The sequence below is a fragment of the Anas platyrhynchos genome, chromosome 1 (assembly GCF_047663525.1).
Source record: "Anas platyrhynchos isolate ZD024472 breed Pekin duck chromosome 1, IASCAAS_PekinDuck_T2T, whole genome shotgun sequence".
NCBI classification, from domain to species: domain Eukaryota; kingdom Metazoa; phylum Chordata; class Aves; order Anseriformes; family Anatidae; genus Anas; species Anas platyrhynchos.
Genome location: NC_092587.1, coordinates 77,778,062 through 78,066,419, shown reverse-complemented (window position 1 = coordinate 78,066,419; position 288,358 = coordinate 77,778,062). Strand labels below are relative to the sequence as shown.

At 42.6% G+C, this 288,358-nt stretch overlaps 6 protein-coding genes and 1 long non-coding RNA gene across 24 annotated transcripts in view; 3 read left to right on the top strand and 4 right to left on the bottom strand.

Annotated features, from left to right (window-relative positions):
• Positions 1-18,171, bottom strand: part of VWF (von Willebrand factor) — a 151,299-nt gene extending 133,128 nt beyond the window's left edge. The window contains exons 1-6 of the mRNA XM_005012640.6: positions 18,042-18,171; positions 16,504-16,558; positions 15,776-15,934; positions 13,950-14,052; positions 13,614-13,822; positions 4,093-4,217 (exon numbers count right to left, since the gene is read on the bottom strand). Of these exons, the coding sequence (XP_005012697.1) occupies positions 4,093-4,217; positions 13,614-13,822; positions 13,950-14,052; positions 15,776-15,934; positions 16,504-16,558; positions 18,042-18,071 (681 nt within the window). The 5' untranslated portion in view covers positions 18,072-18,171. The remainder of the gene's footprint in view (positions 1-4,092; positions 4,218-13,613; positions 13,823-13,949; positions 14,053-15,775; positions 15,935-16,503; positions 16,559-18,041) is intronic.
• A 30,419-nt stretch (positions 18,172-48,590) lies between these two features.
• CD9 (CD9 molecule) lies at positions 48,591-68,490 on the top strand. Its single transcript, XM_005012639.5, has 8 exons — positions 48,591-48,779; positions 58,704-58,806; positions 61,713-61,810; positions 63,012-63,086; positions 64,512-64,604; positions 65,186-65,275; positions 67,352-67,435; positions 68,146-68,490. Exons 1-8 carry the CDS (start codon positions 48,714-48,716, stop codon positions 68,209-68,211), a joined length of 675 nt encoding a protein of 224 aa, XP_005012696.1. The 5' UTR covers positions 48,591-48,713; the 3' UTR covers positions 68,212-68,490.
• Positions 68,491-82,629: 14,139 nt separating this feature from the next.
• NOBOX (NOBOX oogenesis homeobox) lies at positions 82,630-103,975 on the bottom strand. Of its 4 annotated transcripts, none has more exons than XM_027449926.3 (9): positions 103,732-103,975; positions 100,596-101,246; positions 100,090-100,196; positions 99,448-99,563; positions 98,523-98,647; positions 90,984-91,254; positions 90,057-90,403; positions 88,009-88,356; positions 87,206-87,451 (listed from the first exon to the last, which is right to left on the bottom strand). In XM_027449926.3, exons 2-9 carry the CDS (start codon positions 101,095-101,097, stop codon positions 87,426-87,428), a joined length of 1,842 nt encoding a protein of 613 aa, XP_027305727.1. In that variant the 5' UTR covers positions 101,098-101,246; positions 103,732-103,975; the 3' UTR covers positions 87,206-87,425. The 4 variants fall into 4 exon arrangements, with proteins under 4 accessions (XP_027305728.1, XP_027305727.1, XP_027305726.1 ...); XM_027449925.3 differs by lacking the exon at positions 103,732-103,975 and adding an exon at positions 103,552-103,708; XM_021267611.4 differs by lacking the exon at positions 103,732-103,975 and adding an exon at positions 103,552-103,708 and having other exon boundaries at positions 88,009-88,353.
• A 4,149-nt stretch (positions 103,976-108,124) lies between these two features.
• On the bottom strand, positions 108,125-143,286 carry ARHGEF5 (Rho guanine nucleotide exchange factor 5). Its single transcript, XM_027449934.3, has 17 exons — positions 143,246-143,286; positions 138,105-138,193; positions 137,232-137,347; positions 120,978-124,521; positions 119,112-119,193; positions 118,700-118,764; positions 118,132-118,394; positions 117,093-117,253; positions 115,340-115,492; positions 114,461-114,590; positions 113,504-113,578; positions 112,214-112,303; positions 111,784-111,938; positions 110,952-111,113; positions 110,471-110,541; positions 110,036-110,140; positions 108,125-109,742 (listed from the first exon to the last, which is right to left on the bottom strand). The coding sequence occupies exons 3-17, from the start codon at positions 137,286-137,288 to the stop codon at positions 109,588-109,590; spliced, it is 5,268 nt and encodes a 1,755-aa protein (XP_027305735.2). The 5' UTR covers positions 137,289-137,347; positions 138,105-138,193; positions 143,246-143,286; the 3' UTR covers positions 108,125-109,587.
• Positions 143,287-143,607: 321 nt separating this feature from the next.
• LOC101799909 (uncharacterized) lies at positions 143,608-231,150 on the top strand. Of its 8 annotated transcripts, none has more exons than XR_011811449.1 (8): positions 144,081-144,219; positions 144,553-144,711; positions 145,449-147,684; positions 159,682-159,740; positions 160,454-160,494; positions 161,724-161,811; positions 162,223-162,275; positions 231,066-231,150. It is a non-coding gene; the product is annotated as an uncharacterized lncRNA (long non-coding RNA). The 8 variants fall into 8 exon arrangements; XR_005263551.2 differs by having other exon boundaries at positions 231,063-231,150; XR_011811452.1 differs by lacking the exon at positions 231,066-231,150 and having other exon boundaries at positions 145,449-145,926; positions 147,611-147,684; positions 162,223-197,934.
• On the bottom strand, positions 228,359-235,570 carry LOC101800449 (uncharacterized). 3 transcript variants are annotated; one of them, XR_011811446.1, is made up of 3 exons: positions 235,127-235,313; positions 233,618-235,028; positions 228,359-230,752 (listed from the first exon to the last, which is right to left on the bottom strand). XR_011811446.1 is itself a non-coding variant. In XM_027449936.3 (2 exons), exon 2 carries the CDS (start codon positions 235,015-235,017, stop codon positions 234,031-234,033), a length of 987 nt encoding a protein of 328 aa, XP_027305737.2. In that variant the 5' UTR covers positions 235,018-235,028; positions 235,415-235,570; the 3' UTR covers positions 230,793-234,030. The 3 variants fall into 3 exon arrangements, 2 of the variants coding, with proteins under 2 accessions (XP_027305737.2, XP_027305736.2); XM_027449936.3 differs by lacking the exons at positions 228,359-230,752; positions 235,127-235,313 and adding an exon at positions 235,415-235,570 and having other exon boundaries at positions 230,793-235,028; XM_027449935.3 differs by lacking the exon at positions 228,359-230,752 and having other exon boundaries at positions 230,793-235,028.
• A 19,181-nt stretch (positions 235,571-254,751) lies between these two features.
• On the top strand, positions 254,752-287,371 carry LOC101800257 (solute carrier organic anion transporter family member 1C1). 6 transcript variants are annotated; one of them, XM_021274833.4, is made up of 16 exons: positions 254,752-254,906; positions 259,238-259,392; positions 261,563-261,704; positions 261,792-261,924; positions 264,070-264,185; positions 264,974-265,120; positions 265,237-265,335; positions 266,180-266,425; positions 267,928-268,092; positions 268,660-268,855; positions 270,115-270,277; positions 271,312-271,496; positions 272,313-272,377; positions 274,324-274,441; positions 281,130-281,203; positions 283,157-287,371. In XM_021274833.4, exons 2-15 carry the CDS (start codon positions 259,261-259,263, stop codon positions 281,194-281,196), a joined length of 1,974 nt encoding a protein of 657 aa, XP_021130508.1. In that variant the 5' UTR covers positions 254,752-254,906; positions 259,238-259,260; the 3' UTR covers positions 281,197-281,203; positions 283,157-287,371. The 6 variants fall into 6 exon arrangements, with proteins under 6 accessions (XP_021130508.1, XP_012958390.1, XP_005023091.1 ...); XM_013102934.5 differs by lacking the exons at positions 281,130-281,203; positions 283,157-287,371 and adding exons at positions 258,141-258,199; positions 275,020-276,288 and having other exon boundaries at positions 254,770-254,906; XM_013102935.5 differs by lacking the exons at positions 281,130-281,203; positions 283,157-287,371 and adding exons at positions 258,182-258,199; positions 275,020-276,288 and having other exon boundaries at positions 254,796-254,906.
• The last annotated feature ends 987 nt before the right edge of the window (positions 287,372-288,358 follow it).

Genomic DNA, 288,358 nt, shown 5'->3' with positions numbered 1-288,358 from the left:
GTCCCCAGAGCCTTCTCTGCTCCAGGATGAACTACCCCAACTCTCCCAGTCTGTCTTCACAGGATATATAGATTTCAGGAGCAGACAAATGAGATTTTGGACAAAGTGGGCTTCATTTTCAGTCCTGAAGTATATTGCAGTAATTTATGTCCATGTATTTGCTGACCTGCTTGTGAGATCTATCATTATCATAATCCAAAAGTCTCAGACCTCTCTCACTTGCTTTCAGCTTTGAGGATAAATGTTGTTTCTTTATTGCACAAGTAAGTACTCCATGGAATATGAGTGTATTTTCTATCAATTACAGCAAGAGTAGAAAAAGTATACATTAGTTGAATTATAATTTCACCTTTGAACTATAGTCACTTTCACAACTAACATGCTATAGATATAGTATTCTAACAAAAACAAGTAAACAAATAAATAAATAAAGGAAAAATACAGTGATCTGTGGCCTTCATACATCATTTCCATTAGGGATGGAATCTAGAAAATTAAGGCAACAACTAAGAATGCATAAAAGAATACTGATTCTTTAAAACATGTTTATGTTTTCAACACTGACTCATTACAACAGTTACACACTTTTCACTCAGTTTAATACTTTGAGATCCTTGTTGCCTATGCTGTTGGACATCTGAGAGGCTAGTAGATTGCAGTACTTCATGGAATAGATGGCCTAAATAATCACAGCTATGTGGTGGAAAAATGGATCAGAGAAAACTGAGAAGCTCATTTGTGGTAGGGAGGCTGTAGCTCCCTCCCTCCAACACTGCCCAGTTTGACATGTTCTCTAGATCACAAGACAAGGTAGATAGCAGGCATCTCCACCATGTAGATGGCAAACTACATACAGCCCTAGGAAGGGAATATGTATATCTGGAAAGAAACCATATCTATGGGCAGAACAGCAGTCAAACACATAAGTGTGTATGTGCTTTGGAGGTGGAGAACAGGGAGGGACACAGAGCAGCAGTGGGGTAAAGATGTGAGCTGGTTCCAGACCCTCAGCTGATACACAGCAGCTTTAAACAAAATAAGAGCACTTTCTTAATAAAGAACATTAAATTGCCCACCTTTTTTGTGATTTAAAGATGCATTGTGCAGAATGCAAGTCCAAAGAAGCTCCAAGGAAAGAAGACACAAGTAGGCATCAGGAGATTGCCCTGTCTCTCCAGTGGATTGGAACAAAATAAAACAGGAAGGACAAACCTTGTAAAGGATAGGAAGCATACCCAGTTAAAGAGCTGGGACCACCAGCAGCTCTAGCTGGCTTCCACACAGAAAAGAACAACCAGTATTTCCACCAGACACCCAGCTGAGAGCTGGTTCTGATGTGGAACAAGGTTCTCCTAGTCACCATAAGCACCCACCCATGGGACCAGGCAGCACAGAGATTAACAAATCTGCTCCTTGACAAAGTTCCACCTGGTCAGCCACCAACTCTGTGCAGCTTTCAAGTAGATTCAGAAAATGAAACTGAATTAGACACAGCACAAAGCTCACCATCTCCAAACTCTTCTAAGCTTGATTATAAAACATTGCAAATGTTTGGGCTCCGGATAGGAGTAATGTGGCTTTCCAGTTTCACCGTATTTCTCAAGGGAAGCAGAAGCCACCTCCCTAAGGATGCTGGTTTAGTGGCTGCTGTGCAGGGGAAGAGAGGGCAAAGAAAAGGCCAGATCTGCAATGAGTGGGAGGACAGGGAAGGAGGAACAGACTGAAGCAGAGCTATTGTTTCCCTCACCTAACAGCTGACTGCCCGGCCCAGAGGGAGGCTGGGAGACGGGGGAGATTTGCATTCCAAAAGCTGAAGCAAGCAAACAAAGCAAGCTGTTAGAAAGCTCGACATTCTTTAGCAGCACTTGTTTGGTTGGACTGATATTAATAGCTCTGTGTTTATTCTTGTACAGTGAATAAATTAAGCCAATGTTAAATGCTGTGAGCTCATGAACTCACACAAGACAGGAGATAATTTCATCAAGCTAATTTATTATTTTTTTTTGTGCGAAAGCAAACTTTGTCCAAAAAAGCATCAATATTTAATGTGGTCTGTACAAAATTCACACCAATTGCAGTCTACTCTCCAGGCAGGACTTCATCCTGCATTTCATCCCACATGCTACTCCATGGCCTCCCTTGGATTTTCTACAAGTTAAACTTGTCCAAATAGATAAAATTCCAGCAGCCACAACCAGTCACAAGAGCCAACTCTGCTCTTGAGCTGTGACCAGCTTTAAAACTCAGTTCTGTCTGTCTGAAGACATCTCAGCCAGGTTGAAACCCATCACTAAGTCATGACCTTTGAGTATCAAACAGGTGTAGCTAAAGAGGTGCCAGGCATCATACACCATTACTCACCTCAGGTGTTTAATCAGTCCAGAACCTGACAGAAACTCTGCACATACAGGCACAGTTCCAGCAAGAAGCACGCACTGAAGATCTCCACCCTGCAGTCATTGCTCTAGTTCCTCAGACACTTTTGCAGACCACAAAGCTATTGTGCTTAGGGGTATGAGCATGCTTTGCTGAATTTCAGAACGTGTCTACCATAAATATCCCCTCTCAAAAGCTTAGTGGAAGTAGTCAGAAGTTTACAAGCTTATCCCAGCCTTCGTTAGCTTATTCCAAGTAGTAGAAAACCAATATTAGAAGTAAATGTAGAACAAATATGTTCCAAGAAGCACTACTACTCCTGAGAAATTATTTGAGCCTAGTTTAAAAAGTATCAGTCTATGGGACTTGCATAGCAAGATAGTAAAAGCTAAATTTTGATCCAGTTACTGTGGTATAACTCTAATTGTAGCACCCACAGAGTCATTCTGATTTACAGTGTACCTGAGATCAGATGCAAACCCTCAATGAATGAAAGTTCAATTTACCATGACTGTCATAACCTGTAATATCACATGCAGTCAGTACATACTCAAAGTCATTTTCCTCCCTGAGCTGGTGGCCATATCTGTGTGTCTGCCCTGTGTCTAAAGTAAACAAGGAACATGTTTATACTTTTAAATAAGAAAATAAATAGGTTGATGCAGGTTGATGCTGTCCTGTGTTTCTTTAACAAATCTGAGCTACTATCTATATACATATCTGAAGAAACCTACTCCTCCTGGCAGGAGAAATAGCCTGGTGGCACACAGCCAGCACAACAGCTACAGAGAATATCTCTGTCAAAAACAGCCTGGCTGAAGCATTTGCCTTGTGTGTTGCCATCCATGTATATGAACTTTAACACATGCACAAATACTATTTGTGGTGGTGGTGCCTAAAGAGATGTCAGAGGCAATGCTTTCCTGCTCCCGGGATAACAGGGCTTGTTACTTGCCTAAATTTGAAGGCACCACTTAAACACACCTTTCCCAAGTAATGTTGGAGTTTCTTTGGCAACAACTCATGCTTCAGGCTCTAATGAGCTGTTTGTTTCTTTGCTTATCTGTTTGGGGTTTGTGTGTTAGATTGGGGACTTTTTCTCAGCAGGTTTGGGGGGCAACATGTACTACTACTTTAGAAAGAATACTCACAGGCAAGATGCAGTAGAAGAGTTAAAACTGCATTCACTAACTAATGAGTAAACTGTTTCTTTTGCAACACTGCATGTAAATAAGACATGGGTCACAACATGCAACCTCTTGGGTCAGTTATTCACAGCACTTAGAAGCCTAGTCTGCAGGGTGGTCACACACTTCCTAGCTGAACAACAACACATGCAGCTGCATCCGGTACCCAGCATTATGGAGAGCACCCAGCATGGGATGCACCACCCCTGACACCTCTTGCTGCACCACATGCTTCCCAAGTGTGTTCCTGCCAGGCTAAGTGGGGAGCTGCACAGCGATCCCTGCATTTTGCAGCACCTGTTTGCAGTGTGGGGGCAAAAGTAGTGCTCTGTATAGCTAATGTAGACCACTTCACTTCTCAGGAACCCAAACCAGGCATCTCCTGCACCTTGCATCCCAACCATTTGCTGAGGAAGGATTGTGTCAGGTGCAGGACTCGGGGAACAATTGTGTTCCTCTACCAAAGAGCAGACAAGCTACCTTCAGGTAGTGGGGGACTGAAACTGGAATGGGGTCTTGTGGCACCAACCTTCTCTGCAATATCAGATGAAATGTTGCACATGCTGCTTGGAGTCTGGACCCTCTTGCACCACTTATTTTCACTGCGCAAAGCCCAGGAGTTTGCAAAATCATAGCTGTTTCCCGCAAGGGTCCCTGTGAATCAAGAAGAGGAGAAGCACATAGCTGTTTAGGGTTTTGAGAAACAAGTGGTCATTAGTGGATATGATAAATATGAGGGGCTGGTGAAGGATGTTTTTAAAACCAGAACTGTATCATTGAAAGAACTTCTACTCCAAATAGAATGACTGTAGAAAAGCCACCTTCACTGATCTGGATCGACTCCTGCATGGTATGTTTCTAAATTCCCTCCCTGAGCAGGACAGAACAAAGCTTGCAGAAGGCAGCTCCCAGGAGCTCCCACATTTCTATGAACACACTAGATGATATTCATTGGTTAGATATATTTGGCAGAAACTTAGACGTGCCTAGACATTTTCCTACTATTTAAAAGTTGTCAACAAGACAGTAGAGATTAGAGAGGAAAAGCATACACACAAGAAAAGAAAAGAAAAGAAAAGAAAAGAAAAGAAAAGAAAAGAAAAGAAAAGAAAAGAAAGAAAGAAAGAAAGAAAGAAAGAAAGAAAGAAAGAAAGAAAGAAAGAAAGAAAGAAAGAAAGAAAGAAAGAAAGAAAGAATGAACGAGCCACCACAAATGCTGTTCACCTGTTTAATTTTTCTGTGGTGTTTGGAGTTACACCTTTTACGTACTTCTTTTAGGCAGCAATTGTATTACACCATTTTAATCCTTTTGCTGTACTCTGATTAATACTTTAAAGTAAAATTGTTTAAACATAATAAATCATTTAAAACCTTTTTTTCCCCCTTTGGACCCTGCTGTTCAAACCTCTTGTTGCCAGTGCCTTTCTGTGTAATAGCAGAGTAGTCCACTGGAGTAAGGGACTTGCCAACAACTTGCCAGAGCAGTTTTTCTTCCTTGTAAAGTACTTGGGCCCTCAAATTAAGCTACAAGCTGTTCTAGGGCAGGCAATTCATGATGGATTTGGGTGTGCTCAGCAGCTCAAGGTCTTGCCCCAGGTAAGCCTCCTCAACTTATGATAGTAAAAAACTAGGCTAGTATTGAATGAAGAAATATCATTCAACAGTGCATTTTTCTTGTAATTGGCCCAGTCTAGCATTAAGTGACTTATGGCAACAGATATCCCACATGATATCCTTGTCTCTAAATTGGAGAGTCATGGATTTGACAGATGGGCCACTCACTGGGTAATGAAGTAGCTGGATGGTCATACTCAAAAAGCTGTGGTCAATAGCTCAATGCTCAAGCGGAAATCAATATCAAGTGGTGTTCCTCAGGGGTCAGTACTGGGACCAGCACTATTTAACATCTTTGCCTGTGAGATGGACAGTGAAATTGATTGCACCCTCAGCAACTCTGCCAATGACACCAACCTGTGTGGTGGGGCCAACATGCCATCCAGAGGGACCTGGACAGTCTTGAGAGGTAGGCCTGTGAGAATCTCATGAAGTTCAACAAGGCCAAGGGCAAGGTCCTGCACCTGGGACAGGGTAATCCCAACCACAAATATAGGCTGGGCAAAGAATGGATTAAGAGCAGCCCTCAGAAGAAGAACTTGTAGGTTTGGGTTTATGAAACGCTCAACGTGAGCTGGCAACGTGCACTTGCAGCCCAGAAAGCCAGCTTATTCTGGGCTGCATCAAATGAAGAGTGGCCAGCAGGTAGAGGGAGGTGATTCTCATCTCTACTCAGCTCTTGTTAGACCCCACCTGGTGGACTGCATTCAGCTCTGGGGCCTCCAACATAAGAAGGACATAGACCTATGAGAACGAGTCCAGAAGAGGACTATGAATATGATCAAGGGGCTGGAGCACCTCTCCTGTTAAGACAGGCTGAGGGAGTTGGGGTTGTTCATCCTGGAGAAAAGAAGGCTCCGGGGACACCTTCTAGCAGCCTTACAGTACCTACAGGAGAACAGGGGAGGGACTCTTTGTCAGGGATTGTAGTGAAAGAACACTGGTTTTAAACTACAAAAGTACTGATTTTAAACTACAAAAGGATAGATTTAGATTAGACATTAGCAAGAAATTCTTTACTCAGAGGGTGGTGAGGCACTGGCACATGTTGCCCAGAAAAGTTGTGGATGCTCCTTCCCTGGAAGTGTTCAAGGCCAGGTTGCATAGGGCTTTGATCAACCTGGTCTAGTGGAAGGAGTCCCTGCCCAAGGCAGCTGGGCTGGAATTAGATGATCCTTAAGGTCCCTTCCAGTCCAAGCCATTCTATGGTTCTATGATAAAGGGCTATATAGTCATTCAACTTTAAAACAAGAGTGTTACATGCATGTTTGCCAGCCTGCGTTTCCCCGGAAACTTTGTACTCAACTTATAAGTAACACAGTCACTAAAGATACTAAATATCATTACTTATTACTTACAATAATATGAGGTAGGTAGAACCTGTATTTGAAGAGTACTTGCATTTTCATTGAACTAGCAGTTTTACAAATACACAGTAAGATGTAATCCTAGAAAGGTGAAAAGAAAGCAGGAAGGAAAATGGAATAAAGGAGAGAGACACATGAAAAGTAAGTACTGCTCAACCTAGTTTGCTAAGCACGTAGTGACAGGCTTCCTACTAACAAGGTTTGCTTCCCAACCTCAAATCCATTAGTCTCAGTTCTTACTGGAAGAAGGATGAAGGACACTGTGTGGAATCCCATCAGCAGATATTTACAGCAGACCATGCCCACTCTGTTAATAACTAACTTCATAACTGTATCAGAAAATATAAATAAATTTTATATTTACATTTTACAATATTCTTAGAAATTCTAAGACATTCTTACTAGAATATCCACTGAGCTACCAGCACTCCAATCTTCTCACCAGCCTGAGAGAGCTACTCTCTTTAAGAGGATCTTTCATTCAAAAATTGTTGTCCAGTCCCCAGGGAGAAGCAGAGTGCAAGCTATAAGATGCTTTCCAAATACAAAAAAAGGTATTGCCTTGCTCCCCAAAATTATAACCTAACTGGGTAAGCAATGTCTGATTAACCACAAGAAAGGAGCTCTAAGTATATCTATTCATATAAATGCAATTTTATCCATATATAACACATGGAGGAAAATGTATACCCATTTTTCTCAGAGTAGCAACTAGACATGGAAGTTTCACTGACCATCACAAGAGCTTTAAGCTGAAGCTATGAAGTGACTCTGTGACCACTGACCTACCGAACAAATTTGGGTCATGGAATTAAACTATTTCAGCAGAAGGTTTCTTTGGAAAGGACTCTTCAAACCATACATGTTACATGCCCTATCAATGAGTGTGGTAATTCTCTATATTATGAGGCTTCAGGAAGAAAAGTGGGGAGGGCGAACTGTCCCCAGAGTGTCTGAGTGCAACGGGCAGAGAGAATAGCAGTTGCCCACCACTGCTGATGTCTTTCACCTGAAACCTATGCTTTGTTCTGTTGAAGGGCATGAGGGTGTAGGAAAGGAAAGACAGTGAAGGGGACAACACAAGAACAGCCTAAAACCCCTGTTAATTTCCTAAGTGTACAAGTGATACTATTAACAGAGCAGCCAGGCAGTTCAGCTGCCTGTTCTGTTACTACGCATCCATCATACCGAACAGCTACCATCCTCTCTGCAGAGGCTTCCTTTCCCTTTTTGATGATGAACGAAGTGACTTTTTATTTTAAAAGGCCTTTTAGCTTAGTTGTGTAGTCTTCCCCTCAGCTAACAAGAGGCTCATAGTTTGATTTCAGCCTGTCCTGATTCTTGATTGATTCCTGACACAGTATCTGGGATGCAAACTTTTTGCACGTCTCTCTCTGTCCTGCTCCCGTTGCTTATTCCCATCACCCCTCTGAGCATTTATGATGCACATTCTCTTCATCTGGTAGGCTCAGAGTTTTGTTTTGCTTCTGTTCCTTTCATGTTCAATTTTCCTTCTTTCTGTAAATAGACAAGTTCTTGAAAAAACAAAGCCTAACTAGGAGTCATCAGAGCCCTACACGCAGAAATCCTCTATATGGCCTGGGTACGGTTTTTCTAAGGCATTTGTTTTGTGTACATTTTGAAAGAAGTTTGTTTAAGGAAAAAAAAAAAAAAAAAAAAAGGGAGAATAAAATGATAGTGTCACAAAATGTAATGAAAACAAAGTTGGATCAAAACCCAAGTACTTCAATACCTAGTGCCTGGTGTGAGCACTGATACCAGCATGAGAACTTGTGGCTCACCAGCTGAGAACCCAAGGCAGCTAGTTAGTGCGCAGTCTTTTTGGAGGATACAAAATGGGTTCAGGTAGTAGCTGTTAAAGTACAACCCAGATCTCACCTTCTTTGCATGTCCCAGAAGTGTCCCACACTTTGATAACTCTACTAACATGACCCAGGAGAGAGACATGTGCCAACCACCACAGCAGCAGTCAGGGCAACCAGAGGCTGGTCACAGATGCTCAATTTATTGGATTAGCAATCTAATTGCTGCCCTCGTGTCTCTGTCTCTTTGGAGGAGAAAGGCGAGCAAACAAATAAACAAAAACACACACACACAAACCCTACAACAAGGGTTTATACATTAAATTAGGATTATGAACTGGAACAGTTTTAGCACAAGAGTAAAAAAGCCAGCTCCAAAACCCAGTGATTAAGACACACTCTTCACAACAAAAACACCTAACTTTGAATCACAACTCTAAATAAAGCAGAGGGGGTTATGAATACCAGTTTCTGTTACCTCAGATAAATGCCATATAATAAACAGTGTGCAAGCATTCTGTACAAAAGAAGACTGAGAGGGGATCTTATCAATGTTTATAAATACCTTAAGTGTGGGAGACAGAGGTGCTTGGGTGAGCAATTGGCTAACGGGCAGGGCCCAAAGGGTTATGGTAAATGGGGCTGGCAGGCAGTCACCAGTGGGGTCCCTCAAGGCTCCATTTTAGGGCTGGTACTTTTCAATATTTTTATAAACGATCTGGATGTAGGAATATAAGGTATTTTGAGCAAGTTTGCTTATGACACCAAACTTGGAGGAGTTGTGGACTCGAATGGGGGTGGAAAGGCCTTGCAGAGGGATCTGGATAGGTTGGAGAGCTGGGCGATCACCAACCGCATGAAGTTCAATAAGAGCAAGTGCCGGGTCCTGCACCTGGGACGGGGAAACCCTGGCTGCACGTACAGACTGGGCGATGAGACGCTGGAGAGCGGCCTAGAAGAGAGGGATCTGGGGGTCGTGGTAGACAGCAAGTTGAATATGAGCCGGCAGTGTGCCCTGGCAGCCAGGAGGGCCAACCGTGTCCTGGGGTGCATCAAGCACGGCATTGCTAGTAGGTCAAGGGAGGTGATTGTCCCGCCCTACTCTGCGCTGGTGAGGCCTCACCTCGAGTACTGTGTGCAGTTCTGGGCACCACAGTATAAAAAAGACATGAAACTGTTGGAGAGTGTCCAGAGGAGGGCTACGAAGATGGTGAAAGGCCTGGAGGGGAAGACGTACGAGGAACGGCTGAGGGCACTGGGCCTGTTCAGCCTGGAGAAGAAGAGGCTGAGGGGAGACCTCATCGCAGTCTACAACTTCCTCGTAAGGGGGTGTCGAGAGGCAGGAGACCTTTTCTCCATTAACACCAGTGACAGGACCCGCGGGAACAGGGTTAAGCTGAGGCAGGGGAAATTTAGGCTTGACATCAGGAGGGGGTTCTTCACAGAGAGGGTGGTTGCACACTGGAACAGGCTCCCCAGGGAAGTGGTCACTGCACCAAGCCTGTCTGAATTTAAGAAGAGATTGGACTGTGCACTTAGTCACATGGTCTGAACTTTTGGGTAGACCTGTGCGGTGTCAAGAGTTGGACTTGATGGTCCTTAAGGGTCCCTTTCAACTCAGGATATTCTATGATTCTATGATCTATGATCTCTTCTAGCCATTGTTTTGGATCCCTAATTGTAAAATGCTCATGTCAGTGATCTTGTGACACTCAAATGCCATGGCTTGAAGGCTTCCAAACATCTGAGCATCTAAAATGGACAACTTCATAATTATGATATAAGCAAAAATGGCAACTGGCAACCACATAGAAGTACACAATCACATCGGAAAAATTGAGCTTGTTTAATTACCAAGTCATGGAAGCATTCACAGGATGTTTATAAACGAACAGAGGTTAGCTGGCAGGAAAAAAGTAGAGGAGAAATTATTTCCTTCATTAGGATCTAGAGAGAAAAAAATAATGAATGAATGAATGAAAGAAGGAAAACAAAGAGAGAAAGAAAGGGAGAAAAAAAGACTGAAAACCTCACAAGAATTTTCCTTTTATATTTTAGTTATGCTTGAAGTGCGAGAACAAATTCCCAAGGGGCAGATGGCTTTTTTCTACTTCCATACCCAATAGACAAACAACCACATACAATACAACCTTATTTGTAAGTCTCAACAGGACATGAGTACTTCTCCACAGGATGAATTAGTTTAGTAACTACCAAAATCAATGTAAACAACTCAGCAGTGCATCCTCTGTCTGAATGAGAGTCTGTGTCTACAGTTACGAAACATGATGCATACACTTTTTTCTTAAGCTTCAACAGTTACTGCGAAAAGCAGTAACCTTCATAGCTGGGTCTTACCAATACAATGTTAATTTGTTAAAGTATCATAGCTTGAGTCACATCACTCAGACCTCCAGGAGCTCATTAAGAGAGCCAGTGTTGTTAAATTAGAGGGTCTACTTGTATCTAAAATATGGTAAATCTGTGTTCTCATTTGTTTTCAACATAAGCATTGCCATTTTGTTTAAACTGTGACAAAAACTGACACTCCAGGAAGAACAGAGCTTATGGTGTAGATTCTGTCCGTGATTCTGACTTCTGAGCACAAATTTGGGATGTGGTTGTCTGATGCCACAAACAATCCCTAGGAATGGGTCATCAAATCACACAAGTTCCCTCCCGTGCTGGCAAATGCAGAAATTGTATGAAACTACTGCATTAGCTTTTAAACTGTGTGATCTACAGTCTGTGAGAGACAGAAAAAAACATTTCAGTTTCAGTCCTCTTTCCACCAGCAGCTCTTTCCAAATCAGCAGGTTTTTCCAATCAGCAGCTCTTACAAGCTCCCCTTCTACCAGGAAAGAACTATTAGTCAGTAGCTAGCTTTCATTTAAGCTGGAATGGTAATCTATTTGAAGGCTAGGATATCTTGAATTGCTTGCCCAACTAAAAAACCTTGAGGATGGTTTTTAATACACCTCAGCTAACCAGCAAGCTCCTTGGCTGTAGCCTAAATACCCAATCCATAATACCTACCATCATCTCTCTTCCTTTATTCTGACATACAGACCTGCATGGTGCTCCCCAATGGTTTCCCAGATGACATCCTGTAATCTTCACGTTAGTCTTTCCTTTGTGCATTGTACTTAAAATACATTTTATTCTGGGGCTCACAGATATTACTGTATTTATTGTCAATACAAATCCCATGCAGAAATACATTTAATGATTTAATGTATTGGAATTGAGGGCCCAATCTGATAGGCAAGATATGCCCAGATTTTAACAGGAAGCTATGGACACATTGAAATGGCCAGGCTCAGTCTGCAGACAACCTTAAGATAACCCTTCTGTGCCCTCAGTTCATTAAGTCATTATATCAAGCTCACATCCTGGGTTGGGTTGACCTTTATGAGAACTAATCAAGCTAAAAGGAGAGCAAATAAAAAATGCAGTGGGAAAAAAAAAAAAAGTAAACTGTTTTATATGTTACCAATATTCTTTCTTGATCCTTCTCTAAAGAGTTTACCTCTCCCAGCTGTTTGGGTTGCCCCTCATCTGGAAGTTAGTTTCAGCAGCTTAAAAAATGACTGAATTAATAAAAAGCTGATTTTACTTGGAGCCTATTAAGAGGAGCTCATATCAGACACCCTGCCAGCAGAGCTGCCAAGGAAATAAACAACGCGTGGGAGTGGTGATGTCTCTCACTGATACAACAAATTCAACCATAATCAATTTTAATTCCTTCTAGATCAGCTAAAATGAAAGGTCTATTGTATCAGAGTGGAAAACTGTCAGATTTGCTGAGATATGGGTCTATTCTTTAGGCTAAAAGCACAGATTTGTGTGTCCACACATTACAGAAGTCAGGGTCTTCATGCAATAACAGCTATTCATGTTCTTATTGTCTTCTCTATTTTTCAGCTCTTCCAACAAGTAACCCTGCCATGGACTTCATTATGTTCAGAAATCTGCAGTTGGGAAAGCATTGTTTTTATAAAAGGGAGGATAAATCTTCAGGCATGTTAAATAAATACAGCAAGAAACATTTAAACATGAGCAGCAGTTTGGAGTATCATATATTTGAACAGTCCAAGGCAATACAGTCTCCTTTGCTGCTTTTACTGTTTATAGTAGTCTTGCCCCCTTTATGCTGTCCCAAGAAAAAGATGTGAACTTCATATATCAACACATTCAGACATTGAAGTTTTCAAGTCCTGACAAGCAATTCTGTAAGATGAGTTTTTTTCTTATTATTTACGGCACTGAAGGGCTGATCAATAATTTTAAGATACTTTGAAATCAGCTCTTCTTGTATGTTGAATCCATGCTTATGAACCCCAAGTGTCAGGAATGCACACCACCGGAGCAGTGCCAGGTTATTCTCCAAGTTACTTTGTCTGTCTCTATTTTCTATATCTTTTATTTTTAATAAATACTTTACATTATCAATTTAACATGTTAATGAATTAACTTATTTTACTCTAAACCTTTTCTCTTCAAGTGAATGCTAAGAATTGCAAGACACTATGAAATAGTATGAATCACAATTGGTCCCTCAAAGTTACATTCAGGGCTTTTCCAAAACCCTTAGTGTTTACTCGCAATAACAGGCTTTGCACAAATGTGCAGAAACCAGCAGAAGCAATCTTGTCTCTCCCTCTTGCTAGGAGTTGCTGTGGTATAAGGTGCACCTCCAACACAACAACCTATCTGAGCAGAGAAATGTCATCAAAGCACAACCGCTTTATAGAACAGCATCCTGTGCCAAATCCATTTGTAAATTTGCCAGCAGCTATCCTCTTTCATATTTCATATTCGGCTATTGAAACAATCTCTATTGTTTCTCTCATTTGCTTAACTCACTAATAAATTAGAAGTTGAATCGATAAGTATTATTTATATCTTTTTATTTTCTGGGTCTTTTCCTAGTTGGTTCACCACCACCACCGAATTAAACATAACTTAGCCCATAGCTTCATATTTGTAAAAACCTTGAAAGTTGAAATACGAGGGTTACATTCATAGCTCTGAGTTTTGCTCAGCCATGAAATGAAAACAATTCTCTTTAAGAGGAAGGGAAGATGAAACAACTTGGACAGATTTTCAGCTCATCAAGATGAGGTACCTGACAGGTTTTGTGGAAATATTTTGCTGGATCAGCAAAATCATCATTGAATGACCCATGAAGTTAGGTGCACAGAGAGTAAGTACATCACAATACAAGCAGTTAGTCTTAGTCTTACCTTCCTGAGTTCTGAAGTCATCTTCAGCAAATTTATTAAAGTTGCCACACAGCCCACAGGTTTTATTATAGTACTTTTCTTGAAGGAATATCTGAATATTCCCACTGATATCAATCTTCACAACAAAGCCATGCTCATCACTGGACATTTTATAATAACCTGCCTCCTTCTCTATAAATAAGCCATTGGAGGCAAAAGGTATGGAAACCCTGTGAAGAAAAATGATGATTTCTCAGAATATGACATGAAAAGGACATTGGTTTTTTTGTTTGTTTGTTTTGGTTTGGTTTGTTTGTTTTGTTTTTCCTGCTGGAATACTTGCTGCTCCAACAGTACCTTTTGTCTTCCTGTGTCACGCTTCCATTTAAAGAGAAGTGAACGTTGAAATATTCTCCAAGATACACAGAAAAACCAATTTTCTCCCCATCCTGGTAGTCACCTGAAGAGATGGGACATAAGCAAATATTGTTAGCTCTGGGACTGAGGAGGATGACTTGTAAGAACACATTGCAGAGCTGGGAGCGTATCTTCTAACATTTTCAACATTTTCAAGGGCCATCTAAGCAGCTATAGGACAAAATAGATGATGTAAAACACAGAGTCCCAGGATGAGGGCTGGTATTGTCCACTATCAGCTGCATGACCTGGGAACCAGCGGGGGACTTAGCTTTTCCCATTATTGTCTCTAGTCCATGAATTCTTCATCCTACCTTGCACACTGGAAGAGTTCCCAAGAAGATGTACCAACAACCTGCCCTGCTTCCTACTCTTTCTCTCCCTAGTTTTCTCCCCAAAACAACCCCATAGCTCAGCAGCAAGAGAAGAGGGTAGAATTCACTGAACTGTAAGAAGAACTGAGTCTGCTATCTCCCTTCTTGATAAGCACTGTAACCAACTCAGCTAGTCTTTAAAGGGTGTGTGTCAATATTGGCTGTCCAACAGTGGAGAGGAGACAAGGGGCAACTCCTCAGTTTTTCAAAAGGAGAAGCACAGATGATATGTAGACAATGCTCTTATACTCCAAGAGAGAAAAAAAAAAAAAAAGTGTGTGTGTGTGGCCGGGGGGGGGGTGGGGGGGTTGGAACGACACATAACTACACATAATCCTTTCCCTGCTTTTTTTCATTGTCTAGCTTTGACTTTACATTGGTTGCTTGCACAATGCAGCACCTGTTCTGGAGTTCCTGCTCAGAGGTAGACAGCTCTGCCCAGACCGAAATGTTTTACTCAGCAACATGCATTGTACTTCACAGCCCAGTATCCAAAACCAAAACAAACCCATGTACATATGCTGAGATAGGAATCAAAAATAGACTATACTATACTTAGGTACCTAATATAGATATAATGCCTCTGCTCATGATTTTTAAGATTTAATTGTCCAAATAAAATACTGCAATGTATTCATACTCCACATATACTGGTCGGTTCTTCCACATGTAAAATAAATAAATAAATAAATAAATAAATAAAATGTGCTAAGTCACTTAAGTTTAGGAACAAAATTATTTAAATTTAGATATGGTTCCTTTTCAGAGTGATGAGATGAGTTTACTTCAATTTACTTACAGTTAGCACAAAATCAGCTTAAACTAAAATTAGTACAGAACACTTCTTAGTGAATTTAAGAACACCTACCAAAAGAGTTTGGTGTTTATGAAACATAGGGTTTTGGTTCTCTTACCATCTGTCATGTCCCTAAGAATAACATTGCTAATTCAAATACTTTTTGTCCTGCAAGATGGGATTTAATTTTTTATTTTTTTTATATGGGGATTTAGCACATGGTTAAAATCAGTTTTATAGGGTCATGTGGCTCCTATTCCTGCACTCAGCTTTAACAATCACTCCCATCTACCAAATTCAAAAATTAAAAAGGTCTCACTTCCCCTCTTTAGAAGAACCAATAAGAAAATCTCTGTTTTTTTACAGCTTAGGTAGCATGAGCTATATTACTAAACAATAAGTATTATTAAAGAATAAGCCAAAGTGACAGAATTTCCTCAGAAGCAATCCTACTCTCAGAAGAAAATCTAAGATCCTTTTATGCAATGGTTTATCCTATCACAAAGGGCAACAATATTTTCCCCAGCATAAGGCCATGTCACATACCTACAACATTTTTCATTTGATACTGTTTTTAAGTAGTAGCTCAAACTCACCTAAGAGTGTGAAGGAGCGCTTATGACAGTCCCCAGCGAGGAGGTAGCTGCAGTCCCCAGCAAAATTGTAGAAAGAATCATCAAAAGTTTTGATATGATCATTCCCAAAAAGGCTGCAACGTGAAACTGATGACTCCTGAAGCAAAGAACCTGATGATCCTGAATATTGAAACACAATGTAACTTGCAATGTAAAACATTCATTTTGTAGTTTAGGAATTTATCTGCTGGATTTTTTTTACCACTGAACATCACCTGTCCTGGGCCTTTAGCTCTGTTTTCTAAGTACACTGTATATCTGGCATGACAGTCCATAGGATCAAGTAATTTTTTTTGTATTGTACAAATTACTGAAAAGGTTTTTTTTGTCTTTATTTCTACTGACCTAAACCCTACAAGGCTAATTTCAGTGTTTTAAGGGATGCCATACATTCATATATTTATGCCTGCTTGCAATCCCATCACAAACAATAGGGTAGTAGTACTTCGGGCATACTTTTGGCAGACAAACATCACTGGCTTCAGGGAGTCTTTGTGACTTAACATAGTGCTTGTTGAAAGTTAAAGAAAGAAACAACCTTACTGATGTCTCCAGTATGAGGAGAATGCTGCCTATTCCAGGACTGCAGGATTAGGCGGGTAAAAAGAGGGGGGAAAACAATCTCACAGAAGAAACAAAGAAAATACATTTCTGTTTCAAGGCATTAGGAAACAAACATGTTTTCCTACCTGTTATTACAGCGCCCAGAAGTAGATTTGTTAGCAGAACTTCCAAGAGGAGCATCTGTCAAAAATTAAGAGAGATATTAGAATATTCTTAGTTTAGGGTGTTTAGTCTGTTTCACAACATCTCAGCATTTTCTTTCCTTTTTTATAAAGTTACTTTTTAGGTTCTACACCATTTCAGAAAGCTGTAATCCATACAGACTTTCACAGTAATTCAGTTATCCAGCCATGCCTTGAAAAGTAAGTAGTATAATTCTTTGGTCCCATTTTTGTTTCTCACTGCAAGGAAACATGGGCTACCTTCACAGGAAATGCAACCCAGCATACACATGTATTCTGATTTACTCAAGTTAGTACACTGCACACACAAAGCTCTTTGATACACTGTGTTGTTTATCAGACAACCCAACACAAAGAAGTAAGCCATTCAAACTGGATCTGCCAACCAGGAGAAGACACCTCTGCTGCATAAGATTTGCATCTTGCCCAACACCATCAAAAGGAAAGAATATAACGGTTCTACACCAACTAACAGGCCTGGCTGGCAGACCATTATAACCACGTGGTACTCTATTGATTTCAGGGTGATAATATACTTGAGATAAGAGGTGAGAAGTGAATGGAGGAAATGGTGCAAAGATTAGAAACACAGGGTAAAAACTTCCGTTCACCAAAATCAGTTTTACTGTTGCCTCCTACTTTCTACAATTACAATGTTGACTTTTGTTGCCCATATGTCTATAAACAATATCCTGTAATGTCAGGCCTCTAAAAATAATAATATGAGTGCTATGCAGATGGTGAACTACAGATGTGTTCTGTGGAAAGACATTTAGTAATTAATGGATGAAAGCTTCACAGACCTCTATCTAGGTGAGTTAATTTCAGTGATCATGTTTAAGCCACCAGAGAGGCTTAAATATACCATACTTAACATATCAATACCAGGAGATCAGACACACCTTTTCTTAAAAGAGCCCTCCAATTAAATACTTAAATACATTACACAGAACCAAATCCTGATTTCACCTTACAGGCACACACTTACTGATGTCAGTTATGTAGGTCCAACTCACAGCCACATAAATAAAAGTTTTATCTTATTTGCAAAAGTAAGGAAAGCATCTATTATAAAAGCTGGTCATATAATGCTGCAAATGCCAATCTGACAAAAGGCTGTTAATTCTGCAAGACAGCTAAGAACTGGCAACTGCATGGGAATGTGACTACAAAACAGTGGTAAACAATAGGCATTATTCTCAGAACACTTGCTGGTGTATTTTTAGTGCATGTACTGTTTTTTGTGACCAAATCTGATACTGCTTTTGTTAATCTCTTGATTTTATAAAGCATGCAAAGATAAAATACAAGATATAAAAACCCTCTCTTCAGCCTATTTCAATCTTTCAGTCTGTTTTAAGCTGTCCACTTGAAGTTTCCCCCAATTTGAATAGAGCAGGTGCCACTAACAAATGAGGAGAAAATCAGTAATATCTTCTCTCTGTAATTTTTATCACCAACTTAATTAGAAAGTAATGTACCTTCTTCTGCGTGAGACTCCTCTTGCACATGAAAAAGAAGCTCCTCCAGTTTCCACCTTTATTCTACACCACCATTGTTCCCTCAAGAGAAGGGACTGGAATGGCTTTGGTCTGAAATTTCTTGTTTTTATACAAGCCAGGAACTCTTGCTCATTTAAAAGGAAAGATAAAGACCAAACGTCACATCCTCCTGATTCTCAAAACAATAGCTTAAATTGCTGTGGTGTAAATCAATGGCCTTAATTGCCAGAAAGTTACAATGAGGGGAAGTAGTATTAAAAACTTACACGACAGATAAGGCTTTGAAATAATTTTTGCATGTGTATGTGTGACAAATCTCACTGGCTGAGCCAATAGCATACTTGCTTGAAGACAACTATTAAAGAGGAATAGTAGAATACTCCACGTCTCAAAGACTAGAGCACATGCAATATTTTTTCATGTGTACAACTTCTTTAAAGGTGAAAGGAAAAAGAAACAGAGCTAGTAATGCTTTTGTTCTACCCTTAACACCACATATGAAACACGCACAAATTTTGTCATATTCTGTTAGATCAACGCGTCCAGTCCTTGAATTTGTACTTATAGAGATACCTTCTAGAACAATATGTTAATCATGCACGTATTGTTACAGAGGTGGGCACAAGTTTTGCGGGCATATGTACAGCACTAAGCAAAAAAGGCAGAGCAGATGACACCAAATTTTACTCTCGATGTTCCACACTTCGTACTTTCAGTAGCTAATAGTAATACCAAAGGGATTAGAAGGCAACACATTTCCCTGTAAATCATATCCTGCCACTAGTTCACAGAATACGGTCCTTACTTTAACCCCAGAAAAACAATGCAAAACAATAAAAACACACCTCCTGAGAGCTCCTAGTACACAGGCAGTTCTGAGAATGGTAGTTCCTGCACACACTTCTTAGAAAACCAATAGTGCAACACTTAAAATATATAAAAAAATAAATAGAAAAAAAAATAGTATAATAATTTCTTCCTCCAGGCAATTTTCCTTATGGTTTCTACAAGTAACTAGGCTGATCCTTGCATAATGGCAATGGATTATTTTCAAGACAGTTTAGGTGATGTGTCTGCTTAGGCTGAAGAGTTACAGATCTTGTTAGCCATACTTGTTTTCTCTTGTGTGAATTCATGACATTTGCATGTCAAAGTGTCATAAAGCTGTGCTACAGAAACACATGAAAGAAGGAAAGAAGGAAAGAAGGAAAGGAAGGAAGGAAGGAAGGAAGGAAGGAAGGAAGGAAGGAAGGAAGGAAGGAAGGAAGGAAGGAAGGAAGGAAGGAAGGAAAGAAGGAAGGAAGGAAGGAAGGAAGGAAGGAAGGAAGGAAGGAAGGAAAGAAGGAAGGAAGGAAAGCTAAATGTTCATAAAAAAAAAGAGAAAAAGGTTTTTAAATGAATATTTCCTGTCAGGATCTTTCGCAGTCAGATGCTCCTGCCTTTTCTCCAATAGCAATAAGGTTTGTCCCAATTGCATTCATGGCAATGCAAGGCCAACACCTGACAGCATCAGGGGAGATCCTTGGGACCACCCAAGAAAATCTCCTATGGATACAGAAACTTGGCATCCACTGCAGTGCATGGCCCTCACTGTGCTTCCAGAGATATCCCTCTATTGTGGGTTCCTAGCAATTCCTACTGTTTCAATAAAGTGGCAGGAAAGAACAATAAATATTCCCCTGACTTCTGCCCAAAAGGTTCCTCTACACTTCCACAGGAGAAAAATCTATGGGAAAAAAAATGCAAGCTGAGGCTTTAAAAAAATAAAATACATCTTTGATATCTTTGTCAAATAAATGTGTAGAAGCATTAGTGGGCACAACAGCAAAATGCGGGAACCTCTTAATAGAAGAACCAGTAAGTACAGAGCCTCTGACCCTGCTGAAACTTGCAGGGACTTTACCCAGTCTAAACCTGCTATGACTCCATGGAGAGAGCTAGCAACTCTTCATGAGAAACAGCATTCAGGGCTGAAGTTATAGCTGAACAACAGGCAGAAATGGTGTGAAAGTGAGCAGAGAGAACAGGCAAGATGCCTCTTACTCTTCTCATCTTGCTTCTCTTTCTGGTTTTGGATGAAGACAGAGAAATAATATTGACTGGGAATCATTCTTGGGTCCAGTTGCCAAGTCTCAGCAGGTCCTGGATACCTTTGAGATCCTGGGCATTATTAATTTCAGAGAGATGTTCCTAAAACCTTTCACCAAGCGGGATGATTTCCAAGTCCTGGTATTATTCCTAGTATGGGGAACAAGGTCTCCTGTCACTATAGTCTTCTGTCTTCTTCTCAGGCTTAATCCTTTTAGTGTCTGAGCTCTGAATAAATCCCTTCATTTGTTAACTTCCCATGCAAATTTAACAGGTATCTTTAAGTTTTTGAAAAAGTTTTCAAAAACTTTTTTGAAAACTTTTTTGTTTGTTTAGCACATGCATGAGTTAGACTCCCTTAAAATGGGGCCGGTCCTCTTTAACATCTTCATCAATGATCTGGACGAGGGCATTGAGTGCACCCTCAGTAAGTTTGCAGATGACACCAAGTTAGGTGCATGTGTCAATCTGCTCGAGGGTAGGAAGGCTCTGCAGGAGGATCTGGATAGGCTGCACCGATGGGCTGAGGTCAACTGCATGAAGTTCAACAAGGCCAAGTGCCGGGTCCTGCACCTGGGGCGCAATAACCCCATGCAGAGCTACAGGCTGGGAGATGAGTGGTTGGAGAGCTGCCAGGCAGAGAAGGACCTGGGAGTGATGGTGGACAGTCGGCTGAATATGAGCCAGCAGTGTGCTCAGGTGGCCAAGAAGGCCAACGGCATCTTGGCTTGTATCAGAAACAGTGTGACCAGAAGGGCTAGGGAGGTGATCGTCCCCCTGTACTCAGCTCTGGTGAGGCCGCACCTCGAGTACTGTGTTCAGTTTTGGGCCCCTCGCTACAAGAAGGACATCGAGGTGGTTGAGCGGATCCAGAGAAGGGCGACGAAGCTGGTGAGGGGCCTGGAGAACAAGTCCTACGAGGAGCGGCTGAGGGAGCTGGGCTTGTTCAGCCTGGAGAAGAGGAGGCTCAGGGGTGACCTTATTGCTCTTTACAGATACCTTAAAGGAGGCTGTAGCGAGGTGGGGGTTGGCCTGTTCTCCCACGTGCCTGGTGACAGAACGAGGGGGAATGGGCTAAAGTTGTGCCAGGGGAGTTTTAGGTTAGATGTTAGGAAGAACTTCTTTACCGAAAGGGTTGTTAGACATTGGAACAGGCTGCCCAGGGAAGTGGTGGAGTCACCATCCCTGGAAGTCTTTAAAAGACGTTTAGATGTAGAGCTTAGGGATATGGTTTAGTGGGGACTGTTAGCATTTGTCAGAGGTTGGACTTGATGATCTTGAAGTCTCTTCCAACCTAGAAATTCTGTGATTCTGTGAAAATACCCCTTAAAAAAGGGACATCACTGTTTTTGTCGTGTAGTGATTTCTTTACCATTGTTATAAAAAGGGGTCATCTCTTCAACAATACAGGATTGCTTAATCTGTAACTGTGATGGATGGCCAAGGTCTTCCTTTATTAGCTTTTGTGTGACTGCCTTCATATGCTGACAAGCATTACCTGAAACACCAGCGAGAGAGAGAGTAAACCGTAAGTCTGAGATTACCAAAGGTTTCCTTGAAGAGAAGCAGACTACATGCAGGCAGATTTCTGAACTTGAATGGAGCCTCAAAAATCTGAATGCCTTTTTCTGTGTGTTTAGAGTCTTTTTCTACAGCAGGGGGCCATCTTCCAACTCCCACTGCCAACATTTAATAGATGGCTGAGATAAGCTAGACATCACAACACCCCTTAAGTGCCTTAGAGACCTCAGAGGACATAAGGAAGAAAATTAATTGGGCTACACCCAAAGAACAAATTTCCCCCCCCCAAAAAAAAAAGGAAATGGTAAAAAACACGTTTATTGTCTGACATTGTACATTGCTCTGTTACGAGGTTTAGTAATGTTTGTGCAGTCCCGACATGTAATTTTACAAATAATACACCTGAGACACAGGAGGAAATATATAAAGTACAGTACATGGTTGCTCGAAAGTCCCTTATAAATAGTTTCTTTAAAGGAATAGGACTTCTGAGAAAAAATATAGATAACCCTTGTTTTGTTACACATGACCTAGTATTTGAACAAGTCCAATATTTACTTGGAATTATATAATACACACCAAGTCATTAAACAGAATGCCACAGTTGCCACCAAGTTCTTTACACAGGCAAATATGGAAGCAAAGTGTCTGTATTACGAGATCTGCAACAGAATGTAGGAACAGTGATGAAACATACAGGGCCTGAACAGAAACAATACCCTGATGTAGGCAAAATGGAAAACTAAAGTCTAGCAATAATGAATTTAGATTTTGCACTTAGGAACTAGCAAATTAGATTAGCTATGGAACACAACACAGACAACACAGGATGTCATTTTAAGACTATCTAAAAGATACAAGCATCTGCTGTAAGAGGAATTCATCTTATTCAAGGAAAATACAAAAGAAATTCCAACTAGCTCCAGTAACAAAATTTTATTTGAAACTGTGTTTTTAGAGAGAAACAATCCAATCCAGGACGTCAACACATAGGTCAAACAGAGCCATCCAATCTGAAGATTTCAGGCTGATTCTAGCTCTGCTGTGAGCATGTTGAGTTGAAGTGCTCTATTCTGGACAAAGTTTTTTTCCATAAACATCACTTCATCTGTGCAGACAAAGTCATAAATTGATTTTCTGAGGTCTAGAAGTATTCTTAGCATTTTGAATAGACTCAAATCCCAAATGCTACACAAAAATCAACTGAAAGACAGTTTACATTAAAATGTAGTAGAATATAAGACATGACTTGTCAGCAGAAAATTCTTAAGCAGAGACTCATGGGAAAGGAAGCCATGTTGCTTCATTGCTCAGTAGTACTCAAAAAGGTGAAAGAATTACAGGAAAAAGGGAAGGAAAAAAAGTATTATGCGATCCAATAAATACAAAGCATATTTTCATCTTGAATATTGCCTGTGCTCTTGGTCTATCTATCTCAGAAACAGTAGAATTCTTAAGTACTTATTACTGTGAGCATATCTGATTATTTTTTTTTAATTAACCTGTCACTTTAATAAATCAGACAAAGATAAAATACAAGAGAGAAAAAGCATCTCTTCAGCTCCCTTCTACCTCCCAGTCTTCTCTAAGTATGGACAAAGAAAAGATAAAATGACGATTAGAGATAGGGAGAGTGTGGTAGCAAGGGGTGAAATTTTCCAGTCTTAGAAATCAGACAGAAAATGAGAAATATGACGAACATCTGCCATATCACAAAAGGAACAGAGAAGGTAAGCAAGAAATAAGTATTCATCATTTCTGCCAGTACACAGGCTTGGTGTAGCCATTGAAATTCTCAAGGAGTTGCTTTCAAACAGGCAAAAGGATGTACTTCTTTCAGACAGCACAGTCACTGTGTCAAAAGCCAGTTAGACAAATTGATGAAGGGCAGGTTCACAGGCTAGTAAAAGGACGAATCAGATGCAGCTCTTGGCTTACCCTGTTGAGTGGTGGAAGCAGAAATTCCATACTTTAATGTTATGTTTCACTCTCATAACTACTCCTAAGCAACAGCTGTTAGCCACCAAAATCCTAGCTTTTGGCCCAAAAAACAAGATAGCTGTCCTCACCCCAAAATGAGGGAAGGAATGTCTCTGTGTTTTCTACAAAAGAGATTCACATTAGCTTTTCTATTAATGACCCAACAGTGAAACTCAGCATAAGCAACAATGAATAAGCTAAAAAAAGAAAACAGTTCCAAAAATATGAGCCTCCTGTGACAGATCCTGGAAGTCCAGAGTAGAAGGCCAGAAATAACACAGGGTACATGCTTAGAAAAGTTCTTCTGCATCACCTCCTACCCTCCCCATGTTCAAGGCAAAAGACAAAAAAAACAAACAAATAAAAAACACAAACCAGGATATGAGAAGATCATCTGGAAAAGTCATAACCCTGTATTTGAACCCTCCCCTTTGTCTAGGCTACTGCTCTCCTAGGAAAATTCTGAGCTAGATGAACAAAGTGCTCTAGTAATGAAAAAGAGTATTGATTTGGGAGTGACCATCACTAAAGTCAGTATTAGAGGTAAAACCTTCCCCATGCAGAAGAACACTGTATGAGATTTATACTGCATAATTACTCATTTGCACATCTTAAGGGCATAAGCAAATGTAGGGAAAATAAACCAACTATAGATATTCAAGAGAAAGGAGGACATGCAGACATCTGTAACAGCTCAAACAACAAATGAACCATACCTTAGCAGCACAGTACAATACCAAAAGTAAGGGATTCTCATCAGGGGTGGCTAGAAGAGTGCCCAATACCCCTGAGCAGGGCAGTAGTGGTATATGCTTGCCCCTGGGGCAACCAGAGCAAGAGGCTGCACATTGCCTCTCTGCTGGCTCTGTGCCATGCAGGAACTCAGAATGATAAAACAGACATCTAAGATGCTCCTCAACACCAGAGCACTACAAAAAGGATGGAACTATGATCTGTCCCCATGGCAGTTGCCCTAGCAGGGCTGTATTTGTAGCACACAGCAGCGTAAAACAAATTGCAGGAAGAACTACCAGAATACATTTATTTAAAAAGACCAGAAAGTTTGTTTGGAAAACAAAACATTGCCATCTATTCTGGTCCAGTATGAACTACTGGGGCTTCAGTGCATTTTTTTGGTCATCAATGCCCAGTTCCTTTGCCTGGCACTGTTAGTGGTACACGATTTAAAGAAAAACACTGCTCTAACAGAGGAAGGGAGAACACCCAGGTGGAAAACACATTTTGTACTTGTAAGCCCTCAGCCTCTGGACATCCTTCCACATGTTGAGAAATTCACAAGAAAAAACAAATGCTCTGGTACTCTCCCTCATAACTATGCATTATTAAAGAGAATCCTTTTTACTACTCCTTCCATGGTGGTAAGCTCATAGGATTTCCAAGACCAGGAGGCAATGGTGCACCCTTGCAGATCTCAGCTAAAGCCACTGCATTGCCTGGGGTTACGCTTTGAGTCACCTGAGCCTGAAGGACCTTTGGTGTTACCATAAAGCTCTTTGGCATATCTCCAGACCACAAACCTGCTACGTGGCAGTCCAATCAGTGCTTTGCTTGGCTTCAGCCCCTTTCGTCCTATCCAAAATGGGGATTTCCAAGCCATGCCATATCCTGTAAGCCCAGGGATCTCCAGCCAATTGTCAAAGCAAAAGATCTACCTCCTGTACAGTGACCTTATAAAGCCTCTAGGAAGTAATAATATCATAGACTGATGTCTTCAGCTGGTGTCATCTAGTACTGCTTGTCTGAAATCAGTGGTGCTGTTCTAGTCTGTGCTGAATGAAGAGCCAAAAACCTCATAAATTTGCATACATCACAAAGAGTCACCAGAAACTGAACAAAGGGTCAGGGGAGAGATTATTTTTCTCTTGGTCTATGGACAATTTGTCTCTCATGTGAATTAAGTATCACCTTGAGGATGTATGCTTGATTCTACTTCTCAGACACCAATCCAGGTGTCAGCATTCCTGGGAAGGTGGTGTTCCTAAAGCAGAGCAGCACAACCTGGGAGGGGATCTCTTGCAAACAGCTGCTTCTGTGGTGGTTTTACTGTGCTGGGCAGCTAAACCCCACAACCGCTCTCTCACTCCCCCTCCTTTAGATGAGGAGGGTGAGAAGTAAAGCAAAGAACAACTCACGGGTTGAGATAAGGATAATTTAATTAAAGGGAAATAATTATAATAATTAAATAGAGACTACCATGAACTAAACAATTTAACTAAGGGGAAATAAAAAGGGAAAGGGGAAAAGGGAGGGAAAAAGGAAAAATAAAAAGAAGGGAGGAAAACAAACAAACAAAATAAATGAAAGATATATGGAAGTGCAGAGGAAAGAAATTACTCTCTACTTCCCACAAATGAGTGATGATTGACCACGTCCTTGAAGCAAGGCCTCAATGCACACAGCCGGTGTTCGAGAGGAGGACCGACGTCTTCCAAACGAGAGCCCACCCCTCCCCTCTTCTTCCTGTTTCCACCTTTTATTGCTGAGTGTGACATCACATGGTATGGAATATCCCTTTGATTGGTTTAGGTCAGCTGCCCTAGTGATGTTTCTCTCCTCACTTTTTGCCCACCCCCTAGGAGGGTTAGAGAAAGGCCCAATACTGTGCCACTGCTGCTCAGCAGTAGACACAAGACTGGTGTGATAACACTGCTGTTCCAACTACAAGTACAGAGTACGGCACTGTATGGGCTGCTGCTGGGAAAGTTAACATTCCAGCCAGACCCAGTACAGCTTCCTTCTCTTTTACTTGTTAATGCTTTAAACCTCTACCCCTGGGTTGAAATTCCCTGCGTATAGGAAGTCAATCTGAAGCCAATTCAACAGTTTTCTCCCCAGCTCCTCTGGAACTGGGGTTTCATATTCCTGCCTTTTTTCTCCCAATTAATCAAAAAATCTAACCTTCCTGATTTACACAGTGTATTTGCATGCATGGGATTTTCTAAGCAAGGTACTCAATACTTGCATGCTATTAACTTTACCAACTCCCCAGTTATCCTGTTCGATGCTTTCTATTCATCTGGCCTGTTCTAGACAGAGCAAACATTCAATGCATGCATATACAAATCATTCAATGCATGCATATACAAATATACATACACATTAATTCTTCTACATCTACCAATTACATCTGTTCTGATAGGAAAACATTAATGTGCTGAGAAAGGTGCAAAAGTAAACAGAAATGTCCAAAAGATGGGAAAAAAAAATAAATAAAAAAAAAATAGGCAGATAGTTACAAAGCACACAAATAACCTTGGAATTTCTTGTTCTTTTATTTAAAATGTTTCCACTAATATAGTGCAGAAGGGTAGCACATCCCCGCTGATGAGCAGATCTGTTTAGAAGAGATCTGCACCCTTCATACACTTCTAGTGAGGGTGGTGAGCACATGCCACAGATCAGCACTGGGAAAGCCACTGGGTGAAACTCCACTGCAAGTTAAATAAACCATTCTGAAGCAAACACAGTAGCTTAATCTATACAGCCTGTAAAGCAGCCTCTAATCTAAATATCATAGACACCCTTCTCAACTTATTTTGCAGAAAAATAAAAAATAAAAAACAAAAAAGAGAAATAAAGATATATTTGTATGTGTGTGTGTATGCAGTCTCTTGACAGGATGGCCAATGCTAGAAATTTAGTTAATTCAGTGACTTTTTAAAGAAGCATATGAAAAATTACAAGTTTAAAGGTATTTGTAAATTTACAGAAGCTTGTTAAAACTAATGCTTTGATTTTGAAACACCTATCATGTAAGCAACTGTGCATTTGTTCCTAAAACCAAAAGCCTATCGGTATAAATCTGCTTATTTCAGCAAATATGACAACAGAAACAACAGCTTACAAAACATAGATTGCAAGATGAGATTTAAATAGCATAAGTGGTTATTTTGCAGAATGAGGTGTTTCTTTCCCAGGAGAGAGACAAAACAGACATCATGCTGCTGCTTTTCAGTTTGAGAAGCAATTTCATCCCTATCCCCTTCTGTAGTAAGACAAGAACAATACTTTCTGTATTTGCATCACAAGTGTGCAAACAGAGATATATTTATTAATTAACATCTTCTACTCTGTGTATGAAGTTGGTCTAAGGTCCAGGGAGGTTTACTAATGATGGAATTTACTAATGACAGACTTCCTGAGGTGCATTTAGTTCACATTTAGGGCTGCAACTGTTAAATGTCTCCCGCTGCTCAACTGAGCCAGAGTCCAGAGGCAGTAGGAGCTTGTGTTCAAGGCTGACCCCTGTAGGACTGTCCTAAATTAATACTTATTTCAACTAGAATACTGTCAGTGTTCATTCAATGTCTAAACCTGATCTAACTATTGCCAAACTCTTACAGCAATTAACATCCCACCTGGTTAAAAACACACTGTAACTCTGGTTTCAGGTAGCCCAGATGCCGTTTTCAGACACTGGATTATATAAAAAGTAAAGGAATATCTATTACCATGTATTCTCCACCTCCCTGCCTGTACAGTGAGTTCAGGCCAGTTCTTCACTATTCATTTATCAAGTTATTCACTGAACTCCTAGATTCCCTCCCTAAAGGACATTCCCGCCACCTTTCCATCTCCTCCTTCCATCCCCCCCTCCCCATCTCAAATGGTTTTCATGGCTCATCTAACTCTCTACATGTAGAGACCAGAACGAGAGCCATGTTTGATTATCTGACACCAGTACTATCCCTATGAGCATAAATACTGCCTTTCTAGTTCATACCCCTTACTTCCCTCACTAGCATTTTCCACCAGCTCACTGATTGGTAATGTTAAATAGCATAGAGCAGAGAGAGATGCTATCAAGACTACTATAAACATACTGTCTCAGAAGGGTGATTATCATTTAACTAGCTATAATCAATGTGATGAGCATTCAGTTGTTGGTGGGTTTTGTTTTTGTGCATCACTCTAGGTTTTCTGGTGACCCAAATGATGTTACCGCAAATCCTAAAGGCAGGTGAATTAATGTTGCATTAATACTATTTGTCAAAGTTGTGATCTCACTGAAGATTTATAAGGTTTGTTTCATAAAGCTACCAAATTTGATAAAAAGCACAAGTAGCATAACATAACTACTAACCTACCACATCCCGCAAAACTTTTATATACATACACATGAATAATTTATACAAGTATAAAAATATTTCTATATAAAAGTATACATTTCTAGCCAAATTAGTTTAAAATATCTAACTTGAATTTTTAATGACATTTAGCAAGAGAATGCTAGATATCGACTGCTGTTGTAACTAGTGACAAAAAAAAAAAAAAAAAAAAATTCCCTGAAAAATGTTGTCAATGCTGCCAAAGTACAGGAGAAGAGAGATACCAGTTGACAAGAAAGATCCTGTCCATTAGAGTATTTTTTCCAGTGATTTCAACTTTGCTGGGATTTCAACTTTCATACCTTCACCAGAGATTTAATCACAGTATTCACATTGGCCTCCTCTAATAAAATATTTATACATGCTCTCAGACTCATTGACTTTGTCATATGAATATGAGCTACAAAAAGAAAATTTATCTAAATGCTACTATAGTGTTAGGAAGCTTTTGCACACGAACAAAACAGCTGTAGAAGATTAGGAAGAGTGTTATGATTTACAGCAAATTGTATATAGATGCCAGTTCCCCTTTTCTTCAAAGGGAGTTTCTAAAGGTCTCCACTACAAAGAGTAATTTCCAAGACTGAAGTCTTGGCCTGTGGAGGTCTCTTACATCAGATCAAGGGAAGCTAGAATTTCACCAGAAACATTTATTCAATTTTCTTAATTACTTTTTAGAAAGTAGTCACATCCATACACACCCTTCATGTTTAACTCATTTTTCTAGTGCTGAGCAAGAAACAACATAGTCTAATGATAAGCAGATTGTTAAGACAAAGTCACGTGTTTCTCTTTCTGAAACACTGATTTATCTTAGTGCAAGACAGAGCATGTTACTCATTGTGGAGGACAATTAAGTCGCAGAAACATTCACTGCTCACAGAGAACAATTGACACCATTATGTGATCAACAAATCTGTGTCTTATGCACATTCCCCACCACCACCCTTTCTTTCCTGCAGTCATCTACTATAAGCATAGGAGGAGATGCAAATTTTTTTTGTTGTTTCCAGCTTCTGTTTTCTCTTCAGATACTGGGCTACAGTACACATCCTAATATCACAAGACTGATAAAACAACAATTAAATTCTAGAATAATTGTTGGTTTTTTTCTCTTTTGCCTTTTTTTTTTTTTTCCTAGCATGCAAGGTAAGCATTTACAAGATCTTCTTTACTAGCATGATAGCTACAAATATACTTTAAGATGAAAAGCAAAGATGAGATATTCACAAAAACTCCCAAATCCCTTATTTGGCATTTAAATAAAAGCTAAAACCCTCCAAATATCATAAGATTCCAAAATAGCATAAAGTAAGTCAACAGTGCAAATGCAGGAATTAGGGAACTGGAGCATGGGGCTTGTCTCTCAATGAAGAGTTGCAAAAGTTATAGAATTTTAAATGAATTGCATTACAAATTAAGAAAACCTTCTAAGTTTAACTTGAACACTCTGTTTTTAACAGAAATACATGGGTCAAGCAGTCCAATTTTTCTCCATGTGAAGTGGCATGAAAACTGTGTAAAATTTACATTCTGGTGAGGGTTTGGTATTTGAACAGCCTTAATGTTAGCCTCAATGTTGCCTAGGGACTGCTTTGTTATTCAAGCCCTTCTCCATAGATTTTATCTTTAGAATGAAGAAACGAAGAAGAAGAAAAAGAAGGGAAAAAAAAAAAAAAAAAGAGAGAGAGAAAAAAAAAAAAGACTGTGCCTTGCTTTATCAGTGTTTGATAATTTAACATAATAATAGTCCTGAATTGTTCTGAAAACAAGAAACTTAAATGTCATTCTGGTTTTCTGTATCAAACAAAAGCTGAATATTTTATTTTTTCCTTTCCTTGCTTCACAGAAAAATGCCATTTATAAGGAAGCCTGAGGATTTATGTAAGCATGGATATATCTATATTTTTTGTTTATTTACTGTTTAGTTTTGTTCACATCTTTCTTCTGCTTCATTTTTCCCCTGCTGACAGCACAGGTTCAGCATCACCTGTTCTGCATTTGAAAATATGCATAGAAACAATTCTGGAAATGCTCAGGGCCCTACACACATGCAAAACTGATCTCTTGATCTCACATTAGATTCCCAGAGGTTTGTTATTCTTTCTGGAAGGTGAGATTTGAGTATGGATATTCAAGTATGTAGATCTTCAGAAGGCTAGAAAGATTTTATGTTTTTTATGAAACAGGCAAAATATGTCATGTACCAAGTTTGATTCTAATGTAGTGGGCTGTCAGAAGATGACAAGCACCTTTCTCTCTTGTTACTCACATTAACTGGCAAGGTATTTCCCATTTCACCTTTCAAGACAGTCTGAAAACATCGTCTCTCAAATCTAATGGGAAAATGAAAGATTTCCAAGAGTTAACACACCTTCATCCATTTTACTTTATTATAAATTATTTTATTAACATGCTGTGACATACTTCCTCTTCTAGAGCAGTACAACACTTAACTGCTTCTGCAGCCATTCACAGTCTACAAAAAACAACCCTGGCTAATATGTCCATAAAATACAGATACATTTCAATAGAAAACCTGTCTGCCCTCCCATCAACTTACTTCATCCACAGAACATGCCAGAGAACTGCCATACATTCATGCTCGCTTTCCCTCATGTCCCCTGCTCATCAGTCTGGACTGGGGACTATGTTCACTGTCATTCACTACTCTTTTTTTATTTGTTCTTTCCTTCTCCCTCTAATTTCATAAATACATCCCAGGACATAGTACCACTTTCAGACTCTTGGGAGAACAGGAAGGCAGAGATATGCAGTAGATATTATTATATATAACAACAGGTGTCATTACTAGTTGCTTAGAGATAATTTTATAGCAATTACAATCTTGGCAGAAGCTCATAATACTGACAAAACTGATTTCATGGAGCTTTTTTCTCATTTATTGTAAGTAAACATCCACTACATTAATTAACACTGTAAGCTAAATAAATTCATTGATTCTTTAACATACAGAACCAACAATTACTCTGTACAAGATAGTGTAAAAAATGGAATAACTACTTTGTTAAGTAAAAAAAAAAAGTATGTTATATAAAGCATGATATTATTATTATAGCATTGGAATGTCTTCGGGGAAGAAAAGAAAAAAACAAACAAACAAAAAAAAACATTAAAATATCTAAAGAACTTCATTATAAATGTGGAGCATAGCCATATCTCATTCACTGAAAGACAACAAAAAACATTTCTTATAAGCACATGCTCATTTTCTTCCAGACTCAAAAATGTTGGGCTGATTACATATGACTAGAAGTAGAAACACATCCCACAACTAGTGTTTTATTTATAAAGAGGAAAGAAAAAGATATCAATTACAGACCTCCTAGGAGAGCCTATAGGACCACTCACAGACCAATATCCAATTATGTTCAGTACTGTACAAACACAGGACAAAAAAAACATTGTTCCAAACCCAAGCAGGAAGAAAACAGAAAGAAAGGTTGAGTGAGGTAGGTAGAAAAAATTTTATGGATCATTTAGCAGGCCCTAGAGCATTTGGGGAATACAAGCTTTCTAAGTAAATTAAGCTTTACATATTTTAACACTCATTTTAGCTATTTGTAACTCCATAGTCTAAAATCTGTAACTCAAGTTAGAGCAAAAAGACCAGTTAACAGAAGAAAAAAAAAAAAAAAAAGTGCTCCTCAAAGCAAAGCTGGAAAGCACTCAAGCCTGAATTTCCAATAACTAGTAAGAACCAGACTAGCATCAGTAACCACAAAATAACAAATATGGGCTAAGATTCAGACTCCGTCCCGCCAGAGACCCTGTGACAAATTAAATACTTCAAGCTGCCATATCTGTTGAACAAGATAAAGCAACTTATATGCCATATTCACATACATGATTAAACTATAAGAGGGCTCGGTCCTGAAGGGGTGGTTCGTGGGCACCGAGCTGAAGTTCATGCTGAGGTCCCATCCACAAGATGGGACCTAAATGCCTTGGCATCTAGCTCATAGCTGGGGATTAACACCACTAGAAATAAATTTCCAAATTTCCTAAAGGATGTACTTTAAGGCTGATTTCGGGAAAATGAGATTTTTAAGCACATAGTTCATCAGTTCCACACACCATTTGTTTAATCTTTTTAATTCTTTGGCCAGTTTTAACCAAATGATTTTCTTATGTATTTAATGAATAGCAGCAAGCACATATAAAGGAGGGGAGAAAAAAATAAATTTAACCTAGCAAAGGAAAAACTGAAGCATCCACTCAGCTACAAACCACTAAATGTTGTCTTCCACTCAGACTGTAATTTGCGAACACAGGAGGGAGCAGGAAGTCCCTGCTCTATGGGGTGGCTATGGTGACAGCAGGAGAGATGAAACATGCAGGTCATGTGGAGGTCTGAGAGGATAGTCAGAGGAAGAGAAATTGTGTCATTACAGTAGGAATGAGTCGCAGGAGTACAGGTAAAGACAGACCTGTAGGAAACTCAACTCTGCTACTCCCGCTGTTTACAAAATTACTTAACATATGTGTATTTTTTAATGTTCCACCTGGAAAATCTGACATGCAATTAAAAAAATTCCTGTCCTGCTTCCTCATCCAAAGGGCTGCACAGAAGGTCAAAAGCCTGGAAATTCCTGTTAGTCTTGAATCTAATGATAACTGGACCTAGCTGAGGAAAAAAAAAATATATATCTCTATCTATCTATCTATCTATCTATCTATCTATCTATCTATACATATATATAAATAGATAGATAGATAGATAGATAGATAGATAGATAGATAGATAGATAGATAGATAGATAGATAGATAGATAGATAGATAGATTTTAAAAAAAGCCATTTAGAAAATTCTTAATTTCCAAAAAGTTTTCATCACAGCTTTGGAGTTTTCCTAGATGCCTTAGATTCCCCCTTCTCCACAACAGCCTAATCAAGCACTATACTGAAAAACAAGGAAATCAGGCAAGGTGATAAACCAAAGGTACCAAAGGCACAACATATTTTGGGATGAAACAGCATTTTCCAATGACAATGCTGCAAAGTCTCTGAAGAGCTGTACTGAAAAATCAGGAACCATAGTTCCTGTTAAACAGTACAGCACTGCCTCTCTTCATACAAGAATTTGCTTAATGGGTATCACACCAGAAGAACAAGGATGCTGTTTGAAGGATTCTCAGTGGACACAAAGGAAGGCTTGTGAATTTACCCCAAAATGCCAATCAGCTATGCAGGAAGATAAATCTAACCAGGATGTTCTGAGTAGAATAATGCCCAAAGGACATTACAGTGTGGTTCTAGCTGGTCATTGCACAGTACAGTACACAAGCTGAGCAGTTCAGTAGAATAAAAGAATGTATGTACGACTGACACTGTTTATACTGTTAAAGACTAAAAAGCAGGATTATAGGCTGACCTGCTCCAGACCACCACCTTTACCAGGGTGTCCTTTGGGAGCAGAATGGGACCTTGATGGTGACTCGTCTTCAGGACTGTCAAGACTGTGGACAATGTTGCTGACCACTGTTGGTTCACTGTTTCTTGTGCTTCTTCTATCAACTGGTAACTTTTGTCTCCTGTATTCTGCATACACTGTACATGTTTTAGAACTGGCACCTTGTTGATATTTTCTATTTGTATAGCATTTAAAGTAGGGACCAGGTCCACCACTCAGACTGCTAATTGCTACTGCATTACAAATAGCATCAGCACCACCCCAGAAAAAACACTGATCTCTACCACATGCACTGAACTCGTCAACCTTAATCCTATGGAATGGAGGGAAGGGAAAGCTTTTCCAAGTGAAGAAAGACACATTCATGTCTAGGCTAGAGTTTACAGCCATCAAGGAGCTAATCACGCAACTGACACAAATCCTAGTCTAGACAAAGCTTTGTGCACTGAAAGGGGTAAAAAATACAGGGTAATAGCACGGGCAGTGGCAAAGGAAGACAGCCTTACACCCTTCTACAATGGACGATGAGAGCCTTTCACCTAAGGCTAGAGAAGATTTTAATCACCCAAAATTCACACTGACTTAGATTGTCTAAAAAATTTACTATGCCTTATAAGCATGCAGTCTAAATTACTAGATCAAAGACTGTCACCTACTGAAAACATACCAGTTATTTACAAAGGATTTCTTGCCTATTTGGGTCCCAGCTGATGCCATTGTTTCTGTTAGCTACTGAATAACAGTGAGAACATGATGGCCCTCAGCCATGTTCTCTAGAAGTCCCTCACAACCTCATGCACCTGGTCAACCAGTCCCTTCATTGTTCCTCTATCCAACCATTTTAACCAATCTGCACATCTTATGACACCTCATGTGGAAAATAACAAAAAAAGGGTCCGTACCAGGAGGGAACTGGGTGGGAGCAGGGAGAGGAGATTAAGAACCAGGGGAGAACAACCACACAGATAAAGCACTGCATACACCGCACAATTACTGTGAAAAAGTCCAGGACTCTGAAATCTTCAGCCAGGATTAAACAAGAGTCCTGAAAAAAATACTCCAAACTGGCATAGAGAACAGCAATAGGAAGCTGACCTGGTATTATGGTGAGGGGGAACAAATAGATGTGCATCTTCCAAAAAGCAAATACATTCCAATGGGAAGTTGTGTACTGAAGCCTTTCCTCTGTCACATGCCAATCACTTTTCTTCTGTCTCCCTGGCTTTCCTGCTCCTCAACATGTATATTACTCTTGTGTACTTCTGCTGACACAGAACCAGTCTTGCTCTGATAAGTAACTTGGCAGATCTTCAGATACTAGGAAAACATCCTTTCTGGCAAGCACAAGCCCCTGCAGACCATGAGATCAGGCATGACGAGGAACAGATTAAATCTGAGGTTTATAACAGATTTTGGGCAAAGCCTATACCCGATATACAATGGTGATCACCATGGTAAAAATCAAGACACATTATTCTAACTGTGCAAATACAATTCAACCTATTTGTCTCTGGGATAATTGTTTTTATGCGCCTTTAAGCATGGGGACTCAAACTGACAGAATGACACCAGGATTTGCATTCAGCAGGAAAGCACTTACTGGGTAGCTGCTATCTGTACTGAGGGTCCCTTGAAGTAAAAACAGACCAACTACAAATCTCGCTAATAGAAAGGCTGTCACTTTTGGATTTAACCACAGAAGTGACATATAATAGAGAAAAAGAAATATTGGCTTTATTCCCAGACACAAAAAGTAAATAATCTGTGGAGAGAATGAGATTCTTCTCCTCCCTTTCATCCCAAACCAAATATCAGGTCAATGGAAATGAGCATACAGCAACTTTCATACCGTGTGATAATCCAACTTAAAAAGAAGGAAGGAGAGAACAAGAAAACTGAACAGCTGTATACACGTTTGAGACTATACATATCCATTAAACATATGATAAAATTATGTACAAAGTATAAATATGTAGTCTCAGCAGTACCAGCAATCTCAATTCTGCCTTAAATTTCCACAGGTTCTTTGGAGAAAGTGGTTGTTTTATTTATTTTCCTATACAGCAGTTATTTTCTGAAGTTAAATAGTTGCATAAGGTCTCAGGATTCAAATATGTTCAGTTCCCTGTCCTGTGATTAAAAGCATTTCTCATGCATCTCAGGCTGTACACTTAAAAAATATTAAGACTCATCAGCAATATCTAATAGTCAGCAATATCTAATGGTTTCTATTTGATTGGTTGGTTGTTTGGTTGTTTTTTAAGGGATATAAATAAATGAGAGATCACAGCAACAAGTGCTGTGAAAGTAAGAGTATAAGGGAATAAGTCTTGTCTCCCAAATGCAGTTTTTTGTCCCATCTGCCTGACAGTGAAACTGTCAAAAGGGCCAAAGCCAGAAACGTTTTAAAAGAGAAACCCGAGATGTGACAGAAGAGCAATAAGGAGCTCCCCTCACCCTGGTGCTAGCAGGACAAAGAACAACACAAGCGCTGTCTCCCAGGTTCACGCTCAGCCCAGCTCTGAGGCATCCTGGGCTGGAGCAGATGCTACTATGTCGTCTATGATCCCTGGAAAAGCCTCTCCACCTTCTCCTCCACTGAAGTCCTAGCTCCCCGTTCTCCTCAGTCATTTCCCAGGCTACACAAGCTTGTTTTCTAGGTCTCTCACCCTGGGCGCAGCAGCTCCTTGGTTAGCACAGTTCTCCATCCCCCTGACTGAACCAGGAGGCAGCATCCAAGGCAAGGCAGAGCTTCTCCCTCTTAGATGCATGACCATGGACTTTTAAAGGATGAGAATATACTAAATGGCAAATGGCAGTAGTAGCATCCATCACAAATATCACTTTTATTTGTTTCTGTATTGTCTAATTTCAAGATTGAAACCATGTTCTATAAGCCTAGGTAGAATCCAGCCCTTGAGTTTTGCAAGTGTCAGCTACTCTTTAGTTACCAAAATGAATGACCTCATACAGAAGCAGAGGCTTTTTTTAAATACTCATGTCTAATCTAGGTACTCAAATGGGGGTGGGAGACTTTTCTAAAAGCTTTGCTGCCAAGTGGCAGCTGAGAACTGGAGGGGAAAAAAAAAAAAAAAAGAGAGAGAGAGATCTTCATGTTACCTCTCCAGTCAGAAAAGAATAGCTGTGTACTCAACTCTTACAGCCTTCTGAAAAATATATTCCAGTCCTCCAGAGCTGGCAAATTTTCAGTACTGCATACTTGCTGATTATCCTGGTGTGCTCCAGGATAATGTTGAAGTATGAACCCAGCTCTTTGCACAATGTGTTACATATTCTTTTGAAAAGGCTTCTGTCCTCCACCCAGAAAGTTAAAGAAGTGATTCAAGCCCCTCTGTGGCACCACCAAGTTTGTGTTGTGGCTAAAAAGCAGCGCAAAGCAGGGAGAACAGAGATTTACAGAAAAAAACTGAGATGTGCAAGAGGAGAACAAAAATTGGAGGAAACAAAAGAACTCAGTGAGCATGTGTTCAACAAGGTAACACATCAAATGGATCAGAAATCAGACGGACGTTTATCACAGTGTTTCGTCTTACAGGCTACGGGATACTTTCTTATGCCCTGAAATGCAATCTCAGGATGCTAACAGTTTGGGATTAACACAGAGTATCTCAAAAAATACCTGGTAGCCACCTGTTAGGAGGGCTGGTGCTTTCTTCTCTGACATCCATGTGTTTTTACTACAGAAGATAACCACTCATCACATACTTGAAATTAAGTCAAGAGCCATCTTGGAACAGAGATGGGGGCAGTGGCCACTCATACAGGGTAAAGGGGTGCCATTCTGCAAGGTAAACACTTATAGGTGCTCTCTTCAGTTCAAAGTTGAACCATGTTAATTCCAATGTTACTGATCACACCATGCTCTATTTATTAGCAATTAGTTTCCATTCCTATCTACTTAGCAGCCTTTGTCACATTTGACAGCACAAATGTAAAGGAAATTTTTAAAGGAAATCAAGCAGACCTGCTTGATATTTTCTATAACTTACTTCAGAATAAATACAGCGATCAATATCTTCAGCTTAGAAATTTAAATTAATCATTTAATTTGAAGATATTAGAGACGAGTACAGGTATTTGGATGCTTGACTCACAGGTAAGCATTTATAAAATAACTTTATTTTTAATGAGAATAAGGTCCTAGGAATTAAGGACACTCATAACACTGAGAATTACAGCTTAAGTCAATATTAAACTTGGAGACTGAACAAAATCCACCCATTCTTGCTTTATATATAACTGACTGGTTAGTAATTCAAGCCAAACATTTTCTCAACTTTCCATGATGAGTCATAACAAACACTGGTTAGCTTCATGGCAACAAGTTTGTACACGAGTAATGGAAGGTTTAAAAAAAAAAAAGGCAAAGCTGCAGTATTTATATTACGTCTGTATCCACATTTAATATCTTAATATTAACTAGAAATAGTGGATCCACAGACTTTATAACACTTCAGAGAGCATACATGGACAAACAGAACTTAGGCTTGCTTCATATATAGTTCTGTTCAGGTTCAGATACGTAATAGGTTATTAACAATTTTTAGGTACAGTGGACTTGGTAAAAATCTAATTTTAATATAAATTCAGCAGGCAAGGATCAATACAAAGCATATATGTAAGCAAGACTGTCATATTCTATTAGGAAGGTGATTAATTGCTTGGCATTTCTTGAAGTTTTGAGGTCACTGGTAGACCAGAGTCATGTGCAAATTTTGAGACACACCTCACAATTTACCTCAGCCTACTGGCATTTAAAGACTGGTTGTTTAAAATGCTACTACTCTTTCCAAGATGCTCTAGGAAATCTATTGCATCTATTTTTTTCTCCTTGCCATACATTATCCAGGTTTGCATCAATCTTATTTCAATCCCCTGCCCTATAGATTACCTTGAGACATTACCCCTCCTTCCTCCAAGAAAAGTCTTCAGAGATTTTATTAAGCAACTGTAATATTTGGGGGAAAATAAAAATACTTAGTCCAGTCCTGAAAGAGAATGCCTTCAGGTATCTCAGAAGATTTTTGAAGAGCAAATAACTTTTCCTTAGTTTAACAATGCTGATTACTAGCATTTTTTTTCCTTTTCAGTTTGGAATCAAAATGTATTAGCTTCTAAAGAGACTCCTCCAGAGTCAGATATTCCCTATACAGTTTTGCTTTACAGCACTCAACTTGGAACACCAAAAAAATGTTACAACTTCCTTGGAAATGTTCATTGCTTACTATGAAAGCCAGACTTGCTCACAGTGATTTGGAGATGAACTCATCCACCCCTTCACACCTCCATGCCATGAGATTCACTCTAAAGTGAGCTTTGACAGTGTTTCAAAGCCTGAAAGCCAACATGAGGTTGCTTGATCGACTACAAAACTGAAGTCACTTGCTCATCAAGATGATGATTTACTCACACGATGGAAACAAATTGATATTATTTGTTGTCTCAGAAGTGGAAAAGAAAGCTACAGATCCAAGATATCTTTTAGGTGGCAATATGTGATATTATATTGTTATGTATAGTACAATTATTATTTTAAATTTAGAAGTGTACTAAGATAACATCCTATCCTAAATCAAAACCAAAGGATTTTAATAATCTGTCAGTGTAGAAAAGAATAAAAAATAATACGATGCTTATTTGCCACCTCTTTAACTCTTTAACTTCTCAGATGGAGATTTATCTCAGGCACTATTACATAAAAAAAAAAAAAAAAAAAAAAAAAAAGAATTAAAAGTTAAAGACTCTAACTCCAGCCCTTTGAGAAGTATGGAGGATATTCAGCAATGTGCATACCAAACCCTGCATTTCTATTGAGGCTTTGAATCCTTTTTTCATGATTTGATAGGCACAGAAGGGATGATTATCAATCATGCTGTATCTTGATCTTTGTTTTCATACACCAGTTTCATCTGTGGTTTAATCAAAGAATATTGTGGCACTGGCTATGAGAAACTACAGTTTGAGTAAAAGGTGAGTGGCTAGCAAAGTTAAATTCATTTTTGGGCTGATCACACAATTAAAAAACCTACGGCTTTTTTGCCCAACTCATTTGGAACAGGAATATGCTTTTTCCTTCAAAAGCTACATGTATGTCAACATAATTAAAATAATAGCTATTCCTTATTCCAGAATAAGAAAAGATTTCCAGTTAAACATGACACAAGCTAAAATACGAGAAACTAAAATGCTGTGGCTTTAGAACACCTTATTCTTTGAAAACCTAGTCTTCCTGTGGAAACAAGCCTTCCTGAGAAAGCCACAGGGCATGTGTTAGCCCAGATTTCCGTAGGAAGGTTTAATTACTCATCATGTAATTAACAATGATTTGAGGAGCCATAAGAGAAATGTGTGTCCATTACTTCAAGGTAGTGTGATTCAGAGGAAGAAACACGGAAGAATAGTTGTGAGATACAAAAAATAATGCTGCTTTGCTTTATTCATCGCGTCTTTTCTTTGATGAGAGGACATTCTCTAGCCCCTAATGGTATTGTATGGAAAGGGGAAGACATGTTCAATGACCTGTTCACACTGATAAATCTTGCTGTGCTTCTGCACTTATTGTCAACACAGCCACCTTTGAGCCCTTTTCACTGGAAGAAGATGAGGCTATCAGCTCAAATTTGACTTGGCCTTCCTCTTTTAGACTGAATCACAACAACCAGTGATTTCCCATCTTCAATTTTGCATCTCTTTTTCCTTTTCTAAAGAGCAGGCCCCACTATATGATGGAATCTTACATAAAAAGACAATCTGTGACCTAATATCACAGTGGTAATTAAAGTCCTATTAGGAATTTTCCTAAAAATAATAATAATAGGCCTCCTGTAACACTGGCTGAGATGACATATTCAATATTATAAAGCAGCAGCTGCTATATGACCTTGAATATTTTTCCAAGTCTGCAGGAAGGATTTTGTGAAATAAACAAAGATATGCTGATGAAAAGGGGAAGTGATTTTTACCAGGCTTTTAAAGCTATGAAGCAATCTGCAGAGAGATCAGAAGGAAATGACTGCAGACCTCATGTCAACACTAAGATTCTGTAACCAGAAATATTTGGGAAATCCTATTCTTATTCTTTTGATTATTTCACAGAAACTATTAAAGGCATTGACATCACAAAAATGGAAAAAAATAAATAAAGGGTTTTTTGTGTATGTGTGTGCGTGTGTGTGTTTTCCTTAAATACAGTTCAATAAAACTTTTTCTGACACCTCTTGTGACGTGTTCATGGCTGACAGATTTGAGGGAGCAATACCAACTGCATCTGCAACTTCGCTTCAGCACTCTCTCCTCCTCTTATCCTTGATTCTCAAGACAAAGAGAAGAAATTGAAGGGAGAAAAAGAAAAGAACTGACAAAATACACAAAGTAATTGGGAATGGAGTTGGAAAGGATGATGATTAAGATGGAAGAGAAATTAATAGAAAACACGAATCTCAGTCCTATAAACAGCATTTATTGATCTGTGATCAGATCAAACACATCAGCATTTTTTTATACTCCGAGGTTTGAGTAGTTGCCTTAATTACCTGTTAATTAAGCTGCTTGTAAGCTTAAACTCAAATCCGCATGTCTGACAAATAAAGTTGGAGAGATTGGTGCTAGAAAACAAAGTCAGCCTTATCTAGTCCTTCATTAATTAAACCTATGCTGGAATATCTCTTAGGTCATCTCCCTCAGATGAGTGCTATTTCAGAATTAAAACAGAGGATTTAACTTCACCAGCAATGGCTATGCTGTTAAACAGAAATGAAACCTTCTCCCTTTCAAATACAGTGTTTAAATATGAAGTTACTCTGCAATAGCCAGTCTCAAATAGCCAATTGCAAATTAAGTTGTGTTAATTGTCTGTGAAAATAGAGCTTACGGAGCATCTTGTTTGTTAGGAACAATACCATTTCCTAATACTAAACCTCTGTCACTAAAAATGAAAGGCAGTATTTGCTATTTCTTTATCTTCATGTCTATCATTTGTTTGTTTGTTTGTTTTGGCTATCTTTTTCTGTTCTTGGCACTTGTATAAAAAAAAAAAAAAAAAAAAAAAAAAAAAAAAGCTTATTTTCAGTCTATAGTGGGAATAATCTCCTGGAACAATTCCACATACCTGAAAAAAAATAGGGAAAATAACCCCACTTTCTCCCTTGCAAAATATTACCTTTCCTGCTTTCTTAAATTGAATGAAAGTTAAAAATAATAATGTTCAATCATGTAACTCTAATGTTACTAATCAAGTGTGAAAAATACACTTATACAGTAAAGAGTATTTAGAAATATGTTTAATTGAAATACTACCAGTGTAGTCAGATTGCTTGCTTCAGAAATTTAAATTGTAAAACTAATGATGTAACCATGAATCTCAGATTTAAAATAACATCATGACAATTTCCCAGTCAGCCAGATCTAGCAGCACCAAGAAGAAAACTACGAGTGTCTCCCTAACCTGTGCTGTCTGGCTCTTCATGAGTTGGATCATGTGACAGAGGGACACTGGGACTACCTGGGGAATTGGGGGAAATCACCTGGAAATCTACTTCTGGCTGTGCCAGCAGAGCACAGCACAGTACATGCAGAGTACAACACAGTACACAGTACAGCACAGCTATCTCATGCAGCACATGCAGGCAAAACCAAGGAGAATTTCTGCCACAGTGCAAGATGTCAATACCTAGTATATTGCAATGGATGCAATGGAAGAAAAGAGAGATAAGATGGAAAAATAGAAGGAAAGGGAGAAAGCAAGAAGCAGAGGGAGAATGAGCAGATCCCAAAAGAGTACAAGGGTTGAAAGGCACAAGAGCATTAGGGGTGCTACTTGACAGAATGCTAACCAAACACTCTCTTCTCAGTGTTGCCACTGCCTCTGAAACCACATCCACTGAACTTTTTCCCCCTGGCTTTGTCAAACAAACAGCAGCAGCCAACACACAAGCAGGTACTTGGCACTCAAGCTAAGCAGGTACAGATGAAGGAGATGCATAGGGCTAGACCTATATCTGGAGAGAGTTGCTTCCCCCCCCCACCCCACCCCCCAGTTAATGGTGACTACCATAATAAATCTGTGAAAGATTATGGAGCTACTTGTGGGAATGGAGCAAAGACCAGAAATATTTTCAGAATTGGGGCGTTACCTAGTCATCACTTTATTTTAAAGGGGGAAAAAAGCCTCCAGAAAGCTTGTTAAATACAGGCACTTGGTATCTATTGGTAAAGCACTACTTTGAGTCGCCATGCTGTCTGGGCCACACAGGACTGTGTACACCATTTTCTGATCTGTTCTGCTAATAGTCTGTGCCTGAGATATACAACAGCATGCCCGATGCACACAGCAGTGTTCACGTTTTAATGGAAATACTATTAAACATATACAGGTAGTTCCTTGTAATTCCAGTAGCATAAAATTGCTAGAGACTAGCCCTGGGGGAGCAGTACTTGGAATAAGTACTGGATGTTTTAAGAGAGGCATGTGTATGACTTATTTCTTCCACTGGACATACAGATGAAAACCAGGGACAGCTTAGCATGAAGTGCCAAATAAAAATGAAAGAGAGCATACATGAGAGCTTATGCCAGCCACTCACATCAGGGGAAGCATTTCTATTGAGAGCAGCAAGTTAATTTAAGCTAACCCACCACTTATCAAAATTCCAGTCAAGGAGTAAGGTTTACAGTTAGTCACCTCTGGTGAACATTGGCACCTACCCATTAGAATGATGAGAAAACATGGTGACCTCTTTTCTTGGCTGTTGAGACACAGATCATGTGCCATTTCTCTGTTTCCTGATGCTACCTGTGTCTTTCTCTCATGTGTTTGCAAAGCCAGGACCTTTCTCCCACTCCTTCCACAAAAATACTACATGATCCCATGGTGGCCTGATTTTTTAATCTGACATCTGGAAGGGCTTGTCACACGTCACCACACATGCTCCAGTGCTGCAATACAGCAAGGGAGATGTGGCATATGGTGGGTCCTCATGCTCAAGAACCCCCCTATACCTGTATGCACCTCAATGACAGCCTCAGCCTGCGGCCCCACTTAGTTGTATTCCCTGATCTCAAAATAACCTCACCTACACCAAGAGGTCTGACACACACAGGCATCAAAACAGTGGTAGTTAGATGAATCACGTTACAGCTGCATACTTGTTGCAGTCATGGTTTCCGAAAAGGGATTTTGCAACTCTTTACGGTCACAGAATCTGTCACTACAAAAAGCATCCTGTTTTTAAAACATCTGGGCCCTGATCCTACAAACACAAGCCTGCTCACATACTGAAAGTGAGTTATGAATATTACTATCTGCAGTAGGAGACTTTTAATAAACTGTAATTTCATATGAAAAATAAACAGTAGGGTATATATTCAATAGTGTCAAATTGTTTCAATGAAAAAATAAGGGGTTATTTTTGTATTCTGTGTCAATTAAAAAAAAGCATGTGTGATTTCTTTTTCCTTAGTAAAACTATGACACTTTCCATATCCTTCCTTCCTGACATGATGCACTTTCATCATTGGTAGTAGTGAGAGTCTGATTTATTTGGAACAGAAGCTTAGACTTATTTTGAACAACTAAGAGCAAAATCTTTCTGCTTTTTGTCCCATGAATTTTATCTCAGAACTTGAAAATGGCAACTGATTATGACACAATTTTAAAAGAATTCCTAAGTACACATAGAAATTTTCCAGTCACACTCCTGATATTATCACTGATGTATTATACACAAATACAATATTATTTGTATTATACACAAATACACAAATATAATCACTAATGTATTATACACATATATGTATAATGTATTATACACAAAGGTCTGATGCCAAATATTTGCAAGGATGTGCCTAAATCTCTTCTAATCTTCATCAAATTTTGTTTTTAAAAAGTGAGTTAAAAATGTGGAAAACAAAGAGGTCTGATTTCAGGTCTTTACTTCCACCTACATCTCCAGTAGTGGTGGAAGACCCAATTTCTAATGAAATCCCATGGGGCTTTGTGAATTTAAAGCCTTTCTCCTATGGAAGAAGGCAGACAAATTTTCAGAATGGACAGATTTCCTAACAGCATGAGGTCATCCAGAATTTAACTGTTATGTTACCAAACACTAAACATTTCTCCTCTAGCAGTGGAAAAAGCAAATGCTATTGCCCTATTCTTATCAGAATGACAGATCCTATGAGTCATCTTTGCAATGACATGAAAATCTTGACTCTCCAGCTCTAGGCCCCTCTCTCCCTCACAGCCCCAGTGCAAAAGCCAGCAGGAGCCACTTACACATCATGAGTCTCATTTATCACATTTCAAATTATTGCTGTATTTAAAATAAATGAAATAAGGATCTTTAAAATTTGCTTGAAAATGTTAAACCGGAAGAACTAAGATACTTGTCCTGAAGTTTTGTGGATGAACTCAGGGATGGATTTTGAAAGGTAGGAGGAAATAGAAGGCCAGAGGGCCTACACTGTGTCACCTGGGCCATCATCAACTCTCAATTCTGTGACAGCAGAGAAGCTGGCTGGTTCTACAGCCCCCTCCCACACCTGACAGCTGCATCAAGCCCAGTACATAGTATGCCTGAGCATCCACTTACAAATAAAAAAATATCACTGAAGTTAAAAAGCAAGCAAAACAAATTGTGTGTGTGTGAGTGTGTGTGTGTATGTGACTGGCTTGTACTGTTTTTCTACAGGGAAGAAAATCGTTATTGTTTTCCTACTGTAATCTGCACTTCTTGGGAAACTTACTCCCTACACTTCACCAGGGAAAGCTTTGTATTTAATCTCTCTGTGTTTTGAACTGTTTATCCCTGGATGCTTAAGGGAACTGAAAGAAAAAAATTTAAAAGACCTGAAATCATTTATACAAAGAGGAGAGAAGGACAGTAGTCCTTCCATATGTATGTAGAGATAAGGGTAAAATGCATCAAGGAGACTGTAAACATCAGAATTTCTGCAGTACTTACCACTGGTTCCCACCACTCCTTTATAGAGTTGGGAAAGGAACCCTTTCTCCCCCTTACCTTGCTAATCAATGGATCCTATCTTTTGGATAGTGTGGTCTAAGGAGAAAACATTTCTTCATGACAAAAAAACACTTCTTCCATGCTGGCATGAACAAGACATTTCAAAGTAAAATGGGAGAAAATAATTCAGGTCTGTATATGAAAACTAAATCAGAGTCCTGCCAAGATTATTAGAAAGGTAATTTTAAGAGGCTTCTGGTAAACCCAAGATTTCTTCTTCTCAGCAGTATTCTGAGTTTGTTCATCTCTGTTGCAGTAGGAGAAAAATAACACTTTAATCATCAAGTACGATTTTAAGTACAGATAATAAATACTTGGTGCAAAATATTTTGGCCTACTATCCCATGTAAATGCAAGGTTTTAAAATAGTAATTGTTCTCATGTAATTCTACAAGACTTGTTAATTTCCGGTAGTGTTTTCTATTCTGCAGAAATTCAATTGATTACTGTCTCATTCCAATAGTCAGAGAAGCTCAGATTATGTTAAAAGAGACACATCTACCAGATCATCTGACTCTCAAAGACTGCAAGATGAATACCCTCTCCTTATCCTTCATATGAAAAGAAAGAAAGGAAGAAAGAAAGAAAGGAAGAAAGAAAGAAAGAAAGAAAGAAAGAAAGAAAGAAAGAAAGAAAGAAAGAAAGAAAGAAAGAAAGAAAGAAAGAAAGAAAGAAAGAAAGAAAGAAAGAAGGAAAAAAAGTCACATAAACACGAATTTTAACTATTTTCACTCCATATTCTTGTGAATACTAGAAATGCTTAATTCAGTTTCACACGTTGATAAATAAATTCCCTGGATGAATAGGGAGAGTTTAGCTTTAAATCAATACAAACTCACAGGAGGCTTTGATCCATCAGGTCCATTTCTGCCTTTGATCAAAAGGCTACCACCCATGAATTTTAATGGAAGCAGCTTTAACACAGTGTAAGCCTGAAAAGCTTTGTACTATCATGGTTTTTCTTAACCCATTTTTTTTAATATATATATAATATGTTTCTTTGTTTGCTTTAAATCTATTTTTTATCCTTAACGTTAGAAAGGTAAGGGAAGTCATATTACTGACATTGACATAGATTCTTATGGCAAAGTTAAAAATAAAATAAAGCCATCAAGAAAATCAATCAAAGCTCAAGAAAGTGACAGTACTTTCACTCAGTCATCTGCCCAGCTGACAGTTACCCCAAGAGTCACATGCACACATTTATTACTTCCAGCCTTGCTGGATCTGTACTGCTGTGGCTAGCCTCCATCCCTCTGGTTCCCTTTGCCAACTAAAATAACAGACCAATACACTTTGGGCAGAGTTTGCATGGAGCTAAGCACCATTCGCCCTGCTCCCAGGAGTCCAGCCCATGAGCTGCTACTGGCCCATTGCATCAGAGGCCCCAAATCAAAAGCAGCAGAATGGTCTCTTTCTGCTCCTACAAGCAGTTCAGCACTGACAGAGGCCTCGTGGTTTGGCTCTGCTTGTGCTCTCACGATCATCTTTGAATTTTTCCTAGCTGTACTTTTCTATCTTGCTTTCTAGTGGAAACATATCAATATTTTGCAACCTGCTCTGGGAAGCAGCTGCCCAATTCAATGTCTCCTCTAGCACATCAGCTCTGGAATGTACTCTATCCTATAATATATTTTGGCAACAACTCCAACATGTTTTTATTTGCATTTCAGTAACTCTTTTCTGTGCTTTCTGTTCTGCCTGGGTTTTCTTTTGACTCTCAGTAACTGCTGAATTTCTAATCACATCCTATTAAGGATAAATAAAGGTATGAAACCTCAGTTTTCATTCCTAAAAGATTCAGAAGCTGTGTTGAACGTCCTTTTAAAATTGACAGGAACTTCCTCAGCGAGATGCAAGTTACAAGCTTTGTTTAACAACCGGGGTGAACTGAGGGTAGGCGCACAACCAGGCACCACGCTCAGCTGCTGGTTAGCAACACCCCACCTGGTTTTTCCAAACCGTGCTCTTGCAGCTCTGCACAGCCGCCAGGAAAGCGATTCAACTGCCGTGAGCTCACACCGCCACCCACCTAAACCAGGCTGAGGCACCGAGGACAAACCAAACCCACATCGGAGCCGGCAGAGCACCGTCCTGCACGCCCCCACTCCTTTTTTCGCTCGCAGCATGCCAGCAGGGACTACCCAGGGACTACGGGGGCAGCCGGGAGGGGCCCGCAGCTGGGCGACAGCCCCCGGTGACACCGCCAGCCCTCCGAGCATCCCTGACGGGCGCCCCGAGGCGGGGGGACTGGGCAGGTGCGGAGGGAGGGCACCGGGACAAGTCATTGTGCAGGGGGAGGAGAAAGGGCCGGGCTGTCGGGGCCGGGCTGCCGGGGGAGGAGAGCCCCGGGGGGAGGCGAGGAGAGGCGGATTTAAGGAGTGGCGCTGGGAGAAGGTGGCCTTGCTGCTCCCCGACTGGCCTCCGCACGCACGCTGTCCCCTCGCCTGCCCGCAGGATGCCCGTCAAAGGAGGCACCAAGTGTATCAAGTACTTGCTCTTCGGCTTCAACTTCATTTTCTGGGTAAGGGAGCCGCAGGGGGACAGGGCGGAGGGGCTGCCCGGGACCCTCTGCCCACTTCCTCGGGAGCTGGGGGGCTGAGGGACCTGCTGCAGCTTTAACGCGCCATGCAGTCGGCAAGAAAGCCTGGATAGGGTTCGTAGTTATCTCATTGCCTTTTTTTATATACGATTGATACGATTTTTTTCTTGGTTTATTTTTTGTTCGTTTAGTTGTTCTGGAACCATTGTGTACCCTGCCTGTTAATGCGTGTGTGTGTGTGTGGGGGGGGGGGATGCTCGATGTAAAGGCAGGTTTTTTGTTTGTTTGTTTTTGTGTTGTTTATTTTTTTATTTTTTTTATTACCACGCTTGTGTGGAAACTTTTACTGCCAGTTGCGCTTCTGGAGACTGTTTTGGTGTGCGGGCTGTTACAGGGTGTGGAACTAATTCCTTGGAAACTAGCGCTTGGAGTCCTTGTTGTTTTGTGCATGAACCTGTCTTGGGGGAACCCTCAGCTAAATCTGGGTCGTCTGCATCATGTCTTATCGGTAACGCCTCTTTGAGAAAATCCTGAGACTGTTAAACCTGTAGGAGCACACCACCACGAGTGGAATTCATGTCTTCAGTGCAGTTACTGGAGCAACTGTTTCTTGTCTGCCAGGTGTGATCAGGAAGCGTGGCATAACACAGAAGTTAGGACTGCTTCTCAAGAAGTTGAAGCATGGACGTCTGAATTTAATGTTGTTTGCCTTTAATGTGCTTTCTCCTCGTAAGAGAGTAGTTAATGGAGACTAATGCTGCTGCTTCTCCAAGTGGCTGCTTGCATCAGTAGGCAGTAAATGTAAACAGCTGGTGCCTGCTGTGGATATGGCTGCTTGTAAGCCAGCTGTAGTAGTCCTTGGCTCTTAGGGCTCACTATAGGTATTTGTACCCCACTAAAACAGCCCGTGGGGGGGAGTTCAAATACAATATTAATATGGATGTTATTGTCTAAGAGGTACTTGGCAGTGGTTACAATGATATAGTCAGAGCCAGTGTACCTCCTGGACCAGCAGAAAATAAAAGGTTGCATGAAGCTGTGATCAAGTTTATATATTTATTTTTAAAATAATTTGCCTCAAAAGCAGAAGTGAGGAATATAAATAGTCTGCAACAAATATGCAAGTATTTACAGTAGTCATATTAGGTGACATACCTGCCTTCATAAGAGACTTGAAAGAGGGTAAGAAGAAGCAGGAAGAGCAAAATAACTGGGTATGGGAGGTTATTAAAACCAAAAAAAAGGGAAAGTCAGTTGAAGCTATGTCCAAAGAAAGACAGTAAGTTCATAAATGCTGGCAGTTCAAATAAAAAAATGTAATAAGATAACTTAAAAGTAAGATTTAGTAATAACTTACCAAAGCAAACTCAACTAATATACCCTACTTCTAGACACTAGGACTAGGAGGTGTACCAGAGTCCTTAAATACCATAGTTGGTCTGGGTATGGAAGTGTGCTAGGAGTGAAGTTCTGCAAGTTTTTATTTTGCTAAGTGTGTTTGGGGAAGACTTAGGAATGTTCTATGTAACAACCTGTCTGTGACTCCAAATCCCTCACAAATTTGAACTGACCTCTTGATGAAAAGCTTGTGAAACAACAAGAAAAAATGCTGGTTTAAAAACTTGCTGGGGTTACACTTCAGTTACTTCATAACTATCAATGCGCTGTGCTTAGATAAAAACATCTTGTTTGCCACCCATCTCTGGGCCAGGGAACTGGGTGCAGCAAACTTGATGCTCTTGGTTTTTATTTTATTTTTTCTGGAGGATGTTGAGTGGCATATGTGATGCCTCTGGAACAGGCAGAGGAGAAGATTCTATTAAAACGAAGTTGTTGTACAGATGGAGATAATGTGACACTGGAAGAAAGAGAATGTCTACTGTAAGGGGAATGAAGAATCAAGGTAGCTTTGAAGCCTTCAAAAGCCTGAACCTATGTAGGAGGAGGAGTGAGTGCTCATTAGTGTTAGTTTACTTTGTCTCCTAGAAGAATAAGGGTTCTTGAGGGAGCTAAGCAGTCCTGGACTAAGGTCCCGGCAGGTATAAAGCCCCTCCCTGAGCAGAGGCAGGGACAAGATGAGGGCAGGTGCAAAGAGGTCTCTTGCAGTGGAGAGAACCGGCAAAGTTCCCATGCACGAACTACATGGTAGTCAATACGTTCTTATCTAAACTGGATAGTATGTGAGGTAACACTTTAGTGCTAGGCTAGCATTCAGGACAATAAAGATGAGCGCATGCTGGTGTAGCAGGAGGAATTGAAAAGGCGATGTGACGAAGCAGTATGTGACATGCACTGCAGGCAGATATCAAGTAATGTGTACAGGATCAGGAAACAGCCCAGGATTATAAATTGGTGGGCTCAGAGGCAACCACTGTCACAGGGGTGAAGTGCTGGAAGAAAAGGGTTTCCAGTAGTTTCATGAAAAGCTACTGTGTGCTGCTCTGGTCTTCTGCCTACCTTGGAAGGAACATAGTGGAAGGTTGATAATACTCGGGAAAGGAAAAGGAGGGTTTCTGCTGTCAGAAAGCATTAAGTGAATTAAGGTTCTTCAACCTGAAAAGAGTGGGGGGAGGTGGGATAAATGACACATGCTAGAGACTTGTAGGTACACAACTGGCTGAGCACTGAGTAGGGCATAGCTGTATTGAAAGACAGCGAGCAAGAGCTAAGGGGGTTCAGACTGTGAAAAGAGAAAGCTTCAGGGGAAGAGATGTGCCTGTCTGTACAGTAGATGCTACTTTCTATGTAGCAGATGTTGTGGGCTAGTGGTTCAAGCCTTCAGTTCATTTTTCATCTCCAAAGGTACTGTCTGCATTTTTGCATAGCCTGTACATGTTTGACACATAAATTGGGAGGTTAGTCCTGGAAAATTCCACTGCCTGCTCTGCCCTGTTCCGATACCCTTCCCAAAGAGGCTATCCTAGGTTATAAGCATAATAAGACTGTTAGCTTTTCTTTTTACTTCCCTTGTTTTTATTATGGCCAGTGTGCTTGCATGCTGTTATTCTGTCATAATATTATGTGTGCTGGCTGTGTCATCTTCGGTCCTATGTGTAATCAAAGCCACACTAGTTCAAGTCTTCTGAAAGTTTGGTGTTTGAGTTGGGGTGGGGAAGGGAGGTGTGTGGTCTCATAAAGGTTTTATAAAGACCCGATGTAAAGATTTTCTGCCATCACAGCTTGAGTTGGGCAAGAAAACAATGGAAATATCCCATGATGTGCCTTAAACTGAATGGTGCAGTTTTCTCACTGAAGCTGGTTTTGAATAACCTTGGTGTGAGCATGTGCTTGATTACCTTGAATTGTGTAATGAGTTAGCACTTCCAGCTGAGCTCACTGGGTTTACTCAGGCTTGATGACAAAGTCTCTTCCTAACAAAACTGGAGGCTGTTCCAAGCAGCTTTGTGTTGTGTGAGCTCCTGACATGGCTGCATATACCAACCATGTGCCTCTGTCTCCTTCTGCTAACTTGCTTCTGATGATTAAAATTCAGGACTTGCATCATTAAACTTAATGCCAGTTTTCCCTAGTGAATTTTCTGAAATACAAAGAAGTCTGCTGTTAATGTTTACAACTTAATGTATTATAACCAAGGAAGTGCTGTAGTGTATGGTCAGAGTTCATGCTGAGTCTTTGCAAGGAATTACCTTCTTGCTCCTTCATGTTATCAGGCAACCATCCTGTCCAGACTCTACAATCTGAGACCTTCAGAGTGTGTTTTGTCTTTTCTAAACAAGTATCTGTCTATGGGAGTTCCTGCTAAAGCAAGAGTAGTTAGATCAGGCCTAGAGGTCTCTTCTTTTAACTTGAAGATGTGTGACTTTGCTCTGGTATATAATCTTGGCTATTTATATTGCACCTGGAACAGCCAGTTCAATGCTCTGATTTCCTTGGAGGATATTTTCTCTTCAAGTAGAGAAGGCAACTTGCTGGCTAGACAGAAATATACACATACACATGTTTGTGTGCATATATAGACATGCAAAATGAACTTCTATTGCTTTTGTTTTCTGTAATCAACTGATTAGCTGCTGACTGCAGTGCATGAACCAAATGCTGCTTTGGTTCAGCTTAAAGGATTTTAACTCAGGCAAAATTCTTGTGAAGTCAGGAATGGAGCTAGAGGATGTTGGGTTCAGAAGTCAGCCACTTGTATTTGTAGTTCTAGCAGTCCCAGCTCCTATTTGCAATTTAAATCGTGAGTACAGTAGACTTCCTTCTGAATAGGAACTTGTATGAAATGGGCCTTGGTCTTGGCTGTGGCTCAGGAATTCTGTAATGCTGCTCCTACTGTACTGGAGCACCATTTTATTGCAATAAATGTTGTGACATCAATTTAGCCCACAGCATTCTTGAGACCAGCTTAAGCAGAAAGAAAATACTTCCTTTCCAACCTATTCCCTTCCCCGTCAAAGTTTCGAAATAGCTGAAGCATCTTATATAACTGTTAGCACTCATTGCATGTCTGTTGGGAAAGTTTGGGTGTTTTTCAGAAATTTGAAAGTATTTTCTTGTGGATAACACCAATGTTGTAATTATGGATTTAGAGTAACATTGTACCTAATCTGTTTTTACCATTTATGGGTCTTCATTTAGATGGCACCAGCAGGTAACAGGACAGAAACAAGCACTTCATTACTCCTTGTAGTGCCCTCTAATGCTCTCAATTTCTTTGCATATGTGTTCTGCAAAAGTTATGCTCCTGGTCCTGTTCATATGCTCTCTTCCATGTTGAGGTTCTTTCCTCATGGAAACCTAAGGTTTCCTCATCGTGAGGTTGTCTTTTATGCAGAGGAAGATCTGAATTAATTTTTAGCTGTAAGGTATTCTCTGATGTAAAGAGAAGATGATGGCTTTTTCAGTGTACTCCTAGCATACTCTGGGTAAAACCTACATAAAGAACAGTCATGTAGAGGCCTGACATACATTTTTATGTCAATAAAACCTTTAGTCTTCTGTGATATGCCATGCTGAGCTGACAACACTGAGAACAACCTTGATTTTTAAATGTTATATTTCCATATGCAGATTTACCTTCTGCTAGAGGTAGTGCCATGAACTTGATGCAAGTTGTCTATAGGCTTGGCCTTTGTGCTAACATAGAAGAAACTAGAGTTTTCTGTACAAAATTGTCTTTTTTTTTTTTTTTATGGGCTTCAATCCATACTTCAAGATTTCCTTGAGAATTTCATTTCTTTCCTGTCCCTGCCTCTGTGCTGTGGATGTAGAGGAAGAGGTGATAGTAACCTGGGGAGTACTTCCTATGGCGTCTCAAGTCTAAGCTTTAATAGCCAGCTGTCAGGACTTGCTAACTGCTTGGGCTTGGACCTTTAGCCCCTTGAGAGCAGGTTCTATGTGTGGAAAGGTGATCATCTGTGAGGTGTCTGCAGCATGTGGGTGACTGAGGGGATCATGCTTTTTCAAGGTGACAAGTTTAGAAGGGACTGAACAAAATTGCCCTTGCAAAAGAGTGGGTAAATCTAAAACAAGCTTGCCAGGTTCCCAAAGTAGCATCGTGTGCTGACACTGCTATATCGTGGGATATGTTGTTAAAAGTAGAAATTTCTAGCCTGAACAGCTCGTGGTAACTTTTAATGTGTTTTTACACCAATATCATGAAACCTAATGACTCCCTGCAAAAGCTAGGAGACTATCTGTGAAACCTCAGGTAGTTTTGTAAAAAAGTTCTGACAGAAATTGCTTAATAGTTTCCCCAGTGACTTGGCACTACAAATTGATGCTGAAGCTAACTAAAGTATGGTGGAAAGAAGAAGGCAGAAAATCCTGTATAGCCAATCTATTCTGGAGGTAGAAGCTGTTTCTCATCTCAATTGCAGAATAACTGTCTTCTGCTGTGGTACAGATCCTTTGTCAGCTATCTTTTGGAAGCCTAGTGTTGAAGATAAATGCCATGATATACTCTTAATTAAGCAGGCCCTTAGTGGGAATGGCTGACTTGGAAGGCGCTTGTAAGTTTAAGACTGCATGGGTGGGAGAAATGCTGCACACAGATCTGCTAGAAGAGGTGTAGGGCTGTATTTGAAAAGATTGAAAAGGCTACTTTTTTCCTGTTGCAGCAGCCAAAGGGATGCATTCAGGAGCAGAGCATTTGAAGCAATGGAGATGTGTTTGTATATGATTCCAAAAATTACAAGATGCCTCCATAGGACTAGAGGAGGAATAACCAGGGATTTTTATCCTTGTTTAGCATATGTCCTTTGTGGCTGTAAAACAGACATGGGTCAAGGAGAAATGAGCTGGGAGCTCTAAGATGCTCAGTAGTGGTTATGGAAAAACAAGGGGAGCATAGCTAGCTTGAGGAGGGATGTCTGTATTATACCTGTGCCAGGAAATGCTATTACGGGAGTACTGCTGCCACAAACTTTTTTCCAATACAGTAAGTGAATAGTATCCCTTCAACTACAAATTTTGGTCAGACTGGTAGAAGTTGTCTCCTGAGTTCCCTTGCCACTACTTGTTACTACAAAATTTTTCCAATATATTTCATAAGCACAGAAAAACAGTTGGTTTTAGTTTTGTAGGTCTTATGCATATATAGAGTGGCTAGCTTCAGGAAGAGACAGTTTTATTCTTTGTTAAATTTGTTTCAGTACAAGATATTTCTACTTAGAAATATCCGGTATTACTTAACTCCTATGACAATGCAGAACACTGGTCTGTTAAATTGGGAAAACACTTGGAATGAAAAAACGTCTGGAACAGATCTGCTGCTGCCACCAGTGCCTCTGCTTCCAAGCAAGCTGGGCAGGGAGCTTGAACCCCTTTACCAGGGAGGAAAAACACAGCTACTAAAACTATCACCACTGCTATTGGAAGCTGCCGAAGTAGCATCAGGGAACAGAAAAGTTGTGCATTTGCATGCTAGTGAGCTGGAGCAGCCTGAGCTGCTGCTTCTGCCAGCAAGGTGTGCAAATGGGGCTGTTCTTGTCTCTTCCTCTGAGACTCAGTTAGTTCCCAAATCTCTCCTTACTCTAGTATTTTGTTGAAAATGTGAAGTCTTGAATTACTTTCTTACCTTCAGCTTTAGAATTTCTATTTTTAGTTCAGTGGTCATCATGGGTAGTATGAACACAAGTATTAAACACAAGTCTGCTTTCCTCAAGAAACTAGCAAAAAGTCACTTTTCTTTTTTGCAAGAGGGAGCTGAATTTTTAGGGTACTGTGAAAAGGAGTGTGTTTTTTTAAACATAGGAGTTTTAGTGCTATGGAGTAGTTTGCTAACATCAAGCATTATTACTATTCAGTTATCCAATTGTAAATCCCTTGCTTCTCTGTGATCACACTGTTTTCTTTCACTGGATGGCCACATTCCAAAGGAGAAAACACAATGAACTTTATGGTGGTTGTGTGGGTGTGTGCATGTTAAGGTTGTACTTTGAAAGGAGCCATATCAAGTATGCTAGGTCTTCCTAATGTTAACCAACCAGTTTGTTTATCTGAAAGATCATTAACACAACCTTCTGCTTTGCTTGGACTTGTAAGATTATCTACATAGTGTACTGTTTCATAGTTTTACCACAGTCTGCACAGTCTGGCCTCTAAAGATCTGCTGGGGTACAAACACTGGCTTTAGTTGTACAAAATCTTGCTGTGCTCTGTACCATTTGCAGCACAGCTCTTCAGCTCCCTGACTGAACACTGAGGCTTGTCAAACAGCAGAAATATCTAGATGCATGCAACCAAGCATGCTTAGGCTCTTGGCTCTGAAATTCAGGGGTTCTTAAAGCAAGAAGAAGCTGCAGGTTTCTTCTGATGCTCCAGATCCAGATGCCTATAAAAGCTGAAGGCTTTTAAATGACCACAGAGAGTAGGGCTTTAGCAGAGTATTAAATACTGTGTGGTTTGAAGGTAAGTTAGAAATGCATGATAAGTGTTTTCCATCACCAAGCCCTCCTGGTGTTTGAAGTAAAGTAGTGAAGTGAGATGAGATTGTAAAGGCTTTTTTCCAGGTGATGCTGGAGCAGCAACTCCTCTCCCTGCCAGTCCCCTTCTTGTACCTCTCCTTTCCCATGAGGCGGTGCTACAGCATGATAAATTGAGATAGTACACTGTTACAACATACTGGGTACTACATCAAGGTTCTTCAGCATAATTTAAATTATTTTGTCAGCATATTTCTAACAAGGGAGTTGTGCAGGCTTTGTTCTTGCCGTGTACTTTGTGAGTAAGCCTGTGCCTACGCATACAAGACAGTAACAGTGTCCTTTGCATAGGTCTGGAAACCTGTGTTTGGGTTAGGCTACTTATGCATTATGTATCGCTTCATCTCTTTCCCAGCTTCAACCCTGCAGCTCCTCTTTGGGGCTGGCTTGGCACGCAGGTGCCTGCTGTACAAGTAGTGCTCGTTTTTCCAGCAGGGTTGGCTTCCTCTGTGAGTTGACCCTCTCACTTTTCCTTGCTAATACCTGAGCCCTTGAAGACTTTAGTTAGGGTACTTCCTGCTGAGAAGCTACAAGGGGGGCATCTTCCCTTAAACCCTTGCTTAACTTGATCCTTTGTCCTGTGTTGATCTTCCAAGATTTTTGGAGGTTTAGAAGGTGAGAAAAGATAGTTATAGGCAACAAAGGTGTGCCTGCCTTCAGTAAATGCAAATATTCCTGCAGTATGCAGAAAGGGCTCTTGCTCTCCCTTAGGGGAGAGCACAGGGCCAGGGGTTAGATGTGGTGTCTAAGCCTTCTGTGGGAATTCTTCCCATATTCTTGCTGAAAACTGGCATTTTAAAGTAAACACTTCCCAGTTTCTTGGAGATAAATAATGTTGTTGACTTCTAGAAGGAACTTCTTAAAGATAAGGCTTTTCATGCATGATTAGTCCAACAGTTCTGGACTTCCTAAGCTTCAAGTTTACTGCTTCTTGTAAAATTATATTTTTTGCTATATGCATGATATTTGTCTTGAACTTCTGTTAGTTAAATGGTGTTCAAATGAAAGAAGCAAGAGGTGGAAAACAGTCTAATTTCCTAGTTTGTCCCGTTCTGGTGTTGTTTTTTTTGTGTGTGTGTTTTCATTTTTTTCCACAGAAGAAAACCTCAGCTTGCTTTCTTAGAGCATGTAAGGTCAGGCTTCTTGGTCTTTCCAAAACAAACTGGCAGCATTTGCCGCACGAGTGCAATTCCCTATTTCTTGCAACACTTCTGTGATGCCTTCAGCCAGATGTTTCATCCAGAAGCTACTTTATTTATAAACTTGACACAAACATGAGCACCTATGTCAAAAGGAACCTGGAGGCACACAGGCGAAGACAATATATTAAAACCTAAATATTATCTAAAACTTAATTATATTGTTCTGGATCAGCACACAGCAATGTTGCTATTGTAGCAGCCTTTATTTTCTGCTTCTTGTCAGTGTGGTTATTTAGCATATTAGTTTGCTCCTGCTTTGCAAGCGAGAATGTTCTTTCTAAACTCAGGACTGCAGTATACTGTACTCTCTCATAAGGCTGTTTAATGTGCTAAAACTTTTAGCTGACCTTAAAAATCACAAGGTGCTTTTCCTTGCATTATACCTGTCCTTCATAGTGAGGATATAAGATCACTAAACCACAGTGTTGGTACAGTCACCCAGAACAAAACCATGGGTGGAGACAGCAGTGGAAAATCTGACACTTGGCAGTTTTGTAAACCTAGAGGACTTTCAGTTAAAAACAAACATGGCATTGTTCTCCTGTGTTATAGTTCTAATATGTAAGCAGATATGTCAACAAGATGCCTCACGTCAGGAATTGATTTTATTCTTGTTCTGGTATACCTATCTTCAAGCTGGTGACAGAAAACCAGCATATTAAATAAGAGCTGCATCCTGTGATTACTTCTGATGCTGCTGTTAATGCAGGGGTGAATATATTAATTGGTATTATTTAACAAGGCTTTATTTGTTCTTACAGCTTGCAGGAACAGCAGTTCTTGCAATTGGACTATGGCTTCGGTTTGATTCACAGACTAAAAGCATCTTTGAACTGGAATCCAACAACACAACATTTTATACAGGTAAGGTGTGAGATGAGAACACAGTGGGATAGGTTACTCTTTTGTTCCTGGAGTCCCTAGTTACTTATAAGCCTTTATTCAAAGCTACAGGAAAAAATAGTCCTCAGCCTCAGTCAGGCTGAGAACAGCTCGCCTTGGCTGGTGCTCTGAGCTCTAATGCTAAGAGCTGTAGTGTCTCTTGGGCTGGCTGCCTCTGTAAGTGTTGTTAGTGGGCACCAGGGACTCCTGGTAAACATGGCGAATGTATCTTCCTGATGCTTTGTGCAGATGTGAGTCAGCAAAATTTCACTCTAAAATAAAATTAGTGACATGAATAACTATTTTTTTTCCTGAATTGACTAACCTAAGCTACCCAAAACCACAGCTGTATCCCTTCATTTCTCAAAAGGAACATACTATTGTCAAACTCTTACAGTACTATGTATACTAATTTATATTCAAAAGGATGTCCAATATCTTAGTCTATATGAACAACAGTTACAGTCAACCTAGATCACTGTTTTACATAGGCCAGGTAGAAGTTACTCCTCAATATTTTCAGGTCTTAAAAGATCTTAGTCAAGGCTTTTTGCAAGCTAGGATGGCTTGATTGCTATCTAGGTGATAGAGATGCATGGTTTTAGTTTATTAATTCTAATGTCTTAAAATCTGACTTGCTTAGGAACTCTTAACTGAAAGATTTTGATCTCTACTCCCACTGTTGGGCTTGAGCAGAGGAACACGTTCCTTTGGTAATCATCTGTGGAGGGCTCAAACTCCTTTGAAACAATAGCTGAGCTTGAAGACTTCCAATATTTGGGAACAGAGAAATAAAATATTTACCTTTCTTACACACATCTGCCACCTTAGACTTGAGCGTTCATTATACATATTTCATACCACTGTAGCATGTGGACTTGCTGTGTCCTGTGCTGCGTCATTAAGCAGCCATCCCCAGCATGGTTAAGGTCAGTCTTTCTGTTGCCGAGTAAGTTTTCTTGTGGTGAGTTACTTGAGCTGTTCCAGCATCCAAACAAATGTCTAAGGGGTCAGTAAAAACAGTGTAAGTCATCCTGATAGGTGCAATTCATACTGTCCTTTTTGGATACCAGAGTAGCCTGTGCCTACTAAGCGTACTGTTTGGAATCAGAGTAAAGGCTTTTTTAGGGGCCATAGTTGGGAATATCAAGATGCTTTTACATGAAGTCTGTGCAGTCCCCAAGCATGCAGATTCTTCATCTATAAGAAAGCTTGTATTTAGCTGTTGATATGCTGACATGGTTATAAGCTGGGTTGTTCTTGCAGCTGCCAAGGAGGTTTCCAGATGCTTTTAATGGGACCTTGGGAAAGGAACAAATCTAAACTTAGCAGTTGAACAGAATATTTAACCAGTCTAATTTGGGGTAGTCTAAAACAACTCATTTACCTCATAAAATGTGTAAAAGTTTTATGATGTAATATTTAAGCCATTGGCTGCATGCAGCAAAATAGCGAAACAAAACTACTTAAACTCTAAGTTAAATTGAGTTCTTAAAAAGTTTAATAGGAATTATTTGTTTGACATCTTATGGGACTAATTAAGAGCTGCTGTTTTCAATGGTACGTTAAAAGAATCTGTCAATTACCTCTAAAGTGATCTATACTACTGAAAATAAACTTTTAAATAAGAGGTTCTGGTGGACTTTTTTCTTCCCATGATGGACAAAGCTTCAATTGGGGTAAAGAAATGAATGTCAGAATTTCCTGCTGATAAGGAATGTTCAATATTTAACGTCAGGAATATTCAGCTATATATGCTTAATTAAGTAGATGTTTATTTTGGCAGTTAATATTTGTTAGTGTGCATCTAGAAAATAGAACTTGCAAATGCTTAAGTATAACTTTAAGTAATATTGGTTAGGTCTCTAGGGACCAGAACTTTTTATCTGTATTGATAAAAGTGTCAAGCTACCCAAAACCACAGCTGTATCCCTTCATTTCTCAAAAGGAACATACATGCTATTGTCAAACTCTTACAGTATTATGTATACTAATTTATATTCAAAAGGAATGCTTTGTGCTGATACTCTTTTTCATATCATGTTTCACCACTCCAATGATACTTATCTGCCATCCTTTGTAACTTATGATTTCCTAGCTACCTCTTGCTGCATGTAGTGGCTGAGCATCTATAATTCATTCCTTAGCTGGTAGTTCCCAATATTAGGGGGGGATGTTTTGGCATAAGGGAGTCCTTTAGCCCAGAAGCGTTTGCCCTCTGTGCTCCATCACATTTGTCATATGAATTCTGGTCAAAGTGGTCTTCAAACTTAACCACTTGGTTTAAAGAAGTATATGCTTTCTTAAAGGCAGAAGATGCTGAATTACTTGTAGTTAGAGGTTGTTGGATTAGGTAGTTGAAGCATAGGTTTTCACCACTGTGGCTGACAAAATAATTCAGTGTTTTTGATGGAAAAGCAGGGTAGGAAAGCATTTAAAGTCTTTGTGATGCCTTGTGATACCTGTCCTCCTAGAGCTGGTAGATATCAAGCATTCTCAAATACTGATAAAATCATTAGTTCCAACTAACTGCAGCACACGCTTCATCTGAAAATAAGTGTATAATTCTGTTTCTGGGTCAGTTTTTAAATGTGTATTTATGGTTTGGCTCAGGTAGAATTATTTTGCCCATTTTCTAAGACTTATGAAACTAACTGTGGTGCACATCAACTGTCATAAGCTGAAGCTTTTATTTATCAATAGTTTCCCCTCAAGTTTTGAGATGCTTGCTTTGACAATTAAGCACAGCTGTCTTTTGCTTGGAACACCTCAGTAAAGAAACTTAGCTCTAGTTTTTGCCAAGGTTTATTTGTGGAGCAACTAATCTTATCCCTTGCTGCTGAGGACTCAACTAGCTTTTATACCCATTTCTTTTTTTCTCCTTCTAGGAGTTTACATCTTAATTGGAGCTGGTGCACTGATGATGCTGGTTGGCTTCTTGGGATGCTGTGGTGCATTGCAGGAATCACAGTGTATGCTTGGCCTGGTAAGTGCAAGTGTTTAAACAATAGTGTTAAATTTTAAGTGTGAAAAGAAAAGAGCAGCCAACATCACAGTTGGCTGCATAGTTAAAGGGAGCAGATGCTGGTTGGTTGGGTTCCGTAATGGTTTAACTCATGGTCACCTACATAATGCTAAAATACGAAATAAAGATACTTACTTCCCATTTCTGGTACTGAATCCAAATATGTATGTTACATTTGAAAGCATGATGACTTTAGCGTCTAAATCTCACTAACTCAAAGCATGAAGACTGGGAATATGTTTGAATGCAGAATAAAAATATTGGTAAGACTAGTGCTATTTATTAACAGTTTGTCCTGAATTCTGAACACTGTCTTTAAATCTGAGAGAAGAACTGGGGTACTGGATCCTTGAAACAACAAGCCTCTACTGTTTGTAATCACTGCATGGGCTTTTCTAATTGACAAGTGCTCTTCAAGTCAGTTGTTGGAAAGCAGCCCTATTGTTTTTGGTCTGGAGGGGCCAGTGGCTTATTGGGTTCGGGCACATCTGTACCTCTGGTGGAGCTACTCATCCAAATAACCAGAAGACTTTGTTAATAAAAGACTACTATAGCTGATGAAAGAACAATTCCCTTTATGTGTCATGCAAGAAGCTTTATATTTCTTGCAAAATGATGCCTCTAGCCCTTTGTTTTAGTTCTGAACCTCTCTTCAAAGTGCCTTTAAATGATTGGGGTGTTTTGGACCTGGTAGTCAATTAAACACAGAGATGATGCTTTTATTTCTGTTTTTATAGGAGACAACAGAAGTGACCATTAGTTCTCAGGGAGTTAGTGGCATGCTGGGTATTAAGTAATGAATACTAAAGCAATAAGGGTGACAAAATGGAGAAAAGAATTAGTGTGAACTGTTGATGTGTCTGGGTGACCTGTGCAACTTCAAAGTCTGAGCTAACAGATGATTGGTTTTAATTAACACTGATCAAAAAGCAGGATTTCTGCTTGGGAAACATTGCCAGGCTTTCTGACGCTGCAAGGAGGAAGTACTGACTGATCACAATATTCCCTGTTTTTACCACTGTTTCAAACCATCAACTGAAAACTGGTTGAGTGACAGTTCCCACAAGGTTTACACACTTGCAAACTTGTCTGGTCCCTAGTGTTATGTCTGCTGTTTTGTGGTATGATGGCCTTGACTAATTACACGGTCTTTCTTTTCTAGTTCTTTGTCTTCCTGTTTGTGATTTTTGCCCTTGAAATTGCTGCTGCCATCTGGGGATTTGCAAATAAAGAAAAGGTAGGTTGCTCTTAAACAATTAGGAAAAAAAAAAAAACTCTTGTCTGAGACCTCAAAATGGGTGTTCATTATTTGAAAGAACACACCTGACAGTTTGACTCTTTCAGTGACATGATTTTTAAATACAAATGTGTTGGTTTCTTTTCCTGAAGCTGCAGCTCTCAAACTAGTGTAATTTTCTTGACACTTATTCTGGCCTTTGACTTGGCTTTAAAGTTGATGGGCATGTGTGCATGTAGAAGTCTACTGAAAAGTGTACAAGTCCTAGTGAAATCTCCTACAAATCACTAGATAATGGAGATGAGAGACTAATTCCAGCCAAATAATATGAGAAACTAAGTAAATGCTAAGACTTAAAAAGGAGGCTGTGGTGAAGCCAGAATCTAAGGGGCTGTTGCTTTTTAAAGGTGTCTTCAAGCAGTACTTGTCTAAGCTGTGAAGTGAAGTAGACCATCGGTGAAGCTTTCTTTTTTTATAGAGAAAAGCTGGCTAATGCAGTTAAAAGCTGAATATTTCTGCATCTGAGCAGTGACTTGATTTGTGTTATTGCCTCACAAGTCTATGTGTTTCTCAGGTTTGAGTCCATAGTATCTCATTGTCTTTTGTGCATGTTGACATGCTCTGAATACTGCATTGCTGTGCCGGACTGCATGGCAGTAAGCTGTGGGTGGTTCTTGGTACAGACCCTGTGGATGAGGCCATTTTTACCCTTCAGTAAGGCTGAGAGTCCAACAGATTATTGCTGGTCTAGCAGTTCCTCAGGAGTAGGAGTGGTTTTATCCCTCCTCACTAGAGTTGTGTAAGCAAAACTGGCTGATGTGGATGGAGGAGGTGCTGTTGGCTAGTAGAGAGGAAAGCTTTATAGGTATAGAAGAACTGGCCTGCTATGCCCAGGAAGCTCTGGTAATGTAGATGTGTCTCTAGGCTTCTTTTTGTTGGTAACAGTCTTAAACATCAGAAACAACTGAAACTTTGCCAGCAGATATGCTGTGTGGAATAAACTGAATTCTATTTTTGAAACAAGCTAGAAGCCTGAATGCTAAATATGGGGGTACTTGTTGATCAGGTTCAGGGTTGTTTTGTTGTTTGTATTATGCAACAGGAATATAGTGACTTCTGGGTTACAGAAATAAGTAGGAAACAAATACTTCTGCGTAACCAGTGGGTGAAGACAGTTTTCTCACTCTTCTTAGGAGCTTATAGCTTGGAAGAGAAAGCAGAATTTAACTGTTCAGGTCTGGTTTTTAAGGTGATCTTAGGTTCACTTGTTCCAGGTGCAAAATGGACTATTTCCACTCTTTCTATATGTCAAAAAGATGTGTATTGTAGGTTGTAGAAGTTCTAATGACTGCTTTATCTGAAACAAGTTTTCTATAACTATTAATCAAGGTAAAACAGTAACAGTATACAACTCTTACCTTGTAGGTTATTGAAGAGTTAAAGGACTTCTACAAGGAAACCTATGAAAAGAGATCTCAACCAGCTGCCAGGGAAACCTTGAAAGCATTTCATTTTGCTGTAAGTACATAGTTAAACTAGGAATTAATGCAATTTAACACTGTTCTCTATCACATCCAGTGTCCTGCACAAAACTAGTACCTTACTGGCTAGAAGAGACCAAAGAAGCATTAGTAACAAATTGTGGACAATATTTTTGTATACTACTAGTGAATTCAGTATACCTTTTTGTCCCTTTGAACCTTTGAAATACATAGGACTAGTTCTGGTTTTCCTAAATGAACTTAAAAGCAAGCTGGGAAACTCTACTCTGTGGCCTTGATCTAAAGACACCATAGTATGGATAGCTGCATATGTTTAAGAATTCCACCTTTGCATCTGTTAAGTACAAGCCATCACCAACACTGATATGTGTGCATGCATATATTTAATGAGATTTAGCTCTTACTTTCAGAATCTTGTCCTTTAATGCAATAAAACCTTTTAAAAATAGGTTTATAGCAGTCAAATTGGCAGCACTTCTAAGCAGACTTGCTTAAGGTCTGTAATAAAATCTAATGTAATCTACTTCTTCCTTTTACCAAGTACAGAACAAAAATAAGGATTATTTAACCTGGTTCTTATCCTGTTTTCTATTGTAGCTGAATTGTTGTGGTATTGCAGGAAGTCTTGAGCAGCAGTTCATGGATACATGTCCAAAGAAGACCTTGGCTGAGTCATTTACTGTAACGGTAATGCAATTCTTTAGTAGCTATGCTAGATGAGTAGAATGAGAAATGTCTGTGAATAAAACCTTTCAGTCCATAGTGAATTGGTATGTCACGCTTGACAGGCAGCTATCAGGATGCATCTACATGATACATCCACCTGTGGGAAAACAACATAATCTTATAGTAGACAGGATCAGCAGGAAATCAGTGTGAATCTGCACATAGAATGAGCAGCCCTTGTCAATAAATTCAGGGGCATGATGGACAAAGTACAATCATAGAATCATAGAATATCCTGAGTTGGAAGGGACCCTTAAGGATCATCAAGTCCAACTCTTGACACCGCACAGGTCTACCCAAAAGTTCAGACCATGTGACTAAGTGCACAGTCCAATCTCTTCTTAAATTCAGACAGGCTCGGTGCAGTGACCACTTCCCTGGGGAGCCTGTTCCAGTGTGCAACCACCCTCTCTGTGAAGAACCCCCTCCTGTTGTCAAGCCTAAATTTCCCTGCCTCAGCTTAACCCCGTTCCCGCGGGTCCTGTCACTGGTGTTAATGGAGAAAAGGTCTCCTGCCTCTTGACACCCCCTTACGAGGAAGTTGTAGACTGCGATGAGGTCTCCCCTCAGCCTCCTCTTCTCCAGGCTGAACAGGCCCAGTGCCCTCAGCCGTTCCTCGTACGTCTTCCCCTCCAGGCCTTTCACCATCTTCGTAGCCCTCCTCTGGACACTCTCCAACAGTTTCATGTCCTTTTTATACTGTGGTGCCCAGTAAGATCAAAACTTCCCATAAAATGCTGGAGAACTCCGTTCTCTAGGCTGTTCCTATCCTGGTACTATACTGGAGCTCTTCTCTTTCTCTTGGAGACGAGGAGAACATGAAGAAGGAACAAATCTGAAATTTTATTAAGAAGGTTCCCTTTTGGAAATGGGAGGTGGGTAATGCATTGGTAGCCTGCTTGTGTGGATATGTTGGTCTGAAACAGAATCTCTGAATCAGATTTTATGGTTGAAATACTGCTGCAAAGGTGCCTGTATGCCACATACACTGGAGGCATTTTTAATAGTTCTTACTACCTTCTTTCTGTGGTTCTTAAAAATAGTTTGGTGCTCTTGCCTTATGTTCCAAGGCAGCCTGTTTCAGTTCTAACACAGAAACAGAGGTGGTTAAGATGCAGAGATGTCAGTTAGTGTCTTGACTTTTTTTTTTCACATCACTTCTGCTGTCTTCCTCCCTGCAGATGTCCTTTTTTGCCCTCAAATGTCTGACCAAGTGAAACATATCAGTCTGTGTTTAGACTGCATCTTTGGTCTCATCCATACAGCCTGTCTGGTTTGAGCTGGACTATATGGGTATAACTGAGGCAGTACGCAGGTTTTGCTGTTACTGTGTGTGTCTCAGCTCTATCTATTGAATTCAACTTGTAATGTGTTTTGGGCCTAGTCCCACCTGTAGAAGAAACAGTAGACAGACTCTAAGATTGAAAGGATGTAATAGCATGGCTTATCTGCATGACTTCTTAGGTAGTAGTACTGTATTGATGATCTGGTTTAAGTGATTCATTCTTGCTAGCATATCCCCTCAATACTCAAATCAGTCTTTCTTCCAAGAAAGATATGGAACAAATAAGTGGTTTGCAGCAGCTCACTGTGGTCTGTTAGTGGAATAAACTAACTGTCTGTAGTTACAATATCTGGAAGTATCAAGACCATCCTCAAATTTCTTTTGAGAAGAGCTGAGCAATTTAGCAGCTTAAATGCTGACAGCCATTAGTAAAAAGCCAGCTCTGGGACAACCATTATTGATCCTGAACTACCTGATAAACTGTAGCTGTTGACAAGGGACATTTAAGGGGTTTCATTTCTAAAAGAAGGTTACTATTTCTCCAGTAACTTTGTTTTGGAAGCATCCCTGGCTCTCCATAAAGATGTGGAAAATACAGGTCAGTTCAAAACTACTTTTGAAAGATGAGTCTTCATCTCTAATGCAGATAGACTTGGTCAGAGGTGTAGCATCAGTCTGCAGACTTGAACACAAACAAGCAAACAAATGCATCTTTCATACATATAAAACTAATGAACTCTGTTTCTCTTCAGTCATGTCCTAAAGCCATCGATGATGTCTTTCAATCAAAACTGAATGTGATTGGAGCAGTTGGCCTTGGTATTGCTGTTATAATGGTGAGTTCCGAGATTAAATGGTAGTTGCATGGCCAAGGGTACTTAATACCACCTCTACCAGTACCACAAGTCTATTGAACAATGCCTGACGATGCAGTCTAAGCCCATTCCACTAATGACAAGTACTGGCAAGATAAGGGTGTGTGTCTCATGGCTTTGAGGCAGCTCAGCAGGTGGGGCATGTCTGGGACTTCACTACTTCTGCTTTGGATTTGGATCTTCCTCCTTGTAGCTTTAGCAGTGGCAAAGTTGTATTAAGTGAGGGTGGTGTATGGAAGGTGAAGATATATTTGTCATGTTACCAGACAAATCTTAATCCTGGTTGTCTCTCAGGGATTCTTTTTTGTTTTTCCTTTCTAACTGGAGACTCTGCTAGAGGTGTGAAATAACTGTGCTGTAAGAAAACTTGCACTTTGTTTGACTTCTCTGGAGGAAATATGGTATAGATGCAGGAAAATATGTTGAAGATTTCTAAAGAGACTACAACAGTACTTAGCTTTATTCTATTTTGAAGCCCTTAAGTGGAAGGGGATTGGTGAGAATGGACTGAAACTTTGGGATGTAAGGGAAAGGAGGGGCAGGGACATGAACTGCAGAATAAAATTTTAACTTGCTCTTTAAACAGGGAAGACAGGCTATGCAGCTATATTTGTCTACATTTTGATTAAAATGTTCCCCCACAATTCTTAATGAATTTGTTTTCTTTACAGATTTTCGGCATGATATTCAGTATGGTTCTTTGCTGTGCTATCCGCAGAAACAGAGAAATGGTCTAAGAGCTAGAAATCCAAGACCCCTGCACTATAAAATCTTTGTCATTAACTCTAGCGTTCTCAAAGCATTTCTAAAAAGTTATATATTTGTTACCTTTTTAATGCTTTATTTGGTACTGATGTAGGTTTGCTTTTTATGCTATAGGTTAAAATGATAAAGGTATATCTGACTCAAGACAAATATTGTACATAAAATATCTTACTTTCTTGAAACTTATGTAATTTGGATGTAATTTATGTTTGAGACAATTTGATACTTAATAAAGAGTAAGATGTATTGTATGTTTGTGCGGGAGAGTTGTTGATGCTCCACTCCTGCAAGTGTACAAGTCCAGGTTGGAAGGGGCTATGAGTAACCTAAGTGGAAAGTGTCCCTGTTTATGACGGGGGGGTGCTGGGACTAAATGACTTCTGAAATCCCTTCCAACCCAAACCAGTCTGTGATTCTGTGTCTATTAATCATACTGTTTGATGTGTAGGATGAATTTGAACTTGCATAATGTGTGTGTTCAATCACTGGGGTTTTAGCATAACACAGGAAATAATTCTGATATCAATGCCTTATTTAAAGAAGATTCCAAAGAATGCGAAGATAACTATTCATAGTCTATCACTGCATACAATTCCTCCTTTCTATTATATATGTGTGTGTGTGTGTATATATATATATATATACACTATAAATATATATAGTATATACACACACACAATATTACTGATGTAACTTTTTTTTACCCTCATCTTCACACAGGATGGTAAAGGATGACTGTCACACTGGTGATATGCAGGCAGTGGTACCCTGATGCAAACAGGCTGGGCTTTCCCCTGGAGCCAGGTGGGCTTTCTTATATCAGCCTGTGTGCTGATATGACTTGGGCATCTGATGTGGCCTCAGTCTCTTGACAAGGCAGATTCCTGCAATGTGTGCTCATAGGATTTTTCTTAGTAGCTGGCTTTGTGCTTTGTCTCTCTAAAGCCTGCAAAGTACAGTCTCAAGGGCTTACAGAATGTGTGCCAAATCTTAAACTTCCAAGTGGGGAGGGAGGGAGCAAAAGTTGTATTAGAAGTCAGTGTACTGCTCTGCAGTCACTGCTCACAGCAGCAACTAGAACTGTGGCTATCCTGTTTCAGTCTAAAAGTAGATGTGGGAGGGAGCAGATGTTATTTTGGAAACCCTAGCTAAAGAATTGCCTTTTTTTCCCTGTAATTCCAATCCTAAATGGCCTTTAAAAATGTTTTCTTTAAAACATCTCCTGATGGGGACTGCCTACAAACCTCAGCACAACTTGCTGGTAAGGTCTATACCTGTATTCTATGTTTCTGTCATGTAAAACTTCAGCTACATTCCTGGGAGTTCATGATCTTTGTCCTTCATAAAATTCCTGGTAGTTCCCATGTTTCACTGGTAAGGAAACTCATTTACCGTGAGATGTTAGGACTGTGGAGGGTTGCGGTCTGACTGTAGCTATAGACTAATGCTTGGATGTCTTACCTTTGTGTTGCAGTTGTCTAAGGACTTAGGTGGCATGTCATACAGCTTTCCTCTGTAATGTTTTGTACTATTCTATTTAATATACTTTCTTTAAAAAAAAAATCAATTTAAAAAAGTCAAGCTGGAAAGCATGCATTTCTTTATCTTAAAGACTTGAATGAACTCAACTGCAGGCTTAGCACCTCAGCTCATGAGGTGGGTTTGTGTAACAGCATGAGTACAGCTGGTTGGCATCAGCTATAGTGGAAGCTCTCAAACTGGCATAGAAGTTGATTGAATAGCCAGAAGACTAAGCTTACACCTCCCACTGTTGCCTTTTTCTACAGGAGCTGAATTTGGATTTCCTGTGTGCATTAATCTCTACTTCACCACATTGCCTTCTTAACTACAGCGTTTCTGGTACCATTTCACACTGCTGTGATGCCAACCCCATCCTTTTTTTTTTTTTTTTTTGAAGTACTATAGCACAGTCTTTAGCCTTTCTTAAACGTTCTGTATGTGTAGATGATGCTTTCAGAGTAATGAACAAATAGCTAAATCTTTTATCAGAGAAGAGAGCTACTGATGACTACTTGAATAATACTTTCCTTTTAGCAATAATATGAGCTATAGGTGCAAAACCTGGTTGCAGTCCTCAGACCTGCAGACTGGTCTGGAATTGATATTTCTCAGAAACAAATGCTTCTGAGGAAGTTGACTTTAAGTAGCAACTGGGTCCATTTTCCTAAGAACTTGGTTTTAAGTGATGACAATGATTTAAAAAACAAAACAAAACAAAAAATGCACAGTTTGTAGCATTGATTCTCTGAGTAGTGGGATTATCTTGAACCTGGAGCAGAATATTGTGTGAAATAGTAATATGTAGAGTCTTAAGAGTACAAAAGGGATAATAGATTTTCTGTTAAGGGATAATGGGGACTTACACTACTGAAGGGAAAACACTGCATATGAGGCAATACTAGAGTGATTTTTTTTTTTCCATGCAGGTGCCATGTCAGAAGTGACTAATGTTGTGAAGGAAGTGTGAAGTGAGTCAGGACACTTGAGTCCACTGTTAGGGAAAGGTCTGTTCTGGGTGGCTGGCTCAGAAGAGCAGCAAGTACTGTTTCATAAGGACTGCAGGAAGATGCTGGAGGTGGAATGTGGTGTCTATTGTGAAGTCTATAACATAAGGGAAAATGTGCAAGAGTTAAAGTACTTTGCGTCTTTTTCACTATCTAAGTTTCCCCATCAGCAACTAGAAGAAAGGAAAAAGCCATAAGTAGCTTTGTTTACAGAAGTAAACTGATTTTTTTTTTAATTAAGTACATGTGGTGCTAATCCTTTGCACTGAATTTGCTTAACATGGAGTAATATTGTGGCCAGATGTGTCACTTTTTTAATATATTTACATATGGGAAATCTTTGTGGATAGCAAAGAGCTGGGGGATAACAGTGGGGTAACAGCAGCCCTGGTCTAGATACTTGCTTGGACTGGGATACCACAAGAGTTGTTAATTGATCATGGGAGTAAGTCTTATGTCATGCAGTAACATAAAGCACTGCCTGTAGTGCTGTCAAATGAATGATGCGCAGAGATTGCACAATGCCAAAACGCATGTGGCAAAGTGGAAGAGCACAGCTTGCTGCTGGTTTCTGTTTTGTGTGTATGGAGGCATTGGTGGGTTTTGCACTGTATTACTCGAGGTTGCTGTCAGCTTTGCCTCTTTTCCATTGCTGTGAGGAAAACAAGGGAAGATAAAGCCAAACTGCTAAAGTGTATGGCTATTCATTTCTTGTAAGCTAGCCAAGGACAGTGGGGAAGAATAAGTGTACAAAATATGGAAACTTGTACCAGGAAACAGCATATGCTGCTGCAAGCTCAGATGTTTGGCCAAGCGGCAAGGACTTTATGAAGTTCTTGGGAAGACTGGATCCAGGAATCTGAGGTATTTACCAGAAGAAAGATACTTTAAAATCAGACCTAGCCTGCCTCAGAAACAGCCTCAAGCTTGCTGTATGGCCAGCAATGTTGGAAGAAGGTAGGGCAAACCTGGTTTTCCACAGGAACAGGATTTATCACTGGGAAAAGAGCTTTTCTTTTTAAAGTAGAGCTGGGAAAGACTTCTGTATTACAGCACACTGTCATTTTAAAGGAGTCCTAGCACACCAGAAATAGAATCAAGTATAATGAAAATGGGTCCCTGAAATGTAGAAATGGGATGTGGGAAGAAGCTGACAGTAGTGGAAAGAAAGGTGCAAGCCAACAGATTGGGAGGGAGAATATATCTAACCGGACATTTTAAAAAAAAAAAAAAAAAAAAAAACTTGAAACCATTGGTTCATGTTCTGACTTTCAGCAATTAATAGACTTGTAAAGGGTGGAGAGAAGCTGTAGTTATCTATGACTCAGGAAAGGAATTCTTTAGTAGCAAAACCAAGGATTTATGTTGACAGGTTATCTGGATCAGGACTATCATGTCCCTTCTACCCATCAGGACAAAAGGCTATGAAATGTTTGCAGACAGTTTTTAGGAACTGCTCATATATTTCCCCTACTCCAGTGTTTTCTGGCTAAATCCGTAGTCCAAGCACATGTCACAGAGCTGGGCTAGGAACAACTGGGCAGGGAAAAAAGTGATGAGGACTAAGATGCTGGTCACAAAGGTGAGTCAGATTGCTATTTCTGGGGGATGTCTCATGGGCTCCTGGGAGGGCTTGGTGAGGGGGTTGCCGTCCCTCAGGGACAGCTGCTTGTCCAGCTGAGGAGAACATGCACAAGCACAAACTTAGCACAGTCCAGGCTGGGTTTCACTGTGCTTCTATGTTTAGAGGGTGGTTTATGCCTACAGCCACTGTATAATTAAGATGATTATAAGATAGCCACCTCTTCAGTTTCTGCCTGTTGGCAGCTCTGAGGAAATGACCTAATTTGAACTGTCAGCATTGAGGACCTTGAACCCTATCAAAAGTCACTTTTAAATGAACCTAGAACATCTAGACAGCTGCCAGACTTTGCTGGCAATGATAAAAATAGATTAGTGAGATTTTCCACTGCTGGACACAGGCTTCCACATGCATGTCTTCTACAAAATGAATCCACAAGGCAGCTATTCATGGCACTTGAATGCTTCTCTTCTCTAACTGCCTATTTAATGTTGAATAGATATTCAGGCTGAGAAGTGACCTTTTATGCCTTGTTCTCAACACTGACATTTAATCCTAACTTGCCACACACTGGATGGTTGTGTTTCTGCTGCTCTGTCCTACTGAAGAAATGGCTCCTGCTGCATCAACATTAGCATGGCAGGTCCTGCTGATAACAAGGAGTTTGTCTTGAGATGCTGCTCTGGGGCTTGGAACAAGGAAGGAATATGGGTGGAGGAGAGCCAAGGAAGTTTTGCTGCTTGACAGGTTTTTCAGCTTGAAAAATAGGTGAAGCCTGATGCAAACTGCACCTTCAGCTTATGCATATACCGCCTCTGCTTGTGGAAAGCTGAGGCAGCACTCAACAGCCTTTTCCAAAGCCACAGTCTCACCTCAGTGCTGGAAATGTTTGAGAGCTGTAATTAAAAGAATCTGTCTAATTGCTATCCTTGACATTCCTCTGCTGCTGGGGTTCCTCAGTCTCTGTGATCGCTACCTCACCCTGTGTTCCAGCGTGGTTCCACTTGCAGAGTGAGGGGCCAGCAGGGAGGCTGGCACCTCAGAATGTCAGGTTACATCCCACCATCAGCCATGCCATAGGGAAAGAGGGGAGATAGGGCTGGCTCTCAGCAAGTTGTGCATGCTCTGTGGAGGCTGTTCAGGGCACAGTGTGCAGTCAGATGTTAAAAGTGGCAGTGGGTGCTCAATAGAAGTTACTGTTTTGCCCCTTCTTGTATGGGACTCATTCATCCTTTGTGATTCACTGTGACTTTATTACCAGTGAGACTGAAGACAGAAAAATCATTATTGTTTGGGCATGCCAGTGAAGTCTGTCTCCTCTTTTGGGTAGAGGCCAGTCCTGTAGCCTGCATAGCTGTGTTGTGCTACAGGACAGGTTGGTTGGTCCTCATCTTCCATGGCACTAAGGCTGCCTGTGCTGTGTTGGGTGTATGGGGCAGAGAGAAGAGAGAGGGCAAAGCCCAAATTAACCACTGCCACATGTCTGTCTTCAGTTTTTGTTAGTATACTGGCTGGGCAAAAATTCTCACATCACAAGGGTAAGCAGAGACCTACTTTGTGTTTCATGACCTAGGGTGAAAAGCCCAGCTGCCCTTCTGTATCCAGTCCAACTCTGGCCTCAATCATCATAGTGTCTGCAATAAATGAGAAACTACTTCTTAAGCAGTGTCTCTTCTAGGGGAAGCTGCTCTGTCCCTGGTATCAGGAAACTACAGCCCCCAGGAACCTCTGCTCTTATAAAGCTTTTGCTTTGTTCTATGGGATTAGTATGAGTTGTAGACCCTCAAACATTAGAATCACCCTAGCCACTATCCAAAGAAAATTATTTTCACTGAATTTGTATTTTTTTGTATTTTAATTTGCTTGGAGGCTGTGCAAGCATTCAGATTGTGTTTGTGGGACAGAAAGGGATTTTGTTCCCACTCCCATCTTTCTCACGCAATATGTGGTTCTGCTGCTCTTCCTCCACGCATGGATGAAGGTTCTTGCATGGTGTGCACATTTTTTTAAAAAAAAAAAAAAAAAAAGGAAGGTGGCAAATATAATGTAAATATATTGAAGAGAGAGGACAGAGATGAAATAGCTTTCTATTTTTGCTAACTTCCTTACAGATATTGGAAGGCTGCTATTAGGTGAGTGTGTGTCTCCACACCCCACCCCAGTCTCCTCCAGTCTGGACAAACACTACAACCTCAGCATCTTCTCACGGTGCATATGCTCCAGCAAGCTGACCATTTCAGTTGTCCTCCACTGAGCTCGCTCCAGTTTGTCAATGGCTGATATTAAGGGAGCCTAAAACTGGACACTGTATTTTGGATGTAGTCTACTCAGTGCTGACAAGTTAAGTATTATGATTTTCTTTAATCCACTATGTAAATAGCCTGCAGATGTAGCCTGGGATGCTGTTGGTGTTCTTTGCCAGGACACGCCCCTGGCTTATGCTCAGCTTGCTGTCTACACAGACCTCCCCCCACACGAAGGGCCTTCTCAGCAGAGCTGCCCACCTCCTCACCTGGCAGTCCTCAACCTGTAGTGGGACTACTTCCCAAGTGCAGGGCTTTGCAATTACTGTTGTTGAATTTCATAGGGTCCCTGTTGGCCCATTCCTCCAGCATGTCTATTTCTCTGGATGACAGCCCTGCCCTTAAGCATGTTGACTGGTCCACCCAGTTTGCTGTAACCTGCAAGCACAGGGAGAGTGCAGTCCATTATCTCTATAAGCTTATTGATACAGATGTTAAGCATAAACAGGACAGTTTCCTGTAGGCACCTGCAGTGCCCCACTTGTTATTGACCTCACTGAAAATGAATTTCTTTTATACATCTGGAAGCTTGTACCACTTGTGGGCTAACTAAGAATTTGTTCCTGACAGAAGCAAGTGCACTAAGTATAGGGAAAATACTTCATCACCTGTCTGGCAAGATAATTAACAATTAACTTTTCCCAGACAACTGCCCTATGTAAAAGACATCGCAGACACAGCTGTTGTTCAGCTGCTTTCTGAGAAGAGAAGCTGTAGATTTTGTCCTCTGGCTCTCCCTTGTGATGCTCTGGTCAGTTAGCACCCAAGGTTAGATCAACCACACCCATCTTTTATGGGTTTTTGAAGGATGGAGTGCTCATGATCAAGAATGTTACCATGGAAAAAGAAACAAAACTGAAGGTGGAAATAAGGCAGGAAGCTGAACCACCAGTAAAGGTGCCGCTTGCCAAACTGTTCACATCAAGGTCCCTTTGTCTTTGGATTAGCAGCCCCACCAATATGCCAAGGTCCACTAGAAAGAAAAAATTTCTCTTAGCAAGGACCAGTTTAGATCCACCCTTGGCTTAGCATTGCAGTTATTAAAAGCAGATTTTGCTGCTATCAGTTCCCCTTCCTGATCCTGTCAGCATATCTTGAAAGCTGTTTCCTGTGTTTTCCCTGCTGTGCAAATGTGAGCCAAATTGGGAGCCACTCACTTCCAACAACATTTTGTTAGGCTGTGAGCAAACCTTCCCTCCCTCTGGGTTTCTGCAAAGACCGTCTCTGCTCCTAGGGTAAATTTCTACTAAAAAGCTTGGAAGTTTTTCCTTCTAGAAGTATTCTGCTTTACAAGGTGTGTCATATTTGCCTGTAAAATAAGCCCTGCAGCTACTACTATCCATTCATATTCTTCCATGCTTTTTCTGATCAGAGCCTGGTGTCAGCTACATATTATTGTCAGAGTTCAAGCGTCTGGGATGGAACTCTTGATGCTGCTTGCCTGAAGTTGATTTTTTTTTTTTTTGTATGAACTAAAGTTTCAGCAAATTTCAAATAGGTTAAACATTTTAACCTAACCCCCATAGGGGGGGGAGGTCTAGCAACCGTTTAATTGTTGTACACCCTTTGTTTTGCAGGCAATGGGGTCATGAAGGGCTTTTGCTTTTTGTTAGAGATGTGCCTGTTGCTTTTTAGAAAGGAAATCAGTATGGTTTCTGGCAAATACCTTCATCTGTATATTCCTGCTGGACCTCCATCAAATATCTCTGGCATCTAAGCATGTCCCTAGCTCCAGAAGTGCACGGCTCAAAATCTTCGCCTACACTTAGCCCAACACACACCTAACATCTGTAGATAACCATCAGGCTTCTCCTGGGAACATCAGTAGTGCTTTAATGCCAAACAAATATTCTCAGCCTGGTCGGAGCTGGGTAGGGCGTCTCTTGCCTTGGGCTCCCCCTGGAGGAGATGGCCTCACCTGCTCTCCTGGGAAGGTTGCTGCTGTGTGCTTGCTTATGGACATCTGTAGTGTGCCAAGAGGACAGGACATAATGCCAAACTCCAGAGGCTAATGATGCATTTTCCAAGGACATGACAGGAGGGAGGTGCCCCAAGAGCCCTCTGTTAGCCAAGGGACTTAACATCTCCATCCCTCATGCGTATACACCTCTCCAGATAGATGCACCAGTTCTGGTCTGTGTGCTATTGGCCATGCACTGCATGGAGGAGAGCAGGCTCTCCACCCTCCTTAGAGAAACTCCCTGTGAGCTAAAATCTGAAAGCATCAGGCCTGGCACACCCATTTCAGGCTGCCACAAGGCTCCTGAAACATGTCCTGAGGTGTAAGTCTTTCAGGAATGCCTGCAAATATCCCTCTGCTCCCATTTGCTGCCTCCAGTGCGACAACACACTGGAAATTTACTGGTTTCATTCGTAGTTATCTAGTCTTTTCCCTGCCCGCCCCTAGGCTTGGCAATAAAACACAAGCAAAATACATCTAGCAAGACTTAAAGCAAGGCTTGTCCTTAGGAAGAGTGTGGGAACACAAGGTTGCAAGGGAAAAACATAAAAGCAGTCCTAGTTTGTGGTTAACCTGCTCAAACCTCACCCAGCAGTACCCAGCCTCCCCTGGCAGTGAGTGTTGCAATTGCCCAGACATTTTTGAAAGCCAGAGTGCCTTGCTCTGGAGTAATTTGGAGTTAAGACCATCAAGGGAGACAGGCATTTTGTATGCTTGCTGGTGGTTTCCCATCCCAAGTGTCCTGTTGCTTATTTTAGGAAGGGAGGTATCCACTGTATAGAAGCTACTGATTTGGCTTTGGGAAATTTTTCTCCATCTCTAGTCAGCCATTCTGGTTAACCAGTTCATATTAATTCCCTCACCTTTACACTAAATACCCCATGGTCACATTGTAAAACTCACTATCCTGGGTGTGTTGCTAAGTTCCTATAGAGACTACACAAGACACAACAGAGCAACGTGCCATATGCAGAAACAGCTTGCTGTGCTGCAACCCTGAGAGCAGGTCTTCTCATGCCCACACCTTCATCAGTGTTCTGGTGTTGCAATATGCAGAACAATTTGACATTCAGAGAGAGGCATAACTTTGCAGCTCAGTGGTTGTAGCGCTTCCTGGAGCTGGGAGAAGGGAGATACCAGTTCCAAGAGCATTCATGCATTTTATACAATGATCTCTTTTATAAGGAAATATGTAGAACAGCCAGGTCTCTGCATTGCCAAGATGGTTCAGTGAGCATGGGGGTTACGCTCTTTGCTTTGGGACAATTTTGATTTTTATTGTTTTGTTTCAGCAGAAAAATGAAGAACCGTGGAGTAGCCAGTGAACTTTCTTTGTGCCGATCCTCAAATCTCCCATGCAGAAGCTAAAGGCATTTCTTCAAAATATGCTAACCACTATAACCCTAAGTGAATAAGTAGGGGTTAGTGTCACCACACAGTTCTTACACCCCACTTTCCTTTCTGGCATCAAAGTAAGGGAATGGAGAAAAACTATGAATGGAAGAAAGGGTCAGTTAGAAACAGAGTGAGGAGGACAAATACAGAGCACAAGTATGGGATAAACTTGTACAGGATTTGTAGTTCAGACAAATCTTTAAGTTGACAAGGCAAAGATGAGTGTGGGGAATGACAGGAACAAGTAATACCTGGGAGAAAAGGTAACAGCCTTGTTATGCAAACAATCAGAATAAAAGACAGAAAGGCATTTTTTGCCTTGAAACACTAGTGCTATGAAAAGCTCCACCAGCAAACTTGTTAGCTCAGATGATGATATCAAAGTCTCCAATCTTCTAATAATCATTATGTGTGCCAATATGACCCTACATCATGAAATGTAGATTTTGCCATTTATTTAACAACAACAATAGTGAAAACACCTGAGGAGTAGAGAATAAATTACATTAAGATTACAATCTCATGTGATGCTAACATGAAGAATATGGAAGAAAACTGATTCATGTATTCATGCACTATGATGCAGGTCTGCAAGACCTCTGCTTCCCTTTTGGCAGCACACTGAAGGTGCTAATATCAAGGAACTCAATGAAGAGAAGGAATGACCTTGTGATGAAGACAAAGTGATGTCCTCAAAACCAGACAGAGTACCAGCTTTAGGCCCAGAGTGATGTAGGGCAAATCACACACCTGGCCTCTTACTGTATTCCTCATTTTCTGTGTGTTTCAGGTAAAGTACTTAACTTTTCTGCAGTGCTGGGCACACATGACAGCAATTGAAGTCTCTAAGAGCAATGCACAACAAAACATTGCCCCTCCTGGAGAATTATGGCTTTATTGTCTTAGTTCAATGCCAAGTACTTATATGTGAACTTAACTGTTTTTGTGCCTGAGCTCCCAAGCTGTAAAGGAAAGATACAGAAGAGAATTGCAGTAATGGTGCCTATTCCTGCAGGGTATTATGTGAATATTTTCACGTCTGTGGGACGCTCACCAACAATGCTATGTGCGTCATCAAAATATCAAAATGCCACATGGAAATTATTAACTACTCAGTGAGGAAGTAAGATTACATGGAGTAAATATGGCCTCCGTCACACTCTGGCTGAAAAGACACAAAAAATCCAAATTACTGGCTACTCACTGGCTGAGGCAGAGGTTATGAGCCTTTAATTACAGGTTCATAGAGGTTGTGAGTCTTTAAGTACAAGATCACCCACTATTATAATGCATAGGCACAAAAGAGGCTGAATACAGGTTGCACCTCCACAGCAACATTTCCTAATTTTTGAATGCTCAGCTCTATTATCTTAAATCGTTTTCTACTGTATTTTGACATGCAATACCAATGCTCTTCAAAGCATTGTTCTTCCCTCTCAGAAGTGGCTATGTGAGGCCCCTTTACCGGTGTGTTCCAGTGGTTGCACATCAGATGTGATCTGTGTATTGTCTTTAAGCTGAGTGTTGGTTTTCTGTCTGCCAGCTCTTCTGCAAGCAGAATACTTTCCATTTGGTTTGCAGGCACCGGTAAAAATGTCCTACAGAGTTCCAGACTTGCCTCTGAACCCTCTCCAGATAACTTCTTGCTATCAAAACCATGTTGTGGTTACTTTTGTGCAAATACCTTTGATGGCAAAAAGTGCTCCTGGATCAGAAACCTAATTATCTGATTATCATAGAATTACAGAACGGCTTGGGTTGGAAGAGACCTTAAACATTATGTAGTTCCAACCCCCCTGCCATGGGCAGAGACACCTCCCACTAGACCAGGTTGCTCAAAGCCCCATCCAGCCTGGCCTTGAACACCTCCAAGGATGCAGCATCCACAGCTTCTCTGGTCAACCTCTTCCAGTGCTTCACCATGTTCATAGGAAAGAATTTCTTCTTAATATGTAATCTGATTTTATCCTCTTTCAGTTTAAAGCCATTACTCTGTGTTCTATTACTATACCCCTGACAAAGAGCCCCTCCTCATCTCTCACGTAGGCCCCCTTTAAGTACTGGAAAGTCGCTATAAGGTGTCTCTGGATCCTTCTTTTCTCAAGGATGTGTGGACTCAGAGCACCTATAACATTCTCCCTGACAGCATCACATTCATACAGTCAGTTTTCAAAGCGGAAAAGGGAGTCTCCCCCCCCCCCCCCTTCTTTTTCCTGTGCTTATGGTTACTCAGCCTGGGAGGGACAGACAACAAGGACTCACAGATAGACTCACCATTGCCCACACACTTATTTACCAAGAGCTAAACTCACAGGAGGAGCCTTCACCACCAGACTGGAGTCTGCTCAGGCTCCAGATAAAATGCTCCTAAAAACAGGATTCACAAAAGCCAGGGCTGCTAACCATGCAGTCACGAAAATCAGCCAAAAGGAAGCATCAGAGTGTTTTAAGTCCCTGTAGGACTTAGCTACCATCCTCCAGGCTGGAGGGAGGCACTTTCTCCTCCTGGGTTTCACACTTGCCATCACCTCCCTTCCAAAATGCCAGCAGTACTGCTGGGAGACCTTTTAAGTTAAAATAGCCAAGCATTTTCTGGCAGAGAGATGATGTTGCTTTATCACCAAAGGAATTCACACACACTCCTCCAGGTTGTGTGCCCTGTCCACTGAACCAGGCTAGCTCACACTTGGGGTAGAAAGAGCTGCTTTTCGCAGGGAATTAAGAAAGCAAGGACACAGAAAGCAGACCTGAGTGTAACCCTGAGCACAAAGTGAGTTTGGGTACGTACTGGTGCAAGGTTCCTCCCTCTCATCCCATGACTAGTTGAGTGGTTACTCCAGGATGCTGGGAGAGGTGTAAGACCACATTGCACTCCTCATCACACTCCTAATTCCTAGCCACCACCATTATTCAGCAAGTCCCTTGAAAGGACAACTATGGACATGCACAGCTGGCGCTGGCAGTCTGATGCAACCCCTGGAGTTTCCAAAGCTCCCTTTTCAGATAAAAGGCTCAACTTAGGGGGGCTACTTGCCCCACTGCTGTTAGCTTTCTCTTCCGCCAGCATCTGCAGAGGGTCTGGGACAATCACCTCTGTTACAGCCTTCTGAGACTGCCTATTTTCAGTCGCTTTGTAACCACAGCTAATATAGATGCTAGTCCCCCCCAGTGATTCACCGACTTGTCACCAGTGCGGAGTCTTTCCCATGGGAGCAGCACAGGGCAAGCCCCTTCCATGCTGAGGCAGGGAGATGGTGATTCCCTCTCCATTTCCTCCCTTTGTGTAGTTTAAAAACAGTATTATAAGTCAGAGGAATGACTCAGTATAGTAGCTTGGAGAGGGTGGGAAGCCTGGTTTAAAAAAAAAAAAAAAAAAAAAAAGGAAAGAAGGAAAAAAAAGCAAAGCTTTTTGCTTTATGATGCACTGGCTGCTATTTATCATCCATACACAAAGGGCTTTTCTTCCTGAGCCATTAACTAAATGAATCAGCAGAGAACATGCTTCCAGATGCATTGTGCAGTGTTTCTGCAGAGCACAGTCACGTCTTGCCTCTCCTCCGGGGCTCAAAGGGCACGCATCACTGTTACTGGAGGAACGCTGCACAAACAGGAAGGTGCTTTCCAAACTGGAAGATTGCTGCAAAAATAAACCTTGCCTGCTCTGCAGACAACAGCAAACAGAAATTATGGGAAGTATTTTCAGTCTTTGTTGTCTCAAATGGAGCAAGGGTAAACAACCTCACAGGCAAAACAGCCTGCATCTGTGTGTGGGATAGGGGGTATCAGCAGCACACAACTCACACACCAACTCAAAATTCATGCCAACCCCAAGCCATGGCAGTGGCTGTGTGAGGTGTAGGCTTTTACAGAAAGTTTCTGCTCCTCCACGCACCTCTAACCAGTCCCAGTAGGTGAAGCTGGCACGAGAGCAGATATATCTCTTTGTGACAGCCTCACGAGACATGCTCTAGCCACTGCGCCATGGACATTTTGCAGGTCAGGACCTGGACTAGGGGTGGGACCCCAAACTAAGGGTCTTGGGGTAACTTTTATGCTGGTTCCTTCTTCCCTGACAGCCACTCAAGTTGCGTCATTGCCCAGAAGCCATTCACTTAGAATAAAGGCTATTAAGGCATTGCTAAGGCTTCAGACAGACACAGATGCTCCCAGCAAAGTGAGAAAACAAGCTGAGAGGACTGGTATGTAATGCTTTAGCATACCAATCCCACCATAAAAATCCAGATTGCAAACAGTGCCCCAGTACCGTGGCTGGTCCCCCCACCCTTGCAACCCAATCCACGATTCACCCCTTAGAGGGGAGCTGCAAGGAGCCAGCAGGAGGGGATGCAAAGCAGAAGCTGCAAGAGAAGAGCTGTCACGTAGGCACAGAGACATCTGTATCTAGCAATGGAGCAGGTCACAGGCTGGGGATGCTCATCACCACGTAGAGGGGATCACATAACATACCTTTTTATATCTGTTCCGCCTCTCCTTCTGATTATCCTCTCTCCTTGGCACTCTTTCTCTGGCCTTCTTCCACTGGTGTTTATGCACTCCTCTCAGAGCCAAAATTACAGTAGTTCAAAAAGACTCTCGCCACCTCTCATCACCACGTATCATGGCATTTTAATTTTTGGAGACCTTCTGGAGCTGTACATGGTGCAAGGAAGACTGGCCATAAATAAGGGAAGCGGAGCCTTTTGCTCAGGCTCCTTGGCAGGCAGGTGTGACCCCACGCATGAGCACACATGGTTGTCCAGCACACAAGAGGTGTGTCAGGGCATAACCTAACACAACTTCTCTTCTGCACCTCTTGCTGTAGCATGCCCAGAAGAAAAGGGGGAAAATATAAAAGTAAAAAACAAACAAACAAAAATCGGTAAAAAAAAAAAAAAAATCAGCTTCCCTACGAGGCTGTGTTGGAGAGGCAGTGGTGTTTAAGGTAAGAAGAAAAGTAGGGAGGAAAACATTTTCCCACAGATAAAGAAAGAGAGACCAATTCTTAGCCTCAGAAAACACACGGAGGCTTCACTAATGCAGCAATGATCTCTGGAAGAGCTGTGCTCCCTCTTCACCCCCAGGACCAGTAGGCAAGGTGGACCTAAAATGTACACTTTGCAGGTAAAACGGCATTTGGCTTTCTCTATTGTTCACATTTTGCTCATAATTCCTGAAAAGAAACAAAAAAAAAGGACCTTAATTCCTTTTTTTTTTTTTTTTTTTTTTTTTTTTTTTTAGGTACCGTAAAAATATATAGTAAGCATAGAGGAGACAAGAAGCATCCTATGATGGTGGCCCATATGCCTGTATATAACCAGAAATTTTAAGATCCTGGGTACTTACAGATGTTTTTCCATAAAATCAAATACTTTATTTTGCAGTTCATTTCTCCAGCAACAAAACTTTTGGGCTATTTATTGGAAGCCTGGTCTCTGTGAAGCTGCTGGTGTAAAATCGTGCAGACATTGGCACATGGGACACATAAGAAGACTAAGCAATACGTCTGGGAGTCCCTCTGTGCTGGTTTTAATGACTTATGCCATGCATCTTATGCTCTGCATACTCGTCTGGCAGATTTATTATCAGTTCTGAAGATATGATTATCATTAAGCTAAATGAGGTATCACAGGTGTGTTTCCATACTTGCCAGTATTCATCCATGAAGATACATGGCACTATCAGATAATGGATTTGATTATTCTTGTGCTTAGCAAAGCAATATCAAGAAAAATCAATATTTATCATTCAACAAATTATTTTCTCATGCTATTTATAGCAATCTTTATAATAAGTAATACAAATGGGAATTTCAACTGCTAAGCTGAATAAACGTAGTTACTTTCTAATACATCCTACTTCATAGGAACAATGAAGTCTGTAATATATTTTTCTTGACTAAAACAAGGTACTTAAAAACAAAACCAAAAAACATTATGTACTCTTGAGTTTTCTTGAAAAAATACAGTACAGAAAAGAAAGTACATAAAAAACAAACACCTCTCTCTCCCTTCTCCCCCCCCCCCCAAAAAAAAAAACAAAAAAACAAAAAAACAGCATTTGTAAAATGTACCCAGTTCTATTAGAAGTTGCAGCAGAGGGAACAGCACAAGGAGACTAAGTAATAAGATTTCAAGATACTAGTGCAACTTCTGTTGCAGATGTAACAGACAAGCTTATGGCATTACACAAGCCTCTTCCCATCAGTATGCGGCCTGGCACAAAGCCACAGGCTGTCCCTGTTTTCACCAGTGGCAGTGCCACTGGTAAAAAAAAAAAAAAAAAAAAAAAAGTTGCCCGTGTACCCATAGACTCTGTTTAGCTCCAGTGAAGTCAGCAGAACTGCAAAAGGGATGAATCTGACAATCCGTGTACAGTTGTGTACCTACTCTTTCTTCCAGCTGTTAATGTAAAAATATCTATACAAAACTTCAAACCAAATTAGACTTGACAAATACAAGCACGGAAATGAATCAAGCCATTTCACTCAAACCTACATTTTAACCAAAAGTTTGCATGCAAAAGATTTTCTATTTCAATAATTTGACTATGCTCATTCAGTCCTAATTCTTCATGAGATTATATCATACAGTGCTTAAGTGGTCCTAAAATTCCTTATTAAGTTTTTATGGGGAGTGGCACGGGCAGAATGTACAAGTTTGTCGCATAACTGTACCACCAAACAACATCCAAAATGCATATTTCTGAAATTATTATTTTTTTAAATGAAAAACATGTTTTAGGGTAAGAGGCAGGTAGGAGCAGATGGCTGGCATTCTATTGTTGTTCTTGTCCTTTTCATCTTCTGGAAGGGTTGGTTTTGGACCCAGGCAAGATACATAACCAGCCCTAGTTAAAGAGAATTCTGCAGTCATCACCTCTAACAGTTTTCAGAGCACACTTGCCATTGCAATGTAAACTATTCACATCTCTTGGAAATACTGGTTTAGGCTGTGCAGCTGTGGATGAGTGAAACAAATGTGAACTAATGCACATTCCCCACCATGTTCTCAGCCTGCTACAGACAATCACAAACTTTTGCTTCAGAAAATGAAAATTCCTGATTCTCTGCTCAAATCTGTAGATTCATGGTATAAATCTGTTCCTCTCTATACTGCTTAATCTTCAGCTAGTGTACAAACAGTGTTGTACAATACAATGTGATTAAAAAAAAAAAAAAAAAAAGAAGAAAGTGAACCATCAGCACTCAACTCCTGCCAAGGATCCTTTGCAACAGATTATAGAGAAGTTGAAACAGAAGGCCTGACAATGCTTAATTTCAGAGAGTAGAATACGGGCATGTAGATCACTAATGTAAAAATTACTCAGGCCATGCCTGTGTCCGAAAGACAATAAAAAGACTTGGAGTTAAACACAAAGTAGGAAAATAATCACAGAATCACAGAATTTCTAGGTTGGAAGAGACCTCAAGATCATCGAGTCTAACCTCTGACCTAACACTAACAGTCCCCACTAAACCATATCCCTAAGCTCTACATCTAAACGTCTTTTGAAGACTTCCTGGGATGGTGACTCCACCACCTCCCTGGGCAGCCTGTTCCAGTGCCTAACAACCCTTTCAGTAAAGAAGTTCTTCCTAACATCTAACCTAAAACTCCCCTGGTGCAACTTAAGCCCATTCCCCCTCGTCCTGTCACCAGGCATGTGGGAGAACAGGCCAACCCCCACCTCGCTACAGCCTCCTTTAAGGTATCTGTAGAGAGCGATAAGGTCGCCCCTGAGCCTCCTCTTCTCCAGGCTGAACAAGCCCAGCTCCCTCAGCCGCTCCTCGTAGGACTTGTTCTCCAGGCCCCTCACCAGCTTCGTCGCCCTTCTCTGGATCCGCTCAACCACCTCGATGTCCTTCTTGTAGCGAGGGGCCCAAAACAACACAGTACTCGAGGTGCGGCCTCACCAGAGCCGAGTACAGGGGGACGATAACCTCCCTAGCCCTGCTGGTCACACTGCTTCTGATACAAGCCAGGATGCCGTTGGCCTTCTTGGCCACCTGAGCACACTGCTGGCTCATATTCAGCTGACTGTCCACCATCACCCCCTTGTCCTTCTCTGCCTGGCAGCTCTCCAACCACTCATCTCCCAGCCTGTAGCTCTGCTTGGGGTTATTGCACCCCAGGTGCAGGACCCGGCACCTCTAGCTTCCTATAAGACAAGGGTCTGCCCTCACAAGGGCACAGTGAGAACCCGACACGTGTTTTAGCCACTCATCATATATCCCATACATTCAGCTAGATAGAGCTCATTTGGAAACCACAGCTCCGAGGGCTTGTAGCAATTTGTTTATGGGTAAAAAACCTCTTCACTTGACTCCTCTGCTACTACCACTGATGACTGACTTCAGAGACTATTTTATCTGTTTCATAGGATGACAGTCCCAGGTAAAGCAGCAAGCAAGACTATCCAACCAAGATCGCTTACTCTACTAAACTATTCTTGCTAACACTGCAGCTTGACATTCCCACAGTAAGATTTGCAGGAACGTGAGAGAAAAACCACAGCTATGAAACATCCCATCAGATTAAACTGCAACACATCCTAACAGGATACAGATGTAAATGCAATGCATGCCCACATGAACTGTCTGCTGTTCCTGTTAACTGAAAGAGACAGTAAAATGTTTAGCCCCTTTTGCAATAACTGAGCCACTCCAGAAGCAAGCTGTCAGGACAGAGCCAGAGATGATGGCCAAGGATCTCATGAAAGTGGTACCCACCAAATACTTATCAACCAAGCCCTAGGTAATTTTAATCAACACAATCCTCACACATTTAAAGCAATCTGTAGTTCAAACATGATGCAAAACAATAACTGATGGAAAACTGGTTATAGTATTGGCATTTATATTTTTTTATGGTTTTATATAGAAAATTAAGAAGTTAATCATTGATCTGTTATTACATTAGTTAAATTAGTAATTCAAGGTTAGCAAACAACCCAATAGTGGAGTTCCCACAATATTTCTTGCATTGTCTGGAGTCACTAAAATTAGAGGTACTTGCTTGAATTCCTCCCCCTTTTGTATGTGTCTTGCTCTTCCTGGTCTCTCTCCACACATATTCCATGATACTAGCCGTACTTTAACACTTGCATGATTGGGAATTTCCACCTACCCAAGGGACGCTGATGACTGTATCAGTTATTTTCTTTCTGCATGCTCCTCAAGATTTTAATTCACTATGAAAAATAAAGTACATACACAGACCAAAAGTTTTTATTGAGTGAAATTTCTGCTTCTTTCCTCAGCAGGAAAATCATCATGGCAACAAGGGGAAAAAAAAGACAATTCCCCCAAAAAAAGAAAAAAAAGTGCTTCTGTTGCAAATTATATTCTTATCTCAATTCTTATTTTGCAGTTTAAAATAGCAGTGTCTCCTCTTCTTTTTTATTTGTTTCTCAGAGTTTAGCATCAGTCATTAGTTTCTTCTTTAATATCTGAAGAAAAAACAAACAGATTCCTAAGAATGTGATCTCAGTTTACTCAGTATTGCCTGAAATTTTTAAAATGTTTTATGTTGTGAAATTAAATAAATATCCTCCCCGCCCATTTGAACTTTTAAGGCACAGGACACCTTCCAGCAAACCTTTTTGTTTCTAAAATATAAGTCTGTAAATGGAAATCAAACCAAGAATCTATCACCCCCCCTTCCCTTCTTCCTTCTCAAGAAGTTCTGCCTTGAAGAAACATGTATTTACCTCTGGAAATCTTAAAAATAATCAGACCTGTTTATTCAGCTTACAGCAAAAGATGTCTGACAAAACAGAACTTAGCCACCTACTTTACTGACCACGTTTAGTCACCATTTCTAAAAGATGAGTCTGAGAACTAGCTATTGGATAGTTGAGCCTGTCTTCAAAAAAAAGTTTCATTCCCATTCATGCCACAGTTTTGATCCCATAATTGCATTCAAAGGAGCTACCATTGTCTTGGAATACTTTCCTTATTCCAGCCACACTTCTCAAAAAAAAAAGTCAGCTGGCCTTTCAATTACCAACAATACTCTCTCCATTCTTGCTGCTGCTCTCTACTTCCTCTCTTTCAGCAAGTGGTGTCAACTCTGTCTCTCTTTGGTGGCTCTGGTATGAACTCTGGCCTGGTGTTGTTATTTCCTTCTGTTTTCCAGTATGTGGCATGGATCCTAGTGTTGTTCCATTGGGCACTTGAATGAAATATGGAGAGGAGGGCAGGCAAGGTGGCTGAGTGTAGGAAGTTTGCTCTGAGAAATATTGTCCTCCTGCTGTGATAGAAGATGGCATTCGTGAGTGCAACTGATTCGAAAATGGAGCTCCCTGCATATAGAAATCATTCCAGGGGACAGCCTGATAGGCAGTGATGCCTGCTGAGGAAAAGGCAACAAAGAATAGTCAGAAACATGAAAACAAGGAAATTAGAATTAAAGCCATGTATATGTAAAAAACACATTCTCCTTCTGACCGCGTACTCAGTGCAAAACAGTACTAGTTATTCCTTAATGCTTACTGCAACAGAGCTGACATCACAGTTATGAATATTAATTCCCCCCCCCCCATTATTTTCCAAATCAGTTCTGCAAAGCCTGAGCTGGATGCTTAATCACTGCTTTCATTTATTAAAGCTGCAATCCAGGAGTCAGAAATGGTGTTTTGTTGTTACTTTTTTTTGTTGTTGTTTTCAAATTTGTATATATTAATTCAACTACATTGCTCACATGCTTAAGTAAGAATTTAAGGTGTATCTACACTGGCAGGTTTTTTCCCCTGCATTGCAGTACTGGGTCCCTGACCCCAGTTGTCCACATTGCATAAGAGTTACAGGATCTCCTTGGACAGAAGAGCTGTGCACTACTATTTATTACCCATTGTGCTCCAGAAAGAAGTATGGAAGAACAGAGTATCAACTCAGAGATGCTATTCCTTCAGCAATCTTCCTTCTTCAGTCCTAGCAAGGCTTGCACCCAAAGGCACACAACACACATTTCTGGCATCACACTGTAAAAACCTTAATTTGGTGTGCTGGAATATAGCCCTCTCATTACATCTGACATTTCAAATTGAAAAAACACAGAAAATAATCATTACGCCTTACAACCAGAGAGAAGAACTAGTCCAAGTGCTAGATAGCAGAGGTGCTGCCAACCTGTTGTAGAGAATATTAGCCATGAACAACAGTGTGAATATGAGGCAGCTTACACCAAATCAGCCTGCAAGTCAGATTCCTTTCCCTGAAGGACCCACAAAAACAGTACAAAAACAGGAGCAGCATTTGCAATCTAAAGCATTTTGTTCTCTTATGTGAAGAGACATACTTTTTGGACTGCGACCTTAATTTAAGGAACATGATGGTCCAAGCAAATAAACTGATATAGTTTGTGATCTTTTGATTGTACTTGGGCTTGAACAAATTTAAAATACAAATCACTGACACAAAACAAGAAGACTGATAATGCCATTTTTACCTAGTCACTTTTTAAGATTAAAGTACTTCAACATAGTTTCCTAAGTAATATTGCAAATTCACGGTAGAAGAAGAGAAGGAAGCTATATCCATATTCTCTCAGCCCCCAGATCTCTAACTCTTCTTTTGCACTACTGTAGGACACATAATATTATTTCAAAATTGTTGAAGTTCAAAGTTCAAAAACAGAAGTCTGTTTTTCTTGCTGTCTCCAAGTACTCCATTTGCTGTGGCCCCTTTTCACTTTCCACCCTTGACTACTACCTACATACATCACAGGCACATTAGTTTGTTCAACATTGCACTCCTGAAAGAGAGAAGTTGCTCTCCATTCCTGAGAAAACCACTGCATACTCACATGTAATGTTCTCTCTGATGCACAGACTAAGTAACTTTTGATTCAAATTAATGGATCGCCCAACACTTAGAAGAGAACAGAGGAGAAAAAAAAGAAACAACAAAACATGGGCAGCATATGCACGTATATTTATGCATACATGCATATATGTATTTATATATATATGCAAACCACTGATCATCCTGAACCTTTCAAGTACATTTAGTTACTCCAGAAGAGTAAGATGTAAAAGGATTTCAGAAATTTACCTGAGTTTCCACTTGGCTGCTGTAACAGAAGCTGTCCCCCCATGTGGTTCTGTACATAGCCCTGTGCGGCTCCTGCTGTCCCGTTAGTGACAACCCCACTGTTGCCAGGTAAGGGGAGGAAGGATGTACTGGACTCAGTAGGCGTTGTAGGAGTGAGGCGGACACTGGAGAGCGCATTGCTGGCCAGGTGACCTGGCAGATGGTGGAACAGGGAGTGCTGGTGCTGCTGAGGATACTGGGGCAGTTGGTAAGTTCCACCCTGGCTGCTGTACTGACAGTATGGGGTCTCTATGCTGCCTGCAGACTCCAGGTGCTCAGAGTAATCACAGGAAACCGGTGAACACAAGCTGCAGCAAGCAAGGAAAAAAGCAGTTCAAAGATCAGAACAGGGTCAAGAGCTACAGCAACTTATACAATAAATTGCTTTATCTTCCCCTTGACAACAACTGAAACCTTGATCTGACTGCAACTCCTTCTACCAAATCCTAGGCACAGGACAAGAGCAACAGAAACTACCTGAGCCAAAAGCTTTCTCACATAATTCTTTAACATTTCATATTGTTAGGGACAACCTTTCCTTCAGTTCTTTCCAGCCTCAAAGGCACACTGCAGTGCATAATGCAACCTCTCTCAAGATTTCCTGTTCACTGTGCTTCCAAATCCCACTTTCACTTGACACACATGAATTTATTAAAAGGCACCACTTTACTGAAAGCAGGTGTCTTGTCCTACTGTGCATGTTATACATTCTTTTCATACTCCATTTAAAGGAGTTTGCTTTCTTTTGTTCTCCATTCCCAGTCCCATGTTTAAATTCTCACATATGCTCCCATCTATTTCCTTATCCCATGTCCCAGCTTTGCCCCCGCTCCCTCCCCCCCAAGGCTTCTCCCTCACAGAAGATCTCACGATCTCATCTGTTCCTACCCTTGATTCTGGGTGCTGTAAGTGAAGGCCTCCCTGGAGCCATTTTCCTGACTGGACAAGCTGCATTCACTGTCAGGAGCGTCCAGCATCAAGGGAACAATGTAGTTGCGGGGATTGAAGGACAGGCTGAGAGGGAGGCTGGCCCTGCGAATAGGTGGAGGGCTGGGAAGGCTAGGGAAGCACTCCATTCTGCTGGAACTGAAGTTGAACTGCAGTAATGCCTTTGTCTGAACTGCTCCACAAGCTGCCACCATTCCTGCCACTGAAGAGACTGTGAATAAAAAGAGACACTGTCATACTAAAAACTGAAGAGAGCAAGCACAGGGTCTAGCAAGAGCAGCAGAACAGAAAGGCCAGACGTCAATGAAAGAGTGGAGGTTTACTTTTATTTATACCAGTTAACAAGCAGCAGCACTGCTGCTGGAAAGCAAAAGGGAGTAGTAGCAAGCTCTCTGAAACACAGGATTATGTTTATTGGTTAAATAAAATTACCTTCATTATTTCAGTCTCTGCATACTGGATTTATTCAGCTCTCAAGAAGGCAGCCAAATGAAGCAAAATACTTCCTGGAAAAAAGCCAGGAAAAATCCCCCAGCCACCTTCCATCTCCATTGTCCTCTGGGAAGATCGTGCTGCACAGCTTATCCTTTTGAAAAATATAACTGGTTTCAAAGAAACCACGTGCCTTTGGAGATCCGCTGTCTAGGCCACTTTTTAAACCAAAATTTCTCTCCTGGTTTGGCATCTGATGAATCATGCCAAAAACAAACAAAAACACAAAGATGGCAGCTGAAGGGCCTTGGGAAAAAGCTGAGAGATGGAAAAGAACACCAACACCTTTTGGTTCCTAGAGTCTTGTTTCATGACCTGTCTCCTCAGTTACTGCTGGAAAAGGAGAGGGTAACAGTTTCCTACAGAGCAGCCTCTGTGGAAAGAGGACAATATAGGAAATGGAAAGGTCAGAAGCATATATGCTGGTGATCCAGAATAACAAGTATACACAGATGTTCAAGAAATTTGCATGTGGTGCAAGACAACAGGATGCTTTTCTGTTAAGAAAACATCAAATTCTCTCTCTTCAGAGAATTGTAACTGTCTTAAGGTGTGCAGGACAATTGAAGTGATTTTTCATATCTATCTAGGCTGAACCAGCTTAAGAATGAGGCAGATAAGAAAAGTAACACTGACATTATTGTTCAGATAGAATTAGTCTACTCCCACACACGGTAAAGCATTCAGGGAATGCTAGTAATATGAATAGTTTACAGCCGTACTTCACCCTTGCAGGCATACAGAGTAACATCAGATGTACTCCTGGTGTAAGCCAAAGGCCTTAAGCATAAAACCTAAGTATAATACTGCCATAGCCAGCACAAGCAACCTTTAGAGAATTTCAGAATGCATGCCCAGAGAGCTGATAGTGAGATTCCTCTTCAAACATTTGCAGCTCCATTTCTTGGACTCCGCAGAGAACTGTGCAACTCTGCTTATCTTATTGCAAATTCCTACATTTTTTTCCCCCCAAACTTACACGAACTATGGAAAGAAGCATTTATGACATTTCAGTGAAAACTTTTCAGACTCCTGATTTTGAGCTCACTTATAAGAGTAGATCAAGACTGCTTCTATAAAGCACTCGCATTCCTAGACAATTCTCAGTGGTTTAGTTTTCAATTCAAACATTCTTTCTCCATTTTGGGCAACCTTTATGATGTTTTCATCACATTCCCTTTTTTTTTTTTGACATAGTACAAATTAAGTCCTGTACAACAAAGCAAGTAGTCAAGACAATATTTAGTTTCCTAACAAGCCAAAATAGCTTATCCAAAAACAAAGCTGAAGATCTCTTAATTATGAAAACATTCATTTGCACTGTTCCTCCTGACCCTTCTGGCCTGAAACAAAGTAGTTCACAAGGCTTTATGAAAGAGCAGCCATTTGGGCACAACCTATCTGAGAAACTGTCTATGAAGTTTCAGTTCAATGACAGTAGGATTAGCTATTCTGCATATGGCCTTAGTCTTGCTCAGGATGAATGCAAGCAGTGTTAATGACATAGCCCAGGAAAACACTTCTAAACCCACTTTCACACACACTGAGGAGTTCTATTTTTCAAAAAAACAATTTCAACACTTAGTGCAGATAATCTTTGTGGATCACACTAATTGGATCATGGACAACGATGCTTTGAAGACGGCACACTTGACTTCCAAAAAGCTGGTTCATCCTTTTCTACAATTTCTTCCACTTTTCAGTCCTTCAAAAAGGCACTAAATCTGTATTTTCTGAATAAAGTAGGAAATGCAATCTGAATAAATAGTTTATAGAAAAGTATTATCTGCTAAAATCTGACACTGTATTTACAAAATATTCCAGCACTCCGTTCAGTGTTGAATTCTGATAACTGGCTTGAGATCATAATTACATTCTACAATTCTGTTACCATTCTAGACCTTGATGCAAAGACAGACATCCTCAGGAGGCTTTCCGGGGAACAGGTGAATGTAACAATACAATATTTTGTTCATTGCTTCCATTATTTCTGAGTTTTCATTCCATGAGTCAATCTTGGGAATTTTTGAAGAGCAATTTAATAATTTGCAGCTTCAGATCTCACTTCAATGAGTCTGTGAACCAGTCCTGGCATTACACTTGTCTTAACTTGAGAACAGCTACATAGCTGCTTACCTGTGCTATAGCTGCTGTGAATGAGATAGAGTCTTAAATGAAGAAAAAAGTATATACTTCTCTCCAGGTGACTGATTTCAGTCTTTCACCAAACTTTAGAGGACTAAGACCTATGTTAGAGAGGTGTCTATGAATTTAAAAATGAGCATGGTTTCAACTGTGATGGTATATTTTAGGAAGCTGTTTTCTCTGTTGTTAACAGACCAGATCATGTGTACAACATTTGCTATTTGAATAACACCTATCTGCTTTGGAGCCTGTCCTCTTGACATCTGTGATACATGACTTTCTTAATCAAAACACATTACACTGACTCCAGAACGCCTTGGCATGAGACACCTGCCATAATTCTGGCAGATAACTGAACAGATGCTTGCAGACTGTTTGGGAGGCCTGGGGACCAAGATTAACTGCTTATCAAGCCCAGTGTTAGGTACAATACAGGTGCTGTTGAGCAACCAATCTAGCTTCAGGTGGTCTGCTTACTAGGACTGATTTCTCCAGCATCAAGAGTTCATCAAAAGCCTCTGTTACTATGGGTCCGTCACACACCATCCAATCCAGTTTCTTCTAAAACTGCCTGTGTAATCACAGCATTTACTAGAACATTAAGGGCCAGAATAAACCTCTTTGTAGATGCATCCTCTTCCTTACATATTATAAATTACGAGAAAAAATGCATATATCTTGCAACTGACTTCTTGAAAATTAATCAATCTTAGGAGCAAAAGCATTCTTCAGTTATTGGAGTAAAGATCAGTAAGCTAACTTCAACCTTTAACTGTGCTGCTCAGATAAGTGTCAGTCTAATCTTCTGGATTTTCAGTAGGTTGGAACCTACTACTTCTTTAAAAAGGTACGACTCTTGGTTGCCATATCAGCTCCATATCATCAGCTTTAAAGTAACTTGTTCAAAGGCCAGAATCCTGCATTACAGTGGAGTTGTTAAGGCTTGTGAAATTTATTTACTGTTCTTTGACAGATCATGTCAAACCTCATACAATTGCTCCCAAGATTTCTATTCCATTCCCATCTCTGCTACTGGGTAATCATAGGCTGGGCTCCCAACATGTGTCCTCAGCAAAATAGCCACAGGAAACAAAATACTACCCACAGAGTATTGGGGGGCAAAAAAGCCTCCTCAAACAAACCAGAGGCATAGAAAGTAACTTTTCTTTCCTAATGGGCAAGGAGACATATTTCTTCTGCCCACAAACAGCTTCAGCAAAGTAGGCATCATCAGTTAAATCCTCAGATATTTCTTAAAATATGCAAAATTATCCAAGAACATGCAGAACTGCCTGACTAATTTGGCCTGAAGAACTGCTATAATTGGTAGTTTATGTACACACAGGGTCAGCGCTTACCTGCACAAACTTGATCTTGTTTTGCACATAAAAGGCATTTCACTGTATGTGCATCCAAACTTCCCATAACACTAAGGGAGTTCAGCCAGAAGAAGAGTAAGAGACATTGGGGTTTCATCTCTGAGCAACTATGTATGATTTAAGTCAGTAAATCAAAAAAATGTATCTGTAAGAAGTCTCAGACAAAAAAGAGAAACTTCAAACAACTAGAAATATCAAATATAAACACACACACTACTTTGTTTAAAGTAAGCTACCTGTCTAGCAAAAGTAGTATGAAAACAATTTTAAGATCAAGGCAATCTCAAATAAGAATTTCTGAAGCACAGTCGACTATAGCGTAGCTAACACCAAAACCAGAAACCCTAATTGCCAGAAAGAAACAATGTATCTCAACTACAACTTGCTGACATTTTTAATCAACTTGTTTGGAGAACTGACCAAACAGTGAGACAACAAGAAGGACAAAAAAGAAAAACAGATATTCGGGACTACTGTCTAGAGAACAAGGAAAAACAAAGGAAAAGAAAGCACTAAGCACTATCCAAAAGGTGTCAGCTAACAGATCATGCTGTTCTCATACATGTAATTCATTTGCTTGTCCGTCTGAAAGTGGTTAAACACTGCTATCAAGGAAAGCATCTGAATAATCACCCCATTGGGCCACAATCTCTGGGTGCAACTACAGCATTGCTCAGGTTGCAGCTTACTTTCCTGAAACATGCCATCAGCTGTTTCCAGAGGCCACTTTTACTAGCTTTTGCCTTGCCTGATGAGCTTTTTATTCATTTGTTCACTCTTATTTTGCCTCTTTTTACTTTGGATTTTATCCCATCCATATTTTGTCACCTTTATTTTCTGAAGATTTCTAATAAAGAAAAGAGGTGAGCCCTGAACAGCCCTATTTATTGGCAAACTTTTTTTCTGAACAAGGCTGAATGAGTCTGCTTATATGCAATGCCAGACTGAGGGATTGAGTGGAGGGAAGAAGGCTTAATTCCTCGTGGTTATGCTACCCCACACTTAGCAAGGCAATGTTGTGACAGAAGCTTTTCCTGTGATCAGGCTACACAGCTCTCTCTCCTATGCAGACTCTACATAGTTAGTAGCATAACTTTTCCTTCAGAAAGAGTAATAACTTACATCTCTACTGTACCTAGACAACAATTTTCCCATAACTTGTAGAAATGTAGTTTTATTACTTTCACCTTCAGTCGCATTTGACTGAGTCAAACAAATATGGAAGGAAGGGTGGGTTTCATAAACAGAGTAAGGCACATTACACACACCACACACCTCACTGCCCTCAGGAAACCAGGAAAAAAAAACAACAATCATTGAACCTCAGTTGGTGTGCAAATGCCTCTTTTCTGCAAAGTGATTTAGAAATGGTATTTTTTTTCCCAAACAGATCTGTATCTAAAAAGCATTTACCAGCCTCAGATGACAAATAGATTTAATTACTTCTTTCCCAGCATAAGGAGAACAAGGAAAATTTTGTTATCTTACATAAATCTAGAAGAATGAGGTATATTCTCAACTTCCCATGTCCTTAATATGGAAGATACTGGGGTTTCATACACGTGAAGAAAGCATGTATTTCATAAAAGCTAGAATTACACACAGTAAAAGAAATACTTCAGGGAGGAAAAAAAAAAAAAGAGATACCTTTATCACTTACTTTTTCACATACCCAATCCAGTCTCAGGGACATTCACATTGCACAAAGAATTCAGATGGGACATTTCTTTCCCCACAGAAAAACTGTTTGTGTTTTCCACATCAGGAACTGCATCCAAGTGTGCAGATTCTCCGGAAAAAAATTGCTCAATACAGACAGATGACAAGACCACATCTCTGAATGAAAATTTATTTCTCTAACAGACATATTCTTTCCTGACTAAATAGCACAACTGCAGATGTACTTTAGGAACCAGGAGAGTTCTGCAGACAAGTATAGAAATATGAGGATGTTTGCTGTGTTTCCTTTAAGTGAATTATTTTGCAAAATCTCAGTCTTTATCTAATTAAATACAGGGCTCAATGACTGCACTATTTCATCATTCTGGAAAGCAGTGAATTATTTAAACACTTTGACCATGTTTACTCTGTTGCAAGAAGAAGAAAAACTAACTGAATTACAGTCATATTGGTTAAACAGCTCAGAGTTAGGGTAGTCCTTGACTTGAGATTGAAGATTGACAAGCATATTTAAGTGATAGAAGTGCTGAATTACAGTATATCAAGAATAATACTAATACTAATAAGTATCTCTTAATAAGTACGAGACACTAGTAAGTATCTCTCTTTTAACATACATTTATTAGCATTCTAAACTTATTGATAGGTTCTTACATTTGGTTTCTACAATGTCAAAGTATTTTGTCAGGTATCAGTACTATTAAGATAAATTACAGTCTCTGGGTCATATTAGAAAGTGACCTGCACAGAATTGCTCTTAATACTGAAACTTATACATTTGTAAATACAACATGGGGTCAGAAATATTGGCATGAATTTCAAAAGAATAAATTACACTAAAGAGCAGAAAAATACTGTACCACCTCTTTGCACATCTATTGTCTGGGATATCCCTCCCAAGGGATGTGTTGAAGTTGACATTATTTTAAAAATATTTTCAAGTTATATCAATTTGGAAAAGTAAACATATACATGAAGTGCTTTAGGGAACATTCCTGACTCCAAGGAATAGTACAATATTCCACGTGTGAATACACAATTCAACAAATTGTCTCTTCTTTGCTTGCCATCAATCTTAAAAGTCTAAATGCAGCTCAGATAGAAAACTGATCCAACAGCACACCCCACTGACTTTCAACAACACTGCAACGGAAATTAAATGTGGATATATGCTTGGGAACTCACCTAGTCTCATTCCGTCAAAGTCTTACAAAGACTGGAAATTTGCACTATTCATTCATGTCTGGGGAAGTCAAAAAAACCTCTTCTGGAGATAGAAAGGTATGGAGTACCTGAGGAAAGGCTCTACACTCTAATGGCTTACACTATGCACCTCCCTTACAAGGCTCACTGCATTACAGGTTGCAGGCAGAACACTACAGTCTAAAGCAGAACAAGGAATGTATATATCCACCCCAAAGAGGTATATAATAGCCAGTGCAGTACTTTCTTCACTGTTTAGAAAAGCACCTCCAGCAGTACCAGTATCATAGAGCTATAACAAAAGAATGCCTCAATCACATATCCTTACGAAGTCCTCCTCAAAATTCCTTGCTTAATGATAGTACGTGAATGAGTAAGAACAGCAAATCTGGCTCTAGTGTTAGTATGGAGGCACCACCCAATATAGCCATTAACTTGATTAGGAGGGTGCTGTTAAACTTGGTATCACTTCTTGGTCTGATGGGGTTGGGCTCCCCAGTGACCTTAAGACCAGTGTCTGTGAACCTACCAGCACCACCAAAAATAATTGCAAGAATACTTACACTGATATTGGTCTCACCTGAGGAGGAAGCAAGCGGTGCAGAATGCCCACTAAGCAGGCTGGAGCAGTTCCCAGCTGTAGTGTCTACATTCAACACAGCAGACTGGTCATGAACAAAGTCAGGCATAGGCAGAAGAGGGACCCTGGAATTATGCATAAAAGGTATAAGCACAGACCAGAGGACAAGACATTACCACAAAGCACAAACCCCAACTATCCTACAACAGGCAAATGCTAGATCATTAGCAGGTGGAAAGGGAAATATTAGTTGACTTATGAGTGCAATGAGACACAGGACAACTGACGCTGTACATGTATCAAGCAGTATTTGGGGAAGTGGTTCTGGGCTACCAGTGTAGAAAGTACATATAGCAGGGACAGTGCAATGAAGTCAGTCAAGTGGTCTCCAATCTCTCACTTAACTATTCTGTTTTTGTCTTATCTCAAGGTTCTCACTCCAAATTGCCATAAATGCCTCCCCCTGGAGACGAACTTCTGCCCACACAGCATGTCCATTACCAAGTTTTTTTTTTTTTTTTTTTTAAAAAAAAAAAAAAAAAAAAAAAAAAAGGAAAGCAATGGTAGAAGGTCTAGGATAAAAGATTTCTCAAGTTCCCACAAAGGGCTTGGCCAGCACATATACAGAAACTGAAGATGTTGGAGTGACTCCACAGATCCCTTTATCTCATTCTCTGCTCTCTACGTAACCTCAGCAAGCAGGTTTTCAACAGTTATTTCAAAACAGTACTACAGGGTAACCAAAAGTTCTCTTAAGAGGTCCCACTACAGTTTGCCCACAAGTCTGTTAGGCTGGAAAATACAGAAGGGCTACAAAGGTCTAACTCAATGGTCAGTTCAGCATGGCTTAAATGCAAAAAGCACAGAAAAAAATTGTTAGGTATCTATTGTGGAGAAATGAGGAAAAGAGATTTAAGTCCCTCACCCAGAACTGCCTGGCCCTGTAGGGACTGACAGAGCTGATGTTGAGTATTTTTTCTTGCCTTTCACATTCAACTTCTCTGTTTTTCGCCACTTTGCCCTGCGATTTTGAAACCAGACCTGATAAACAGAAAGAAAGGATACATTCAGGGAGGAAGTGATCTATATACAGGAACACAGGCAAAGAAGCAGCAATAACTGCCTCCATGCATCACTAGGTGAATCCAGAACTCTCAAGGAACCTTTCTTCCACAGAACATCTGGAAGATTCACTGCAGAGAGGAATAACAGCAGAAAGATACCCCAACCAGCTTCTTGTGTTGCCCATAACAGAACCTCCAAGATACAGAGGTCAATCTCTGTAGTCTTTTACCCACTCACTTGTCTCTTCACAGAGAACAGGAAGAGATACAGTACACAACAGCAAGCTCCACTGTCATTTTGGTATTTTTGGAGGTGAGAGAGGACTGGTGATTGTTCATACACTGTCCATCCACAGGAGCCATGCTCTCATCACTGCAGCCTCTATCCTATTACTCACGAGCTCCTCTTCCTACTCAAGCGTCTCTTTCCTGCCCCAGTCCCTCTCCCTGTTGTTTTCTGGCACAGATCCCACAGTCACCACTGTTACCCACACAGCCGTTACCATGATACGCTGTGGTGTCACCCCAACCACAGTTGCAATCTCCCTCCTCTTTTCATTATCAGGGTAGTGATCTTCCTGGAACATCTTCTCCAGCTCTTCTAGTTGCTCTAGAAATGATGCATTATTCAAGGATAGAGAGGGAATATGTGATAAGGAAACAAACCAATAAAAACAAGAGAAAAGAGAGAGAAAATACAAAATTTAACTTTTTTACTATTTTTAGAAATACAAGAACGTAAGAGATTTTCTTAAAAGCAAGCACAACAATAAACAAGTGTCTTCTTCCACGGTAAAACAAAGAGCATTGCTAGCAATACTTAAAAAGCAAGGCACTCAGCAACCTTTATTTGAAGAAGTTCTCACACATTAATACTGCAAAATGCATTGCAAATACCATTTAGAGCAGTTCAGCACCTCTGTGTTGTGCCTTCAGTATGGTGCAAGAAACACTGGCACTGTTGGCAATACAAGTGTCACTGTCTACCATCTGGTTCCCCATTATCTACCTGCACTATAGGAGGTACGTGACTTCTTCTTGACAGGATGCAGAATTTCTGGGTTGTCACATAGCTCTTTTTTTTCCTTGGTTTCACCATGGCTACTTCCAGATTCCAGGAATGAAGACACCTTGTAGGACTGCTGAGCTGCAACACTGGCTGAAGGACATTTCAATGACCTGCAAGTAGTTGGGACACATGCATCATGTAATGATGCTAGCCTGCAGAGATCTCCAGAGATGGTACTAGTGGCTTTCTCAGCACACATTCCACTTCTGTCATTATTATTTTTCTTTGTCCCCTTTTCAGTCTCATCCGAATAATAAACCTCACACTGTTCATGTGACTCTGACTTATCTGTGGGTTCCTGTGCAAGCTCAACCACAGGAAGCAGGGGCACTGAATTCATGTCACTGAGGAAATTTGTCAGCTGTCCAGAGGCTGAGGCAAAGTTGATTGGGCAGTCAAGGGCTGCAGAATCTTGAGAAGTCGACCCATCTGTCTGCAGCATGCAGTAACTGCCATCTTCCTCCTCTTCCTTCACAAGGCTGGTCCTATCTTCTCTTCCCAAGCTATTCTCAGCTTCCTCTTTTATAGCTGTACTTTGGAACAGAGATGGCACGTCGCCTCCTGTACCATGCCCACCAACAGGATCAGCATCTATCACAAAGTGCACAGTGTTCAATAAGCATGTCCTCCTCCTTGTCCTTGCACTCTGCAAGGAAAAAATGAAAAACAACACCCCCCACACCAACCCAAATGCACACTACACCACATGTGCCTAGATTTCAGTTACAGAAGAGGGCCTGAAACACAACAGTGGGGAAAAAAAAAAACAAAAAAAACAACTCAGAATGAAAACTGACCAGGATAGAGTGCTGCTAGAAGAGCAACAGAAAAGAATGCAATATGGCTAACATGGATATATTCAAACATCTGAGACTAGAAAAGCCTCATCTTGAGAATGAAGATGCCTGAAAAAAATAAAAAAAAAATAATAATAATTTCAAACCACAGCAAGAATTAATATCAGATATAGAGAATAAAGAGAAGGTTGTGTATTACAAATACAGTAGTATTTGCAAGGAAAAGAGCACTAGGAATAACAAAGGTTTTTCAAATAAATAATAAGAATCAGATGACATGTCAAGTCCCTAAGTGACCCTTACTAAAATAAGCAAAAGACAAATGCAAGCTAAATTCTAGTCTACTCTGTCAGCAATTATCTGACAAACAACACCGCTTCTTGATTATAGAGGTTTCTGTCATACTGAAGTTTATCAAGGAAAAAAATAATGAATTATTTTATAGTGAATATAATAATGAATAAGCTTCTAATAACTTTCTTACATTAGCTTTCCCCAGCTTCAGGCACAACAGTAATGAATAACAGACCTACAGAATGGGTAATGAAATAGCTGGCTGAGGACAAAAATAAGCAAAATTTGACCAAGTTTAACAAAAAGCATAAACTGCATCGTACTAATAGATATCAAAAAGTAGAAGGTAAGTCAGAAATAACACAGCAAGAGAAATAAAGTAGGCAACTACTACCATAACAGAATAAAATGTTTTTTTTTTTCCTTAAACAATTGTTAAGTCAAGTAAGAACCTCACAAAACCAGTCAGCTGTGTGAATGTTGATGGAAGTATGAAGGGACAACAGGCTGTTTCCAAGACCTTCCTATTTTCCTTTTTACAGAATTTAGACAACTGAATTAGTTGTATAGGAAAGAGACAGAAAACTACATACCCGTAATAATTTGATCTTGTTAAGCAGCAAGTTAAATGAGATGAAATATACAAATGGGGAGGGTCAAGAACTGAGCAAGGCAACAGCTGGCTGTTTTACACAATTCCTTCTCCCACTGTCCTCCCTACTGTATTTGAACTTGTTTCAGTCCTGCTCTTGCTCATTATGCAGGAAAGCTAGTATTTTCACATCATCCATTCTGTCAAACTCTACCTTGAAACAAAAATAGGATTTTCAGCTTCATGTTCTGATTTAAGAAGGCTTTTTACTTGTATGTGCTTACATCACAGAACACATTTCAAAGTCATGTGCGTGTCCCTTATGTCTGCAGTAGACAGATCAACAGCAGGGATTTTGCATCACCCGCAGAAGTAATCCTTCATGAAATAGAAATTGCTACCTCTATTTCTAAAAGAGAAAGCCTGACAACATATAACTTAGTGTTGCCAAGAAAAGATCTGAAATGAAAATAAAGTTTATAAATACAGAGCCTTCATGGCAACAACTAGGGAGTTACCAACACAACCCTTTCTTTTGTCATTGTTACTGCAAGAGACTAGACTGAACAACAGTCGTCCCATTTTCAGATAAATAATCTTAAACAGAAGGGATTTTAACTGGCTGGAAAAATCATACTAACAGAGTTTGGAATGCCTGAAGGTGCAGAAGCAGGAAGCAAAGTCATCTTTTTCTCCTCACAGCTACTCTCAGAAGTTACTAAAATGAGGTAGCCATTTGCACGGTGACAGGAAGACTTTGAAGGTTGGTTTGAATGTTTGGTACAAAGCAACCTGAACACACACAGGGAGAAACATGAACTTCATAGAGCCATGCAAGCTCAGAGATGAAAATCAGTGGGTGAGGGATGTGCTACCACTCTAGAAATCCCGCAGTAGTGGAGCCCCACTATGGATATGAAGCAAATATATATAAAGATACGAAGGGAAGACCAACTGCCCCAGCCTTCTCACTTTTACAATCCCAGAGACAAGGGCCATGCAGATGCCCATCTGGCAGCAGCTCACTGCCCCCGAAACACTGGGGGCACCCCAGCCAAAATGGCATCACTCCCAGGGCACAGAAAGCGGCCCGGGGGAAGTGGCAGAGTTGTTATCCTCCGCCGGGGCTGCTCATTAGGCTCGTTATCGGGTGCCTCCCCCCCCCCCAAAATTGAGGAGAGCCAGTGCCCCATTGCTGCGGCCCGACCCTTACCCAGCTTTTGGGACACCCGCTCTTCCTTCACTCCCGCCCCATCCATGCCGGCTCGGCGGCGGCCGGCCCGGCTCGGCTCAGCCTGGTAAATGGCGGCGAGCCCCAGCGGGCTCATCAAGGCCACCTGTGGCACCAGCCGTCCCTGGGCACAGCGTGGTCCAGGCTGCCGGACCGACCTACCTCAGCCGCATGGGGGGGGCGGCAAAGGCGAGCTCCCCCCGCGGAGGAGTGGGGCGATAGCGCCCAGCGGCACCGCAGCTAAAGGGGAGGCAGCCTGGAGAGCCCTGCCGTGGCTGGCAGCGAGCCGCTGGTGGCCCGTGGTGGCGGCTGGGGCTGGCGCCTGCTTGCCCTCTGAGGCGCCATCTCCCGAGGGGAGGCAGTGGATGAAGACGCTCGTCAAAGGCCGCCTGAAAAACTGCGCTCCCGAAGTTTGCGTGAGGAGCGGGTTTAAATATCGCTAATGGCATGCATTTGGAACCCAGATGTTACAAAATTGGTTTGTATAACTGATCACGCTGAATGAGATAAACCTCATTATCTTCCCTTGTGGGCTGGCAGCAAGACAGCTTTGTTTTTCGTGTGCTCTGGTTGTAGCTGTTTTGAAATACTTCTAATTCTCCATAAACTGGTGCTTACAAGAAATACGTGGCACTTCTTGACTTTTTTGGTGCTGTCATCTTGCATCGTGTTCATACTTAAAAGTCTTTTAATAAAAATAAAAATCAAGGCTCCTAACTCAGTGATACCAGGCAATTAGTACTCTCATGTTACTACAAGTGTTGTCATCAGCTCCGATAAAATTTAAAACAGCTTTGCATACTTGCAGGTGAGAACACAAGTCATAAGGGAGGAGTGAACCAAGTCTGTCTTATTTGATTTCTCTCCTGCCTTGTGCAGCTGATGGAGAGACCTGTACTGTAACTTGCATGGATGACAGTGGTTCCAAAACTCAACCCTTCTTCTCTTGCATCTTCCATGTTCAGCTTTTCTAACCACTGAGTGAAGTGGGGCTGGCTCCAAACACAATTTGTATGTCTGCAAATAAGACAGACAGTCCTTGCTTAATGAATGTGATTTACTTAATTGTGTTCTGCTCCACCATGATGAAGCATCCTTCATCTTCATCTTGGTTATAGGCTCAGTATCTTAATGCTGTCATTCTCCTACTGTGCGTTTTCCCATACATCCTGTTTTTGTTACAAGGTTCACTCTAGCATCCAGGGACATGCATCTGCAGATGCTTTCACTTGAGTGTTGTTACATTGTGTTAAATGAGTGTAAGATGAAGCAGGTGCACCAGCATTCTGAAGATAGCACAATTAGTACTACAGTGCACCTGGTTCCGCCATGAAATACAAGACATGCTGGCTGGAACGTTATTGCAGCTAAAATGACATTTAATTTCTTAGAGGCATTCAGCTGACCAGACACAACTCTGATCTTGGAGTGGTGGAGTGGATGGGATTAGTTTTATCATTTTTTTTTATATAAAAGCACAAAGATAAAAATTAAAAACCGCTTTGGAAGTTCCTTTCTCTGAGCAATGTTATGTTTGTTTACTGAATTCTGCTTATAATGTCAGCTTTTTCTAGCATTCTGAAGAAGAATGAGAACTGTAGAGAATGTTTTCATTTCTTTCTTTCAGAATGGATCAACACTTTTTTTTTTTTTTTTTTGGTAATGGAAAAAAATAGCACAAATAACATTCCCTTTTGAGACATAAACCAAGAATTTTCCAGGTTATCAACAATACTTTTTAAATGTAGCTTGTGCCTGTATTTCATTCATGTTCTTACCACAAAAATAAATGAGTCCAACTGCCCCCCTCTACAGGTTGTCTTTAATGTTTCTATGCCTCAGCAGTATGGAAATACTGATTTTTATTCTTTTTCCCAGTTATGCTATATATGTCCCCAAATGTTTCTGTGGAAGACATAGGTGCCATCAGAGAAACACCGTGGGATGACTCACGCAATAGAGTGCTGGAATGGAAAATATAAACTCTACAGAAAGAATAGGCTAGGAAGGAGAGGCAGTGGGGTAGGCCTGTATTTTAGGGAGTCTTTGATGGTCTTGAGCTTAATGGTGGTGACGATAAGGTTGAGTATTTACGGGTAAGAATCAGGAGGAAGGAAAACAAGGCAGATGTCATGGTGTGAGTCTGTTAGGGACTGCCCAACCAGGCTGAAGAGGCAGATGAAAAATTCTCTGAGCAGCTGGGAGAAGTCTCACAATCGCTAAGTCTTGTTTTGATGGGAGACTTCAACTTACCAGATGTCTGCTGGAAATACAGCTGAGAGGAAACCATTTAGGAGGTTTCTGGAGTGTGTGGAAGTTCAGTTCCTGACATAGCTGTTGAGTGAGCCAACTCAAGGCACCCTGCTGGATCTTTTGCTTATGAGCAGAGAAGGACTTGTGGGTTATGTGAAGGTTGAAGGATATCCTGGGCATAGTGGTCATGAATTAATAGTTTTTGATTCTTGGAAAAGTCAGGAGGATGGTTAGCAGAACAGCCACCTTGGAATTCTAGAGGGCAGACCTTGGTCTGTTTAGGAGATTGGCTAAGAAATTCCCTTGGGAGGCTGTCCTGAAGGGCAAAGGAGTCCAGGAAGGCTGGACACTCTTCAGGAAGGAAATCTTAAAGTTACTCGAGCAGGCCATCCCCATGTGCTGAAAGACAAGCTGGTGGGGAAGAAGACTAGCCTTGCTGAATACAGAACTTTGGTTGGAGCTCAGGAAGAAAGAAAAAAAAAGAGTTTATGATCTTTGGAAGAAGGGGCAGGCCACTAAGGAGAACTACAAAGATGTTGTGGAGCTATTTAGGGAGAAAATTAGAAGGGCCAAAGCCCAACTGCCCAGCTGGAGCTTAATCTGGCTACTGTCATTAAAGACAATAAAAACGTTTATATAAATACATTAGCAACAAAAGATAGACTAAGGAGAATCTCCATCTTTTTTTGGGTGTAAGGGGAAAACATAGTGACAAAGGATGAGGAAAAGGCTGAGATACTTACTCTCTTCTTTGCCTCACTCTTTACTAGTAAGACCAGTTGCTGCCTAGGTACCCAGCTCTCTAAGCTGAAAGATAGGGGTGGGGAGCAGATCTCTGGGGAGATCCCAGTTGACTGGAGGCTAGCAAATGTGATGGCAATCTACAAGAAAGGTCAGAAGGAAGACCCGAGGAACTACAGACCTGTCAGTCTGACATTAATGCCACAGAAAGTTATGGAGCAGATCATCTTGAACACCATCATGCAGCACGCACAAGACAACCAGGCACAGTCAGCATGGATTTATGAAAGGCACATCCTGCTTGACTAACCTGATCTCCTTCTGTGACAAGGTGACCTGCTTAGTGGATGCGGGAAAGGCTGTGGATGTCTACGTAGACTTTGGTAAAGCTTCAGACACTGTTTTCTACAGTATTCTTCTGGATAAACTGTCTACTCATGGCTTGGACAGGTGTATACTTTGCTGGGTAAAGATCTGGCTGGGTTGCCAGGCCCAAAGAGTTGTGGAAAATTGAGTTAAATCCAGTTGGAGGCTAGTCAAAAATGGTGTTCCCCAGGGCTCAGTATCAGGTTCTCTTTCATATTTTTATCAGTGATCTGGACAAGGGGATCAAGTGTACACTCAGTAAGTTTGTAGATGGTACCAAGTTAGGCAGGAGTGTTGATCTGCCTGAGGGTAGGAAGGCTCTGCAGAGGAAACTAGATAAGCTGGACTGATGGTCCGAGGCCAACTGTATGAGGTTCAACAAGGCCAAGTGCTGGATCCTGCAGTTGGGGCAAAACAATCCCACATAGTGCAACAGGCTGGGGGAAGAGTGGCTGGAAAGCTGCTTATTGGAAAGGGACCTGGGGGAAGTGGTTGATAAATGGCTGAACACGACCCAGCAGTGTACTCAAGTGGTCATGAAGGCCAACAGCATCCTGGATTGTATCAGGAATATTGTGGCCAGCAGAACTAGGTAATTGTCCCTTTCTACTCAGCTCTGGTGAGGTCACACCTCAAATACTGTGTTCAGTTTTGGGCCTCTCACTACAGGGACACTGAGGTGCTGGAGCGTGTCCAAAGAAGGGCAACAAAGCTAGCAAAGGGTCTAGAGAACATGTCTTAAGAGAAGCAGCTGAGGGAACTGGGGTTCTTTAACCTAGAGTAAAGGAGGCCCAGGGGAGATCTTGTTGCTCTCAACTACCTTAAAGGAAGTTGTTACAAGGTGGGCGGTTGGTCTCTTCTCTCAAGCAAGAAGTGATAGGGACAAGACAAAACAGCCTCAAGTTGTGCCAGGGGCGGTTTAGGTTAGATATTAGGGAAAATTTCTTCAGTGAAAGGGTTATGAAGCATTGGAACAGCCAATGCTGTTCAGTGGTTGAATCACCATCTGTAGAGTTACGTAAAAGACACGTAGATGTGATGCTTAGGGACATGGTTTAGTGGTACACTTGGCAGTGTTAGGTTAACAGTTGAACTTCAGGATCATGGAGGTCTTTTCCAACCTAAGTGATTCTATGATGTCCTGAAAATATTCAGAATATAGCAAGCTACTCATATATGAGATGAAAACCTAAAATAAGGAAAGCAGAAAGTTGTTTATTTGAACTGGAGAAGTGCATGAGTTTATTAGGACTAAAAGCAACTTTTTTAAAATTATTGACATAAATAGGCTGGAAAAAGCCATACCAGATACAGTGTAAATGAGAAGTATAGGTAGAGTGTTACAGAAAAAGAAAGTTCGAAATATGAAGATAACTAATTCTTCAAATATATTAAATGCAAGAAGGCTACACACTGTTTTCTTTGGTGTATTGGTTCTTATACTTGATCTCGCATTGATGTAAATAAATGCAAACACTTTCCTTTAACACAAACAATATTTTACAAGTTGTCCTCAAACAGACAGGTTCTGCACAAAAGCAGGACTGTGTGTAAACTGACTTAAAACCAGAGAGTTCTACAAAAGAACTGAGGCCCTGGTACATTTTTTGAGTTTATCTACAGTGGCTAAATATCTCAGTGTTTTCTATAAGTGTGCAAAATGGTGCATGCAATACCACATCAGCTATCAGATTAAGAGCAGCAGGAAACTGCCACTTCATTGCATATGCCTAGTCATAGTTATTTTGTACAGGGCATGTACTAACATGCCATAGTGACATGTCAAAGGTAACTGTTCTACTTTGAGTGGGAAGCAGTGTGAAAAAATGGTCATTTCTCATTGCTTACTGGGACACATGTTCAGGAGAGAGGCAACCTTTGTGAAACAGATTCTTCAGCTTGATACCTCTTAAGGTGCAGGAAATCATCACAGTGACTTCCAAGAATTTTCTGAAACTCAAGTGTTTTTTCTACTGCTGTCAAGGACTCTCAACAGTATGTTGCGACTGAGTTAAATTCAGGTACAATGAAACACACTGTGCCTATTTAAAAACAATCAGTAGACTTGCACAATCAAATAGATAAATTGTTCTAAATAGAAGTTATACTATGGAGATTAATACCATCAAGATATCAAGAAGATATTTCAAATGGAAAACTCTCCTCAACTACACTGTGCTTTGCACTTAGCACCTTCTTTCTCAGGAACTCAAAGCTCTTAGTATGCTAATACTAATGAATTTAGCCTCACAACATCCAGTGAGGTAGGTAAATATACCCCCATTTCACAGATGGGAAAACTGAGGCAGAATTCTGAAGTGACTTGCCCAAGGTCCGGCAATCTGTGAGTAGCAAAACCAGAATATATTTTCAGAAGTCCAGATCCTAGACTTCTGTATGATTAAAGTCCCTCCTCCCTACTACCACAAAGCAAGCAATACATGCAACATTTTTTCCCCCTACTGCTGCTGTAATTCTGGTGCCAGAAAGGAAGTAAATGACTTTTCCTGATTGAATTCCCACTTTCTTTGGCAAAAAGCACCTGGTTCTGTCAAAGTGCTGTATTACACTCTTTGCAGAGGTGCTTCTTCTGAGGCACATTAGGAAAAGATGGTTTCCCTATGCCAGGGAGGCTGTACAGGTCCAAACAAGGTAGAGTTATTTTTTGCAGAAGACGTGCTGCTTGGCATTTTTCACGCGTTGCTCTTCCTTCAGGTTCTTCTGCCGCGCTTGTTTGCTGGAGATATATTCCACATGTTCTTTGGGGAACCAGCCTCTCTCCCTGTCTGAAAGTTTCACTCCTTCCATCCATCCTGTGGGAGTGGGGACAAAACACAACATGAGGTAAAACAGTCGAGCACTTTTTTTTCATTCCTCTTCCCCAAAAGCCCACTCCAACAAGGCCCTAGGATCAAATATAAAAATCCCATTCAGCTTCCAAATAAAATAGCTTAATGAAGATGAAAATAAGAGTCTCTTCATCCTCTTAATGCAATAATCAGGAGTGAGAAGCTCCTTTTGAACCCTGATAGCATTGTGAAAGCCTAACACTACTAAAACAGATTTCTGCCCATAATTTAAGAAACCCATTGTTTATTCTGCTCACCATCATTGCTGAGTTGCATAACCATAATGATATCTGCTTTCTCCAAAGCTAGCTCATCATTTTCCCGAGCTTTGTATGTCCTTATGCATTGAACCTGTGGTGCATCTAAAAGAAGAGGAAAGATCAGAATGGTATACAAGAAAGTAACAATAAACCTGTGTACACCAGACCCAGAGGTGGAAGGGGATAAAACACTGCCCAAACACTGATGAGTAGAGCAGTGAAAGGGAGACTACAGGTCTTCTACACAACCAGGAGTAAAGATAGGTAAAACAACTGACAGAACGTGTCATTGAGGGAAAGCCCATGAATATCTTTATTTACAAAAAGGCAAATATTCTGCCTTAAAGTCATTCTGGTTTGTTCTACCTTGCAGTGACTCCCAACTCCTCCAAATGGCCCACCCTAATTGCTGTAATAGCAGATCAGTCTCACCAGGGCATTCCAGGAGATCCAGTTCCCCTCGCGGAGGAGCCAAAGCAGAGATCCACCTCAGCTTCTCACTGCTGGAAAACATCACCAGATAGGTGTCAGATGTCATTGTGAGGGACAGCAGTCTGATGACAGGAGTGTGTGCACACGTGTACGTGCATGCTTGCTTACAGGACGGGGTGGAGAGGGGGTTTGTTAGAGAAGCAGGGAAAGAAGAAGTGGAGAAAAGGGATGGGACAAGGCAAAACCTCCCATTTTTGGAGGCTGATAGTATGAAATGATGTGGTAGTATTGTATAAACAACTATGATGAAAGAAGAAAAGTGGTTCGCTAGGGACTTAAGAGAAAAGGATGATTTTTGAGTCCTCTGCTCAGCAGCTGCGTTTGATGCTTTAGCATATTGTTGAGGGACAACTGCCAGGCTTCTAGGAGGTATCTGGCTATGGTACTAGGATATACTAAGAGTAACCTTGAGCTCACTTACTGTGTCTCCGTTCGGAACAGAAACTCCACTCTCTTTCCCTGGTAATTCTGAAGTAGAAAGAGACGGAAAACGTTTTTGTTTGTTCCATGCAGTTTGATCTCGCACTTCTCCCCACGCACATCTGAGAAAGCAGCATGATCAAACACAACAAAACGTCCACCCCTGAAGGTAAAGAGAAGGAACAAAAGTTGTGAGTTTTAAGGTAGTAAGAGTTAAGTGAGTCCATGTAGCTCCCTGATGTCAGGAAAGCAAGAAGCTTTTAATGAGTCTTCATCTGCTTCAGGCACCTTAAGCTTTGTTTTTGCTGGAAGTCTGAAAAGGCCAGAGAAGAGAGAGAGGGGATTTAACAAAAAGGGTAGGAACACTAAGTTCTGTCCTATCAAGGTTTTACTTGATAGCTTCCAACATAACAGAATCAGAACATACACACACACACCCTCCCTCCCTTACACCAGCCAACCACTTTTTCCAGTTTCAGGGATTTGCACAGAAGCCTTCATACCGTCCTTTAGGAAGAAATTATTTTTGAGTAAAACTACAATAAATTGTTATTATTAAAGTGCTTCATATTATAGAAATGGAGAGACAATGGAAGTGTTGCACTAGGGACCACAACATATCTAGTTATATTAGTGTATGTTCTAATTAAGAGCTGGGAATATCAGATTCTACATACTTACATGATACTCATGTAATGTAGGGTTAGGAGAGTGACTTGACAAATACTGCCACTTGCTGGCAGGCAGAGGGAAAGGACTCTCACCAAAGCACAGACCCAGAAAGAGACAGGCGTTTTGGAAGGGACAGCAAGAACTGTGGTTGAAGCACTCACTCCTTCGGCCGAGACAGGAGCAGACAGTCATTGAAGAGATGTAAGTAGATGGGACGGGTGGTGACTTTCCATTTTGGACTTGGGGTGTTGAAGTCCAGTGCTGTCAACTCACCACACTTCACAAGTCGCCTTGACTGTGAAATGAGTGGGAATATCTACAAGACAGAAATAAATATTTACATCAGGTGTATGCAAGGAATCCATGAGTTTTTGATTTGCATTTGTGCCAACCTGTGGTAGGGACCATCAGCTGAAGTCTGACACAAATGACTGGGCAAGGGAAGTATTGATGAAGAGCTGGCCTGTGTAAGATATTCTGATTCAACAATTTTGTGTACATTGCAGAACAAAAGTAAGCACAATCGACTTTGCAAGGAAAGACATAAAAGAGATTAGGCTAGAGCAAGGCTCAAGGCATGGACAAGCTCACCTTGCACTCAAATTCAATCTTCTGACTAAGGTAGATCAGCTCTTCAGTGCTCTTCATGCGCTGTACGTTTTCGTTGCAGTCCTTGATGAGCTGCAGAGGAAATCAGGTGATAGTGAGATAGCGAGGACCAGAAATGCCTAGTGGAATCAGTACTACTCCCAGGAGCCCATGACGAATTAGTGTAAGTGCAAATTTCTTGGGCATCTTCCCGGGAGAAGAAAAAAAAAGTTTTCCAGGTAAGCATACTAAGCTTCTCCATAGCTACAAAGATCATCCTTCTTTCTTAAGAAATTTGTTAGATGAAATCTCTGTGATAAGTATTGTTCTAACTTTGAAATACTAGGAGGGATACTAGAGTCTTCTTTTTGTTCGGGTAACAGAAGTTGAACTGCTGGTCATTTGGAAACAGCTTTTTTTAGATGCTCCACTGTAAACAAAGGAGGCTGATTAGATAAACACCAGGCACAGATTTTCCACAAGAGCTTGTTGCAGTATCTGTGAGCACCTGATACAATGAAACAGAGGTATTTCAGTCTTTAAGTTGTCTACATAACTGTCTAAGGTGATAGAGGGCAGCTGCGTAACAGCGTCATAGAGATGACTCCGGCTTGAACACAGATGAGTCCCAGGTTTCAGCATATGACATTTTACCTACCTGCCTCAAGACTGCAGTGTTTTAGTAACTATGCAGCAGGTGGGTGTCTTCCAAAGAGCTTTAAGGAGGTACGCATCATGTTGAACTAGTCCTTACGTTTATTGTGGAGAGTAGGGGAGTGATTACAAGAAAGTGAGTGACACTTCAGGAAGGTCAAATGATGACTAGACAGAACAGGAGCTAGCTAGGAAGAAGTCTACCTTATTCTGCTGTACAAATTGCAGGTAACAAATAGCAGGTACCAGAAGACTTTAAATCTTGTCTCTAAAAAAATAGGATGTAAGAATGGATGTAACAGGGTAAACATCTTGCCATGCTTTTTATGTTAGTTTGTTTTAAAGCAAGATTTTATTGGAGAAGCAGGGGAGAAATTGGTAGCTAACTAGAGGGAAAGGTAACGAACACAAAGAAGACCACAAACAGCAAGTCCTGAAAAAAGTAGTTCAGTATCATTGGCAAAGGTTCAGCTGCATCCCAGTGGGGTCCTTTCTCAGTGTTGTCTGCTCACAGCTACATGTGCATGTGCATAAGAGTCACACAAACACACTTATCTGTCACAATGACAAGGGTTCTTGGCAAAGGTGAGGGCCAATGAAAAGTACAGGGCCACCAGGAGACTGGGTTGATGGCCTTACCTTTTCAAGTGCATCATAGGCCTGTGTTGCTTGCACTTCTTCTTCAGACCCAGGCCGAGTTCTCTTCAGGATATTCTGCATGAGAGAAGATGCTTTTTGAAATGCAGACAGGCAAAGCAGACTATGGGAGGGGTAGGAGAATCAAGGAGACACCAAGATACCAGCCTCAAGGGAGTCTAAAGCAGTGGTATGAAATGAAATGTGGAAATCAGGCCAGAAATTTGAGGTGCAGAATGTAGCTGACAAGATGCATTGAATAGGGCATCACTGAAAATCTAAATGGAATTCACTGTCCTGTGCAAGTTACATGGCATAGCAGGCAATCACTAATACAAGCACAGCCTTAATTGCAGAATAGTTCTTTGCCCATCATTCCTTTTTCTCCCCTTCAAAAAAGGCTCAAATAATCAAAAAGAAAAAATGTAATTGAAAGAGCTCAAAACAGATCCATTAGGGACTTTCAGATTGACAAATAGATAATGTCGCAGGCAAAGAGCAGGGACAGACTGCCTTCCAGAGGGCAGACAGAGAATACTTGGCTTGTTTTCCTAGCAGGAAAACAAAAAAAGTTAAATAAAATTTAAATCAACATGTTCTGAGACAACTCTATACAACTCTTTATTGGAACACAATTGTAATGTTACAGCAAAGTCCTAACAGGTATACAAACTGCATTGCCTCATAGAGGCTATCATGTCCAATTCGTGGTACTGGTCTGATGTACAACCACATTTGTATGATGACAAATGGATTTGTTATTGCAAAAGCATATTTGCAATATATGCCACAGAGTCACTCTAGAGCATTCAGCCAAACATCAAAGATACAGCATGAAGGAGGACTGCATGCAGTCCCTCCTCCCAGTGCTTGGTGCTAGCTTGTATTATATGACTTTCAGTCTTGAAGAAGGATCAGCTTGAGAGAAAATATAGGAGAGCAGAGAATCAACACAGTTACCTGAAGGAGGAGTTTGAGTCGAGTGATGCGCTGGAAAGGGAGGATGAGGAAGGATTTAAGTGAGAGACGTTGGCAAACTGGATCACTTTCTAGTCTCTCCAGAACTTGCTGGAATCCTGCATTTCCATTTCTGTGGGAGTGGAAAAGAGAGAAGACATCCAGGTATTAGAGGAAATAAATAGACTTTCAAATGAAGGGAAAAAAAGTACGAGATATCACCAAATACCGGAGTACTCCAATCCCTGTAGTCACATTTTGTCAAGAAACTGGGACACTCTGCTGAAGAAGAGTATGGGTTTCTAACAGCTATAGGAGGACAGCAGTACAACTTTTATGTCTTTCCTCTTTGTGCCACAGTCCTCTGGAATAAAAACCAGAAGTGACATCCAGAAGTGACATCTATGTTTCAATGGCCCCCTACGAAAAGGGCACCTTTCACAAGACAGAGGTGGCTTGTGTTCTTTCCTCACACCAAATAGGCTTTATCTAGAAGCTGGAAAAGTTGCCTCTCCTCTCCTGCTACTCCTGGGAGAAGTAGTCTTTGCACATAACCACAGACTGAAAATGACTATACAAAACAGCTTTTTTTTTTTTTTTGCACTTTTCAGGAGTGACTAAATAGAGACAATAGTCTGCAGTAGAATCACATGTATGTCCATGATTTTTTCTCTTTTCAGTGCTACAAAAGCAATCCTTACAGCAGCTCACTCCTGCTGTCCCAAATGCCATTGAACTGAAGAAGATTCTGGCCTGTTCTTCCAGGGTGTGTAGCATGAGTGCCAGCAAACAGACAATACCTATTCCCCATCACTTGAAAGAATGCACATCAGAAGTGCAGCAAGCAAGCAGGGAGAAGGGTGCAACAAATGAAAAACTTACAGTAACCGCTGGAAGGTTTGCTCCTGATATGTCTGGTTTGTTACATATGGTAGATATACCCTGCGGAACTCAGGGGCATGTTTCAGAGCCACATCACATACATGGAAGGTGAACATGTCCTCCTCAAACTTCTCTTCCAAGTCAAAAAGGAAACTGCAGCATGTAGTTGCAGTGCCATAAAAGGAGAGGAAAATACAGAGCACAGTGATCAGTGTCATTTAGTTGCGGTAGCATCCTCATTTCTTTAAAGTCAGGACAGCCCACATAAATGCAAGATACTCCTTTACTTCTAGAGTGTAGTACCCGTACAACAACAATCTAGAGCTAGGTATCAAGGAAGAATCAGAGGCAAAATGGATTACTGTTCATCATAGAATAACCTGAATTGAAAAGGACCCAAAAGGATCATCAAGTCCAACTCCTGGCTCCACACTGGGCCACTCAAAAATCAGACCCAACTAATATCCAACTCAAACCCTCCCCTGTTGCAGCTTCATGCCATTCCCTCGAGTCCTGTTGCTGTTCACCAGAGAGCACCTGACCCTCCACTCCCCGTCATGAGGAAGCTGTAGGCCATGATGAGGTTTCTTCTCAGTCCCTCCTTCTCTAGGCTGAACAATCCAAGTGACCTCAGCCACTCCTCATACATCTTGGCCTCTAGACCCTTCACCATCTTCATAGCCCTCCTTTGGACCCTAATAGTTTTATGTCTTTCTTATATTGTGGTGCCCAAAACTGCACACAGTACTCAAGGTAAGGCCACACCCCACCAGTACATAGGACAATGGAACAGTCACTTTTCTCAATGGGCTAATAATACTGTGCTTGATATATCTTAGGGTATGGTAGTCCCTCTTTCAGCTGCCAGGGCACACTTAGCTCATAGTCAACTTGTTGTCAACCAACATCCCCTAGATTCCTTTCTGCAGGGCTGCTCCCCAGCCTCTCAGCCCCAGTCTGTATGCATAGCCAGGGTTTCCCCATCCCAGGTGCAGAATCTGGCACTTGCAACTATCATGCGTTTGTTGACACCTCAGCCCTCTAATTCATTCCTGAGAAGTCATATTTGCTACTTATAAGGCATGGACAGAAAACAATAGCAAATTAGGACATCAAACTAATCCCAATAGTAGAAATCAAAAACACAGTAGAAAACCATAGTAGCTTAGTGATATATGTAGCTAAGCCTTGAAGGAGGAAAACAGAATCCTACAATGTACAGGATTCCTTGCACGTGGGATCATGTATACATTTTATGACTTAAGCTCTATTGATCCACATTAGATTGTCACATGATGGCATTTTAATTTTTGTTTTCTGCTTTTTTTTTTTTTTTTTTGATGACTGACCGTGCAGCTCTTTCGGCTGTCTTGCATTTGGCAGGAGCTACATTTGGTTTGGGCTTAAATCTAGTTACTCAAGTAACATTGTAGTTAAGGCCAATATAGCATAACTACAATACCATTTTGAATGTTTTAACCCTGCAAGGATCTCTGCGCACAATTGCATCACCATTTCTGGGACTTAACAACAAGATTTGTGTTGCCCTGTCACCTAAAATGGTAACGGTTCCTTCAAGGGCAGCACTGGTGTGCAATCACAGAGTGCTATAGGTTTGTATATCTAACTCAAAGGTCAGTGAATGTGCAGAACATGAGCGAGATAAGTTACTGCTGGAAACCGGTAGTTTCTAGACTGTATCTGTGCTTCATGGAGGGTGTTATAGTCACAGAAACAAAGGGCCATATCTCACCTGGCACTGACATCACGTACGTCTGTGATGCGGGAGAAAAGCCACTGACGCTCCTGATTGGTGAGCATTGCCTGGAGCTCTGCTGATCGCTGGAAGTGATCTACTGCCACATTTAAACTGCGCAGGTATGAAGCCTCAGACATTATCAACTCAAATTTGGCCTTGAGAGAAGAAAGGAGGGAGCACAAGATCAGTAAACCAGGCAAGTCTGCAAGGAGTCTTACTGACAGGAGTCAGGAACGAAGCAGGAAGACTTCCTAGTACATGATGTAAGTAGTGTGTAATTACAAAAGAGGCTTTGGGAATGAAAAACAGGCTTGTGGTATGACTTAAAAAGACTAATAGCTACCTGCTTTAATTTTATTTTTTATTTCCCCTTGACTCCACTTTCACTAGATCCCCTATTTTATGTGATCCCATAAATTTTCCAGCAACTGCATTGCCACCATTCTTTTCCTCCTTCATCATGTTTCACACAGTTGTTTTCTTCTCTCTCTCTCTGGGTTCTCGCATTCACTTTTGTTTACTCCTATTTTCCTTACCCAGTTTCTCTGTGTACCATTTTGCTGAACACATACATCTTCCCATTTCCTCTGAGCCATGCAGCTCAAATGGGTCAATTTTGTAAATGCACACTCTACAATCAGAATGACAATTCCCTGTGGTTTTATTAGCATTTCTCATAAGCATAAGTGTGGGAGAACGCTGGAAGTCTTCTACTCTAATATTCTTTTGCATCAAATGAGCTTAAAATTCCATGTTTTATCTTGCCCCAATTTCCCTATGTCTGTTTTCATGAAATTACAGATGTTCCTGTCTCCTTACTTCAGTGCTCCTTTCCTCTGCAATGCTCAACTTCAGCACTGTACTACATAACCACTGGTATCACATCCCCATACTGCTTACGTGAGTAGGCGACCTCTGCGTTCAGCCACTGCACTCCCACATCAGACATTTCTGTTCTCCTCTTTAACCACCCTTTACAGGCCTCCTTCTCGACTACAAACCATGCATATTCCTTATGACATCTATCTATTACCTCTTGCAGCTTCTGCTCATCACGGGACATATTGAGCAGCATTCTGCTGCCCCGTATCATAGGGATGTCCTGCCACAGGGATGCAGTAGATGAGACTGATAGACGTTGCAAATATGAGTCCTGTTGAGGTATCACTTTCCTCCGTAACCTTGGGGAGCTTGGGAAACTTGACTCCGTATCCTCTGAGAATGAATCCACTCTCTTCTGGCTTTGAATGGCCTTGTTCAGAACCACATCACTGTACTCCTGGTACAGCAACCTTGCTGTGAAGAAAGACATATATATTTTTATATTTTCTATACCAGCTTTCTTCAGTCTGGAGAAAAGTCTATTGCTGTCTCAGTTTAGGATAACCAAATACATTAGACCATATGCACCTGCTATGAGCAAAGCTCACCAGCTCTCTTGGGTGGTGACTTTGACTCTGGCTTCACTGCCTCCACTAAACACCCCTCTCTAATGATTTAATGCTGCTGCGTAGCAAAAGCCACACTCCATTATGTTCACTGCAAGGGTGGGAGATGGAGGACAGGGATCTGCCACAGCACTTAAGGCAGAAGGTACTTACAGGAGTTGATGAGTTTGGAGTGCCGACGTTTGAAGTTCTCCATTGTGTCTGCAGGTTTCTTCTCCCTGTCAGGAAACAAGGATTTGGAAACAAAGAGCAAATGAAGAGTACAGTGGCCTATCCAAATCTTAGTAACAGACCTGCTACAGCAAGGACCCCCCTTTCCAACAAGCTCAAGCTCCATATGCTTTACTTTACAAAGTTTGGCTTGATGGAAACTCTATCCTAAAGGGATGGAAATACTTCCATTGCAGTTTCTCTCCCAGTGGGCATAGAATGAAACACAGCCACATCTAATCATAGTTTTCTATTAATTAGCTTCATCTTTAGTCCCTCAGGAACAATGGAGAGTACCAGGTATCTGTACAACACACACACGAGACCAAAGCAAAGGGGCCTTTGAGAGACTTACCGCAATATTACCGTTTCTGAACTGACTGGTGGTTCCTTGTGCACCTTCTGTGCTTCTTCCTCTGAAGGAACGGGAGAGACTTCTGCATATAATACAATTAGAAAGTAAACACAAGTCCTAATTTAGAGTCAAGCTACAATCCCAAAAGACACAGATACCACTTACTATACCCCTGCCTAAGTGGCCGTCTTGGGCTAGAGTACAGATGACCTACTGACATTTATTTATGGGTCAGACACTTTCTGGTTTCAGTAATCTTTGGCATTACTTAAACTTTACATCTGTTACTTAGTCACATTTGCTTTTCACATCAACAAAAAGGCTGACACTTTCAGAATTGACAGTAACTCGAAGAGCTTCCGTCTCCAGTTGCCCAAGTGAAGATACTTCCCGTGGGCCCTACTTCGTAAACTGCCTTTCCCCTTTCAGAAGCTTGGGCCAAGCATCTGAGGATCAATGGACCCAAAATCACTAGTTGTGTCTGGAAATCTTAGACTTCCTTTTACAGATGTTGAGCTCCAAATACTCTCAGTGACATCTAAGGCAGAAATACTGAACATCTAATAAAATCACATGTCCAGAGTCTTAGAAGGGATGAGGCCTGGTGGATTCAACATAAAAATGAATGTAATCAATTAAAAACTGCTGATTGAGTCAGCTTCTGTTTATGTGATATAGGGCAGTATGTTTTTGTTTTGTTTTGTTTGTGAGGGGCTTAATTAAATAAGGATTGGAGACTTTACGTATAAAGTTCATTGGAAGCAGAAGGAGAAAGAGACATCAGAGACTGAACTGCAAGTATGCGTCAGCATAAATAATTGTTGTGTTGAATGTTTTAAAAAGTTGAACATGAAATTTACAGGTCAAACACATGAATAAATTTTGATTCAAGTGTACTGCCAAGCTCTTTGCACCTCTCAACCATTCCCTCCTTTTCCTCTGTGCCAAAATTTCAGCACGTTGTGGAACATGGAAAATAAACTAAGTAATTACTGAGAAGAAGCAAGTATGTTGAGTGTTATTCGTGTAGGATATAATAAAGAACAGATATGCATCCTGACAGTAAGTACTGTCTGAATGAGCTGCATTACAGAAGATGTAAGTTTTCCATTCATGACATCTGTGATTTGGCTTTGTGCAAACTGGGATTTTAGATCTGACAAATTTGCGTTTCATTTTCATCTGTAATCTCAAAGCCTATGTTCACAGGAAGATCATCATATTTAGAAGGTCAGATTGGTACCTAAAGGTGTCAGTTGCAAAATAAAAGGGAAGTACCAAAGAAACAAGAAGCTAAAACATGCCATAACACATACGGGCTACTGAGGGTGTGTGCATACATTTTCCTTATTAGTTGGAAAAGTGCCGTTACTGAAGTGCAGCAAAATGTAATGGCCATATGATGGCAGCAGAGATGATGAGCAGAACCAAAGAGCCACATAAAGAAACCAACTCCAGCAAGCAGCCCAAAATAGCTCATGTTACCAAGTAAGGGCAGCAGAACAGTAAACATGGAGAAGGGACAGGAAGAGAAACTGGATGTGATGTCAAGGAGTGAGGAATCAAAGAAGAAAGATAAGGTCTCTGTTAGTGAAAGTAATGGGGGCTGAGCCCCTGCATGAAGCAGGATGCACTTGTCACATGGTAGCAGAGTGGAGCCAGGGATGAGCTGTGAGGGGGCAGCCTGGAGCAGGATAAGGAAGATACAGGGATGCAATGATGAGTACCATGAGAAATGCACAAAAGCAACGCCACGATCTCAACACTCAAGACTCCATAACACATTACCTATTTAACTACAGGTTTTTGGTATCTGCAATACCAAAAGGAAAGGAGTACAGGTGGAAAACAGAGGAAAGGACTCACCCTGCAAGATATCTGGTGGTACTGATGTCCTCTTCAGGCCCTGCCGGTGCCAGTCCTTGCTTTTTACTCGACGTTTAATTGGGCTTTCTTGATTGGCTGCTGGTTCTTGTGCAACTATCCTGACAGTTTTTTTGTCTGGCCAGCTCGATGATTTTTCCAAGGGTAAATGTCTAGGCACTTCTTCCTTTGACTGTGCCACCAAATGGTGTTCTTCTGCTTGTCCTTCCAGCCTTTGCTTGATCCTTCTCTCACCTTCTGTTTTCTCTGTAATTGCTGTTGGAGCTTGAATGTTCTTTGTATCCACGCCAAAGAGGTCAGCCTGCTGCTCCCATCGCAGCTCTCCCAAGACCTCGTCTTCTTGGCAGGTTGTTCTGGTGGTTGGTGGTGATGGAGGGCTCAGCTGGAGGAAGTGAATTGGATTGGTGAACGCTAGCATTGGAAGGGGCTGTACAGAGTCTTTGCTCTTGCAGTCTGTGGATGTTCTCAGGTCTTCCAGTGAGGGCCAATGGTGGTCAGGCGAGGATCTTCCACACTGTATACCCACATGCTGAACTGTTGTTTCAGGGCTGGTGTCGGAGCAGCTGGCCAATGCCTCATTTCCAACAGCAGAAAAGTTTTTGGCCAACAAACCAACCCCTGAATCATCAGAAGTTTCTGTATCCTGGCTACCCAATTCACAGAGATCCCATTCTCTAGTTGGTGGAACAACTTTCTCTGCTACATCTCTACCAGAAGAGGGCACAATATTAGCATCAGGTACAGTGGAGGCAGTTCGTAAAGGATGGTTTAAAGTAAGGGGAATGGCTTGTAACTCATTATCATCCATACCACAGTTTAGACGTGGCCTGGAGTGGGGCACAGGAATGAGCAGCTGGTAACTATCAAGGGCTGGAGGTTGGGCAAGGTGATTTGCATTAAGTGCAGGGGTCTGAGCTTGACTAGGGCTGGGGACATGTTTGGCATCAGGCTCAGACACCAGAGGTAGGCTTGAGTTGGGCACAGGGGATAGAGGTTGTTCTTGCTGGTTCGTGGTAAAGACCGTATCTTCTTCAGGGGGCCAAGTTAGGGTGCTCAGGATGCTGGAGATTCTGGATCCATGCTCTTGTTGGTTTAAAGTCCAGTCAGACTGATCAAGTAAGGGCGTTTTTTGCGTTTCATGAGCCATAGTTGCTCCAGTTTCTTCTCCTTTTGTAAAAGAACTTTTTTCTGAGGGGGGGTGGTACTGCTGAATTGTCTCTGGGTGGTTCAGGGGAGTGGAAGTCCTGCCTGGTGTTTCAGGTGGTTCCAGAGGCCCTGCAATGAAAGCCACAGTTCCTCTGTCCTCAAGAGGGCTCTCCTCTGAAGGAAGAGGGCTCGTGTATATTACAGAGAAAGATGGGCCACTAAGGCCTTCATGAAAGTCTTCCTCAGAAGTAAGCAGTTCATGGGGACCACTAGCTTCCCCTGGGCCAGGGATTACAATAGCAGTTTCTCCTGATGCTGGGTCCTGCATGCACACAGAAGCAGCTTGGTTAGCTGGCTTCTCTACGGAATCCAGCGATTTGTTCAGGTTGGCACCAGCACAGTCCTTGGGACTCACAGCGACTTTTCCACCAGCATCCTCTTGCTGTGGGCCAGATACTGAAGCCACAGAGGTGAGCTCTGAGGGTAAATCTTGAATAAAGTCACGAAGCTCAGCTTTTCCTAAATTTTCTGCAGAGGGGTGAGGATCTGTGAGATTAGCTGGCTCCACGTTCTTAGTATCAGAGTAGGGGCATGCTGCAACACAAGCCTCTGGGCTCTCTGTGGTAGAAGGTGCTGCCACATCTCCAGGGTGCATGGCATCTCTTTCATCAAATGTCTGGGCGGCCTTTTCAGGTCCACCACTGTGTTTATCCTCCCTTCCCTGCCTTACCCTGTCATCCCAGTCAACTCCGCTATCCTGACCGCTGGTGGAAAAGCGGCCAGAGTCTTCCAGCTTTTCTGCCTGGTCAGAGACATGACAAGCATGTGGAAGCACCACTGGAGTTTCACTCACTGGGTTCACATTGTCTAATGACAAAGGGCTAACAGCAAGTGGCTGACATCCAGAACTTGATGATGTGACACGAGCTTTCAGCAGCATACCCTCACCAAGATGTTCACCCATACAGATAGATTCCCCAGGAAGAAATGCTGGTCCCATTTCCTCAGCCAAAACAACATCCTCTAAACCACAGAAGTCTACGTTATGCCTGGGAACACAAGACATCTCTGAACTGAAAGCTGATAAGAGCCTCTTCAGTCTTAGCTCTTCCCTCTGCAGTTCTTGTTCCTGTTCATTGTGTTCCTTGTTTCTCTGATCTCTGGGTTCTAAAGATTTTCCTTCTTTCTGCTGATTCTGTTCTTCACACTCTTTCTTCTCCTGTTCCTGCTGAAGTTCAGACACTGCTTCTTCCTGTTCTGGTTCCTTATGCTGTAAAGTACTCACTTGCTCATTTTTTTCTGCAGCATCCTTTACTTGGAAGGCACTTACTACTGGAGAAGCAGGCCTGATCTCTGTTTTCCTGTGATCATCTTCAACATGAAGGCATTCAGAAGTGGATGAATTTTCTTTGGGAATCATTACTGTTCCCTGTTTTTTGACCAGGCTGCTATTCCGTGTTTCACCAGCTGAGATATTTCCTTCTGCTTGCTGTGAGCTGATTTGGCTGTCATCTGTTAAGTTGGAAGACAATTGATAGGAAGATTCTACATTCTCCTCCCAACTTTGCAGCACCCTTCTGCTTTCCTTAGCATCTTCAGAAGTGTATGGTTTAGCCATGTCCTCTACTGCTTCCTCTGAGGTAGGCTGCTCATCATTTGCAAGTGCTACTTTATCGCTGCTTTGATTCTGCTCTACATTAGCATCAATCTCCTGTAAAGACTCCATCTTATCCAGAGATGGCTCAGCCTTATAGTGCCCCTCTGAAATGGTTTTACACACCAAGAAGCACTTAGGTGCCTCTCTCTGAGAAGAAATGGCATTGGCCAAAGGAGATTTTTGATGCTGTGCCTGTGGGTCTGTGCCATGAAAAGCTGGTTCTGTCTGGGACTGAGAACATTCAGTGCCAAGGTCCACAGCCTGCAGGACAGCATTGCTAGAGGCTAGCCCATCCTGGACTGTGCTGAGAGAGAAGTCCTGATTGCTTTCCACATCAGCCAGCTCTACTTCCTTATGTTGCAGAGAACAATCCTGTCCACCCTCCTCTAAAATCATTTCTCCCTCCCATTCTGAGAGCCTCTTTTGAGGCTCTGTATCACCTTGCTCTTGTTCCAGTCCTGCTGGCACTTTTTGTACAAGGTTAGAGGGTCTACCTGGCATGTCTTCTGCTTCCCTTTGAGTACAAAGGCAGTCCTCAGGAGCACTGAGCTCCGCTCCTTTTCCGGAATCAGGCAGGCTGGTGCTCATTTTATCTGATGCATGAGGGGCATGATGCTCTCTTTCAGCTGCTGCAGAATTCCAGGCTTCCCCAGTGGTGCTGCTGGATTCCAGAGGAGTGGTACCTCCCTCATTGGTTTCTTCAGATTCCATCAGTGACACATTCTGTTGAAGAAAAAAATATTTTTTCTGTTACTACTGCAGAATGATTTAGTAGATCTAATTGGCTTAAGAGACTTTAAAAAAATGCTACTAATGCAGCTGAGGGGAAAAGAAAGCAAAATATATACTTAATGAGGTGATAAGGGTTGAGAAAAACACTAAGATGGAGGGTAGGAAACACCTAATGTAAGCTTGCGGTAGGATAGTAACTCCAAAATTAAACTAATTGTGCCTTTTTAGTTTTAAATGAAGATCCAGAAAGTGACTTTGGTCAAGAGTAGAGATGCTGATCTCTGTACACAGGTGCAGTGCAATTTATGAAATGTATTGGCTATGGCTAGTCATCTGAAACTCAAAAGGGGATATCAGAAAGTATTCACAGGATGAGAAAACGATCAAGATCTCCACTAATTTTTATTGGGCATGGTGGATGAATATCCACTGCCTCTTGTAGAGGCTAGCTGAGACTGAAAGATCTCTTTGATTTCAACATCTGTATAATGGATTTTCATATCTACATATGCATGTGCAACAGAGGGCCTTATTGCAACTGATCACAGGAATTGATTAACCAGTAGGAAGAATGTAAGAATTTGATTAATGCATAGCTAGTACATGACATAAGACAAAAGATATTTGAAGGCTGTATAAACTACATGGGCAGAGAGTAGTACCCCTGGTTTACATGGACATAGCTACAGATTACAAAGAGAAACAAGATAATCATTTAGACTACCCTTTTATGGAAAAATATCTCAGGATTCTTGGACAGTTTCCCAAAGGATATAGTGGAATTTCCCATTCATTATTGCATTTGAAGTTCAGACATGACAAAGCACTGGGGAATGTACATTTGGGAAATGTCTGTTAAAAGTACTGTAGAATCTGATTCACTACTTTACTTTTTCTGGATTCTGCCTATACCATGATCCACAATCCCTACCTTAGAAGGCTGAAGAAAGAAACAAACCTTAGTGGCTCCCCTCCTTCCTTTCTTCTGCTTCTGGGACATGCGCCCTCATGTTCCAGCCTTTCTTCCCTATTCCCTAGCCCCTGCTTCTCAGAAATTGCTAATAAATTGCTGCTTCATATACACCATGTACCATCACAGTCACGCTGAAGTTTGCAATTTAGCCTTCAAGGATCTGCTGCAATATGCAGCCACAGCTAATTTTTTCCTGAACCGAGCTTCAATGTTCTCCTCCTTCATCCTGTCATGCTTTGCAGACATGAATGTATAATCCTGCATCTTTTGGTCAAAGAAACCATCCCACATTTCTCCAGGTAAAAGCCCACTAGCTGTGCCTAGCAGCAGAGTAGCTCTAAGGCCTGGCTCTGGAGAGTTTGCAGAGTTCATGAAATATTTATTTATTTATTTTTCTTACTCAAAATAGACAACCAAATCTATACACTTTATCTTTCCCTGACATTCTTACTTTCCCTACAATTTTAAGATTGGTTTTATTTATTTATTTATTTTCCAGAATTTCAGCTGCTGGTGGGCAGGGAGGGGGGGGACAATAATTTAAACAAGGGAGACTCATAAACAGAGAATGGAACATCTCTACATTGAAGCAGCAACCTTTGAGATCAACATAATTCCATTGTGCTAATCCCACACAGAAAGTAAAAGCCACATGGGCATGACTATGTCTCAATTATTTGTCCCATCCAGTCCTATGGTCAAGGCATGCCTGACCTGAAAGGTAGTTTAGCGGAAATTTTCCCCCATGTCAGGTGAAACAGAACTTGCTCTGAAATCAATGAATCCACACTCTGACATTAGAACTGAAACGTTATATATACCTTAATCATAGAATATCCCGAGTTGGAAGGGACCCACAAGGATCACAGAATGGCCGAGGTTAGAAGCGACCTCTGAAGATCATCTAGTCTAACCCTCCCACCGAGCAGGATCATCACGTTGCACAGGATGTCATCCAGGTGGGTTTTGAATATCTCCAGAGAAGGAGACTCCACAACCTCTCTGTGCAGCCTGTCCCAGTGCTGTCACCCTCACAGTAAGGAAGTGCCCTTCCATATTCAGCTGGAACCTCCTGTGCTTCAGTTTGTGCCCGTTGCCTCTCATCCTGTCTGTAGGCACAACTGAACAGAGACCAGCTCCATCCTCTTGACAACCTCCCCTAAGATACTTATACATATTGATGAGCTCTCCCTTTAGTATTCTCTTTTCCAGGCAAAACAGGCCCAATTCTCTCAGCCTGTCCTCCTACAACAAGTGCTCCAGTCCTCTAATCATCTTTGTAGCCCTCCTCTGGGCTCACTGCAGCAGCCCCATGTCCCTCTTGTACAGGGGAGCCCAGAACTGGACACAATACTCCAGTGAGGCCTCACCTGGACTCTGCAGAGTGGCAGGATCACCTCCTTGACCTGCTGGCAACATTTTTCCAAATGCACCCCAGGATACTGTTGACCTTCTTGACCACAAGGGCACATTGCTGACTCAAGTACAACTCCTGGTTCCACAAAGGGCCACCCAAAAATCAGACCATATGTCCGAGAGTGTTGTACAAATGCTTCTTGAACTCCATCAAGCCTGGTGCTATGATCAGTTGCTTGGGGAGCCTGTTCCAGTACCCAATCACCCTCTTGGTGAAGAACCTTTTCCTAATGTTCAGCCTGAACCTCTCCTGAGGCAGTTGCATGGGGACGTTCATCATCTTAAAGCTTAGAAAAATGGACGAATAATTGAGTTCACTAGTTATTTCTCTCCTCTCCCCCCAAAACCAGGCCAAAACAGGATTATTCAGCATTTTGGATTTTTTAAAATTGAGAGCATATGTAAATATTTATAATTTCAAACAGTATGTTTCAAAGGGATATGTCATTTCAGAAAGTTCGCAGAGGACTTCTGCCATATCTTACTGCTCTCAGTGCTGATAAATCATTTTTTAATACTATTGCACATGAATACTGTAAGGAAGACATTCCAGCAAAGAAATGTACAGCTCAGGAAAGCAGCAAGGTCATAAACTTGTAAGAGGTCACCTTGTCCCAGGCAGGATCAATTTTACCTAAGTCACCCCCAAGAGATATGCGTACGTCCCCTCCTTAAAAAAAAGGCTAGATGGTCATGGCAAATTATTCATGCTACACTGTTCTTAGCCCTTCCTGCTATGTAACTCAGGTGTCCCCTGCTACATGACTAGAAAAACACTGCTTACCATACCTAATACAGACTGTTATAAAAAATGGGCTCCCCAAGAGCAGACAGACTGCTTAGGGAGATTGGTGGTCCTAGACACAGGCTGATGGCTAAGGAAAGTTTACTACTAATAAACTTTTATGGGATGGTCTAGAAAGGTCTGAATAGCAAGATCCTCAAACTCAAGCCCACACTTTTTTAAGAGGAAGAACAACTGTTGCTCAGTGATCTATTACAGTTGTAAACACTACATTTCCTTGTATCACGCTCAAAGACCCAGCTTCCACTTCTCTGGCTCTGTTGGCAAGGGATCTGGACAGGTGAAAGGATGATTTTAAAGTTGTACCTGGCACAGTTCCATTATGATACTGGGAGACAGCTGGGTAGAGGGAGGTGCAGAGCGTATCAACACTGGAAGCTGCCAAGTGAGATCTGTTTCATCATATTACTGCCAGGTGTTTTGCACACCTCAGGGAAAAGAAGAGAGACGCTTTGGGAAGTGACTTAGAAGGGACAGGCAAACTTTCTAGATACACAGTGGAGGGGGCCCTGTGCATCTGGTGAGGGAAACAGTTAAGCTTCTGCTTGAAGGCTGGTGCGCTGTAGTGAAAGACATGTCTCTGCAATAAGGATTTCATAGAGATGGAGAGAAAACAATACAAGCCTGTACAACCCATACCCCAGTACAATGCTGACCATACCTGTAGCAGTCACACAGAGCAAAGCTACATTCCAATAGTTACTTCAGAAATGCCTATGGAGCACTGACAACTTAAGCTCCAACTACAAGCCAGCTTGGTTCTCTACCAGAGATGGCCCAGGAGACTCCCAGGAGCTGGGCTGGCTAATGTAAACTTTCAATTAGTTTATGCAAACAGTGCAAAGCAATACAGGTGATGCTGGGTGCAAACTGAAATGTGGAGAGGGTGCAAGAAACTGCACACCAGTGTGAAAACAAAGGGCTAGTACTTGGTTGTACTGCAGCAGGGAGCACACAATTTGAGAGGGGAAGGGTGAAGGTGTCCAACTAAACAAAATGGGAGAGCAGTGAAAGCACTAGTGAAAAAAGCAAATCTAACAGATTTCCCAGACTAAAGAAAACCCTGTTAGTATCACACTTCCTTTTAGCGTGGGTCAATTCACCTGGACAGGGATGACAAACTCTTCTGGTTTTAAATAGAAAGTACTTCATCCTCCTTCCCCGCCTCCTCCACCAAACAAAAAAGGAGAAATGACAAGTGCTATCAAGCACAGACAAGCCCTTCAGTTAGCCAGGAAACAAGGTGCAATACCTCCACAGAATTAAGTAGAGCACTAATCCTAAGAAAACCCAGAGTTAGACAAGCCCAGAGACCCTCCTCCTGCCAAACTAGGGACAAGCCCAGCCTTCCATACCCTCCTTGCCTTCCCCTGGTGGAGGAGCTGGGTGTGCTCCCCTGCTGGCTCCCCCCACCATGGGCCCCAGCAGCTGCGCTGGGGCAGAGCAGTGGGAGCGCAAGGCGCACACACCCATACTGTTGTAAACACCCTCCCGGCTGAGAAAGCCCTGCCCTGCAATTACAGGCCTCTCGACTGGAGCTGCACCAACACACGCTGCCAGTTGGGTTTGTGTGCTAGGCCCATCGGAGGTCCCAAGCCCTGCTATGTCTCCTTTAGGGTGCCTGGAGAGCCTGAAGGGTGGTGGCTGGGTGCTTGGGCTGTCACGCAGTTCAGATACATTTCCAAAGGAGTCAGGATGGCAGAGGCTTGCTCAGAGTCTGCCTTCTTCCACATAAAATCCAGAGCTACCTGCGTTGGAAAACTGCCACCAGAGCTGCCACCTCTACCTGGAGGCCACGCCATCCTTCTGTTTGGTCAGGCGCTCAGGAGAGGACTCACTACAGCACCCAGGGCTGGGCTAGCACAAAGCCTGCCCCACCACAAGGCTCTACTTTTATTGTGCAGCTCCCCAGGAAGGCACACATATAGCTACTCAATGTCACGCACTGATGAGTTTCCTCCGCTCAATTCCCCCATCGTGTATGAGAGGCCCTACTGCACGTGTGCCTTGGGGTGGGGGAAGCACGCCAGGCCACCGCTCTCAGTTCTATCACTGAACAGCCTGTTAAGAGAGGTGAAGTAGTGGGGTCAAAACTCCTGAGCTCAGGAGAAGATTACACAGGGTGCACTAGAGATAAGAATGAAGGAGGAAACTAACATTACTTAGAGATGGTTTTAAGGGTATGAAGAGCTGGCTTGGAGCTTGTCAGAGGAAGGAACATAAAGAATAAGAGGTAATACAAAAAGCATGAAGCAAAATAATGTAGAGTCTACTGCTGTCCTAAAAAAGCCTACATGCTATTAGTACCCTGGAAAATAGCCACCGCCTCTATGTTTTGGGCAGAGGGTTAAAAAATGAACCTGTCAATGGTATCTGATCTCCTGGAAAATACATCTGAGCTGCTGCTGAACTTCAGTGAAGTGAATAAGACTTCCCTGGCACACAGGTGCAAAGAGGTTGCTGACTTTTAACACTCCCAGTAGCATCTCACAGTTTTCCACTACTAGTAGTCACACTCAAGATATACTGAGCATATTAATTATCAAATGATTCACTAACTGACAGAAGAAGGATACTCATCACACATTTCTTGCCACTTAAATGAATTATAATACTTAGTGTTAAATCAAAAAAATACCAAAGAAGTAAAATTAGTAGTACAAAATTTCACCTCAGAAATAGCTGCTGAACATTTGCCAAACAGTGAATGAAGCCCACAGCTTGGATTAAACACTGTATTTCTCAGGGAGGCAACAAAAATGGTTCAGTCTTAAGATAAATGGGGCCACCTGTATATCAGGAAAATTGGTTCATTTTAAGCAGAGCTTAAGTTTTATATTTATAAAAGCAATGGATAAGCTTTGATGTTTTGCAGTCTTCTAGTACAGGAACAGCATGCAATGCTCACTGCTGTAGCTTAGAATGACAGTTGAAACTACTAGACTGACAGAGGAAGAATTCCCCCAGTGAAAAGAATGTACAGAGTCACTGCTGGCTGCTCTATGCAGGTCTCTACAAACTTCGGGGATAGACAGACAACTGACATAAACATCTGGAGCCAAAAGGAAGGACAGACATCTGAGATGTATGCTATGATATACAGTCTTGTCTGCTAGAGGCACACTACATCCACTCCTGGACATAAGGTTTGCTACAAGCTAGAGTAGTTCCCAGTTTCTCTTTAAACTAAGTAATTCAGGATGTAGATGGTAGAGATTCTCCAGCTAGCTGCAGAAATTTCAGTCTTTTACTGTGCTACAGAAACATGAGCCAGAATCCCACGCTGCTGTTTCTGAGTCTCAGATTAAAGAATGCTAATGTTTGCACCAAACCATTTTGACAGATGCAAATGCCATTAAAATATCAAAGGACTTGGAAACACACTTGAAAGCTTGGCCTTGCCCAGACTGCTCAGTGGAACCATTGCTGAGCACAGCTGTTGTCACGTTACCTGTATGAGTCCTGAGCACAGTTAAGCTATACGGACAGATAAGGATGAACAATATTCAGCAGACTGAACTGAACAGAAAGGTCCTCCTAAGTTATCCCATCTGATGTTCTTGGCGAACACTTGATATACCCTCTTTAACAGCTGGATCAAGTTACATCTAGAAAACAGTAATATTTCTTCTTTCTAGTAGCAATAGCTGTCAGATCCCTACAGAATGGAAAACACAAAGTTGAAACATTTTAGCAGTACAGGAGGACTGTAATCTATACAGCAAAACACACCCTGCCATGAAGGTACTGGTTAAATATTTTTGTCTCAATATAAGTGAAGCATATCCCATGCAACTGAAACAGTTCCTAGTAATAGCAACAAAACTGCACTGGTACCTCAGACCACACTGACAACTACCAGCACAAATTCATCACCCACGGCTGGCATACCTACAGTAAAAACCTGTGCAGGTATCTGGCTTCAACACTGGTAGTACCATCAACTGACAATATGAATAAAATATTGTGGTACCAACATATCACGAGATAGCAACTAAAAAGAATTAAAAAAAATTTAAATAAATCTTGAACTCATTTGCCCTCATTTTGTGCCTTCAGAATGCATGCTTCCAGATGTTTCCAGCCTTAGTTCCCCACAGCATTTTTAGTTATCTTACGAGTCCAGAAATGAGATTGGTGAAAAAAATGTGGAAAAAAAAATCTTGTGAGGCTTGAATCATAATCAAAAATATTTTGCAATATTGCAATAATGGCGTGGCTTTGTACTGAAAGCTGCAGCTAAAGAGAAAAGAAGTCCATCCAAAGGGGATATAGAGATGTGTGTGGGGAAAACAGGTTTTCATAAACCCCTCCCCTAAACTTGCTTTTCAGGGAATGAACTATTGTTTCCTGGAAATTAAATCAGTGAACTTAGATCGAAGAAGCACAGTGAGACGTGTTTGCTATTGAGAGCAAAAACTATTAGACATAAATAAAAAGCTATAAGCAATGTAAATGTGGGAAAGCACCAGTGAGGACCCCTTAGCTCTCCCAGTGGAAAAATAGCTTCACACACCCAAAGCCACAGGAATTGTGTGGGTGCTGAATAGGAAGGTACTAATGCAAACACATGGAAAACTTGTTACTCACAGCGTAATGCCTGCATGTCCAACTGGCAAAGGTTTATGGTGTGTATCACAATATTTTCTGTTTTTCATATGGTCCCACTTCCTAGAATCATGTGGTTATGTGAGAATTTTGGCTTACAATTAAGAAAAATATATGTCTGGCCTTTATGGGTGTGGAAAAGACCTGAAAAAAAAAAAAAACCACACATATGGCTTAAAAAATTAGATCTTGCTGTATGGGTTTATCTCAGTCTTTTAAGCCAACATGTTAAACCTTAATTCCTGGCTAATCAGAGCAAGGACAAGTCTCCCCTTCCCCTCTAAACTGATTACTGTTTTTCAGCAGTTCACACCAAAGACAGTGAACTCATTTGCAAAGTACTTCAATCTGATTCAGTAAGCTATGTATACCAGACTGGCAGTAAAATATGCTGTGGTATACCTGGGTTAACAGAGATGAATAATTAAATTCATCAGACCAAATTTAGGTATTTGCAGATTTTCTGTAGCATTCTTGTATTTACAGTCCAGTCCTAAGATGCTGTAGAGCTCCTTCAATTTCTTCCGCTGTTGCTAACTGTACAGACTAGTCAACACCAGCTGGAATCAGGTCATAATAAATTTAGATTAGGACTTGACGTGACACCCTGAAATCCAGAACAGATTAAGAAGCAAGAGGAGGGAAAAGGTAAAAATACCTAGTTCCCAGTCAGATCGACCCCCTGAAGTAGCTGTACATGCAGATATACAAGCCTCAGCAGCAGCTGTGAGGCATGGATAGGAACAAGCGGCTAGGTGAGGGCCTGGAGAGTTGGAAAGCAGAAACCTGGACCCCAAAACCCAAGTTATAGTGAAACCACACCCAGGATCTACAAGCAAGTCCCAAATGCTCCATTATAGCCGTCTTGCTGAACATGACTGCTAAGTGCTCAAAACTAAGGAACAGGTGTACAATAGGGAGTGGACAAAAATTAAAAGTATGGGAGCATGGAAGCTTTACATTTCTACTGTTCTCCCTCTGCTAGCAATGTTTTTTTTTTGCTAGTTTCATGTTTGAAGCATGCAACATATGAAGCCAGACAGATCTAATCAGATTTACAACCATTTTCAAAGGAGCAGTTATTTTAGACTTCAACATTTATTTATCTTCTTGTTGCTGCTTATTGTATCCGCTGGACCCAAACATAGCTCTTTTTCTCCTCAATAAAGGACTACATCTAAATGAATATTGTGTGGAAGCTAGATCGACTCAAAGGAGCCCCCTGCGAGCACTGTGAAAAACAAGGAACAGCAACAACAACAAAAAAAGATGCTAGGAAAAGTCCTGCAAACTTCCTCTAACCTCTGCAAAGTCTAGCATGGAAACTTTCCATTTGGAAAGAGAGAGGGAAGGCAATTTTTGTGGAGTTTTCTTTCAAAATGAACAAGAAAGTTATATTAAGCAGTGTTTTAAATGGTATAAGTGATATACATCAGTGTTATGAAATGCTTTTTATAACTATTTTCACCAATTACCATTACCTTACTTCAAAATTTATAGTAGTAATTACAGCTCACAATGCTTTGGTTAAAATTTAGCATTAGCTTCTAGTATTTTAATTAACGCAGCATGGTATAAAAAACAAAAACTGTAGAGCCTCACAGGTACAACTTTTAAAATGAGGAATAGCGTGACCAGATTAACAATGCTGATGATCTGTTTCAGCAATATTTCCCCTTGTTTGTCAATTAACAAAAAATATCCCCACACACTTTCACATGCAGCACAACTCAAACTCTATATTAATTTACAGCACAGAATTTATACAAGCTTAGAAATATCACTAGCTTCTCTATCATGGACTAATTACAGTATTTTTCCTACTTTAATAATTAAGAGTTTCAACAAATAAGAACAATTGCAGATTCTTCCCTCATTTACAGTTTTCTTCATAAAAATGAGGGGGCAGGGTCTGTTTTACATCATCACCTTTCAAGATCTCCTATAATAGTACGCTTTTACAACTCCATGGCTCTTCAGGTATTATCGGAGCAACTAAAATCCTCAGGTGGCCTTTTGGCAAACTTTTCGACTCTTGACTGGCCTCCAGTCTCTCTTTCCTTAGCCTCGTGGCACATAGAACTGCCTCTTTCTCCTCCCAGGCCACACCCAATCAAAAGGAGATACAGAGGAGTAAAATGAGTACTGTGCCTTAAATTCACCCCAAGCTCATGACTTCAGTATGCCAGCGAGAAATTAGAACATAAGACAATTCACTTCCTAACAGTCATCATGACTAATGGTGTAATAGTCTTGATATGATTTCCTCTAGCTCTTTTATGACACGATCACACAATAATGTCAAACTCAGGAATGCAAACTCCTTGATATGCTTGCATACACCAACCTACGCAAGCGTGCATACTATATTCTAATTGGGGTACTGCATACTTTAGTATGAACGAGGAACTTCCCCTGGGAAGTTACAGGCAGCAGTTAAATGAAATCAAAGATTCAGCTCACTGCCTTTCCCATTACCTGCAACATGCTTTGATCAGCAGGGCATAAATAAACACATAAACATCCCATCTCTCCCAAGTTCAATTAGATACAGCAGAGTTCAGCTTCACAGGCAGCTTTCAGTCATGACTCCTGACACTGCCCATCAGACTCACCTACACAAGTTTATCAAACTTGGCACATGGCAAACTGCTTTGCTGCACTTAGGAGTCACTAAAGGCAATAGCAAAGTGTGCAGTTGGGTATGATTATTCGAGTTTGGGAAAGCTAAGAACAACAGGGGTGCTTGATGGGGGAAGGATTGGGAGGGTACAAGAAAAGGGGGTGGGGGAGTCCATGAACCGTGCTGATGAGGGAGGGAGGAGTCAGAGCTCTCTTCCCAAAGGCACTCCCATACTGAAAAAGGGTCTTCCATCTTTCCTCTGCCAGATTTGGTGAACCTGAATTTAAGCACGAATCTTTGATAACTGTTACTGAACCCAACACCTGCCCTCTCCCATACGTCACAGCAAACTGGCCAGGCAGGGGCACAAGGCGAGCAATTTTTGCAAGGTCCCCTCCCAGCAGGGCACAATGAAGACAACTGAAGACAAGACAAGGGAGGTTTGCCCTTGCAGTGGGCTTAGCAAGAGGCCAAGGCAGCAGTCCTTGCTTAGGAGGGGCTGCAAAGCAAGACAGGGGGGTTTAACAACCCCAGTCCTACGGGTGTTTCACAGGTAATGGCTTTGTCTTTGCTTGGTGTCAGATTCAGCAGAGCTAACGATTGTATCTGGCTATGACTCCCTGCCACAGGGCTGAAGAACAGTGACACGTCATGATGTGGCAAATCAATCCTGTCACTCTTATACACAAGAGGTATGACAGGTCATTGTAGGTCTGCTCTCAAGAAACAATCATGGCAGAGAAGGTGTGATCACAGCTGTACCTACAGCAGGAATTATCAGCATTACTATTTTTGTCTGAAATAAGGGAACACCCTGCACTACAAACGTTTGTATACTCCTACTCTGCTAGCATTTACCCTAACAGAAGGTGATAAAGATGCACCCATAAGACTGCTGTTTCAAGTTGGGCCTCTGCTAACAGTCACAGCTCGTGAATGATTGTGGTCACGCAGAAATTTCAAGCTAATGGGTCCACAAAGAATGACTGTGAACACCAGTAACATAATACAGGCTGAAACAAGAATGCATACATTAGGATAGCAAGACCTCTCCCTCCTGCAGTTTCCCACTGCTGCCATTCATTAAAGAAAGGATCTACAAACGGCTTAAATGATAAGAAATTTTTTCAAGGCAAGGAAGATCTGCACCTTTATTCCTGGACCTCCTCCTGCATGAATCCAAATTCTGGCTCTTTGGCTAGCAGTTTCTGCTTGTCTGAGGGTCATCTCTGTAACCGAGGTAACAGTAACCCCTCCTACCTCAAGACATACTCTGAGGATTAGTCAGTGAGCATCTGCTCAGAGCACCCAACATGCAAAGCCCTGTTAGAAACTATGGATCTGACTGCAACTATAAGAAAAGTCTTACTCAAACAATCCCTTCACGAATAAAAGTGCACTAACTGTCCATACTGTTCCTTCACTGTCTTTTGCCTCCAAGTTCTTCAAGATACAAGACATGTTCCTAAAATATTTTCCTTTTGTGCTGCAGAAATGCTTAGTACACACAACAGATACAATTTTCACACATGGTGTACCAAATTAGTTGTTTCAGCTCATTCTTCTGGATCACTGTTAGCTTTGTATCACACCTGTGCTATACCCATCTCACAGCCCAGTCAATGAAAGAACCTGCTCCACAACCTTACATGTCAGGTATCCACAGTTGCCTATTTCTCAGCACGTCCACATTCACATGAGTCCTTTTCTACAATTCCGACAATTTTATGAACTTAGGACACATGGCATCAGACATTTCTTCCTATATAAGCCCAAAGCAAGTATCTCTGCCAAACTGTTCTTGAAAACCAAATCTTTACAACAAGTGCTTGAAATCAGGTGCATAGGTCAGGCCTCACCTATCCACACACTAATTTATTTATTTTTAAAATCTCTTGTTCAAGACAAAGGAAGTTTGGGTGGTTGTTTTTTTTAGCCTTCTGCTTTAGGAACTTTCAGGTTACTCTTACGTCCCATTTCAAGCTTTCCCCTACAATCAAGACAGCTAGAGGATTTCTTGGATGAAAAAATAAAACAAAACGCCACCAAAATCCAACACTTCCCCTTCTACTGTTACTCTCACAATCTGTTAATTCTGAAGCTGTGGTTTTAAGAAGCCCACAGACAGAATTACTTGCAATAAAAAGAAAAAAAAAAAAGTTGGCAACATTGAAATTGTTCAATCAGGCTATGCTTATCTAACTGTTTCTGAATGGATCCAGGTACTTAATTTTAGGAACCTGTTCTTAAACTCTTGACTCAGGATTACTGCTTACCTTCAGCACAAAATTGCAGTTCCACCAGGTCTTCTGACAACTATTCCAAGACAGCATATTACTGAAGTAATAATATATATTGGAGAGTTCTTCTGTGTCGTAACACTGTTTACAAACTGGAGAAATTCAGCTTTATTTTCAGTATTACATGGGATAAAGTAAAAACAAGCAAACAGAACACAGCTGATACTTTTGCACATGCTTGCCTCAACACTTCTGTATTTGGCTCCTATATCTGTTAGTACCACTTCCCCACCCAAAAAATGCACTTTGTTCACTCTTTTCCATTGTCACAATCAAACTTTGAGTAATGCTGCCTTTTAAATCAACTTATAAAATGAAACATACTAGTAAAACATATTTTTCAGGGCAGAATTGCCTTGCTGAACTTGAGATTTCTATTAATGACAGTTTTCAGTGCACATGCGACCCATTAAATCTACCACTTTCTTGTTAAGCTTTTTTCCTTAAAGCTGTTTTGCTATGACTATTAAAGAGCTAGATTTGTTCCATTTTCCCACTTTTACACTCCCATGCCTTTGATATCACTATTATTATATACTTAGCACCCAAACAGGAAAACATGATGCTGCATATAGAACTAAGGGAAAGGCCTCCAATATGTCAGATAATGCCCACTGGGCAACTCAGCTGCCATTTTTCCACACATGCAGCCACAATTTTAGGCAGCTTTTTATGGCCGGACTCTCCCTTGTGACTTGTCACAGCACACACTATGGTGACATAATTGGCATGCCTAGCCTTGCTCTTCCAGCAAAAGACACAGTCATTGCTCCAGCTTACATGTATGTTCATGTTGCTCATGCTCTTTTCCCTGCACCTCTCAAGAAGGAAACAGCTTGTTTTACTCACTGTCCAGAACAGTAAGGTGGATGACACAAGGAATGCCAGAGGAAGGCCGCCTTCCCTGATGGCACAGGACAGACAGACGGATACAAGCCCTGTAGCAAGATAGCAGAAGTACCCACAGCTGAGGAAGAGAGTGACAGTGCAGTAATGTATTCCCTGCCATTCAACACAGGGCCAGATAGACAGTGTTAAAAAGGCACTGGGTGGCTTGGGGAGGCCACGTACCAGTCTCTCTAGATCACTTGTGCTTTTACGAAAATACAGAAACCCACAATTTACTATCAAAATAGTACTCCCATTTTTCACCTGTCTTCCCACAACATCCTCTCTCTGTCCCCCACGTGTTTTTCACAACATAGGATCCTAGCAGGGCTGTGCACTGTACTGCAGCCTTCTCAGTGCTACCCCCCTCTCCCCAGTCCCCTGCCCTGGTAAGAAGAGCCTCTTCTTGCCTACATCTGAAACATACTTTTTCAAGAGAAAACACCTTTCCTTGGGGAGACGGGAGAAATGTATTGCTAAAAATACCCATCAGATCCATCAGCTAGAGTGTACTTAGGCTTAAGCCTGAAATACTTCCATGTGCAAAGCAAGTTATAGAAAAATAGATGTAGAGAGGCAGCAGACAACAGGAAGATTTACTTGAGCCATGTACAATACCAACAATCAGGACCTAACCCTCATTGTTCTAAATATTGTGCAGTGAGACACCTTCCCTATCCTGCAGGGCTGGAACATCTGTTCTTCTGTAAATCCAGAGGCGAAACAGACACGCCACACCTTCTCAACTTTGCTGCTATGCAACCTGACAGTCCTCACCTGTAAACACAGATAGTGATCTCTGAGCGCTTTAGAAAGGAAGCTGGTTCAAATGTTGCAGCTAGATTACATTTCACAGGGTTAGAGTTACCCTCAGACACCTGCACTACGGAATATCTACAGTACAATTTTTGTGTACAAACAGCAGCCTAGGCTTAACCCATGCCAGAAGGATTTTGCTTACAGCCCAGTCCCACTAAAGACATAGCCGTGGCATCAGAGCTTTGCTAGACACCAGCATGACTGGAACATCCTTCCTTTTCCTGTGAAATGAAGCATACCAGCAAAACTGTACTCTTACTGGTGTACCCTTACAAAGTTTCCACTAACGCCTGCTGGCAGGGCAGGAAAATGTAACAAAGATGTAAGGGTCTAGTTAAAAAATATGCTATTCAAAGAACATTTGCAGGCACTTTTGATCATCAGACCTGTCATTTTTTTTGTGAATATAAAAGGTATATACTATAAAACTTACATACACTGATTTTTTGTAGCTTCCCAGCAATGCTGAGGGCAAGGCACCCCTGCTCCCATTACTCTGTATGTGTTAGCTTAAGGCTGGTTTGTGTATCTATCATTACGTGCATATGCAAGCATAGCCATTACACCACCTTGTGGCAGCTGCGAACAATGGCCGTGTCCAAGAGGTTACAGGTCTGTTCCCAGCCCACCTCAGGCCTTGCGCCACATGTCAACTGATAATCTCAGGGCTTCTGCGACCTAAAACAATCCTACCTGACATCCTGACATGACCACGATCTTCTGCTCCCTCAGGCAGAGACACTTCCTGCTTTGGACTGAGGAGAATTTCACATATCCTTTAACAGTCTTCTGTAAACAGGTCCAGTGGTCATTTCCTTTCTGCCTCTCATATACTCAGTATTTTGAGACTTTTTTCTTTTTTTTTTGGGGGGGTGGGGAGGAAGCACCGTTTGTGAGGAGTATGCTCTTCAATCTTGTGTACCAATTTTTCCACTGATATGTCAGTGCGCCAGTGAGACCAGTTCCCACACACTGGGAATTTACATGCACCTAAATGTTTGATCTGAGACTACAAAAAGTTAGTGCAACATCTGAATATTTTCGTGGCTCTAGTCATCACATACTTCTACGTGACTTACTGCAAATAGGATACAGTCTCGGGAAGTTAATTTATGGCCAACTCTGCTTTAATGCAGTATTCTCTGAGCAGCAGGTTCACCTGTTTCCTCCCACTCCAGTTCACTTTTTGTATACTATCCAATTACAGTTTCTATAGCCACTCCACCTCAACCTCTTCTCACATCAAAACACCCTCTATTTTGTATATATCTACATATGCCTGTCTATTTACATACACATGTCAGGGTAAGCACCTTTCCCCTTTCTACATTTTTCCCACTATCAAAACCAATATTTTTCCCATTGACTTAGCACTGAACTCTCACTAAAGCCATAGGGATTTCTTCTTTATCATCATCTAGCTGTAATCCAACCCCTGAACTGTGAGCTCACACCCAGTCTTCACCACAGGCTCTGCTCTACATCCCCTGCAATATGCAGCATTGCATTTGATGGAACAGTGTTTAAAACAGTTTGCTGGGACAAAACCCATTCCCCATCTCTTATTTCCACCAGAAGATCAAGAAATCTGGAATCATTAAGAAATCTTCAATAGAAGAGATCAAGTTAAAGAAGCTTTCCCAAAACAGGTACCTTACCCGCTTAGGCATTGGAAACCACTGAAAACTTCACATCTAGAATAAACAAATGCATTAGCAACCAACTTTTTTGCACTCTTTAAGCTTTCACAGGTATCAATACATCACAGCCAAGGCACAGACCTTCTTTGTATGTTACATGCTCTTTCCCACACATGCTTCTTGACTATAGACCTTAAATGAGCTGACCTAAACACAGGCTTGACGACACCCAGAGTTCTTCCAAGTAACTGAGTTAACCTGGTGTAAAGAGTAAATCTGGGCAGCTGTTCCCACATACCTGCTTTAAAGGGAATATTTTTTAAAAATTAGCTTCTATGAAGGTTTAAGGTAAGGTGTGTTTGTGACAATTACTGTACCTCAAGTCTTAGTTTCATCTGTCATAGATGAAACTACTTTAAGCCTGTCATAAGCGGACATGGTCCCATCACCTGCCCTCCTTATTCCCACCCCCATGCTGCCCTTTCTCTTCTGACATATATCCACACATGTGGTCTCACAACAGGCCAGGCTGGGAAACTGACATGGATGACAAAGGGTAGGCACAACAGCTTCTTTCAATGGCAGTGCCAGCTGAGAGGATTTGTGCAACCACAGCCTGTTTACCTCAGCACAGAAATATAAGGACTAAATGTATGATTCCCTCTTGCATCTAATCCAGCACAGGAATGGGCTGTTATCTCCATGTCTCTCATGCCCAGCTGCAAGCTATCCTTCTGCATCAGACCTAGCACTATCTGGCCACTAAGACATTTTTTTTTGTTTGGGGAAGGAGGTTAATTTTCAGTTCGAGAAATGATTGAACTGATTCATTCCTGCTCAATCACTCAATCTGGTACAAAGGAAGCATCAGGAGCTCACAAGCAGGACTGGATGAGAGGAATTGGATCAGTCTTTCAGAAGTAGCCTGTAGTTAAACTGGACTAAACACCATATGAAGCCACAATCAAAACAATTAAAGTTATTCAACCCCACTTCTCTGAAATCCCCATCTCAGCACAGTCTCCACAGCCATAAGCACTTAGCTGTCACTCTAAATCACACCAGGCATTCCATGACTACAGTTCCACGATTGTCTATTGCCAGAAGTAAGAGGTTAGCACGGATAACAGCTGTAAACTTGCAATACAATAGGCCAGCTTTTGCTGGAATGTGTCATCCTGGCAGCAGCAGGCTCTTTAACCTGGCACAAAGATTTGTAGCAAGACTTTGTGGTTAGGAACCAGGCTGGACAGATTCAGATAAGAAATTAGTGAGGGTAATCAGCCATTGGAATAATTTACCTGGGGAACCAGTGTAGACAAGATATCACTTGATATCTTGAAATCAAGACTGGGTACTTTTCTAATACAAGTTTGAATCTGATGCAGTGATAACCAGCTGCGAATGTAAATACCTGACAGGGGTCAGAGTACAGTATCTGCCCCCTAATGTTGATAGTATGAACATCCACTATACAACCACATTGCAGAAGAGGGAGACAATTTCTCTCTGTATGGCCCAAGTGCTGAAACAGTGGAGCACAGCTATACTTGCACTGAAGTCACTTCTAAGTACTTCATTAAATGATACAACAGGAGTTCAGTGAGGAGCTGCAGAGTTGAAAAGAATTAAAAATTTATCAGGTACAACTATTAAAATAAACTATCTATAATGTAGCTGAACAGTACCCAGTAAGCAAACATCAAGTTGGCGAGATACCAGATGACAGAAAGGATAATACTCTTAGAATCAAATATTCATGGGGGATCCAATTATGAATTTGAATTTCCTTACCAACAATTCCTGAAATTTTGCCTGGAATAGCCATGGAGACCGAACATAATTTACATTAATACAAACTGAATAAATCAGCCCATTTTAAACCAAACTTCAGTCTATTAAAACAAAAAAAGGCCATTTTTGTGGCTCTTTACCTCTAGAAGGCATTTGAAAAAAACAAACTGTAAGAAAGGAGAAGACTCAAGGAACAAAACCAAGAATATCCATCTAAATTTAGCAGGATGAAGTAAAACAAGACCCAGGGAATGGCTCCTACCAGCAAAGTCTTTCAGGATGTAGGAGAGATCTCCAGAGGAAGCACCCAAGTCCCGTTGTTTCAGACAGCGAGAACAGGGGGGCTTCAGCAGGAGCACCAAGCTCAGGCCTAGTCCATTACTGCCATTAGCAATTACAGCATATAACTTCACTGACAAATTTATCAAGACCTCTGGACTGCTGTGCAGATAGCACTACAAATACTACCCTAAGCTGTGAACTGGCAAAATGAGGTTCTACATGGCCAGCTGAACTGTTCCAAGCACTAACAACAATTGAGAATTAAGACTAATTCAGATTTGGAACAACTTCAGACCTGGTTTACAGATGCCTCCTCCTCACCCAATTCAGTTGCACTTCTGAAATCTGGGTCATCCATACATTATTCCTCCAAACCAAGACACCTCCCTTCCATGCAACTCTTTAAAAGGACTCTGCCCTTATCCAAGCCATCTCTAACAAGCCATGTAGGTTGTGAGAAACTCCAAAACACAAGGGCATCACGTCACAAAATTCTTGGCAGCATGTTACAGATGTGGCTTGGTCAGCGAGGAATGGGCAAGCGGTTCAAGGACAAGGCAACAGCACCTGTACCCAGCAGCGCCTTGGCAAGCCTTTCTTCCCACAGATGAGAGGGGCTCAGATCTCCTCCCCTGCCCCTGCACTCCCTGCTAGGCTTGATCCAGGGTCTCATCCAACTTCTGTAGATAGATGAAAGCATCAAGCACATGGATAGAACAGGTGGTGGGTCAAGCCACAGCCCCGGGAGCTGGAAAGCCCCCCGACAGGTTGTTTGGGGCACCGAAGTTGCCGTCAGAGCCGCTGCGGCAGCCGGGAGCCGCGGGGCCGAGAAGGGGAGCGTGCAGCGGGCAGGTATCTCGCCTTCCCCTCCTCGCTGACAGGCCATAAAAGTCACGAGACGCCAGCGAGCCAAGCGGGGAGGAAAACAACGAGGCGTCCAGAGTTCAAACGTAGCCCTGAGCCGCCGGGGCCTCTGCCCTTGGCCGGGGCCGGAGCCCAGCCAGCAGCTCGGCGGGGAGCCGAGCCCGGGCCGGGCCCACGCTGCGGGCCCTACCTGCGAGGGGCAGGAGCGGGACCGAGGGGCGCTGCGGCTCCCCGGGGCTCCCCCCGACGGCGGCGGCGGCCCCTCGCCCACCCTCCTTCCCTCTCTGCCTGCCTCCCGCACCTGCGGGCCGAGCCCCGCGGGAGGAGGACGAGCTCTTTCCTTCCCCCTCCGCCCCGTCGGCTCCTAAAATGGTGGGCCGCCCTCTTCCCTCCTTCCCCTCCCCGCCGCGCTGGCTCCGGGGGCAGCCGCCCCTCCGGACCCACCCGGGCCCGCCCGGGAGCCGCCGCCAGGCCCCGGGACGAGCCGAGCCGGGCCGGGCCGGGCCGGGCCCCGCGGCTTCCCGGGGGCCGCCCGCAGCGCCCTTACCTGCGCCGGCCTCACATGGCCGGGCCGGGGCCAGCAGCACCGCGCCCCCCCCCCGGCTCCCCCGGCGCCGCCGGTGTCGCTGCCCCCCGCTGCCCGGGCCGAGGCGTCGCTGCTCGCCCCGGGCCCGCAGGTATGTGGCGGCCCGCAGGTGAGCCGGGCACACCTACAGGAAGGCAGGCGGGCCGCCCTGATTGGCGTGCGGGGCCGGGCCGGCCGCGGGCAGAGCCGCCGGAGCCAGCTCGGCGGCGAGGCTGCGCTGGGGCTGCGCTCCGCCACGGGCTCCGGGGGGAGAAGGCGCCTCACGCCCTCCCGGGCGGCGGCACAGCGGGTAGACCTGGCCCCGGGATCCGTCTCCCCGACCGGCTCCAGAAATAGGGACTAGTTGTTTGTGCTTTTTTTTTTTTTTTTTTTCCCTCCCCAAACACATCTTCATTACCCGCGTCTCTTCTCTTCCCTCTTCCAGTCTTTATTTTTGCACGCCGGAACCCTTCCGCTCCCCACCCCCAGCAGGCAGCCAGGGTTTTAAGGACAGCACCGGGTACCAGAAGAGGCGTCCTCGCAGCGTGGGGCAGGGTTCAGACCTCAGAGATCCCGACATCGTGTCCTGGATTGTCAGATTAAGGTAAGTGACTTAAACAGCGGAATTCAGAGGAAAATGTGCAGAATTTGTGTGGAAAAACTCTCAGACTGCTACCAGAAGTCAGGATCCACAGCAACCATTCTCAGGCATCCTGTCCTCCCAGGTACACAGGTAAATACCCCGAGAAACCCCGGCTGTGTAAAGACTTTCTCTGGTTGTTGTGTTCAGCTGTGTACTGGAAGGGGACAGCATATCAGTTCCCAGTAAAAGAAGTTCTTTCCCTGTCTGCCAGCTTGACTGTAGCCATAGGGACAGACAGTCTGTAGGGAGGTTTCCCTGACTTGGCAGAGTAGGACAGAGGCCAGCAGAGAAAAGATATAAATAAAAGCAGAAGAAAAGGGGAGGACAACTAGGTACAAAACATTGTGAGTTTGGGAGTAGCAGGACAAAGTGAAACAGCACTAATTTCAGCCTTTCTTTACTCTGTGCCCTGAAACAGCTGATTGTTGTGATCATAAAAGAAGGGGCAAATTTGGAAAACGTGGGTTTTTCATTCCATGACAAAATAGAGTAAGTTGCTTGATTCTCCACTGCCCTAGTTTTATTACTTGCTGCACAGATACCTGGATTTGCTTAAAGGGGTACAGGATTTAGTGAGAACTCTTTTAAATGCAGTTTAGATCTTTTTTTGCAATGGATGCAGAGGGAGCAAAGGATTACGCTAGACAAGTGAGTGAGGAAGGAATTACCTATATTACCTTTTCTGTCTCCTTCTGTAGATATCCAGTGCCATCTCCTACCTGAATCTTTTTTCCTAATAATTTCATGAGGCTGCTGATGTGTACCCACCTGGACACTCTGGAGCAAAAGAGGAGGAGCTTGACGTGGAACTGGAGAAACCCTGTAGCCCACACCTGGGCATTCCTCAACTCTCCCTTCCTTATGTGGGATCTCCCAGGCAGGAAAACTGCCCCCACAAGTGGCATGCTCAAAACCCTACTCAGCCAGCGACAAAATTGTATTTGTGCTAGCTACTGCTTTCTGATTCAGCTAATGCTTTCCTTTGCTTGTATGGATGAATAATTTTATCATAGTGGAACAGCTTCTGCAGTTGATACACCTATTCCATACCACTGCATTTGAAGTCAGCTGGGAGGAAATGGATGCTTCAAATTCCCAGAAGTCAAGAGGGAAATCAGCTCTGCATCAGGTGTTTCATGGGTTGGTGTGCAAAACTCTGGGCCATTACATAAACAGGTGATGCTTCTTCCCACTGCATTTATAAGCTCCTAGCAGCTGGCAGTGAGCTGGAACTGGGAATGCTGGATGGGAAATGGCACCTCTGTCTTCTAGAAAAGGATTATGTATTGTTTAGGAATGGCTTAACCTTTACCCTTCTTCTTGGCACCTCCAGCAGCTTCAGAGGCACTTTTCTTATTTGCTTTTGTGAATCATATCCTGAGGTACCTTGCTTTCCCTGCCCATTGCACTGGAAATTTGAGTGTCTAAGTTTTGGATTACCTAGTGGGGAGAAGTGCCTCAAAGTCATAACATGCAGCTCTCAATATCACAGTATTTATGTCCTTCTATGGGCCAGCTTTTCTTCCCTAACTCCGTGGGAACTGGGCTCCTAACTTCCATGTGGACCCATGAAAATTGCTGAAATGCCATTAAGGTACTTCTTCCCTTAGTGGCATGGAGGAAAGGTCAGTGAGTGATACCATGTGGACCCATGAAAATTGCTGAAATGCCATTAAGGTACTTCCTCCCTTAGTGGCATGGAGGAAAGGTCAGTGGGTGATAGGTATGCTGCAGACTCACAGAATCACTGGGATTGGAAGACACCTCTGGAGATCATCTACCCCACTCAGAGCAGGGTCAACTGGAATAGGCTGCTGTGCCACAGTAGCCACAACTGTGTCCAGTAGGGTTTTAAATATCTCCAGGGGTGGAGACTCCACAACTTCTCTGGGCAACCTGTGCCAGTTTAACCACTTTCATGGTAAAAGAAAGGGGTTTTGTTTGTTTAGAATATCTGCTTATCTGGAACACCACACAGTGTGAGCAGGAGAGGTCCTGCCACATGCTGGGAACAATCTTTCATCTGTAGGAGGATGAGATACAGTGATTCAACATTTTTGGCAAGTAGAGCCATAGCTGATGTGCTCTGTGGTGAAAGTTGAGAGCCAGCATTAGTGGGAAACAGGACAGAGAGTATAAAAGAGAAACGGGCCGGGTGGATTGAGAAGCATCATCTCCCATTTCAGTCCTCCATATGCTGGACTGCACCACCTGAGTACCCAGCACATTCATTTTACTCCAGGAAGAAAAAAATAGCCACATTTCCTCCTGCTCCTTAGTTGTTGTTTGCTCTCTGGTTAGCAGAGTCCTAGCATCCATCCTGTGCAGTTTATTTCCATAGACCCCTCTCCAGCACACTGTGAGAAATGCAGTCTTCCAGACCTCAGCTCAGCTTTGGTGCCACAGGTCCCATGCTCTTACTATTTCTGTAGGTGCTAGCACATTACTGAGCTAGAGCAAATGCTGGAGTAAAAGGGAATAAAATGTTCAGATTTGTACAGTTCATTCAGCTTTTTTATCTCGAATACAGCCTTATTTATATTGACAGGGATTATATCTAGATTTCTGTAGCTATTCTTTTGGATTCACTCGGCAGAAAGAATGCAATGGAATATTAAGCTGTTTCTGTATGTAAATCATCTCTCAGAAATACAGGTTTGAGCCTCCCCAGTTCAGATTTAGGTGTGTATCATACTCTGATTTCCCTTTGTGACAGCAGATAGGAAGGAACAGTATTTTGAGCTTTGATTTTGTTACTTACTTTTATAGTAGCATTTATAGCATTATAATATTTGTGTCTGATGTGCAAACTAGGCTATTGCCCTAAATGGATTACTTGCTAAAACCCACTTTCTTACAGGTGCTGCCAAGAAACAGATAGACAAGTCTTCAGATTCACCATCAGAGACAAAGTCTACTATTAGAGGCATGAGGGTAAGGGCTCAGCTGGAGTCTCCATGTGTGTCAGCCACATAAACTGGCAAAAATGTATTTTTATTTAGGTACATCCATTTAGCCCTGATGTTGCCCAGCAATTCCCTTGATTATAAGCTACTGCCTGCTTTAAAAGGCAAAAAGGTTGTTTTTGCTTTTTGCAAATGGACTGGGGCCTGGTGGAGGTTGAGGAGCTTTCCTGATCACAATGATAGCTGCAGCTCTTGCAGCTGCAATCCAGATGAGTGTCAAGGAAAATGACTTCTCATGTCAGGGCTCATGCTTGTGTGTTGCCTTCATATGTACAAATGCTGGTTTCCTTGACTTTTCCTGATTTTGCTTGAATTGGAGCTAGGAATGGCCAGCCTCTAGTAGTAAAACCAAGCAAATTAGCATCAGTGGTCACTATGCAAATATTGTCAGTTGAGCAGAGAACATGCCAAGCCACTGTGAAGTTCATAACAGTATGTTTAAAAAAAATAATCCCTGCAACATATCTCCTACATAAGATTTCCTATGATTAGCTACAGCAAAGTGTAGCCTAAAACTTTGCATTTCTTTTCTTATGTAACATTTTAAAAGACAGAAAGGAGTAGCTTAAAGTTTAGTTTAATTCAGGTAAACATCTTTTTATTCCAGATAAATAAAATATGGACTTGAACACGCAAGAATATCTTTAAGTAAATATTGGGGAAATAAAAAGGGAACTATACCTATATGTTCTCTGAAGCAATTACACAGCCTTTGATGATATATACTGTCATCAAAGCCAACTGTTTCCTGTTTTCCAGTAGTGTTTGGCAACTTAGTGGCTTCATTTCCAGTGAAACAGTAGTGAGCTTTTAAATTTTTATGAAGATTTTCCTGAGCTAACATTACAAAAATTACACATGATGTACCTAGTTCAATATTGCATCACACTGCTTTCCATGGAGTATTGCTTTTCAAGCCATGTTCCTACCTGACTAATATATGGAAACCTATATGGAAGTATTCCCATAGGTAACTAACAAGTATTTGATACATGTGTATATATATATATATATATATATATATATATATATTCCAGAATGTAAACCTGCAACCAGTGCAAGGAAAAGATGGTTTATGACCAAGAACAGCAAAGAGGGTATTCTCTGGCACTTCACACTAAATATCAGTATAGGTGTCTTCCAATAAGTAAGATTATTGCAGTCATTTCTGTTGTCCATGTACATCAGGATGTCCATGGGCTACCTGAAAAGCCCATGGTAGCCCATGGTCCACAAAAGGTAACTAAGAAATACAAGGCAGTATCTGTAAACAAGGATCCCAAAAGCAAAAACAGGTTAAAAACAGTGCCACATATTACTAAGAGGCCTCTAAAAGGACAGAAATGCATTATGGAGACAAAATTTCTCTGTTGGGTAACAGGGAGTCAGACAAGGAGAAAGATAGGAAAGCATTTTATAGGATTACCTCTACTCCATCGTCAAAAGTGTGAATTCCTGGGAATTTAGAGTGCACAGCATTGGTCTTACTATCCAGGAATAGCATAAACAAATTTTGAAAAGCTTAACAAAAGCTAGTTATGCAAACATTTTCAAACAACTGTTCCTTTATGCCAAATGACATAGGCAATTTCTAGCTCAGTTACAGTTTTGAGGAAATCTTTCTCCTCATTGGCTCACTACAAGCAAAGGATTCTCTGATTATTGCTTGTCCTTGTCAGGCATCTGAAATACTACAGTGCAGTTCCCAGGGAAGTTTGGGTAGGCCAAAGGTCTAGCCCTGGGTTTCCTGCTGCGCTCTTCATTTCTTCTTCATTTGTGATTCTGAAATGCAGGAGGAATGCAAAAAGCCATCTTTTCCCCCCAGATCCTTAGCTGATCTTAGATACCGCCTTCAAAGATCTATAGCAGTGTTGCTGTTAATGGTGTGAGGCTGCAGCAGAGATGCAGGAATGAGATGTGTGGGGAAAAGTCGTAAGGATATCATAAAGCCTCGCCCAGGCAGTGAGGCTGTGGTAATGTCCCTGTAGGAGTCTGAATGGAATCCAGCCCAATCCTGAGTGTTGCTTCTCCTGAACTGGAGACTAATTTCCTGATAGCTTTGCTTTTATGTGCTCATTTTCTTCTGGAGCTTCATCCATCAGACTATCTGGCTGTAATTCGTAGACTCAATACTTTATAGCACTTGATGCTTCTCATTGCTTCTGCAGGGCTCTTGATCCTTGATTTAAGAATTATATCCTACTGCAGACTGTCTGGAATGGAGAGGGTCTGCAGAAATTTTTGCTAGCAGGCCTATCAGCTAACGAGCAAACTGGAATTTACCATGTCATGTCCAGCCACCCTGCCTGTGTGGTGGCAGGACAGGGACAGGGAGGACAGCTGTACAGGTGGCTGCTTGAATTAGACCCAGCTGCATCCCTGTACAGACATGAATCAGGGTCCTACTGCTATGTCTTGGAGAAGTAAATTGCTTCCCAGCCCACACAATACACACCTCTCTCTCTCTCTCACCTACACATGTAGGTTTAAGTGCTGGATCACATCCTCTAATGACCTTGGCCTTTACCTGGACCTCACACACTAGTGTTTTCCTTATTTCCTGGGAAGTTAAAAAAAAAAAAAATCCTAATCAGAGAGGTCCACAATCACAGCCATTTTTTTCCTTTCCTTCCCTTAGGATCCTTTCAGTAGCCCAGCAGAAGACTGCTGGGGCTCTTGAGAACTTTCTCTCCGCTGCCAACACAAAAACTTTCTCAGAGTCTTTGTCCGTACTTTTCTTATATAAATGGGTGTTTGAGGCAGTAACTTATTAGATGCATGTCTGTAACACTCCAGGTCCTCTGTAAAATGGATGCTAACAAATAATCCATTTGCCCATTCTTGTTCACTCAGAAACCACAGTGCTAAGAAGATGCTTCTTCCCAGCTCGTATCCTCATGCAATAATGCCCATCTAAGTGTTGTTGCTTGTGGTGTAAGTCAGTGCTGCTAGCTGCTCAGACCAGTCCTTTGCTTTCTTTCCTGCCATTGGCTAGACACAAAATCCAGCCCACAAACAAATTAACCTGTCCCATGCATCTATAAAGATGATTACCAGTTAAAGAATTGCACACAGAAGTCCCTGACTTGTATTAAGAGAATCTTGAATGGCTGTAAAAACAAGCACTTAAAATTATAGAAATTCAGAATTCAGAAATGGATGAAGGGCTTGAAGCTTTTGGTTTGGCTTTTTTTGGGTGCATATAATTATGCACAATAGTGTAGTTTTTAATGATGTAAACACGTGAATTTTCACAAGCTTAGCTTTTACGAAGGAGGACAAACAAAGCTGAAATATGCCTTCCTCCCCACTCTGTGTCTTCGCATGAGAGGCAGTCCTAGAGTGACCTCTCAGCTTCTATATGTAATGACATAGTGCCCTCTGTTGGGAAGCTGTTCCTGATGCTGTCTTCTCCCTGCAATCAGGTGAGGTAGCATTAACACAAATAATCATACTTTCAGACATGCTCCCATATACTGATGAAGCAGGTTTAAATTTTTTTCCTCCTTAGCCACTGCAGATGTTTTGTGTTAGGTTTGAGCAAGCAGTTGCACTACATTACTATTAAGGCTTTCTGTGAAAGTGTCAAGAAAGACCTACCATTTTATTATAGTTTCAGCTTTTTAAAAATAAAGGCTCCATGATTTTAGCCAGAGAAGAAACTGAGAACCTCTTGTTCAGCTGGGTGCACATGAGTCATGCTGCTTCACATCAGCAGCAAGATGTGTGGGGCTACAGACTGGCTGCTTGCTCTGTGTGTGTGGATAGGATGATTAGGTTTAGCCTAAATAAACTGTCTTTAAGAGAGGTTGTTGGGCAGAGGAAGCAAATCCTACTGCCTGGAATTCCCTCTCCTGTAGCACAATGGTTTATCTCTATTATTCCTGACAAGAAGAAAAGAAATTCTCCCCTGGTCTTTGCCTGATCCTTCTTCCTCACTTACCCTACCAAAGTAGGGCCAAGGTTGGCCATTTGTCTCCCACCCTGTCCTGCCATCCTCAGCATCCAGTCCTCATCATACATTGATGAATCCTCGCCCTGCTCCAAACACTGGAATGAGATTAATGCTATACTTATCCAAAACATGTGCACTGTGTTGGCCCAGCCTAACATAACTTGGTGGGATCTACCTTGAGAGCACAGTGCCAGTCACAGACACCTTCTGTGGGACCAAACCCTTGCTCTAACCCAGCTCTCACACAGTGTTTGATCCTTAATATCAGTGGCCTTGTTAGGCCTTGAAAATATATATTTTCTTCTGGCTCATGGTAGCATAAGACCAAAACCCAGCTATGCTACCCATGCTGGCTTTCCTGAAAGGCCCCAGATTTAATATTAATCCTTTAATAGCCCACATGTTTAGTGATAGAAAAGTCTGAGCATTTTACTGAAATCACTCCACAATGTTGGCCCAACATACTATCATCCTTAAAGTTGCCAGGGACAATTTTTTAGAAGCCAGTTCAGGCAACACATCATCTCCTATTTTACCAGCTTCTAGCCTAGTCCACAGATTTCATCCAACTCAAGCTCCTAATGAAAGTCAGTCCCTTATAGAGAGTAAGATGTACTTGTCCACAGTATTACCAGTCCTAAATCTCCCAGGACCAGTGTTTTGACAATTAGTTTTAAGAGAAGGATGGGGGAAGTCCTTAAGTTCTGCTAGATAAATACATTATTTTGAGCCATGACTGTTCCAGCATTAGAGCAATCAAAGGTGATGCTTGATAAGGATATAGTACATTAATTCCTTTATGTTCCTTCTTCTAGCTTTATCTCTAGCCTAGCATTTTATACTACCAGAGGATTCCCAGTGCCTCTCACCCGAATACCTCAGTATGGAAAATGAAACCTTTCCCATATGATGGGTGTTACAGAATAGTAGTTGGTGAGTTGTCAAGGTAGAGCTCTCAAAGTAGAGCTCTCAAATGAGCTTTCAGAGAAATACAACCATCCACACAGTGGTGGGTAAGTATCATTTGTCTGGAGCTATGATGCTATTGATGGGAAGGCAGACTGAAGTGGGATTGTTTTATATAAGCAAAGGCACAGTTTTCATGAAGCGAGCTTTTGTCCTTAACTCACAAAAAGGGCCTTTATGTGATTCTCACTGTGTGATATTTTTAGTTTTCTTTGCATTTAATTAAGAGTGGCACAAGAATAATACTGCAAATAAAACATAAAAGCCAAATGAACTTATAAAAAAAAGTGTTTTTTCTACCTTAGGGGGAAAAAAACAACAAACAAACAAACAAAAAAAAACCTTGGTACATTACATTCAAAGCTTAGATTGTAAACTGGTAGAGATCACATCTGTGTCCTGTGCTTGTCATGCATTTATCTCAGTGAAGAGTCTCTTCTGAAGTTGTAACATCACCTGGGATGGATGAATTGCAGTTCCCAAACCATCACAGAGCAAAAAGAAATTAAGACAAAAGTTATTCAAAGGTTAGCTTGTTACAATGGCTAGTTGGTGAATAAGAGATCTAAATACTTTATTTCTGTCAAGGGACAAAAGGTGAGGTAAACAAACTGTGTAAGGTCTTGCATGGTCTTGGATTTGAAGTATTTCACAGCTACAGCTTACAATGACTAATATAGTGCAAACAATGATTTATAATAATTCCAGAATATGTCATGCTTCCTCAGAACAGAACAAGGATAAAGTTGCCTTCTTTCTATTTTGGACAGGTGCTCCAGACAACCAAGTTAAATGTCAATCCAGTGCCCAGATACTCTCTTAATACCCAGAGATCTCAATATGGCTGACACCCTGCTTTGTGGTTCTGACTCCACACAACTATCTGCTTTTTTACCTCTTTTTCTCTCTCAATACATAAAGGTTCTCCATTTCTTGAATCTCCTCCTCTGTCATTAGTGATTCTCACAAAACCAAAATGATCTCTCAAAGCCCATCATCTTAGTAAGACACTCAACCTCCAGCCATTGTTACCCCACTATAGTGAAGCAATACTAGATTGTTGTCAGTAGTGTTTGGGGTTGTGCCTCATATTCCCTGCAAGATCCCCCAGAGCTGCTTGGATATCTTTCCCTTTATCCCATCTCTGGTGCAGTCAAGGCCTGCCCTGCAGGACTTGCAGTGACCATGCTCTGTTCAACTGTTGATTTCTTGCTGAAGTGTGTTAGGTGATGCTGAGTGAGTGATGAATCCTGGCTCCAGCTCTTCCCACAGGGAGCACAGAAGTAGGGCTTCTCTCCAGCTTGAGCCAGCTGATGTTAAGTCAGGTCAGAATTCCCACCAAAAAAGGCACAGCTTCTAAGGGTTTTTTGTCCCATCTGGTTTCCCTGTCGGTGAATGTAAAGGTTAAAATGTGTTAATTTTCATACAAATTCTTAGATGATAGTTCTCCTTATAGTCATTTGGGGTAACTTCATCATCAGCTGGAACAGAGGCCAAAAACCCACCACTACCAAAAAACATTAGATACAATTCCTTCCCCAAACACCACATGGAGAACAGCATTTATAAGCGTGAAAGCCATGAATCAGTCCTTCAGCTGAGGGGTTCTGGGCTCAAAGACTGACAGAAGCAAGCAAAGAGCTTGCAGGCTGGCATTCCATCTGCCACCATCTCCCACGTTTTATAGCCTTCATCATAATTTTTCTGTTTTATAGAGTGCTTCTTAGTACCAGATACATGCACAGTGGGGAAAACTGAGATGGGGAAGAAGGTGGTGAATGAAGAGACTTGCACAAAGTAGCCTATCAGGCCTGGAAAGCAAAGCTAAGAACTGGCCCCACACCTACAGAATGGTAGATGAGTGTGCTTGCCCTTCTCTAGGCATGTATTTTCATCATAAATCAAAATAATAAATCTTACTTCCCAGTCTCTTTTGCAAAGGTATGATGTCCTCATTAGATATTATCTGTATGTGGCTTTGCACATTCAAAGTTCTCTTTCAGTGCTTGATATGGTCAATCCTCTAATGCCTCTAAGTAGCTTATCCAGTCTGTGGATGCTCTGTCCCTGATGTGCAGAGGTACCAGAGCTGACTCTGAGAAGGCCCATCTTGTCCTGATAGGGATTATGAGCAGGAATATATCTAGACTATTTCAGAGTCATCCTGAGTCTGGAAGAGCCCAAGCTGATGTGCCCTGGTGGAGCCAGAAGTTTTTGATATGGCTGCAGATGCACCAGAATGGTTGCCCACAGAGTTATCTCAGACTCAGAAAGGCTTATAATCTGTGGTTAAGCATGGACAGTGCTGGTGAATGGAGCCTTGTAGTGCAATCCACACCACACTCCCCAGAATTCCCATGTCCCAGAGGACTTTTTATGCTGTGTGCCAACAGACATGTACAAAGCCTATTTCCCATCAGAAGTAATGATTTGGCAGTGTAGGGGTAGCTTATATTTGTATAAGATAGACAAAGAAACACCTCCTAGCATCATCAGCCAGGGACTGCCCGAAGCCTCCCCAGTCAGCATATAGCCCTAACCAATTGTATCATCAGTATTAGCAAGTTGGCTGGCCAAGCTTATTGGAGTTATTGGGAACATTTGGTGGTGAAAGGCCAGACTAAACTCAGCATCTGGTTAGATGTTTCAAGATAGATACTGAGGTAGCAGCTCAAGAAAACCTCCTTAACACTTCTCTGTGTATTTTATTTATTTGTATTGCTATTAAGATGTCCTGTATAATAAATGGAGCTGAAAAATCTTGCCAGCATTTACATGCTCAAGAACTGCAAGGCAATTTCTTGCTCTCTTTCTTTTTTTTTTTATTCTTAACAATATGTTTTTATTCATACTACTGAAATTACTGAAATTAAGCTTTGTAAAACTAGTATTTTACCTAAATGCTAAACTTTTTTTTTTTTTTTTTTATTATTACCCAGATATTTAATGATCCTAATGATATGTATGGATGCTGTTTGCTGTTTTTTTTTGTTTGTTTGTTTTGTTTTTGTTTTCTGTTTATTTGTTCTGGGGGCTACACGGGTGGGGTTGGAAAGGTTAGATGGCCCTTTAATTTGCAGAGGCTCAGGAACAGTGTGGTAGGCTGTCCTCTGCTGGTAGAGCATGGTGACATTTGCGTAATTTCTTTTAACTTCCGGCGAAGCTAGTTTCACAACCTCCTTAGGTAATCCATTCCAGTGCTGCATTACTCAGAGAAAGTTTTTGCAATATAGAGCCTTTTTTTTTTTTTTTTTTTTTTCCCTTTCTTTTCTCCCCTGAAAGCTAACCTGATTAGATCCTATCTTTGTCCTTCCAGCAACACAATCTCTGCCATCCTTCACAGCAGCCCCTCATATACTGGAACTGCATTATCATGTCCTGTGTTACTTCCAGCCTTCCCTTCTTCAGACTAAACAAACCTGGCTCCACTCTCCTCTGAGGGTGTTTTCAACATCTCTTATTGCTGCAGATGCTCTCCTGTGCCCGGACCAGCCAGGCTGTTTGCTGCCCCCTGCACAGTCTCAGCAGTGTCTCTGGGGGCCACAGGGCCACAGGGGTCCCAGCAGGGCCAGGTACTGCTGGCACGGCTGCCAGGTCCCCGAGCCACGCTGGTGCAGGAATCAACATGTTGGTAACTTGCTCCAGTTATGCCCCAGCCCTGCCAGGAGGTGGGCGTCCTAGCTCTCTCGTTCTTGTCCTGGGTTCCCAGGTTGTGGGAAGTCACTGTCTCTCTCCTTAGATGCTCTCACCATCCTTTCAGAGGCAGCAGGTGCCAGACTGCACTCAGGTTATTCAGCCCCACGGCTGGCTCTGGGCAGTCCTTGCATCAGCTGCTCCACTGGGCAACCTGCTCATGGGCTGTGTACAGAACCACATCCTTAGAGTCTCAACCAACGCCACCAAAAGAATATAGTTAGCTCATTGTGGCTAATATTGCCATTGATATTTATTATAAAAGCAGCACATTCTCTCTTGGTTTTTAGTTTCAGCCTACTGCTGTAATAAAAGAGGCATATTAGCATTACCTGTTCCCCCAAACCATCTTTACATTCCTCCCATGTTCCCAGTAGATTTGGTGTCCCTGCACCAAATATTTTGAGCTGTTCCCTGGACAAGATATCACAGAAGCTGTCAAACAAAATGTGTAAGGGCCAGCCTCTCATTGCTCATCCTCCCACAGGGATACGAGCATGAGCTTTCTGCTGTAGCCAGCTACAGAAACATGCTCATCTTTGATTCCTCTGCATGTTTGTTATGTTTTTTAAATGAGTCGATTTGTTTCTAATTGAGTAATCAGGGACTGGCAGTGTGATAAAAGAGGCCTTATTTTCTCAAGAAACTACAGAAAAAACAATGAGTCTGTAAAAAATATATAATGATATCAATCACTAAATATGAAAATATGTGTTTTAATAAAGATCAAATAGGGCTTTTGAACTCTCTTCTGATTTTGAAGCTTCTGGGTCATTCTGAACATATCTAGAAATATGAACATAAAGAAAATTTAGGAGAAATGTCTTTTTGGCTGAGGCAAAAGCAGAGAAGAAACAGAGCAGAGTGACTCTGTATTCACAGGGTAGATGGGGTAGGGAAAACATCTTTAATTCTCCTTTTCCACTGCTTCCAAAACCTCTCAGTTCTGGAGGGGAGGGCTGGTATGTAAGAGCTCTGTCAGCTTGCTACCGCAGCTCTCCTTGAATGTTTTTCTTTGACAAGGCTGGAAGAGGGCAAGCAAACAAAGGAACCAGGGAGATCTCTACTCCCTTTCTATCACGAGTCTACGTCTGTGGAGCAATTTCTGCAGAAACTGGACTGTGTTTGAGGCATCCCAGGTGAAGACTAGGGCTGGGGTTCATCTGCCCGCATCTCAGTATCTGCAAAATGGGTGCCTCTGAGTTCTGGGCCAGGCTGGAGTCACTGGAGAGAAATGGACACTGTTAGGCAGGCCGTTATTCAGCTGGCATATTTCACAAGTCTACTTTTGGAGTAGGTGAATCATGCACTAGAAATGCTTCTTTAATATTTGACTAGGGAGCTTTTCTTGCTTTTTTGGATGGCTTGTTCTCAGTTTATGTCAGACTTCTTGCTTCTAAGTAACTTTTTTTTTTTTTTTTTGTATTCTTGTATATTTTCATTTTTAATATTGTTAATCTTTGCTCAAGATGAGGATGTGATGATAAGATATCCTTCTGTGAGAACAGGGGTTTCAAAAACCAGCATTTTGACTCCTATGATTTTGTAGTTTGTCTACAGGAAGGGATAGAAATGATGAAGTACTAAAACCAAAAAGACAGAAGCCAAGAGGAGAAAATGATGAGCAAGTCAGAATCTGAAACAACACAGCCAGGGAACACAGATGATGTGGTTTCTGTAAAAAGCATGTTTGTTTAGTTAGAGGGGAAGGGAATTTATGTATGCATAACTGCAGTTTAATTAACCATAAAAATCAGTGTGTAAACAAATGGACAGATTAACTTATTGGATAGACTATCCAGTGTCATATTACTATGTTGGGTATTATATGATATAGTGATATATTATTATAGAATTTATATATAAACACATCTATGCATACTGTTGTAGTCTCCAAATCTGTGCATGCAAGGTGAACGAAGAGCTTGACAGAGAAGGGTTTGTGTACAGAAAGTGGAAAATGCTGGAATAAATCATTTATTTATTCCATCTAGTGATTTAGATAGGTCTTCACATTTTGAAGTTACATTTCTGACCCTTCAATATAGCTAAGAAACAGTTGAAGATGGGACCTAGATTCAAGAAAGGTCCCCTAGTGCAGAGATAACTTTCTGAAAGTTAAGGATGATGCCTTTTTTTTTTTTTCAGTTGCTTAAATGTTCCCTCTTGATCCATTCTACCCTAGCCCAGTATATGCAACAGGAAATGGGCAGCTGCTGTCCTTTGAAATAAGTATGCAGGGATGCTGTGCTGTTGCTCCTGCCACTCCAGAAGTGTCAAGAATTCAGTCTTGCTTACTCAATCTTCTAGCTTATTTGATTACCTTTTAATATTGAGGGAAAAAAAAAAAAAAAAAGATGGCAGAAGATTTGCCTTTAGGAAAACTTTGGTCTTTGTTCCTGTCTTTGTAGGCACAGGTACTTCTTAATGATCTTGCAGTATGCAGAGAAGAGACTTGGAGTGGGAGAGCCAAAGCAACAGCACTGTAACTGGTGTGTTTGTGCCTGTGAGAGCATGAAAGAGTATAGGATCATGCCAAGAGTGGTGTGCCAGTTGGTTTAACTCAGAGGGACATACACCTGAGCTCTAATTCATGTTCCTATGTAAACACAGTTGTCTCCCAGACAGAAGCCAGGTTTAGATATTCTCTATCACATTTTATCATCTCTATTTTATTTTCTTGCCCTCTTGTTTAGCTATTAGTGGGCTGCATTCATTGTTGTTGTTGTTTTATATATATACTTGTTTATATGAAAGCTGTGTTTTATTTAGAAAATTTACTTATGAAAAGGGCTATAGACTGAGGTATTAAAGACATCCTGTTGGGCAGAAGACAGAACTTCATTTACAATGGATAAATGCATTGTTTTTACTCAAAAAAAGCAACAAGCAAACTATTCATGGAATGGCATTCATCTGTAATAAACATTTTACATAATACATGCAAGTTATTCATGGAATGGCATTCATCTTTAATAAATATTTTACATAATACTGACCACTCAGGATTCCCAGGAATTAAAGATTTGATAACAGCATTGCCTCTCCTTTTCTTTTCATTGCTTTTGATCTCCATACTGTACAATGGTTGCAAGTTTTTTTCCAGTTCCAGACCCCAGAACGTTTCCAGAATATTTTTGTCGACTGCTGTATAGTACATGCAAGGCTATTAATAGGTCTTTGCTTTTCTTTTGGCCTTTCATGGTCTCCTCAGTACTTGTTTCCAAACCCTTAAAAGTGCAGGGCATGTAAACTGAAATTTTGCAGAGAATTTTTGGTGACTTCTATTTTTGAGGGCATGGGATGTTATTTTAAAACATAATATAATTGGTGGTGCTCTCCTTGTTGCAGTTACTGAAAACAAATCATCCTGGTCCCTTCACCAGTTCAACCATCAGTCTTGGCGAAAAGTAAGTGTCCAAAACCTGGTTATGAAGTTGTGAGGCCATTTATTGGCTGCACCACCAGCCTTTGCTGGAGATACATGTGAGGCTTAGCAAGCTTTGACCAGTAGCACAAAGCAGAAGGTGTTTTGCATATTGAGTCATAGTATTAAATGTGTTCTTTACAGTTGTTTACAGTGCAATTCATTGTAAAAATGAATCAGCTAATTCATATTTAATCTGAACGAGGGTTATGAAACTTCAAATGACTATATGGGAGATAGGTCACTGTGGTGATATACCTATCATGTAAGTAGTAATTCCAGCCAAAACATTTCCTCATAGTAATGTATTTTCTCATATTTCTTCTTGCTTCTGTAGAAAGCCTCTGCTTGTAATAATTGGAAAAGTTGAAGGCCTTTTTTTGAATTTCTTAAATACAATTATTTATAATTAAATGTCTCAAAATAAATATCAATTTTGCTATGATACATATTACTATAAGTAGAAATATATACTATGTAACTAGAAAACAATGTAACAGTCTGTTCTCAAGTGTTTAATCCCTATAGCAGGAAGGAGTGTACTGAGCTGAGTTTTGCAGTGGTTGGTTTTACAGAAGTATTACCTGCAGTGTTGTTGGTTCACAGTGCAGGGTGGGGCAGGAACACTTTCTTTTTTTAATTTTGTATCTTAATGATATGGGTAATTAAAACTGCTTTCTCTTGTATATTTCCCAGTTGACCACCTAATGCAATCATTGGGCAGGAGGCCACTATGGGTACGTGTACATCAAATTCCTGCTCATTTTCACCTACTGGCAGATGTGTGAGCACCACCACCACCACCCCTCCCCCAAACAAAAAACAACGACATTCAGTTTCCCCACTCCTAAGGATGGCCTCTGGGTTTCTAGAGCTGAAATCTCTTTCTTCGCAGTTTCTTAGCATGGTGTTGTCCCATCAAAATGGGGTCTAATTGAACAGAGGCTGCAAGGTACGTGCATTATGGTTGGATGGGACTATTGCATCATAAAGTGGCTCCTGGGCATTTAAATTCTGACCTCTATGCCTGACAAAAACCTCTTTAAATTTGGTTATTACTGCTATCATGGTTACTCACCATGATAGCAATATGTAACATCCAACACTGGGCTTTCACTCTCCTGTCATCTATATTATTACAATTAAAATATATATATATATATATATATATATTTGTTTTTAAGGGCCCCGTCCTTTCAGGAAAACTCTTCATGTTGTTTGTTTTTAAGGGAAAAGGTGAGATTTACAGTTGAAATGGGCATTTATGTTCAAGGGCATATTTTTATGTTTTCATTTGGCTTTGGTAGCATTGCTTGATCTAAATCTTGTATATGATTCTTTAGTGAATGTTATTTACTTAATAATTCTAGTAGATAAACGTTTGACAGAGAAACTTAGACTAAGTTCTACAGCCCAATGCAGTATTATAAAGAATTCACATTGAGCCCCTTCCTATTTAATTTTTTGTTGGTGGTGGTTTGGTTTGGTTTATAACCCTTGTTATTGCTGACTTGTCAACCCTGTATGCAATTCTGAGATCAGAAAAGCCAGTATTTACACCACTTTTTGATATAGATATAGATAGATAAGTGCCCACACTTTCAGAGATTGCACTTTGCTGTTGCAGTCGTAACTGTAGTAAAGGGAGGAAAAGGGATCCAAATTCACCAAGCAAGCCAAGAATGTATTAATTTTTTTCCCATGCTATTAAAATGACTTGAGATATCAAATACACTCCACCCTAGTCCTGCTTTTCCATTATCTGTTGAAATCAGTATGGTAATCTAAACTTGGTCATTTTGAAACCAACCACAAATCCTAGCTGAGACAACAACTTTGGTGGTAAAATCTTGATTTAAGATGATATTATGCTATTGATGCCCTTGAATAAGAATAGGCATGCAATCTGTTGTAGGGATCTGGGTCTAATCTTTATGTAGTATTACCAGGGCTCTATTTATTGCAGGTAGTTTAAGATCTGGAGATTCACATGATGAGAAGGTGAAAGAGGCTGAGACAAAATTGGAGTTGATGACCATATAGTGCTGCAGAAGGTAACAAGTAGTATGAGCTTTGGTGGCAAGTATTTAATTATTAGAAAAATTCTGTTGGGAAAGTTTACAGCTGAAAAGAGTTATATAGCTGAAAATATATTGGTCCAGGAAAAAATGTCAAGTTACTTGAAATTTCATTTTGGGAAGACAAGGAAAGTCTTTGCAAAGTTCAGTCTTTGCAAAGACTGAACCTTTCCGGTTTTATTTAGAGATTATTGTCAAAATATTAATATTTTTTATTCAGGATAATTAAGCATTTCTTAAACGTAAATAGAATTACAAAAATAGGTAGAAATAAAAGTAGAAAGGAAATAAAATTATCTTGATCCAAGGCAATTTTTCATTTTACAGACAACTTTGATTTTTCATTTCTGGTCTTCCTCTGGCTGAATGTTAAATTTCCCTTTACAGGAGGTGGATCTGTGCAACACTGGAAAAGGCCACACGGGGGACAACGCCACAAGGTAGCTGATACTCTACAGAAAGCGGTGCAATACAGATTGATTGCTACCGCTCATCAAAAAGATACATTTCTGAAAGAGCCTAGACAAAAGTCTATATACCGGTGTAATTAATTCATTACACTTTAGTTTTGCTGTATGAGGGCTGAATTAGGTCCTCCGTAATAATTTCAGGTGAAATAAATATCTAGAGAGTTAGCCCACATACACAGAAGAAGGTAAAAAATACCTGTGTGAGTAAAGAAGTCCAACCCAACAAAGGGAAAATTATTCTCCAATGCATCCTTTTTACATGATTTCACATGAATGTGTGAAATAACATCTGACCTTGTCGGTTTCTGAGAAGTCACAGGTCTCTGCAGTTTCTCTTAGACTAAAAAAATAGGTACAGCTGCTGATCTGAGAGCCTCTGCAAGATAAGGGACTACTGGAAAAGATGGTGAGCACAACACTGTGCATACACAGATACAACAAGAAATGTGGCAGAGTAGTACCATGTATTTCTGGCACCAGACAATTTAATTATTATTATTTCTGTTTTATTTTACTTTTTGGAAGAGCAGACACAGCCATAGGCTAATAAGGTATGTTTTAGGTGTGAATCCTAATCATGATGATTTTATTTAAATGGGCTTTGTCAATGATAAGTTAAATCAAGAGTAAAAACAGCATGGGGTTTTATTAGACTCGGTGCATTATGCAGGAAAACATGCAGGATTCCATCAGCAGCCTGCTGATGCAGGTGAACTGCTGAACTGATGGATTCTCCCCAACAGCTTTATTAGCACCTGAACATTTCAGCTTCCTGTGGAGGTGAATTAATGCACAAAACTTCTTCTGGCCTGAAAGAAGCTGTGGGCTGTTCCATCTTTTTCTGTCAGTCCACCTGGTGTCTTCGGGACCATTTTTCTTCCTTTCTTTGCAGTATGTGCGGCTGGGGTTCCAAAACAAAGTCCTCTGACTCAGTTTAAGAGGTTCCCTTTTCCAGTGTCACCCTTTTCCTCACATTCCCCCAATCTCATACCAGTGCCTTCTTAGATGCAGACACCCAGCTGTCTGTGCAGCTGCCAGTAATAACCAGTCCCATGCTGAACAAGGGAGAGTAGGAACAGATGCTAACAATTTGTTGCTCAGAGGTAGGAGGGATCTGTTGGGGTCAGGTAAGGACAGAAAGCTCTTGAACTGGCTTGCTGTCAGAGCAGTAGTGCCATAGAGGTGCACCTTCAGAAAAAATCAACTATGAAACAACAATGTGCATCTTATTTTCCCTTTTAATCTGATTTTATGTCTGCTAAAACCAAAATAAATCACCTAAACAACACTCAACACTCTTTTGCATTGGCACCTGCAACCATTCCCTTCTCTAAACTATTGCCATGTCAGTTTTCTACTTTGTCTTTGCTCTGGTTCCCCCCATCTCTCAGTGACTGACCTTTTGGCATGACATTTTCACTACTGATTCTGGACAACCAAGTCTTGAAAGAAGTAACCAGTTCCCAAATGAATAGCAGTATCCCGGGGTTCTCACATATTCCTCCCTGGGAACTCATCTACACTTGTGCTCTCTCTTAGACTAGTGTCCCCGGGGACAGGCTGGATCACCAAACAGAAAATGTCCTGGTATTCCTAATAATTTTCTCAAAATTTTCACTTAAATCCTCATAAATTTCTCTTATTGAGAAACTTTTATTTTAAAACATGATTGCTTGTGGTTGAAAAGATGGATTATTGAAAACCCTTATGGACATTTGTAGTCCTCCACCACCAACACCGCCTCCTCCACCACCGCCTAGAACGATGATATTGAAGGTTAGATACAATAATAATGATTCTATGTATCCTCCTTCAACAGATAGAATCATGGAATATCCCCAGTTGGAAGGGACCCATAAGGATTATCAAGTCCAACTTATGGTAAAACAGGTCTAAAAATAATTCCTCCTCCACCACCAAAAACTAGAACTATGACCTTGAAGGTCTCTTCCAACAATAATGATTCTATGTATCCTTGTCCACTGGTCAGAAAAATGGAATATCCCCAGTTTGAAGGGACATATAAGGAACACCAAGTCCAACTCATGGTACCACAGGTCTAAAAATAATTCCTCCACAACCACCACCACCACTTCCTCCTCCACCAGCACCTAGAACGATGTCCTTGAAGGTCTTTTCTAATAATAATGATTCTATGCATCCTCCTCCTCCGCACAGAATCATGGAATATCCCCAGTTGGAAGGGACACATAAGAAACCTTATAAACCTTATAAGAAACCTTATAAAAGACCTTATAAGGTCTTTTCAAATAATAATGATTCTATGCATTCTCCTCCAACACATAGAATCATGGAATATCCCCAGTTGGAACGGACATATAAGGATCACTAAGTCCAACTCATGGTACCACAGGTCTAAAAATAATTCCTCCACCACCACAACCACCGCCTCCTCCACCACCGCCTCCTCCACCACCAAAAACTAGAACAATGACCTTGAAGGTCTCTTCCAACCATAATGATTCTAAGTATCCTCCTTTACCACATAGAATCACGGAATATCCTCATTCGGACGGAACACATAAGGATTATCAAGTCCAACTCATGGTACCACAGCTTTAAAAATTATTCCTCAACAACTTCCTTCAACATCTCCTCCATCACCACCTAGAAGGAATTCCTTCAAGGTCTTTTCCAATAATAATGATTCTATGCATCTTCCTCCACCGCACAGAATCATGGAATATCCACAGTTGGAAGGGACATAAAAGGATCATCAAGTCCAAATCATGGCACCATAGGTCTAAAAATTATTCCTCATCCAACACCACCACCACTGCCTCCTCCGTCACTGCTAGAAAAATGATCTTCACAGTCTCTTCCAACAATAACGATTCTAGGTATCCTCCTCCACCACATAGACTCAAGGAATAATCCCAGTTGAAAGGTACACATAAGGATTATCAAGTACAACTCATGGTACCAGAGCTTTAAAACTAATTCCTCCACAACCTCCATGAACTCCTCCTCCACCACCGGCTAGGACGATGATCTTTAAAGTCTCTTCCAACAATAAGGATTCAATGAATCCTCCTCCACCACATAGAATCATGGAATATCCCCAGTTGGATGGGACCCATAAGGATGACCAATTCCAACTCGTGGTACCACAGGTCTAAAAATAATTCCTCCTCCACCACAACCACCACCGCCTCCTCCACCACCACTAGAACAATGATGTTTAAAGTCTCTTCCAACAATAGTGATTCTATGTATCCTCCTCCACCACATAGAATCATGGAAAATCCCCAATTGGATGAGAAACATAAGGATCATCAAGTCCAACTTATGGTACCACAGGTCTAAAAATGATTCCTCCACCAAAAGCACCACCTACTCCTCCAACACCGTCTAAAAGGATGACATTGAAGGACTCTTCCAACAATAGTGATTCTATTCTATGTATCCTCCTCCACCACATAGAATCATGGAATAACCCCAGTTGGAAGGGACATATAAGGAACAGCAAGTCCAACTCATGGTACCAGATCTAAAAATAATTTCTCGACCACCACCACCGCCTCCTCCACCACCGCTAGCACAATGAGATTTAAAGTCTCTTCCAACAATAATGATTCTATGTATCCACCTCCACCTCATAGAATCGTGTAATATCCCCAGTTGGAAGGTACATATAAGGATCACTAAGTCCGACTCATGGTACCACAGGTCTAAAAATAATTCCTCCTCCATGACCACCACCGCCGCCTCCTCCACCACCGCTAGAACAACAATCTTTAAAATCTCTTCCAACAATAATGATTCCATGTATCCTCCTTTAACACATAGAATCATGGAATATCCCCAGTTGGACGGAACACATAAGGATTATCAAGTCCAACTCATGGTACCACAGCTTCAAACATTATTCCTCCACAACCTCCATCAACTCCTCCTCCACCACCGCCGAGAACGAAGTCCTTCAAGTTCTTTTCCAATAATAATGATTCTCTGCATCCTCCTACACCGCACAGAATCATGGAATATCCCCAGTTGGAAGGGACATATAAGGAACACCAAGTCCAACTCATGGTACCACAGGTCTAAAAATAATTCCTCCACCACCACCACCACCACTTCCTCCATGACTGCCTCCTCCACCTCCAAAAAGTAGAACAATGACCTTGAAGGTCTCTTCCAACAATAATGATTCTATGTATCCTCGTCCACTGCTCAGAATCATGGAATATCCCCACTTGGACGGAATACATAAGGATTATCAAGTCCAACTCATGGTACCACTGGTCTAAAAATAATTCCTCCACCACCACAGGCACCTCCTCCTCCAACACCGACGAGAGCGATGACCTTGAAGGTCTCTTCCAACAATAAGTATTCCATGTATCCTCCTCCACCACACAGAATCATGCAAAATCACCATTTGGAAGGGACCCATAAGGATCATGAAGTCCAACTCATGGTACCACTGGTCTAAAAATATTTTCTCGAACACCACAAGCAATTCCTCCTCCACCACCGCTAGAACAATGATCTTCACAGTCTCTTCCAACAATAGTGATTCTATGTATCCTCCCCCAGCACATAGAATCATGAAATATTCCCAGTTGTATGGGACCAGAAGGATCACCAATTCCAACTCATGGTACCACAGGTCTAAAAATAATTACTCCCGCACCACTACCACCAACGCCTCCTCCACCACCACTGGAAAAATGATCTTCACAGTCTCTTCCAACAATAGTGATTCTATGCATCCTCCTTTACCACATAGAATCATGGAATATCTCCAATTGGATGAGAAACATAAGGATCATCAAGTCCAACTTATGGTACCACAGGTCTACAAATGATTCCTCCACCACCACAAGCACTTCCTGCTCCACCACCGCCTAGAACGATGACCTTGAAGGTCTCTCCCAACAATAATGATTCTATGTATCCTCCTCCACCACACACAATCATGGAATATCCCCAGTTGGAAGGGACACCTAAGGATCATCAAGTCCAACTCATGGTACCACAGGTCTAAAAATCATTCCTCCACCACCAGCACCACCTCCTCCTCCAACACCATCTAAAAGGATGACATTGAAGGACTCTTCCAACAATAATGAGTCTATGTATCCTCCCCCACCGCACAGAATCTTGGAATAATTCCAGTTGAAAGGTACACATAAGGATCATCAAGTCCAATTCATGGTACCACAGGTTTAAAATAATTCATCCTCAAACACCACCACCACCGCCTCCTCCACCACCGCTAGAAAAACGATCTTCACAGTCTCTTACAATAATAACCATTCTAGGTATCCTGCTCCACCACATAGAATCATGGAATATCCCCAGTTGGATTGGACCCATAAGGATCACCAATTCCAACTCATGGTATCACAGGTCTAAAAATAATTACTCCCGCACCACCACCACCAGCGCCTCCTACACCACCGCTAGAACAATGATCTTTAAAGACTCTTCTAACAATAATGATTCTATGTATCCTCCTCCACCACATAGAATCATGGAATATGCCCAGTTGGAAGGGACATATAAGGATCACTAAGTCCAACTCATGGTACCACAGGTCTAAAAACAATTCCTCCACCACCACAAGAACTTCCTCCTCCACCACCGCCGAGAACGATGACCTTGAAGGTCTCTCCCAACAATAATGATTCTATGTATCCTCCCCCACCGCACAGAATCATGGAATATCCCCAGTTGGAAAGGACATATAAGGAACACCAAGTCCAACTCATGGTACCACAGGTCTAAAAATAATTCCTCCACCACCACCATCACCGCCTCCTCCACCACCAAAAACTAGAACAATGACCTTGAAGGTCTCTTCCAACAATAATGATTCTAGGTATCCTCGTCCACTGCTCAGAATCATGGAATATCCCCACTTGGATGGAATACATAAGGATTATCAAGTCCAACTCATGGTACCACTGGTCTAAAAATACTTCCTCCACCACCACAGGCACCTCCTCCTCCAAAACCGACGAGAGCGATGACCTTGAAGGTCTCTTCCAACAATAAATATTCCATGTATCCTCCTCCACCACACAGAATCATGCAAAATCACCATTTGGAAAGGACCCATAAGGATCATGAAGTCCAACTCATGGTACCACAGGTCTAAAAATAATTACTCCTCCACCACCACCACCACCGCCTACTCCATCACTGATTCCTACACAATCAAAAAATTGAAGGATGACCCTGAAGGTCTCTCCCATCAATAATGATTCTATGTATCTTCCTCCACCACACAGAATCATGGAATATCCCCAGTTGCATGGGATCCATAATGACAATCAAGTCCAAATCATGTTACCACAGATCGAAATATAATTCCTCCACCACCACCACCACCGCCTACTCCACCACTTCTATAACAATGATCTTTAAAGTCTCCTCCAACAATAATGATTCAATGTATCCTCCTCCACCACACAGAATCATGGAATATCCCCAGTTGGAAGTGACCCATAAAGATCCTCCTCCAGTACCATCTCTTCCTAATCCTCCTTCTTCTCTTCCTCTTCCCTTCCCCCTGCTCCTCCACCACCTGCTCTTCTGTCACCTATTCCTCCACCGTCGCCACTACGGCTGCCGCCTCCTTCACCAGCACCACAGCCAACACTGCTGCCGCCTCCAACACCACCTATTTTTCTCCTCGTTGTCTGCTGCCGCCCCCACCTCCACCTCCTCCTTCTTCTCCTCCTCCATGACCATTTCCACCTCTGCCTCCTTGTTCTTTTTGTTATCGTCATCCTCCTCCTCCTTTCGCTCCTCCTTCTCTCCCTTTTTTCTTTCTCTCCCTCTCCCTCCTCCTCTCTCTCTCCCTCCTCCTCTTCCTCTCCCTCCTTCTCTCCCTCCTCCTCTGTCTCCTCTGCCTACTCTTCTGACTCCTCCGCCTCATCTGCCTCCTTCTCTGCCTCCTCCTCTGTCTCCTGCGCCTTCCCCTCTCCCTCTCCCTCTGCCTCTCCCTCTTCCTCTCCCTCTCGCTCTCCCTCTCCCTCTTCCAGCTGCTGCACCATGTGCCATCCCAAACGCTCTGCCTCCCACTGCCACCCTTCGGCCCTTAGATAGGGATTAGGCACACCCTCTCTTTATGACGTAATTGTTGCAAAACAGCTAACAATCGCAAGCCAGCCAATCAGGGGACAGGCAACATATCCCAGGGAGTCATGATGATGCTAGGACTAGCCAGCTGCTGCCTTACAGAGCCATGGTGTATGGTCCTACTGAGTCACAAACGGAACTAGAACTACATGTATGAGTGGTGGGCAGCGCTCGTGACCTGACCATCCCACAGAAGCCACCTTTACACACCTGGTTCCTGGCAATTGCTCCTGACATCTCTGGGCTCAAGGTCATTGATACCACCATGCCCTTCTCAGGGGCACAGAGAGCAAGGTGGCCAGGAAGAAAACCAGCCGCAGAGTCAGGGAGATTGCAAGGACCTGCTTATGTTTTTCAGAAGCCCGTGCTCAAATCACAGAATCACAGAATCACAGAATCACAGAATCAGAATCGCAGAATCACAGAAATCACAAAATCAGGGTAGGAAACGTCCTCCTCCTTCTCCTCCAACCACCAACACCGCCTCCTCCACCACTGCCTTCTACACCACCAAAAACTAGAACGATGACCTTGAAGGACTACTCAAAAATAATGATTCTATGTATCCTCCTCAACCACACACAATCATGGAATATCGCCAGTTGGAAGGGACACATAAGGATCATTAATTCCAACTCATGGTACCACAGGTCAAAAAAAATTCCTTCTCCATAACCATCATCTCCTCATCCACCACCGTCTAAAAAGACGTCATTGAAGGTCTCTTCAGACAATAATGATTCTATGTATCCTCCTCCACCAGATAGAATCATGGAATATCCCCAGTTGGATGGGACCATAAGGATGACCAATTCCAACTCATGGTACCACAGGTCTAAAAATAATTCCTCCTCCACCACAACCACCACCGCCTCCTCCACCACCACTAGAACAATGATGTTTAAAGACTCTTCCAACAATAGTGATTCTATGTATCCTCCTCCACCACACACAATCATGGAATATCCCCAATTGGATGAGAAACATAAGGATCATCAAGTCCAACTTATGCTACCACAGTTCTAAAAATGATTCCTCCACCACCACCACCACCGCCTCCTACACCATGACCTCCTCCACCACCAAAAACTAGAACAATGACCTTGAAGGTCTCTTCCAACAATAATGATTCCATGTATCCTCTTTTACCACATAAAATCATGGAATATCCCCAGTTGGATGGAACACATAAGGTTTATCAAGTACATCTCGTGGTACCACAGCTTTATAAATTATTCCTCCACAACCTACATCAATTCCTCCTCCACCACCGCCTAGAACGATGACCTTGAAGGTCTCTCCCAACAATAATGATTCTATGTATCCTCCTCCACCACACACAATCATGGAATATCCCCAGTTGGAAGGGACACACAAGGATCATCAAGTCCAACTCATGGTACCACAGGTCTAAAAAACATTCCTCCACCACCAGCACCACCTCCTCCTCCAACACCGTCTAAAAGGATGACATTGAAGGACTCTTTCAACAATAATTATTTTATGTATCCTCCTCCACTGCTCAGAATCATGGAATATCCCCAGATAGAAGGGACATATAAGGAACACCAAGTCCAACTCATGGTACCACAGGTCTAAAAATAATTCCTCCACCACCACCAACACCACTTCCTCCTCCATCACCACCTAGAACGAAGTCCTTGAAGGTCTTTTCTAATAATAATGACTCTATGTATCCTCCTACACCGCACAGAATCATGGAATATCCCCAGTTGGAAGGGACATATAAGAAACACCAAGTCCAACTCATGGTACCACAGGTCTAGAAATAATTCCTCCACCACCACCACCGCCTCCTCCACCACCGCTAGAACAATGAGAGTTAAAGTCTCTTACAACAAAAATCATTCTATGTGTCCTCCTCCACCACACAGAATCATGGAATATCCCCAGTTGGAAGGGACATATAAGCATCACCAAGTCCAACTCATGGTACCAGTGATCTAAAAATAATTCCTCTACCAGCACAAGCACCTCCTCCTCCACCACCGACGAGAGCGATGACCTTGAAGGTCTCTTCCAACAATAATTATTCTATGTATCCTCCTCTACCACACAGAACCATGCAATATCATCAGTTGGAAGGGACCCATAAGGATCATGAAGTCCAACTCATGGTACCACAGGTCTAAAAATAATTACTCCTCCACCACCACCACCACCGCCTCCTCCATCACTGATTCCTACACAATCAAAAAATTGAAGGATGACCCTAAAGGTCTCTCCCAACAATGATGATTCTATGTATCCTCCTCCACCACACAGAATTATGGAATATCCCCAGTTGGAAGTGACCCATAAAGATCCTCCTCCAGTACCATCTCCTCCTAATCCTCCTTCTTCTCTTCCTCTTCCCTTCCCCCTGCTCCTCCACCACCTGCTCTTCTGTCACCTTTCCTCCACCGTCGCCACTACGGCTGCCGCCTCCTACTCCAGCACCACAGCCAACACTGCTGCCGCCTCCACCACCACCTATTTTTCTCCTCGTTGTCTGCTGCCGCCCCCACCTCCACCTCCTCCTTCTTCTCCTCCTCCATGACCATTTCCACCTCTGCCTCCTTGTTCTTTTTGTTATCGTCATCCTCCTCCTCCTTTCGCTCCTCCTTCTCTCCCTTTTTTCTTTCTCTCCCTCTCCCTCCTCCTCTCTCTCTCCCTCCTCCTCTTCCTCTCCCTCCTTCTCTCCCTCCTCCTCTGTCTCCTCTGCCTACTCTTCTGACTCCTCCGCCTCCTCTGCCTCCTTCTCTGCCTCCTCCTCTGTCTCCTGCGCCTTCCCCTCTCCCTCTTCCTCTTCCTCTTCCTCTTCCTCTTCCTCTTCCTCTTCCTCTTCCACTTCCCCTTCCTCTCCCTCTCGCTCTCCCTCTCCCTCTTCCAGCTGCTGCACCATGTGCCATCCCAAACGCTCTGCCTCCCACTGCCACCCTTTGGCCCTTAGATAGGGATTAGGCACACCCTGTCTTTATGACGTAATTGTTGCAAAACAGCTAACAATCGCAAGCCAGCCAATCAGGGGACAGGAACGTATCCCAGGGAGTCATGATGATGCTAGGACTAGCCAGCTGCTGCCTTACAGAGCCACGCTGTATGGTCCTACTGAGTCACAAATGGAACTAGAACTACATGTATGAGTGGTGGGCAGCGCTCCTGACCTGACCATCCCACAGAAGCCACCTTTACACACCTGGTTCCTGGCAATTGCTCCTGACATCTCTGGGCTCAAGGTCATTGATACCACCATGCCCTTCTCAGGGGCACAGAGAGCAAGGTGGCCAGGAAGAAAACCAGCCGCAGAGTCAGGGAGATTGCAAGGACCTGTTTATGTTTTTCAGAAGCCCGTGCTCAAATCACAGAATCACAGAATCACAGAATCAGAATCGCAGAATCACAGAAATCACAAAATCAGGGTAGGAAACGTCCTCCTCCTTCTCCTCCAACCACCACCACCGCCTCCTCCACCACTGCCTTCTACACCACCAAAAACTAGAACGATGACCTTCAAGGACTACTCAAAAATAATGATTCTATGTATCCTCCTCAACCACACACAATCATGGAATATCGCCAGTTGGAAGGGACACATAAGGATCATTAATTCCAACTCATGGTACCACAGGTCAAAAAAAATTCCTTCTCCACAACCATCATCTCCTCATCCACCACCGTCTAAAACGACGTCACTGAAGGTCTCTTCAGACAAAAATGATTCTATATATCCTCCTCCACCACATAGAATCATGGAATATCCCCAGTTGGATGGGACCATAAGGATGACTAATTCCAACTCATGGTACCACAGGTCTAAAAATAATTCCTCCTCCACCACAACCACCACCGCCTCCTCCACCACCACTAGAACAATGATGTTTAAAGACTCTTCCAACAATAGTGATTCTATGTATCCTCCTCCACCACACACAATCATGGAATATCCCCAATTGGATGAGAAACATAAGGATCATCAAGTCCAACTTATGCTACCACAGTTCTAAAAATGATTCCTCCACCACCACCACCACCGCCTCCTACACCACGACCTCCTCCACCACCAAAAACTAGAACAATGACCTTGAAGGTCTCTTCCAACAATAATGATTCCATGTATCCTCTTTTACCACATAAAATCATGGAATATCCCCAGTTGGACGGAACACATAAGGTTTATCAAGTACATCTCGTGGTACCACAGCTTTATAAATTATTCCTCCACAACCTACATCAATTCCTCCTCCACCACCGCCTAGAACGATGACCTTGAAGGTCTCTCCCAACAATAATGATTCTATGTATCCTCCTCCACCACACACAATCATGGAATATCCCCAGTTGGAAGGGACACACAAGGATCATCAAGTCCAACTCATGGTACCACAGGTCTAAAAAACATTCCTCCACCACCAGCACCACCTCCTCCTCCAACACCGTCTAAAAGGATGACATTGAAGGACTCTTTCAACAATAATTATTTTATGTATCCTCCTCCACTGCTCAGAATCATGGAATATCCCCAGATAGAAGGGACATATAAGGAACACCAAGTCCAACTCATGGTACCACAGGTCTAAAAATAATTCCTCCACCACCACCAACACCACTTCCTCCTCCATCACCACCTAGAACGAAGTCCTTGAAGGTCTTTTCTAATAATAATGACTCTATGTATCCTCCTACACCGCACAGAATCATGGAATATCCCCAGTTGGAAGGGACATATAAGAAACACCAAGTCCAACTCATGGTACCACAGGTCTAGAAATAATTCCTCCACCACCACTACCGCCTCCTCCACCACCGCTAGAACAATGAGAGTTAAAGTCTCTTACAACAAAAATCATTCTATGTGTCCTCCTCCACCACACAGAATCATGGAATATCCCCAGTTGGAAGGGACATATAAGCATCACCAAGTCCAACTCATGGTACCAGTGATCTAAAAATAATTCCTCTACCAGCACAAGCACCTCCTCCTCCACCACCGACGAGAGCGATGACCTTGAAGGTCTCTTCCAACAATAATTATTCTATGTATCCTCCTCTACCACACAGAACCATGCAATATCATCAGTTGGAAGGGACCCATAAGGATCATGAAGTCCAACTCATGGTACCACAGGTCTAAAAATAATTACTCCTCCACCACCACCACCACCGCCTCCTCCATCACTGATTCCTACACAATCAAAAAATTGAAGGATGACCCTAAAGGTCTCTCCCAACAATGATGATTCTATGTATCCTCCTCCACCACACAGAATTATGGAATATCCCCAGTTGGAAGTGACCCATAAAGATCCTCCTCCAGTACCATCTCCTCCTAATCCTCCTTCTTCTCTTCCTCTTCCCTTCCCCCTGCTCCTCCACCACCTGCTCTTCTGTCACCTTTCCTCCACCGTCGCCACTACGGCTGCCGCCTCCTACTCCAGCACCACAGCCAACACTGCTGCCGCCTCCACCACCACCTATTTTTCTCCTCGTTGTCTGCTGCCGCCCCCACCTCCACCTCCTCCTTCTTCTCCTCCTCCATGACCATTTCCACCTCTGCCTCCTTGTTCTTTTTGTTATCGTCATCCTCCTCCTCCTTTCGCTCCTCCTTCTCTCCCTTTTTTCTTTCTCTCCCTCTCCCTCCTCCTCTCTCTCTCCCTCCTCCTCTTCCTCTCCCTCCTTCTCTCCCTCCTCCTCTGTCTCCTCTGCCTACTCTTCTGACTCCTCCGCCTCCTCTGCCTCCTTCTCTGCCTCCTCCTCTGTCTCCTGCGCCTTCCCCTCTCCCTCTTCCTCTTCCTCTTCCTCTTCCTCTTCCTCTTCCTCTTCCTCTTCCACTTCCCCTTCCTCTCCCTCTCGCTCTCCCTCTCCCTCTTCCAGCTGCTGCACCATGTGCCATCCCAAACGCTCTGCCTCCCACTGCCACCCTTTGGCCCTTAGATAGGGATTAGGCACACCCTGTCTTTATGACGTAATTGTTGCAAAACAGCTAACAATCGCAAGCCAGCCAATCAGGGGACAGGAACGTATCCCAGGGAGTCATGATGATGCTAGGACTAGCCAGCTGCTGCCTTACAGAGCCACGCTGTATGGTCCTACTGAGTCACAAATGGAACTAGAACTACATGTATGAGTGGTGGGCAGCGCTCCTGACCTGACCATCCCACAGAAGCCACCTTTACACACCTGGTTCCTGGCAATTGCTCCTGACATCTCTGGGCTCAAGGTCATTGATACCACCATGCCCTTCTCAGGGGCACAGAGAGCAAGGTGGCCAGGAAGAAAACCAGCCGCAGAGTCAGGGAGATTGCAAGGACCTGTTTATGTTTTTCAGAAGCCCGTGCTCAAATCACAGAATCACAGAATCACAGAATCAGAATCGCAGAATCACAGAAATCACAAAATCAGGGTAGGAAACGTCCTCCTCCTTCTCCTCCAACCACCACCACCGCCTCCTCCACCACTGCCTTCTACACCACCAAAAACTAGAACGATGACCTTCAAGGACTACTCAAAAATAATGATTCTATGTATCCTCCTCAACCACACACAATCATGGAATATCGCCAGTTGGAAGGGACACATAAGGATCATTAAGTCCAACTCATGGTACCACAGGTCAAAAAAAATTCCTTCTCCACAACCATCATCTCCTCATCCACCACCGTCTAAAACGACGTCACTGAAGGTCTCTTCAGACAAAAATGATTCTATATATCCTCCTCCACCACATAGAATCATGGAATATCCCCAGTTGGATGGGACCATAAGGATGACTAATTCCAACTCATGGTACCACAGGTCTAAAAATAATTCCTCCTCCACCACAACCACCACCGCCTCCTCCACCACCACTAGAACAATGATGTTTAAAGACTCTTCCAACAATAGTGATTCTATGTATCCTCCTCCACCACACACAATCATGGAATATCCCCAATTGGATGAGAAACATAAGGATCATCAAGTCCAACTTATGCTACCACAGTTCTAAAAATGATTCCTCCACCACCACCACCACCGCCTCCTACACCACGACCTCCTCCACCACCAAAAACTAGAACAATGACCTTGAAGGTCTCTTCCAACAATAATGATTCCATGTATCCTCTTTTACCACATAAAATCATGGAATATCCCCAGTTGGACGGAACACATAAGGTTTATCAAGTACATCTCGTGGTACCACAGCTTTATAAATTATTCCTCCACAACCTACATCAATTCCTCCTCCACCACCGCCTAGAACGATGACCTTGAAGGTCTCTCCCAACAATAATGATTCTATGTATCCTCCTCCACCACACACAATCATGGAATATCCCCAGTTGGAAGGGACACACAAGGATCATCAAGTCCAACTCATGGTACCACAGGTCTAAAAAACATTCCTCCACCACCAGCACCACCTCCTCCTCCAACACCGTCTAAAAGGATGACATTGAAGGACTCTTTCAACAATAATTATTTTATGTATCCTCCTCCACTGCTCAGAATCATGGAATATCCCCAGATAGAAGGGACATATAAGGAACACCAAGTCCAACTCATGGTACCACAGGTCTAAAAATAATTCCTCCACCACCACCAACACCACTTCCTCCTCCATCACCACCTAGAACGAAGTCCTTGAAGGTCTTTTCTAATAATAATGACTCTATGTATCCTCCTACACCGCACAGAATCATGGAATATCCCCAGTTGGAAGGGACATATAAGAAACACCAAGTCCAACTCATGGTACCACAGGTCTAGAAATAATTCCTCCACCACCACTACCGCCTCCTCCACCACCGCTAGAACAATGAGAGTTAAAGTCTCTTACAACAAAAATCATTCTATGTGTCCTCCTCCACCACACAGAATCATGGAATATCCCCAGTTGGAAGGGACATATAAGCATCACCAAGTCCAACTCATGGTACCAGTGATCTAAAAATAATTCCTCTACCAGCACAAGCACCTCCTCCTCCACCACCGACGAGAGCGATGACCTTGAAGGTCTCTTCCAACAATAATTATTCTATGTATCCTCCTCTACCACACAGAACCATGCAATATCATCAGTTGGAAGGGACCCATAAGGATCATGAAGTCCAACTCATGGTACCACAGGTCTAAAAATAATTACTCCTCCACCACCACCACCACCGCCTCCTCCATCACTGATTCCTACACAATCAAAAAATTGAAGGATGACCCTAAAGGTCTCTCCCAACAATGATGATTCTATGTATCCTCCTCCACCACACAGAATTATGGAATATCCCCAGTTGGAAGTGACCCATAAAGATCCTCCTCCAGTACCATCTCCTCCTAATCCTCCTTCTTCTCTTCCTCTTCCCTTCCCCCTGCTCCTCCACCACCTGCTCTTCTGTCACCTTTCCTCCACCGTCGCCACTACGGCTGCCGCCTCCTACTCCAGCACCACAGCCAACACTGCTGCCGCCTCCACCACCACCTATTTTTCTCCTCGTTGTCTGCTGCCGCCCCCACCTCCACCTCCTCCTTCTTCTCCTCCTCCATGACCATTTCCACCTCTGCCTCCTTGTTCTTTTTGTTATCGTCATCCTCCTCCTCCTTTCGCTCCTCCTTCTCTCCCTTTTTTCTTTCTCTCCCTCTCCCTCCTCCTCTCTCTCTCCCTCCTCCTCTTCCTCTCCCTCCTTCTCTCCCTCCTCCTCTGTCTCCTCTGCCTACTCTTCTGACTCCTCCGCCTCCTCTGCCTCCTTCTCTGCCTCCTCCTCTGTCTCCTGCGCCTTCCCCTCTCCCTCTTCCTCTTCCTCTTCCTCTTCCTCTTCCTCTTCCACTTCCCCTTCCTCTCCCTCTCGCTCTCCCTCTCCCTCTTCCAGCTGCTGCACCATGTGCCATCCCAAACGCTCTGCCTCCCACTGCCACCCTTTGGCCCTTAGATAGGGATTAGGCACACCCTGTCTTTATGACGTAATTGTTGCAAAACAGCTAACAATCGCAAGCCAGCCAATCAGGGGACAGGAACGTATCCCAGGGAGTCATGATGATGCTAGGACTAGCCAGCTGCTGCCTAACAGAGCCACGCTGTATGGTCCTACTGAGTCACAAATGGAACTAGAACTACATGTATGAGTGGTGGGCAGCGCTCCTGACCTGACCATCCCACAGAAGCCACCTTTACACACCTGGTTCCTGGCAATTGCTCCTGACATCTCTGGGCTCAAGGTCATTGATACCACCATGCCCTTCTCAGGGGCACAGAGAGCAAGGTGGCCAGGAAGAAAACCAGCCGCAGAGTCAGGGAGATTGCAAGGACCTGTTTATGTTTTTCAGAAGCCCGTGCTCAAATCACAGAATCACAGAATCACAGAATCAGAATCGCAGAATCACAGAAATCACAAAATCAGGGTAGGAAACGTCCTCCTCCTTCTCCTCCAACCACCAACACCGCCTCCTCCACCACTGCCTTCTACACCACCAAAAACTAGAACGATGACCTTGAAGGACTACTCAAAAATAATGATTCTATGTATCCTCCTCAACCACACACAATCATGGAATATCGCCAGTTGGAAGGGACACATAAGGATCATTAATTCCAACTCATGGTACCACAGGTCAAAAAAAATTCCTTCTCCACAACCATCATCTCCTCATCCACCACCGTCTAAAACGACGTCACTGAAGGTCTCTTCAGACAAAAATGATTCTATATATCCTCCTCCACCACATAGAATCATGGAATATCCCCAGTTGGATGGGACCATAAGGATGACTAATTCCAACTCATGGTACCACAGGTCTAAAAATAATTCCTCCTCCACCACAACCACCACCGCCTCCTCCACCACCACTAGAACAATGATGTTTAAAGACTCTTCCAACAATAGTGATTCTATGTATCCTCCTCCACCACACACAATCATGGAATATCCCCAATTGGATGAGAAACATAAGGATCATCAAGTCCAACTTATGCTACCACAGTTCTAAAAATGATTCCTCCACCACCACCACCACCGCCTCCTACACCACGACCTCCTCCACCACCAAAAACTAGAACAATGACCTTGAAGGTCTCTTCCAACAATAATGATTCCATGTATCCTCTTTTACCACATAAAATCATGGAATATCCCCAGTTGGACGGAACACATAAGGTTTATCAAGTACATCTCGTGGTACCACAGCTTTATAAATTATTCCTCCACAACCTACATCAATTCCTCCTCCACCACCGCCTAGAACGATGACCTTGAAGGTCTCTCCCAACAATAATGATTCTATGTATCCTCCTCCACCACACACAATCATGGAATATCCCCAGTTGGAAGGGACACACAAGGATCATCAAGTCCAACTCATGGTACCACAGGTCTAAAAAACATTCCTCCACCACCAGCACCACCTCCTCCTCCAACACCGTCTAAAAGGATGACATTGAAGGACTCTTTCAACAATAATTATTTTATGTATCCTCCTCCACTGCTCAGAATCATGGAATATCCCCAGCTGGAAGGGACATATAAGGAACACCAAGTCCAACTCATGGTACCACAGGTCTAAAAATAATTCCTCCACCACCACCAACACCACTTCCTCCTCCATCACCACCTAGAACGAAGTCCTTGAAGGTCTTTTCTAATAATAATGACTCTATGTATCCTCCTACACCGCACAGAATCATGGAATATCCCCAGTTGGAAGGGACATATAAGAAACACCAAGTCCAACTCATGGTACCACAGGTCTAGAAATAATTCCTCCACCACCACCACCGCCTCCTCCACCACCGCTAGAACAATGAGAGTTAAAGTCTCTTACAACAAAAATCATTCTATGTGTCCTCCTCCACCACACAGAATCATGGAATATCCCCAGTTGGAAGGGACATATAAGCATCACCAAGTCCAACTCATGGTACCAGTGATCTAAAAATAATTCCTCTACCAGCACAAGCACCTCCTCCTCCACCACCGACGAGAGCGATGACCTTGAAGGTCTCTTCCAACAATAATTATTCTATGTATCCTCCTCTACCACACAGAACCATGCAATATCATCAGTTGGAAGGGACCCATAAGGATCATGAAGTCCAACTCATGGTACCACAGGTCTAAAAATAATTACTCCTCCACCACCACCACCACCGCCTCCTCCATCACTGATTCCTACACAATCAAAAAATTGAAGGATGACCCTAAAGGTCTCTCCCAACAATGATGATTCTATGTATCCTCCTCCACCACACAGAATTATGGAATATCCCCAGTTGGAAGTGACCCATAAAGATCCTCCTCCAGTACCATCTCCTCCTAATCCTCCTTCTTCTCTTCCTCTTCCCTTCCCCCTGCTCCTCCACCACCTGCTCTTCTGTCACCTTTCCTCCACCGTCGCCACTACGGCTGCCGCCTCCTACTCCAGCACCACAGCCAACACTGCTGCCGCCTCCACCACCACCTATTTTTCTCCTCGTTGTCTGCTGCCGCCCCCACCTCCACCTCCTCCTTCTTCTCCTCCTCCATGACCATTTCCACCTCTGCCTCCTTGTTCTTTTTGTTATCGTCATCCTCCTCCTCCTTTCGCTCCTCCTTCTCTCCCTTTTTTCTTTCTCTCCCTCTCCCTCCTCCTCTCTCTCTCCCTCCTCCTCTTCCTCTCCCTCCTTCTCTCCCTCCTCCTCTGTCTCCTCTGCCTACTCTTCTGACTCCTCCGCCTCCTCTGCCTCCTTCTCTGCCTCCTCCTCTGTCTCCTGCGCCTTCCCCTCTCCCTCTTCCTCTCCCTCTTCCTCTTCCTCTTCCTCTTCCTCTTCCTCTTCCTCTTCCTCTTCCTCTTCCTCTTCCACTTCCCCTTCCTCTCCCTCTCGCTCTCCCTCTCCCTCTTCCAGCTGCTGCACCATGTGCCATCCCAAACGCTCTGCCTCCCACTGCCACCCTTTGGCCCTTAGATAGGGATTAGGCACACCCTGTCTTTATGACGTAATTGTTGCAAAACAGCTAACAATCGCAAGCCAGCCAATCAGGGGACAGGAACGTATCCCAGGGAGTCATGATGATGCTAGGACTAGCCAGCTGCTGCCTTACAGAGCCACGCTGTATGGTCCTACTGAGTCACAAACGGAACTAGAACTACATGTATGAGTGGTGGGCAGCGCTCCTGACCTGACCATCCCACAGAAGCCACCTTTACACACCTGGTTCCTGGCAATTGCTCCTGACATCTCTGGGCTCAAGGTCATTGATACCACCATGCCCTTCTCAGGGGCACAGAGAGCAAGGTGGCCAGGAAGAAAAACAGCCGCAGAGTCAGGGAGATTGCAAGGACCTGTTTATGTTTTTCAGAAGCCCGTGCTCAAATCACAGAATCACAGAATCACAGAATCAGAATCGCAGAATCACAGAAATCACAAAATCAGGGTAGGAAACGTCCTCCTCCTTCTCCTCCAACCACCAACACCGCCTCCTCCACCACTGCCTTCTACACCACCAAAAACTAGAACGATGACCTTGAAGGACTACTCAAAAATAATGATTCTATGTATCCTCCTCAACCACACACAATCATGGAATATCGCCAGTTGGAAGGGACACATAAGGATCATTAATTCCAACTCATGGTACCACAGGTCAAAAAAAATTCCTTCTCCACAACCATCATCTCCTCATCCACCACCGTCTAAAACGACGTCACTGAAGGTCTCTTCAGACAAAAATGATTCTATATATCCTCCTCCACCACATAGAATCATGGAATATCCCCAGTTGGATGGGACCATAAGGATGACTAATTCCAACTCATGGTACCACAGGTCTAAAAATAATTCCTCCTCCACCACAACCACCACCGCCTCCTCCACCACCACTAGAACAATGATGTTTAAAGACTCTTCCAACAATAGTGATTCTATGTATCCTCCTCCACCACACACAATCATGGAATATCCCCAATTGGATGAGAAACATAAGGATCATCAAGTCCAACTTATGCTACCACAGTTCTAAAAATGATTCCTCCACCACCACCACCACCGCCTCCTACACCACGACCTCCTCCACCACCAAAAACTAGAACAATGACCTTGAAGGTCTCTTCCAACAATAATGATTCCATGTATCCTCTTTTACCACATAAAATCATGGAATATCCCCAGTTGGACGGAACACATAAGGTTTATCAAGTACATCTCGTGGTACCACAGCTTTATAAATTATTCCTCCACAACCTACATCAATTCCTCCTCCACCACCGCCTAGAACGATGACCTTGAAGGTCTCTCCCAACAATAATGATTCTATGTATCCTCCTCCACCACACACAATCATGGAATATCCCCAGTTGGAAGGGACACACAAGGATCATCAAGTCCAACTCATGGTACCACAGGTCTAAAAAACATTCCTCCACCACCAGCACCACCTCCTCCTCCAACACCGTCTAAAAGGATGACATTGAAGGACTCTTTCAACAATAATTATTTTATGTATCCTCCTCCACTGCTCAGAATCATGGAATATCCCCAGCTGGAAGGGACATATAAGGAACACCAAGTCCAACTCATGGTACCACAGGTCTAAAAATAATTCCTCCACCACCACCAACACCACTTCCTCCTCCATCACCACCTAGAACGAAGTCCTTGAAGGTCTTTTCTAATAATAATGACTCTATGTATCCTCCTACACCGCACAGAATCATGGAATATCCCCAGTTGGAAGGGACATATAAGAAACACCAAGTCCAACTCATGGTACCACAGGTCTAGAAATAATTCCTCCACCACCACCACCGCCTCCTCCACCACCGCTAGAACAATGAGAGTTAAAGTCTCTTACAACAAAAATCATTCTATGTGTCCTCCTCCACCACACAGAATCATGGAATATCCCCAGTTGGAAGGGACATATAAGCATCACCAAGTCCAACTCATGGTACCAGTGATCTAAAAATAATTCCTCTACCAGCACAAGCACCTCCTCCTCCACCACCGACGAGAGCGATGACCTTGAAGGTCTCTTCCAACAATAATTATTCTATGTATCCTCCTCTACCACACAGAACCATGCAATATCATCAGTTGGAAGGGACCCATAAGGATCATGAAGTCCAACTCATGGTACCACAGGTCTAAAAATAATTACTCCTCCACCACCACCACCACCGCCTCCTCCATCACTGATTCCTACACAATCAAAAAATTGAAGGATGACCCTAAAGGTCTCTCCCAACAATGATGATTCTATGTATCCTCCTCCACCACACAGAATTATGGAATATCCCCAGTTGGAAGTGACCCATAAAGATCCTCCTCCAGTACCATCTCCTCCTAATCCTCCTTCTTCTCTTCCTCTTCCCTTCCCCCTGCTCCTCCACCACCTGCTCTTCTGTCACCTTTCCTCCACCGTCGCCACTACGGCTGCCGCCTCCTACTCCAGCACCACAGCCAACACTGCTGCCGCCTCCACCACCACCTATTTTTCTCCTCGTTGTCTGCTGCCGCCCCCACCTCCACCTCCTCCTTCTTCTCCTCCTCCATGACCATTTCCACCTCTGCCTCCTTGTTCTTTTTGTTATCGTCATCCTCCTCCTCCTTTCGCTCCTCCTTCTCTCCCTTTTTTCTTTCTCTCCCTCTCCCTCCTCCTCTCTCTCTCCCTCCTCCTCTTCCTCTCCCTCCTTCTCTCCCTCCTCCTCTGTCTCCTCTGCCTACTCTTCTGACTCCTCCGCCTCCTCTGCCTCCTTCTCTGCCTCCTCCTCTGTCTCCTGCGCCTTCCCCTCTCCCTCTTCCTCTTCCTCTTCCTCTTCCTCTTCCTCTTCCTCTTCCTCTTCCTCTTCCTCTTCCTCTTCCTCTTCCACTTCCCCTTCCTCTCCCTCTCGCTCTCCCTCTCCCTCTTCCAGCTGCTGCACCATGTGCCATCCCAAACGCTCTGCCTCCCACTGCCACCCTTTGGCCCTTAGATAGGGATTAGGCACACCCTGTCTTTATGACGTAATTGTTGCAAAACAGCTAACAATCGCAAGCCAGCCAATCAGGGGACAGGAACGTATCCCAGGGAGTCATGATGATGCTAGGACTAGCCAGCTGCTGCCTTACAGAGCCACGCTGTATGGTCCTACTGAGTCACAAACGGAACTAGAACTACATGTATGAGTGGTGGGCAGCGCTCCTGACCTGACCATCCCACAGAAGCCACCTTTACACACCTGGTTCCTGGCAATTGCTCCTGACATCTCTGGGCTCAAGGTCATTGATACCACCATGCCCTTCTCAGGGGCACAGAGAGCAAGGTGGCCAGGAAGAAAAACAGCCGCAGAGTCAGGGAGATTGCAAGGACCTGTTTATGTTTTTCAGAAGCCCGTGCTCAAATCACAGAATCACAGAATCACAGAATCAGAATCGCAGAATCACAGAAATCACAAAATCAGGGTAGGAAACGTCCTCCTCCTTCTCCTCCAACCACCAACACCGCCTCCTCCACCACTGCCTTCTACACCACCAAAAACTAGAACGATGACCTTGAAGGACTACTCAAAAATAATGATTCTATGTATCCTCCTCAACCACACACAATCATGGAATATCGCCAGTTGGAAGGGACACATAAGGATCATTAATTCCAACTCATGGTACCACAGGTCAAAAAAAATTCCTTCTCCACAACCATCATCTCCTCATCCACCACCGTCTAAAACGACGTCACTGAAGGTCTCTTCAGACAAAAATGATTCTATATATCCTCCTCCACCACATAGAATCATGGAATATCCCCAGTTGGATGGGACCATAAGGATGACTAATTCCAACTCATGGTACCACAGGTCTAAAAATAATTCCTCCTCCACCACAACCACCACCGCCTCCTCCACCACCACTAGAACAATGATGTTTAAAGACTCTTCCAACAATAGTGATTCTATGTATCCTCCTCCACCACACACAATCATGGAATATCCCCAATTGGATGAGAAACATAAGGATCATCAAGTCCAACTTATGCTACCACAGTTCTAAAAATGATTCCTCCACCACCACCACCACCGCCTCCTACACCACGACCTCCTCCACCACCAAAAACTAGAACAATGACCTTGAAGGTCTCTTCCAACAATAATGATTCCATGTATCCTCTTTTACCACATAAAATCATGGAATATCCCCAGTTGGACGGAACACATAAGGTTTATCAAGTACATCTCGTGGTACCACAGCTTTATAAATTATTCCTCCACAACCTACATCAATTCCTCCTCCACCACCGCCTAGAACGATGACCTTGAAGGTCTCTCCCAACAATAATGATTCTATGTATCCTCCTCCACCACACACAATCATGGAATATCCCCAGTTGGAAGGGACACACAAGGATCATCAAGTCCAACTCATGGTACCACAGGTCTAAAAAACATTCCTCCACCACCAGCACCACCTCCTCCTCCAACACCGTCTAAAAGGATGACATTGAAGGACTCTTTCAACAATAATTATTTTATGTATCCTCCTCCACTGCTCAGAATCATGGAATATCCCCAGCTGGAAGGGACATATAAGGAACACCAAGTCCAACTCATGGTACCACAGGTCTAAAAATAATTCCTCCACCACCACCAACACCACTTCCTCCTCCATCACCACCTAGAACGAAGTCCTTGAAGGTCTTTTCTAATAATAATGACTCTATGTATCCTCCTACACCGCACAGAATCATGGAATATCCCCAGTTGGAAGGGACATATAAGAAACACCAAGTCCAACTCATGGTACCACAGGTCTAGAAATAATTCCTCCACCACCACCACCGCCTCCTCCACCACCGCTAGAACAATGAGAGTTAAAGTCTCTTACAACAAAAATCATTCTATGTGTCCTCCTCCACCACACAGAATCATGGAATATCCCCAGTTGGAAGGGACATATAAGCATCACCAAGTCCAACTCATGGTACCAGTGATCTAAAAATAATTCCTCTACCAGCACAAGCACCTCCTCCTCCACCACCGACGAGAGCGATGACCTTGAAGGTCTCTTCCAACAATAATGATTCTAGGTATCCTCCTCTACCACACAGAACCATGCAATATCATCAGTTGGAAGGGACCCATAAGGATCATGAAGTCCAACTCATGGTACCACAGGTCTAAAAATAATTACTCCTCCACCACCACCACCACCGCCTCCTCCATCACTGATTCCTACACAATCAAAAAATTGAAGGATGACCCTAAAGGTCTCTCCCAACAATGATGATTCTATGTATCCTCCTCCACCACACAGAATTATGGAATATCCCCAGTTGGAAGTGACCCATAAAGATCCTCCTCCAGTACCATCTCCTCCTAATCCTCCTTCTTCTCTTCCTCTTCCCTTCCCCCTGCTCCTCCACCACCTGCTCTTCTGTCACCTTTCCTCCACCGTCGCCACTACGGCTGCCGCCTCCTACTCCAGCACCACAGCCAACACTGCTGCCGCCTCCACCACCACCTATTTTTCTCCTCGTTGTCTGCTGCCGCCCCCACCTCCACCTCCTCCTTCTTCTCCTCCTCCATGACCATTTCCACCTCTGCCTCCTTGTTCTTTTTGTTATCGTCATCCTCCTCCTCCTTTCGCTCCTCCTTCTCTCCCTTTTTTCTTTCTCTCCCTCTCCCTCCTCCTCTCTCTCTCCCTCCTCCTCTTCCTCTCCCTCCTTCTCTCCCTCCTCCTCTGTCTCCTCTGCCTACTCTTCTGACTCCTCCGCCTCCTCTGCCTCCTTCTCTGCCTCCTCCTCTGTCTCCTGCGCCTTCCCCTCTCCCTCTTCCTCTTCCTCTTCCTCTTCCTCTTCCACTTCCCCTTCCTCTCCCTCTCGCTCTCCCTCTCCCTCTTCCAGCTGCTGCACCATGTGCCATCCCAAACGCTCTGCCTCCCACTGCCACCCTTTGGCCCTTAGATAGGGATTAGGCACACCCTGTCTTTATGACGTAATTGTTGCAAAACAGCTAACAATCGCAAGCCAGCCAATCAGGGGACAGGAACGTATCCCAGGGAGTCATGATGATGCTAGGACTAGCCAGCTGCTGCCTTACAGAGCCACGCTGTATGGTCCTACTGAGTCACAAACGGAACTAGAACTACATGTATGAGTGGTGGGCAGCGCTCCTGACCTGACCATCCCACAGAAGCCACCTTTACACACCTGGTTCCTGGCAATTGCTCCTGACATCTCTGGGCTCAAGGTCATTGATACCACCATGCCCTTCTCAGGGGCACAGAGAGCAAGGTGGCCAGGAAGAAAAACAGCCGCAGAGTCAGGGAGATTGCAAGGACCTGTTTATGTTTTTCAGAAGCCCGTGCTCAAATCACAGAATCACAGAATCACAGAATCAGAATCGCAGAATCACAGAAATCACAAAATCAGGGTAGGAAACGTCCTCCTCCTTCTCCTCCAACCACCAACACCGCCTCCTCCACCACTGCCTTCTACACCACCAAAAACTAGAACGATGACCTTGAAGGACTACTCAAAAATAATGATTCTATGTATCCTCCTCAACCACACACAATCATGGAATATCGCCAGTTGGAAGGGACACATAAGGATCATTAATTCCAACTCATGGTACCACAGGTCAAAAAAAATTCCTTCTCCACAACCATCATCTCCTCATCCACCACCGTCTAAAACGACGTCACTGAAGGTCTCTTCAGACAAAAATGATTCTATATATCCTCCTCCACCACATAGAATCATGGAATATCCCCAGTTGGATGGGACCATAAGGATGACTAATTCCAACTCATGGTACCACAGGTCTAAAAATAATTCCTCCTCCACCACAACCACCACCGCCTCCTCCACCACCACTAGAACAATGATGTTTAAAGACTCTTCCAACAATAGTGATTCTATGTATCCTCCTCCACCACACACAATCATGGAATATCCCCAATTGGATGAGAAACATAAGGATCATCAAGTCCAACTTATGCTACCACAGTTCTAAAAATGATTCCTCCACCACCACCACCACCGCCTCCTACACCACGACCTCCTCCACCACCAAAAACTAGAACAATGACCTTGAAGGTCTCTTCCAACAATAATGATTCCATGAATCCTCTTTTACCACATAAAATCATGGAATATCCCCAGTTGGACGGAACACATAAGGTTTATCAAGTACATCTCGTGGTACCACAGCTTTATAAATTATTCCTCCACAACCTACATCAATTCCTCCTCCACCACCGCCTAGAACGATGACCTTGAAGGTCTCTCCCAACAATAATGATTCTATGTATCCTCCTCCACCACACACAATCATGGAATATCCCCAGTTGGAAGGGACACACAAGGATCATCAAGTCCAACTCATGGTACCACAGGTCTAAAAAACATTCCTCCACCACCAGCACCACCTCCTCCTCCAACACCGTCTAAAAGGATGACATTGAAGGACTCTTTCAACAATAATTATTTTATGTATCCTCCTCCACTGCTCAGAATCATGGAATATCCCCAGATAGAAGGGACATATAAGGAACACCAAGTCCAACTCATGGTACCACAGGTCTAAAAATAATTCCTCCACCACCACCAACACCACTTCCTCCTCCATCACCACCTAGAACGAAGTCCTTGAAGGTCTTTTCTAATAATAATGACTCTATGTATCCTCCTACACCGCACAGAATCATGGAATATCCCCAGTTGGAAGGGACATATAAGAAACACCAAGTCCAACTCATGGTACCACAGGTCTAGAAATAATTCCTCCACCACCACCACCGCCTCCTCCACCACCGCTAGAACAATGAGAGTTAAAGTCTCTTACAACAAAAATCATTCTATGTGTCCTCCTCCACCACACAGAATCATGGAATATCCCCAGTTGGAAGGGACATATAAGCATCACCAAGTCCAACTCATGGTACCAGTGATCTAAAAATAATTCCTCTACCAGCACAAGCACCTCCTCCTCCACCACCGACGAGAGCGATGACCTTGAAGGTCTCTTCCAACAATAATTATTCTATGTATCCTCCTCTACCACACAGAACCATGCAATATCATCAGTTGGAAGGGACCCATAAGGATCATGAAGTCCAACTCATGGTACCACAGGTCTAAAAATAATTACTCCTCCACCACCACCACCACCGCCTCCTCCATCACTGATTCCTACACAATCAAAAAATTGAAGGATGACCCTAAAGGTCTCTCCCAACAATGATGATTCTATGTATCCTCCTCCACCACACAGAATTATGGAATATCCCCAGTTGGAAGTGACCCATAAAGATCCTCCTCCAGTACCATCTCCTCCTAATCCTCCTTCTTCTCTTCCTCTTCCCTTCCCCCTGCTCCTCCACCACCTGCTCTTCTGTCACCTTTCCTCCACCGTCGCCACTACGGCTGCCGCCTCCTACTCCAGCACCACAGCCAACACTGCTGCCGCCTCCAACACCACCTATTTTTCTCCTCGTTGTCTGCTGCCGCCCCCACCTCCACCTCCTCCTTCTTCTCCTCCTCCATGACCATTTCCACCTCTGCCTCCTTGTTCTTTTTGTTATCGTCATCCTCCTCCTCCTTTCGCTCCTCCTTCTCTCCCTTTTTTCTTTCTCTCCCTCTCCCTCCTCCTCTCTCTCTCCCTCCTCCTCTTCCTCTCCCTCCTTCTCTCCCTCCTCCTCTGTCTCCTCTGCCTACTCTTCTGACTCCTCCGCCTCCTCTGCCTCCTTCTCTGCCTCCTCCTCTGTCTCCTGCGCCTTCCCCTCTCCCTCTTCCTCTTCCTCTTCCTCTTCCTCTTCCACTTCCCCTTCCTCTCCCTCTCGCTCTCCCTCTCCCTCTTCCAGCTGCTGCACCATGTGCCATCCCAAACGCTCTGCCTCCCACTGCCACCCTTTGGCCCTTAGATAGGGATTAGGCACACCCTGTCTTTATGACGTAATTGTTGCAAAACAGCTAACAATCGCAAGCCAGCCAATCAGGGGACAGGAACGTATCCCAGGGAGTCATGATGATGCTAGGACTAGCCAGCTGCTGCCTTACAGAGCCACGCTGTATGGTCCTACTGAGTCACAAATGGAACTAGAACTACATGTATGAGTGGTGGGCAGCGCTCGTGACCTGACCATCCCACAGAAGCCACCTTTACACACCTGGTTCCTGGCAATTGCTCCTGACATCTCTGGGCTCAAGGTCATTGATACCACCATGCCCTTCTCAGGGGCACAGAGAGCAAGGTGGCCAGGAAGAAAAACAGCCGCAGAGTCAGGGAGATTGCAAGGACCTGTTTATGTTTTTCAGAAGCCCGTGCTCAAATCACAGAATCACAGAATCACAGAATCAGAATCGCAGAATCACAGAAATCACAAAATCAGGGTAGGAAACGTCCTCCTCCTTCTCCTCCAACCACCAACACCGCCTCCTCCACCACTGCCTTCTACACCACCAAAAACTAGAACGATGACCTTGAAGGACTACTCAAAAATAATGATTCTATGTATCCTCCTCAACCACACACAATCATGGAATATCGCCAGTTGGAAGGGACACATAAGGATCATTAATTCCAACTCATGGTACCACAGGTCAAAAAAAATTCCTTCTCCACAACCATCATCTCCTCATCCACCACCGTCTAAAACGACGTCACTGAAGGTCTCTTCAGACAAAAATGATTCTATATATCCTCCTCCACCACATAGAATCATGGAATATCCCCAGTTGGCTGGGACCATAAGGATGACTAATTCCAACTCATGGTACCACAGGTCTAAAAATAATACCTCCTCCACCACTACCACCACCACCTCCTCCACCACCGCCTCCTCCACCACCAAAAACTAGAACAATGACCTTGAAGGTCTCTTCCAACAATAATGATTACATGCATCCTCTTTTACCACATAGAATCATGGAATATCCCCAGTTGGACGGAACACATAAGATTTATCAAGTACATCTCGTGGTACCACAGCTTTATAAATTATTCCTCCACAACCTACATCAATTCCTCCTCCACCACCGCCTAGAACAATAACCTTGAAGGTCTCTCCCAACAATAATGATTCTATGTATCCTCCTCCACCACACACAATCATGGAATATCCCCAGCTGGAAGGGACATATAAGGAACACCAAGTCCAAATCATGGTACCACAGGTCTAAAAATAATTCCTCCACCACCACCAACACCACTTCCTCTTCCATCACCACCTAGAATGAAGTCCTTGAAGGTCTTTTCTAATAATAATGACTCTATGTATCCTCCTACACCGCACAGAATCATGGAATATCCCCAGTTGGATGGGACATATAAGGAACACCAAGTCCAACTCATGGTACCACAGGTCTAGAAATAATTCCTCCACCACCACTACCGCCTCCTCCACCACCGCTAGAACAATGAGAGTTAAAGTCTCTTACAACAAAAATGATTCTATGTGTCCTCCTCCACCTCACAGAATCATGGAATATCCCCAGTTGGAAGGGACATATAAGCATCACCAAGTCCAACTCATGGTACCAGTGATCTAAAAATAATTCCTCTACCAGCACAAGCACCTCCTCCTCCACCACCGACGAGAGTGATGACCTTGAAGGTCTCTTCCAACAATGATTATTCTATGTATCCTCCTCTACCACACAGAACCATGCAATATCCCCAGTTGGAAGTGACCCATAAAGATCCTCCTCCAGTACCATCTCCTCCTAATCCTCCTTCTTCACTTCCTCTTCCCTTCCCCCTGCTCCTCCACCACCTGCTCTTCTGTCACCTATTCCTCCACCGTCGCCACTACGGCTGCCGCCTCCTTCACCAGCACCACAGCCAACACTGCTGCCGCCTCCAACACCACCTATTTTTCTCCTCGTTGTCTGCTGCCGCGCCCACCTCCACCTCCTCCTTCTTCTCCTCCTCCATGACCATTTCCACCTCTGCCTCCTTGTTCTTTTTGTTATCGTCATCCTCCTCCTCCTTTCGCTCCTCCTTCTCTCCCTTTTTTCTTTCTCTCCCTCTCCCTCCTCCTCTCTCTCTCCCTCCTCCTCTGTCTCCTGTCTCCTCTTCTGCCTCCTCCACCTCCTCTGCCTCCTTCTCTGCCTCCTCCTCTGTCTCCGATGCCTACTCTTCTGCCTCCTCTTCCTCTTCCTCTTCCTCTTCCTCTTCCTCTTCCTCTTCCTCTTCCTCTTCCTCTCCCTCTGCCTCTCCCTCTTCCTCTCCCTCTCGCTCTCCCTCTCCCTCTTCCAGCTGCTGCACCATGTGCCATACCAAACGCTCTGCCTCCCACTGCCACCCTTCGGCCCTTAGATAGGGATTAGGCACACCCTCTCTTTATGACGTAATTGTTGCAAAACAGCTAACAATCGCAAGCCAGCCAATCAGGGGACAGGCAACGTATCCCAGGGAGTCATGATGATGCTAGGACTAGCCAGCTGCTGCCTTACAGAGCCACGCTGTATGGTCCTACTGAGTCACAAACGGAACTAGAACTACATGTATGAGTGGTGGGCAGTGCTCGTGACCCGACCATCCCACAGAAGCCACCTTTACACACCTGGTTCCTGGCAATTGCTCCTGACATCTCTGGGCTCAAGGTCATTGATACCACCATGCCCTTCTCAGGGACACAGAGAGCAAGGTGGCCAGGAAGAAAACCAGCCGCAGAGTCAGGGAGATTGCAAGGACCTGTTTATGTTTTTCAGAAGCCCGTGCTCAAATCACAGAATCACAGAATCAGAATCGCAGAATCACAGAAATCACAAAATCAGGGTAGGAAACGTCCTCCTCCTTCTCCTCCAACCACCACCACCGCCTCCTCCACCACTGCCTTCTACACCACCAAAAACTAGAACGATGACCTTGAAGGACTACTCAAAAATAATGATTCTATGTATCTTCCTCAACCACACACAATCATGGAATATCGCCAGTTGGAAGGGACACATAAGGATCATTAAGTCCAACTCATGGTACCACAGGTCAAAAAAAATTCCTTCTCCACAACCATCATCTCCTCATCCACCACCGACTAAAACGACGTCATTGAAGGTCTCTTCAGACAATAATGATTCTATGTATCCTCTTTTACCACATAGAATCATGGGATATCCCCAGTTGGACGGAACACATAAGGTTTATCAAGTACATCTCATGGTACCACAGCTTTAAAAATTATTCCTCCACAACCTACATCAATTCCTCCTCCACCACCGTGTAGAACGATGTCCTTGAAGGTCTCTCCCAAGAATAATGATTCTATGAATCCTCCTCCACCACATAGAATCATGGAATATCCCCAGTTGGATGAGAAACATAAGGATCATCAAGTCCAACTTATGCTACCACAGTTCTAAAAATGATTCCTCCACCACCACCACCACCGCTAGAACAATGAGATTTAAAGTCTCTTCCAACAATAATGATTCCATGTATCCTCCTCTACCACACAGAATCATGGAACATGCCCAGTTGGAAGGGACATATAAGGAACACCAAGTCCAACTCATGGTACCACAGCTATAAAAATAATTCCTCCACCACCACCACTACCGCCTCCTACACCACCAACTCCTCCACCACCAAAAACTAGAACAATGACCTTGAAGGTCTCTTCCAACAATAATGATTCTATGCATCCTCCTCCACCACACAGAATCATGAAATATCCCCAGTTGGAACTAACATATATGGAACACCAATTCCAACTCATGGTACCATAGGTCTAAAAATAATTCCTCCACCACTACCACCACCGCCTCCTCGACCACTGCCTCCTCCACCACCAAAAACTAGAACAATGACCTTGAAGGTCTCTTCCAACAATAATGATTCTATGTATCCTCTTTTACCACATAGAATCATGGAATATCCCCAGTTGGACGGAACACATAAGGTTTATCAAGTACATCTCGTGGTACCACAGCTTTATAAATTATTCCTCCACAACCTACATCAATTCCTCCTCCACCACCACCTAGAACGATGACCTTGAAGGTCTCTCCCAACAATAATGATTCTATGTATCCTCCTCCACCTCACACAATCATGGAATATCCCCAGTTCGAAGGGACACATAAGGATCACCAAGTCCAACTCATGGTACCACAGGTCTAAAAAACATTCCTCCACCACCAGCACCACCTCCTCCTCCAACACCGTCTAAAAGGATGACATTGAAGGACTCTTTCAACAATAATTATTTTATGTATCCTCCTCCACTGCTCAGAATCATGGAATATCCCCAGATGGAAGGGACATATAAGGAACACCAAGTCCAACTCATGGTACCACAGGTCTAAAATTAATTCCTCCACCACCACCAACACCACTTCCTCCTCCATCACCACCTAGAACGAAGTCCTTGAAGGTCTTTTCTAATAATAATGACTCTATGTATCCTCCTACACCGCACAGAATCATGGAATATCCCCAGTTGGAAGGGACATATAAGAAACACCAAGTCCAACTCATGGTACCACAGGTCTAGAAATAATTCCTCCACCACCACCACCGCCTCCTCCACCACCGCTAGAACAATGAGAGTTAAAGTCTCTTACAACAAAAATCATTCTATGTGTCCTCCTCCACCACACAGAATCATGGAATATCCCCAGTTGGAAGGGACATATAAGCATCACCAAGTCCAACTCATGGTACCAGTGATCTAAAAATAATTCCTCTACCAGCACAAGCACCTCCTCCTCCACCACCGACGAGAGCGATGACCTTGAAGGTCTCTTCCAACAATAATTATTCTATGTATCCTCCTCTACCACACAGAACCATGCAATATCATCAGTTGGAAGGGACCCATAAGGATCATGAAGTCCAAATCATGGTACCACAGGTCTAAAAATAATTCCTCCTCCACCACAACCACCACCGCCTCCTCCACCACCGCTAGAACAGTGATGTTTAAAGACTCTTCCAACAATAGTGATTCTATGTATCCTCCTCCACCACATAGAATCATGGAATATCCCCAGTCAGATGAGAAACATAATGATCATCAAGTCCAACTTATGGTACCACAGTTCTAAAAATGATTCCTCCACCACCACCACCACCGCCTCCTACACCAGGACCTCATGCACCACCAAAAATTAGAACAATGACCTTGAAGGTCTCTTCCAACAATAATAATTCTATGCATCCTCCTCCACCACACAGAATCATGAAATATCCCCAGTTGGAACTTACATATATGGAACACCAACTCCAACTCATGGTACCACACGTCTAAAAATAATTCCTCCACCACTACCACCACCGCCTCCTCCACCACCGCCTCCTCCACCACCAAAAACTAGAACAATGACCTTGAAGGTCTCTTCCAACAATAATGATTCCATGTATCCTCTTTTACCACATAGAATCATGGAATATCCCCAGTTGGACGGAACACATAAGGTTTATCAAGTACATCTCGTGGTACCACAGCTTTATAAATTATTCCTCCACAACCTACATCAATTCCTCCTCCACCACCGCCTAGAACGATGACCTTGAAGGTCTCTCCCAACAATAATGACTCTATGTATCCTCCTACACCGCACAGAATCATGGAATATCCCCAGTTGGAAGGGATATATAAGAAACACCAAGTCCAACTCATGGTACCACAGGTCTAGAAATAATTCCTCCACCACCACTACCGCCTCCTCCACCACCGCTAGAACAATGAGAGTTAAAGTCTCTTACAACAAAAATGATTCTATGTGTCCTCCTCCACCACACAGAATCATGGAATATCCCCAGTTGGAAGTGACCCATAAAGATCCTCCTCCAGTACCATCTCCTCCTAATCCTCCTTCTTCTCTTCCTCTTCCCTTCCCCCTGCTCCTCCACCACCTGCTCTTCTGTCACCTATTCCTCCACTGTCGCCACTACGGCTGCCGCCTCCTACTCCAGCACCACAGCCAACACTGCTGCTGCCTCCACCACCACCTATTTTTCTCCTCGTTGTCTGCTGCCGCCCCCACCTCCACCTCCTCCTTCTTCTCCTCCTCCATGACCATTTCCACCTCTGCCTCCTTGTTCTTTTTGTTATCGTCATCCTCCTCCTCCTTTCGCTCCTCCTTCTCTCCCTTTTTCATTTCTCTCCCTCTCCCTCCTCCTCTCTCTCTCCCTCCACCTCTTCCTCCTCCTCTGTCTCCTCTGCCAACTCTTCTGACTCCTCCGCCTCCTCTGCCTCCTTCTCTGCCTCCTCCTCTGTCTCCTGTGCATTCCCCTCTTCCTCTTCCTCTTCCTCTTCCTCTTCCTCTTCCTCTTCCTCTTCCTCTTCCTCTTCCTCTTCCTCTTCCTCTTCCACTTCCTCTGCCTCTGCCTCTACCTCTTCCTCTCCCTCTCCCTCTTCCAGCTGCTACACCATGTGCCATCCCAAACGCTCTGCCTCCCACTGCCACCCTTCGGCCCTTAGATAGGGATTAGGCACACCCTCTCTTTATGACGTAATTGTTGCAAAACAGCTAACAATCCCAAGCCAGCCAATCAGGGGACAGGAACGTATCCCAGGGAGTCATGATGATGCTAGGACTAGCCAGCTGCTGCCTTACAGAGCCACGCTGTATGGTCCTACTGAGTCACAAACGGAACTAGAACTACATGTATGAGTGGTGGGCAGCGCTCGTGACCTGACCATCCCACAGAAGCCACCTTTACACACCTGGTTCCTGGCAATTGCTCCTGACATCTCTGGGCTCAAGGTCATTGATACTACCATGCCCTTCTCAGGGGCACAGAGAGCAAGGTGGCCAGGAAGAAAACCAGCCGCAGAGTCAGGGAGATTGCAAGGACCTGTTTATGTTTTTCAGAAGCCCGTGCTCAAATCACAGAATCACAGAATCAGAATCGCAGAATCACAGAAATCACAAAATCAGGGTAGGAAACGTCCTCCTCCTTCTCCTCCAACCACCACCACCGCCTCCTCCACCACTGCCTTCTACACCACCAAAAACTAGAACGATGACCTTGAAGGACTACTCAAAAAAATTGATTCTATGTATCTTCCTCAACCACACACAATCATGGAACATCGCCAGTTGGAAGGGACACATAAGGATCATTAATTCCAACTCATGGTACCACAGGTCAAAAAAAAATTCCTTCTCCACAACCATCATCTCCTCATCCACCACCGTCTAAAACGACGTCATTGAAGGTCTCTTCCAACAATAATGATTCTATGTATCCTCTTTTACCACATAGAATCATGGAATATCCCCAGTTGGACGGAACACATAAGGTTTATCAAGTACATCTCATGGTACCACAGCTTTAAAAATTATTCCTCCACAACCTACATCAATTCCTCCTCCACCACCGTGTAGAACGATGTCCTTGAAGGTCTCTCCCAAGAATAATGATTCTATGTATCCTGCTCCACCACATAGAATCATGGAATATCCCCAGTTGGAAGAGACATATAAGAAACACCAAGTCCAACTCATGGTACCACAGTTCTAAAAATAATTCCTCCACCACCACCAACACCACTTCCTCCTCCATCACCACCTAGAACGAAGTCCTTGAAGGTCTTTTCTAATAATAATGACTCTATGTGTCCTCCTCCACCTCACAGAATCATGGAATATCCCCAGTTGGAAGGGACATATAAGCATCACCAAGTCCAACTCATGGTACCAGTGATCTAAAAATAATTCCTCTACCAGCACAAGCACCTCCTCCTCCACCACCGACGAGAGCGATGACCTTGAAGGTCTCTTCCAACAATAATGATTCTAGGTATCCTCCTCTACCACACAGAACCATGCAATATCATCAGTTGGAAGGGACACATAAAGATCATGCAGTCCAACTCATGGTACCACAGGTCTAAAAATAATTCCTCCTCCACCACCACCACCACCGCCTCCTCCATCACTGATTCCTACACAATCAAAAAATTGAAGGATGACCCTAAAGGTCTCTCCCAACAATGATGATTCTATGTATCCTCCTCCACCACACAGAATCATGGAATATCCCCAGTTGCATGGGATCCATAATGACAATCAAGTCCAATTCATGTTACCACAGATCGAAATATAATTCCTCCACCATCCCCACCACCTCCTACTCCACCACTTCTATAACAATGATCTTTAAAGACTCTTCCAACAATAATGATTCAATGTATCCTCCTCCACCACACAGAATCATGGAATATCCCCAGTTGGAAGTGACCCATAAAGATCCTCCTCCAGTACCATCTCCTCCTAATCCTCCTTCTTCTCTTCCTCTTCCCTTCCCCCTGCTCCTCCACCACCTGCTCTTCTGTCACCTATTCCTCCACCGTCGCCACTACGGCTGCCGCCTCCTTCACCAGCACCACAGCCAACACTGCTGCCGCCTCCAACACCACCTATTTTTCTCCTCGTTGTCTGCTGCCGCCCCCAACTCCACCTCCTCCTTCTTCTCCTCCTCCATGACCATTTCCACCTCTGCCTCCTTGTTCTTTTTGTTATCGTCATCCACCTCCTCCTTTCGCTCCTCCTTCTCTCCCTTTTTTCTTTCTCTCCTTCTCCCTCCTCCTCTCTCTCTCCCTCCTCCTCTTCCTCTCCCTCCTTCTCTCCCTCCTCCTCTGTCTCCTCTGCCTACTCTTCTGACTCCTCCGCCTCCTCTGCCTTCTTCTCTGCCTCCTCCTCTGTCTCCTGCGCCTTCCCCTGTCCCTGTCCCTGTCCCTGTCCCTGTCCCTGTCACTGTCCCTGTCCCTGTCCCTCTCCCTCTCCCACTTCCTCTTACTCTCCCTCTTCCTCTTCCTCTCCCTCTGCCTCTCCCTCTTCCTCTCCCTCTCGCTCTCCCTCTCCCTCTTCCAGCTGCTGCACCATGTGCCATCCCAAACGCTCTGCCTCCCACTGCCACCCTTCGGCCCTTAGATAGGGATTAGGCACACCCTCTCTTTATGACGTAATTGTTGCAAAACAGCTAACAATCCCAAGCCAGCCAATCAGGGGACAGGCAACGTATCCCAGGGAGTCATGATGATGCTAGGACTAGCCAGCTGCTGCCTTACAGAGCCACGCTGTATGGTCCTACTGAGTCACAAACGGAACTAGAACTACATGTATGAGTGGTGGGCAGCGCTCCTGACCTGACCATCCCACAGAAGCCACCTTTACACACCTGGTTCCTGGCAATTGCTCCTGACATCTCTGGGCTCAAGGTCATTGATACTACCATGCCCTTCTCAGGGGCACAGAGAGCAAGGTGGCCAGGAAGAAAACCAGCCGCAGAGTCAGGGAGATTGCAAGGACCTGTTTATGTTTTTCAGAAGCCCGTGCTCAAATCACAGAATCACAGAATCACAGAATCAGAATCGCAGAATCACAGAAATCACAAAATCAGGGTAGGAAACGTCCTCCTCCTTCTCCTCCAACCACCACCACCGCCTCCTCCACCACTGCCTTCTACACCACCAAAAACTAGAACGATGACCTTGAAGGACTACTCAAAAATAATGATTCTATGTATCCTCCTCAATCACAAACAATCATGGAATATCGCCAGTTGGAAGGGACACATAAGGATCATTAAGTCCAACTCATGGTACCACAGGTCTAGAAATAATTCCTCCACCACAACCATCATCTCCTCATCCACCACCGTCTAAAACGACGTCATTGAAGGTCTCTTCCAACAATAATGATTCTATGTATCCTCCTCCACCACATAGAATCATGGAATATCCCCAGTTGGATGGGACCATAAGGATGACCAATTCCAACTCATGGTACCACAGGTCTAAAAATAATTCCTCCTCCACCACAACCACCACCGCCTCCTCCACCACCGCTAGAACAATGATGTTTAAAGACTCTTCCAACAATAGTGATTCTATGTATCCTCCTCCACCACATAGAATCATGGAATATCCCCAATTGGATGAGAAACATAAGGATCATCAAGTCCAACTTATGCTACCACAGTTCTAAAAATGATTCCTCCACCACCACCACCAACGCTAGAACAATGAGATTTAAAGTCTCTTCCAACAATAATGATTCCATGTATCCTCCTTTACCACATAGAATCATGGAAGATGCCCAGTTGGAAGGGACATATAAGGAACACCAAGTCCAACTCATGGTACCACAGCTCTAAAAATATTTCCTCCACCACCACCACTACCACCTCCTACACCACCACCTCCTCCACCACCAAAAACTAGAACAATGACCTTGAAGGTCTCTTCCAACAATAATGATTCTATGTATCCTCTTTTACCACATAGAATCATGGAATATCCCCAGTTGGACGGAACACATAAGGTTTATCAAGTACATCTCATGGTACCACAGCTTTAAAAATTATTCCTCCACAACCTACATCAATTCCTCCTCCACCACCGCGTAGAACGATGTCCTTGAAGGTCTCTCCCAACAATAATGATTCTATGTATCCTCCTCCACCACACACAACCATGGAATATCCCCAGATGGAAGAGACACATAAGGATCACCAAGTCCAACTCATGGTACCACAGGTCTAAAAATGATTCCTCCAACACCACCAACATCGCCTGCTCCACCACCGCCTAGAACGATGACCTTGAAGGTCTCTCCCAACAATAATGATTCTATGTATCTTCCTCCACCACACAGAATCATGGAATATCCCCAGTTGCATGGGATCCATAATGACAATCAAGTCCAAATCATGTTACCACAGATCGAAATATAATTCCTCCACCACCCCCACCACCTCCTACTCCACCACTTCTATAACAATGATCTTTAAAGTCTCCTCCAACAATAATGATTCAATGTATCCTCCTCCACCACACAGAATCATGGAATATCCCCAGTTGGAAGTGACCCATAAAGATCCTCCTCCAGTACCATCTCCTCCTAATCCTCCTTCTTCCCTTCCTCTTCCCTTCCCCCTCCTCCTCACCACCTGCTCTTCTGTCACCTATTCCTCCACCGTCGCCACTACGGCTGCCGCCTCCTTCACCAGCACCACAGCCAACACTGCTGCTGCCTCCAACAGCCCCTATTTTTCTCCTCGTTGTCTGCTGCCGCCCCCAACTCCAACTCCTCCTTCTTCTCCTCCTCCATGACCATTACCACCTCTGCCTCCTTGTTCTTTTTGTTATCGTCATCCTCCTCCTCCTTTCGCTCCTCCTTCTCTCCCTTTTTTCTTTCTCTCCCTCTCCCTCCTCCTCTCTCTCTCCCTCCTCCTCTGTCTCCTGTCTCCTCTTCTGCCTCCTCCACCTCCTCTGCCTCCTTCTCTGCCTCCTCCTCTGTCTCCTCTGCCTACTCTTCTGCCTCCACTTCCTCTTCCTCTTCCTCTCCCTCTTCCTCTTTTTCTCCCTCTGCCTCTCCCTCTTCCTCTCCCTCTCGCTCTCCCTCTCCCTCTTCCAGCTGCTGCACCATGTGCCATCCCAAACGCTCTGCCTCCCACTGCCACCCTTCGGCCCTTAGATAGGGATTAGGCACACCCTCTCTTTATGACGTAATTGTTGCAAAACAGCTAACAATCCCAAGCCAATCAGGGGACAGGAACGTATCCCAGGGAGTCATGATGATGCTAGGACTAGCCAGCTGCTGCCTTACAGAGCCACGCTGTATGGTCCTACTGAGTCACAAACGGAACTAGAACTACATGTATGAGTGGTGGGCAGCGCTCCTGACCTGACCATCCCACAGAAGCCACCTTTACACACCTGGTTCCTGGCAATTGCTCCTGACATCTCTGGGCTCAAGGTCATTGATACCACCATGCCCTTCTCAGGGGCACAGAGAGCAAGGTGGCCAGGAAGAAAACCAGCCGCAGAGTCAGGGAGATTGCAAGGACCTGTTTATGTTTTTCAGAAGCCCGTGCTCAAATCACAGAATCACAGAATCACAGAATCAGAATCACAGAAATCACAAAATCAGGGTAGGACACGTCCTCCTCCTTCTCCTCCAACCACCACCACCGCCTTCTCCACCACTGCCTTCTACACCACCAAAAACTAGAATGATGACCTTGAAGGACTACTCAAAAATAATGATTCTATGTATCCTCCTCAACCACACACAATCATGGAATATCGCCAGTTGGAAGGGACACATAAGGATCATTAAGTCCAACTCATGGTACCACAGGTCAAAAAAAATTCCTTCTCCACAACCATCATCTCCTCATCCACCACCGTCTAAAACGACGTCATTGAAGGTCTCTTCCAACAATAATGATTCTATGTATCCTCCTCCACCACATAGAATCATGGAATATCCCCAGTTGGATGGGACCATAAGGATGACCAATTCCAACTCATGGTACCACAGGTCTAAAAATAATTCCTCCTCCACCACTACCACCACCGCCTCCTCCACCACCGCCTCCTCCACCACCAAAAACTAGAACAATGACCTTGAAGGTCTCTTCCAACAATAATGATTCTATGTATCCTCTTTTACCCCATAGAATCATGGAATATCCCCAGTTGGACGGAACACATAAGGTTTATCAAGTACATCTCATGGTACCACAACTTTAAAAATAATTCCTCCACAACCTACATCAATTCCTCCTCCACCACCGCGTAGAACGATGTCCTTGAAGGTCTCTCCCAACAATAATGATTCTATGTATCCTCCTCCACCACACACAACCATGGAATATCCCCAGTTGGAAGAGACACATAAGGATCACCAAGTCCAACTCATGGTACCACAGGTCTAAAAATGATTCCTCCACCACCACCAACACCGCCTGCTCCACCACCGCCTAGAACGATGACCTTGAAGGTCTCTCCCAACAATAATGATTCTATGTATCCTCCTCATCCACACACAATCATGGAATATCCCCAGTTGGAAGGGACACCTAAGGATCATCAAGTCCAACTCATGGTACCACAGGTCTAAAAAACATTCCTCCACCACCAGCACCACCTCCTCCTCCAACACCGTCTAAAAGGATGACATTGAAGGACTCTTTCAACAATAATTATTTTATGTATCCTCCTCCACTGCTCAGAATCATGGAATATCCCCAGATGGAAGGGACATATAAGGAACACCAAGTCCAACTCATGGTACCACAGGTCTAAAAATAATTCCTCCACCACCAGCACCACCGCCTGCTCCACCACCGCCTAGAACGATGACCTTGAAGGTCTCTCCCAACAATAATGATTCTATGTATCCTCCTCCACTACACACAATCATGGAATATCCCCAGTTGGAAGGGACACCTAAGGATCATCAAGTCCAACTCATGGTACCACAGGTCTAAAAAATATTCCTCCACCACCAGCACCACCTCCTCCTCCAACACCGTCTAAAAGGATGACGTTGAAGGACTCTTTCAACAATAATTATTTTATGTATCCTCCTCCACTGCTCAGAATCATGGAATATCCCCAGATGGAAGGGACATATAAGGAACACCAAGTCCAACTCATGGTACCACAGGTCTAAAAATAATTCCTCCACCAACACCACTTCCTCCTCCATCACCACCTAGAACGAAGTCCTTGAAGGTCTTTTCTAATAATAATGACTCTATGTATGCTCCTACACCGCACAGAATCATGGAATATCCCCAGTTGGAAGGGACATATAAGAAACACCAAGTCCAACTCATGGTACCACAGGTCTAGAAATAATTCCTCCACCACCACCACCGCCTCCTCCACCACCGCTAGAACAATGAGAGTTAAAGTCTCTTACAACAAAAATGATTCTATGTGTCCTCTTCCACCTCACAGAATCATGGAATATCCCCAGTTGGAAGGGACATATAAGCATCACCAAGTCCAACTCATGGTACCAGTGATCTAAAAATAATTCCTCTACCAGCACAAGCACCTCCTCCTCCACCACCAACGAGAGCGATGACCTTGAAGGTCTCTTCCAACAATAATTATTCTACGTATCCTCCTCTACCACACAGAACCATGCAATATCATCAGTTGGAAGGGACCCATAAGGATCATGAAGTCCAACTCATGGTACCACAGGTCTAAAAATACTTACTCCTCCACCACCACCACCACCGCCTCCTCCATCACTGATTCCTACACAATCAAAAAATTGAAGGATGACCCTAAAGGTCTCTCCCATCAATAATGATTCTATGTATCTTCCTCCACCACACAGAATCATGGAATATCCCCAGTTGCATGGGATCCATAATGACAATCAAGTCCAAATCATGTTACCACAGATCGAAATATAATTCCTCCACCACCCCCACCACCTCCTACTCCACCACTTCTATAACAATGATCTTTAAAGTCTCCTCCAACAATAATGATTCAATGTATCCTCCTCCACCACACAGAATCATGGAATATCCCCAGTTGGAAGTGACCCATAAAGATCCTCCTCCAGTACCATCTCCTCCTAATCCTCCTTCTTCTCTTCCTCTTCCCTTCCCCCTGCTCCTCCACCACCTGCTCTTCTGTCACCTATTCCTCCACCGTCGCCACTACGGCTGCCGCCTCCTTCACCAGCACCACAGCCAACACTGCTGCCGCCTCCACCACCACCTATTTTTCTCCTCGTTGTCTGCTGCCGCCCCCACCTCCACCTCCTCCTTCTTCTCCTCCTCCATGACCATTTCCACCTCTGCCTCCTTGTTCTTTTTGTTATCGTCATCCTCCTCCTCCTTTCGCTCCTCCTTCTCTCCCTTTTTTCTTTCTCTCCCTCTCCCTCCTCATCTCTCTCTCCCTCCACCTCTGTCTCCTGTCTCTTCTTCTGCCTCCTCCACCTCCTCTGCCTCCTTCTCTGCCTCCTCCTCTGTCTCCGATGCCTACTCTTCTGCCTCCTCTTCCTCTTCCTCTTCCTCTTCCTCTTCCTCTTCCTCTTCCTCTTCCTCTTCCTCTTCCTCTCCCTCTCCCTCTGCCTCTTCCTCTCCCTCTCGCTCTCCCTCTCCCTCTTCCAGCTGCTGCACCATGTGCCATCCCAAACGCTCTGCCTCCCACTGCCACCCTTCGGCCCTTAGATAGGGATTAGGCACACCCTCTCTTTATGACGTAATTGTTGCAAAACAGCTAACAATCGCAAGCCAGCCAATCAGGGGACAGGCAACGTATCCCAGGGAGTCATGATGATGCCAGGACTAGCCAGCTGCTGCCTTACAGAGCCACGCTGTATGGTCCTACTGAGTCACAAACGGAACTAGAACTACATGTATGAGTGGTGGGCAGCGCTCCTGACCTGACCATCCCACAGAAGCCACCTTTACACACCTGGTTCCTGGCAATTGCTCCTGACATCTCTGGGCTCAAGGTCATTGATACCACCATGCCCTTCTCAGGGGCACAGAGAGCAAGGTGGCCAGGAAGAAAACCAGCCGCAGAGTCAGGGAGATTGCAAGGACCTGTTTATGTTTTTCAGAAGCCCGTGCTCAAATCACAGAATCACAGAATCACAGAATCAGAATCGCAGAATCACAGAAATCACAAAATCAGGGTAGGAAACGTCCTCCTCCTTCTCCTCCAACCACCAACACCGCCTCCTCCACCACTGCCTTCTACACCACCAAAAACTAGAACGATGACCTTGAAGGACTACTCAAAAATAATGATTCTATGTATCCTCCTCAACCACACACAATCATGGAATATCGCCAGTTGGAAGGGACACATAAGGATCATTAATTCCAACTCATGGTACCACAGGTCAAAAAAAATTCCTTCTCCACAACCATCATCTCCTCATCCACCACCGTCTAAAACGACGTCACTGAAGGTCTCTTCAGACAAAAATGATTCTATATATCCTCCTCCACCACATAGAATCATGGAATATCCCCAGTTGGATGGGACCATAAGGATGACTAATTCCAACTCATGGTACCACAGGTCTAAAAATAATACCTCCTCCACCACTACCACCACCACCTCCTCCACCACCGCCTCCTCCACCACCAAAAACTAGAACAATGACCTTGAAGGTCTCTTCCAACAATAATGATTACATGCATCCTCTTTTACCACATAGAATCATGGAATATCCCCAGTTGGACGGAACACATAAGATTTATCAAGTACATCTCGTGGTACCACAGCTTTATAAATTATTCCTCCACAACCTACATCAATTCCTCCTCCACCACCGCCTAGAACAATAACCTTGAAGGTCTCTCCCAACAATAATGATTCTATGTATCCTCTTTTACCACATAGAATCATGGAATATCCCCAGTTGGATGGGACCATAAGGATGACTAATTCCAACTCATGGTACCACAGGTCTAAAAATAATTCCTCCTCCACCACAACCACCACCGCCTCCTCCACCACCGCTAGAACAATGATGTTTAAAGACTCTTCCAACAATAGTGATTCTATGTATCCTCCTCCACCACACACAATCATGGAATATCCCCAGTTGGAAGGGACACATAAGGATCATCAAGTCCAACTTATGCTACCACAGTTCTAAAAATGATTCCTCCACCACCACCACCAACACCGCTAGAACAATGAGATTTAAAGTCTCTTCCAACAGTAATGATTCCATGTATCCTCCTTTACCACATTGAATCATGGAAGATGCCCAGTTGGAAGGGACATATAAGGAACACCAAGTCCAACTCATGGTACCACAGCTCTAAAAATAATTCCTCTACCACCACCACTACCGCCTCCTACACCACCAACTCCTCCACCACCAAAAACTAGAACAATGACCTTGAAGGTCTCTTCCAACAATAATGATTCTATGTATCCTCTTTTACCACATAGAATCATGGAATATCCCCAGTTGGATGGATTACATAAGGTTTATCAAGTACATCTCATGGTACCACAGCTTTAAAAATTATTCCTCCACAACCGACATTAATTCCTCCTCCACCACCGCGTAGAACGATGTCCTTGAAGGTCTCTCCCAAGAATAATGATTCTATGTATCCTCCTCCACCACACACAACCATGGAATATCCCCAGTTGGAAGAGACACATAAGAATCACCAAGTCCAACTCATGGTACCACAGGTCTAAAAATGATTCCTCCACCACCACCACCACCGCCTGCTCCACCACCGCCTAGAACGATGACCTTGAAGGTCTCTCCAAACAATAATGATTCTATGTATCCTCCTCCACCACACACAATCACGGAATATCCCCAGTTGGAAGGGACACCTAAGGATCATCAAGTCCAACTCATGGTACCACAGGTCTAAAAAACATTCCTCCACCACCAGCAACAACTCCTCCTCCAACACCGTCTAAAAGGATGACGTTGAAGGACTCTTTCAACAATAATTATTTTATGTATCCTCCTCCACTGCTCAGAATCATGGAATATCCCCAGATGGAAGGGACATATAAGGAACACCAAGTCCAACTCATGGTACCACAGGTCTAAAAATAATTCCTCCACCACCACCAACACCACTTCCTCCTCCATCACCACCTAGAACGAAGTCCTTGAAGGTCTTTTCTAATAATAATGACTCTATGTATCCTCTTACACCGCACAGAATCATGGAATATCCCCAGTTGGAAGGGACATATAAGAAACACCAAGTCCAACTCATGGTACCAGTGATCTAAAAATAATTCCTCTACCAGCACAAGCACCTCCTCCTCCACCGCTAGAACAATGAGAGTTAATGTCTCTTACAACAAAAATGATTCTATGTGTCCTCCTCCACCACACAGAATCATGGAATATCCCCAGTTGGAAGTGACCCATAAAGATCCTCCTCCAGTACCATCTCTTCCTAATCCTCCTTCTTCTCTTCCTCTTACCTTCCCCCTGCTCCTCCACCACCTGCTCTTCTGTCACCTATTCCTCCACCGTCGCCACTACGGCTGCCGCCTCCTTCACCAGCACCACAGCCAACACTGCTGCCGCCTCCAACACCACCTATTTTTCTCCTCGTTGTCTGCTGCCGCCCCCACCTCCACCTCCTCCTTCTTCTCCTCCTCCATGACCATTTCCACCTCTGCCTCCTTGTTCTTTTTGTTATCGTCATCCTCCTCCTCCTTTCGCTCCTCCTTCTCTCACTTTTTTCTTTCTCTCCCTCTCCCTCCTCCTCTCTCGCTCCCTCCTCCTCTTCCTCTCCCTCCTTCTCTCCCTCCTCCTCTGTCTACTCTGCCTACTCTTCTGACTCCTCCTCCTCCTCTGCCTCCTTCTCTGCCTCCTCCTCTGTCTCCTGCGCCTTCCCCTCTCCCTCTCCCTCTCCCTCTTCCTCTTCCTCTTCCTCTTCCTCTTCCTCTGCCTCTGCCTCTCCCTCTGCCTCTCCCTCTTCCTCTCCCTCTCGCTCTCCCTCTCCCTCTTCCAGCTGCTGCACCATGTGCCATCCCAAACTCTCTGCCTCCCACTGCCACCCTTCGGCCCTTAGATAGGGATTAGGCACACCCTCTCTTTATGACGTAATTGTTGCAAAACAGCTAACAATCCCAAGCCAGCCAATCAGGGGACAGGCAACGTATCCCAGGGAGTCATGATGATGCTAGGACTAGCCAGCTGCTGCCTTACAGAGCCACGCTGTATGGTCCTACTGAGTCACAAACGGAACTAGAACTACATGTATGAGTGGTGGGCAGCGCTCGTGACCTGACCATCCCACAGAAGCCACCTTTACACACCTGGTTCCTGGCAATTGCTCCTGACATCTCTGGGCTCAAGGTCATTGATACCACCATGCCCTTCTCAGGGGCACAGAGAGCAAGGTGGCCAGGAAGAAAACCAGCCGCAGAGTCAGGGAGATTGCAAGGACCTGTTTATGTTTTTCAGAAGCCCGTGCTCAAATCACAGAATCACAGAATCACAGAATCAGAATCGCAGAATCACAGAAATCACAAAATCAGGGTAGGAAACGTCCTCCTCCTTCTCCTCCAACCACCAACACGGCCTCCTCCACCACTGCCTTCTACACCACCAAAAACTAGAACGATGACCTTGAAGGACTACTCAAAAATAATGATTCTATGTATCCTCCTCAACCACACACAATCATGGAATATCGCCAGTTGGAAGGGACACATAAGGATCATTAAGTCCAACTCATGGTACCACAGGTCAAAAAAAATTCCTTCTCCACAACCATCATCTCCTCATCCACCACCGTCTAAAACGACGCCATTGAAGGTCTCTTCCTACAGTAATGATTCTATGTATCCTCCTCCACCACATAGAATCATGGAATATCCCCAGTTGGATGGGACCATAAGGATGACCAATTCCAACTCATGGTACCACAGGTCTAAAAATAATTCCTCCTCCACCACAACCACCACCGCCTCCTCCACCACCGCTAGAACAATGATGTTTAAAGACTCTTCCAACAATAGTGATTCTATGTATCCTCCTCCACCACACAGAATCATGGAATATCCCCAATTGGATGAGAAACATAAGGATCATCAAGTCCAACTTATGCTACCACAGTTCTAAAAATGATTCCTCCACCACCACCACCACCGCTAGAACAATGAGATATAAAGTCTCTTCCAACAATAATGATTCCATGTATCCTCCTTTACCACATAGAATCATGGAAGATGCCCAGTTGGAAGGGACATATAAGGAACACCAAGTCCAACTCATGGTACAACAGCTCTAAAAATAATTCCTCCACCACCACCACTACCGCCTCCTACACCACCACCTCCTCCACCACCAAAAACTAGAACAATGACCTTGAAGGTCTCTTCCAGCAATAATGATTCTATGTATCCTCCTCCACCACACACAACCATGGAATATCTCCAGTTGGAAGAGACACATAAGGATCACCAAGTCCGACTCATGGTACCACAGGTCTAAAAATGATTCCTCCACCACCACCACCACCGCCTGCTCCACCACCGCCTAGAACGATGACCTTGAAGGTCTCTCCCAACAATAATGATTCTATGCATCCTCCTCCACCACACACAATCACGGAATATCCCCAGTTGGAAGGGACACATAAGGATCATCAAGTCCAACTCATGGTACCACAGGTCTAAAAAACATTCCTCCACCACCAGCACCACCTCCTCCTCCAACACCGTCTAAAAGGATGACATTGAAGGACTCTTTCAACAATAATTATTTTATGTATCCTCCTCCACTGCTCAGAATCATGGAATATCCCCAGATGGAAGGGACATATAAGGAACACCAAGTCCAACTCATGGTACCACAGGTCTAAAAATAATTACTCCTCCACCACCACCAACACCACTTCCTCCTCCATCACCACCTAGAACGAAGTCCTTGAAGGTCTTTTCTAATAATAATGACTCTATGTATCCTCCTACACCGCACAGAATCATGGAATATCCCCAGTTGGAAGGGACATATAAGAAACATCAAGTCCAACTCATGGTACCAGTGATCTAAAAATAATTCCTCCACCACCACCACCGCCTCCTCCACCACCGCTAGAACAATGAGAGTTAAAGTCTCTTACAACAAAACTGATTCTATGTGTCCTCCTCCACCACACAGAATCATGGAATATCCCCAGTTGGAAGTGACCCATAAAGATCCTCCTCCAGTACCATCTCCACCTAATCCTCCTTCTTCTCTTCCTCTTCCCTTCCCCCTGCTCCTCCACCACCTGCTCTTCTGTCACCTATTCCTCCACCGTCGCCACTACGGCTGCCGCCTCCTTCACCAGCACCACAGCCAACACTGCTGCCGCCTCCAACACCACCTATTTTTCTCCTCGTTGTCTGCTGCCGCCCCCACCTCCACCTCCTCCTTCTTCTCCTCCTCCATGACCATTTCCACCTCTGCCTCCTTGTTCTTTTTGTTATCGTCATCCTCCTCCTCCTTTCGCTCCTCCTTCTCTCCCTTTTTTCTTTCTCTCCCTCTCCCTCCTTCTCTCACTCCTCCTCTGTCTCCTGTCTCCTCTTCTGCCTCCTCTGTCTCCTCTGCCTCCTTCTCTGCCTCCTCCTCTGTCTCCGATGCCTACTCTTCTGCCTCCACTTCCTCTTCCTCTTCCTATTCCTCTTCCTCTTCCTCTTCCTCTTCCTCTCCCTCTGCCTCTCCCTCTGCCTCTCCCTCTTCCTCTCCCTCTCGCTCTCCCTCTCCCTCTTCCAGCTGCTGCACCATGTGCCATCCCAAACGCTCTGCCTCCCACTGCCACCCTTCGGCCCTTAGATAGGGATTAGGCACACCCTCTCTTTATGACGTAATTGTTGCAAAACAGCTAACAATCCCAAGCCAGCCAATCAGGGGACAGGCAACGTATCCCAGGGAGTCATGATGATGCTAGGACTAGCCAGCTGCTGCCTTACAGAGCCACGGTGTATGGTCCTACTGAGTCACAAACGGAACTACAACTACATGTATGAGTGGTGGGCAGCGCTCGTGACCTGACCATCCACAGAAGTCACCTTTACACACCTGGTTCCTGGCAATTGCTCCTGACATCTCTGGGCTCAAGGTCATTGATACCACCATGCCCTTCTCAGGGGCACAGAGATCAAGGTGGCCAGGAAGAAAACCAGCCGCAGAGTCAGGGAGATTGCAAGGACCTGTTTATGTTTTTCAGAAGCCCGTGCTCAAATCACAGAATCACAGAATCACAGAATCAGAATCGCAGAATCACAGAAATCACAAAATCAGGGTAGGAAACGTCCTCCTCCTTCTCCTCCAACCACCACCACCACCTCCTCCACCACTGCCTTCTACACCACCAAAAACTAGAACGATGACCTTGAAGGACTACTCAAAAATAATGATTCTATGTATCCTCCTCAACCACACACAATCATGGAATATCGCCAGTTGGAAGGGACACATAAGGATCATTAAGTCCAACTCATGGTACCACAGGTCAAAAAAAATTCCTTCTCCACAACCATCATCTCCTCATCCACCACCGTCTAAAACGACGTCATTGAAGGTCTCTTCCAACAATAATGATTCTATGTATCCTCCTCCACCATATAGAATCATGGAATATCCCCAGTTGGATGGGACCCATAAGGATGACCAATTCCAACTCATGGTACCACAGGTCTAAAAATAATTCCTCCTCCACCACAACCACCACCGCCTCCTCCACCACCACTAGAACAATGATGTTTAAAGACTCTTCCAACAATAGTGATTCTATGTATCCTCCTCCACCACATAGAATCATGGAATATCCCCAATTGGATGAGAAACATAAGGATCATCAAGTCCAACTTATGCTACCACAGTTCTAAAAATGATTCCTCCACCACCACCACCACCGCCTCTTACACCACCACCTCCTCCACCACCAAAAACTAGAACAATGACCTTGAAGGTCTCTTCCAACAATAATGATTCTATGCATCCTCCTCCACCACACAGAATCGTGAAATATCCCCAGTTGGAACTTACATATATGGAACACCAATTCCAACTCATGGTACCACACGTCTAAAAATAATTCCTCCACCACCACCAACACCACTTCCTCCTCCATCACCACCTAGAACGAAGTCCTTGAAGGTCTTTTCTAATAATAATGACTCTATGTATCCTCCTACACCGCACAGAATCATGGAATATCCCCAGTTGGAAGGGACATATAAGAAACACCAAGTCCAACTCATGGTACCACAGGTCTAGAAATAATTCCTCCACCACCACCACCGCCTCCTCCACCACCGCTAGAACAATGAGAGTTAAAGTCTCTTACAACAAAAATCATTCTATGTGTCCTCCTCCACCACACAGAATCATGGAATATCCCCAGTTGGAAGGGACATATAAGCATCACCAAGTCCAACTCATGGTACCAGTGATCTAAAAATAATTCCTCTACCAGCACAAGCACCTCCTCCTCCACCACCGACGAGAGCGATGACCTTGAAGGTCTCTTCCAACAATAATTATTCTATGTATCCTCCTCTACCACACAGAACCATGCAATATCATCAGTTGGAAGGGACCCATAAGGATCATGAAGTCCAACTCATGGTACCACAGGTCTAAAAATAATTACTCCTCCACCACCACCACCACCGCCTCCTCCATCACTGATTCCTACACAATCAAAAAATTGAAGGATGACCCTAAAGGTCTCTCCCAACAATGATGATTCTATGTATCCTCCTCCACCACACAGAATCATGGAATATCCCCAGTTGCATGGGATCCATAATGACAATCAAGTCCAATTCATGTTACCACAGATCGAAATATAATTCCTCCACCATCCCCACCACCTCCTACTCCACCACTTCTATAACAATGATCTTTAAAGACTCTTCCAACAATAATGATTCAATGTATCCTCCTCCACCACACAGAATCATGGAATATCCCCAGTTGGAAGTGACCCATAAAGATCCTCCTCCAGTACCATCTCCTCCTTATCCTCCTTCTTCTCTTCCTCTTCCCTTCCCCCTGCTCCTCCACCACCTGCTCTCCTGTCACCTATTCCTCCACCATCGCCACTACGGCTGCCGCCTCCTTCACCAGCACCACAGCCAACACTGCTGCCGCCTCCAACACCACCTATTTTTCTCCTCGTTGTCTGCTGCCGCGCCCACCTCCACCTCCTCCTTCTTCTCCTCCTCCATGACCATTTCCACCTCTGCCTCCTTGTTCTTTTTGTTATCGTCATCCTCCTCCTCCTTTCGCTCCTCCTTCTCTCCCTTTTTTCTTTCTCTCCCTCTCCCTCCTCCTCTCTCTCTCCCTCCTCCTCTTCCTCTCCCTCCTTCTCTCCCTCCTCCTCTGTCTCCTCTGCCTACTCTTCTGATTCCTCCGCCTCCTCTGCCTCCTTCTCTGCCTCCTCCTCTGTCTCCTGCGCCTTCCCCTCTCCCTCTCCCTCTCCCTCTCCCTCTCCCTCTCCCTCTCCCTCTCCCTCTCCCTCTCCCTCTCCCTCTCCCTCTCCCTCTCCCTCTCCCTCTCCCTCTTCCTCTCCCTCTCCCTCTTCCTCTCCCTCTGCCTCTCCCTCTTCCTCTCCCTCTCGCTCTCCCTCTCCCTCTTCCAGCTGCTGCACCATGTGCCATCCCAAACACTCTGCCTCCCACTGCCACCCTTCGGCCCTTAGATAGGGATTAGGCACACCCTCTCTTTATGACGTAATTGTTGCAAAACAGCTAACAATCCCAAGCCAGCCAATCAGGGGACAGGCAACGTATACCAGGGAGTCATGATGATGCCAGGACTAGCCAGCTGCTGCCTTACAGAGCCACGCTGTATGGTCCTACTGAGTCACAAACGGAACTAGAACTACATGTCTGAGTGGTGGGCAGCGCTCGTGACCTGACCATCCCACTGTCGCGTTAAAGGGGTGTACCTGATTAACCGTTATGGGCCCGGTTGGATTCAGAGTACTGAACCAGTCGGACATTCACCAAAACTGGGGGTCCGTTCGGACATTCACCAAAAACGTAATAACCGTCTGGGGGTCTGGTTAGATTCAGAACACTGAACTATCACGGATAACCACCCTTACCCTAGTTGCATTAATGAGAGCTATCACAATGCAATCAAGTATGGTTTATTACAGCAACTGATAATCAGGTTCTTTTGGATTGCCGGTGATAGTGACTATCTGCAAAAGCAAGCTAGTATGCATGAAATACACAGGTGTTATAGATGTTATAGATGTTACAGGTGTTATAGGTGTTGTAGGTGTTACAGATGTTACAGATGTTATAGATGTTATAGATGTTACAGATGTTATAAGTGTTACAGATATTATAGGTGTTATAGGTGTTACAGGTGTTACAGGTGTTACAGGTGCGCAGCGTAGAAATAAACACGTTAAAAGGATAAAAGACGCTATAGAGATTTATAAGCAAATATTCAGATCTCACCCAAAGGCGTCCCAATGGGGGGAGAAGAGAGGCTCAGCCCGTCAACTGATCCCAGGAGTCAGGAGGTCCTAAGGATGTTGTATGTCCTCGGGATGGTATCTCCCCTGACGATGGTATCTTCCCTAACATCCCCTCTCTCTTGGGCCAATTTATATTATTTTCTATCTTTTAGGTGGAGCTTGAGTGGCTCTAGTCAAGCATATCTTAGTTATGATTGGTGTAAAGTTTTCCCGTCTCCGTTTAAAGTAATAGGCTCCGAGAAATTCAGAGCGCATGCTCAGTGAGGGGTGGTCGCACCTTGGAGGCGGGTAGCTTTTGGGATGGAGGTGTGTTTTGGTATTATAATGATATTATAATGAGCAAAAAGTACACTAGGGTACAGCATTTGTCAAAACATGACAGGTCTTTGGCTTAGGGTGGCAAAAAGTGCAGCTTTGTGCACAAGAACAATCGAGGCCCCACCTGATTACAGAGCCTAGCCGTGGTGTCTCCACTCCACTCCACGCTCCGTGGTGTTCCTTAGAGCTAGCACACCAAGTTTCCCCAGCGCGATAGCATCTAAGGTTGGGAGCCTAGGGAATGCTCAGATAATGCAGTTATGCCCTACCCTGAAAGCCTCTTCAATGCTGTACCTTTTCCTTAAAAGTGTGAATGTTAGTTTTATTTTCCTAGTTACTTCAGGCATTTACACCACACCCACAGAAGCCACCTTTACACACCTGGTTCCTGGCAATTGCTCCTGACATCTCTGGGCTCAAGGTCATTGATACCACCATGCCCTTCTGAGGGGCACAGAGAGCAAGGTGGCCAGGAAGAAAAACAGCCACAGAGTCAGGGAGATTGCAAGGACCTGTTTATGTTTTTCAGAAGCCCGTGCTCAAATCACAGAATCACAGAATCACAGAATCACAGAATCACAGAATCAGAATCGCAGAATCACAGAAATCACAAAATCAGGGTAGGAAACGTCCTCCTCCTTCTCCTCCAACCACCACCACCGCCTCCTCCACCACTGCCTTCTACACCACCAAAAACTAGAACGATGACCTTGAAGGACTACTCAAAAATAATGATTCTATGTATCCTCCTCAACCACACACAATCATGGAATATCGCCAGTTGGAAGGGACAAATAAGGATCATTAAGTCCAACTCATGGTACCACAGGTCAAAAAAAATTCCTTCTCCACAACCATCATCTCCTCATCCACCACAGTCTAAAACGACGCCATTGAAGGTCTCTTCCAACAATAATGATTCTATGTATCCTCCTCCACCACACACAATCATGGAATATCCCCAGTTGGATGGGACCATAAGGATGACCAATTCCAACTCATGGTACCACAGCTCTAAAAATAATTCCTCCTCCACCACAACCACCACCGCCTCCTCCACCACCGCTAGAACACTGATGTTTAAAGACTCTTCCAGCAATAATGATTCTATGTATCCTCCTCCACCACACACAACCATGGAATATCTCCAGTTGGAAGAGACACATAAGGATCACCAAGTCCAACTCATGGTACCACAGGTCTAAAAATGATTCCTCCACCACCACCACCACCGCCTGCTCCACCACCGCCTAGAACGATGACCTTGAAGGTCTCTCCCAACAATAATGATTCTATGCATCCTCCTCCACCACACACAATCACGGAATATCCCCAGTTGGAAGGGACACCTAAGGATCATCAAGTCCAACTCATGGTACCACAGGTCTAAAAAACATTCCTCCACCACCAGCACCACCTCCTCCTCCAACACCGTCTAAAAGGATGACATTGAAGGACTCTTTCAACAATAATTATTTTATGTATCCTCCTCCACTGCTCAGAATCATGGAATATCCCCAGATGGAAGGGACATATAAGGAACATCAAGTCCAACTCATGGTACCACAGGTCTAAAAATAATTCCTCCACCACCACCAACACCACTTCCTCCTCCATCACCACCTAGAACGAAGTCCTTGAAGGTCTTTTCTAATAATAATGATTCTATGTATCCTCCTACACCACACAGAATCATGGAATATCCCCAGTTGGAAGGGACATATAAGCATCACCAAGTCCAACTCATGGTACCAGTGATCTAAAAATAATTCCTCTACCAGCACAAGCACCTCCTCCTCCACCACCGACGAGAGCGATGACCTTGAAGGTCTCTTCCAACAATAATTATTCTACGTATCCTCCTCTACCACACAGAACCATGCAATATCATCAGTTGGAAGGGACCCATAAGGATCATGAAGTCCAACTCATGGTACCACAGGTCTAAAAATAATTACTCCTCCACCACCACCACCACCGCCTCCTCCATCACTGATTCCTACACAATCAAAAAATTGAAGGATGACCCTAAAGGTCTCTCCCAACAATGATGATTCTATGTATCCTCCTCCACCACACAGAATCATGGAATATCCCCAGTTGCATGGGATCCATAATGACAATCAAGTCCAATTCATGTTACCACAGATCGAAATATAATTCCTCCACCATCCCCACCACCTCCTACTCCACCACTTCTATAACAATGATCTTTAAAGACTCTTCCAACAATAATGATTCAATGTATCCTCCTCCACCACACAGAATCATGGAATATCCCCAGTTGGAAGTGACCCATAAAGATCCTCCTCCAGTACCATCTCCTCCTTATCCTCCTTCTTCTCTTCCTCTTCCCTTCCCCCTGCTCCTCCACCACCTGCTCTCCTGTCACCTATTCCTCCACCATCGCCACTACGGCTGCCGCCTCCTTCACCAGCACCACAGCCAACACTGCTGCCGCCTCCAACACCACCTATTTTTCTCCTCGTTGTCTGCTGCCGCCCCCACCTCCACCTCCTCCTTCTTCTCCTCCTCCATGACCATTTCCACCTCTGCCTCCTTGTTCTTTTTGTTATCGTCATCCTCCTCCTCCTTTCGCTCCTCCTTCTCTCCCTTTTTTCTTTCTCTCCCTCTCCCTCCTCCTCTCTCTCTCCCTCCTCCTCTTCCTCTCCCTCCTTCTCTCCCTCCTCCTCTGTCTCCTCTGCCTACTCTTCTGACTCCTCCGCCTCCTCTGCCTCCTTCTCTGCCTCCTCCTCTGTCTCCTGCGCCTTCCCCTCTCCCTCTCCCTCTCCCTCTCCCTCTCCCTCTCCCTCTCCCTCTCCCTCTCCCTCTCCCTCTCCCTCTCCCTCTCCCTCTCCCTCTCCCTCTCCCTCTCCCTCTCCCTCTCCCTCTCCCTCTCCCTCTTCCTCTTCCTCTTCCTCTCCCTCTCCCTCTTCCTCTCCCTCTGCCTCTCCCTCTTCCTCTCCCTCTCGCTCTCCCTCTCCCTCTTCCAGCTGCTGCACCATGTGCCATCCCAAACGCTCTGCCTCCCACTGCCACCCTTCGGCCCTTAGATAGGGATTAGGCACACCCTCTCTTTATGACGTAATTGTTGCAAAACAGCTAACAATCGCAAGCCAGCCAATCAGGGGACAGGCAACGTATACCAGGGAGTCATGATGATGCCAGGACTAGCCAGCTGCTGCCTTACAGAGCCACGCTGTATGGTCCTACTGAGTCACAAACGGAACTAGAACTACATGTCTGAGTGGTGGGCAGCGCTCGTGACCTGACCATCCCACTGTCGCGTTAAAGGGGTGTACCTGATTAACCGTTATGGGCCCGGTTGGATTCAGAGTACTGAACCAGTCGGACATTCACCAAAACTGGGGGTCCGTTCGGACATTCACCAAAAACGTAATAACCGTCTGGGGGTCTGGTTAGATTCAGAACACTGAACTATCACGGATAACCACCCTTACCCTAGTTGCATTAATGAGAGCTATCACAATGCAATCAAGTATGGTTTATTACAGCAACTGATAATCAGGTTCTTTTGGATTGCCGGTGATAGTGACTATCTGCAAAAGCAAGCTAGTATGCATGAAATACACAGGTGTTATAGATGTTATAGATGTTACAGGTGTTATAGGTGTTGTAGGTGTTACAGATGTTACAGATGTTATAGATGTTATAGATGTTACAGATGTTATAAGTGTTACAGATATTATAGGTGTTATAGGTGTTACAGGTGTTACAGGTGTTACAGGTGCGCAGCGTAGAAATAAACACGTTAAAAGGATAAAAGACGCTATAGAGATTTATAAGCAAATATTCAGATCTCACCCAAAGGCGTCCCAATGGGGGGAGAAGAGAGGCTCAGCCCATCAACTGATCCCAGGAGTCAGGAGGTCCTAAGGATGTTGTATGTCCTCGGGATGGTATCTCCCCTGATGATGGTATCTTCCCTAACATCCCCTCTCTCTTGGGCCAATTTATATTATTTTCTATCTTTTAGGTGGAGCTTGAGTGGCTCTAGTCAAGCATATCTTAGTTATGATTGGTGTAAAGTTTTCCCGTCTCCGTTTAAAGTAATAGGCTCCGAGAAATTCAGAGCGCATGCTCAGTGAGGGGTGGTCGCACCTTGGAGGCGGGTAGCTTTTGGGATGGAGGTGTGTTTTGGTATTATAATGATATTATAATGAGCAAAAAGTACACTAGGGTACAGCATTTGTCAAAACATGACAGGTCTTTGGCTTAGGGTGGCAAAAAGTGCAGCTTTGTGCACAAGAACAATCGAGGCCCCACCTGATTACAGAGCCTAGCCGTGGTGTCTCCACTCCACTCCACGCTCCGTGGTGTTCCTTAGAGCTAGCACACCAAGTTTCCCCAGCGCGATAGCATCTAAGGTTGGGAGCCTAGGGAATGCTCAGATAATGCAGTTATGCCCTACCCTGAAAGCCTCTTCAATGCTGTACCTTTTCCTTAAAAGTGTGAATGTTAGTTTTATTTTCCTAGTTACTTCAGGCATTTACACCACACCCACAGAAGCCACCTTTACACACCTGGTTCCTGGCAATTGCTCCTGACATCTCTGGGCTCAAGGTCATTGATACCACCATGCCCTTCTGAGGGGCACAGAGAGCAAGGTGGCCAGGAAGAAAAACAGCCACAGAGTCAGGGAGATTGCAAGGACCTGTTTATGTTTTTCAGAAGCCCGTGCTCAAATCACAGAATCACAGAATCACAGAATCACAGAATCAGAATCGCAGAATCACAGAAATCACAAAATCAGGGTAGGAAACGTCCTCCTCCTTCTCCTCCAACCACCACCACCACCTCCTCCACCACTGCCTTCTACACCACCAAAAACTAGAACGATGACCTTGAAGGACTACTCAAAAATAATGATTCTATGTATCCTCCTCAACCACACACAATCATGGAATATCGCCAGTTGGAAGGGACAAATAAGGATCATTAAGTCCAACTCATGGTACCACAGGTCAAAAAAAATTCCTTCTCCACAACCATCATCTCCTCATCCACCACAGTCTAAAACGACGCCATTGAAGGTCTCTTCCAACAATAATGATTCTATGTATCCTCCTCCACCACATAGAATCATGGAATATCCCCAGTTGGATGGGACCATAAGGATGACCAATTCCAACTCATGGTACCACAGCTCTAAAAATAATTCCTCCTCCACCACAACCACCACCGCCTCCTCCACCACCGCTAGAACACTGATGTTTAAAGACTCTTCCAGCAATAATGATTCTATGTATCCTCCTCCACCACACACAACCATGGAATATCTCCAGTTAGAAGAGACACATAAGGATCACCAAGTCCAACTCATGGTACCACAGGTCTAAAAATGATTCCTCCACCACCACCACCACCGCCTGCTCCACCACCGCCTAGAACGATGACCTTGAAGGTCTCTCCCAACAATAATGATTCTATGCATCCTCCTCCACCACACACAATCACGGAATATCCCCAGTTGGAAGGGACACCTAAGGATCATCAAGTCCAACTCATGGTACCACAGGTCTAAAAAACATTCCTCCACCACCAGCACCACCTCCTCCTCCAACACCGTCTAAAAGGATGACATTGAAGGACTCTTTCAACATCCTCCTCCACCACACAGAATCATGGAATATCCCCAGTTGGAAGGGACATATATGGAACACCAATTCCAACTCATGGTACCACACGTCTAAAAATAATTCCTCCACCACTACCACCACCGCCTCCTCCACCACCGCCTCCTCCACCACCAAAAACTAGAACAATGACCTTGAAGGTCTCTTCCAACAATAATGATTCTATGTATCCTCTTTTACCACATAGAATCATGGAACATCCCCAGTTGGACGGAACACATAAGGTTTATCAAGTACATCTCATGGTACCACAGCTTTAAAAATGATTCCTCCACAACCTACATCAATTCCTCCTCCACCACCGCCTAGAACGATGACCTTGAAGGTCTCTCCCAACAATAATGATTCTATGTATCCTCCTCCACCACACACAATCATGGAATATCCCCAGTTGGAAGGGACACCTAAGGATCATCAAGTCCAACTCATGGTACCACAGGTCTAAAAAACATTCCTCCACCACCAGCAACACCTCCTCCTCCAACACCGTCTAAAAGGATGACATTGAAGGACTCTTTCAACAATAATTATTTTATGTATCCTCCTCCACTGCTCAGAATCATGGAATATCCCCAGATGGAAGGGACATATAAGGAACACCAAGTCCAACTCATGGTACCACAGCTCTAAAAATAATTCCTCCACCACCAACAACACCACTTCCTCCTCCATCACCACCTAGAACGAAGTCCTTGAAGGTCTTTTCTAATAATAATGATTCTATGTATCCTCCTACACCGCATAGAATCATGGAATATCCCCAGTTGGAAGGGACATATAAGAAACACCAAGTCCAACTCATGGTACCACAGGTCTAGAAATAATTCCTCCACCACCACCACCGCCTCCTCCACCACCGCTAGAACAATGAGAGTTAAAGTCTCTTACAACAAAAATGATTCTATGTGTGATTCTCCTCCACCTCACAGAATCATGGAATATCCCCAGTTGGAAGTGACCCATAAAGATCCTCCTCCAGTACCATCTCCTCCTTATCCTCCTTCTTCTCTTCCTCTTCCCTTCCCCCTGCTCCTCCACCACCTGCTCTTCTGTCACCTATTCCTCCACCGTCGCCACTACGGCTGCCGCCTCCTTCACCAGCACCACAGCCAACACTGCTGCCGCCTCCAACACCACCTATTTTTCTCCTCGTTGTCTGCTGCCGCCCCCACCTCCACCTCCTCCTTCTTCTCCTCCTCCATGACCATTTCCACCTCTGCCTCCTTGTTCTTTTTGTTATCGTCATCCTCCTCCTCCTTTCGCTCCTCCTTCTCTCCCTTTTTTCTTTCTCTCCCTCTCCCTCCTCCTCTCTCTCTCCCTCCTCCTCTGTCTCCTCTGTCTCCTCTTCTGCCTCCTCTTCCTCTTCCTCTTCCTCTTCCTCTTCCTCTTCCTCTTCCTCTTCCTCTTCCTCTTCCCCTTCCTCTTCCTCTTCCTCTTCCTCTTCCTCTTCCTCTTCTTCTTTCTCTCCCTCTCCCTCTGCCTCTGCCTCTGCCTCTTCCTCTTCCTCTGCCTCTGCCTCTGCCTCTCCCTCTTCCTCTCCCTCTTGCTCTCCCTCTCCCTCTTCCAGCTGCTGCACCATGTGCCATCCCAAACGCTCTGCCTCCCACTGCCACCCTTCGGCCCTTAGATAGGGATTAGGCACACCCTGTCTTTATGACGTAATTGTTGCAAAACAGCTAACAATCGCAAGCCAGTCAATCAGGGGACAGGCAACGTATACCAGGGAGTCATGATGATGCCAGGACTAGCCAGCTGCTGCCTTACAGAGCCACGGTGTATGGTCCTACTGAGTCACAAACGGAACTAGAACTACATGTATGAGTGGTGGGCAGCGCTCGTGACCTGACCATCCCACAGAAGCCACCTTTACACACCTGGTTCCTGGCAATTGCTCCTGACATCTCTGGGCTCAAGGTCATTGATACCACCATGCCCTTCTCAGGGGCACAGAGAGCAAGGTGGCCAGGAAGAAAAACAGCCACAGAGTCAGGGAGATTGCAAGGACCTGTTTATGTTTTTCAGAAGCCCGTGCTCAAATCACAGAATCACAGAATCACAGAATCTGAATCGCAGAATCACAGAATCACAGAATCAGAATCACAGAATCACAGAAATCACAAAGTCAGGGTAGGAAACGTCCTCCTCCTCCTCGTCCTTCACAACCTCCTTTTACTTAGTGCAAGAAGGACACTGTGGCCCTTGAGTGTGTCCAGATAAAGGCTATGAAGCTGGTGGAAGGCCTGAACACGAGTCCTGTGAGGAGTGGCTGGGAGAACTGGTGTTATTTAGCCTGGAGAAGATGAGGCTCAGCAGAGACTTGCAATTCTACCAGGAATGTAGCGATAGGACTGTAGCGATGGCCTCCTCTTGCACCAGGGAAGGTGTAGGTTGGAAATTAGAATACATTTATTCTCAGAAAAAGTAGTGAGGCACTGGATTGAGTTGCCCAGCAATCTGGTGGAGTCGCCATCCCTGGAGGTGTTTAAGGAGGGGTTGGACCTGGCGCTTAGGGACATCGTTTGGTGTGTGACGTTGGTAGTAGCGGGATGGTTGAACTGTGATCTTGGAGGTCTGTTCCAACAGTAACTATTCTATGATTGTAATCTGGCTCCTGCTGTCCGCTTCTCCAATCCTTCAGTGTACACTTCCTTTTTGTTTTACATGACACCCTTTGCAAAGGACTCGGGCTCGTGCACGTGTGCAGGCCGTCAGGCACACCATTTTGGGGGACAGCAATCACATTTCAGCGCTTGCAGGCGCTAAGCCAGGTACGCTGCCTGTGGCCGCGCCCCTGGCCCGCCCCTCCCGCCGGAGGGGCAGGGCCGTGCTGGCAGCCGCTTCCTGGAGACCTCACTTTCCCCAGCGCGCCTGCTCTGCTCTCCACCGCCTCCACGCGGGCGCAGCCGGGCCGTGGAACGGGTCCGGAGCGGGCTTGCGGTGGCCGTTGCCGGCGCCGTTGGCAGCGGGGCGGTGGGGATGAGCCCGCGCCCGGCCCGGCCCAGGGGACGCGGGCGGAGCGACGCCGCGCCTCAGGCCGGGCCCCAGCAGCCCGCTCGCCGCCGCCGAGCTCGGGGAGCGCCGCTGACCGGAGCCGCCCGCTCGGGCCCTGCTGGCCCCTTTTTACTACTGTCTTCAAACAAGTGTTGCAGTCAGTCAGGTGTTTCGCTGACCCGTCATTGCTGTGGCATTTCTTCTCCGTCTGACAGCACTATATGCTATTTTGAGTGGAGTCTAGGCAGAAGTCACTGTTCCATGATGTCCTTTCTGTATTTGTGCCTTTGGGTGGAGCACAGCCTTCATCTGTCAATAACCCCAATCACTCCTTGCCGGCAGCAGCAGTAGCTGCTGAGGCACTCTGTCATGTACCCTAGTAAGTGATTTTAACTGACTAAGAGGATTTTTTTGTTTCTTAATAAGTCTCTAGATTGTTAATTATATTTTCCATGTCATCTTCTGATTTGTTTCTGAATTATTATCTTTTGACAGTGGTCGGTATTTAGCATGTGTGACCAGACATGTCATTTGACCACTTTCTAATGTGTCAGCAGGATCTGGCCAACTATAATTTAAGCCTTTTTGGTGTACTGTGGATTTTGTGGATTAGACAAATTGTTATCTAATGCTGCTGCATCAGCACCAGACCAGACCCTCTCGCAGCCAAACCCCCCAGGAGGTGTTGGTGAGCCAGGTGACAACTGACCAGTGCTTCTGCTCTTTTCTCCCAGCCTTGCTCTGGCTCTGGCTGGTGGAACACTGCACCAGGCAGCTACCCCATCCTCTTCTCCCTTCCCTGCATGCTCCATGCCCTAGCTCCATGCCCCTGGGATTACCCTTCTCTGCTGTGGCATGTAACGTATATGTAACATCCAGCTGCCTCTGACAAGAAAACAAACTTTCAGGTCAAGGCAGCAGCATGTGAGAAAAAGCCACCCTGCCACAGCTCAGGGAGGATTTTTCTTCATCTATCCAATTTCAAAGTGTGTACCAGGTGGAGGAAGAAGCAGTCAGGGCTACTCTGGGCCCTAGGTACCTGCAAGGAAACAACATTAATTTGCAGAAGCAGGGAGCAGAGAAGATGCAATGTTTTTTGTTGCTGTTTGTTTGTTGTTGTTTGTTTGTTGTTTGCTTGGTTTTTTTGTTTGGTTGGTTGGTTGGTTTTTTTCTGCTGCAACACTCCCAACATTGGAAAGCAAGCCTTGAGTTAATATGAAAGGATGGCAGGTCGTCTGTACTGCAATTTCTAAACACATTTTGCACAGTTCTATATAACTGTTCATGGTTGGAGTCCAGACAATGTACTAAGATGGCAAGCTTTGATCTCTGCAAGGCTTGACATTTAAGCACACAGGCTAAAAAAACTGCAAGCAGGTAGGCAAGCTATAAGGAAACCTAGCTGCTAGCCCTAACAGCAGACTTTATAGGCTCTTTTCCTTTAGATTCCTTTGATTTATCAGGAAAGTTGCAGTTAAAACCAGGCACAATGCTAGTTTCCTTCTGCAGTATAGACCTGTGAATTTCCCTAGGCCTTGTTTCTTACACAAGGAGTAAGACAGGTGGCTGTAGAGATGTTTTAATAACTGCTGCTGGGCATTTAAAGTAATTGTTCCTGGCTGTGGTTTCCTGTTTGGTACCAATGATGATTAAACTAGTCTAAGCTTCCTCTCCCCTCAAATATTTTCCCTCTGTCCTACTGACACAGCTGTTTGTGTGTCTGCACAGTGAGTTGGATCAGGGGCTGATGTGGCTAAAAATAACCAAGCGTATTGTGGGGGACTATTACTCTTCAGTCGCTGACATTTTCCGATCTGCGTCATGATGTGGTTGCACATACAGCTGCCCTAGCACAGTCAGCGGAGCATGGGAATGCCTGACCACAGAGGGCAATGGGAGAGGAGAGGGACCCTCAAACTGATACCACTTTTGAAGAACATGCAGGTGGAGCCACTGCCTCAGTGAGAGGAGCAGGGTAAAACACCTACAGTACAGCTCTGCTGCTTGAAGATCCTTAGCAAGAGAGGAGCACTAATTCCAGCTGTGTAATGTACTTGTAGAAAATAGAATTCATAAGCTGGTCCTCCTTCCTTGGAAATATTTATTGTGTGCATTAAACAACAAAAAAACATGACACAGGACAGCAGCTCTTTTTATGCCTTTTCTCTGCTTTTTCTTTGATTGTTGCTGCTCCACCAAGGCAGTTGTTTCATGATGTGGATTGCATGGTGGTAGTACCAACTTCAGGAACCACTGAGCTCTCTGGATGTTTGTGACCACCATCCCCAGACTGCATTATTCCCTCACATGTGCCAGCACTGCTGTTTGGGGAGCTGTACTGAGCCCTGGATCAGGGAAGCTGTCCAAGTTAAAAATAACCCAGTGAGTGGCTGGGGATGGCAAAAGCTTCCATCGTCCAATGTAGTCTGCTCACAAGTCAGCGAGAACTGAGCAGTTGCAGGAAGGCAAGAAAGTGCAGCTTCAGAGATACTTATTTTCTACAAGAAATGTCAGCTTTTCAGCCAGTTGAAGGAGCCTTGTGAATGAGGAGAGAGGAATCCTTTGACCATGGTCATATGTGACAAGAGAGCAAACTTCACCATGCACAGTCACTATCACAAAATCTCTTCACATGAGCTTTACTTTAGCAGTCCTTGACACGATGGGTTTGCAGCAAAAGCTAATGATAGCATACTCTAAATTGCTTGGTGGGTGTATGTTGTTTATTCTATGGATTAGGGAAAGGGTTACCATGTTTTTTAAGTGCTGGAAGGACACTGCAGGTATGGGGGCTATGCTAGCACCAAATAAGATATTCTTCACAGATACATGTCTAATAGTTTAGTGTCACAGAGTGAAGTATCAATCTGTTGATGTATTCCAGAAGAATACCTCTTCTTCTCAGCTCTAGAAAAACAAAACAGCTGCTGGCAAGTGCCAGCACCAGCCTATGTGGTCACACTAGAAGTGAGGTGATCTTCATCTACTTACATGCTTAGAGAGGAACATCTGTAATTATTAATTGTCTTTTATTCCAGGCCATATCTGTGTTTCTTCTGGCCTTTCTCTGCAGTTCATAGTTCTTGCCTCCTGGGATGAATATTTATAAATATCAGGCATTTCCTTTTTCTCCCCTCCTACTTGGGACTTGGCACTTCACAGCATCCTTCCCAGGAATGCCCCTGCTGGGAGCTGGCTGGCTCAAGCACTGATAGCAATGAAGGTGAAACCTTGAGAGCTTCGGAGCCTGAGGAATTTTCGGATCTTCTTGGGTTACATTTCCAGTGACAGGAATTCACCCTTTCTTCACATGTGTTACTTGCTCTGTGCGCACTCAGATAGAAGGTCCAGTTGAAACCCACAGTTATATTAATGTTAGCAGCAACATCACATAGCACACACTCCTCCCCAGGATACTAGATTGTACCTAGACGTGCAGCTACATCACATATTACCCCCAATGAAAGCAAGTGACTGAGTTGCACTGAATGAGCTCACAGCAACCTCTGTGCTTAGAGTAAGCCTGAGATGCAACATCAATGTCCATTGTGCTAAGCAACTGCTTAGATTTCAAGGGTACAGGACAAATACCATCATATTCTGACTTTTTTTTTCACATATCTAAGAATGTGAGGACCAGTGTTCCATGATTTTAACTCTTATTTCTTTAGACACAAGAAAAAAATGTTCTGTTCAACCCCACCACATTCCCATTGTGTTACTTTTTCCCTTCTTGTGACAATTATTAAAAGATCTCTTTTGAACAAGGCAGCTTGTGTTTTCCAGTTTGACCCTAGGGTCACATATGGTTTGATCATACATCCAGTGAATTCAGCAGATGCCTACAATCTCCCTAAAGCATAGTATACATAAACTATGTTTTACTTGGTATTTCTGCCTGCCTGAAGGCATAGAGAAAAATGGAAGTTCAGCTGTTAAAGAAATCAGACAATAAATGAAATTGGCGGCCCAGCAGAGACGTCTTTTTAAACGCAACAGCCAGGTGCAGAGCTGTGGGAAGCAATTTATCAGTCCCTGTCCTAGTACCAAAGATCTTCTGCAATGGCTGGGAAGAGGCAGATCAAATGACATTGGTCTGTCAAAATCTCTGCCTTTCATAAAAAGCAGGTGAGGTATGTGTTATATGTACTTTTGGGTCATATGGGTTAAGCACAGAGAGGCTGCTCTTTTGTGAGGAACAATGACACAGGATCCTCCTCTGTGGTTCTCTGCTGAAAGACAGGAAAGTGCACCCTCCTGAACTACAGCTAGGTAGAATTTAGCAGTATTTCCGTGAAGGTCAGCTTGAAGTAGAGACAGAGCAGGTAGTTGCCCAAAGCAATATATGACCAGTAGCAGGAAAAAAAAAAAAAAAAAAAAAAAAAAAAAGGTCCATATATGAGGGAGCAATTGTCTGGGGAACTGGAGGATGATGACTCTTCTCACATACAGCTGTTATCCTCTCCAAAGTATCTAGTTTTCCCAGCAGTCTCAGGTGTAGAGAATCCAGCTCCTCAATCTTTCATCTTTCTTCCTAGCAGTTCATTGCATTTCAACTTCTTCTAATCCTTTCCTTCATGTGGTGATGTGGTTCACCCTTCACCCCTGAGAAAACAAAATGCTTAGAGACGCCTTTACTTTGACTTTATTACCCTTCCTAGTAATGTTATGCCATTATAACACTTATTCATGCTCAGGAAAGGGGCATAGGCAGATATGCTTGCACTATTACCAGAGAAACGCTTCCTGAGGAAGCTTTGTCATTGCTCAAAGCAGCTGCATTTCCAAGCAGTAAAGCCATTTTTGGTTACTCCTCGCATAGTCTATTGAGAGTTCTGTGAGCAGCTTTGTTCCTTCACAAGAAAGTCACTGTAGTCAATTCCTCTAGGCTGTGCAACCAAGCCAGGCAGGTTTGCAAACAGGACGGTAAAGTGCTAGAAATATTTTGAATTGCCTGTCCATGGGGCTGCTCAGGCAAGTTTCTTCTAAGCAGCACTAGCCTTGACATCCAATTGAAGAATTGATCTAGCAGAAAAACATCTGGGCAATCAGATCCCCCACTGTTTATTATGCTGCTAGAGCATCAACAGCGCCAGCACAGAGTGGCCAGAAACACATGGCTGTCAGGGCAGGAGAGAACAGGAATGCACTTTCAAGGAGCAGCTGCAAATAAGGTCTGCTTAAGAGTACTTACCAGACCTCAGCCTAAGGTACTAACAAACAAATCTGGGGGGGTTGTTTGTTTGGCTTTACTAGTATGCCTAAAATAACAACTGTTGGTACTATTGGGTAAGATTCTGCCTATAGAGGGCAGAAACAGTATTTGATTACATGATGAATACAGAAAAAAAAAAAAAAAAAAAGTTTTAAGACGCATACAAGCTAGGCATAGTAATTATAACATGGTTAACATAGTACAATAGAAAGAGTAGCCAGTTAGGTCAGCCTGTGTTACCCTGAAATTGTAGTTAAATGTAAGCCATGAAACAGCACAACTTCATTTAAAATACCTTTTTATAAAAAAACTTTTTGAGAATTAAAGTACAGCAGTAACAGCACCTTCAGCATGAATTTTTCTATATTGTTTAATCTAATAGAAAATATTTCACACAAACCATTCCTTTTGAACTATCCCCGTATTTCTGATTCCTCCATAGCTAGCCTCAGGAAGAAAGGGGAAAATTTTGCTTTCCCTAAAAAGTCTGCTTTGTTCCTAAGCTCTCCTACCTGTCATGTGAATAAGCATCTCAAACAGATCAGGTCTGTGAGAAGAGCAACCAGCTGCCAAGGTCTATTGAGACTGCAGGGCAGTGTTACCAAGAGTATTTATGCATTTTCTGTGAACAAAGCCAGCAACCACTTGAATGAGAGAAGGGAGGGGATGGTTGAGAGGTGGCCCAACTGACTTATGAGATATATGAAGTTTAGGTTTGGCATAGAAAGGCTAAAGGCCCTTTGGATCTTAGGGAGCCATAAGCAGAAAAACCTCTTTTGGCCTCTGTTCTGCTCTATGTCCTAAAATATCTTCTATTTACATTTTTTTCAGAAATGGGAACTCCTGCTACTGTCTCTGGTTGTATTCAGACCAGTGTTGTTGAGACAAAGGGGAAACAGGACTACAAAGAACAGGGCTTGGTGTGCATGCAGTTCTGTTTGTTTGATATATCTAAAAATTGTTTTAGAGATTACACATTAAATACTGTTAAAAGTTTATTAAACACACAAAACACACATCCTGTTCAAAATCAAAAGATATGTTTTTTCCCTGCCACAAAAAAAAAAAAAAAAAAAAAAAAAAAAAAGTGGAAGATATAAGTTGTATTTCAATTACCATTATATATCCATTGTTTGCAAGGAATTGGAAAACTGGATCCCATACAACCCAGGTGACAGAACTAGGGAAAAACTCTCCTTAGAGCTGCAGACAGCTCTGACAGAACCAGGTTCATCTAACAGCAGGTTGGTACGTTACTCCAGAATGAGGTTCTGCCACTTTCTCTTGTATAGGAATAGTAAACAGTATGTGCCACGCTCTGGCTTTTCAGATCCATGCAGGTCTGATGAAAATGAAGACCAATTCCAAGAACATCCCTCACCTCTAGATTCTTATTTGCATTACACAGAAGCTCTGCTATGTAATAGTCATCCCTCTGTGAAGAATGACACATTTATTTCCACATCTGGTCCTGCCAGGGGCCAAGAAACTGTGATGGTTGGGAGGCCATTCTGGGGAGAAAGAAAGAAAACAAACAGAATAACAAGGAAAACCAGGGTGAAAAATTTTATTTCAGAGACATCATTCATCCATTTGTTTATCTTAGGTATTTCTAAAGTGCCATAGTATCATCATAGTATCTAAGCACCAACAGCACAACAGGAATTTACAGTATTCTACAGAGCTCCCTCAACTGGCAGCAGGATCTGGGCACCAGCTGGTGACTGTGGATTTGGAATGGAGTGTGCTAGGGATGGTCTGCTGGTCTGCTGCAATTATAGTAGCTAATTACCTTTTTTTTTTTTTTTTTTTTTTTTCCAGTAGACTCCCATTACGATGGAGGAGACGGCTGTTAGAGAAGCCAGTGAGCTAGCTGCTGTGAAAATAAACCTACCGGTTCTTGACCTTATGCAGATGCCATACCTCTGTCCTCCGAATTTGGCCTGTGAGTTTGTGCTGCCCACAAAGCAATTAAATTCCTGGAAGAGGAAGATACTCTCTAACATTTGCAATAACGAAGAAAGGGTGCTGCCCAGATTCTCCTCTCAAACTAGAGGTTCACAAACAGTAAAGGGCAGACCAGCGGGAGAAGTGAATTATTTCTGCCAAGTGACACTGAACAGGGAAAACTAGCAGTGGCTGTGGAGTGGAACTCCAGAAATGTGCTTACACTGGTGAGCAATCCAATCCTAGCCACTAAGATTACTGTACCAGCTATGTGCTGTGAACCCTAAGGTCACTTTGATTTGACAGGCAGTTTTAAGTAAGTTAATAAAGATCTCATAAATAAATGTTTATCAACCCTTTTAATTTATAGAACACTGTTAGGTACACACAGCACTTCACAAAGTGTGTAGAGGGAGAATAAATGCTGTAAGGACTGCTGCGAAGGCATAGTTGAGGGGCAGTTGGCTTCTCAAACCACTGTCTTGATGCAAGGGTTTCCTTCTGAGTTGAGCTCAGCTATGTGCAGACTCAGGTTTGATTTCATAGATCTGCTACGGTGATTCCATTCAGATTCCCAACAGAAAAGTCGCGTCCACAGGATGCCATTCCCTGGCAAAGGGGACTTCTCATCCAGACAGATATTTGTAGGGCTGTAGATTTCTTTTACAAAAAATAAACTGGAATGAGACAAGTTCATACAAATTGATCAGCTCTACAGCTAGACCGCAGAATGACCTTTGAATTCAGTTTAAAATGAGCCTACCAACTGAGAACTGTAGTATCCTTTCTGAAAATCTGCTAGCAAATAAAAATCTTGAAACTTCTGGAACCAACTAAATGACCATTAGTCACTTTTCACTTTCCAGAAGACACTTTCCAAAAGCAGAACAAAAATCAGGAAGTCATTGGTTTGAAGCACTTCATTAAAAAAAAAAAAAAAAAAAAAAAAAAAGTGCATTTGCAAATGAAGTCTTTGGGTTCCTGTGTAAACAAAGCCCACTCCATTTCAGAAAGCTCCTCCTACTTCCCTGAGCGGCTGCACACAAAAGACATAAAGGTGCCTTGTTACTCTACCAGCTGCAAACAATTTCATGCTCTTCCTACAGTTTCTTTATTTTAAAATGTAGCGAAACATCATTTTATCAGCAGATGAGTGTCAAGAAGTGTCCTGGGGTTTGCAAAGGATCCCTGTGAACCTTGGGCTACTTTGCAGAGTAGCAAGTTCTGGAGAGAAAGCCATTCACAAGCATCCCTAACCAACAGTTGCTCAGATCTATGGATCTCCTTCATTTCCTTCGTTTCTTCCGCACCACAGCCCCAGTCTTCTCACTGGCTTCAGTCTGCATTCCTTTTTCCACAGATATACCGAAGCCACAGAGCCAGCTGCAGGACTAGTAAGATATATGACAAAACCAGAAATCTTTCCTAAGCTCTAGCAGTATCAGTAAGACAGTCTAAAAATAAACCATGTAAAGTGTTGCACTGCAATTCCTTGTAGTTAGAACCATGACGGGGGAACATCCTACAGCTGCCACTGATATGTACCTGTGTAAAGTGAGGGGGTGAGCACTAATCTGAATGACATGTATAAGCCATTCTTTGCAACCATAAGGGCCACACGTTTTTATATAAATAAAAGAACACTATTGCATATCTTTTACACAAACACACAAAGTAATCAGTGTAAAACTGAATGTCCTGATATGAAAATTCAGATGTTTTGGTACAAAACCTATTTCTCACCACTTCTTATTGAGAAATGCTAGTAAATACAGTATGCTCAGTGTTTTGAGAAGTACTGATATGGTGTAGTGTCATACAGTTGGCCATTTTGACCACTGCCAACGTGTGTACATGTGTGAATGCTCACGTGTGAAGATACTTGATATAAAAGCTAGTTCATACATATATGAATATATACATATAGATGTTATTCATATGCACACACACTGGTCAAAATGGGACATGAGAAATACTTGAAGGGAATCAGGTCATTCTCAGGTTGTTCTGTCCCATTTTACAGCACAGCTTACACCAACCCACTTGAACCAAACATGTGAATCCGAATTCTGCAGAACAAAAAGGGTACCGGTACAAACTCAGAGGTGACCTCCATACACCTGTCAAGTTGTGTACCAAAGTCTTAGCAGCAGCAAGTACAATTCTGACTTTTTTTTAAAGCTTCCGGGTCTGATAGTTTTCTACATCAGTTACCTACCAGTTTTGAGATTCCAGAATAAGCCGTGTCCCTACCATCCCAGCAGCATTTGCAGTAAACATTCATAGGCATGCCTTCCTTCTCCAGGTATGTCTACACATTCTATACAGGTCACAACATTTCAGCTGTGTGTGGAACAAAGCTCCTTAAGCAGACACTCAAGGACCTTACCTCCCACCTTATTTCCCCTGACATGACCATGTATACATACATTGCGTGATCAAGCAGCTTTTCCTCACATGACCTGACATTGCACATCCTCCCTTCAGGTTCCCAGATAGTTTTTACTGGGAGGTGGAAGAACACATTTGCACTTTGGCTGCCTGATGGGTGGAATCCAACTCTAGCACCGGGGAAGGAGGATGACAGGGCTTTGGGATGCAAAACCACCCATCACAACCACTGCTCAATCTCTGTCCATGCCTGAGGTGCTTTGGGAGAAGGAGGTGACTGAAAAGGGCAACCCAGTCCAAAAGCATTATTCCGGCCAGCTGCCTACAATTCAGAGGCCTTGTAGTCACATGAGGCCCTTGTCTTCCCCCTTGTCCCTTAGGCACATTTGGGACAGGCCTGGATTAGGAGTTGCATCTGGGATCATCCCCAGACCACACCAAGTGATGCTGCCTACCACACGTGCACCCGCTGGTGGGAGACTAAGTAGGAGTTGCGACTAAAGCTCTTCCCGCAGTGGGAGCACTTAAAAGGTTTTTCCCCAGTGTGGGTACGACGGTGCCGGATGAGGGTAGAGTTGTCACTGAAGCAGGTCCCACACTCGGCACACTTGTAGGGCTTCTCCCCAGTGTGGGTGCGACGGTGCTGGACAAGGTGCGAACGCTGGCTGAAACTCTTCCCACAGTCAGGACACAAATAAGGCTTCTCACCCGTGTGGACACGACGGTGGATGACCAGCTTAGAGCTCTCACTGAAACACTTGTTGCAGTCAGTACACTTGTAGGGCTTCTCGCCTGTGTGGAGCCGCTGGTGGGCAATGAGGTTGGAACTGTCACTGAAGCGCTTCCCACACTGGGAGCACTTGTAGGGTTTTTCTCCTGTATGAAAGTTGGCATGGCGGAGCAGGCCTGAGTTTTGGTAGAAGTTCCTCCCACACTTGGCACACACATAAGGCCGCTCGCCAGTGTGGTTGCGCTGGTGCTGCACCAGGTGGGTGCTCTGGCTGAAGCTCTTCCCACAGTCCTTGCATTGGTACGGCCGCTCGCCTGTGTGGATGCGCTGGTGCTGGATGAGGTGTGAGCGGCGGCTGAAGCTCTTCCCGCAGTCAGCACACACATACGGCTTCTCCCCGGTGTGGATCCTCTGGTGGCGGATCAGGTCTGAGCTGCGGTTGAAGCTCTGCCCGCACTCGATGCAGATGTATGGTTTCTCTCCCATGAATGCTCTCTGGTGCACCACAGTCTCCTTACGCTTTCGGAAGCCGCAGCGTGGACTCTTCTCCGGCCTTGTCTCTGCAGAGAGGAGGTCTGGCCTCGGACAGGCTATCTCCTGGTGGCAGCCCGCAGGGGAAGCTTCCCTCATGAAAAAGTCCGAAACGGCCCCACAGGGTTCGGCTGTCTCCGGACCATCCTGGTGGAGGTTCTCCTCATTCTCACTCATGCTCCCATCACCTGCGGGGCCAGAAGCAGACATCAGACACACAGCTGACCCCCTCCGCTGCCCAGCCCACACCTTTAACCCCCTCCCGCGCCCCCCCTTCCCCATCCACCTTCCCGGCTCCATCCGTCCCCCGGAGCCGGGGGCTTCTCCCAGGGTCGGGCAGCAGCGGGCTCGGGGCCGTGCGGGGCGAGGAGGGGAGCGCACAGCCGGGGCCCAGCCGCCGCGGGGAAGCCGAGCCCGGTCCCCGGCCGCCCGCCGACCCCTCCTCCCCCCGCCCGGGGCCCGCCCGCATCCCCGCCCGCCCCGCCGCCACTTCCTGCGGCTCCCGGCAGGCGGCCGCCCGGCCTCGCCGCCCCGGGCCCGGCCGCACCCGCAGCGGCCCCGCCGCGCTCCTCACCGCGGCTCCGGCTGCGGGAGGGCCCCGGGGGCCGCTGCCCGGCCCGGCCCGGCCCGGCCCGGCCCGGCCCGGCCCGCACGGCGGCGACAACCCCTTCTTCGCTCCCTGCCTCCGTCCGCAGCGGGGCGTTCCCCGTTTTTCGTTTTGCTTTCACATAATGTTTCCCAGCATGTCTTTGTATCTGTTTCCTCCTGCACGTTTCTCTGTTCCCAGATATTCCTGACGTGTTCCTATACTGTTCATAGATGAGGAATGGGGGCTGTTTTGATTAAAGAAAACTTGGAGCACATGGGAAGTGAGCATAAATATAAAATAATCACAATAGGTGATTTCATGGATTTTCATGAATCTTTCCTGCAGTTGAGGCACATCATCTGGAAGGATTGAGTGAACCAAAATGACAAGGCATGCCTGGTTTTGGCTCTGGATGCGAGAATTTGCAGAACCCGAACTGATGCTTGCCTCTGTATGCTCAAATACCTACATGAATATTCACGAAAAAATTACTATGACTGATAAATTATTTGCCTTAAATGCTGGCATATTCCACAGCTACTCAAAGCAGAAAAAAACAACGATTTTTCTGTGCTTTCGTGCCCTTAAACAAGCTTATCAGAGTTTTTCCTTCCGTTGTGATACAGTGGGAATACAATTCTGTTGTCCCTACCATGCTTGCTGAATTGTTTTCTGATTTATTCCCAGTCACTTTTAAACACCTCTTTTTAGTAGTTGTTATGCAGATCCAATACTCAAATTTTGTCTCATTGAGGTAATCATCTTCTGATTAGCGACTGGAAGGGAGAAATTAAGGTGTGTAAATATGAAAATGTGTTTGCACGAGATGGAAGAAGGATCAGTGAGGTATGTACCTGCACAATGCCAGGTAAAGTCAGCTGTAGGAGGGAAAAGATATTGCTTAAGACTTTTCACAGTGGCTGCGAGGGAACACAGCTTAAAATTCTGAAAAAAATATAGTTTAAGGGGGAAGTAGTAAAATGTGGTAGCAATTGTGTTCAGTCTGTCCTCCACACATTGGAAATCTGGTTCTTGAGATGCCTCCCTGGAAAATAATCATAAACAGGGAAAATAGAACCTGTGATCCTGTGATCCAATTGCCAGTAAGCAGCTCTAGAACTCTAGAAATACAGCACGGGGGGGGGGGGGGGGGGGGGGGGGAGAAGGGGGGAGGGGGGAGGTTATATGCATATTTACATGCCAATGTAAAATCCGATACTAATTCTAAGGTAGAAGGACATCAACATTACAAAAGGTGAAGGCAAAAAGGAATAGGGTCTACAGTTGCTTGGGAATGTTTTTGTTGCTCAGAAATGTGCTTGCAGTGGCATGGCTGAAGGAAATGGAAATGATGAAGCCAGTCGTTCACCTGGTGAGGAAAAGCTGGGAACATGGCCAGGGAGGCATTATTAAAAGCTTTGAAACATAACACTCACAGAGATCACCATCATCAGAATAATAGCAATAAAGGGCTGGAGAATGACAGCAGGATAGTTTGCTGTGAATAATTTATAGTAGTTTAATTCATACTAAAATAATTTACAGTAATGTTTTAATCGTAATTTAAATCACCAAGTGAGCAAATTTGAATTAAGTAAGTGATATTAATCCTACCATACGTTTTAAGCATTTTCTTCCCTACCGTAAGGATGCATTCTCATTGTTTGGTGACCATTAAGAAATATAAGACTAAGAGTAACCTTTTCACCAAATACTTTTTTCTGTTGTTGTTAATGAGACTACACTACATATTGCAAATGATTGTATAAGTTAACATGCATTTATTAATTTAATACACGAGTTTTCAGTGTCATTATTCTGTCAAATATTGAATCAAACTTTCTATTTATTCATTAATACCTTTGCTTATTCCAGACTTGATAAGATGTCTGTGGAATTGGAATTTCTGTGCAGATTACTCTGCCTTTTTAAAAATAATTTGTAGTGTCAAGTGTAGTGATTTGCCGTGGTTCTCAGTATACGATTCATCACAGGGATTTGGCCATCAGCTGTGGCTGTCTAGGTCTCACAGTTGGAAGGATACTGGTCTTCAAGCCAGTTTCCCTTTTTTCATTTGCATTAGTGATGTTGATGGCAGGTTTCCTTCTGTCCACTGATGTGCACTTGTCTGTATGGGAAGGCAAATTTTGGATCTGTTGCTACAAAAGACACACTAGCTGAGAAACCTCTATCCACCTTGTGATATTAGTCCATTAAATCTGTTAAACAAACTCAAGTGTTGGACACAGAATTTGTACCTCACACAGAGGAATAGGAACACTTGATCCTTACCAATAAGGTGGAATGAAAAATGTATAATTTTATGGTCAGTGTTATATATGGAGTGGTAATTCGTGTCGAGAAAAATGGTTGATATTAATAAAGAAGGGGGAGATTTGGGAGTGTGGCCATGTGGGTTGGAAAGCCCCATGGTTGAGATAACATTAGACTCTTAACGATGAGGCCATCAGGAATATAAAAGAGTCTAGAGGGAACAAAGAAGGGTGATTCAGGAGACTCCATGCAGTCTCCAGTTTCTTGTTCTCCAGCCGCTAAGGCATGGATGTTTCTGGGTGTTTGCTGTTGTTGTTACATTCAAAGTTGTTTGACCAATTAAGTTGTTTTGAAAAGAACTGCTGTGGAGAGAAGGGAGCCTGCCCGCATGAAGATAGGTTCAGCCAAACTCAGCAAACTGCTCAGAGAAGCTCGTACTGAAAGTCGCTGGAAACAGGTGTGCTGGAGCTGGAGAGAAGCTTGAGCTGAGAGAAGTGGACCTGTGCACACAACTGCCTCTCGCTGGTAAGCAGTTGTGCATTATGGGGAATCATACGTCCTTAGGAACAAAGACTGTCCTGGTAACCTTACAGCTTATTCTCCTTATTAACAATAGGACAGTTTATGAGCCTGAAATATCGGACCAAACTGAGGTCAAGGTGTGGGACTCTGCAACGAAAAATGACAAGGTTGCAGTGGGATTGCTCCTGTGAGAAACACTCCGTAGCCAATAACTTAGGCTCAGGCGAGGATCTCAGTGAAGTAGTAATTTATTCGTGATTGCAATGGCGGGCACCCCACAAGCAGGAGAGAGCTCATCTACTAGTTCCAAAACACAGTTTATATACCTTTTGATGGCAGGACCCTCCCCTGTTTCCCCAATGAGTGGGTAATCCAGGTTCACAATCTATCTGATGCTTCACAAACAATGCATGGCCTTCAGTTGCTGGCCTGTTAAATTTCAAATTTCTTTTGACATTTTTACTGCTTGAAGTGGTAATGTTTCTTCACTTATCTGACTTGACTTGACACCGTGATTTTCACCTAATTGTCCTAAGGAGTCTGGTTGTCTGCATTTTACAAGGTCGCCTGCTAAGCTTTCTTATCACTGTAAGCATATCTCAGTACCACATTCCCTCCTTCTAAACAATGTAACTCTGCAAAAATAACATTTCTATTCCCACAATTCCCCCCTTTTCTTTTTTTATAAACTGTTGATTTTTGCAAAACCTGTCTCTAAGGTGTAATTTGGTAGATTTCTTCTTCTTCTTTGCTTTCTTTGCTTTCCATTTCCTCATTATCACCTTATCTGAGTGAGATGGTAGCTCCCTGGTCATTTGTTTCAATAGTGCGGTTTCAGTTAACCACTGTACTAGTCCTCTTACACAGGGGATAATGCAGCAACCAATGGCTGTCAAAACTCCTACAACTATGATCAAGGATGTAAATATGCCTACTTTTTCTGCCAATTCACTGGCAAGGGTGGTAAGCCCTTGCAATGCTCTAGTTACTGAGCCATCTGGGACAGTATTGTTGGGTGTAAAAGTGCAGCAATGGTTGCTCAGTATCACACACACACCTCCTTCCTCCGCGAGCATCATATCTAATGATACCCTGTTTTCCCAAGCCATTTTGCTGGTGGCATCTAGTTGTTCAGCAATTCCTCTTATTGCATCCCTGGTATATTTGATGAATCTCTGCTGATTATAATAGATATAATTAATCCAATCCACATTTTTATTGATTGTTACCCACCAGAACAGTGACTCAAACCCTGCAGCAATTTGATTTCTGGCTTTATGTTCATCCGGAACTCCTCTAGGTACCCCAATAGAATCTATGTATACTCTATCATCAAATGATATTCCTAAGCTTCTTTTACTTCTTCTGGGTATTTGTGATGTTTCTCTTTCAAATGCCAGGGTGAAGGGTATAGCTAATTGAACAAGTGCACAAGTGCCTTCCCAATTAGATGGTAGGGTGGACCATAAGATCTTCCCTCCACCATACCACCAGAGATCTGCCCTGGAGATCTCTAGTCTTGAGCAGTTTCCCATCAAGTCCTTGGTAGCACAAGGCAAATTCTCCCAGATGCCAGGTAGCACTCACACCCTGCCGTGAGAGGCAAGCTGTATGGTTACCTATAGCTGTAGAGAATGCAGGGGGAACCGCGATATTGTTATCATGCAAGGAACAGCAAAGAGAGACTTACAGGCCTCATTTCCCCAGGCAGTCTTTTCTTGGTACAATGCAATCATACATCGCATCCCTTGGGAGTCTTTGGTCCACCCCCATGGGAAGGGCACTATCTGGGCAATCGGTCATCCCGAGGCACAAGCATAGCAATAGCTACGGTTAAGACTCTGGATGGTATATTTGACCCATTCTATCCAGGCATTCACATCCCCATACCCTGTTTGAATCTCAGATGTTTGAACTGCCACATTTCAGAGGGCCTCCTGTTTTCTCTCCTGTTTTCTCCTTGAGTTTCTTCCTTTCTCTGATGGCAATAGAGGATTGTTTCCATACAGCTATTCTCAATTTGGCTGTTGGGTCTCTCCCAGTTGTCATTGGGCATTTAAATCTCCACAAGCTAACACCTCACAAACATCAAACATGACAGATTGTGGTACATAACCCTCTGTCACAGTCACCCATATTATGATGAGGTATCCCGTTTTTGCTATTATCTGGTCATGCCTTTTCCAAGTTGCCAATTGACCGAGGCCTTCTCTGAGGCCTAGAATCACTAAAAACAATTCAATCAAGTAATCAATTTTTCCCTGTCATTATTTTTAAACCTTAGGTTTCCAAATAATTATTGATACAAAAAATAAGATGTACACTACTACTATAACAACCCCCCCTTGGGACCACTGCAATTCGTTATAGGTCCATCCTTTCTCTCAATCACAAGTCACAGTCATTAGTTACCCATGAAAACAAAAGGTTAGTTTACAATCGTAAGCTCTTATCCTGCTCAGAGTCCACTATGAGATTTTTCTCTTCAATTTCAACTTCCAACAAGTCTTTTGTAGGAACAGCTTCCCAGGTACTAGCGTTGATGGATGCCTTCACTCGACTATAGTGAGTCCAACCTTTTTCCACAGTTCTTACGGCTGTTTCAGTGGTTAGTAATTGTCCTTCCCATTCAGGCCGGAGTTGACTCTTTCCAGGTCTGAATCAGGACCCGGTTTCCTGGGTGATGGTGGTGAATGGGGAATTCCAAAGGTGGGGTTTGAGCCAACAACCCACAGGTCCTGAGAAATGACAAAGAAGAGGACAACCTCAGAATACTCTCTTAAGAAAACTCTCTTGTTTTGAATTGTGGTATCTCATCCCTTCTGCCCAGATATGGCAATCTGAACAGCATCTCATATGGTGAAATTCCTATATCCTTTCTTGGTGCTGTTTGAACCTGTAGGAGTAAGCATTTTACCCAAGGAAGTGGGGTTTCTAACACTAATTTAGTTAATTACTTCTTTAATGTCTGGTTCATTCGCTCCACCTTCCCAGAAGAGGAGGGGTGCTAGGGGCTGTGAAAATCGCACTCAATCTCTAAGGCCTGCTTTAACCCTTGCAGTAAAGCTTTACACCCATCCAGTTAAGTGGTCAATTAGGACAAACAAGTAACTCAGTAAAGTCTACCTGTATACTTTGGAAAGGTCAAATCCCTGGCTCCCGTCCTCTTCTAGATGGGTTACAGAAGACCTTTTTATTTACCTTTTGACATATGGTACATCCTCTGCATATGTGCTTCACTAAAGTGTATATTCCTACACAGACATACCTTCTTAGCACAACATCACACATCGCTTGCACCTCCCAATGACTCTTTTGATGTAAAACAGTTAATATTTGCCTCATTACCACTTTATTCAGCATTTCTCTCCCATCAGGGAGTATCCATTTTCCTTCAGACTTCATGGCTCCTGATTCCTTAAAAAAAATCTTTCTTTTAAAACTTTTTAGTTCTTTCTTAATTTTCAACAATTCCCTGAATTCTCTCTGCATTTATTCTTTGTTTTCCTTCAGACGTTAGATGCCTTAAATACCTGACTTCTCTTTCTCCATATTGTAATTTATTTTTCAATACTCCCAAGCCCTGCTTTCCCAGAAAGTTGAATAGCTTGTTAGTAGCTTTCTTTACAACTCTTTTCTCCTGTCCTGACAATAGAAAATGATCCACATATTTGTTAACATTAATACCTCCTTAGGAGGTTGTAATTGCTCCAAAATCTTTTTTAGAACTTACCCAAATAGATAGGTGGCCCTGTAAACCCCTGAGGTAAAATTGTCCACCTATATTGTTGCTTCCGCCCCCATTTCAGGGTCTTTCCAGTCAGAGGTGAATATACATGTATGTTTGCTCTCAGGGCCAGAGAGCACTCCATTAATAACACTGTTATTCCAGTCTAACAATTTACTATTTGAATGCCCAATTTAATCATCAAATCCCTTCCCAACAAGTTAGTCCCTGCCTTGGGTACATACAATAATTACCCAGTGATCATTTTATCCCCTAGTCTTAGCTTGGTATCCCCCAAAAGTGGCACTGTTATCCCAGCCCCTTCTGCCCCCATCACTTTTTAGGGTTTCATTAGTTAATTTAATCCCTGATACTTTACAAGTCAGTAATGACCTAGCTGTTCCCCAGTGTATTGGGTTTGATGGCAAGGTTCGGGGGCTGTGAGTGGGGGGACGGGGGAAACTGCAGTGGCAGCCCCTGTGAGAAAAACCCAGAAGCCTCCCCGAGGCAGATAAAGGACAATTTCATCTGGCCCCAAAGGGGCCCACTGCTGCCCAGAGCCAAGCCATAAGCAACACAGTCTGTGCCTCTGTGAGAGCACATCCACAAAAGCAAACAAACAAAGAAACAAACAAAAACCTGCTGCTCAACAGCAGTTGGGAGAGCGAGAAACCCCCCCCCCCCCCCCCCCCCCGCAGACACCAAAGTCAGTGCAGAAGGAGGGGGAGGAGGCGCTCCAGGCGCTGGAGCCAAAGCCCCCCCAGCGGCCTCTGGAGAGGCCCCTGGTGGAGCAGGCTGTTCCCCCCCACCGTCCCCCCTCCCTGATGCTTGGGAAACTGACCAAACACCACAGCAAATATGCAAATATACCAAAACTTCTAGACTGTTACTTAGATAATGCCTACATCCCCTTTCCCTGCTCATTCAACTTCAAACAGCTCTGTCAACTGCTACATACCACACCTTTAACACCTTCAGTAGACTCTTTTTTTTTTTTTTTTTTTTTTTTAAAAACACTTCTTTCTATCTTTCTTTCTACAGCCTGTACTTTCACCAAAGTCTCAGTCAAGGGCCAACTTAATTCCATACCTTTCTCCCTCCAGGATGCTAAAACAACATATCAGTATACCACATTTCATTCCATTTTCCTTCTTTCCTCCTTCTTCCACTCCGGATATTCCTATTCAAAGTGGCCAGCCTGCCCACATGTAAAACATCTTATCAAAGCCTATCCCTGCTAGGACTCAGGCCACAACACAGGCAGCCTTCTTTGCCTGCCATTCCTTCATCTCTCTTCCTCTCTTTTCCATCCTGGCCCTGACTCCTCCTGAAGATTTTCTTCCTCTTTCTCCAACTCTCTGCCTCACTACCCACTGCACTGTCAATACCATTAGTTTCGCTCTCTGCTTTTCCTTCTCATCTCCCCTCTGGACACACACCTCCAGGGCCTCCTGCAGGAGGGTCCCCCAGTGACTGTTCACTGCATCCCCCCACCTTCTGAAGAATTTTCTGCATATCTTGCCAGGCTTTAATCACACAATGAACTTTCAAGAGCCCTTGGGATACTGGGTCCTTGAGACTCATCCCCGAGTACTTTCTCATTCTGACCCCAAGTCTCTCATATGATTTTTGTGTTGCACACTATTATTATTCCAGCCAGGATTGGCAAGTGGGTATTTCTGCCCTGCTAGTATTACCCCTGGTCCTGGAGGATGAGCTCTTTCCCATTCTTGTATAGCAGCTCTCCTGATCATTCCCATTTCTTTCCCTGTAAACAACATACTTATAGACATAATTCCCTCCCCCAAGAGTATAAGTCACATCGTAGGAACTGGTCTAATTGCTCAGCTAGGCTCTTGGGGTCCTTGAATAAAGACTTCCTCTCCTTCTTAAAAGTCCTAACCTCTCTGCTGGTAAGGATGGGGGGGGGGGGGGTAATTCTCCTAAGAGGATACACAGTTAGTGTTAGTACTGTTAGTATCAGGGAAGGCAAAATTCTCAATATACCTTCTACCTTGCTCTAATTCTTGCCAGAGCCTAGAGTACGATCCTTCTTTAGGGACAGTGTTAATTACAGTCCCTGTCTCCCTTCCTGGAGTGACTGCTGCTGCCACGGGTACAATATTAGGATTATAGGGAGCATAACTTGGCTCCTTCTCAGAAAAAGGAATCTTATTGTTTACACATAAATTTAAAGCCTGAATTTTCATCAGACCCGTATTTTGGCCAAAATACTGCTGTTTCCTTAATTGGTTCTTTTGTCCAGACTGATACACAATATTTAACCTTTTTTAAATTATTTTTCTTTTAGAATCCCTCTAATTTTCGGATTATGTTTCCAATTTCTTATCATTCTTCAGGAAGAACTATCAGTAGGCACTCCCCCAGGGATATCTCCCTGTCCCCTGGAACTCATATTTCCCATTTTTCCTAGCCCTCACCAGTATGTTGCTACAGAAATTTCCCTTCTGCAGTGTACCACACACTAACGTTCTGAAAAATGGGGGTGTACCGCCAAGCACTTCCCCATGCAAGCATTACCGCACACCTATGAGTTTACCAGATTCCCTGGTGTACTTCCAAGCACTTCCCCGTGCAAGGATTACTGTACACCAAATTTCCCTGGTGTAGTGCCAGCACTTCCCCGTGCAAGGGCTTACCATACACCAGATTTCCCGAGACTCTTCACAGAGTCTCACCCGACCACCAAGGCAATACTTAATATTTCTTACCTTGGTCTGTGCACAGAGTTACCAGATCAATTCTTAAAAACCCGGAGTGCCTACCTTCTTCCTTTCCCCACTACTTCACGGATCCTGCCTCTTTAACCAGTCTCGGGCCCTCTGTCAGCTTTCTGCAGAACCGCCACCGTAGATGCACAGGACCGCTGAAATCAGCGGGGCATGCCTTCCTGCTGCTGCGGCGGTGGAGCTCCCCAGTAGGTGACTGGATCCCGGACGAGCCCCCAAATTGTGAGAAACACTCCATAGCCAATAACTTAGGCTCAGGCGAGGATCTCAGTGAAGTAGTAATTTATTCGCGATAGCAATGGCGGGCACCCCACAAGCAGGAGAGAGCTCATCTACTAGTTCCAAAACACAGTTTATATACCTTTTGATGGCAGGACCCTCCCCTGTTTCCCCAATGAGTGGGTAATCCAGGTTCACAATCTATCTGATGCTTCACAAACAATGCATGGCCTTCAGTTGCTGGCCTGTTAAATTTCAAATTTCTTTTGACATTTTTACTGCTTGAAGTGGTAATGTTTCTTCACTTATCTGACTTGACTTGACACCGTGATTTTCACCTAATTGTCCTAAGGAGTCTGGTTGTCTGCATTTTACAAGGTCGCCTGCTAAGCTTTCTTATCACTGTAAGCATATCTCAGTACCACATTCCCTCCTTCTAAACAATGTAACTCTGCAAAAACAACATTTCTATTCCCACACTCGGCACCTGGCGAGCAATCTCTGAGGCCTTAAAGAGCCATGTGAGACCACAGTCAGAAACGTGGTTTGCCAGATAGTGAGGGAGCTGCAGGCTCCTTTACTGATCCGACTGCTACACCATTACCCTCTGCTGCTAGAGCTATCGAAGGCTTTTGCTGTTACGCCCCCTGTTGACCTGGACGTGCCTTTTGACCCAGGTCTATTGGCCTTGAAAAGGAGATGGATATGCTTTTCTTCTTCCGGGAAGAACGGGATACATAAGGTCTGAAGACCGAGTTGCTTGACAACTTAAAGCAAGGTATATTGTTCAAAGGGAATGGAAAATGGAGACTTCTTTGTAATCAAGAAAAGGAGTGGAAAATGGAGACTGTTGAGTTGTGGAACTTGGAGGATTGTTTGTTACCTTTTCTGGTCGTACATATGTATAAGTGTACTCGAGTTTAGTAAGTCATGGAACTTAGAGGATTGTTTGTTACCTTTCCTGATTGCACGTATGTATAGGTGTACTTGCATTTAGTATGTAAAGCAATGTTCTGTATATTTAGAATGTTTGATGTTTGTGTGTGCGTGTTGGTGGAGCGTAGACTCCCCGCACACCCAGCGCTGTTTACTTGCCTTTTATACCTTTTAGAAATATTTGTTTTATAAATATTAAAAAATTCAGATTGAGTTGAGACCTCATTTATAACAGTCAGTATCATCCCATACTGTTTGAAATGTAGAGTGTCCCACACAGTGATAATGTCGCTACCTACAATCTTGATCGAGTCCGTCTTATGCCTGGGTTCAGCTTTCACATCCATAGTTTAGCTGACACTATTACAGACAGACATTGTTAGTAATACTATCTAAATGATGTTGTAGATGTCTTAACTAGCTGAGGATGACAGAGTTAATTTTTGATTTTGCAGACAATGAACCCTTTGCACTGAATGCATGAGGGTTGTTTTCTGTTGTTGTTGCTGTTTGTTTTTTGTTGTTTTGTTTTGTTTTGTTTTGTTTTTCAGTCCTTGTTCTTGCTCCATTCCAGTCTGGTCCTGGAATATGGGCCAGTGGAATATTTACCGTGTGGAAGGTAAAATACTACACAGTGTTAGATGAGTGATATTCACACCTTCCGTGGGAGGTAAGGAAATGTGACTTTTCCTATGCTTGGCTGGGAAACAGTCTAGCTGCATCGGTCAACAGGTATCAGGCATTTATATACCAGTGGCTCTGGCACTATCTAGCATATGCCAGGTATCATTGTCAAAGCAGGAAACTGAACCTCACACTCTGTAGCCTGGAGGAAGGAGCAACAAACACTTTGTAGAGTGAATGTTCTTTTAGTGTACCAATCTGTGCCTTTTCTATGTGTGAGACTTGTAGCATATATCAATAGAGCTGTAGTTCTGGAAAGCCAGTCCCAGAGCAGCAACAGTGACATTTACCCATTAATGGGTAGTGCCAAGTCCCTCAGTAGATTCCTTATTTAAACTGTGAGTGTGTGCTAATGTAGCTATCTCAGAACTGATGGGGTGGTGTTGCTGATACATCTGCAGTCAGGTCTGTGGGTTCAAATGTATTTGAATGTGACTACTGTGTGTTGTCACTTCGATTTCATAGGATCATTAAGGTTGGAAAAGACCTTCAAGATCATCTGGTCCAACTATCCCCCTACTACCAATATAACCCACTAAACCATGTCCCTAAGCACCAGATCCAACCTTTCCTTGAACACCCCCAGGGACAGTGACTCCACCACTTCCCTGGGCAACCCGTTCCAATGCTTGACTGCTCTTTCTGAGAAGAAATGTCTCCTCATTTCTAACCTAAACCTCCCCTGGCACAACATGAGGCCATTCCCTCTAGTCCTTTTGCTAGTTAACCTGTGATAAGTGGCTGACCCCCAGCTTCCCACACCTTCCTTTCAGGTCATTGGAGAGAGCAATAAGGTCTCCCCTGAGCCTCCTCTTCTCCAGACTAGAACCCCATTTCGCTCAGCCGCTTCTCACAGGACTTGTGTTCCAGGCCCTTCACCAGCTTTATAGCCCTTCTCTGGACACATTGATGTCTTGATGTCTTTTTTATACTGAGGGGCCCAAAATTTAACACAGTACTCAAGGGGGACCTCCATGGTCCTGCTGGCTACACTATTCCTGATAGAAGCCAGGATACTGTTGGCCTTCTTGGCCACATGGGCACACTGCTAGCTCATGTTGAACAGAGAATCAATCAGCATCCCCAGGTTTTCCTCTGAGCAGCTTTTGAGCCACTCTGCCCCAAGCCTTTAGCACTTCATGGGGTTGTTGTGGCCAAAGTGCAGGATGCAGCACTTAGCTGTGGTGAACCTTATCCCGCTGGTCTCTGCTCATCAACACATCCTGTCCAGGTCCAAAACAAAAGGATAGAAATACAAAACAAAAAAGTTAAGGATAACATAGCATTTTTTGTTATCCTTAACCATAGTGTCTTCTGGCTTTGTTGGAGAACCTGTGAAACATTACAAACTGAATCCTACTCTCCCTTTTTATTGAATAAATAAAAAGAAGGAATAGGTGGTTAAAATTTGGTGAATTTGTGAGATCTTGACAAGTTAGAGAGCTAGGCAATCACCCACAATATGAAGTTTAGCAAGAGCAAGTGCCAGATTCTGCACCTTGGAAGGGGCAACCCCAACTGCACATACCAACTGGGGGTTGGGAGGGTGGAAAGCAGCCCCACAGAAAGGGATCTGGGGGTTTTGGTCAACAACAAGTTGTATATGAATCAACAGTGTGCCCTGGCAGCCAAAAGGGCCAACAATATCCTGGAGTGCATCAAGCACAGCATTGCTAGCTGGCTGAGGGGAGTGATTGTCCTACTCCACTCAGGGCTAGTGCAGCCTCACCTTGAGTACTGGGGCACCACAGTATAAGACGGACATACATGTAGAACTATTAGAATTTTATTAGAGAGATTTATTAGAGAGTTCTACCTTCACCTAAGATGGTGAAGGGTCTAGAGGGCAGGAAGTATGAGGAATGGCTGAGGCCCCTTGGTTTGCTCAACCCAGAGCAGAGCAGGCTGAGGGGAGGCCTCATGGCGGCCTGCAGCTCCCTCACGAGGGGAGCAGAGGGGCAGGCGCTGAGCTCTGCTCTCTGGGGACAGCGACAGGACCCGAGGGAATGGCATGGAGCTGGGACAGGGGAGGGTCAGGCTGGGGGTTAGGGAAAGGTTCTGCACCCAGAGGGTGGTTGGACGCTGGGACAGGCTCCCCAGGGAAGTGGTCATGGCACCGAGCCTGCTGGAGTTCAAGAAGCATTTGGACAATGCTATCAGACATGGGGTCTGTTTTTGGGGTGGTCCTGTGCAGACCCAGGAATTGGACTCAATGATCCTTGTGGGTCCCTTCCAACTCAGGATAATATACGATTTCAATTAATTAATATATTAATTATTTGATTAATTAATTTGTTTACTTGGTTAATTATTTAGTTTTAATTATTCAATATATGGTTTTAATTTAATTTTATATTTTAATTCCTGAAAACCTATAAACTAATGTCATGCAGAGGAGAAGGAAAAAAAAAAGAAATAAAAAAAAAAGGAGAAATTTCTGTGTATGTTAGAATGAAGAAACTAATAAAGTAATATTGTTTCAATTTTTGCTATACAAAAAAGAAAGTGACACTTTTTCTATAGGGTCTTCTACTTCAAAATTACAAAATGCATTTAGTTCAGTGCCTTTTTGTATTTTTAGGACCAAAAGGCAAAACAAATCTTGGATAGGTCTGTTAACATATCTTGGGTAGGTCTGAAGGTAACTTGAAAAAGAAACCTTTGGAACGGAAGGCTTCACTGAAAAATATCATAAAACAATCATAGAATCATAGAATCATAGAATATCCTGAGTTGGAAGGGACCCTTAAGGATCATCAAGTCCAACTCTTGACACCGCACAGGTCTACCCAAAAGTTCAGACCATGTGACTAAGCTCACAGTCCAATCTCTTCTTAAATTCAGTCAGGCTCGGTGCAGTGACCACTTCCCTGGGGAGCCTGTTCCAGTGTGCAACCACTCTCTCTGTGAAGAACTTCCTCCTGATGTCAACAATAGCAAATACTATCTTGTTATAAATGTAATCAGGAATGGAGTTAAATGTGGTTGGCTGCTGCTCACAAGTGTTTTTCACAAGGGCTCAGTATTGGGGCCATTTTTAAAAATATATATTTTTATCAACTATTTTGATGAGGGGATCAAATGCACACTGAGAAAATTTGCAGATGACACCAAGCTGGGAATGTATGTTGATCTTATTGAGAGTAGGAAGGCTCTGCAGAAGAATCTAGATAGTCTAGATCCTATTGGCCGCATCCAATTGCATAGCCTTCAACAAGGCTAAATGCTGAGTTTTACACTAGGGTCACAACAATCCAACGCAGCAACACAGGTTCAGGAAAGAGTGGCTGGAAAATTGCCTGGCAGAAAAGGACCTGAAGGTGCTATTTGAAAGCCAGCTGAATATGAGCCTGCAGTGTGCCCAGGTGACCAAGGAGGACAATGGCATCCTGGCTTGTATGATATATAGCATGACCTGCAGGACTAGGGAAGTGATTGTCCCTCTGTGCTCGTCACTGGTAAGATCACACTGCAAGTACTGTGTTCAGTTTTGAGCCCCCCATTACAAGAAGGATACTGCGTTGTTCAAATGTGTTCAGAGAAGAGCAATGAATCTGGTAAAGGGACTAAAAAACAAGACACATGAGGAGTGGCTAAGGGACTGGGGTTATTTAGCCTAAAGGAAAGGAGGCTGAGGGGAGACCTTGTTACTCCATAACCACCTGAAATGAGATTGTAGCAAGGTCAGTGTTGGGCTCTTTTCTCAGGTGAGAAGAGACAGGACACAAAGAAATGTCTTCATGTTGTGCCAGGGGAGGTTTAGGTTGGATATCAGGAAGAATTTCTTCAAGGAAAGGGTTGTCAAGCATTGAACAGGCTGCCTAGGGATGTGGTGGAGTAGCCATCTCTGGAGGTATTTAAGAGGTGTGTGAATGTGGTGCTTAGGGACATGGCTTATTGGTAGACTAGGTAACGTTAGGTTGATGGTTGGACTTGATCTTAAGAGTCTTTTTCAACCTAAATGATTCAATAAGAAACCTGCTGGAAGTGGAGGAACACTATCTCTGAGAAGAGTAGTAGAGGCCCACATCTGTTGTAGGACTCCTGCAGAAGAGTAATGAATTTTGACCTTTTGAACGTAGTTAATTCTAAGTACACAATCAGATGACTGTGAGGATATGTGTGACTCTTTTAGTGAATTGAGTGTGTGGTGTTGTGTTTTTTGCTTGTTTGTTTGTTTAAATTCAGACCTAAATCTGATGGATGCAATCATAACATAACACTATGTTTTTTATTTGCAGTAATGAATGAAGATCCCCTTGACCACGTTATTGCTCGTTTAGTCATTGAAAACTAAAAATAATTATACACAAAAAACTACAGTTAAAAGGAATCCATAAAATACCAAGAGAGGTTTACTGAAGAACACAGAGCAAGTTATCCTTGAAGCCATTAATAGGCATACAGTGGAGTGGTGATTTTGAACAGACAGCATGCATTTATCAAGGGCAAATCAAGGCCTGCCCAAGCCAATTTCCTTCTGCAATGGGATGTCTCATCTGGTGGACAAGAGCTGAGTAGCATTTGTAGTTTACTGTGACTTTAGCAAAACCTTTGACACAGCCTCCCTTAGTATACTGGTAACCACACTGGTGAGACATGGGCTGGAAAAGCAAAATATAAGTTGTATAGAAAACTGGAAGACCTGAAGTTGTTATCAGCAGTTCAAAAACCCTGCTAGTGGCCAGTTGGTAGTGATGTTCCTAAGAGGTCAATACTGTAGGTGATACTGGTTAATGTATTCAATAAAGGTTTGGACAGTGGGCCTGGAAGTGTTCTCAGAAAGTTCATGTATGATACCAAGCTGAGGAAAAGAGCAGTTCATATGCTGAAGAGCAGAATAGCTGAGAGGCTTGAAAAGGATGGAGGAACAGGCTGACGCAAATTCATGAAGTATAACAAAGGCAAATGCAAAGCCCTGCACCTGAGATACAATAATTCTATGCAAGAGGATGTACCAGGTGAGTCAGCTAGACAGAAACAGCTTTGCAGAAAAGGACCTTTGGGTCTTGGTGGACAAACAGTGAATTAAACATGAGGCACCATTGCACTTTTGAGCCTACAAGACTAACCACATATTGACTGTAGTTATAAAAGTTCAGAAGGTCTAGAAAAGTGGTGCTTTCCCTATACGCAACACTTGTTATGCTACATTTGGAGTATTGTCTTTGATTTGGAGCTCTCCAGAACAAGAAAGACATTGATAAACTCAATCAAGGTAGGTGGATGATGCACCTGATTGCTTTCACAAGCTACATAAGGGGTACTTAGACAGAAGACAACACCAGACTCTTCCCTCACAAAAGAACAAGATGCAAGAGGCAAGTTGTAGCAAAGGAGATTCCAACTATATACACATATACATACAAACACATATATACATTTTATTCACTGTGAGAGTGGTCAGACAGACACTGGACCAAGGGATACTGTGGAACCTCCAACCAAAACTTGACAGGACCTGAGCAACTTTACCAAACTTTGAAGTTATTCCTGCTTTTTGCACAGAGGCTTGCACCAGATGAGCTCCAGAGGTTCTTTCCAATCTAAATTATGTTCCAATTCTAAGATTTTTCTCTAAGATTTTTTTTTTTTTTTTTTGAAGGCATCCCAAACATTCAGCAGTTAAGACCCATCTATTTTAGGTTTCTCAGCTAGGCACCAGTCTGTCTCTTCAGTTTTCATTACAGTTACTAGATTTCTAAATATATTATGTGTGACATTCCAGTTTCACTTTTTAAAATGACAGTAAAGGCACAAAGTTAAATGGCAAAGTTATACAGAGGAGAATTTGGATATCATAAAGGGAAAAAAAAGGATGAACCTGAGAATGGCAAAATACTGTGGAATACAGTGTCAAATAGAAAGTGTCACAGTTAGTGGCCAGTGACAGGAGTTTCTGCTCCAAGGTAGAAACTCCCTAGCTGGAAATTTTTTAGAAGACCCTGAGTGCATCCATTAATCATAGATAACTATCAGCAACCCTGACAAATGTGCTTTTCTGAAAATGTTATATGTAATCTTAGAATATATCAGACAAGGCTAGAGATAAGGCATGGTTAATATTTCAAAATGTGGCACTGGTGAGATTACACCTGGAATATTTTTACATTTTTAGTCATGGTCATTGATGAAATATGGATCCGGTTGGAAAGCACTGTAGCTAAGGGCTCCGAAGATGTGCTTACAGAAGCAATAAAGTCTATTTTTCAGGAAGTGATTGAACTTGATTATCTTGTTTACCTAGTAAAACAGGTTGAAAAATTGTGTTGTCTTCATTTATAATAAATGTTGAGTGCTAAGTATTAGATTGAGCAGAAGAGCTTTTAATCCTAATGGACTCTGCCAGTGCAAAACCAGGATATAGTTTGATTGTGAATACTCATAGAATGGATATGCTGGTTTTGCCCCATACAAACTCCACCACAACCGCTCTCTCACATCCCTTCCTCAAAAGAAGAGATGACAGAGAAGAAAGTATGATGGAAAGAAAAAAGAAAAGGCTCACTGGTTGAGATAAGGATAATTTAATTAAAGGAAACAGAAAGGGCCGTGTGTGGTAGGGGGGGGACAACAAGCAAAGGCCATGGGGAAGCACAGAGGGAAGGAAAAAAAAAGTTCTCTACGTGTTTGGCCATGTTTCTACATGTTTGGCCATGTCCTGGGAAGCAGGGCCTCAATGCACATAGTGGTTGTGAGGAGAAGACATCTTCATAAGGAGAGCCTCCCTTCTCTTTCCCATTCCCCACCTTTTATTGCTGAGTGTTACACCATATGGCATAGGATAACCCTTTGGTCAGTTTAAGTCAGCTCCCCTGGCGATGTCCCCTCCCCACCCCTTGCCTACCCCCCAGCCTACTGGCTTTGGGGGGGTTTGGAGAGAGTCTTGGTGTTGTGCCAGCAGTGCTCAGTGCTAGACAAAACTGGTGTGGATACCACTGCTGTTCTAGCTACAAGTGCAGAACACAGCACTGTATGGGCTGCTGCAGGGAAAGTTAACTCCCTCCCAGCCAGACCCAGTACATGAAAACCAGAAGTTTCCTGTGTACCAGGGAAGCAATGTTTTGCAGTAGCCTTAGAAGAGGATGAGTTGGGAGGAATACAATTCTTGTGTTCAAGGCAGAGTGTGGCCTTTTCACCAAAGGAGATTGCAGGCTGGATTTGTGACCTAGGATTCCAACTGCATTCTTTTTTTATAATTTTATTAATGCCTGCATGTGAATTGCCATGCCGTATAACTTTGGTGTGACTACCATTTTCTTGATAATTATGTAGTTTTTTCTATGGTACTTCCTGGTTAAATGTCAGAAACAAAACCCATGAACAGTGCAAGATATCTCTGATAACAGTACTGAAGACCAAACTTAATTAAGATTATCCAAAGGTCAGGGTATTAAGTAGTCTGTAATTGTTCATAGCAGGTTAAAGAATGGCCTAGGTGACTGTGGTGGCAGTGAAGGTGCACAAAATAAAAGGAATGGCACATTTTGGTGTAACATCTAGGTGGAGAGCAGTTATTGTTCACATATTTTAAATCTGACTTTAAAAAAACAAACAAACAACCAAACAACCAAACAAAAAAACAACCAAACAAACAAAAAAACTACAGGTACTCTTAGGAATCAAGCATAATTCACAACAAGAGCAACAAGAGTGTAATCAAATAAAATACTTCTCAGGAACGCAGCTCAGGTTTCCTTGAATTAGAGCTGTAAGCAGGTAAAGGGCTGATCCAAAGTACACAAAGCCCCAGTACACTTTTGGGATGGGTTTGCCTGTGTTGTTAATAACACTGAGGTATAAACCTGAACATTCTTCAAAGCACAAGTGTTTTTTGAACACCCAGTTTGTTCAATACACCAAATATGTGGTATTTTCTCTTCCTGCAAGTCCTTGGCTGGCTCTAGCATGGCTTAGATGAAACAGAAATTAGCCATACACTAGAAAAATAAAACTTCTCATCCAAATACATTTTAGCTATCAGTAGGATAGCTAAAGCAGGAACACTTCTGAAGTTGGGATGTCCAATTTTTAAATGCCAGGAAGGTGTGAACTATTTGAATTTATAAATTCAGTGAGCTGAGGAAATCAGATGTTTCACAAAAGGGTATACAAATAGTACACACCTGCACATTTTCTACCTAATTAATTTTTGACCACTGTAGATAAACATGTATTTTGGGACCTTTAACAGAGGGCAGAACTGGGAGGAGACAAGATTAAAACTGCCTAAACCATAGTTTGTGTTAGAAGTTAATGATTCTTCTACCAAGTACCAACACAGCCTTGCTTAAGGAGAGAATCTTCTGGCTTTTGAGCATTTGTGTGGTAATATAACTGCTGTTGTTGTGAATACAGAATCTAGGTAGGAACCTCTTTAATATTCTTTTTGTTTGTCTTAACCGCGAAATGTTGCCATTTAGCGTTTGCGGCTAACAAACATTACCCGTGTAGTACTTGCTGCGTATCCTGTGACCAATTACACCGCTAACGTTCCTGTCGTAAACATCAACATTTTAATGATGGCACCATGGATTTTTATGTGTCTGTCTAAACTGTAAGAATCATATGCCGTGAAGAATGAAAGTAGCATTTAGGCCTGCATGGTACTGTGATATTCATTTGTCATAGTACATTAACTTGACAGATCTTATTATGAATCGTTAATGTATTTAAAAATCAGTAAGACAACTATATTAACATTTCAGTTAGTGTAAATCAATACAGTTCCATAAACTACTGGAAGAAATCTGTCTCTTGATTTGTGATACTGTAATCTATTGGGTAGTGATACAGCTGCTGAGAATGCCACCGCAGTGAAAAACAGCCCAAGGACTTAGTGTCTTTGCTGGATTTTGAAAATTCCTCTGAATTACTGTATTTTTCTTTTATAACTTCTATAAAATCCACAGAAAAATCCATAAAGTCCAAACTATTGTCTTGACATTTGTAAACTAATTATCTGTTATTTGTGCTAAGTTGTTTACGTTGGTGTTCTTATTCACATTAATTTGCATATAATTAAGGAGTGGAAAACCAAGCTTTATTTATTTGTTTTTATTTTTATTTTATTTTTATTTTATTTTTATTTTTATTTTTATTTTTATTTTTATTTTTATTTTTATTTTTATTTTTATTTTTATTTTTATTTTTATTCTTTTTATTTTTAATGTTCAATAAGGGGTAGATCTACCTTGCAGGAACAGAGATAGGCCATGGACCCTATAAGATCATATACCATGAAACACTGAAGAATCCTGTGGCTGTCATTTGCAAGAGTGGCTGCTACCCTCTGGAATGGGCTTGCAAAGTGCCACACACTTCACACAATTCTGTGAAATCTCTCAGCTTTCTCCAGTGCAAATGATGATTACTGGTTAAGACACTTGGTCTTTCCTCTTCTGTTTCTCAGCAGAGTCTGTACTGAGCACAAGACCAAAGCTGTCTCGTGCTGTAACCAGCTGTTCATCAAATGTTCCCCTGGTATGATGGAAAATTGAACTAGAAGAGCATTAATTTTCATTCTCACAATATGGCTTGGGGCTTCTTTGTTTGCTTTCCTTATGCTTGCTTTTGGAAATAGTATTGTTTTCTTCCTTGAGGAAGGAAGTCAGTGTGGATTTTGTTTAGGCTGAGAGACTACCTAACTAACCTAAAAATGTTATTTGACTGATCTTGCCCTTCTGCAAATACAGATACCTCAAGGAATTACTGCAGCAGAATGGCTTGTGCAGATGAAGTGTAATAGTTTTGGGGAAGTCATATAACTGATTGAACACATTTGATACTTTTCATTTCATACTTTCATTTCACACATTCCTTATACATTTCATACTTTTCCTCAGCTTGTACCAACTCCTTGATTTATTAAAGATGGGAAAAAAAAAAACACCCTAGTGAAATAAAGCTAAAATAGCAACTTCATCAATACTTGAAATTGTCATGCTCAACAGCTAGTTTATGTTGGTATCAATAACAAATAAATGTTTTATCTTTTTTTTTTTTTTTTTCGTTATCTTCTTGTGACATGGCATTTTCCCAGCCCTGGTCTTCAACAGATTTCCATGTAGGTCAAGGTCAACTGAGGACAGCAGATGTTGCCAGCAGCTCCAACTCTTGATCCTTGCACATAGCTCACTCTGACATTTCTCCAGCACAGGCTGTATCATCTTTTCACTTCCCTCTCTCCCATTCTTCCACAGCAAAAGCAGCACCTTCTGCAGTAGTATCTTTGCAAAGCAGTGATAAGACATTATTCAACAATGACAGGAACTGGTCACACTTGTTCTTGCCTGAGAGTGCTTCCCTAGATCTCTGGAGAAGCTAATTACCGTCTTCTATCTGGCTTCACATTTTTCTGTGTGCATCAGGTAGCTTTTGCCCCCAGAAGATGAATTTTACTTTATTTTTCTTCTCTTTATCATCCTGGATCTTGCTTGATACCTTAACCTCTGCCTCTGGCTGCCTTTTTCACTATTTACCTCTAACTTCTTAACCTTTCCTTTGATACTTACTGCTCCTACTTTAAATCTGACTGTCCTCCCTTTTTGTGCCTTCACAATCTGTCTTTGAAACATTTACCAGGATGTCCTGCTGAACTTCTTCAGTTACAGTTCTGGATATGTAACTGCCTTTGTCTTTTCTCAACTTTACCTCTTATTTTTATCCTTGTTTCTCTGTCTTAACTCATTCTCTCCTTATATTCAGATTCTACCTTCAAACTGTCTAAAAACTGCAACTTCTGTAGGTCTGTTACCTGCAATGACATGTTTTCCCAGCATCTTACTGTAGTCCTTTGTGTATCTTACAACAGAGAAGCTAATACCTTCACATTATATCGGGACAGTTAAATTTCAGAGGACAATGTGCTTATAAGTACTGACTCCCTGAATGCTAAAAATCTCATTTCACAAGCATTTCTATTGGTAGTTATGCAGACATGAGAAAATATTATTTCCTCTTCTTCTTGTTCCTATCTGTCTGAGGAAGGATTTTTTTTTCTTTTGTGGATCTGTTTTCTGACCCAGATTTACAGCACAGCCACAGAAGCAGTGTTACTTTCATGAGTGAAGAGTGTGGGAAGCAACGGGAAAGGAAAGGTGTTGTTTCTGCCAGCATTAGTACCTAAACAACATGCTCATTAACTTAATGACAAGAAAATTATTTAACTCTATTTTTTTTGTGTACTTGTTTTAAACATCCTTATGTGTTAACCCTGTTCCATCTGAGTGAAGAAAAACATTTTTCACCATACCCGAATGCCTACCCTTTAAATGCTCTGCCATATGGCCTGTGGCAAAGCAATTTGCAAATGCAGATGGACTTATTCCAGCACTAGAAAAGTTCATCCAACTTTTTTCAACTCCATTCAAGCATGGAAAGCCTCTCTTTGTATGAGTTTCCTCCCCTCTCTTTCTATCATTCTCACTCTTTTCTGAAATGAGGAGAGTACTGTGAAAGGTGAAATAAATCAGTTCCTGTGAGCTATGATTTGGGGTCATTAGTGCCAATACTCCTATCTCCCCTGTGTGTCAAGATCTACAGGATCTGAAGAAAGCTTTGTTTCAACTGATCCATTTTTTTCCGAGGGGCTCTGCAGTGTCATCTGGATCTTCCTTCAGAAATCTGTTCTGTTTGTAGTTGGAGTTGCACAAACGGGCAAGTGTTTTACTTCTTTGAATAAACTTTGCAAGTATATATGTAGGCTTCCCTTAAAGCATTTCACTGAAATATTTTTTCTGTATAATTGCTTAGCCATCTCTCAAATATAAGATTAAGAAACTGGAAAAAAAAAAAAAAAAAAAAAAAAAAAAAAAAAAAAAAAAAGCTAAAGTATGTAACATTCATTGCACTAAAACCAAATCCAACTTAATCATGCAACTAGTCTTTCAAGAAAAAATATTTATTTCAGCGGAGGAAATGATCTGTCCTCTTCGGATACTAGGTGTTCTCTTCCCAGGGGAACTGGAGCAGTTCTGCTGAAATCCTGACTTGCAGAGGACTCCATGTGTCAGGGTATATAGATAGCACTCTGTGGACAGAATGGGACCAAGGAAACCCCATATAACACTGTAAAAAAAAAAAAAAAAAAAAAAAAAAAAAAAAAAAAACAGCAAAAACATATAAGCTCCTTAAAAGAGGTCAGGTAGATAAAATAATTTATCATCTCGTCATTAAGAGTTGTTTCCAACAGGTCATTGCAAAAGGACAAGTTGGATGGCACAGTGTTATTACATGTCTTTCCAAAATGCTGATTGGGTCCTAAGCCACTTGACCCACAAAGTCAGAGCTTCCCTAGTACTCCTTGCACTTCACTACTGATGCTATATTGACCCCTCTAATTCACTTTTGGACAGAGACTCTTCCTCTTACTCTTTTGTGGAAATAGTCTTTTTAGCATTAAAATCATTATAGACAGAAAAAAAGTAAAAAAAGTGGGGTGAGAGGTAGGGGCAGTAGAGAGAGTGAAGGGGCATTTCACTTTAAAAGAAAGATGTCAAAACAAGATACTTCCAAATTTAAACAGGTATATGCTTTTAAAGATCTAAGTCATTGAGCCAAACCTTTCCAGTGGAAAGATTCAGTTTCATCATCTCAGTGTTTTCTCATAACTACTGTTTCATTAGAAAAATTATCAAACAACTCTATTTTGACATATGTATTTTTATATCTATTATTGTTTTCTCTTGGGTTCAGATCACTCAGTAGACAAATCAACCATGACAGTGGAAACTGAATCCAGCAATGTTGATGACTCAAATCAGGAAGCAGAGCCTGTCCAGCTTTTGGATGATGAAGCAAACAAAAATCTACCAGTCAAAAAGAAGACTACCTGTTGCACAGGACTAAAGGTTTGGTTCTTATCAATATCACCACAAATTACTGATGTAATAAGTTAAGAAATCTCATTCAAGATTTGGCATTACAGTTTGCTTACTTCTTGTTCCCCCTGTCTTTTCTGGAACTAAATACACACTGTAGGTGCAGGGAAGGGTTGGATCTTATCTAACTTTGCCCTAAAAATAAAATAAAATAAAAATTCTAAACTAATATATTTACTCTTTAATTACTTATAGTTAGGTCCCCATTTTGGTCACTGAAGACAGGTAGTCTCCAGTGGAAGACTTGAAACATCCTAAAACAGGTAACATTGAAGTCGAGAGGTTGTTATCAATACCCATTTTTAGAGCTAAAATGAGGTGAGCTGAATCATATTCCAGGACTTCGTGTAATCCATTGATTCATGCAAGCACTTACGTTTTCAGGAGAACACAGGAACAACAGACAGAACAAAGCTAGTAAACTAGTGAGGTTTTTGCTTTCTTGTTAAAGACTTCAGTATTTACTACTTGTAGATGAAGTACAAATGAAAGATTATTTGTAAAATATAGGCAATTGTAAACCTCTCAGACACCCAGAGGGGTTTGGCTCGAGGATCAGGCAAACTTTGTTACATTTCTTTTTTTTTCTGGCTCACATCTGCCACCCATATACATCTGTAAAAATAGAATCTAAGCTCTCTGGGAGACTCACAGGACAAACTTTGCCATCATATACATGTGCAATGCTTCAAGACTGTGGATCTGTATCTGCAACATCCTGTGACTGACTTTATGGCAATTAGAGATTAGTAGACATAATACCTTGCATGTAACAAAAGACAAACTGTTCTTCTACCTCACCTTCCTGTCAAATATTTTAGGGTTTACATGGGGACTGCATTTTCAAACCCAAAACATCTATGTCATTTTTGTTTGTGTTTTCATGCTTATCAGCAGTTTGCAATTTCAGCCAAAACCTCTGAGACCACTGCTGGCATAAGGCAGGAAAGGTGGTTCTCACAGATTTTTTGTCAGTTGAACTCAGGAAATCCAAAACAGGTCAGGACAAAAGCCTTCACTTATGTGATTTTTTCTTTATTCCTTGACTAAAACAAAATAAATTTACCTATTTTCAAGCATGTGCTTGACTTCATTTCTTACAGTAGATAGAATTGCAAAGTTTGAACATATATTGACTTTTGTTTACTTACCCAAAGTTGTGCTGTATTGGAACTTTTACCCAGTGAGCAATAAGTCTATTTGTTTTTAGATTATGTTGAAATAGTTAGATAATATTTAAACAAACTTAGTTTAACTTGTTATCAAATACACCTTTATTTGCAAAAGCCACAATGTGTGTTAGTGGAAGTAACTATAAAATTACAAAGAATGTCAAGCTTTCCTTTATGAAATACATGATATAGAAGCAACACAGACATGATTCATGTATTTCAAAATATATTTTAGACAGAGAGGAACTCAAATCAGCCTGCACTGCCTTCCATATACTAGAATACCATGAAAACTTGCATAAAGCCATAAAGCCATTTTGGTGCCATGGCTAGCTATATGGTTATGAACTGAGATAAAGTAAGTGGCCGAAGCAGAAAATAATTGGAGCTAAGATTAATTTTAAGTTGGACTAGTTTCATTAAATCTATCTTGATGAGGTATTTCACCTGTGGGAAATTTTTACATTTCTGTGATATCTAGAAATCTCACCATTTTGATTGCCCAATATGGGCCTCAGCTTTTTGATAAATTTAACCACAGGATGCCAGTAAGGTAAACAATCCCCAGTGAGTTGTCTGCCAAATTTAAGTTTTACAGTCCAAAGGATTCCTCCTCTGCAATACCTCTGACCACCAAGGCAGGAAAGATCAGGCTGTCTGACCATTGTCAGCCATTGCAACCCTGAACATGAATAAAGCAAGTGCCTGCTTTCAGTGCAGCACCCACTACCAGTCCTTTCCTGTGGGGAAAACCTACGCAGGGAGCAAACATCAGTGAGTCCACCCTGGCACCACTCTCTCATAACTAGGGTACAAGGAAATTCACACACAATGTTGTCACTGCAATTTGAGTAACAAATAAACACCACGATGCTTGTTCTGCACAGTTTTAAAAATATTTTGATCTCTATGTTACCAGTTTTCCTGTCCCTACTTCTAATTATTTTTTTGCCTTAATCTTCCCTCAGATGTTTCTTGCTGCTTTGTCATTCAGCTACTTCAGTAAAGCATTGTCTGGTATAATTATGAAAAGTTCCATCACACAAATTGAACGAAGGTTTGACCTTCCAACTTCTACCGTTGGTTTCATTGATGGGAGCTTTGAGATGGGTAATAATATTCTGTAACATGCAGCAGACTGTTTAGAGAACTATGAGATGTAGCATCTGACATTAATTTTGGTTCTTTACTTTCTAGGTAATTTGCTGGTGATTGCATTTGTAAGCTACTTTGGAGCTAAACTTCACAGGCCCAAAGTCATTGCTGTTGGATGCTTTACTATGGCTTTAGGGAGTCTTTTAACAGCAATGCCTCATTTCTTCATGGGATAGTAAGTACTTATCAAGACTAATTTCAGTGAAATTAGATATTGCTTTCTGATTTTTGAATGAAAGCTGCTGTATTTTAAGACTTAGATTTCCAAAAACCTATAGCACCTCACTTTAATGTGCAATGAATTGCACACCACTATTCATTATATCTGGTTGAAAAAATATGACTCTTCTGAAGTAAAAGATCAACTTCTGGAAAACAAAACAAAACAAAACAAAACAACATGAAAATCCATATGCTTTCATTTTCAGTCAGACTTGTGCAGAGAAGAGACAGAGAAGTAAGAGATTTTACAAAATCAATAGAAATATATGTTTTAGTTACAAAATCATGTTCTTTGAAAGTCTTCAACCATGCTACTACCCTGATACTATTTATTTAACAAATTATATACTCTTTCTGAATGGCTAACTGTAAGAAAACCTTATTGAGAAAATCAGTGGTAATATAATAATGTGGTATGGCTGGTTGCTAACAGATGTCAGGATAACATAGTATGGAAAGTCAAATTATTATGAACCAAATTTCATATAGCTATCAGAATTCACACAATATAGAAGCCACCTATATGATTTCCAGAAAAAAAAAAAAAATGTTGAAATTTGTGCTGTTTTGAGCAGAACCTCAACCAGCTCTGAGCTGATAACCTTATACTGGTGGATATCTCTTACTGAAATATGACTTTATTTATAGTAATGAGTAACTCTCATGTAAAATCAGGGCTCCAGAGATTACTCATTGAAGAAATCATCCTACAGAAGTCCTCACTGGAAGAAATCTCCTTGAAAGAGGAAACCAGAACCTTCTTGTGTAAGATGGTGTATTTGTGAAACAAATTCTGTGCTGTTCTGTAGCAACTGCTCACACAAAGCAGCCTTTCAGCTTCAGAGCCAGCAGATGCATCAGTGCTCATAGAACTGGTCCAAGGGCATTTTCTGTTCCAAATGCTCATGTCTGGTTAAATTGACTTACCATGGCTGGTTAAAATAATTTTTATGCATCTTCTCCTGATTCAGAGAATTACTGTATTTTGCTTATATGCAATGTTTCTAGCTATAGCTTTGATACATAATGATACATAGTGATAACATAATGAAACACATTTCTGTTGCTCTCTTAAGTGTATTAGAATAATTTAAGCTATACTTATGCAAAAAGAAACCTACAGAATGTAAATATATATATACACACATATATATTTTTTGTCATGATAGTGGATCTTGCACTAGTATTAAGACTTGTATTTTCCAGTGCTTAAGCCAAGCTGTGTATCTATCTCATCTACACTGGGAAACTCATAAAGTCTCTCATGAATTTGGACCTCAATTTTCATGAGGAAATTATGCACTATCTCCTGTGATGAACACTCTTTGTTTCAACCTCAAAAATAAGCCTGCCTTGTCTAATAGAGCCAGCCTAATTCCTAGAAGCAGTGTGTGTTTTACCACGTTGTTCTTTCTAAACTCAGTGTACTTTGCACTCGACGGGGCTCATATCTGGGAAAAGCATGATGCTAAAGCAGTCAGAAAAATTCCAGCACCTGAGATGCTCAGTTGTCTGCCCACAGCATTGCCCTGCTTCCCATATACACAGCTAGAGTGTCATTTAAAGACTATATTTATCTACCTGCTACTATACAACAACTATTTCTAAATCCAATGCCAAATAACTGGCAAATAGATACCTCCTGAGGATGACTTCTCCCTTCCTTACATCTTCCCCATACTCCCACAAATATATATCTAAGATAAAAAGGGAGACTCACAATCCAGAGATTTTCCTTTTTCTCCTTCACAGTTTGGTCAACATAGGGATCTCACTTGGAATAGACCCTAAATGTTGATAGCAGAAATTCAGCCCTATCTGAATTGCTTTCAAAAGCCCTTTTGATCTTTCCAGCTTAACGGGTTTTGTCTTCCAAATGCGCGATTCTAACTTTTATTTGCTCTTTATTTTTGCTATTCCATATTTTAAAAATATGCTCAGTAATTTTCCTTCTTGTTCCTTCAGTAGCAGTCTGGATTGATATTTAAACAAAAATAACTTTCTCTTTAGGGAAACAGCAGTAGCATTGTTCCTGCCCTACTGCACTGGTATTTACCTACTGATCATTGCTTCTAAATGTAAAATTGTGTGTTTTCAGTTATAAGTATGAGACAGCATCACATACAGCATCTTCAGCCAACTTAACTTCAAGCATAAATCCATGTTCCCTTCGTCAAGATGTGAACAAAACCTTGTTGGAGACTTCCAAATCAGGTAAGGAACTGTAAGCACAAATACAGGAGTTAGTTTTACCTTTGGTTGCAAGTGGAGTAACTTATTACCCAATACAAGATTTCCAGTTAGGTTTCTAGCCTCAGTTTCTACTTACCTGAGAACGTTACCAACACTTCAGTGCATTTTGTTCATTAAATCTGTTGAAGGAATATTCAGCAAACACAAATTACTAGGATCCAGAACCCAGCTTTCCTATGTTCTCATTTCCAAATTGTAATAAAATGACCCTAACACTGAAGGAGATGCTAAGACTGCGTGCAAAGAGATTTCTGCAGGGATTCAGTTACCCAGAACCAGGGGCTTGGGGGTTGGAAGAGATATGGGGGGTGAAGTTGCACAGAGTTAACTGGAAATAAATAGAGATCTCTATGATCTTACTTAAAATATGGAATACAGCTGTTATACATGTTGTCACAGATAGAGAAAAAGTCAAGCTGTGTCCCACTAATCTTCTAAAAACTTCTAGTTTTATATGACAGATAATATATTTATGATAATATCAGTCTGTATTTTTTTTCATATGGACATTTTTTCTGATGGGTGATATTTATCTGTATCTTTAGAAACCAAATAAAATGGAGGTGGAGGAAAGTGATACTAAAAGATTATTAAAAGTTATAATACAGCCTGCCATTAAACTTCCATAAGGCGAATGCTGTTAATGCCTTAAATACTAAGTTAAGATCATGTGCTGAATTTCCTCTGATTTGTCACTATTCCCCATTCAACTATTCTATTATGAAAACGTAACCTCTCATTATCTACAGATTGTGAGAAGGAACCATCATCATACATGTGGATATATATCTTACTGGGAAATATGTTACGTGGAATTGGTGAGACTCCAATAACACCACTGGGCATTTCTTATCTTGATGATTTTGCAAAGGAAGAGGATGTTCCTGTATACGTAGGTAATCTCAACATAAAGTAAACTGAGAGATTCTTAGTGTAAGAGGTTGATCATCCTCTGCAGAAGAAAACATTAAGCCATTGAATTTTACTAGCATTTGCTTCATTATATTTCCAGGATGTTTGCACACAATAGGCATGTTCGGCCCAATGTTTGGTTTCCTGCTGGGATCTTTATGTGCCAAACTATATGTGGATGTTGGATTTGTGGATTTAGGTAAGTGAAGCAGAGGTAAAGTGAAAGTAACCTAATGCCTGTTGCCAACAGGTTCCTCTACACCAGATTTTTTATACTAACTGTATTAATTAAACTATATTTCAATTACCTAAATTATGATAATTTTATTATATACTTTGTTATAAATTTCTGAAAGCTTTTAGGACAAAGGCAGAATTATACTAGGAAAATATTTTAGAATCCTCCTTTAGGTTTGAAGGATTAAAATATACATTTAATTTTAAACATTAATACCAAGAACTCTTACAGACCAAAGTTTTTCTAAATTGGGTTCTTAATAAGAGGGTTCTGTTAGCACACCAATTATCTTGTTTTGTTGGATTATCAGCTCTTTCAGCTGGGCATTTAATGTTACTTACAATTCATTTAATGTTTGCAGTAGCCTATATTCTTTTTGCCAGTTCTTGCTTATTTGAATGAAAAGAAAACACATGTATGTAATCACATCCACAGAATGCTAAAGCGAGCAGGGTAATCGCCATTAGTGGTGGCTATGGCCCTACATCATATTCCCTTAAGAGGCAGGAATCACCTCTGAGATGGTGTTTCCTGGCCATTCAGTGTCCTAGGTGCTGGATAAGGACCTCTAGGTTATCCGGTGTGACACAGAATGGCACTCAAAATAAGATGCAGACAGACAGATTAAACATAACACCATTGAGGGTATCATTCCTGATGCCTTCAATGGGTGAAAGATCTGTCATTAGATAATTATCATTACCACTGAAATTCAGCCATTGCAAAAATGTAGCCATTTTAGCAGACAAAAAGTGGGAAGTTTTGTCTCATTTAAGTAACATGGTTCTGTTTCTCTTATTTCTAGGAAGCATCACTATCACTCCACAAGATTCCCGCTGGGTGGGTGCATGGTGGCTTGGTTTTTTAATAGGTGGAGTAATCAGTTTCCTAGCTGCTATTCCATTTTGCTTCCTGCCAAAGAGTCTGAAAAAGCCAGGGGAAGCTAATCATGACAAAACTTCATCTAGTCTCCTGGAAAATATGGGAGCCATCAGGAAGACACTTACTCCTGCAGAACCTAAGCCAATGAAGTGGTCAACAATGATGAAAGGCAAGTGTTTTGTATGTTGTATAAATATGGAAAGTAATTGGCACAAAGTACTGCAGAAATGTGATAGTTCTTCAGAATATTTTGCCTCCCATACACTTCATTCTAAATGAGTTAGCTATCCCCAGAAAGGAAGTGTCCAATAAGTATTACGAGAAGTTAAGGAGCTTCTTCAAGAACAGCATATGACAGAGCAGAGATTGCCAATGAAAATGATAGACGATTAACATTCATTAAAACTTTCAGTTAAAACCTTGAAAAATTCCATAAAATAATACTGCATATAAATAATGTGTGATGTCTCCAAGCACTCTTTTACCTGTTTTTAAGGAAAGGGGAGAGAGAGAGAAGAGGCAAAATGCATAGTAAAAGTAGTTATTCCTTTTTTTTTTTTTTTTTTTTTTTTTTGAGGTCAATGGTCTAGTGCTAAATAAAATTAATTTATTCAAGCTATCAGTATGAGAAAAAAATGGCCTGGATGACAGTTAGTTCTTCGTGTTCCCAAAAATGAGGAAAAATTCCATCTTTTCTCCCAAGCAACAACCACAGGACAAGAGGAAATAGCCTCCAGTTGTGCCAGGGGAGGTTTAGGTTTGGATTTTAGGAAAAAAAATCTTCACTGAAAGGGTTGTGAAGCATTGGAACAGGCTTCCCAGGGAAGTGGCTGAGTCCCCATACCTGGGGGTATTTAAAAGATGTGTGGATGTAGTGCTCAGGGACATGGTTTAGTGGTAGACTTGGCAGTGCTAGGTTAATGGTTGGACCTAATCTTAGAGATCTTCTCCAACTTAAATGATTCTGTAATTCTATGAGGTTCTGTATGTATCACTGCCTGAGTGGAACCTATCTCTGAAAGTTTGCAATACAAATTTGAATAGTGGAAACAAAATTTCAGTATCAGGAGCTAAAGAAAACACTAGAGGGCTCCTTTGCAATATAGAAAACCAAATTATCTTTCTGATTGTCGTAGAACTCATGGAGCTCATAGAGACTCTGAAATGCGTTGCTGCCAGAGTTAAATATGGCAGGCTAAAATGCCACTTCTAATTGTGCAGTCCTTACAATAAGAGGGAAAAGGTGAAGGGAAGAGATGGCTTTCCATCATCAGAAATATTCTACTGTCTTAGTTCAGATCACAGTGGAAGATATGCCATTGGACGTCTCCACAAAGGCAGTTGACACTTAGCCTTGAAACTGTGATGATATTCTTGTAAGGTAAAACAAGTCTCTGCTTCAGAAAGGAGCCCTTTTTTCTTCTCATTATAGGATTCAATCCTTAATCTGCAGTTCTGTGTTCTTTTAAGGCTCTTTCTCCTTATCTCAACCTCTGGAGTTTTCAAGATCATGGTTTGTTTTCAGATACTCACAAGCAAATGAAGATCAGTAGGACTTGCCCTTGGACATCTAAGAGAAGCATTTTGCCCTAAATGTCATAGATTACTCACCAGTAATTATTTCATGTACATGTATATTTCAAAGCCAACTCATATATCCCTTTCTTTCAGATTTCTATACCTCCCTGAAAAAAATATTGAGTAATCGAATGTACTTTACATTTTTATGTTGCTCACTGTTACAGTTCAGTAGCTTTATTGGTTTCTTGACTTACAAGCCAAAGTACATGGAACAGCAATATGGACAATCTACATCTAAATCTAACTTTCTAATAGGTGAGTTACACTGTAACTGTTTATCTTGTAAAAGGTGCATGGGGAGAAGTTGTGTCATTCTGTTTCTGGGACTGAATTCCATGTAGAACAGACTGATGTAAATGGCAGTCTCTCCAAACTTGAATTAGATGAAGTCAACATATAAGCTACAGTTTTGGTGTCTATGGAACCATAATAAATAATTGTATTATATTCTTTATATTTGTATATATGTATGTAATATTCCATTCAATTATTTATACTATATTCTATTATTATAGCAAAAGCACCCAAAATATTCAATGAATCATGTGTGGGAGCTTAAAATGCTTCAACATCTGACTGCTGGGTACCTTGCCAAGTGGAAGCAAAATGCTGTGTCAACTAGCTGGGCATACAGGGGGGTTTGAGAGTTAGACACTTCAAAATAACATACACAACCCAAGGATTAGGCTGAGCAGAAAGCCTCTTAGACTCATTATAATACAATTATAATACAAGCCAGGGACATCAGCCTGAGGACAGAGTTTGGCTCATAAGATCAGTGTTACTCTTATTTTAACATTCCCCTTCAACAATCTCTTTCAGGACTGACATCCTTACCCCCTGTTGGTATTGGGATTTTCCTAGGAGGGCTCATAATGAAAAAGTATAAAATGGGCATCATTGGAGCAACCAAATTTGCATTTAGCATGTCATTTGTGTCTTATATCCTCACTCTCTTGCACTTTTTTGTTGGCTGTGAGAACCATGTGGTAGCAGGAATAACAGTGTCCTATGATGGGTGAGTATAAAATGAAGACTATGTTTTTCTTCATGGCAGCAATAGTTCAAATAATATACTAAGATACCAAGGATAAAATGGGAACATGCTTAGAGGAAGAAAACACTAACAAGTGTCATTGTCATAGTTTTGTTGGTCATCAGAGTGTCAGCCTGCCAAAGTGCAACACTTGTTGAAGTTTACTTAGAAACACATTAGCAAAATTGCATCACTACCAATGAAGGTTTTGGCTTCTGTGGAAGTGGCACTGCTGTTTCACTTAGTGCTATCTCTACACCAGAAGTAATCTTCTTGCAGAGTGCATTCAGACCCAGTAAAAAGGTGAAGTGTATGTACCGGAGCATTGGTAGCACATTCTGCACAGAGATGGAAAGACTGCCGCATCCTAGACTTTCAGACTGCTGTAAATTAAAATGAAGCTTTTATGCCTACTGAAGTTGTTCTCTCCTCTCAAGATAGAACCAGGGTTTAAAAGTTACAAGCTATTATTTTTTCCTGGAGTGAATAAAGATACTAGAATAGTGGGTTTGTGCAAGAACATCGTTCCAAAGGGCCCAACAAAACACTAGCGTATGGGTTGGCACTATCTCATGTCCATCTTACTAGGAGTATTTCATGGCTGGTGGGGCCCTTTCTGCATCTCCCTGGAGGCTTACCCACAGTTCATCAATTTGACAATGCAGTTCATTAATCGAGGCATACTGGTTCAAAGCTGAAAATATAGAACACGACAGGCAGGATGCCAAGGATTTTAACATTTTATGGAAGCTGAGAACTAATTGTCTGCCTCTTGCCCTGTTCCCTGCAACACGTTCATTAAAAACCCAAATAGTGGCCTAGGAAATGTGTTTAGTAAGCTCTGAGATGAAAGAGATGCCAAGCACATAAGCTTAGTTAAACAAGAAAGAAGACGTGGGAAGACATCCCCCTTGTTACAGAACTCAGTTCAGGATGTCTGAAAGTAGAATCAGTATCAGCTGATCTAGAATCTAGAATCTAGAATCAGTAGCAGCTACTTTATTTGCTATAACATTCTATGTAAATTAGTGATCACTTTAATATGAGTGTGAGTAGGATGGAATCTGAAGCAAAGAGATCAATATTGCAGAGACTCAAAATACATATCCTGGGCTTGTGAGATGGATTTCGTAACAGTGACACCGTTGTGTGTAAAGGGTTATGCTGACATCATTGTTGAATTAAAAGTTATTCTTACTCTGTCGAGTTGTTCTTACTCTGTCTCAACTTAACTTAACAAGCAAACCAATTCCATACCATGAAAATGCCATGTTTTCTGACTGCAATTCTGACTGCAAATGTGCCACCAATGTGTGGGATCCTGTATGTGGGGACAATGGACTGACATACGTTTCAGCATGTCTAGCTGGGTGCACGACTTCAGTGGGACATGGAAAAAGCATGGTAAGAGCCTGCTCCAGCTTCTGTTTTTTTTACTAGCTTATTTTCCATTTAAAATCAGGATTTCAGCAGTATAATGCTTTTAAGAGAAACCAAATTTACTGGGGAACAGTCAGTAAAGTATTTATGATTTCTGGCTATGAACAGCATAGAAGACATAGACATTTCTCTGATAAGAAAAAAGCCCTAGCTCTTTGTTGTAGATACTAACTTTCATCTTTTGTGGACTGAATGTGAGAACCTAGTGATTCAGAGTGTTTATATGTTGTCTGAAGGTTGCCTGTGGTTTGCTTCTCATAAATCTCATTTTGGCTGCCCTGAAGTTTTTTAACCAGTAGTTAAATTACACTAACATGCCATAATATCTCCCGTGATACACATCACTATTGTAACAGCAGTTTAAAAGGCAAGTCTAAATGTCTGTGAGAGTGGAACTTTTGCCTACAACACAAGCCTGCCTCTGTAGAGGTTAAGGTTCATGGACCACAGTTCCCCTTACATAAGCGGATCCCCATGCCCCACAAGGCCTAATTAAAAGCTATTGCTCTTAAGCTATCTGTACACCTACTGCTGATCTTGGGCAGGGGTCTACATGAGTTGTGTCTTGACAGGTAGCTGCTTCTTACAGCTGTGAGGTACCTCTGGTGGATCAGCCTCAGCAAAGAGGGACAAGTGATCCTGGCATTTTCACAAAGTCAATTAACAGGTGGAGACAACTAGCACATTCCCTTGAACCTTGCTGTTCCCCTTCAACTGGTCTTCAGGCACACAAAGGCTGAGGACAGGTTCAGAGGTCCTGAAGGTCTTGAACATCTTCCAAAAAGTGATACTGTGTCCACTGATAAAAAGATGCTGGAACATCCCTTCCTAATCTGAGCATTTGTAGGAAAGAAAAGAAGCTGCTGCCCATTGCCTCAAGAAAGGCAAGCAAGAAAAAAACAGGATGCTTAGAAGGGCTTCAGACTCTGCCTATGTCTGAAGGCAGGATTCCCCCTATTGTGAGCAATGTCCCACAAAATCCGTTTTGTGTCTTCCAGGTCTTCCATAACTGCAGCTGTCTTAAAGCCAGCAGTTCATGGTCAGGAAATAACTCTGTCACCTTGGGGCAATGTCCCAAAAGTGATGATTGTTCAAAGAAGTTTATTTATTATACAGTAATACAAGTCATAAGTGGCTTTTGTTATGCGTTGGGAGGCACACCAGCATACATGATTATGTTTAGGTAAGTAAAACTGTGCTGATGATTGAACTTTTCCAATGCAGGGATCAAAATGATTCAGAACCACTTATGCACATTTACATATATGTTTCAGTAATCCAAGGAAAATTTTCAATTAGTAGAAAAATGTACTAGTGATAAATTTCATGGGAGTCCTGAGGGCATTATCTCACCCTAAATGAGCATGGAAAAGACAATGCAAGCTCATCTCCCTTCCTCATTGCTTTGAGACATTTTTCTGAGTGTTGACTATGTTAATATTTGTAAGGAGTTGTCAGAGACTGGATATATAATGGATTCAACATCAGTGCACATATTGGACGCTTGAAGTGTGGTTCCTCATGAAACAGATGGTCATATTGCCAGATGGCTTTGTGTAGTTCTAGATGTAGTGTTGTACTGAGGAGTGTCATTCATGTATAAAAAAGATGCTGCACAAATATTGCTACTCACTACATTTTTGTTCTAGGACAATATGGTATTTCTATCAGGTGAGGAAAATGTATGCTACGGAATCAAAGCAGCTGAGAAGCCCATTTCATTAACACTAGTATAGAGTGTGATTATGATTTTAAAATTTCAATTCTCTAATTATACTTAGTGAATGGACTTCCCAGGAGATAGATATGTGATAGAAAACAATAGATTCGTTCACCTTTTTCATAGCACTTAGCATATTTTCAGCAATCGTAGGAAGCATTCTCCTTGCAAAGCTTGACTTTCTGTCATTAAGTGTTCAATCTGAGGAAATTAACAGCAATTTAATAGGCATGTCTAAACACTTGATAGGCAAATCCTTCTTATCCATCTTTCTTTCAGATGTGTTCAGCCAGAGTTGAAAGCTCTTGCAGTTGGTCTATACACACTCATTATGAGAACACTAGGTAAGTGAAATCATTCTAAGATGCTTTTTTGCATGCCTTTGAATAGCACCAATACAATCACCATTTGTGAAACATGTATACGTGAAATAGCTGAACATTCTGTGTTGTTCCTAAAGGTCCAACATACACTGCAGAGTTCATTGGTAAGTCAGCTGACAACTTTGAAAAGATTTGACCTGCTGATTAAATGGTGTTGCGCTCTAGGACCCTGGTGTTCCAAAATGGGCAGAGTTTCTGAGAAAGTTTATATTTTATCTTGAATTTTGAAATAATTCTGTAAGGTTCCAAACTTGCCATTAAACCAGTGGCTAACTGAGATGCAGTGCTGCAAGTAAAACACAAAAGAAGTGCTCTAGCAGGACTTCATTCAACACCAATACAATTGTGTCCATAGCAAAGTGCTTTCTCTACACTAAAACTTCCTTTTCCTGGAACAACGTAACAAGTTAAATTTCATTTCCCTTTAAGCATGCAGCAATGCTCCTTTTTTTTTTTCTTTTTTTTTTTTTTTTTATTTTATTTGAGAGTAGCTAATGAGATGGTTGATTAACATGCCTAGACTGGCAAGAAAATACTTCTCTGTTTTCTTTTGTTCTCTTCTGTTCTCTTCGTTGATGGAATAAGAATACCAGCTTTTCAGAAACTTTGAGAAATATGTGTTAAGAATCAAGCTGGATTTGCTATGAAGCCTAAAAAAATGACAGTGGCTTCCAAATTTGGGCTGTAGTCTCTGCTCAGGATTGTGATGAGACATTTGGAGACAGGAAAGCGCACTCATTTTGTCCTCTTGTACTTTCTTATTCAAACAATGGAGGAGCAGAATTTCTCCCCCATCACTTGGGACAAACAATGCCAAGCTTGGAACTTTTCTGGCAGTGGGACAAATAAAAATAAAAATAAAATTAAAAACAAAAACATTAAAAAAAAAGAATTTATCCTTTCTTATAAGCTTTTGCTTCAGCACCTCCAGAGAGTATGCTCCTTCTATTGTAAGAATGTGTAGAGTCACAGTTACTGATGTATTAAAGCTGGCCTTAATCTACATTGACTTGGAGATCAAATCTGCTCCCCTCTTCCTTCTGTAAGCAATATTCCAAATATCTCAAAACAGCACTTCTCCCGTCATCTTGGCTACAACCCTAATGATCATAACTTACAGGCCTTTATAGATATCTTATTGAGTTCACACTCTCACAAGAGCCCTAAAATACAACAGGCTGAGAATATACCTATTACAACAAAATACATTATTTCCTATTTAAGAATACAGAATGCCCATGTACAAGCAAAGGCAACATGAAACATGGTCCTGTGCATGTTGAAGCACATATTTCTCTGAAGTCAGTTCCCACCCTTGCTTCAGCAAGGATAGGATTTTGTCCCATGCCTGCCATCTTTTGCAGTAAAGCATAAGCTTATATCTGGCCAAATCACACTAAGGATTTCATTTGCTCTACTCCCATAGACATTTTTGAAAAGCATATTCAGTACATCTAGTCCCATATACTTGGTGGCATCCCTTCAGACAAATTGACTACCAGACACTATCAGACAGACGAAGGGAAGAGCCAGCCTGGTTAATTCAGGCTGTGTGTAGAAGTGGGAACTGTATCAGTTCAGTGCTGCAAACACACAACTGGTCCACCTCTCCCACACATCAGCTTGGCGTGCACTGGATGCCACACTCAAGAAACCAGCATGATGGAAGAATCAGTGTGCTCAACTACAAGCCTGGCCACCCTTAGACCACACTCCCTGGGAACTGATGCTCCCTAGGGCACTGAGAGGGTATCCCAGCTTGAAGTTATTCTGATAAAAGTTCCCCACAGTCCACCTATTAACACTTTTGCAGCAGATGGCTTGCTACTAAGAAAACATAATGCTGCCTTTGAAAAAGACATCTTTTCCTGTGATATCTTGAGACATTTTTGCTTTTTCTATTGCAGCTGGGATTCCTGCTCCAGTTTATTTTGGTGCACTGATTGACAAAACATGCTTGAAATGGGGAAGCAGAAGCTGTGGGCAGCAGGGGGCTTGCAGGTTATACGACTCCAATGCATACAGGTAAGGCAAAGTAGAGCACCAAAAGCCTCATGCATTTCCTTTATACAGGTAGAAACTCCTCGGTCTGTCATACTGTAATAATGTATGAGGCCACTGATCAAACATCATGGTCAGATACTAGCTCTGGACTCAGATTTGGTCATCACAGAATTCCTGAAATTGACTAATTTTGGGATTAAATCTTAAACTCTTGGCTTTTTAGCCAGTTTTTAAATTGTGCAAAAATCCTTTAGTGTCAATGACAGGGACTTTTGGAATATCTAGAAAATATCTATTCTAATATCATTTGAATCAATTTAAAAGACCTAGGGCTTTATGATTTACCAGTAAGAGGAAAGACATGCAAATTTACCTCTGCAACTATTTTCATAAGCAAATAGAATTTTATATATTTAACAGATGCTTTTACTAGCCAAAATGTCCAGTTTGTTGTGCCATTAGCTTTCAAATTGTCTTCCCCTGAACTATTATGTGGATTTGGTATATATGTGATTCTTAAAAGTCTTCAAAAGTGATTTTCTTCAGTTTCTTTAGAAACAAATAACATCTGTCACTACCTTTTATGCTCTATCCCACAGGTATGTCTACCTTGGTTTATCAGCATTGTTGAGAGGTCTTTCTTACTTGCTTGCGATCCTTTTCTTTACATTTATAAAGAAACACTTTCAAAATAAGAACTCCAGACCTACAGAGAATGGAGGAAAAGAAGATGTTCCCATGAATAAAGATGATAATTGCAAGAGCAAAGAAAATTTGGCGGGTTCTCCTGATGCAGAGAACGAATCATGTATTTAGAAAGCCATCTAGACCTGTGTCGCATGAATCAGGACAGCTTCCTTTAAAAACAGCTTTCACTTTGTCATGAATAATTAAATGATAGTTTAGAAAGTTCAGAAAGGCAAACTGGTAGTAAATCTGTGAACAACAATAAGAAAAACTTACATATAAGTATGAAATCGACTTATGTATACCTGGCTATAAATAACAGACAGAACAAATTGTAGGAGCTGAACAGAGTGATGAAAAGATACAGAAAAGTCTCCCTTAGCATTCTCGACAGAGCTAGTCTACAATTTTTAATGGGTTCAAAGATGAGTGGTGGCAGAACAGTCACAAAAGCCCCACAAAATGTGACGCGGATCCCATACGCAGATCTGTGCAGTGGAGTGACGTCAGAATGACAAACTCAAGTCTTACAGATGCATTGTGATTTCATCAATCAGAATTCAAAACAAAAACAAAGCCTTCCAGCAAAATGCTTACACCTTAAGTGAGTCAATACAACAAACTGCCACTGCAAAATTAACAAAAGCAGTATTTTTCCAGGAAACATTTTTGTCGTAATTCAGATGAACGTTTTATGCCTTAGAGTAAATAATTATGCTTACGAATCTCACAGTTGTAGCAATTTATTAAAAACGTGGGTTTTTTTTTTGTTTTTTTTTTGTTTTTTGTTTTTTTAGTTAATTCTGCATGAAATGTAATAATTATTCTGAATTTTGTAGTGATTTCTTAGCAAAATTCATCCAATGTATGCTAGTAGTTTCATTGCTATGCCACGTAGTGTCCAGCAGAGGACACTCAAACAATAATTTTACACCTATGGCTATTGCAAATAACGTATTTGTGATGTTCCATCTTTATTGTTTTGGAAGAAATTCATCAACGGGCAGGCAAAACACTCATCTGTGTTTTCATGCACTTTTTCAGCCCAAGCCTTTAGCTCATATTTTCAAAGTTGCTTTTGTATATTTCTTGATTTGAGTTCATTCTATTTGCATCACTAAGCTTGACAACTGTTGTTACTTTAAATAAAAAGATGTGTACTTGTGTACCATTTAACGACAGTGAATGAATTATCTGGTTGAGACTTTAAAATAGGTGCTCAATGTTTAGTGTGATATGGTTAACAGACATGTTAGATTAAAAAAAAAAAAAACATTGAGCAAAAAGCTGAGTCGTTCTAAGTGTTTGTCATGACAGTCACTTAGCAGTGATTGTAGCAGCTAAATTAAAAGAATGGGACTTTTTTCTAAATGAAGTGATACTTACTTGAGGGAGTCATTCGCCATCTAGAAAAACTGGCATGACTCTGCTTGGTCAAATTGTATTTGCATCTGTTTAATATATCCAGATAAAGCCATAGGAATGACTTGTGGGACCTAAATGAACAAACCACCTTACCTAGCTGTTGAAATTGGGAGTGATTTTTGACAGGGAAAGTAAATGCAACTGTCTGGTTCTCCCTGTCTTTCAGTTGCTTAGTTCAGATGATATTTTATTAATGCATCTTGGGGCATATGTATTTTCCAGTGGTGACTCTGGACAGAGTTTTGGGTGAGATATTTTTAATCCTAAATCTGTAACCTTTGAAAACATATTTTATATGAACGGGTATACCAGCTTGAACCTAAAACAAGAGCTAATTATAGATGACAGATTATGAGAATTATGCATAAGGAATCATCAATGCCAAAAGAAAGAGTTACAGCCTGCAGCAGATTTAGGAAGGTATTACTCAAGGCTGGTGAGGTCAAGAATGTGTCAGTAAACTGGCCTCTCATGTCAGAAACAAAGGCTGGCACAAGAAGATCATAACCTGCTTTTGGAGGTTTTTCTTGGGGAAAAAAAATGCTTCCAGCTAGAGAGAGGTTGCAAAACCAAGCTGCCCCAGTATGCCACGGTAACTTAGCACCTGCAAATCAAAGAGAGACACAGAGACAGCACTTTGTTTAGTTGTCAGACTTGAAAAAAATGTTGTTCTTCCCTTCACCATTAAAAATAATGCAATAGCAGACAATGGATCTGTGGTGGAAGCAGAGCAAGTCAGACACTTTATTTTATCTCATAGTACAACTTTGTAATTTTTCTGCTACTGTTGTGTCCTGAGAGCCCTTGGTGCATGAGAAGCAATGCATGTGTACGTAGGTGTTAACGTAGGTGTACACACACACATGCACACAACACAAAATGGCAATCTCTGCTGCAAAGTGATTCTATTTGAGGTAAGGCAAGATATATATTGCCAAGCAGGAAACCAGCAAGTCTTCATGGTGCCTGCTACTAAGCACATTCAGGAAAGATTTGAAGAAAACTAGAGGCAAAATTCTGAGCAACCTTGCAGTTCTAGAAAGAAAGCCTAGACACCTTTTTGCACTGGTGTTTTTAACAGGTGAACAATTACTCAGTGGAAAGATGTGCATGAATGTGTCTCAGCAATAATTTGTCACTGCAGCCACAGTTTTTACACACTGACTGTGAAAAATGAAATGTCCACAGCTATTCTTTTATCCACCACTGTAAAAATACCCATAGCTCTATTTGCTTAGCTCTTCAGAAAGGCAGCCCAGTGTCCTTCAGGTGTCTTCCTTTAAGTAGTGAAGGTTCTGAACACCAGGGTCAATACTTCTAAACCCAGAGAGGCAACGTTTACAACTGACAAAGGTGGAAGTTGTTACAGCAGTTGTGGGCGGGGGGGGGGGGGGGGGGGGGGCGGGAGGAGGTTACAGTGGTTTTGTTTTTGATGTAATTTTGTTGTTGTTGTTGTTTTTGTTGTTGTTTGTTTTTGATGGGTGGGCTTTTCTTGATGTACAGTGTAAGAAAAAATGTTTCATCTATGTTTTACCCTTTAACATGCCTAAAGCTGGCCCCTCTTTGCATTGCTGATTCGAAGAGATGGACTCATCAGTAGTACAGGTAGCTGTTGAACAGATACCTCTCTGAATTTCCTGAATCAAGAGCTTATGAGCAACATGTTTCTTGCAAACTTGCATTAAGCTCTGAGCTTCATGTAAGAGCATGAAAAAGGAGAAAACCTGAAAGCATTTGGATTATGAGGTCTGTGAGAGAGCAACAACAACAAAAATATGAAAACTTCAAGAAATGATCCCCCATCTATAAAAAATGCAACAAAGCTACCATGCTATGGACTGCAAAACGTTTACTGTGTGTTCAGTGCTATGTACCAAGGGTGAGAGACAAAAAAATACAAAAAGAAGTAAAGCCTTTTCCTATCTTGCTACCTTCTATGCCCAAAGCAGGCTGGAGAATTATTTTTGTCTTTCCTACTAACGCAGAGGAACATAACTACACAGAATCTTTCTCACTTAATAAAAAGTGTCTGATGTACAAAACCAATACGGAAATGCTCTTGGTGCTAATCATGCTTAGCTTAACATCCTTTTATGTAAGTATCTACAGTTCAAGACACAGCTGAAATGCAAAAGGAGTGGGGTTTTGAAAACCGTGTGGTGCCATGAGTTTTATGTCTGAATCAGCACAAAACATGTGAAAGGCTCAGCCAATGTAGTTGACAGTAGCTTATGGATGTTAATCTAGTTTTATCTTGAGTAAGGATCTACATAAAATAAAATACACCACATAGACATATGACACAACACTAAGACAAAGCTTAAGGTATCATTTTTTTTCTTGGTGACAAATTAGGTATTGAGGCAACTCCATCCACGGTTAATAAACTCACTTACTTGACCAAGCTGACAAGAAGGCTCGAGTTTTCAGCTGAAACAGTATTAAAGACTAGCTCTTTTATTTTATGTAAGAATTTATACAATGGCTTTCTTCGTAAAATGTCTGTCATACATTTTATCCATAGCAGCATAACATCAGAAGGTGAGTTTAGATTTAAGTGTATGAGTTGTCATTACTATTAACATTCTTGGACTTCAAAAAATTCTATTAATTTAATGCACCAGTGTGAAATATTCTGGAGTACTGTGAAAACACAAAGGACACTTGATGGGGCTAGGTATGCCTGCTGTGAGTGCCCTGTTGGACTAGAGTCACAGACCTGACCAAGGATGGACCACTGATATGTTCTACTCACTTGAAGGACAAATGTCTCATATGAAGTCGGATTTCTGAGTCTTTTAAAAGCTGAATGTCAAATTCTTTGCTACAATCATCTGATATCTTAACAGTTGCTAACTATTTTTCAAAGATACTTGTTAGTGGTCAATAATAGCACAAACTAGTTTTCTTAGTGCAACTTCTGCATGCTTTCTGGAATTCCTTACTTTTGCCCACTAAGTACCTGCAAGTATTTACTTGCAAAAGCTCCTTAGTTTCCAATTATTCACACTATTTTTTTTCCTTCTTCTTGAAAACAGGTTTTGAAAGAGAGTTCAATAGCTGACTCATTTATGAGTCACCATTAATTTCAGCCCACTAGTCTTTTTTTAATCCTCATTTGAATACATGGGATTTAAAGTTGTTTGTTGTTTTCATTGACTTCAGGAATGCATTGAACTGGCTGATATGAAGCATTATGGAAAGTAAGAAATGCTTTTGCCTTCCAGGTCTCATAACTGACCTTATTCCAACCTTTGTCTCCTGTGTAAATTCAGCACCTGGCTTAGGACAGGTGATATGATGATGTCGCTATCACATTTCAACTAGTTCTTAACGCAATCCAAATATTAGCAGGATTAGAAGATCAGCCATCGGATGAGCTGTCATTATCTTTATATTGATGACTCTACTTAATGAGGTATTAACTCTGCTAGCTTACAATCATTTTTGACTTGCAATAAATGCCAACTTGCATTTCATTGGAAAGCAACAGCAGCCAACACATTGGGCAGGTAGAGTCCAGTTGTTCCTTAAAAGCTTCACGAAAACTGAAGGTTTCATCAATTGTAAGACTGAAAAACAAAACTGCCTTAGGGGCAGGTACTTATGGGTAGGTGGATAGACAAACATTAACGATCAGAACATGAATTTATCAAATCAATGTACTACCTAAATTACTTTATCTCCTAAAAAAAATTTTGTTGAAAACAGTTATGGTAATACATTGCAGTGAGTAGACGCAGGAAATCTTTGCAAGGCAGCAGCTGGTAAGTATTATTTTGTAAATTGAATTAAGGAGTAAAAAATAAAATAGATTGGAATACAAGAAATGAGATTGATAACAGTAACCAGAGTTAATTGTCTGGTCCAATTTCCAACAATAAAAAAGAAAATCTACAAACCATCTGGCCCAGTTGATCTAAACACTGACCTCTAGGTAGGTACTTTATGCAAAGCTAGAGGATTTGTTTTGGTGCATAAGTGCAAAACTGCATTGTGCAATTTCTAGTTGAAGGAGACAATCGTGTTAAAGGAGTTACTCTCCCATTTGCAGAAATTATTCTCTTTCCAAGTTGCTCTAAAGTATCTTCTGCATTGAGAGTTCAATGACTAGTTACTTTTGTTCCTTTCCTGATCTTCAGTTTTTCTCTCAGATGGTGACTCCTACAGAAATAGATAAAATCCATATATTTCCACTACTATCTCCATTAAGATCTTCAGCTCTTGGATCAGCTTTCATCAGTGCTATGCAGTGAAAGGAGAACTGAGGTGTAAACAGCTATTATATTACACACCAATATTTGAGTGATCTGATACAAGAAGGAATGTTCTTTATCTTCACAAACTTCAAAAGAGGATCTGTTATCCTTGTACATGAAACCAAGGTAGACAGTTTTTGATGCATTGAAGCTGAACAGCCTGCCTTGGGATCTGGGACATCTGCATTCAGTTGCCTGCTCTCTTTTAGATTTATTTCTTGGGTCAAGAAATACAGGCTTAAGAATGACAGATAAAAGAGCATTTTCCAAAACACTTATAAGTGCTTATGAATCAAATTTATAAGCAAAACTTCTAAACCCATATTTTTCTCTTTCAGATTACTTTACAACATCCAATGGATCCAAGCTCCAAAAAGCCTAACCCACCTTCAGAAATTAAACTGAGAGGCATGTAAGCAAGTGTTTAAAAAAGTCCATTTGAATGACTATCACTATATGTACAAGAAAGGAAGTGCATCAGAAAATAATTTATATTCTAAAATGATGTAGCTCCAAAAAACAAAAAAACAAAAAAACAAACAAACAAAAAACACAGGATGTTTTGTTCATTAATAAATTGGTAAGGTTCATTATCTTCAAAGGGGTTGAACCTGTCTGGGGACTGTTCAAACATTTTTGAGATTTCCTGATTTTATTTTATTTTTTAAGTAATGTATTGTTCAGGGTGCCCAGTACTTAATTTACTGGAACACTAATAGCTTTAAACTCAAAATTGGTTACATTACCTACAATAAGAAACCCAAAAATGTAACTCTTTCATTAAATTCATTATCATCTTTTGAATATGCAGATCAATGCTTTTAGGCATTGATCAAATATGTCTTCACAGTTTCTTAAAGAATTTAATTAATTCTTCACTTCACTTGCAATTTTATTCATGTGCTGACGTGTTCCTCTTTCCAAGCCAGGTATCCCAATAAGCCATTCTCCAACTGATATAATATTATAATTGGCTATGGTAATCTTGTATGATTCATACCTTCTGCTGGCTATGAAGATTAAAAATCTATATAGAAGTCTACCTGTTGCATTTATAGTGATTTTCTCACCCATGCACCTGCAGCTTGAAAAGAAAAGTTGGAGCAATTGATACATAAAACCCAGGACATACCTCTCAGGCCTATCAGGTCACTTCATCATTATCATTACTATAACTTGTTATTAGTACTGGAGTAATATTTCAGGTTCCCTTGGTCTTACCAGGTCAGGTCAGGACTTGACTACAAACTTTATGAAAATACATATTGCTAATATATGTTGCCCCTGTTCTAGTCTGAGGAGAGACCAGGGTTTTCTGTCTCTCTTAGTAAGGGAATTCCTTCAGAGCTGGACCTGACTCACCCTGAGCCTATGCTCTGAATGGCCACACAAATAAAACCAGCTCAAATCATGACCCATAGTGGTGGAAGGGAGGCTGCTGCTCTGCCAAGAGCAGCCCATAGGATGTGGGGAAGAGGAGCAGCATCCTCAGCATATGGCTGGCAGAACTGTGCTCACCCACTGCTCAGTATGAGGCAGCAGCCCAGGTAGGGCCACCTTGTGCTGGGACATCAGGTAGCAATGTCTCTGTGCAAGCGAGCCAAACTAGCAACGCTCTTCTGTTAGCAGGGACATGACCTGAGGGTCTCAGAAAGTCAGACCACCAGTGGCTGCAAGGAACTAGATGTGGCTCTCTCCCAAAGGGCTGCATATGGACCCTCCATAAGGGAGCTCAACAACCATGTCTGAGGGTGCACTGAGGCACCTAGAAGCAGGGTGTTCTTGGAGGACACTTTTTGGTGTCGTCTGAGTCTGTATTAATAACTTTACTCTGGAAATGCCTTCTGAGCTACGGGAGTGGCAGAATTCACTAGATTTATAAGAAATCCAATCTGAGACCTAGTATAATACTAATTTTGGAGATATGAACTAATATATAGTATCGGCATCCCACCAATGAGATGATAACGCAATAAATATGCACTCAAATAAGATGATGCATATAACAGGAAAAGCATTCATTCATTTCTGCAGCGATATGTCCTATTGAGAAACATGAAACCCTTTTGATGATTTCTTACCTGGTGATTTTAGAGGAGAAGATAATGTTGCTTTTTTATATAAATGCTCTTATAGTGCAACACAGCTGAACAGATGAATTATTTAGATATGACAGACACTGACTCAGAATATCTCTGGTTTAAGATGCAAAAACTGTTACAATAGTTTTAGAAATACTTCACAGATTCCCTGCATTACATAAGTTTTATTCTGACGAAATCTAGGTTTCCTCTAGAATACTTTCAGTCCACTGTATTTTTTTATAATAACTTTTGTAAGGCCTCTCTTCATTTTTTTTCCACAGATCTACTGAAACCTTTTGCTTTGCATGGATGACTGCAAGGCTGTGCAGGCATTCCAGCTGGGAGGCAGCAGCTGATGACAGGGGAGCAGCTGGGACTGACCCCCTGGACTCCCTGTGGTGGTTGGGACAAGTATTGGTGGAGCGAGCACTTGTTTTCTCTTCTGCTGTGATGACTCAAGATACTGTGCTCAACACATGGCTCAGGCAGGAACTCTCGTAGCACTGGACATGGGTGGGTGGCTGTGTAAGAAGCTCCTAACTCTCAGCTTCAACCTTACAGGCTTTCCAGTCTTTCCAGTCTTCTTTTGTTCCACTTATGCCAGTGGAAGTCCACCCCTGCTGCAAGCAGCTCATCCCACGGAGGACGGACAAGTCCCAGGAACTGAATCAGGACTGTAAGTGCAGTGAGACCACAGTGGTCTCAGAGTAGACCAGATTTACTGCGACACACAGTCTGTACAAACCTACAAAATAACTCCACTGTGCTGCACCTGGTCATGCCATGGATGCCATGCCCAAATTTTGCTTGATCCTTAAGAATCCTGACTGCACAATAGAGGAGCTTTGTCCTGGTTTTCTTAACCAGAGACGGTGACAGAAACGGTCTTTAGACATAAGCTGAGGGTCCCCACCTCCTGCAGGGTGCTGCTGGTGCATTAGGAAGGACTCAGGTTCAAGGATCCATACAGGCCCTAATGTATATCTGGTCAAAGAGGTGGACAAACACCTTCTTAGGGCCACAAAGATGATATGGGGCCTGGAGCATCTTCCCTATGATGAAAGGCTGAGAGACCTGGGTCTGTTCAGCCTGGAGAAGAGAAGACTGAGAGGGGATCTCCTCAGTGTATATAAATATCTGAGGGGTAGGGTACAGAATGATGTAGCCAACCTGTTCTCAGTGGTTTGTGGGGATAGGACAAGGGGCAATGGCTACAAGTTAGAGCACAGGAAGTTCCGCACTGACATGCAAAAGAACTTCTTCATGGTGAAGGTGATGGAGCATTGGTACAGGCTGCCTAGGGAGGTTGTGGAGTCTCCTTCTCTGGAGATATTCAAGGCCTGTCTGGACGCCTACCTGGGCAGCCTGCTCTGAGGAACCTGCTTTGGCAGGGGGGTTGGACCCAATGATCTTTCAAGGTCCCTTCCAACCCCTACAGTTCTGTGATTCTTAGGACACACCTAGCATACTTGTATATTTTCTGTCTCCCATTCTTCCCATGGCCACCCTCTCACCACCATGGCCATACACAAAAGAATCACCTACTTCCTCTAAAAAGCAGCCTCTCCAGCCTTACAGACCGCTTTAATATTGGGGCAACTCTTTTGAGTTTGCTCAGTCTCAAAATCCAGATGTATTTGTACCTATATTTTTTAATTTTTATTTTTATTTTTCTTCTTGGTTGAGTTGAACTGTGGTTGAATTACACTTACACTAGCACAGAATATAAGTATGAATTAATTAGGAAGTAATATATGCATGTAATACCGGAGAAAATAACTTGTATGATTCAGATCTGTATTAACAGTTTCAGTTAGAAAGCACTTTGTCCGTATTCCAAACTAGAAATAGGCAAAATAACAATATATTCAACAGTGAAAAAAATGGTAGACTAAATCTAATGTTACTTTTCTGCTATTTTTGTTAAAATATTTCAAATGCTTTAAATTTATTTTGACAGCTTGAAGTATTTTCTGTTTAGTCTGTGACAGCTGGTACTCTAGTCTCAATTTATTTTTGTGCCAGGCCTGGTTGAAAATGCTAACACAAAGCCCGTAGGAGTGTTTGGTCTTTGTAGGGTACATGATCCTAACGCATACAGAAAAGTGTGGATTTATGGCTGCTAGTTTGTTGTGTTTTGTTTTGTTTTGTTTTTCTCTTTGATAAATAACTTTAAAAAATGATAAAAACAAGTAGTCATAGGTTATTATGTCTGGTTGATTATACAACTAAAACTAAGGAAATGCCAAATATAAACTGCACTGTCTTCTGGGATAAGGCGCTACCTTACACAGCTATTCTGACAGAAGGACTTGGATAATGCCAATAAAGGCATTATCAAAGGCATTATCGTCTCTTGCCGAGGCGATCGGCTCCGGGGCAGACGCGTTCTGCCATGGAGCGGGGGATCGGGACAGGCAGGGCTTTTTTTCCGGCATCGAGTCCACTTGAGGCAGCCAAGGGAGCCGCCAAGGCCCGGCAGCCAAGGGAGCCGCCAAGGCCCCGCAGCCCTCGCGGAGGAGGCTGATGAGGCGCAGGCGGAGCCAGCAGCGCCCCCTCTACCCTGGCGTTCAAAGGCAGCCCCTGGGGAGCGCGGCCACCAGGGCGGGCAAACAGGGCGGGGCGCGGCAGTTTGCGCGGGCAGGGCAGAGCGTTCCCCCCGACAATGAGAACAACTCCTCTAACGGCTGTCTACTGCTAGCTAGGCCGCAGTGGTCTACACCAGGCAGAGCTGTGTCTATAGAAAGTCTGTAACCACCCAGACTGACTGCCTGCTCCACAGTGTGGCAGTTCAGGTCTCTGGATGCAGGGAGCGCCTGAGCCTGTTGCTGCCCTCTGAGGGCGGCAGAGACACCGTGTGTGTTGGGGGGGTGTGAGCAGGTGGATGGCCTGGTCTGCCTGGTGGCAGGGCTCAAGGAGGAGGTGGAGAGGTTGAGGGCCATCAGGGAGTGTGAGCAGGAGATAGACTGGTGGAGCAACTCCCTGCAGGGCCTCAAGGAGAGGTAAGGGGGTAAGACACCCCAAATGGGGGTGGACCCTTGGCCCTGCTGCTGCTGGGCAGAAGGAAGGGACCTAGGAGTTGAGGAATGCAGGCAGGTCCCTGCTTGATATCGCAGGCAATGCCCCCCCTCCCTCCCCCACCGGCCCCAGCGGGTCCTGCACCTGGGGCACAACAACCCCAAGCAGAGCTACAGGCTGGGAGATGAGTGGTTGGAGAGCTGCCTGACAGAGAAGGACCTGGGAGTATTGGTTGATAGTCGGCTGAATATGAGCCAGCAGTGTGCTCAGGTGGCCAAGAAGGCCAACAGCATCCTGGCTTGCATAAGAAACAGTGTGGCCAGCAGGTCTAGGGAAGTGATCGTCCCCCTGTACTCGGCTCTGGTGAGGCCGCACCTCGAGTACTGTGTTCAGTTTTGGGCCCCTCGCTACAAGAAAGACATGGAGGTGCTCAAGCGGGTCCAGAGAAGGACAACGAAGCTGGTGAGGGGTCTGGAGAAAAAGTCTTATGAGGAGCAGCTGAGGGAGCTGGGGTTGTTCAGCCTGGAGAAAAGGAGGCTCAGGGGCGACCTTATTGCTCTCTACAGGTACCTTAAAGGAGGCTGTAGAGAGGTGGAGGTTGGTCTATTCTTCCATGTGCCTGGTGACAGGACAAGGGGGAACGGGCTAAAGTTCCGCCAAGGGAGGTTTAGGTTGGATAGTAGGAAAAACTTCTTTACTGAAAGGGTTGTTAGGCATTGGAATGCGCTGCCCAGGGAAGTGGTTGGGTCACCATACCTGGAGGTCTTTAAAAGACGTTTAGATGTTGAGCTTAGTAATATGGTTTAGTGGAGGACTTGTTAGTGTTAGGTCAGAGGTTGGAATAGGTGATCTTGGAGGTCTCTTCCAACCTAGACAATTCTGTGAAGGGCTTTACAGTCAACTCAAACAAGAGTTGGGTAAACGCAAAGCTCATGCCCTTAAACATTCCAGTCATAAAAAATTACTGGTTCTGTTATTTCTTCATTGATTTCAGCAAAACTACCATGATTAGTCACCCACGCAGCTGCCTATAATTGACGCTAAACTACCTGATTTGTGGTATTTACTCAAAAGCATGCCTGATTGGGTGTAGCTGTAAATTTAAATGCCTCCAGCATAGCTTTCTTGTTTAACAATTTATTTTGCCAAGAGGAACAATGGTTCCTCTTTCTTCTTGGAGAACATCAGGGAGAGTTTGTCAGCAAGAAAGGTAACTTGTGCAGCCATCAATCAGTCTTTAACAAAGTAATTTATTAAGAGACTTACATGGCATGAAATCACATCTGACCAAGCTTGAGGGCACTCAGCAATGAAGAGATGAGTGTACCGGGCCACACAGAGGCACATCCACCCAGATCAGTGACAGCTTTGAGCGTGCATCCACAGCCATATCTTCAACATTTCCTTCAGATATTGTTGGTCTGTTCAAAGTGAGTTAAGCACCTGGCAGACAATAAAGGCTTGACCTCAGAAGACAAGTTTCAGCCTTGCCTCTTTCTTGGCTTTTCCTACAGAATAGTCAGTGAAGTCCCTCACTTTGGAGTTTTCCATAAGTACATTTCAGGTGTTTAATTCTTAATATGACTTCTAGGAAACATTCAACTCAAGACCGTGACATATAGCAGGGGAGTTGAGCTGAGCATTACAATGAGGAGAGGAACTGGTCTTCATGGCTATAGCTTCCACGTGCAGGACTGGAGTAATTTCTGCTCAATTTAATGGGACTGTTCCTATACTTTGTGTTAAGTGTTTTTACTGTGTCACAGACAAAAAAATGGTCAACATTCACCCTCTCTTGAGCTTTCCCAGTGTGTTAGTTTTTTGAAGATGCCATTTGATGTCTAAGCCAGTGATTTGAAACCCTGAGCCCCAGGCTTCAGCTGACTGTGAAATAAAAATGTAAGAGATGGGAAAACACAATGAGAATTGTAACTCCTGACCCAATGATAGCTAGAGGGGTCAGGGATTTAAGAGAAGACATGCTGATGTGAGTAGGCATAAAAAAATAAGAAAAATGGTGAAAATCAAAAGAGAAATTCAGCAAAAATGAAGGACCAGATCATTGCTTGGCATGACAGAGGCCAATTGCATGTTGAAGAACAAACCTTTCCCTGAAGAAACTTCTACCTGTTCTTCACAATAAAGTGACACAGTGGCACATAAACAATGCATGTTGGAAAGGTTGGCAAGTGCTATTGACTGAGAGTTGGGTGTATACTGAGCCAGAGGATCAATTAATACTACAAACGGTAGTGTTTATACTATTATTGATTTGTTATGAGAAATGATGTTGTCTTATCTGAAAAAATCACATCAAGCTGCAGCTGGTATAAATATCTGGACATGAATCACTGGATCTGACCAGAATCTCATTTCTAGTCTGACATCAGTTATCAACGCACTCTTGCTAAAACATTTCCTCCTGGGAAAATCAAACAATAGGTGCAAAAGATGCTTTCATAAAA

Excerpts from the sequence above, each read along its gene's own strand:
- CD9 (XM_005012639.5), top strand. The coding sequence starts at position 48,714 with ATGCCCGTCAAAGGAGGCACCAAGTGTATCAAGTACTTGCTCTTCGGC. Across the intron at positions 65,276-67,351 it reads CTGAGTCATTTACTGTAACG|TCATGTCCTAAAGCCATCGA; the intron begins GTAATGCAATTC and ends GTTTCTCTTCAG. Across the intron at positions 67,436-68,145 it reads TTGGTATTGCTGTTATAATG|ATTTTCGGCATGATATTCAG; the intron begins GTGAGTTCCGAG and ends TTTTCTTTACAG.
- LOC101800449 (XM_027449936.3), bottom strand. The coding sequence starts at position 235,017 with ATGAGTGAGAATGAGGAGAACCTCCACCAGGATGGTCCGGAGACAGCC.
- NOBOX (XM_027449925.3), bottom strand. The coding sequence starts at position 103,666 with ATGAGCCCGCTGGGGCTCGCCGCCATTTACCAGGCTGAGCCGAGCCGG. Across the intron at positions 99,564-100,089 it reads TGACACCACAGCGTATCATG|GTCTGGTTTCAAAATCGCAG; the intron begins GTAACGGCTGTG and ends TCTGTTTATCAG. Across the intron at positions 88,357-90,056 it reads GCAGCCAAGTGGAAACTCAG|CAGGCATCACTGCCTATCAG; the intron begins GTAAATTTCTGA and ends CCTTTTCCTCAG.
- LOC101800257 (XM_005023034.6), top strand. The coding sequence starts at position 259,261 with ATGACAGTGGAAACTGAATCCAGCAATGTTGATGACTCAAATCAGGAA. Across the intron at positions 261,705-261,791 it reads TGATGGGAGCTTTGAGATGG|GTAATTTGCTGGTGATTGCA; the intron begins GTAATAATATTC and ends TTTACTTTCTAG. Across the intron at positions 270,278-271,311 it reads TGGGACATGGAAAAAGCATG|GTCTTCCATAACTGCAGCTG; the intron begins GTAAGAGCCTGC and ends TGTGTCTTCCAG.
- ARHGEF5 (XM_027449934.3), bottom strand. The coding sequence starts at position 137,288 with ATGCTGTCTTGGAATAGTTGTCAGAAGACCTGGTGGAACTGCAATTTT. Across the intron at positions 112,304-113,503 it reads CCTATGATGCACTTGAAAAG|CTCATCAAGGACTGCAACGA; the intron begins GTAAGGCCATCA and ends TTTCCTCTGCAG. Across the intron at positions 111,939-112,213 it reads AGATTGAATTTGAGTGCAAG|ATATTCCCACTCATTTCACA; the intron begins GTGAGCTTGTCC and ends TCTGTCTTGTAG.